Source organism: Lacerta agilis, chromosome 5 (genome assembly GCF_009819535.1).
Source record: "Lacerta agilis isolate rLacAgi1 chromosome 5, rLacAgi1.pri, whole genome shotgun sequence".
Classification (NCBI taxonomy): domain Eukaryota; kingdom Metazoa; phylum Chordata; class Lepidosauria; order Squamata; family Lacertidae; genus Lacerta; species Lacerta agilis.
The window spans coordinates 7,773,361-8,061,718 of NC_046316.1; the positions used below are offsets into that span (position 1 = coordinate 7,773,361).

The window sequence follows — 288,358 nt, forward strand, 5'->3', positions numbered from 1 at the left end:
CATTTGTGTAGAGACAACACAAACCATGAGTCATTCCTCTGCCCACTGCTCCCTCTGTCCTCCTCTGTAGGGAGTCACCTGCCACCACCACATGTCTCTTTTCCTTCTCTGGGAAGCAGCAGAAATCACACTGGACCTTCAGCTGCCACCTTGGTGTGTTCTGAGGTCTGCAACTGCTGTACTTGCTCCTCTGGCTGAGAATTGGTGTCCAAGGTGAGGGCTTGGAATCAGTTTTGTAGCTCCAGAGACACTCCTGACAGTCCAGCTTTTTTGTCATATTCCTCCAGGGATTTGTCTCTAGTATTAACCCACCATCACCACGCCAGAGGGAGAAAGTATGTAGAAGCCCATCAGTGCAGTGAAAGTGATGGACATAAACTGAACAGTCCAGAATTCTGCATTTTTCCTTAGGCTTAAAGTGTAAAGGATATAGTCTTGATCTAATACATATAATAAGATAAGAGTAACTGACTTGTGATGTCTCCCAACCTGATAGGTACAAAAAGGCTAGTTTCAAACCCATTGCGTTTTGTAAATCAATACCCAATTTATACTGAAATAACAGAAACCCAAATATAACTACTTTGTACAACCATTTCATTTGACTTCAAAAGGCCATACTGTATTATTTGACTGTGAGACTGAATTATATTCTTCATTTTTAGCAGACGCCTTATGTATGACATGAACTATTTATAATGCCTGCTTACTCCAAATGAGTTTTTTCTATACCTTTTTTTACTTCAATTTGAAGTGAAAGATACAATATAGAATTCAAATGCCTTTGCATTACATGTGTTTTTAAACATTGCTAAATTCCAAAATATGACTTGACAAACAGTTTTGGAATAGTTCTGCTACTTTACATTCTTGCTCTTTATCCTTTGTTTTCTTTTTTTTTGGTATAAAGGTTAATACATAGGGTTAAATTACATGTTTAAAATATGAAAATATGTTTCCTGTAGTTAGCAGTTCTCTTTTTTGTCACTATTTTACTCCCTGTGTTTGTGTGAAAAATCTATCAAAGAAACAGAACTTTCCTGCTGAAAGTAAGAAAAATCAGTAATTTTGGAACAAATGTTGGTATGTCTTAGCTGCTTCCTCCTTCAAATCCTAATTTCACTGCTTCAGAAAGATCCATGCAAATGGATGATTAAAAAAGTAATCAAAGAAAGATTTATGAAGTATGATCTGGGAGTGATAATGACATTATATAAGGGAATGTTGGGAGTTTTTCTACTCCAGGACGGTGTCATATAAGTAAAAAACAAGACCCTGATGTCACAGCCCAAAGCAAGTGTCCACACACACCAGGAATCACAAGCATACATCAGATGTACATCCGAATGCACCCATTTGTCTGCATTTCATCGCTTCCACTGGGATTTACATCTCCATTCACTTCCAAACGCAGACGGAAGAAACATTTCAATGTGCATTCCATTGAAAGTAATCAAAAACTCCCACAGCAAATCTGATTCATGCTGATGGCTCCTGATACATGCAGAAGATTGCTTTTGCTAGTGGATCATATTCATTAGATTGGGTGACAAGTGTATAATCTCCACCAGATCTTTGGCATTTACAGTGAAATTGCAGTACACTATATTGCTGGGGGTAATAATTCCTATGGAAGCAAAGGGGGAAAGTGCTCAATACATTGCACATACTAGACTGTGGTTGGCTTAAGAAGAGAACGACGTAAGAAGAAAGCATCTGCAACTTCTTGGATGGGTTTCTCACATCCAGAGAGTTCCTGTTGGCAGTCTTCATCTTAAGGAAAGGTGGTGTTTTCAGTTGGACAGTGTGTACTATGACAACATGAGATGGGACTGTCACTGGATTCACCCTGTTCAGTTGTTACTCCTAGAGAAAACAAGACATTTTATTAGAACATCTGACAACCAGTAGGAATCGCTCTTGATTCTTCGATTGACTAGAACGATTATTTTCCTAAGTAATAATTTGATTACAGTGTGTGCAGGCAGACGTAACATCCCACAGACCTGAATGCTGTCTAGACAAGCAAAGAAGAAACATTATGGTGGCCCAGGAAGAAAAGTGAAAAATGAATATGGTCACAGTCTTACTTGGAATTAATGGGATGCAAGAGTATTTCAAGAAGCACAAGCTGCTGCAGAAAACAGCAACCCCATGTTGAGTTCTCAGCTTTCCTGCTCTGTAATGTTTACTGCAATTTACCCCATGCCTGATTCTTCTATTGATTAGAAGGATTATTCTTCCTATGTGATCAGCCTCTCTGTACCTGAGAACTGAGAAGCAGTCAATGTAACACCAATTTTTTAAACAGATCCAGGAAACTAGAGACTGGTTACCTTAAGGTGTCTTCTACGAGAACTGGTGGAAAGCATTGTCAAATATAAAAATACCAAGCATATATAGAAGAAGTCTTGCTGAAACAGAACCAGCATGGCTTCTGCAAGAGTAAATCCTGCTTCACCAAGCTATTAGTTCCCTGGCAGGGCTAAGAAGTACATAGATGGAGGTGACCCAGTTGACACTGCACACTTAGATTTTCAAAAATCTTTTAACAAAGTACCTCACCAAAGATTCCTGAATAAACTTAGCAGTCATAGACTAAGATGAGAGGAATTGGGTAAGTAGCAGGAAGCAGGGATATAAGAAGTGGAGTCCCCCAGGCAGCAATATTGGGACATGTGCTTTTTAACTTGTTCATAAATGATCAAGAGCAGTGGTTCCCAATTGGGGGTCTGGGTACCCCTAGGGGTCTGTGGAACACAGTCAGGGGGTCCGTGGCACCATCTCCTGCAAGCGACTCACTTATCTGGTTAATTGCAGAGCGAAAGCCACAATGATGATATCACCCAGCCTCTGCTCACAACCAGGGCCTGCTTGCTGGCAGGGGGAAAACTTGTGAAAGAGTTGCTGGATGGCAAGGGGGCTGGGATTGGGCAAAAACCTATGACACGGTTTCTTAGAGCTCTTGCGACTGGAGGGAGGGAGAGAGAGCGCAAACGGCTTGCTGTATGGGGCAGGTTCACATGCTTTTATCGTTTTGAAAATGTAAGGGATCCCTTCCTCTTGTTCTCTACTTTTTAACTGAAAATAACTTCTAATTGCTTTCAAGAACTATGAAGTTTAGAGGACTCTCCCACTGCTTGTAGATGGGGTTCTCAGCGAATCTTGCTTTATAAGTGTGGGATTTCCAACAGGGGAAATATGAATAGCTAAGCCAATTACCACTATGATTAGCACAACAGCTCACCCCCTGATGATTTAGTTTAGTGCTAGGGCTGGGCGATACTTTGTTTTCAACATCGTGATATACCAGAAGCTAAATACTGGTATATGCTGATATATCACGATGACTGGAATTTATCTCAGGAAGGAAGAAGCAGCCGAGACACATGGCCCAGTCCTACACAGTGAGCGAGTCCTGATGCCTCTGAGGCTTATCTACAAGCCAAGGAGCATCAGACTTACTGAACTGCTCAGCTGGGGGGTGGAAGAGGCCTCCGCCCCCCAGCTGAATGAGCCAGCAGCAGGTTGGGGGCTCTGTTAACTGCTCAACTGAGGGAAGCGGTAAGCATGCACCTTTCAGTGGAGCAGTTTCACACAGCCCCCCCCCCCCCCGCTGGCTCATGGAAACCAGTGGAAGTTTTAGGGATCCGTAAAACTGCTTGCCTGAGGCAAGGGCTCACGGCAGGTGAGCGTTCCTCAGCCGAGCAGTTTAAAGAAGCGGAGGTAGGAACAAACTGTATCGCTGCCACAGCTTGTTTCTCCCTCTGCCGGTATGAGGACCGAGTGGGGTGGTGGCTTCACTCAGCAGTATATCGCTGGTGAAACCACCACCGCTCCTGAGTCCCTCTGCTAACAGCGCCTGCTGGAGGGAGCCAAGAGCGGTGGTGGTTTCACTTGCAATATATCGCCAAGTTAAGCCGTCATCACGGTCTGACCCCGATACCATTCCTCAGTGATGTATCAATATATCTCCCAGGTCTATTTAGTGCAAAAGGCAGCCTGCGTGGATGTTGTTTTCTTGTTTTCTGTGGGAAGCTATGTGGCTATATTTGGGGTGGGAGGAAACAGATGCACAGCAGAATTCTAATAAATTAAAAAGTTGGTTGTTCCTATTGGGTAATACAGGTGAAACTCGAAAAATTAGAATATCGTGGGAAGGTTCGTTTCTTTCAGTAATTAAACTTAGAAGGTGAAACTAATATATGAGATAGACTCATGACATGCAAAGCGAGAAATGTCAAGCCTTTATTTGTTATAATTGTGATGATTATGGCGTACAGCTGATGAGAACCCCAAATTAACAATTTCAACTTTGGGGTTTTCATCTGCTGCACGCCATAATCATCACAATTATAACAAGCAAAGGCTTGACATATCTCGTTTTGCATGTCATCAGTCTATCTCATATATTAAACTCCAGTAGCTAATGAAAACAATTGCTTACATAAATGGACTTTTCCACGATATTCTAATTTTTTGAGTTTCACCTGTAAGCAAGAATAAAAACCCTACTCCAAATAAGTACTATATTTAGCTAATTTATCTCTTTAAGCCAGAGATTAAACTTGGGCACAAGAGGACTAACTAACTAAATAAATAAATAAATAAATAAATAAATAAATAAATGAAAATAATAAATTACTACTACTACTGCTGCTGCTGCTGCTGCTGCTGCTGCTACTGCTGCTACTACCAACATCATTACAAAATTCCAGCTGTTTTCTACTCAGTCTTCACCAATACTTTATCAGGCCCTGACCAAGCCTTCACATATGTCATTAAGGTGCAAGATCCCTCAATTAGCAGAACCATATGCTGCAAAGTTTTGCTAAGATTTACCATCTCACATTAACAGTAAGGAATAGCATGTTTGAATACTCTCTCATATTCTCATAACTTGCATGTTAGGGACACAATAGCTTTTTTAAAAAACATTCAGTTGTAGTGGAGCAATGGAGACAGGTTTTTCCTACTGTCTGGCAATAGACAATTTTTGGTAATACCACAAATTTTATGGTCGTACAAAAATCCTTTGCTTATTAGGGGCTACCCCACATTTTCTTCAAAAAATTGCTTTGCACAGGTAACTACCATAGAGTTATCAACATTTTCAAAAGTAGGGGGTCCATGGCTCAGCTTTTGAAAAATAGGGGGTCTTCAGTAACTAGCTAATTGGAAACCACTGATCTAGAGTTAAGAGTGAGGAGTGAGGTAGCTAAATTTGATGATGATATCAATTTGTTCCGGATGTTTAACAGAAAGAGAGATTGCAAAGAGCTCCAAAGTGAGTGAGTGGGTAATAAAATGGCAAGGGAAATTCAATGTAAATGTGTAAAGTGATATCATGTTGGGGGTCAAACACATTGTTAATATACATTATTCTCTTTAATTTCATGTATATGCTCTTGGGGTCTAAAATGCCATTGAATGACCAAGAATGAGACCTTGGGGTCATAGTGGATATCTCCCAGAAGATGTCAACCCAGTTTGCTGTAGCTGCTTAAATAAAGGTGAATTCCATACTAGGGATCATTGAGGAAAGGATTTAAAAATTAATTTAGCTATTTCATAATATTTAGCTATTTCATAATATTTATATACCACAAAAACCTCAAATATGTTTAATAAGAAATAAATCTGCCATTATCATAATACCATGATAGAAATCTATGGTACAACAACACTTAGAATACTATGTACAGTTCTGGTTGTCTCACCCCAAAAAGGATATTGTGGAGCTGGAAAATGTTTCGCGAGGAGAATGCAGCAGCTACCCTATGAGCAAAGGTTTCAACATTTTTTGGGGGTGGGGTGTAAGTTTAGAGCAGGGGTCAGCAAACTTTTTCAGCAGGGGGCCGGTCCACTGTCCCTCAGACCTTGTGGCGGACCGGACTATATTTTGAAAAAAAAATAATGAACAAATTCCTATGCCCCACAAATAACCCAGAGATGCATTTTAAACAAAAGCACACCTACTCATGTAAAAACACCAGGCAGGCCCCACAAATAACCCAGAGATGCATTTTAAATAAAAGCACACATTCTACTCATGTAAAAACACGCTGATTCCCAGGCCGTCTGCGGACTGCATTTATAAGGCGATTGGGCCGCATCCGGCCCCTGGGCCTTAGTTTGGAGACCCCTGGTTTAGAGATAAGGTAAGGAGATTTGACAGAGGTACATGAAGTTAGGTATAGTGTGAAGAAAATGGATGGAGAGACATTTTCCCTCCCTATCTCCTAACACTAGAAATTATGTACATCCAGTGAAGGTGAATGTTGGAAGATTCAGGACAGACAAAATAAAGCACTTCAACACATATTCTAGCCTGCCGTATTGGGCAACATGCCAAATTGGGCAATGATATCTTGGGAGGCAACAGAACACATAGAGAATAGGCAGGCAGACAAACCACTTTCCACAATACATACTAGATGCATGCAGGGATGAAGCGAACACATTCTGAAAATAGGTATTATAGGGTTGCATGAACTGGGAATGTGGGATTGGTCACAACTCTTCACTGCGCACACATGTGGTCGCAAACATGCACTTGCTATCTTCTCAAGGCTAGGCACACTGAGCCTCTTGCCCCAGTTGGAGGAGCAGAAGAATGAGCTGCAGCTGCCTGACCACCGCTGTGTCACCTTTTATTTTGTTTTAAGTACAGCAGCTGCCACACAGAACCAGCTGCCTGACTAGTGACCTCATGGCCACTGACATTCAAGCAGTGATTTCCTCACAGACCGAGGCTTGGTGCATGGCACTGTTTTGCTTACTCTAGCTTGATTTCCCTGTGGCAGAAGTCTTCAATACACCTTTGTCACTACTGCAAGAGGGCATGGTAGAACTCTCTGCAATGTTAAAGGTAAAGGGTAAAGGGACCCCTGACCATTAGGTCCAGTTGTGGACGACTCTGGGGTTGCGGCACTCATCTTGCTTTACTGGCCAAGGGAGCCGGCGTACAGCTTCTGGGTCATGTGGTCAGCATGACTAAGCCGCTTCTGGTGAACCAGAGCAGCGCACGGAAACGCCGTTTACCTTCCCGCCAGAGTGGTACCTATTTATCTACTTGCACTTTGATGTGCTTTCGAACTGCTAGGTTAGCAGGAGCAGGGACTGAGCAATGGGAGCTCACCCCGTTGCAGGGATTCGAACCGCCGACCTGATAGGCAAGCCCTAGGCGCTGTGGTTTAGACCACAGCACCACCCGAATCCCTCTCTGCAATGTTAGAAACATAAATAAAAGTTCAGCAGCAGCTAGAGTTATTGCCTAAGCTCTGCTAAACATTTTGTTGCCATTACTCCTAAATATTTAAAGCATGCTCCCTGTAGACCTGTATCGGTCATAAGTGCCACAAGACACCTGCCATAGTAGATTGAGGTATGCAAGAAAGGATTTTGCATAGTTTACCTCTAAACCAGCAACCTCCTGAAATTTAGTAAGTTCCACTTTCAGTTCTGAAATCCCTGCCTCTGAATCCGATATCATTATCAAGGTGTCATCTGCAAAAAAAGCTTATGACCTGTTTTTCACTTATCTTAATTCATTTAATGTCATAACTGGCGCCTATCCTATATGCTAAGCCTCAGCCACAATTGCAAAGAGGAAGGGGAAAGGAGACATTCCTGCTTCATTACCCTCCCCACTGCAACCACGACTAAGTCAAGCACCTTGACCCTAATTGCAGTGACCAAATGAGAACACATTGTTTTACTAGGTCTAAAAACCTCTGACCAAATCACAATTTTTCTATCGGTTTAATTTAAAAGGGGCCATTCAAGACTATCAAAGGCCTTGTGGATAACCAACAAGACTCCAGCCCCAGGCCTCAGACAAACTCTGCACAGGCCTGACCATACAATGCCTGCCTTTCTAAGTACCTATGATCTAGGAGGACTTCCCATGCTCAAGTGTCTCTTGGCTCAAATACTGATGGACATGCACTCCTTCGCTGTGACAATTAAGATTCTGCAACACGGCTTACTGCATAACAATAAAAAATGAACAATGAATGTTTTTGGTTGAGAGCAGGTGAGAGAGCTGGAAGCACTCAGGAAGTTCAGAACTGTCACTGACTGGGGCCACTGTTTTGGTGGTCTTTGACACCTTTCCTGGGCCTTCCGGACCTTTCTTCCTCCTCCAAGAAGTCTGAAAATAAGCAAAGGATTCATACATCCATCTTGGCTGACAGCCAAGCCATGCTGCAACCAGTCTCTTTGTTAAGTATCTCTTCGTGTGACCAAATAAAATAGGTGATTGGTTAGCTCAAAAACTACCAGCTAGATATGCTTCCAGATGGTCCCTTCTTCCCTGGATGGAGGTGATATCACTGGTGAAGATAAGAGATCAGCAGACCTGAGTGCAGTTTTTGTCTTGGGCTGGGCTTGACTCCCACTATATGCTCAATCTGAAGTTACAGCTTTGCTCCCAAGCCTCCAAAACTAATGGGGGAGAAAGATCTGTTGGAGTGTTGATGCTGGAACACCTTCCAGCCTATGCCCAGCCTGTATATATGTGTAAATAAAACCATATACAGCACAGTCGCCAATAACCTTATTTCTAAGGAATGCAGACTTGAAATATGCATCCTTAAAATATGTCTGCTTGGACACTGGTGTGCATGTAACAGTATTGTGACTGATCTAGCAAACATTAGTTTGTGATGAAGATCATAGTCACGTGTAATGCTTAAAACCACTTTCGGGCATCTCTAGTAGTATCTGCTATCTACCTGATCATCTGAATGCTGTTCATACTGAGCAAAAGAAGAAAGGCATGTAAAATGCCAATGAGCATATAGGCATGTCTGCACAAGACCTCAACGAAGATGCTGACCCAGGATGCCACAGCTGTAGGCACATATAGGACTGTGCTGTAAGGCCCTAAACCCATGCACACTTAACCCCATGCACTTGTCCTATTGAACAACTTACTTCTGACTAAACATGCAAATGCTTGTGCTATATACTCCTGCAAGCTGCAATTCCAAACCTTACAGAGTAAAGGCAAGGCCATAGTAGTTGTTTTAAGAAAAATTGCTCATGGACCCGGAAGTTTAAATCCTGAAATCTCCTAAACTCTCCTTAGCACTTAAAACTGCAATATTGCACACAGCTATTTGGGAATAGGTTACATTAAGCTCAGTAGAGCTAAGTTCTAAGTAACTGATCAGGATCACTGGCGTAGGAAGGGTGGGGAGTAGGGGGCGGGGCAGTGGGATCCCAATAGGGTTCCATCTTGGCACGCCCCACCCACCAGAACGTGCGCCAGCCCTGCCCCCGCCTGCTTCCCGCCCCCGGTGCCGGAGCATGAAGCTCCACCACTGATCAGGATGCATGACCACTGCAACAATACAGGGGGAGGTAGTTCAACCCTTGCAACCAAATTGGTTATTATCACCGTTGATTTATTAATCACCTTCCAACTTAAATTATAGGCAATCCTATTGCCACCAAACATTTGTCTCATGTTACGTCCTTCTTTTGCATTATAAAAGCTTGCAACCTTTGAAAAGGGTGTCAAGGAAACCTTGACTGAAAAAACTTGTTTTGTTCTTTGTGCTTGCTTTTATTTCAATCTGACCACTAACGAGGAGCAACGAAGCATTGGTACACCAATACTGTACAACGTTTTACATTATAATCCTTTTATTTTTAATTCTCTGCATGTCCACACACACACACACACACACACACACACACACACACGTAATTATAAACAGAAACAAATTTTAGCATAACGCTTTTATTGAACAGCAACTATTCTGTTATTTATAAGCCCGTTTCCTCTCTCACAAAGAGACCTTTTGCAGGGTTCCCTCCCCCTCCTGCCTCCCTAACAGCTGCTCTCAATGTTGTATCCTGAGTGATGATGAGGTTCTGAAAGTGTTTTTTTGGAACAGATGGCTAGGAGAGTGCTGGGGAATGTGCCAGCAGAAAGCTGGGGGTGTGCCAAATCCTGCAGTGACTGAGTGCTTTGGGTTCCAGCTCGCGTGCCTTTCCCTTGCCCTCTGCCCTGAGTGGCGCCAGCAGGACTTCCCAACTAGCATTCTGAACATCTGGAGTCTGGGACTGCCAGGAGAGCGGGGGGGGGGGAGAGAGAGAAGGGGGGGAGGAAAACCCTTCCTGCTCCAGCTCAGCTTCCATCTACTAAACAGTGTTGCTTGTGCACAGAACAACTAAGAAGAAGAAAAAAGGAGCATACATGTGGGTGCACACAACAACAACACACACACACACAAGTTAACCAGTTGCAGGTCAACAACCTCCCCCAACGGCTAGTCACTGTCACATTCAGAAAACTAAAGCAGCAAGCAATATTGCCTTTCCAGTACTGGAGTCAGAGTGGCTGGGTGCTACAGAGAAGGGAAAGGGCAGCCAAGAAACATCTAGCTTCTCTCCGATTGTGATGCACATGAGATACTGTACTTTCCGAGGGTCACATTCTACTCCGTTATTGCTCCATTTCACAAAGAAATTCCAACGCAATTCTCAGGATGCTGCTGGGTTTTCAAAGAGGTGACACAAACCATATAGTGTCAAAATGAACCTATACTAGTAACCTTTGTGTCCTGTGTCTTGTGCGTTTGTTGTACGCACAGAGTTGACATATGGCAAATCTTTGTATTGCCGATTAAGAGTCTGAATGAAGGTGTTAGGGCAGAATTAGATATCATGCTTACGAAGGGCCTCTGGCAAATATCTAGGTTAAATATCTGAGAATCAGGGAACGATTAATCATTAGGCTATGAGTACCTCAGAGAAGGAATCTGGCCTCTTCTCATGGACAAATATCTAAGTAGTTCTGTACATTATGATAACTCAAGGAAACAACCATGTTACACCAGTTTTCCTACAGCAAATACATAAAATTATACACACACACACACACACACCTTGAAACCTTGGTCTAATTGAGATTCCCAGACCTCTCTACATGCTTGCTTAAAGATGTACGGGCATGCATTTATTGCATTCACCCTTTACATATTTGCTGTGAGAAATACTGGTGTTTCCTGCAGGAGTCCTAAGGGAATTGCCTCACCCTGCATGAAACTATGCAACTATCTCAGGCAGAGTTGGCCATCAAAGCAGTGTGGCCTCCAGGAATATTCCAGCTGGCCTAGGGGAACAATATCCTTTACCTCAGTCCTACAAACAGCAGGGTCAGCTTTGTGGTCAGAATTTTAAGAGCTAAAGATATCCATTGAAGCACAGCAGCTGCGCGTTCAGACTACAAATACAGCAGCTGACTGCTGACAGGAGCCTATTTGTTTGAACACATATCACACGGATATTACGGTACATTAGTTGCACTGGCTCCCACCTTGTTCCCAGGCTCAATTCAGGGTGCTGTTCCTTACCTTCAAAGCCCTAAATGGTTCTGAGGGACACAGGATAGCACCTTCTTGTCTGTGGCCCCCCAAACTGTAAAACTGTGCTGCAGGAAATACAGCGTTCCACCTCATTGTGTGCTTTTGGGCTGCAGACAAAAGCACTTTAGTTTAGGTGTGCATTTTATGGAAAATGCTTGCAAATTCTGACTGCTCAGGTTTGTTGATCTGGCTGGTTGTTTTTAGCATTTCTTACTGCTGGTGACAGGGACGCGGGTGGCACTGTGGGTTAAACCACTGTGCTGCTTGGGCTTGCCGATCGGAAGGTCGGCAGTTCGAATCCCCGCGACGGGGGTGAGCTCCCATTGTTTGGTCCCAGCTCCTGCCAACCTAGCAGTTCGAAAGCACGCCAAAAAGTGCAAGTAGATTAATAGGTACGGCTCTGGCAGGAAGGTAAACGGCGTTTCTGTGCACTGCTCAGGTTCGCCAGAAGCAGCTTATTCATGCTGGCCACATGACCCGGAAAAACTGTCTGCGGAAGCGGACAAACACCGGCTCCCTCGGCCTGTAAAGCGAGATGAGCGCCGCAACCCCAGAGTCATTCACGACTGGACTAAATTGTCAGGGGTCTCTTTGCCTTTACCTTACTGCTGGTGACTGGTTGCTTATTAACTTGTTTTAACAGTCTAATTACTATTTTATATTGTTTTGTACTGCAAGCTCCCCTGAGGGTTCAAAAAGGATGAAAAGTGTGAGGTCAATAATTCCAGTAATTTTTTTTGATATGCTCTGAATGCTCAAGGGAACTATGCAGTAGGCAAGGAAGCGAGGCCAAAGCTCAGTGGCAGAGCAGCTATTTTTCATGTACAAGGTCCCACGTATGATCCCCGGTGTCTTCAGATAAGCCTGGGAAGGACATATGCCTGGAAAAAAACCTGGAGAGCTGGTGCCATTCATAGATTATACTGAGCCGAAGTACCAAGGGTCTGACTTAGTACAAGGTAGCTTCCTACGTTACCAGTAAAGAGCCACATTATATTTAGTCTACTTTATCAATGATCTGCTTCTTCTCAGCCGTCATTCCTGCAACAACTGCTGCAAGAGAAGTTCTTGTGTGTGCTGTGAGAGATAAAGCAAATGAAATAGTGGAAGTCTCCCGTAATCCTCAAAGGCCTACCCGGGGGAAGAAGCTGCATCTCTGCACAATCTACCTTGCCTCCTACCCATCAGCCTCCCCCAAGAGTAAGTAGATAATCTGGCGGCAGGAACTATGATGGGAAATTTTCAGTTACCCCCATGAATTTCCCTGCACTCGGAGGAAGTTGAATGACATATCAATGCACAGTTAATTGATCAGGATTCGTGTCCTGTCCTGTCAGATGAGCCACCAAAACCAGCACCTTTTTCTAGGAGCAGACATTGCTTATTTTTATAGCATCGAAAGTAAACTTTTCCCTGAGTATAAGAGTGAAATGGGCCTCTATTTTAAATCAGAAACATAGGGTCTGCCTTGGCTACTGCTTCTATGTTCTACCTCTACGGCTGGAGGCAATGTGCCTCTGAAGAAGTGTTGCTGGGAATCACAGGGTGGGGACAGTTCCTGTTTGTGGGCTTCTGGTTGGCCGCTATAAGAATCAGTGTTAGAAACTGAGATAGGAAAGCTAGGAGCTAAATGGCACCTTAAAACCTAGGTTAGGAGCGCAACAACTGAAAGGCGCACTTTTTTATAACAAGAATACAAAGCTGAAAATGAATTGCAGCTTAAAATATTACGTTCATTTTTCAAATGGTGTAGTCCTTCCCCTGCCCACCCTGCTAATGTTCTTAAGAGCATAGGCAAACTCGGCCCTCCAGATGTTTTGAGACTACAATTCCCATCATCCCTGACCACTGGTACTGTTAAGCTAGGGATGATGGGAGTTGTAGTCCCAAAACTTCTGAAGGGCCGAGTTTGCCTATGCCTGCTTAAGAGGGTCTCTTCTCCAGTCTTCAGAGAGTAGATGGAAGTGGGGAGGCATAAAAAGTCCTCCTTTCCTTCCACTCTGCAGTTTTAATCTGAAATCGTAGGCGCAGTACTGCGCCCAGAGCTCAGAAACTGCTCGCGCTAACGAAATTCCCTGTCGCAAAATGCGCCTAGAACAATGGGGGTTTCGAACACTGGTAAGGATAGGATGCTGGAATTGATGGCCTTTGGTCTAATCCAGCAGAGTTCTTATGTTCAGTTTTCTCCTACGGGGGCGTGCAGCAAGCTGGTCAAAGTTGACTGAACGATGGCCCACTAAGAAAGAAAGCATTAAAAAAATCTTTTTTGTAGCGTATTAAACTCCTTATTTTTTAATTCCCAAACAACCTCCAGCACTCAATTAAACATTCACCCATACTGAACTCACCCACAGAGCTCAGCATTTTAGCACTGGAAGAAGTGAGAGATAGAGCACAACATTTATCCACGATTTCCTGCTGTAATAGCAAAATGGAACGGGGATGGGAAACAGTATTTCCATGTTGGGAACATCCTATAGATCAGGGGCGGCCAACTCCCAAGAGACTGTGATCTACTTACAGAGTTAAAAACTGGCAGTGATCTACCCTCTTTTTGGGGGTTCAGGTCAAAGTTGTTGAGCTTTATTGGGGAGGAGGAAAGCCACGTTTCTGGCATTCAGTTCAAAGTTGTTGTTGAGCTTTTTTTAAGGAAGAAGGAAAGCCCTGTTTTTGGGGGGTGCAGGACAAAAAAAATAAACTTTTTTTAGGGGAGCCAAGGTTGTTGAGCTTCTTTGGGGGAGCCAGTGATCTACCAGTGACCTACCACAGACATCCAGTGATCTACCAGTAGATCACGATCTACCTGTTGGACGTGCCTGCTATAGATGATCGAACACAAAGGTTATACACAAGCCGGTAAATGTAACATCTGGAGCCTCTGCCTGCCAGAACAAGATCTAACCCAGTGTTTTTCAACCACTGTTCCGCGGCACACTAGTGTGCCGCGAGATGTTGCCTGGTGTGCCATGGGAAAAATTCCAGCCAGAATATCAGCTTTGTGTTCAGCCAAACAGGCCCTGGTTGCGCACTGAATAAAGTATTTCATAATTTTTCATATTTCTGTTTACTTACTATTTCATAATAAAGTAATTATAAAATACTTTCTTTGTGTTTATTTGATTCCTATTCAAGAGAATTACTTTATATATAGTCAATATAGGCACAGAGTTAAATTTTTTAACATTTTCTAATGGTGGTGTGCCTCGTGATTTTTTTCATGAAACAAGTGTGCCTTTGCCCAAAAAAGGTTGAAAAACACTGCTCTAACCAGCTACATTTGGGGAGTGTGAAAAGCTTGCCCCACAGTGGAAAAATAGAACAAGTCTGAAAGTGACACAGGGTGGGAGAAAGAGGGATGTTGGAGACTGATTATATTGGCTCACTGAATCTTTCCATTCACAATCAAATAATTTCCTACGGCTGCTTAGTAAACAGCAGGCTAAAAACACACACCACACAGAAAGCATGTTAGTTTCCAGGTGGAAAAGAGAGGGCTATAATCAAACCGTAGGACTAAGTCTCTCAGTCAGTACAGAAAAGGGATTTGCAAGCTCTACTGATTAGCTGATTGGTGGCATCTGCAAAGCCTGTTCAAAGCCTCTGCATAGAGCTGCACCTAGCACTTCGAAGTTAGGGTTTGAAAATGCCATCCACAGTGCAGGGGCGTAGCTAACGGCTCCGGGACCCGGAGCGGTGGGGGGAGGCAATCTGCCCACGGAGGTGCCGCAGTGATCCATGCACGGAATCCACCTGGCAGACGCAAGCCCCACGCCGTTTCAGGCAGCGCGGGACCCCAAGCCACCACGTCACTTCCAGGAGAGATGCATGGCTCAGGCGTGCTGCAGGCCAGGTAGTGCCACCCCCCGCGGTGTGCCATTTTGTCACCCCCTCAGGGATGACACCCGGGGCGGAGCAGGGTGCACCCACCTTCCTATGCCCCTGCCACAGCATGCTTCAACCTGCATGGTGCAATTTTAAACCTGACATCAAGTTTCATCCATGCAGTTTGAAATTCACCTGTCAAACTTGACCCATCAGGGAGAGAAGCATCCAGCCTGCTCTCCTGACCCAAGCCCCTTCCCCTCAATTTATGGGGTAAATTCATTTTTGACCTAACCTCGCTGTGAGAAAAGGCAGTTGTACCTGCATGCAAACCAATGCTGATTCTGCTGTTGGCTTACCCATATGTACATTTATTCAATTCAGCCAGGCATTTCCAAAGTCCGTTTCGAGGGTCTAATCCGGCCCACCGGTCGATTTAATCTGACCCCTGTGGCAGTATATGTCCTGGGGTAAAATCCTAAAAAAAGCTTAGCAACTTCGATCCTAAAAAAAATTCAACAGCTTTGGGGTAAAATTGTAGAAAAAGCTCAACAACTTTGGGGTAAACCTCAATCCTTGGGTTGGCCCACATACATGTTCACTTCATCAAATCTGGCCCTCTTTGAAAAAAGTTTGGGCACCCCTGAAAGCCTTCCTTCCTTTCTTTCTTTCGTCCAATTTTTCAAAGCTAACAAATTGCTCCTGGGAAGGGAACTTTGTGATGTCACATAGGTGAACCAATCCGCCAGCGATCCATTTGCTTGACTACGACTGCAAATGTACAGAACAAACTTTCTGGCCCTGATCCTAATTTACATCTCTCCACAATCCTCTGATTTAGCCGTGCTGATCTACCAGTAAGTCTCTGATGGAGAAGAATGGGGTCGTATTGCTGTGTCTATTTATAAACTACATTTTTATGAAATGATTGCTAGGCTAAACAGAAATCATATTGTTCTGCAGAGCAGGTAACTCTTAAGAGTCAATAAGTATCCTTCAAGCTTAGCTATCCATTTGTCCATTAAAACCCAGCTGATTTATTACCCTGCATGCAACTGAGTCTGAAATGCAGACAGGAAGTTCACTTGTAGTTTACATATCTCTTTTTGTCATAAAACCCTGAGCATAGGCATCAATCTCTCCTCTAATTTACCCATGTCACTTTCTGGGCGGAAAACTGGCGGAAGACTTGGTTTCCTCCTTAGCACAGCTTGATGAAGATTTCAACTAATTGACTAAGGGTTTTAAGTTAACCTAGAGGAATGCAGTGCATGATTGGTTTCTTGTTTATCTTTAATATTGGCATTTGCACCTACAGAGATCTCTTTTAAGTGTCTGTTCACATGCCAATGTTGTGTAGTTGTTAGCCTAGTGTCAGGCTAGGACAGGAGAGATCTCCATTCAAATCCCACTTCACCAATGAAACTCACTGGGTAATTCTGGGCCAGTCATTCCTGTCAGCATTATCTGTCTCAGGGGGTTGTTACGAGAATGAAAATGGAATAAGGATGCAGCCTTAAGCTCCTGGTATAAAAGGCAGGATATCAATATTTCTAAAAGCCTCCAGATGATTGCTTGATACTTCCCAGCATGCTATTATAGAACTGTGCCATATGTCTGGGCAACCCAGTTCATGTGTAACTTGCCCTTGTGTGTTTTTAGATCCCTGTGAGAGTCATATAAATCATAGGTAAAGGCAAAGGGACCCCTGACAGTTAGGTCCAGTCGCGGACAACTCTGGGGTTGCAGTGCTCATCTCACTTTACTGGCTGAGGGAGCCAGCGTTTGTCCGCAGACAGTTTTTCCGGGTGATGTGTCCAGCATGACTAAGCCGCTTCTGGTGAAACCAGAGCAGCGCACAGAAATGCCGTTTACCTTCCCGCCAGAGCAGTACCTATTTATCTACACGCACTTTTGACGTGCTTTCGAATTGCTAGGTTGGCAGGAGCAGGGACCAAGCAACTTAAGCTCACCCCGTCACGGGGATTCGAACTGCCGACCTTCTGATCGGCAAGCCCTAGGCTCCGTGGTTTAGACCACAGTGCCACCCGCATCCCCATATAAATCATATGGGTGCACAAAAAGGCAAGCATAGGGTAGCTCCAGGATGATAGAAAAAAGCGTGGGGAAAGCCAGTGGGTAAGTCTTCTTGTCAGAAGGGGGAAATGCTAATTCAAGATTGCAACCTGCTAATTCAGGGGCCAACATAACATGTCAGTACTGGGAGGGTAAAGAAGCCTTGATTCTGCTTTGGATGCCCTAAAGACAGGCTGGTGCCACTTTTCTGATTTTGTTTGGCACATTCCAGGTGAATACAGTGTACAGTTCTGGGCACCACAGTTCAAGAAGGATACTGACAAGCTGGAACGTGTCCAGAGGAGGGCAACCAAAATGGTCAAAGGCCTGGAAACGATGCCTTATGCCTTATGAGGAACGGCTTAGGGAGCTGGGTATGTTTAGCCTGGAGAAGAGAAGGTTAAGGGGTGATCTGATAGCCATGTTCAAATATATAAAAGGATGTCATATAGAGGAGGGCGAAAGGTTGTTTTCTGCTGCTCCAGAGAAGCGGACACGGGGCAATGGATTCAAACTACAAGAAAGAAGATTCCACCTAAACATTAGGAAGAACTTCCTGACAGTAAGAGCTGTTTGACAGTGGAATTTGCTGCCAAGGAGTGTGGTGGAGTCTCCTTCTTTGGAGGTCTTTAAGCAGAGGCTTGACAGCCATCTGTCAGGAATGCTTTGATGGTGTTTCCTGCTTGGCAGGGGGTTGGACTGGATGGCCCTTGTGGTCTCTTCCAACTCTATGATTCTATGATTCTATCAAATGGATTTTCTGTAGTCTGATAAAAGCCAGAAAACACAGAAGGACAACATTTTGATGACCCTTGGGAGCATCCTTGGTTTGGAAGTCATTCTCATGGCCTCCTGCATGGGAGCAAACTCTCTGTTCATGGGGGTGAAGGTGTTGATATTTCTAAGTGGAGACACCAGAGCACTCAGTCCATGTTTAAAAGCACTTGTTCCTTTATTAGTGCCCTGCAAGTAGTGCCGCTTGCCTCACCATAAAACTTTAGCTTTCCCTTTCAAGCCCTGAGTATTCATTATCTCACAGCCTAAATTACACTAATTGTCCTCTGTTTCCTGCTATTCCAACAGAAAGAAGTTATCCAAACTGGCCGTTCTGAACATAGGAAGGCAAAGCCACAGTGGGGGGGCCTTCCTAATCCTCAAGAGGCAGAACCCACAATTATTTCTCACTGCCTCCAAACTTTTCAGGTGCCATGGAAGTGAGAACAGCAGCCCAACCTGGGGTGTGTGTTTGTGTGCGGTTTGAAGCCCTGGCAAATACGCAATGTTGCAATACTCTCAAGCCAACCAGGTGTTCCAGTCTCAGTAAGGGGAATGGGGTGGTGTTAAAAACTGCAGTTCCACCACTGGTGGTGAGGGTTGGTTCAGAGAGAGATTAATCACCTTGTCTTGTTGCCTTACGCTCCCCTCCTCAGAGATCACATTAAACAACACTGAAAAACATAGTTGAATAACTTGTGTTTTTATGGTTTCCTAGAGATGGCTGTTTTCAGGGAATACAGCAGCATAGCTTTATCAATACTACTCTTGTATTCAAACATAGAAAGGAATGCAAGTGAAGCATGTAAATAAACTTCCATTAGAACATAAATAAAAAGGCGAAAGGATGCAGAAGATGGGAGAAAGGCATAAACGTAGACAACCACAACAGCAAAAAGAACAAGCAAATGTTGGTAAGACTAAAAGAGGTTACGCATCCATTTATAACTAGCTGTCATTTTATCCTCCCGAAACATACCTTCCTTTTTTTAGACCTCCCTTCCGCTTGCAAGGTCCTAGTGCACTGCTCCACACATTCCGAGAAGCTCATGTTACTGTGGTCGGCACTGTAATCCAGGTTGGCTAGTCTAGCCAAGGAGAGTATATAGTTACATGCTATCCTCAGGATGGCCAGTTTGGATAGCTTCTGTCCATAGGAATAGCAGGGAACCTAGAAAGGCCAAGAAGAGCAAATTAGGGCGGATCATCGAAACTCAACACTCGAAAGGCTACCAGGTCCACGTGTGCTCCTGTTTCACCTTGCGAAATATCAACGGGCATGCAGCAATTGCAGATGCGAAACTGTAACATTACCATAGACAACAATGATAAAACCTCTGATCGAAACAAAATAGAAAATTCTTTTCAGTAGCACCTTAGAGACCAACTGTGTTTGTTCTTGTCTCTAAGGTGCTACTGAAAAGAATTTTCTATTTTGTTTCGACTATGGCAGACCAGCACGGCTACCCACCTGTAACTAAAACCTCAGATGTCGAACCTCTGTGTTGTACAATATGCACCTGACGGTAAAAAATAATAATCAAATTTCTTGCTCCTTTTACAGTGGTACCTCAGGTTACATACGCTTCAGGTTACATACGCTTCAGGTTACATACTCCGCTAACCCAGAAATAACGCTTCAGGTTAAGAACTTTGCTTCAGGATAAGAACAGAAATTGTGCTCTGGCGGCACAGTGGCAGCGGGAGGCCCTATTAGCTAAAGTGGTGCTTCAGGTTAAGAACGGTTTCAGGTTAAGAACGGACCTCCGGAACGAATTAAGTACGTAACCAGAGGTACCACTGTATTTGCAAAGGGGTAACAATCCTGTTCTTGCTATTTTCCTGGAGAACGACTACCACTCGTTATATAGGACAAACATTACATGTATAAATAAATAGTCAGATGCGGCATATTCTGCTGGAAGTATGGAACTCAAGCTATTGTCCATGCATAAATCTCAGGTGGGACTGCTACAGAAACCATTGATTGACCTACATCATTCCTGGCTTGCAGCTGCAGACATCTGCCAACTGCTGCAGAAGCTACCATGGTGAAGCCACAAGATCAACCTAAATGTGTTGGTGCCACTGTGTGAACAAAAGCAGCAACAGCAGCAGCAGTTTTCAAGCACTTGTTTCAGAAGTCTGCATAACTGACCAAAGGAGGCAACGGAGCAAAAGAAATAATGTGAAAAGCAAAATCTCTCAGACAACTTTCAGCTCTCCCCATACCTGTTGTCTGTCTCTATGCATATTAACCTGGGAGTAAACACAATAATATGATCATTTGCAGCTAAGTTGCACAATAGCTGGGTTATACAAGATGATGCTTTAAGTAGATGTCACATAAACTTTGATGGTGTTACTCATGGGTAGGCAAACTAAGGCCCGGGGGCTGGATCCGGCCCAATCGCCTTCTAAATCTGACCCGTGGACAGTCCAGGAATCAGCGTGTTTTTACATGAGTAGAATGTGCGTTTTTATTTAAAATGCATCTCTGGGTTATTTGTGGGGTATAGGAATTTGTTCATCTCCCCCCCCCAAAAAAAAATATAGTCCGGCCTTCCACAAGGTCTGAGGGACAGTGGACTGGCCCTCTGCTGAAAGAGTTTGCTGACCCCTGGACTGCTGCTTGAAGGTTTCCCAACGCCACCATAGCTAGCTCACAGGCATGTTCAGGCGGAGCCCCTTGAAGTCTTCCCATTGCTCGGGGTTTCTGAGGTCTTCACCAGAAGTCTAGATTGCGACTTGTTTCCTCAGCTCCACTGTCCCTGTGGCCTCAGCTCTACCAAAGGGTCTTAAACTCCTGTCCTGCAAGCATTCGCAGCTTTCAGGTTGGCTACTCAGTCTTCCATCAGAGGTCAAAGAGATAAACAACTACCTGACATTTAGAAAATACCTGAAGGCAGCCCTGTTTAGGGAAGTTTTTAATCTGTGATATTCTAATGTATTTTAATATTTGTTGGAAGCTGCCCAGAGTGGCCGGGGAGACCCAGCCAGATGGGCGGGGTACAAGCAATAAATTTATTATTATTATTATTATTATTATTATTATTATTATTATGAGCTGCCAGCCTCTGCTGCTTCAGGCTCTCTCTCTCCAGGCTTCTTCGTGCCTCTTCAGAGTTCACCAAAGCCTGCCTGCCTGACCCTCATAACTGTCCTGAGCTTGGCCTTGTATTCCCACCAGCTTGTTCTGAAGGAATTCCAAGTCTCCATTGGCCTATAATGATGGACTGATACAAATGACCACCTTTAGATGCTGGAGCTCTGTACATAAAAAGGCAAAATCTTGAAAGTACACAGTCGCATCCTTAACAACAGTGACTATCACAGATTAACTGCCACTTGGAGGATCGCTGGGTACATTTGTGTTTCTCAAACAGTGGGCCTCAGCGCCAAAGCCTGCCCAGAGCGTCCTCACTTGCCTGCCCCAACTCCTAACCATGCCCAGTGTCAACACAAGCAACTACTTGCATGCTGAGTAAAGGTGTCTTGGGGAAAGACCTTCAGAGGGGGAGAAAGTGTGGGAATCAGAATCTACGTAGTTCCCATTTGCAGAGGAAGACAGCCCTTTGACCCTTCAATTATGCAAGACAGTCTCTTTTAAAGTTTAAAGAACAAATAACTTTTACTTAGTGTACTTGCAGTTGCAGATCAAAAATACCATGCAGGTAGACGATACTTAAGTCGCAAAAACATCTTACATAGATTTTTACCTAAGACTGGCATTTACAGACTGACTGGTACTCTGAGGCACAACGTAACATCCCTGCGGCTCTAACTGTTAAGACTGTTAACTGGCAGAGCTGTACCAATTGCCATAGCTGCCACAGAGCGCAAGACATCACAGAGTTCAACAGCTCTTGCAATTAACGCTTCACATAGGCATTTTGGATGCTAGCATCCCACAGAAAGGAGGACCAGAGGAAGAGATTAGAAAGTGAGATTCAAGGTTAGTATTTATTAACAACAAATGAATTCATAAACTGGGAATGAATATGAAAGTTACAGGAGGAAGAAGTGAATGTAAAAGGACCAGGGAGGAGGGAAACTGGTACATGGGTGTATCCAGGTGGGTGAGGAGCATCTGTCGTCCCCCCATCAAGTACGGTAAATAAATAAAAATACTTAACTAACTGACCACCTGCGTCACAGATAACTTGGTTCTAACATAAAAGGTAATCATTACTTTTTCTTGTGAGTTTTTCTTTATACTGGGAGAGAGTAATTCAGAGCAGTGAAGAGATGCTTAACCTGTTCCTACCTGGTGGGTGTTTTTTTTTTTTTTTTTTTACTGCAGGTTTCCTTTGAAAGTAATTCCCCTCCTCCAGGGGCCCAGATGAATGCATGGGAGGGCAGACACACATCTGGAACCCTGTGGGGGAAGAAGTAGGTTGGACAATGGTGTATCAAGTGGGAAATTGACCACAGGGGAAGAATTAAGCATTCCCTGCTGCCAAAGCTTCTCTGTTCCATACTGGCCTGCTACTGATTGTTTTTTCGGTGGTTGGGGAAGCCTTTTCAGGGTGAGTTACATATCTGAATATGTAACATCTAGTTCAGCTCTCCGAATTTCCTCCTTTGGAGATGAATTAAATCAAGTCTTTGAAGCTTACGCTACACGAGTTTCTTACAGAAGATTTGAAACACATGTTTTTCATTCTCTCCCCCCCCCCCACTACATAGACATGTTATCTGTGCAGGAAATTCACCATATCTAAAAATTTGAAGGAACCCGCAAAGTAGGTATGCTGAAAATACTCAAAAGGGGGGGGGGAGAAGCATGCAGCAATGTGCTCATTACAAATAATGTTGTTGTTCTGCGAATGAAGTCTTCCAAAACAAATCTTGGCTTCCAACACAAATCTTGGTTTATTTGGAGAGAAACAAACCATGAACATTTGTTTGCATGTGATGGTAAGCTTAGACTTATGGTTTGTTGCTCCTGGCTTGAGGAAGTGCACAGCAAAACATGAGGAGTTCGGCAGCATGCACTCGCACACTGTAAGCCATGTTCACAGTAAGCCATGGTTTTTTGGAAGGGATGGGGAACCTCAGATCCAGGGGCCAAAACTGCCTCCCCCTAGTTTATCTTTATATGGTACTTGGAACCCTCCCCACATCACACTTCTCACAGGCCCTGCTTCTCACCCTGTTCTTGAACTCTCATAATGCTCTTGCTTCTCTAGGTGGAATAGAGAGAGGGGAGTGTCAGCGGATGTGGACACTTGCCCATTGTACAAAAGTAAAATACGCACTTGTTGCCTCTATCCACCGCTGGCCCATGGCCTGTGAAGATTGCACAGAAGGGAATGTGACCTCCCCAGGCTGAAGAAGGTTCCCCATCCCTTGTTTATGACTTTCCATGATGCATAAATTTGGTTAGTATCTCCTTTCCAGCCAGCAGCTTCAACAGTTTATCAAACTGTATGGAATATTCCTTCTGCTGCAGGGGATGGAGAAAATAACTTGACAGGAATGGACAAGGAGACAGGGCTAGAGTTTTATGGCAATTTTATCATAATCTGCTTTAATTGGAAAGTAAATATGAAGCAAGAGATGGAAATAAATGGGAAGCACTAAGCTGTCACAGAAAAAAAAACCAGTCACAACATCAAAATCCCATGCTGAGCGCCTGCTCTTTCTGGGGCGCCTCTCTTGCGCAGAGCAGGGAACCTGTGGCTCTCAGGATGTTATCTGACCACAACTCCCATTATTCCCAAATACTGGCCAAGCTAGCGAGGGCCCATGGGAGTTGCAGTTCAACAACATTTGGAGTGCAATCTTCTAGCAACTTCAGGTAATACAGAATTGACTCTGCAGAGTCAAAATAGGTAAGAGGTACATTAAACTGCTGAAAGAATATGCAAGATTTGAAGCTACAAAAACAGTAGCAGAAAGGACAGGTAATTTGTGCTCAGTTATAAATAAAGCAAAGCCAACACCCATACACATGTAAATACTTCCAAGAAAATAGCTAGACCACAAACTATTTAGCACATCAAAAGCTGTACTTAAGTCAGTAGGGTATTAATTACTGTTGTAACAAGCCAAGATCCCTGTTCAGCTCATTGTTCTTGGTTTTTCAAAACGTTTATACACAGGGTTGTTTATAAAGTCCTTGATGTGATTAAAACACTGAAATGTTACTAAACTGAGATAAAGCAGCTGTTCTACTTACTATATTAGATTGTTTAACTTCTTTTTCTGTTTATGCAACAAAACCTTAATTCTGATGTGGCTGAAGGTGAACGCCTGCCATATTACACAACAAGGAGGAAGATATGTTTCAACCTTTGCAAAATAGAACTAAATGATGGCTCTACTTAGATGTTATGGGGGCTGTATAGCTGTAGCCAAGCCAGATCTTCCCCAATATGTCTCCTTGCTGGACAGGGACCAACCGCCTTCAAAGGCAACACCAGCCCCTTCCCCAACTAACCTCCTTCAGTCATTCTCCTGTCACACATGAAGCACAGAACCTCCTTGTTGTGGGGGTAGGCTTCCCAGTCATCCCAGCATTGAGCATCAATTGATTGGGGGGGGGGTTCTATCCTGCTTGGTTGCTATCTCCCCCACCCCTGCTGGCCAACTTTGCCAGATGGGCAGGTCCACCTGATGTCATTGTAATAGCTGATAACACAAAGTTGTCAGAATTGGTCGACAGAGGAAGACAAAGATTTGGCCTGCTGGGCCACAAAGGTTCCTCATCTTTAATTTAATACTTAGGATGGTGAGCAACAGTCCATGTCAATCTTCTGGAACCAACTTTCAAGTAAAGACTGAAACCACCATAGCATAGTGTTGCTAAGTCATGTTTATGCCAGGCAGTTTTTGCAGCTTTCCAGAATGCTTCAATCTGAATAAAGAGAAGTCGGCTGTGGTTGGCACTAAAAAGCTAGTGTCAACGGTATTGCTAAACTGCTGGGGCACATCTGCAACTATTTCCAGAATGTTCATTTTGTAGGGTAAAGTAAAATGTGCATGTGCCGTGTCGAAGCAGATAAAAGCAGATAAAGTAGAGTGAACAGGCAAGACTGCTGTCTGAATGAGCATTCATCTACTGATATACTAGGGGGAATTTGCAACATTCAGCTGCAGCGGGGTTCTTTCCATGGAAGAATGTGCTGTTCTTCACTGTTGAAGTTTGTCTTTGCCAAAGCCTATACACCACAGTATAGGTACTAACTACAGACAGAATGATAATGTTCTTGGCTCTTCTTTCCTTACACTTCCTTCCAATATATCCACATATATATTTGTATCCACACTTCACAGAGAGCCAAGCATAACATATGACCAAAGTTTGCAAAAGACTTTGCAAAAAAAACCAACTAAACAGCAATTCCCTGCCCGCCCGCCCACCCCCAAAGGCTCACTGCATTTAGACAATTTAAATTAAGAAGGGGGGGAGAGGAACATAAGTCTTTTGAGATTCACAGGAAGCAGGTTTACCTTTTTCAAGAGTATGGGTCTAAGACCATCAGGTTAAACTTCAGGACAACTTGGTGACCCTTATGAGCTTGATTCATGCTACTCTCTCAGGCAGCGTTCATTCAGAAAAGTTTACTATGTGATATTCTGCCTTTCATATTGTGTCTTAAATAAGAACAAAGGACACCACTTTCCCCTTGGGATTTATTTCTTGTTTAGGCTTGTGGCTGGTTCATTCTTTGGAAGCTCAAATATGGTTTACATTGAGGGTGAGAAACCTGCAGCTCTCCAGACATTGGACATCCAATTCCCATCAACCCCAGCCAGGATGACCAAAGATGATGGATACTGTAGTCCAATGACACCAGGAGGCCACAGGTCCCCCAATCTTGCCTTGCATGAAGCTTAATTCCAGAAATCTCCACCCAGGTACAGGATCATAATTTCAGAGCTTCAAAAATGCTTCAGAACCAGGTGCTCCAAAGCGTAAGTCCCAGTGCTGAATGCAATTTATCAATCCACTTCCTCCTATGGGAGATGAGATAGCAAGAGAGGTCATTTGTGTGTTCAATAAGGCATTGATGCCCATAAGCAAGCAGAATACAATGATCCCGCTTTTCAATGGGACATGAATTCTCACTCTTGCAGTCAGTGTTAAAGTAAAGGGACCCCTGACCATTAGGTCCAGTCGTGTCCGACTCTGGGGTTGTGGCCCTCATCTCGCATTACTAGCCAAGGGAGCTGGCATACAGCTTCCGGGTCATGTGGCCAGCATGACTAAGCCACTTCTGGCGAACCAGAGCAGCACACGGAAACGCTGTTTCCCTTCCCGCTGGAGTGGTACCTACTTATCTACTTGCACTTTGACGTGCTTTCGAACTGCTAGGTGGGCAGGAGCTGGGACCGAGCAATGGGAGCTCACCCCGTCATGGGGATTCGAACGGCCAACCTTCTGATCAGCAAGCCCTAGGCTCTGTGGTTTAACACAGTCAGTGTTAGGCAACAGCTAAAGTATATTGACAGAAAAAGTCAATACAAATGTTCTTCATTCTCAGCAGTTATGCTAACTTTTACCTATCTGCTGAGAAGCAGAAAAATTGAATCACAGAACTGTAGAGTTGGAAGGAACTCTGAGGGTCATCTAGTCCAACCCCCTGCAATGCAGGAATCTCAACAAAATCATCCATGACATGTGGCCATCCAACCTCTGCTTAAAAACCTCAAAGGAGAGAGAGTTCACCACCTCCCAAAGGGCTCCATTGCTTTTTCTGCCAGAAAGTTCTTTCTGATGTTTATAGTCGAATCTCCTTTCTTGTAACTTGAGTTCCATTGGCTTGGGTTCTACCCTCCAGAGCAAGAGGAAACAAGCTTGCTCCATCTTCCATTTGGAAGCCCTTTAGATATTTGAAGATGGCTCTCACATCTCCTCTCAGTCTCCTCTTTATCAAGCTAAACATACCCAACTCCTTCAACCGTTCCTCATAAGGCTTGGTTTCCACACCCTTGATCATCTTTGTTCGACCTCCACTGCACATGCTCCAGCTTGTGAATATCCTTCTTAGATTGTGGTGCCCAGAACTGGGCACATGACTCCAGGTGGGGTCTGACCTAGGCAGAATAGTAGTAAATTTGGATCACAGCATTCCTTTTGGTCATGTTTGGATTTTAATAACTTGATGTGGTGACTGGGCGTGACATTTCTGGTCTTTCACCAGGCAGCGAGTACCATTTTGTGCCACATGTATTACCAGAGCAACTTCAAATGCTATCCAAAATGTTGGGAAGCCTACATATTCTTTCTCATTTAGGATCTTAGAATTATAGAATCATAGAGTTGGAAGAGACCACAAAGGCCATCCAGTCCAACCCCCTGCCAAGCAGGAAACACCATCAAAGCATTCCTGACAGATGGCTGTCAAGCCTCTGCTTAAAGACCTCCAAAGAAGGAGACTCCACCACACTCCTTGGCAGCAAATTCCACTGTCAAACAGCTCTTACTGTCAGGAAGTTCTTCCTAATATTTAGGTGGAATCTTCTTTCTTGTAGTTTGAATCCATTGCCCCGTGTCCGCTTCTCTGGAGCAGCAGAAAACAACCTTTCTCCCTCCTCTATATGACATCCTTTGATATATTTGAACATGGCTATCATATCACCCCTTAACCTTCTCTTCTCCAGGCTAAACATACCCAGCTCCCTAAGCCGTTCCTCATAAGGCATCGTTTCCAGGCCTTTGACCATTTTGGTTGCCCTCCTCTGGACACGTTCCAGCTTGTCAGTATCCTTCTTGAACTGTGGTGCCCAGAACTGGACACAGTATTCCAGGTGAGGTCTGACCAGAGCGGAATGCAGTGGTACTATTACATCCCTTGATCTAGATGCTATACTCCTATTGATGCAGCCCAGAATTGCATTGGCTTCATTTTAACTTGAGGATCCCATCCAAGAGAGAATGGAAATCTGTTTTCTGGTGTCAAGAGGCTCTTATAAACAGAGAATTTGACTGAAATTGAATGGATGCAGATCAGTCTTACATTTATTTTTCTTTGCTTTTAAACTTGTGATTCTATCTTCTTATTTTGCTATTGTTTGGTTTTATGTTTCTATATTGTACACCACTGTGATATTTCTTATGACATGGTGGTACATCAATATTTTTATAAATACAGTAAATAAAACTCCCATCAGCCCCGGGCAGTGTGGCTGTTTTGAATTAAACTTCCCCATCAGCTCCAGCACAGTACAGGAGCTGCAGTCCAAAACACCAGGTTTTAAATGTCCCCATGAGTTCTGTTTTGGTGGCACAAGTCACAAAAATGCAATTAATGAACAATACTGATACTGATATTAAGCTTTGGCCATTGGCTGCAAGGGCTGGTAGGAGTTGGTGTCCAACGAAGTGCAACAGCCTGGTTCTAAACAATACTTTCTAAAATTGTGTGGGAGACAAGCAGAGGGAACAAGCTTGTCTGGAGGGCAGGATGGCTTCAAGTTACAATAAAGGAGATTCTGAAGAAACATCAGGAAGAACTTTCCGACAGTAACTGGAAGTAACATGCACATTATTTTGTATATTTATTAAGTCTTTTATCGCCACTAATTTTATTGTCGCCAATTTCCTTTTAAATTTAATTGTGTGAGTGTAATTGCTGTTCCTGCGTTTTTTGTTTTGTCTTGCTATGAGCTTAAAGCTGAAATAAACTGATTGATTGATTTCCGACAGTAAGAGCTGTTCCAAGGTAAAATGGTCTCCAAAAGGAGGTTGTGGTCTCTCCTTCCTTGGAGGTTTTTAAGCAGAGGCTGGATGGCCATCTGTCTTGGATACTTTAGCTGAGATTCCTCCATTGCAGGGGGTTGGACTAGATGACCCTTGGAGCCCCTTCCAACTCTACAATTTTATGATCTCCCATCATCCCTGACCATTGGCCATATTGGCTGGAGTGCATGAGGCCAATAATATCTGTGGGGCACCATGTTGGTGACTTCTGTCTTGCACGCGCACACACACGCACACACAAAATCCAAAGGGGAGACAGGATTTTTTAACAAGTACAACTTGGATTACAGAGTTTGCTCCCCACCCCACCCCCCTCTGCCTGTCTCCCTCTCTCTCACACACCCACACCCCCAGACCCTTGGAAAACATGTTATGAGCACAGAGCTGGCCAACTGACAGGAAAGTGTATTTGATTAACAGGAAGATATAATTTTCACCTAGCATGAGACCCGTGTGAACTTTTGATAATAGCAAAGTTTCATCCAAGTTGAGTTTTTTAGCATGGGATGGAGGGGAAAGGCAATTACAGGTCAACGAAAATCAGAGTGTCAAGCCGTGAGCCACATACCATTCATTGTTTAAGCATCCTAGGAGAGAACCCAGTGTTCTCTCAGAGCTTTCTACCCAACCAAAACAGCCCCTTCCCTGCAACCCAATAATCAGATTAAGAATTAAGACCAACATCTCGTGAGCAAAACATGGCCCATGGGCGACGTTGCATGTTATAAAGGTCACCAACAAGTAGTCTGCTCCTTCGGGTAACCAATGATGCCAACTGAGAGCATTTCACTCTTACATCTCTTTAGAAGAACCAATTATGGAAGTAGGATTGGTGTGAGCACAGCTGTAACAGGGGTGCTAAGTTGAAAAAAATATTGGGGGGGGGGAGGCAAGTAAGTCCTACCCCACACAATGAATCACATGACGTGGTGCATCAACACCATCTGAATGGCAACTTTTTTTGGGGGGGGGAGGACCCCTCAAATATTTTATTGGGGAAACCAATAAACCAATAACCAATAAACTCCTACAGGCTGTAGGGTCCAACCTGAGTTTACCAGGATCCTAGCAGAGGGGTCAGGATTTGGACGCAGGAGGAGCGTGGGAAGAGAGCTCTGACCCAAGGTGTACAGCCCCCCAAGAAATCCTCCTGACCCAGAGCTACTGAAATAAGCAAGGCACTTAGTTTCATTGGGATTGTCAGGCAGAAGCGCTCCACCTTAGTTAGTTGCATGGGATTTCCCGTTTTTGTGGTCCCCCCCCTTCCAATTTCAGGGCTCCCTGGACCCTGGTTTTAATGCTACGGCTTTGCCCTTCAAAGGCGCACAGAGAAGAGCGTTCCTCTGAGCATACGCAGAGCGCCTGCTCCTCAGCTCGGGTGACAGCAACCCAGCCTGCGCACCTCGCCTCGCGACAAGCCTTCCCCGCAGCTTCTCCATCCCCTCGCCTTCCCCGTGACACGTGAGGCCCGGGAAGGCGGCGGCGCCCGAGGGTCCCCGCCGCTTTACCTGTTTCCTCAGAGCCTCGAAGGCGGCGCTGATGGTGTGCACGCGGGTCCTCTCCCGGGCGTTGGCCAGCAGCCGCCTCGTCTGCTGGATGGCGCGGATCTCCGGGGACGCTCCCGCCGCCGCCGCCTCGCCCGCCCGCCGCACGGGCGACAGGGACGGCTCGCCTCCACCGCCACCGCCGTAAGTGGGGACGCGCGAAACGGGCGGGAAGGGGCTCTCGAGCGGACGACACGCCATAACCCGGGGCGGCAGGCTGGGGTCGGCGAAAGCCTGGCCGCCCCCCAGACGGAGCGGACCCAGAGCCTCGACGTCTTTCCTCGACGGGCGCGGGTGGGGCGCCAGGAGCCCCGCGGGGAAGGCGCCTTTCCTCGCCTCAGCGCTCGCCTCGTCGCCGCCTTCGGGGGCCCCGTCCGGAGCGCCCGCCGAGGCCGCGCGGGAGCCCCGGTTGCCGCCGCCGCCGCTGAGGCGCTGCTTGGCGGGCTCTTTGCTCCTCTTCCTGTGGAGCTTCTGGATGCCGCCGAGCTCCTTGAGGCAGAGGCGCCCCCAGCGCTCCTCGTCGCCGGCCAGCGGCAGGTTCCTCATGGCGGGAGCCCGCCAGAGAGCGAGAGCGAGAGAGAGAGCGCGCTTCTCCGCCTCTCCACGCCCGGCGCCTCTCCTCGCCTCAGGCTCTGCCCGGCGACGCTGCTGCTGCTGCTTGCCCTGGCCAGGCGGGCTGTGCCAAAGCCCGAGAGCCGGATCAGAGCGTCGTCATCTGGAGTCCCCGCCGCGCCGCCAGCCTCGCTGCGGAATGCGCGCCGCGGCGGAGAGACCCATCTGTGTTTGCTTAGCCGCCGTTGACACAGGAGCCCCTCGGGCGGGATCAGTCGGCTCGCCGACGGCCTGTTGCCAGCAGGACGCCCGTCCGCCCGCCCGCCTCGCCCGCCTCCCGCAGCGCCGACGCTGCTGCCCTGCCGGTGCCCGCGAGCGGCTGGCGAGGAACAGGAAGCGCTGCCCGAACAGCTGCGCTGCCGTCTCTCTCCTGCTGCCTCTCTCCCGCTTTGTGCTCATGTTATTGCATGCGCGCCGGTTAAAGGAAGGCGCCTCCCCGCTCACTGGGATTCCCGCCCCGCCGCCGCCGAATCATCTCCATTTTTTAAAGGTCCAAGGGCTGATAAGAATGAATGGCAGATGGCCGGGGTCATCCCACTCTCGCCGAGGGTGGGCTGCGAACTGTGGGGTGGGTTTTAATAGGGGGGGAGAGGGGGTATTTTAGAGTGGCACCTTGGTTCTCTAAACCTAATCCGTTCCGGAAGTCCAGTTCAGAAACCAAAGCGTTCCAAAACCGAGGCCCGCTTTCCCATAGAAAGTAATGCAAAGCGGATTAATCCGTTCCAGACTTTTAAAAAAACAACCCCTAAAACAGCGATTTAACATGAATTTTACTATCCGGCGAGAACGTTGGTCCGTAAAATGAAAGCAATAAGCAATGTACTGCAGTCACACAATCAGTCAGTAGCTGAACTGGGTTCCACACAGTCACACACACAAAAAGAGCCACAAAAAACACAAATAGCAAAGACAGACCTCAGCATAACACTCAAAACGGAAGCATAACGCTCAAAGTGGAGCACCTTCGGCTTCCAATAAAAGTTTGCAAACCAGAACACTTACTTCTGGGTTTGCAGTGTTTGGGTTCCAAGTTGTTTGAGTACCAAGAAGAAGAAGAAGAAGAAGAGGAGTTTGGATTTGATATCCCACTTTTCACTACCCAAAGGAGTCTCAACGCGGCTAACATTCTCCTTTCCCTTACTCCCCCACAACAAACACTCTGTGAGGTGAGTGGGGCTGAGAGACTTCAGAGAAGTGTGACTAGCTCAAGGTCACCCAGAAGCTGCATGTGGAGGAGCAGAGACACAAACCCAGTTCCCCAGATTACTACTGTAATTGCAATTGATCCTTCCAGATGCTCACGTGTGTGTGGGTTGAAGAGACAGCTTCAAAAGCCCATCAGCAAAATTAAAAGCCTAGGAATTAGGCTATATAGCTTAATTTTTTTAGCATGTCCAGCTATGAAGGAAGCTGGCTCTCCCTTTCTTACGCCGCTTAACAATGACTCAGGCCACAACTTGAGAAGTATGTTTAAAAATATAATTTAATTACTTATAATCTTGCACTGCTTCACAGCAACAGCAGCAGTAAAAGCCATGCAGGCAAAATACTTCCATTTGCAGCATAACTAGTGTCAAGCATCAGCCTGAGCTGCAAACAAGCAGAGGCATGTCTGCATCTCACAGGAAGAACAGGAGAGGAGGGGAAATGACATCACACAGGGCCCTCTCTACCAATTGTATTTCTGTGGTCTGAGTATCTGCCTATCTGCAATACAGCTCTGTGGACTTAGCCCCTTCTCATGCTAATTAGCAAGAACATGCATTTGTTAGGTTTGGTTGCTAATCTCCCACACAAATGCTTCTCCACTCCTCTTCTATTTACATTCAAATGGATAAGCATGTAATGAATCAATCAAAACTCCTTCACTGGAGGTTTTTAAGCAGAGGTTGGGTGGCCATCTGTCATGGATGCTTTAGCTGAAAATCCTGTATTGCAGGGGGTTGGACTAGATGACCATCGGAACCCTTTCCAACTGTATGATTGTACGATTCATTAGTCAAGTGAAGTTTCTCATCTTTGATAACAGGAGATAATATATTTTCCTTCACTCTCCACATGCCAGGGAGGTGAAAAAAAATGCCTACATCAGGAGAATAAAAGAAGGCAGAACCATTTTTGAGGTTCCAGTTACAGGTAGGTAGCCGTGTTGGTCTGCCATAGTCAAAACAAAATAAAATAAAAAATTCCTTCCAGTAGCACCTTAGAGACTAAGTTTGTTCTTGGTATGAGCTTTCGTGTACACATGCACACTTCTTGCACACGAAAGCTCAAAACAAGAACAAACTTGGTTGGTCTCTAAGGTGCTACTGGAAGGAATTTTTTATTTTATCATTTTTGAGGTGTTCGCTTCCCTTGCCCCCAAGGCTCGCTGCAGAGTGACACAAAAGGCCCCCTTTGTATTTACCTTTTAAGAGTGTAAGCATGTGGGAGGTGTGGGGCTGTTTGGGTGCCCTGGCCCCTGGCCCCCCTCTTGCTATGCTGGCTGGAAGGGGGAGGTCTGAATGGGGAGGGGGGCTGTCTGTGCGTTTGGCAGAACACACTGGGGACAATGCTGAAGTTGTTTACTACTTCCCAGTTCTCTCAAAAGTTCGAAGCACTAAGAAGGAAAGTCCCTGAACCCCTAAATAAACATTGGGCTATATATACCTGCTCTTGGGGAACTCCTCACCTTCAAGCACAACAAAGTTCCTCAGTCAAAATGATCATGCTTCTGAAATGATCACAAATGCAACAGGACACCATAATATCATTAAAAATAATAAATTTATTGAGGGCGCCCGCAGCAAACTTTGTTTCAGGCAAGGACAAATCACACAAGCAAAGGGGAGAATGTCCTCTATATCAGGCATGTCCAATAGGTAGATCGTGATCTACTGGTAGATCACTGGACGTCTGTGGTAGATCAGTGCAGATTAGAACAGTAAGGCCAGCCATTTTTATTCCAAACAGCTTCCACCTGTATCCAAGCATAGATGGTGCTGTGAGAATCCTGTTTGACCCCTTGGCTTTTGTCCTCTGATGCCCCACAGGTTTCATTCTGACTCTCATGTTGTTTAAAATTTAGAGTTTTGTAGGACATGAAGAAGCAACTCTCCAAAAGTAATCCAACCATGAAATAACCAAGGCATGTAGCATCATGTCAGATTGGCCTCTTCTAGGAATGGACACAATTGGACACATCTGACAACTATGCATCTAAGTTCAAGGCCAGGTCCATAACAGTACTTATATTGTGTAGGTAGGGCAAGCGGCCTCATGTAGCCAGCATGCTTGAGTCTAATTAATGCATGAAGGGGTTAATGTCATGGAGTAAGCTGTCCTGCCAGACTTAGCCTATGTCACTTCCCCTCACCTTGGGAGGAAATGGGCCACCAAGTCTTTTGTTGTGCTAAATTTACATCCGAATTTGGTGTGTGAGGAGCTCTGAGTTGCTTCCTCTAACCACATGGCTTTAACCGGCATCTTTTGTTTCAGACAGGAATGGGGTCTGTAACTAGCATTTTTCTATACCAATAGTTTAGCAACTCTTCCCATTTTGTAACCAAGCAACATTTTACTGCCTGTGCAACTTTTTGAAACTGCTGTATGGAAGAGCACATGAACCTGACCTTTGAAGAGTTTTGTAAGTACCGGTAAACATTTTTATAACTTAACAAGCGTGTGGCCTGTGTGCTAGGAAAGTGGGATACTTTAGGATTCACTGGAAAAGCTGTTCCCCTCAACAACCTCTCCAGAATGGAAGGCAATGGAAAAATGGAATCGAACTGGAAGTCATTCTCATTCTAGTAGCACCACAGACCAAGAACCTGGTTGACCTTTCCTGGCAGTTTCATGTCCTAGAACAGCTTTTACCAACCTGGTACCCTCCTGATATTTCGAGTCCTCCACTTCCATCAGCAACCAGCTTTTCCAGATGCATTTAAAAAACAAAAGCAAAACTAAATGTGAATGTTAAGGAGCAAAGACAGAACAAGCCCATTGAGTACATAGCTTGGCCCTGAAAATGAAGCTGAGACTTGATCTTGTATTGCGGCCTTCATTTTAATTATGGTGCCACAATTAACCATAAGGCAGCATAAGCATTTAGATTTTATTCATTTGCTTGCAAGAGATATATTTGATATTTATTTTGTATGTATGTTGCAATGTGTAAATGGACATAGTGAAAATCATTCATATGGAAGAAGCAATGAGCTAGTCCTACGGGAACAATTTTATTATGAAATATTGAGACAACATAAAAAAAAACCAATTTGGCATGCATACGTCAGTCCCAATTTCTATGCGTTAAAAAAAAGCATTTCCATAAAACTACATTTATTAAAATCAGCAGATTGATAATATAAATAATATGAGAAGACAACATATAGTATTAATAAAAATATTTCCGCCAGTATTAGGATTAATGTAGCCTGTAGCATTGCCTAAAATGTACACTGAGAGTTGCTAGAATCTAAAGTTGGTCTCACTGGCGGTTTTTAAAGCTAACGGTATTTGGAGACTTAGAAAGCACATACAGGCAGGATTATAAGAGAATTCACTTGGAATGAAATATGGCTGGTAAAACAAGGCACAAAACGAGTCTTTCCCTACCCAATATATATTGAATGTGTCCAGCAGCCCTACCTTTTCATAAGCAGCAAGTGTGTATGTGTGTGTGTGATCAGTGTTGTGCCATTGCATAGTAAGCAAATAGCAGTGTTATATAGGTGTTCAGAATAATGTGTGAGGGCACCAGGCAGGGGTTCTAAGTACTGAGCTGCTACTTCTTCTCCTTTAAAGTAAATCTCTACTCATCCTAGAAAGTTATGAAGCAAAATGTGCAGGTAACTTCTAAACACCACCTGTGAAATGAACCAAACTGCTTGATCCTGCCCATCTGTATATTTAGCCAACGAGTGAAGTTGGAGCTGTGATTGGTAAGTGAGTTGTTTGAACATTAGGAATCCTTGGGGGCCTAAAGATCTGCTGTTTCCCCCTCCAGTTTAGCACACAGTTTAGTCATAGCAAGCAGGAATGCATTCCCCCCCCCCTCTGGTGGGTTTGTCTGAGATCAGGTCCTTGCTAGAAGTTAGTTTCTGCAAATACACAGGAGTATTTTGTGTGGGTGTTGGCAAATGCAAAATGTTAGATGAGTCCCCTCCCCGGGCGGCAAATGAAAAATGTAAAAACCTTGCAAATAAGTTTTTTTTCTTAGATTAGTCGTGACAATTCTACTTGTGGTACAACACCTTACAAAATATCAGGGTGGTGATATGAAAACAGACATTTTCTGCTATTGCCCTATAATATAAAATACCCTATAATCTGCCATACTTGAAGCAGCAACTATCAGTTGCTTCAAGTGCCTTATAAAGGAGTATATTTTTGCTCAAGCTCTCCCTTGACTCAAAAGATTGGACCATTGTTTTTATATTCTTTCATACTACTGTTTTACTGGTTTATGTTAGATTTTTGTTCCGAGGATATTGTTTATTGTTTCTATGCTGTACACTGCGTAGAGATTTTAAAAATATTAAGTGGTTTGTTATTACTAAAAAATAATAATAGAAAGCTTCTAAATATACTGGATAGATTGCAAATAGTACATGTGATTAGGATGTAGGGGTCTTAGTAGACCACAAGCTGAACATGTGCCAACAGTGTGAAGCAGCAGCAAAAAAACAAACTAATGCTATTCTAGGCTGCATCAACAGAAGTATGGTGTGCAGATTGAGGGAAATAATAGTATCACTCCATTCTGCCTTGGTCAGACCACACCTGAAATACCATGTTCAGTTCTGGGCACCACAATTTAAGAAGGATATTGACAAGCTGGAACGTGTGCAGAGGAGGGCAACCATGATGATCAAGAATCTGGAAACCAAGCCTTATGAGGAAAGGTTGAAGGATCTGGATATGTTTAGCCTGGAAAAGTGGTGACTGAGAGGAGATATGCTAGCCATCTTCAAATATCTGAAGGGCTGTCACATGGACAACAACAACAACAACAACAACAACAACAACAATTTATTATTTGTACCCCGCCCATCCGGCTGGGTTTCCCCAGCCACTCTGGGTGGCTTCCAACAAATATTAAAATACATTAAAATGTCACACATTAAAAACTTCTCTAAACAGGGCTGCCTTCAGGTGTTTTCTAAATGTCAGGTAGTTGTTTATCTCTTTGACATCTGATGGGAGGGCGTTCCACAGGGCGGGCGCCACTACCGAGAAGGCCCTCTGCCTGGTTCCCTGTAGCTTTGCTTCTCGCAGTGAGGGAACCGCCAGAAGGCCCTCGGCGCTGGACCTCAGTGTCCAGGCAGAACAATGGGGGTGGAGACGCTCCTTCAGGTATACTGGGCCAAGGCTGTTTAGATGGAAGATGGATCAAGCTTGTTTTCTCCTGCTCTGGAGGGTAGAACTCAAACCAATGACTTCAAGTTACAAGAAAGGAGGTTCCGACTTCCAAGAAAGGATGAACTGTCTGACAATAAGAACTGTTCGATAATGGAACGGTGTCCCTTGGGAGGTTGGAGGTTTTTAAGCAGAGGTTAGATGGTATCTGAAGAAACGTGCATGCACACGAAAGCTCATACCAAGAACAAACTTAGTTGGTCTTTAAGGTGTTATGGGAAGGAATTTTTTATTTTGTTTTGTCATGGGTGGTGTAGTTGAGATTCCTGTATTGCATGGGGTTGGACTAGATGATCCTTGGGATCCCTCTGAACCCTATGATTCCATGATAGCTAAGAGAAAGGTGATTATTCTTTTGTCTATCTCATTTGTCCGTAGGCATATCCTTTCCTTATTTGCATCAGTTACACCCATGATAAAAATCCAACACTATCTCTGGCAGCTGCAAAATCGGATCTTCCCCAGAAATATCAATTAGTTTATATCACTTTAGTTGGCACAACTCACACCCCAAGAATCCTTTGAATTACGGTTTGGGAAAGGTGCTGGGAAATCTGTTAGTGCAAGCATGTCCAACAAGTAGATTGTGATCTACCGGTAGATCACTGGACGTCTGTGGTAGATCACCGGTAGATTAGTGGCTCCCCCCAAAGAAGCTAAAAAACTTTGGCTCCCCTAAGAAAAGCTCAACATCTTTGCCCTGCACCTCTAAAATGACCTGAACCAGCAAAAACAGGTCTTTCCTTCCAAAAAAAGCTCAACAACTTTGACCTGAACGCCCCAAAAGGGGGTAGATCACTGCCAGTTTTTAATCTCTGTGAGTAGATCGCAGTCTCTTGGAAGTTGGCCACCCCTGTGTTAGTGGATCCCCACCCTTCATTGCAGAAGTACAGTTCCCACAGCCGACCAATTACTGTTAAACCACTTTATGACTTCGTTTTAGGACCAGCCATTCAATTGGAAGAAGAAGAAGAAGAAGAAGAAGAAGAAGAAGAAGAAGAAGACGAAGAAGAAGAAGAAGAAGAAGAAGAAGAAGAAGAAGAAGAAGAAGACGAAGAGGAAGAGGAAGAGTTTGGATTTGATATCCCGCTTTTCACTACCTGAAGGAGTCTCAAAGCGGCTAACATTCTCCTTTCCCTTCCTCCCCCACAACAAACACTCTGTGAGGTGAGTGGGGCTGAGAGGCTTCAAAGAAGTGTGACTAGCCCAAGGTCACCCAGCAGCTGCATGTGGAGGAGCGGAGACGCGAACCCGGTTCACCAGATTACGAGTCTGCCGCTCTTAACCACTACACCACACTGGAAGGATCATGAAGCATAGTACTGCATGCTCTCTCCACAGAGACTCATGCCTTTCTGGGACATATCTCTTCTTTTCCATCTCCCAGAGTAATAGGGTTCTGTTTAAGAACAAGAAAAATTTACAACCCACCAGTTAAAGAAAAGCAGCGAGGGGGATGTGTGTGTGTGGGGGAGACTGAAGGCATCCAGTTGCTTCCAGGCACTCTGCCAGTGATTGAGTGACCTGCTGCTTCCTCTCAATATTACATTCCGCTGGCATGTCTGTTGCCCTGACTGACGCCAGCCTCCCATCTCACCCCCAAAGCAAACATTTCCAGTTGGCATCCTTGCCTTGTTTTTCTGAGGAACTCATTCACGGTTCTTTTAGTTGAAAAAGGGGGAAGGGGGGGGCGGGATTTGAAGGGTTGTGAGCAGGAGTCGGAGGGGAACTGCTGCTGAGTTTTGTAAGACTATCTGAAAAGTTTTTCTCTTGAGTATCTCCAACTATTTTTTTTTATTTAATTCCGTTTCTAATTCAGGAATAATTGCTCCCCCCGAGGGACACAGTCCACCCCTTCAAAACACGATCAACTAAAATGATCCAGAGAAAAACAAAACAAAACAAACAGAAAGACACAGTGAGCACACAAAAAACGGGTCACAATTGAGAGTTTTCAGCTTCTCTTATGGGCAGGTCCATTAAGAGATAGCACTTGAAGCCCACATGAGACACATAGAATTATTTGGATTTTAAATCCTGTGTGGATATTTGTTTGTGAGGAGTATACATGTTGCCTTATTTTATTTTTTCATACCATGGAAAGAATGACTGCTGAGAACACAGTGTTCTCGCCTGCTCAGGGAGAGTGAGGAAAAGGACAGCATTGCTCTGTGCTGACTTGGTCTGATGGACATATAACCAGGTTGGGAAGAAAGCCAAGTGCCGCTGATCAAAGCCAGCTAAGATGTGCGGCAACAGAGGATCTCTCTAGGAATGGCAGCATTGTGGACAGTAATACACCTGGACAATACTTTGTCATATGCTAACTGTGGTGCCAAACCACAGAGCCTAGGGCTTGCCGATCAGAAGGTCGGCGGTTCAAATCCCCGCAACGGGGTGAGCTCCCGTTGCTCGGTCCCAGCTCCTGCCCACCTAGCAGTTCGAAAGCACATCAAAGTGCAAGTAGATAAGTAGGTACAGCTCCGGCAGGAAGGTAAACGGTGTTTCCGTGCGCTGCTCTGGTTTCACCAGAAGCGGCTTTGTCATGCTGGCCACATGACCCGGAAGCTGTACGCCGGCTCCCTCGGCCAGTAAAGCGAGATGAGCGCCACAACCCCAGAGTCATCCGCGACAGGACCTAACGGTCAGGGGTCCCTTTACCTTTAAGAAGAGACTACTCGCTGTACGCCAGCTCCCTCGGCCAGTAACGTGAAATGAGCGCCGCAACCCGAGAGTCAGACACGACTGGACCTAAAGGTCAGGGGTCCTTTTACCTTTACCTTTACTCTGTTGTTGATACTGCAGGCAAAGGGAGGTGAGCAGAAAGGTGACCAGCCAAGTAATACCTGTCTCCCTTTATAGTCTTTCGTGCAGCTGAAGGTTGCCTTGTCCAGAAACCATTGTATCTGGTGGTGACTGTGGTGTTGTCAACAGTGGCCGTGTGACTGACATATCACTTCTTGTCTGTGTAGATGATTGTGGTGCCAGAGCCCTACCCTTTAAATTTCCCTAATGCCCCAGAACAAGTTTTTTAAAAAACACAAAAAAACAAAAAACAAAAAAACCTTCCAGTTAAATAGGAAAACTAGGACTTTCTCTGTGGCACTGATTTTCTGTTTTTTTATGGCAGAGCATTCCACAATATGATACCCACCTGCAGCCTGAAATGGGATAATCCATTTTACTAATGGAAGTTTGCTCTGCTCCATTCTGCTGCATGTTTAGGCCAGTGCGCACAAAAGCTTTCCCACAAACTGATGGCAGGTACAGGTTTCCGTTTCTGTTTAGAAAACAGCCTAATTCAAGCACCAAAATGTGTTTCAGATAGCTGTCAAAATGCTAAGGCAAAAGAGGTGAGATGACCAAGTTGGTTTAAAATCATTCTGTACTGCCCTCTAGTGCTTCAGGGTGAAGTAATTCATCAGACCTTTTCTGTCTTTGGAGCAATATTTGACAAGCATATTTGTGGTCAGTGCATACATGAGGCAGTGGCCAGCTTTCAAGATTAAAGTTAAATCCAAGAAAAACCTTGTTTAAATTTTTTAGATGTGCAGTAACTCCGCAGAGGTGTACATTTGAAACAAAATTTCAAAGCTGAAATGCAGACAATGCAGCAGAAACTGGAGAAGGGAAGTTCTGAAGATGCAGCAGAGAGGATTTATCAGAGAGACAAAATATCCACCCACCCACAGTGTTTCCACCTCCCCAGGGTTCAAGCTCAGTTTATCAACTCTCACAACTCCATCCCGTCCATGTTCCAGACCATACAAAGCCCTTCTTGGCTCAGGTGTTACTGTGAAATAAAACTGTGTATCATCAGCATACTGGTGATATTTTGCCCCCAAACATGTAATGTCTACTCCCAACAGCACCAACAACAGGATTGTGCCCTTGCACAAGGACTGGGGGGTTGAGCCAAGAGACGGTTTTGAGAACCTTTGAGTCAAGATGGGACCCTGGGTGGCTTATTCATTTGTGCATGCAATTGTTTTATTTGCCTGAGAAGAGATTTGTGGCAGATTGCAGTCAAACATAACTAGTAATGTTAGGGCTAGTTAATGCATGAAGGGGTTAAGACCACAGAACTGTATTCCTAGAATCAGCTAGGTCACGCCCCTCACATGGAATGAAGGAAATAAGTTAACTTTCCTCCTCTGTTTATTCTTTTTCACCACGTGAACTCACCAAGCTATGACGCTCCTGGGCTTGCTTGCTACAAGCTCAGACTGTGTGCTTAGAGCTATTTCACTATATATTTTCTTTCTGAAAAGAATTGAAGACAGTTTTGTTTTGATCAGCTTTTCCAGCTGGATATAAAGGTCTCTGCCTTGGGTTTAAAAACAATACAGAATAAAAAAAAACCATCTTTAGTTGTTTTGTACTGTTTTGAAAGCTACTGTTAGTTGTTTTTTATAAAAAAGTTGCCCTAAGACTCATGTGGGATAACTGTTCCAGAGATATGAGGCATTGTGATCTCAAGGTGACAATCGATATACAGTAGTGCACAGCCAGCTTCAGCTTCTAAATGGAATATAAACTAGTTTAAAAACACAAGGAGTGTTTGCTTTGTTTCCATATAGAACAAAACTTTATGCTTAAACACACAGAATTTGCTGGGTGTTTTCATCAAGTCTTTATAGCATCTTCTGACTAGGAGCTAACGCAGAGTCCCTTCAAACTCTACAATTTTGTGATCAGCCTGGATACCCCTTTTGTTCTGGGAGATACTCCTTCCTCAAGTACACCTCAAACCTGCCCATTCTTGACTACAGTCCTTGAGGGGACACAGCAATGCTGTTATTTAATGTTACATAAAGATGTTGAACAACATCATTAGTATTGAAATAAGCTGGGAAGGGAAGCTAGGGATTTTCCATGGGGCTTTGAGATGGTGGCAAGCTGTACATTTCTAGTGCAAAGGTGTGGCACTCTAGCTTTTACAACTTAGTTATGAGGCTGAGATTGGGGTGCAAGATGCTAATTGAGTAGAATCCTCCATGTTAGAACCATAGAGTTGGAAGAGACCACAAGGGCCATCCAGTCCAACCCCCTGCCAAGCAGGAAACACCATCAAAGCATTCCTGACAGATGGCTGTCAAGCCTCTGCTTAAAGACCTCCAAAGAAGGAGACTCCACCACACTCCTCGGCAGCAAATCCCACTGCCAAACAGCTCTTACTGTCAGGAAGTTCTTCCTAATGTTTAGGTGGAATCTTCTTTCTTGTAGTTTGAATCCATTGCTCCGTGTCCGCTTCTCTGGAGCAGCAGAAAACAACCTTTCTCCCTCCTCTATATGACATCCTTTGATATATTTGAACATGGCTATCATATCACCCCTTAACCTTCTCTTCTCCAGGCTAAACATACACAGCTCCCTAAGCCGTTCCTCATAAGGCATCGTTTCCAGGCCTTTGACCATTTTGGTTGCCCTCCTCTGGACACGTTCCAGCTTGTCAGTATCCTTCTTGAAGCCTACATTCTCTTTTTCTCAACTGCTGAGAGGAGATGCTGTTTCTCTCTGGAAATACAACTTGAGCCATATAGTCTGGAAATGTGGAAGAAAGAGAGAGCAATGGTTTTCAAACGCAAATGCTGTATTTATTTTCACAAATGTCTAAAAGCAAGTCTGACTAGTCAATACAGTGAAACAATTCAAAGCAGCTTTTCCCAACCTGGTACTTTTCAAATATTTTGAACGGCAACATCTTTCATCCCTGGCTATCGGCCACCATTCTGGTGGAAGCCGATGGCAATGTTGTTTAGCAACATATTCAGGGTGCCAGCTGTGAATCTCTAATTTAAAGCAATAAAAATACCAGCAGCTCAAATATATTGAATGATGGAGGAAGCAAAGAGAAATTAAGGAGAAGACAAGGCTCAACCAAAAGAAGAAAAAGTAAGGAAGAAAAAAAAGATTTGCAGCCAAGGGTGGGAAGGCAGTACCTGTGCTAGGTGGGAATAGAATATGTTGGAGATTTCAGTGCTATTTTTATCACACCAGCATACTTGGAGTATAGGATCACTCTGCCCTGCTAAGCTATGCTAAATACGGATTATATCAGTTGGGATATAATATGAATTCCCAATTGCACACAACTCTAAAACATAATTTGCTTCCTTTTGCTCTGGGTCACGTTTATATAGGCAGGTTGCAATCCTAATTTGTCTCAGACAAGGCTTCTGTGTGTTTAACAAGCAACTGGCAATCGAACATTACTTAAATTAAGCCGCCAAGATGTGAAAATGCCCTCTGCCACTAATCCTCCTGCAGGTGGCAATATTTAGCTAGATTTCAGGCCTATTGCTGGTGTAGTACTAGGGGGAGGTCAGTTCCTTCATTTCGTTGATTACAACGTTTGCTGCATTTCCATTTTGTTAATTAAGAAGCAGCTGTCTAGCTAGATATCAGAGTTATTAAGGCACACCTAACTGAAAACGAAGAGTCGGTCACGAAGAGTCGGACACGACTGAACAACAACTGAAAACCCAAAAGATTATTTCACATATTGTGTTATTTTGAAACAAAGGATAAACAGCTGCAGTGGAACCTTTTCAAAACAACAACAACAACAACAATTTTCCTCTCTTGGTGGATCTGCACACAGATATTTAGCTGGTGCACATTTTCCCATTCCATCTTCATGCCTGGATTTTTTTTGCTCGCTAAAAATCCCAGTATTCAGCAGATGATGATACCAGGGGAACTATGAGCCAGTCCAAAACACTGCAATGGTGGCACCGACTGTTTCCTTTTCCCCAAAGGTGAGTCCCGCACAGTACTGCAAGAGAGGTGCGTAAGGGGGAGGCTATCCTGATTCCTTTCAGATATACCTAAAACCATCACAATTCCTTTCCCCTCATTCTTCAAGCACTATTTCCAGTATATTAATGTTAAAGAGTTCAGCCTCTGCAATGCAGGGATCTTTATGCCCAACGTGGGGCTCGAACCTATAACCCTGAGATTAGGAGCTGCATGCTCTGCCAATTGAGCTTTCATAGTTCTTAACGTTTTAATAGAGCCACAGTTGCAGGGACCACAGAAATAACCACATACTGGAGCTGCCTTGTTAAAAAAAATTAAGTTGCTTTGTGTGCATGTGCAAAAGTTGTTATAACAAAAGAAACCATAAACTGAATTTAAGATGCTGGGATTATGGAGCCTTGAATGATTGGCATTACATTTGTCACAGCATTTTGTAATTCAGGGTTATTTATTCTGGATAGAGCTTTAATAAGAAGAGGTTATAGATTTTTGGAATGGAAGGCTCTTAGAGAGCACATCAGCAAGAAGCTAGACAACAGTTTTAGAGTTCTGCTTAAACAAGAACAGAACAGCAATAGTCTAGTGCCATCTAGTGACTAAATTATATAATGACACTATCCATGCAAAATAATAAAATTCCTTTCAGCAGCACCTTAGAGACCAACTAAGTTTGTTATTAGTATGAGCTTTCGTGTGCATGCACACTTCTTCAGAGTTTTAGAGATATGTGGATTTCTCTGTCAAATGAGTTGTTTATCTTCATCTATCATATAAATGAAGACACATTTGAGACACTTAAATAGTTTACATGAGAAATAACCCCCATTCCTGCCAGACCTGGTCCTTGTATGCTAAAAGGCTCTCTAAAAGAATCATAGAAACATAGAATCATAGAGTTGGAAGAGACCACAAGGGCCATCCAGTCCAACCCCCTGCCAAGCAGGAAACACCATCAAAGCATTCCTGACAGATGGCTGTCAAGCCTCCGCTTAAAGACCTCCAAAGAAGGAGACTCCACCACACTCCTTGGTAGCAAATTCCACTGCCGAACAGCTCTTACTGTCAGGAAGTTCTTCCTAATGTTTAGGTGGAATCTTCTTTCTTGTAGTTTTAATCCATTGCCCCGTGTCCGCTTCTCTGGAGCAGCAGAAAACAACCTTTCACCCTCCTCTATATGACATCCTTTTATATATTTGAACATGGCTATCATATCACCCCTTAACCTCTTTTCCAGGCTAACATACCCAGCTCCCTAAGAAGTGTGCTCCCTAAGAAGTGTGCACCTGGATCAGGCATGTTCTATGGCAAGGTGATAAAAAATAGGACAGAAAAATGAGTGCCCATCAGCCTCCCACTATTGCACAGGAAATAATACACAGGGTTCTGGGAGAGAAAGAATGTCTAATTTAATTAAACATTTGCCACAGTCTATACTGTCTAGGGGTACTCTTCTCTTGCTCACTCTCAACAGGAACATATTCAAATGTTATCCCCATTGTTTTATGCAGGCTCATTATCACCTCTAATTAGAACCATTTGTACATTTAGAACACTGCTGAATGAATAATTGCGCAAGGCAGCTTCATGCTGGCTGCAACCTGGCCCCATTTCCATTGCTGTTGCGTGTAAGAAATCTAGATCATGTACAACCCAGTCCTATGCATATTCCCTCACATAAATTCCATTTAAGCTCGTCTAAAACTGTAACTTGTGCTGTTCCACTGAACTTGGCTTCTGAAATGAGTCAAGGAACAGTTTTAGCTTTCCACTAAAAAGCTATTGTATACCTCTGTAGGCCTTTACACTTGTTCTAAGAAGGTTTTTCGTACAGCCAGGATTTGGGGGCAGTGGCAAAAATGCCTTAACAGAAGAGAGGCACAAATAGTAAGGTAAAGGGACCCCTGGTCATTAGGTCCAGTCGTGGATGACTCTGGGGTTGCAGCACTCATCTCGCTTTATTGGCCAAGGGAGCCGGCATACAGCTTCTGGGTCATGTGGCCAGCATGACTAAGCCGCTTCTGGCGAACCAGAACAGCGCACGGAAACGCCGTTTACCTTCCCGCCAGAGCGGTACCTATTTATCTACTTGCACTTTGACGTGCTTTCGAACTGCTAGGTGGGCAGGAGCAGGGACCGAGCAACGGGAGCTCACCCCATCGCGGGGATTCGAACCGCCGACCTTCTGATCGGCAGGCCCTAGGCTCTGTGGTTTAGACCACAGCGCCACACAAGTAGTAGGGGGGCAGTTAGGTGCACACTGAGTGCATTTTCCTTTTAGGAAAGAAACAGGATTGTTTACATCCAGGCCCTTTCCCCAGCACATTTGCTTGTTTATAGACTGTTTATATTTGATAGTTTAACTATGTGCTGCATGGAGACCAACAATGAGTTTCTTTGGATGTCCATGAGTTCTGGTGTTTTGAGACAGAGAGAAAAACTTTTCTCCACCACCCCCTTTCCATTTCATATATAATTTTATATACTTCTATCATGTCACCTCTTAGTTGTCTTTTCTCTAAAGTAAACTGTCGCAAATGCTGCAACCCAATTTCATAGTTCCATACGCTTGATCGTCCAGCTTGCCCTTTTCCAACTCTACAATATCCTTTTTTGAGGCGAGGTGACCAGATAGCTTAGATTGACCAGATCCTGATAGTTCAGAAAAAAATGAGATCATTTTCTTAGGCTGGCTTTTCTCCCCAGATGCTGACTTTGTGGAGACAGCAAATGGCATTTTACTGATGCAGAGATGCACAGCGCAGAAACGATACATCCTGCGAGACGGATGAATACAAAATCTTGGACCGCCAAAGCACATTTGGAATCAATTTCCTTGAACTTCAGTGTGCAACAGATGGGAGCTTGTTCAGCTTTCGCATTCCACGCTGAACACCTGTTGAAGCCTTCTGCAATCCTGAGGGTTAAGGGTCACTTCGTCATAAAGTTAACTTGAATGAACAGCACCAAAAAGAAAAATAAAGCCACAAGTCTATCACCTCCACAGAAGCCTGCAAATCCAGAAGGGTAGCCAATTGGCTTTGAGCTCTTATCTTAACATGGAGCCACAGTTTACTGATCTGAAATCATTAAGCTACATAGCAATTGGTGTTTAGAGACATTAATCACCATAGAGTCAGGGACAGCTGAGCTCACTAAAAGTAGTCCTAAAAGTAGAACCAAGAGTCACAGGATTGTCCAACCCCTTGCAATATTCCTAGGGCTCCAAGTAGCACTTCCAACGCTATAAACTGCACTTTTGTTCAAAATGCTTTCAACTGAAGAAAAACCACATTGTCCCCCTTGCAATCCATTGCTTTGCATCCATTTTCATTCACAGGTGGCTCCAGACAGCATGAATTAGAGTAAAATCTGTGGCTGCTTCCTGTTGCTGTGGCTAAACTTTATAAGCATTCCCTGAGAATGATGTGCACAATGTTCCCACTTGGCTGCTTCGGTTGGTGGAATCGGCACTGCTATAGGTGCATCTTTATACCTGTCCTGCATCTGTAAGAACTTGATCATTTAGGACTTCCGGGGGAGGAAGATGGCAGACTAGACTTCATCGCTAAAGAAATACATGACACAATGAGATCCCCCCCAAAATAATAAAACACCTGGTCTAGATGGATTAGCTGCAGAATTTTTTTAAAATAAAGCTTTCTAAGATACATTGATGGGCTCATTAAACAGCTTATTTAGATGATGTAGATTCTTGGAAAATCTTGTTCAGATTCTTGGGAAAGTGCAAAAATAACACTAATTTACAGTGGTACGTCGGTTTAAGAACAGTCCTGTTTATGAACGTTTCGGTTTATGAACTCCGCAAAACCAGAAGTAGTGTCCCGGTTTGTGAACTTTACCTCGGTCTAAGAACGGAATCCGAATAGTGGAAGGGCACCGGCGGTGGGAGGCCTCATTAGGGAAAGTGCGCCTCGATTTAAGAATGGTTTTGGTTTAAGAACGGACTTCCGGAGTGGATTAAGTTTGTAAACTGAGGTACCACTGTATAAGAAAACAAAATATTATTACAGATCACTATCCTTGTTAAATCAAGATCATAAATGTCATGCCACATGGAGATTAAACAGATATACACACATACACCCAGACCACTTTTTGTTATGGGCCATTTAATATCAGATGATACAAGAAGAGTGCAGAGTTTAATCAATGAAAGTTGTTATAAAACTGAACCATCCTTCTTCTTCACGGACTCTGAAAAAATTCAAAAGTATTTCTGTTCACTGTTGGAGAAATTAAATATTATTATTTAGGAATTCAGGATCTCCAAGATGATCCACATGCTGTTTTGTGGTAAGTTATTTAATTAGATCTTGTAACTGTAAATCTTAGAGGGACGCAGGTGGCGCTGTGGTCTAAACCACAGAGCCTAGGGCTTGCCGATCAGAAGGTCGGCGGTTTGAACCCCTACAATGGGGTGAGCTCCTGTTGTTCGGTCCCAGCTCCTGCCAACCTAGCAGTTTGAAAGCACGTGAAAGTGCAAGTAGATAAATAGGTACCCCTCTGGTGGGAAGGTAAACGGCGTTTCCGTGCGCTGCTCTGGTTCGCCAGAAGTGATTTAGTCATGCTGGCCACATGACCTGGAAGCTGTCTGCGGACAAACACCAGCTCCCTCAGCCACTAAAACGAGATGAGCGTTGCAACCCCAGAGTCATCCGCAACTGGACTTAACAGTCAGGGGTCCCTTTGTTGTTGTAGTTCAGTCGTTCAGTCGTGTCCGACTCTTCGTGACCCCATGGACCAGAGCATGCCAGGCACACCTATCCTTCACTGCCTCTTGCAGTTTGGCCAAACTCATGTTAGTAGCTTCGAGAACACTGTCCAACCATCTCATCCTCTGTCATCCCCTTCTCCTTGTGCCCTCCATCTTTCCCAACATCAGGGTCTTTTCTAGGGAGTCTTCTCATGAGGTGGCCAAAGTACTGGAGCCTCAACTTCAGGATCTGTCCTTCTAGTGAGCACTCAGGGCTGATTTCCTTGAGAATGGATAGGTTCGATCTTCTTGCAGTCCATGGGACTCTCAAGAGTCTCCTCCAGCACCATAATTCAAAAGCCTCAATTCTTCGGCGATCAGCCTTCTTTATGGTCCAGCTCTCACTTCTGTACATTACTACTGGGAAAACCATAGCTTTAACTATACGGACCTTTGTCGGCAAGGTGATGTCTTTGCTTTTTAAGATGCTGTCTAGGTTTGTCATTGCTTTCCTCCCAAGAAGCAGGCGTCTTCTAATTTCGTGACTGCTGTCACCATCTGCAGTGATCATGGAACCCAAGAAAGTGAAATCTCTCACTGCCTCCATTTCTTCCCCTTCTACCTAACTGTGAATCAGTATAAAGTGATATCTGTTCTACAGGTGTGTTGTTGCCAGAAACAAAGGAGTATGCTGAGTTTGATTTATGGGTTTTGAACGGCACCTTCCAGGTGTTGGATTAAGCTTGATAGGAAGATTGGATATTTTTCCCTAACTTTATGCTTGCAAACATGCCCTTTCTCAGTGTCCAGACACTGAACAGGGAGATCAGTGGCTCATGCTGGAAATCCTCTCTTACACATTGGCATGAGTTCCAGAGTATGTCGCAGTGGTGCAGAAATTGACAGAATGGGTGGAACGGAGGGGTTATAACCAGTCAAACACCTCAGAAGCTAAATCCTCCTCCAAAGACAGCAATCTCCTATAATGCAGGCAAGGGGGGAACCAGCCTTTGGGTTGTGACATACCTGGGCAGGTAAGCCAATACTTCTTCCCCACCAAAACATTTAACAGAAGCGCCAGTCATATCAGCTGGAAAATCCCCCAGAGCTGTCTGGAAACCCATTGGATCCATCAGCCTTCAAAGGAAGGCCATCTTAATAGGTCCCCCACCTCTGCAGAAGAGAAAAGGTGCTGAAAGCCTAAATCTCAACAGGAAGTGATCTGACCACAACAAGGGAGTGATGTCAATATACCCCACTTTCAAACCACCCTCTTCCTGTCCAGTTGAGAAAACAAGGTCCAGGGTGTGGCCTGCCACATGCATTGGGCCAGTGACATGTTGAGACAGCCCCATGGCAGCCATGAAATCCTGAGCCACTTCAGAGCCAGTTGCCTCAGTGTGGATGTTGAAGTCTCACAGAACCAGCAGCCTCTGAGACCAGCTTGGCCAGCTCAGGCAGGGAGACTGCTGGGCATTGAGGTGGGCAGTAAAGCAGCAGAACCCCTAATCCAGGGGTCAGCAAACTTTTTCAGCAGGGGACTGGTCCACAGTCCCTCAGACCTTGTGGGGGACCAGACACACACACACACTCCCCCTCCCTCCCTCTCTCTCTCTCTCTCTCTCTCTCTCTCTCTCTCTCTCTATATATATATATTGGGGGGGTGGGGTGAACGAATTCCTATACCCCACAAATAACCCAGAGATGCATTTTAAATAAAAGAACACAATCTGCTCATGTAAAAACACACTAATTCATTCCCAGACCATCTGTGGGCTGGATTGAGAAGGGCCTTAGGTTGCCTGTTATCTGTTCCAATTGCCCAGTGCCAGCAACACTCATACTAGGTCACCTACTGACAGCTTCTAGGAGCCACGAGTGAGGGCTGAGTGCAGGATGGGGACCAAAGGTGGACAAACTACTTCAGAAGGAGAACGACATGTTCCCCACTAGAGGTACCGCCCCTCTCCTAACAACCCCATACACCCCTAGGTCACAATGAGGTATATTTTATATTGAGTTGTGGCAAGCTCCCTCAATAAACATGGGAGTGAGGTAACTTCAAAACTTTGAAACTCCTTGTCAGTAACACTTGATAGGTTGATATCCAGCAGCAAGGAAAACCTGTGACCAATGGAGAGCAGGATGAGGCACATGGTAAACAAAACTGGAATTGTATTTTACACACTCAATGGGGACTAAAACGTAATGATTATTCTGATGACAGTGGTACCTCGTGTTACAGACGGGGATCCTTTCCAGAGGCCCGTCCGTAACGTGAAATGCCCACAACTCAAAGCGCTGTGTCTGCACAACCGTGCGGTGGTGCTTCTGAGCAGGCGCAAGGCGTGATTTAGCGCTTCTGTGCATGCGCGAGCGGCAAAACCCGGAAGTAACCAGTTCCAGTACTTCCAGTTTGCCACGGGACGTAACGCGAAAAGACGCAACATGAAGCAGACGCAACACGAGGTATGACTGTCCTCCGATTAGGCACAAGGCTTCTTCTCAGTCAGAATCACATCACACAGATGTGATGAAGGACTTTTCCCAAGGTTAAGAGTGGTAGACTCGTAATCTGGTGAACCGGGTTCGCTTCCCCGCTCCTCCACATGTAGCTGCTGGGTGACCTTGGGCTAGTCACACTTCTTTGATGTCTCTCAGCCCCACTCACACCAAATCCAATCCCCATCTAAAAGCTACATAGTCAGGTTCTCTCTTTCTCCTCTCCACTCCCTCCTGAATGGATGACACTCTACCTGGCCCCGATTGGATGCAGGGTGTCCAGAGAGATGGTCCAAGGTCTGTCCATAGCACGAATTATGCCAATCTTGCTGATGCCACGATTTACAGAAATAAACCATAGAAAAGGTTCGGATTGACACACACCACTACAATGCCATAGCAGCGTTTTGTCTTCACAGTGGAGCTGCAAGGCAACTCTGCTAAGCTGGAGAAGTTCAAGTGACCCGCATTTCACATAGCCAAAGCCTTTATTTTAGCCACCACACGGCTCTGTCTCTGTTCTTTAAGACTGCATGCAATGTGTTCTGTTCATGTTCATGAGTGGAAATGAGATGTTTGCTTGCTGCATGGGGTAGACTTCAAAGGATTCGGATAAGTATCTAAACTAAAGATGGATACTCTGAATCAAGATCAAGAATTTTAGCACCAAGAAATGTTGGCTTAGCATGTATCTGAAGATCACTATAGCCTCCCTTGATCTCTTAGCTTTGGATGAGTTCAGATCTAGGGCCAAACTCTTTGCGATGGTGGGCCACTGCTGATATGAAACTGATGGGGCTTAGCTGAACCTTACAAGCTTTATGCATCCCTGGGGCAGAATCTGCCAGTGTTATGGATGGCATCATCATTCCTTTGCATTGTTAAGAAGCACTTCACACCATGTGTGTATCTCATTTTGATCCTAGCCGTGCCGCATTTCAACTTTCATCTATGGAATTGCTGGCTATAAATAAGGATCCTGCTTGTGACTGACATTTGAACTAGCACAGAAGAATGACAGACATTTAACCCAAGTAGCGCTTTATTTTATTTTATTTTTTTTATTTTTGTGCTAGGGGCTTTGCTATGTCCTTGGTAGGAAAACTGTGTTCCAATAAATACCACCCAGATTCATCCGCTCAGAATTCTTCCCTGCACTTCAAAGGCAGATCCAAGCTGAGTGGGCAGCTGTTTTGTTTTCATCTTAGACTATTTTTTTTAAATTTATTTTTGGCTTTAAGCTACAACTTGGATTCAGCTAGGACTGGAACTAGCTTCTTCATTAAAGAATAAATGTTCCTACTTCTCATCGTTTGCTACCTTAATCACCACTAGTTGCAGATCAGTCAAACCCTCATTGGCTGGCTTTTGTATTCATTTGTGTGGCAAATGCCTACTACGATTTCTTGAGTTACCTTTGTATTTTGGCCAACAGCGTATGACCACCAACTTAAAAGGGCACTCCATGCATTTCACAAACTAGACTCATTGCTGGCAGTTAATATATCACATGACACTTTTATTTTGCTGTGAGAGACTTAACATGGTCACCCATTTGGATTATGATCCAGTAAGTTTAACAACGAAGAGACAGAAAGTCTAGAGAAGGAGGAAAGGATAACTTTTTGAGGGGGGGGAATAAGCTCAATAGTCATTTCACAAGGAAGTGTACAAACAGATTAGTTGCACGGATGCCATTGAAACAAATGGATCCAGTAATTTTCAAAAAGTTATTTTGGTGGTGAGGCTCTAGTTCATAGAATCATAGAATCATAGAGTTGGAAGAGACCACAAGGGCCATCCAGTCCAACCCCCTGCCAAGCAGGAAACACCATCAAAGCATTCCTGACAGATGGCTGTCAAGCCTCTGCTTAAAGACCTCCAAAGAAGGAGACTCCACCACACTCCTTGGCAGCAAATTCCACTGTCGAACAGCTCTTACTGTCAGGAAGTTCTTCCTAATGTTTAGGTGGAATCTTCTTTCTTGTAGTTTGAATCCATTGCTCCGTGTCCGCTTCTCTGGAGCAGCAGAAAACAACCTTTCACCCTCCTCTATATGACATCCTTTGATATATTTGAACATGGCTATCATATCACCCCTTAACCTTCTCTTGTCCAGGCTAAACATACCCAGCTCCCTAAGCCGTTCCTCATAAGGCATTGTTTCCAGGCCTTTGACCATTTTGGTTGCCCTCTTCTGGACACGTTCCAGCTTGTCAGTAGTTGTAGTGCAAAGACACAGTTTGAGAGGGGAAATTATACAAATACTGTAAAACACTAACACAGTGGTTTTTTTTTTGTAGAGAAATGTACATTTTAATAAATAAGGATTTATTCATATTATTATTACAGAATTGAAATAAACACAGCTCAGTGGTAGAGCACATGATATTTGCATACAGAATGTTCCAGTTACAGGTAGGTAGCCATGGTGGTCTGTGATATCTGAAGAAGTGTGCATGCACACGAAAGCTCATATCAATAACAAACTTAGTTGGTCTCTAAGGGACGCGGGTGGCGCTGTGGGTTAAACCATGGAGCCTAGGGCTTGCCGATCAGAAGGTCGGCGGTTTGAATCCCTGCGACGGGGTGAGCTCCCGTTGCTCGGTCCCTGCTCCTGCCCACCTAGCAGTTCGAAAGCATGTCAAAGTGCAAGTAGATAAATAGGTACCGCTCTGGCGGGAAGGTAAATGGTGTTTCCGTGCGCTGCTCTGGTTTGCCAAAAACGGCTTAGTCATGCTGGCCACATGACCCGGAAGCTGTACACCGGTGTGGCGTTCACCCACACTTCGGATTGGCATAGAAGGTGTTAAAAGGAAATAACCAGTAAGAACCTTGAGGGGGCGGAATTATGTGGGCTATATAAACCCCTCCCGGGGAAGGAAGGGGGTTCTTGAGGGTCTTAGTTCTTTGGTCTGGGGTTCGTTGGGTTTTTGGTTCTTTAGTCTTGTCTTTAGTCTTTAGGCTTGTCTTTGCCTAGGGGGCTTGTTGTGGGTATTGAGAGGTTGGAAGAAGGGTGGCAAGGGAAGGAGTAGGAGCAGGGATGGGAGAATTTGTTGGGCACTGTTGTTAACAAGAACACAACCAAGAAAGTACTGTTTATTCAGAAACCACATGCTTATGTACTAAACTTCAAATAAAACAGTTTTGTTCCAATATTCTCCTTGACTGAACTGAGTGAAGTAAATACCAGACAAACTGGTTGGTGGCAGCGGTTAATTAATAAAGTGGTGAGTGCAGGTATCAACGGACCGTTAAACGTCTGGGGGACCTGTGCAGGTGGAGCGAACCGCCACAAGTGGTGGCACAGCGGTGGGATCAAAAAGTCCAGTGACTGGAAAGAGAGGAGCAATACACCTGGAAGGGAGAGAGGATAAATCTGGAAAGGATATTATCCCGTCCTAGGGTGTAATTGTGGAGACTCTTGATCACTGTGAGGCTGAGAAAGAATTAAGAACTGGTGATCTCAAAAGTTATTCTGGCAGAAAGGTTTAAGTTGTGGTCGGGGGAAAGTACGCTGGAAAAGGTTAGAGAAACAACCTTAGGCGTGACTTTCAGACCATAGTCTTGGAGAACCTAGCCCAGAAAACAGACAGAGAAAAACGTTCTTTTCTTTAATAGACTGTTCGAACTCCTATTTTTAAGAATATGCCACCCAAAAAGACTAAGAACCCGGTGAGGGAATCACCTATAGAAAGTGCTGAAGAGGAAAATGGGGACCTGCAAGGGGAACCAGGCCCTATTGAAACTCCACCTGCGGGAGAGAGTCCTAAAATCTCTGAGGGTTTTGAAAAGTGGAAACTAGAGCAGGAATATAAACTGAGAGAGATGAAAAGGAAATTAAAGGCTGAGCAAGAAAAATGGAGGGCTGAGCTGGAATTAGAAAAAACTAAATCTGAGAAAGAGGAGCAAATGATGGAAAAAGAAATGCAGTTTCAATTAGAAATGAGGAGATTGGAACTGACTGCAATGAAAAAGCAGAATAACAGTAACAATACCAATGGGCAAACACTTGTGAAAATAGAGTTAACACGTTTCCCAGAATATAAAGATAGATACCCCACAAGCATTGCAGCAGCTCCAAGGTTAGGAGATGAGATTAATGAAATCCGAGACTATGTGTATGATGGACCCAGATATGGGGGGAGGAATTGGGAGAACAATAAAAATAATACTGAACAACATCGAGGAAAATTTACCTCAGACTCCAATAAGGGAAATTACCCCTCAGAGAAGGGGCCCAATGAAAAGACATCCCTACAATCAGGGAGTGCTGAGGGAAAAGTTAATGAACCCAACAAGACAGATCCTCCTGAAATCTTTTGTGGGAAATGTGGGAAAAAGGGTCATCGGAGGGATGAATGTTGGCAAGGAAAAGAGAAAATAAAAAGTCCCACAACTACAAAGAAGACATTTTGTGTCCAGGCTGTAGAGCAGGGCCCAACTGACTCGGTTGTCATGGCAACCAACTGGAATACAGTTGAGCAGGGGCCCAGTGAAGTAGCTGAGGCCAAGGTGCTACATTGTAATACAATCCAACATGATGGACACCTATTACAAAGTGCTGGGGAAAACATTTGGGTAGAGGGAAACAAATACCGTGGGCTGAAGGATACTGGCTCACAAATCACAATCCTTCACCCCGATATAGTAAAATCGGAGGCCATCATTCCCGGGAAGACTATAAGAATAAAGGGAATTTCCAAACAACCTGAGGTACTACCGATGGCAAAAGTTGATATTGGATATCAGAGTTGGTCAGGGCAGTGGGAAGTAGCGATCTCTGAAGAGATTTCCACCGCAATCCTTATTGGTTGGGATTTAGTAGAACATGTGCGAAGTGCTTTTATAGTCACCAGAGCACAAGGGAAGTTATTGTTGCCCAGGCCTGAACAAAGTGATACAGTTGCTGAAACCACTAAGGAAGGAGAGCAGCTGGGGGGAAGAGTGTCTATGGAAACAAGAGACGCTTCTTTATTTCCCCTGACTAATAGTCAAGCCTCAAGCTTTATGGAAAAACAAAAGGAGGATTTAGAATTAAAACCCTATTTTGAGGCGGCAGAGGTAAATAAAACCTTAACTCCTGAGAGCCCAGAACGATTTAAGTTGGACCAAGGCTTATTATATAGAGAAGTTCTTATCAACCCAGCAAGGGGTGGTGGTGAGATACAACCACGATTGGTGGTTCCAACTGAATATAGGGGCAAGATCCTGCAAAACACACACAACAGTGTGTTTAGTGCACCCATGGGGATTAATAGCACAAAATACCTGACATTCAGGATGGACGATGAAATCTGTAGTGTCCAACTGAATGCATCAAAGTCAGTCAAGTCACTAAACCTTCAACCCAATCTAGACTATAGTAGTCATGTTGTTAAAAAAGCCCGTGAAATTGGTAAAGGAGGGTATACCTGCAGTGTGACCAGTGACCTATCTGTGAGATCAGTTAGAACAACTAGTCGTATTTATGCTAAACCATTCCGCAGTTGGAAATATAGAAAGAAAAACGTCCTGGAAGTTATAGCTGGCATGGTGTCCCATCAACTTGCTATGAAAGTGAAAGTGTTTCCTACACTAGAGATTGTGTGGTGGGAAGATGGGAACCCTGCTGCTCATGCAACACAAATAAATGTCCAAGATAAACGTGGTTACACAGCGTTAATGTGGCCACCACAGCAAAGACATAAAAAAGTAGTCTGCAAATTGCTCAAAGTGGGAACTGATAAATCAATACAGACCAAAGATGGACTGACAGCAAGGGAGATTGCTATGAGCAATAAGCAATCAGAGCTTTTTAGCCTACTTTCATTGAGTGATCACGCTTGTATAGAAAGCTTCAGCAAGCTGACTAAAGAAAAGAAGCTATCCATAAACTTATGAAAACAGTTCCCAGTACATTTAAAAGCCAGACAACCAGTTCGTATGCAGCTGTTGAGGACATAGAGATGTGTGTACAAGGCCTCGAGCTTGAACCCTTAACAGAGATCCTGAAGGAGGGAGAAGTTGGTCCAAGAGAGCTTTTGACCCTGAGAAACAAGGATTTTACACAGCTTGGAATCCACAATCGTAACAGATGCATCGAGTGCAGGGATCGGAGGTGGACTGTGTCATACGGCAGAGAAAAGACTGGTGCCAGAGAAAGATTCTTCTTACAGCGTTTAAGGACACTAAGGAGTGTGAAAGTTCCCTTAACATCGTCGCCGATGCCCTATCCAGGAGACCGGAAATGGAAGAAGAAGAGTGAACTACTGAAAATAACCGTAGTAAAATTGTATATATGTTGTTTTGGGGGGTGGACATCCATGAATAATGAGGTATGTTTATGTGTAGCAACTGACAGTTGATCAGGAGGTCACTTGGCAAAGTGAACCCTCCTGAATCAAACTTTCTAAAGGGGGGAGGTATGTGGCGTTCACCCACACTTCGGATTGGCATAGAAGGTGTTAAAAGGAAATAACCAGTAAGAACCTTGAGGGGGCGGAATTATGTGGGCTATATAAACCCCTCCCGGGGAAGGAAGGGGGTTCTTGAGGGTCTTAGTTCTTTGGTCTGGGGTTCGTTGGGTTTTTGGTTCTTTAGTCTTGTCTTTAGTCTTTAGGCTTGTCTTTGCCTAGGGGGCTTGTTGTGGGTATTGAGAGGTTGGAAGAAGGGTGGCAAGGGAAGGAGTAGGAGCAGGGATGGGAGAATTTGTTGGGCACTGTTGTTAACAAGAACACAACCAAGAAAGTACTGTTTATTCAGAAACCACATGCTTATGTACTAAACTTCAAATAAAACAGTTTTGTTCCAATATTCTCCTTGACTGAACTGAGTGAAGTAAATACCAGACAAACTGGTTGGTGGCAGCGGTTAATTAATAAAGTGGTGAGTGCAGGTATCAACGGACCGTTAAACGTCTGGGGGACCTGTGCAGGTGGAGCGAACCGCCACAACCGGCTCCCTCGGCCAGTAAAGCAAGATGAGCACCGCGACCCGAGTCATCCGAGACTGGACCTAATGGTCAGGGGTCCCTTTACCTAAGGTGCTACTGGAAAGAATGTTCCAGGTTCAAGCCCTAGCATCCCCAGATTGAGTTTTGAAATCCTTCTGCTCAACTCTGGCAATGCCGAGCTACATGGAGCCGTGGTCTGACTCAGTTATCAGGCAGCTTCTTGGTCGTTACGCCACAAAATTAAAATCAATTTTCTGTCACCGCATGGTTATAAGCCCATACCTTGTGTGTTAAATGCCTGGGGCCTGTCTGTGTGAAAGATAAAAGAAACAAGGAGAAAAGGAGAGAATGTGGCCGTGTTGTTTATTAAGAGCAGCTATTTCAGTGCTGACACCGCAGGTTGTGCATTTAAAAGCTCTCTGTTCGCATTTTCTCAGCATGCCAAGATATGCTGAAAAACTGGCCACTGAAATATAAAGCAGGAAACACATATATAGCTTTGGAAATTCACTTCTTTGGTTACATAAAAAGCAGCCAATTTTCCCCCCTTCTCAAACCCTGGCACCTCCTCTGTTCCAAATGTTTCTCCGCTTCTTTTAACATTTTAAATGCTGGCCAGAATACACATTGGTTCTCAGGGAAGGTGACAAGAACAGTTGTTTTTCAAAAGAATTACTAAGGCCTACAAAACAACAACAACAACAACAACAACAACAACAACAACAACAACAATTTCTTGATCCCCCTGAAGATGGAAATGAGCAGTGGGACTTGAGTCAGAACACATGCTTGATGCACAAAGCTGTTTCCCAGTGTGGTCCTCTAGAGTGAAATGGTGAGGGTTAAATACTTCTTACTAGAGCAATTCAACCAATGTGGTCAAAGTCAGACATATGAACTGAATCCGGATGAGTTGCACTGTGCACAGGATAATATCCAGGGCTGGCCCACCCATGAGGCAAGGTGAAGATCCCAATGTCAACCTTTCTCTCCTCACTCCTTGTTCCTGATGCAGATCTTCCCTGACCCCTTCTTCCCTGGTGTGTGTGTGTGGGGGGGGAGAGTGCCATTTTTGGGTCTGCCTCAGGTGCCATAATATATTGGGCTGGGCCCTGGGGGATACTCAAGGATCATGATGGGCTGTGCAACTCTTTTTGGCAATCATGAGTAAAAAGTAGTAAGTCAGACTGAGTGTCTCCAGAACAGAAACAAAAAGAAACTGACACCATGTATGGAAAACACCAGAGTGGGGAGTGGGGGGAGGGGAGCTGGACTCCACTTTGACAGACAGCACCTTCTTCCAATCCAGGGCCAATCTTTCTCTCCCCACCCTCTACTATCTATCTATCTATCTATCTATCTATCTATCTATCTATCTATCTATCTCAGTGTTTTTCAACCTTTTTTGGGCAAAGGCACACTTGTTTCATGAAAAAAATCACGAGGCACACCACCATTAGAAAATGTTAAAAAATTTAACTCTGTGCCTATATTGACTATATATAAAGTAATTCTCTTGAATTTTTCAATTTTCCCCACGGCACCCCAGGCAACATCTCGCGGCACACTAGTGTGCCACGGAACAGTGGTTGAAAAACACTGATCTATCTATCTATCTATCTATCTATCTATCTATCTATCCGCCACTCAGGCAAACCTGGAATCCTGTCAGTAAATTTCAAAAAAGCTTAAGGAAATATAGTCGGACCTTGGATCCAAAACGCCCTGGAGCTCAGAAATTTTGGCTCCCAAACACCACAAACCCAGTTACAGGTAGGTAGCCGTGTTGGTCTGCCATAGTCAAAACAAAATTAAAAAAATCCTTCCAGTAGCATCTTAGAGACCAACTAAGTTTGTTCTTGGTATGAGCTTTTGTGTGCATGCACACTTCTTCAGATTCACAAACCCAGAAATGATTGTTCCGGTTTGCAAACTATTTTTGGAAGCCGAACGTCCAACGGGGCTTCTGCGGCTTCTGATTGGCTGCAGGAGCTTCCTGCAGCCAATCAGAAGCCACGCTTTGGTTTCTGAATGTTTTGGAAGTCGAACCGACTTCCGGATCGGATTCCATTCGACTTCCAAGGTATGACTGTACTGGGTTAAATCCCACGGGCAGAGAGAAGGCAGACCTGCTCAACACCTAGTTTGCCTCTGTCTTCACCTGAAAGGAAAGCAGTGATAACAAAATAAACAATGCAAGGAGTGGGGAGCTGTAACCCAAGAGAGGAAAAGAGGTGGTAAGTAAAGGAACCCCTAGATACTTTTTGTTCAGTCGTTCAGTCATGTCCGACTCTTTGTGACCCCATTGACCAGAGCACGCCAGGCACGCCTATCTTTTACTGCCTCCCGCAGTTTGGCTAAACTCATGCTAGTCGCTTCAAGAACACTGTCCAACCATCTCATCCTCTGTCACCCCCTTCTCCTTGTGCCCTCCATCTTTCCCAACATCAGGGTCTTCTCTTCTCTTCTCATGAGGTGGCCAAAGTACTGGAGCCTCAACTTCAGGATCTGTCCTTCTAGTGAGCACTCAGGGCTGATTTCTTTGAGAATGGATAGGTTTGATCTTCTTGCAGTCCATGGGACTCTCAAGAGTCTCCTCCAGCACCATAATTCAAAAGCATCAATTCTTCGGCGATCAGTCTTCTTTATGATCCAGCTCTCACTTCCATACATTACTACTAAAGGTTTGTTTGTTTGTTTGCTTGCTTATGATGTGCTGTCCCCAAGGGACTAAAGCTGTACTAAAAGAGCTTGGAGATGTAATCTCAGAACCTCCTTCCATAATTTTTGAGGACACACAAACACAATTGAAACAGTCCAATGGTCTCCGAATGCATTCTATAAACCTTGACACAGGAGGCCAGCCCACTACTTTTAATTTACTGCTTCCTGGGAGACATGCATCAAAAATATATAGAAGCTGAAACAGAAATGCCAGACATTTTTTTTAAATGATGTGTTATCAGAAACTTCAGCCTAGACATCTTTGGCAAGCGCCAACTCTGAGAAGCATATTTAGCAGTTTTCCTCCTTCTGGCCACTAGGTGGCAACAAACATGTAGCATTCAAAATCCTACACTAACTATGACTATAGTAATAATACATAGTTCAGAGATATACAGTATAGTACCACTGTGTCAGTCTTGGGGTTGGCTGTGTACAGATCTAGTAGATATTGCCTGTCTCTTTCTTTCTCTCACACACAGCATGCAATGGCTGAACTGTAGAACTACTGACAATTAGGTTGAGGTGAGAGTGAATTTATCCTCGAAGTGTTTATCAGATAAGTCACTGCAAATCACTTTGTGCTCCAAACTGGAGAATGCTGCAGACCACTCAGAAAAGCTCTGAAGGACAGGACTGTGCAAGGCAATGGCGAAAGGGAAGGGTTACTTCTTTGCTGCAGATGTAGCTACCTCACTTGCATTTGAGGTTTATTCTTCTTATTCCAGTACTTTGAGGCTCCAGTACTTTGGCCACCTCATGAGAAGAGAAGACTCCCTAGAAAAGACCCTGATGTTGGGAAAGATGGAGGGCACAAGGAGAAGGGGACGACAGAGGATGAGATGGTTGGACAGTGTTCTCGAAGCTACTAACATGAGTTTGGCCAAACTGCGGGAGGCAGTGAAGGATAGGCGTGCCTGGCGTGCTCTGGTCCATGGGGTCACGAAGAGTCGGACACGACTGAACGACTGAACAACAACATTCTTATTCCGCTTTCTGGTCAGCTAAGGACTTGGCTGAACTCGTGTTCAGTGGGAGATGGTGATTAGGATAGATCATACCAGCTGCCCAAGTTACTGCCATATCCCACAGAAGGACTGGGGCTTCGACAGAAGCACCATTTGCGTCAACTGAAAACCCCTCGGGCTGGATTTTATTACTAGCAGAAGTCAGAACCAAGCCTTCCACTAGCGCAAGGGGGCTTTTTGACCCTCTCTTCCCCCATGCATCCCTTTTCCTGCCCCCTCCCCTCCTTGGCTTGGGTGGTGATGGTCAGGGGAACCACTGCAACAAAGATGCGCAGGGAGGAGAGAGGAGATGCTTCCATCTGGTCAACTTAAATTCTTTCCCTGACAGAACAATCTCCTTAGTACTACGCTGAGTTCCTCACATGACCCGGATCCACCAGCCAGGGGAGAGAGGCATAGCTGTCAACTTTCCCTTTTTTGTGGGAAATTCCCTTATTCCAGCGCCATAAAAGGGAAGGTTGATAGCTATGGCCGTTTCCCAATGCAAGAAAAAGTAAGGTTTACAGCTATGGAGAGAGGAAATAATTTCAACAGGTCCATGACCTTTGTAGAGGGAAGTAGTTGCTGTAAGGCTCTGATCCACACTAGGGAGGAGGAGGAGGAGGAGGAGGAGGAGAAGAAGAAGAAGAAGAGGAGGAGGAGGAGGAGGAGTTTGGATTTGATACCCCGCTTTATCACTACCCGAAGGAGTCTCAAAGTGGCTAACAATCTCCTTTCCCTTCCTCCCCCACAACAAACACTTTGTGAGGTGAGTGGGGCTGAGAGACTCCAAAGAAGTGTGACTAGCCCAAGGTCACCCAGCAGCTGCATGTGGAGGAGCAGGGAAGCAAACCCAGTTCACCAGATTACAAGTCCACCGCTCTTAACCACTACACCACATTTTGCCACATGAGGTGAACCACAGAATGGCAGCACCCTCCCCAACAGGGAAGAAGGGGTGAGTAAAGATCTACATCAGGAACAAGGGAGAAATACTTCAACTCCACAATTCTATGATGCTATGAAGATCTACATCGGGATCTGCTGGCCCTGTGGATCCTGCCACCTGGGATGAACTCACCTTGCCTCATGGGTGGGCCGGCCCTGCTAGGGAGTGGTGCTAACCTTATTTCAATACGAATTTAGTGTAATGTGCCATTGAAATTGTTGTAATAATATTATGGCATCTGTTTATAGAAAACTTCAACAATTTTATTTTTGGTTTCCTGTTTCTTGTTTAGTCTGTTTCTTGGATGCTTCTCAAATGAATTTTGTATATAGAAACAGTGGGAAACTTATGAGCTGAGATGAATAAAGAACGTGTGAGTGAGATTTCCTATTCAGAGCGATTGCCACAGCAAGATGATTTCGGGTGATGGTGGTGGTAAATTAGCTGTGCGTGTTCTGTATCAGCAAAAAAACAAAGTAAGAAATACTGTTATTTGTAGCAGATGCTTAGGCAGGGACCCTTTTCTTGTATTTAGTCTATATTGTGAGTGTTTTCAGATTGGTTTGCATCATTTTTGATCAGATGGAACATTTCAGCCTAGTAGTACACAACACTAAATTAAAATGAAATATTTTTACGCTTCATTATAAGACTTTCTTACAATGTAACAAGGATATTTTCCTCTTACTTCAGATAGGTTTACAACTGACTCATCATATTTAGATAATGTCTCTCTATCAGTGATCTGAACAACTGTCTGCTACACAATATGACTTAAGGCAACACGTGGACCAAATAATGTAGGGCAAAATGTTTCTTTATAATGTCAAATAATATGTAGCGAAATTTCTTTATAATGTCAAATAATATGCAGCGAAGACAGCATTCCGGATAAGTACACTGTTTCGGTGTAATCTTCTTCAGTTCATAACTATAAAGAATAACAAAGCAGAATATATACATCTAATCAATCATATAAAGGATCATATAATGGATAATGCTCAGCATCAACAAGAGTCCAAAATAATATTCAGAAAAAAACTTTATTTCATCAGTTGGTACTACGAGATCTTGAGAAGTTGGAGAAAAAGGGTCCTAGAGCTAGAGACAATTTGTCCAGAATTCAAAGTGAGAGTCTGAGAAGTTTAGCGCAGGATCGGGACATAGTTATAAAACCTGCCGATAAAAGGGGGAGGTATAGTTATACAGGATACCCAACATTATATATTGGAGGCAACCAGATTATTATCAGATGATAAATTTTATTGTCAGATCAACAGGGAAATTTCGCTGCATATTATTTGACATTATAAAGGAACATTTTGCCCTACATTATTTGGTCCACGTGTTGCCTTTTTTTCATATCCTGCTTGTAGTTTGCAACACAGGGGTATCTTTTTTGTATTACACAATATGACTTAAGCTGCCCAGATTGCCAGATACTGCTGATTTGATTAGCATCCCCTTAATTCCTTCATCCAAGTCATTTATAAACACATTGAATAATGGGCACAGGACAGAAAGCTGCAGTTCCCCACTTGTCGTCGTCGTCCCCCCGGATTATGAGGAATCATCAATGAGTATTCTTTGGGTTCAGATAATACAGCAGGCATAGGCAAACTCCGGCCCTCCAGATGTTTTGGAACTACAATTCCCATCATCTCTAGCTAACAGGACCAGTGGTCAGGGATGATGGGAACTGTAGTCTCAAAACATCTGGAGGGCTGGAGGTTGCCTGTAATACAGTATTAACCCATACAAAGATTCCCTTTACAAACAAGAAATAAATAAATAAATATAAAAACATTACCCACCTGTGAGTTCCATCATTAATGAGAATAAAGGTTCAATAAAGTCTTAGATGAGCCAGACATTTGCATATACTGGTGACACCATCAATGAAACATGAGTCAGCAATGTGATGTGGAGGGATTTTTACAAACAAGTTATGCGATTCTAGGATACATTCAGAATAGTGTCCAGATGGATTAATTATTCACTAAGTAATACACTTCATTTCAAACTCCGCAGTTAAGTCACAAAGCCCTCCTGCTATTGACATCTTTTGAAAATTCACTTTTGAACACAACTGAGGATTCAGCAATTTTTTGTCAATATTGTACAAAATAATGAGCTATTTGACAGTTCTCATCAAACAATTACAGGAAACAGACTTAGGTACTGAAATTGAAGAGGCTGCCTGGAACAATTTATGGGCAAAAAAAATAAAATCCTTTAAGTTCAGTGTCAACCCATATATAAAGTTAAATTATAGACAGCCTTTGACACCTTTAAGATATAGCTACATAGGCAAAGCATCCTTATCAATGTGCTGGAGAAGTTGGTACAACATTCCGCATGTGGTGGTTATGTGAACTTGCACAGCCATTCTGGGAAAGTGCATTTGAGGAAATAAGCAATATTTCAAATTGGTGTGCATGCTTTGAGCAGTGCAACTGATGCGGACAATTTTGTTGATACTCAAATGAAGATTCCGATGACAGGCATCCACAAAACTTGCAAATAAGCTTATGGCAAATTTTGATAAACTAATCTTTTCTTGGGGCGAGGGAAGAAACTCTATGTTTGTTTGATATTTTGTGGAACTTTAATTTTAAAAATTCCATTAAAAAAAACCTCAGGTGTCCAGATCACAAGTTACTCAGGCCTCACCTAAACCGCTATGTCCAGTGCAGAACAAATGCAGTTGGAAAAAGGTTGGGTTTTATTCAATGAATGATTCACTCAGAGTTGAGCCATTGACATTAATGACCATGGCTGGTCATTTAAATTGGTCTTCTTTGAGTAAAAGTTGGTTGAATACAACTGACAACAACAATCTGTAGAAACGGAACCAATGGGCTCAGATTAGGAAAAACTTCCTAGCACAAGTTGTTTGACAGTGGAACAGGAAGGCGAGGGACTGACATTTGTCAGGTATTTTTTTAAACAGAGGCCGGATGACCACCTATCAGAAACGCTGCAGCAGTGGATTCCCTGCATCAGCAGGAGGTTGGACCTTTCAATGATTCTTTAGATGTGCTGCCTTTGAAGTCTCTTTGGAAACTGCAACTAGCTCAGAATGCATGCTGCTAAACCCCTAACTGGGACTGGACAGCATGCCACTCCTAAACCAGTTGCTCTGTCTATTTTTGAGCCCAATTCAAAGTGCTGGTTGTGACCTTTAAAGGCTTAGGACCAGGGCACCTGAAGAACCACCTGTCACCTATGTGCCTGCACATATATCGGAGGCCTTCTGTGGTGCACCTGTCCTCTGAGGCAAGGAACTCTGGCAATTGGAATTGTCAATAGTCTGGAGCAGTAGAGGTGACCGGGGCTAAGTGTGTCTGTGCTGTACAATTGGACAGAAAAAGCCGCTGTACATATTCAGTGTTTCATATATTCCCTAGCAGTGAAACAGGTTCCTGGGTTGCCCTTGGTGGAGTCAGACTTTTCAGCATAAACTGAACCAAGGCTGCTAGGAAAGCAGTTGATTAACTATGACCTATTGAGGCTCTGAATGGATGTGTTTACATGCGCTATGCTTTATGTGCCTATTTTGGATGGTGCACATTGGGGCAGCCATAAGGTAGCAAGTGAGTTCTTCAAAGGAATAGCTAGAATCTGAAGGTTTAATACAACATCTCCGTTCCGTTGCCCTCTGTGTTACTAATTGTTGTTGTTGTTGTTCAGTCGTTCAGTCGTGTCCGACTCTTCGTGACCCCATGGACCAGAGCACGCCAGGCACACCTATCCTTCACTGCCTCTCGCAGTTTGGCCAAACTCATGCTAGTAGCTTCGAGAACACTGTCCAACCATCTCATCCTCTGTCGTCCCCTTCTTGTGCCCTCCATCTTTCCCAACATCAGGGTCTTTTCTAGGGAGTCTTCTCTTCTCATGAGGTGGCCAAAGTACTGGAGCCTCAACTTCAGGATCTGTCCTTCTAGTGAGCACTCAGGGCTGATTTCTTTGAGAATGGATAGGTTTGATCTTCTTGCAGTCCATGGGACTCTCAAGAGTCTCCTCCAGCACCATAATTCAAAATTCAAAATGGGTCTCTCAAGAGTCTCCTCCAGCACCATAATTCAAAAGCATCAATTCTTCGGTGTTACTAATTACTTTTCTTCCTATTGGTCGTATAGCAGGGAGAGTTGTAGTCTCTTTTGACCAGCGATGCCAAATGCACAGAACACCAGAGATGAAATTTCAGCCAAAATGGGCTTTGAATATTATGGAACATGTTTCCTTATCATTAGTGATATGCATCTAGCATTGCTAATTCCCACGGGAGTGTTTCCATAACCAAGTCCCACAATCATGGTTAGAAGGAGTTTTATTTTTCCATTGCACAGAAAACAGCATGGCCAAAAGATGCTTGCAAACACAACACAGAGAGCGTTATAGCACCATTGGTTCAATTCCTCAAAGAGTCTCCTCAAACAGTGCACGGGGGGGGGGGGAACCATCAGGAATATGGCACCACACATAGAGATTACTTTATAACTTGATCTGACACACACTAGTGACAGCCATCCATTTCAAATTCCTTTTGAAATGTACGAGAAGAGAAATGCAACCTGTGTCTGTTCATTCCTTTATCACAAGAAGTATTTCGTATTTTAGCATTGCCCAAGCGATTCTCCCCCTTCTTGAGATAAGTTGCAAGGGCAGATAATAGAGGGCTAAAACTTTAGAATCAGGTGGGAGAAGGAACTTAATAAATGAATGGTCTGCATGCCAGAAGCCAAGGTAAATGGCCAGTCAATTCTGTGAGGATGAAATAGAAAAGGGTCGATCAAGTCCTGAAAAGAGACTAAATGGGCATGATAACATCTTCTCTGAATTCCTGAAGATCATGGGAAAAAGGGGCAGACAATAGCAATCCACTTTCCTATCCAAAGCCATTCAGGAAAATACAAAGAGTGAGAAGTGTCACAGAGAAAAGGATAAATGGTTTGAGGGGGGAAAAACATGCTGGGCCCGAGTTACCGCTCTGCAGTTGATGCTCGTGATTTGCCAGCACAAATTACTTAGCCTTATTAAGAGTTTGAACGCAGATTAAAACCGATACCAAGAACGCCTTCGGCACAAACCGCGGTGTTATTTCACTGCGCATGTGATTGTGCCCCAGGAGGAGCAACGAAGCTGCTGCTTCTTTTTGCAAAGGTAAGACCAATATTTGAGTTGCTGAGAAACCGAATTTCCCTCCCCTTTGTTTTTCTTGTGTTGGCTCTGAGCGGCTCACAGTCCTGGGGGGGTGAGGCTGAGGATCTCGGAGGGGCACGCAGTTGCCTTCCTCCCCGACTGGAAATGGGATGGGGGAGCTCCTAGGGGGGCGTCCAGGATTGCATTCCAGCAGACGCAGAGTTATTGGGGGGCGGGGGCGTACAACAATGCAAACGTACCGGGACGAATCCAACCTCCCCCCGCCGCCCCCGTACTCAAAGCGAAGCTGACAACGGAGAAGCCCGGACGGCGCGGAAGTGATGGAGGAAGCCTGGACCAAGAGAAAGTTCTTGATCGCCAACACGGTGCCCAGGGGCACCTTCTGCGCAGGTGAGTCGCCAGCCCCGGGGGGCGGGATTCCTTCCCGGGCGGGGGGGGGGCATCGCCTCTGCGCAGCAACAGCAGCACTAGCTCCGCGGGCCGGGAAGAGGAGAAGCTCCTTCCCGGGCCGCGCGGGTAAAAGACGCTTCATCTCCCCGGCCGCGAAGGCAGGCAGGCAGGCGTCCGGGCGGGGCCGGCGAGGGGTCCTCTCTGCGCGGCACGCGAAGGGTTAAGCGCGGGGCGGGGCGGCGGCGCGATTGGTGCGAAGTTTGGGGGTGGGCGGGGCCGCCGCCGCCGCCGCTGCCCAGAATCGCGCAGCCTGCAGGGGAAGTCAAGCCCCGCCTCGCGCCCCCCCCCCCGCCCACCCCACAGCGACGGGACCCTGAGGCGGACGCAGCCCGGGCGGCGGCGGCATCGCTCCCTCCGACCCTCGCTTGCTCGCTCGCTCGCTCTCAGGGACCGGCAGCCGGAGAGCCAGCCCCGCCGCCGCCGCCGCCAAGGAAGCCGGAGCCCCCTCCGCCCGAGCGCCCCGAGCCGGTGCCTCCGTCCGCCCGGCTCCTTTGTGAGGAGGAGAGCAGCCGACAAGTGCGCGCAAAGTCCGCCGCTGAGGGGACGCGCTCGGCTTGCCTGGTTCGCGTCGCGGCTCGGCTTCGCCGGCACATGGGGCGAGCGGGAGGCGGAGCGCGCGCCGGCGGCCCAGCGGCGCGGCAGCCGAGGCGCCCCGAGGCGTGAGGGAGACCCGGCCATCGCCAGGCAGGTACGAGTCCGTCCGGAGCCCGCGCCGCCAGGGGAGGGAGGGAAGCAGGCGGCGGTTGCAGCCCGGGCGTCCCAGGTGTCCGCCGGTTCGCGGCTGCCCAGCCCCGGGGTCCCGTCGCCCGGGCGGCTCCCGTCGGGAAAGCGCGCGGCGGCGGCAGCCTCCTCCTTAGGAGAAGCTGAATCCCCCTCGCTGCCTGCGGGGAAAGCGGGATCCCTCCCGGGAGGGCGGCGGCAGAGACGGCGCTTCCTCGGGCCGGGCGAGCGGCGCCGTCGGAACTGCCCGCTACCGGGCGGATCGCGGGGCAGCCCGTCCGCAGCGATGCCGGTTGCGGATCGCACAGTGTCCGGACTCCGCCGGGCATCTGAGCGGCGAGGCTGTGCTTGCTGGTCGGTCCCCCCCCCCCCGGTAGCATATTTGGAGCAGACTTTAAATCGATCAAGCCAGCGAGCCAGCCAGGAATTGGGGGCCCCCTCGGCCTTCGCCAAAGACACGCGTGCTTACTGTCGTGGGGATGCTGCGCGCCCCCTTACTCTGTCGGCGTTCGCACGTGTATCTTTTGCCCCCGGCACCCACCCCCCTCCCCGCACGCCCCGCAGCACCGCCGGCGTTACAAATTTGTAAGGTAATGGCAGCGTGTAATTATTTGCTTTGTCGGAGGCTCGACGCGGAGTGTTGTTGTGTGTCCCGAGGGCAGGGAACGTTTAAATCGGGGAGTTTACAAGGGGGAGGAATTCGGCGCGTGTTGGGAGAAGCGGGAGCTGGAGCAGGCGAAGCGAACGGGATTCGCGGCCGTGGATGGGGCGCGCGTTGGTCTTTCAGAACAAGAGTGCTGCTGGAGAAGTACTTAAGAAACGAAACGATTTAAATCGGTGCGCTTTGAGCTTCAGAGAAGCTGAAGACCATCGGATGCAAAGCTGCGCTATCAGCAGTTACGCAGAAAAACAGCTTTTCTCTATTACAGATACCCCTCTTCTCTTTTAAGAAGTGCAAGGCAACTTTTTAAGGACCGCGCTAATTATTATTGCAATTCTTTTTTTGGGGGGGAAAACAACATACAGTTTAATGGATTGTGCGTTTCTAAAACTGCCGCAGCGCGATTTGATCTTTACTACCGACCACTTTCGTTCTTTTTAATTCTGATATAAAGTTTTGAGTTTGGTATTTGATATTTACAGATTCCCCCCCCCCCCTTTCCCTGCTCTCCTATTTCCAGGTTGGAAAGAAGAACGAATTGGAAACTAGAGACAATACAGCTTTTGAAATGGAAATTCAGTTTGTGCTGCTTTTTGTGGGCGTCCTTGTGTTTGCTGATTCTGTGAGAGGTAAGTGGAGAGGGCCCCAGGCTGTCTGCAAATGGTTTTTATGCTCTGTATTTTTGCCCCATTGGAATACATTCTCTGTGTGCATTTGAATTCCTTCCAGAGACCTTCTAATAATATAATGCTCCTTGTTGCATAGAAAGCTTCCTTGCTTTTTGCAAATGGGGCGTTCTATCTCACGGAACTATTGTGCTCTCTTTTTGGTCCTTCTTTCCTGCTAGGCAGGTGTGCTCTGGGGGGGCTTTCCAGTTGCTGTTATTTCTTAGGTGTGAAAATACGCAGTTGGCTTCCAGTTTTCAGTCTGGAGTAAAAGGAAAACAATTGCATTCCTCGGTGGATCAGGAGAGCCTCTCCCCATCTGTAATCTCTCCCAGCCGGGCTCTGTGTATTCCCAATAGCGCTAAACTAAACAAACAAATCCATTAAGTTCCCCCAAGTGACAGGCAAATGACAGTTCTCAACAGCTAGCACATATTTTAGCACTGGGGTTTCAGTGTGTGATCAGATTCCCTTAAACAGGTTGCATTACCAGAGGGAGGCTGAAGAAAAACAATAACCAAGGAAGTAGAGTGTATAATTCCTTATAAAGAACAGAACTTAACAGAGGAACAGTTAGGGGAGCTGGAGCAGTCATGTTGACGCTAAGAATATTGGTAAACCAAAACATGTTTTTTTCCTCATTTGACACATAAAATGCCCTGTTGAGAGCACTGTTCAGTTAAAGCCACCTTAGCTAGGTATTTTACTTAGTGTGCTTTTGACGATGGGTACAAGCACTGGTTCGTACCATTTTAAGGTGGGTGCCAGAACTCTGTTGATAGTTCTGGACTGCACCCGTGAGCTGCGGAAATAGGGAAGAGTCATAGCTTAATGGAAGCATCTCGAAGGCAGGGATGGAGGGAAACTGTCTGAACTTTGGAGAACCACTGCCAGTGAATTTGGAAGTAGATGAACCAGGTATGAACCTGTCAAAGCCCTACTCCCAAGAATTAGTGTACACTTAGTTAATGTGTGTTTCCTCTATTGTGCTCATTCCCTAGCATATATCTACCATTTCTGCTGCTGGCCTTATGAAAAGAAAATAGCATATGACTTTGAAAGACCTGAAGGTCCGAATGAAGTCACAGTACGGAATGAACTGAGACGATGTCATACATTTAGATTAATATATCATGCAGAACTCAAGGAAGGATCCAGAATGACTTACAGGCAATAAGGGTGTTGTGTTTACTTTGAATGTGAAACTGATTTGAAGTACTTTTTTTCCAGTTGTTTAACTGAGTGTTCAAAATGCAATGTGGCACTTGCCTTCAAGTCTCCCCGAGTAATGATATTTTATTCAACTAAGAGCATAATGGCTTTTCTTTTGGACTTTGTCTACAGAGGAAATGTGATACCTGAGACAAATGCTGAACATTTGTGAACTTTTGATTGCTAAGAATAGGTTTGTGATTTTTTAAAAGAAAAAGCTGTAATTACAGCACCATGATGCAGTGTTGATGGAACACGGTATGTCAGTGCGATAAAGTGGCTGGCTTAAAGATCACCGCTTTGTTGCAGTCTGAAAAAAAAGAAGCTGTAGTATATTTCAAAATGAATGGAGAACCATTTTCTGCTAGAAAGTGCCACAGTTTCTAAAGGGTACCTGTGGTGTTGTTCCTTCTCCCATGGGTGTTCACTGCAGTTATATAAGAGTTTCCTATTTCAGCCACTCAGGTTTTGGGTGCAGTACGGGGTGAAGTAACATGGTTAATTTGTGTTAAGGAGGAATAGCTGGGTGGGTTAGAACAGGAACATTTAACTGGCAGCCTTGCAGGGCAGTTTGGTTATTTGTGGCCCTGCCAGGTTTTAATAATGGAGTGGTAAAACATTTGCTCTACTTCCAGACGTAAGGAAAATGAGATTTCTTGCTCCCCAGTTGGTAAGACATTAAGAGGCCACACTGTCTTAAGTATGTGTCATAATTATGAAGCTCTTACTAGAAACAGTAATGTCAACTTTATTATGCAACTTGACCATACATTAATAGGTTGGTTTGAGTGACAAACTGCATTCCCACTCGCTGCAGTGGTGCCTGGAGAACGGAGTCACTTACAAATTTGCAGCAGCTGCCCATTCGTGGGTTTGATAAACAGGAATTGTCTATTAGGGGTAGGAAGGATGGAGACGAAAGGAGGGATTGGGGTAAAATGTATTTGAGAGTGAGGATGGAGAGTGGCAGCTCTCTGGCTTGTTTTGGAAGAGAGATGGTTGCATTATGGGAGACACAGCTGAGTAAATGAGATATCCTGCATTGCAGGGGGTTGGGCTAGATGACCCTTGTGGTTCCTTCCAACTCTACAATTCTATGGTTCTATGCCCTGTAGTTTTTGAGCGTTCTCTGTAACGTACCTTGTGGCCTCAGCATAGAGATGCATCTACGTATAAATAATAGATCCAGGATTCTGCAGTGTTCAGATATGAAGCTTTGGGAAGAAGAATGATGTAGAACTAGACTCACAGCACTTGATTTGTGCAGTCTGACAGTCCTTTTGGACTTTGATCATTCACACTGAGCTGCAAAATACAGATTCAAAAACAAAATGGGATTTCTCTTTATGAAACAGAATTAAACTCAGAAATGTCGATTCAAGTAAAATTAAGAGTATTGCCAGATGATGGCATGAAGGGAATGTGATATTCTTTTCCATGTGTATTTGAACGTGCTGTAAAATTCCTGGATCCTGTACTTCTCACATCACGTACATTATTTTCCTCTAATCTGAAAGGATTACACAAGCATTCCAGATTCCCTGGGCAAGCTTTTGCATCAGTTTCGGGCTACACCGGATTATATTGGGCTGGAAAATTTGGAAGTATAATAGGACAGGTGCTGCAAGAGACTCCAAGAATTTGTTTCATCTCTGAGCCTCCAAATGTCCCAGAGGGCTGACACCACAAGGAGTCATTCTGGGATAACAATCCTGTGGTGTTTCCATGGTCAGGTGATCGCATGTGCTTAGATTAAACTGGGCATCTGTCTTTGTGAATGGCACTCAGAACTAGTCCCAGTCACCAGTCTGGCAGCTGCATTCTGGATTAGTTGTAGTTTCCGGGTCACCTTCAAAGGTAACCCAATGTAGAGTGCATTGCAGTAGTCCAAGCGGGAAATAACTAGAACATGGACCACTCTGGCTAGACAGTGTGCAGGCAGGTAAGGTCTCAGGTGGAGTACCAGATGGAGCTGCTAAACAGCCACTCTAGACACAGAATTAACCTCCTTCTCCATGGACAAATGTGAGTCCAAAATGACCCCAAGGCTGTGCACCTGGTCCTTTAGTGGCACAGTTACCCCATTCAGGACCAGGGAGTCCCTCACACCTGCCTGCCACCTGTTCCCCCAAAACTACTTCTGTCTTGTTGGGATTCAGCCTCAATCCGTTAACTGCCATCCATCCTCTAGTCACACAGGACGTTCGCCACTTTCACTGGGCCCAATTTAAACAAGAGGTAGAGCTGGGCATCACCTGCATATTGGTGGACAGAGAGGACGGAGCACTCAGGCACCCCACAAGTGAGCAATTGAGGTGGTTTCAGTCCCATGATGGGGCTTGAAAACCGATTGGAAGGGGTCCAAATAGCTTGCATCCTCTGGGTTGGCCTGGAGTTGTTCCACAACCACCCACTCAATCACCTTGCCCAGGAATGGAATATTTGAGACTGGGCGATAATTGGCCATAGTGGTGGGGTCCAAAGATTTTTTTTTAAAGAAGCGGTTTGATAACTGCCTCTTTAAGGGGTTCTGGGAAGGCTCCCTCCAAGAAGGAAGCATTCACCAGCCCATGAAGCCCTTTGCCCAGGTGGTTTGGACAGGTGGTTTGGAACACTGTGGCAGCAAATAAGATTAACAAACATTTTGTGTGTATTAACAATCACTGTAACATATTTGTGTGTGTGTGTGTGTTTGTGCCTTCTCAGGTGCATACCCTGTTGACTTTGAGACTTAGTCCTAGGTAAGCGTGTATGTCCTAGGGACGCGGGTGGCGCTGTGGGTTAAACCACAGAGCCTAGGGCTTGCTGATCAGAAGGTCGGCGGTTCGAATCCCCGCGACGGGGTGAGCTCCCGTTGCTCGGTCCCTGGTCCTGCCCACCTAGCAGTTCGAAAGCACGTCAAAGTGCAAGTAGATAAATAGGTACTGCTCCAGCGGGAAGGTAAACAGTGTTTTTGTGCGCTGCTCTGGTTCACCAGAAGCGGCTTAGTCATGCTGGCCACATGACCCGGAAGCTGTACGCCGGCTCCCTCGGCCATTAACGCGAGATGAGTGCCCGCAACCCCGGAGTCGGACACAACTGGACCTAATGGTCAGGGGTCCCTTTACCTTTACCTTTTTAAGCATGTACGGTATATTATTACTGCCTACATCAGCTTTGTCTGTGGTACTCCCAGAAAAATGAATCGAGTGAATCTGATATTTGACTGGTTTAGGTTTTTTTTTTACATTGTATGTAAAGTCCATGATAGAGTCACACAAAGACCTTTTAGTTTGCCTTGGTTTGGGGGAATACTCTGAATACCGCCTTTTACTTACTGAGTTTGAGAGTTATCAATGCAGCTTTCTCCTTCTCCATAAATTTGTAGCACCCAACCCGAGTCTGCATTGACTTGTAAAATCATAGTTTCTTCCCCTTCAAATGGTCTGCTTTCAAATGAATCCCAGTGTTTCAGAACTTAGTGGAAACTGTTTTCCTTTGGTTATATGAAAAAAAAGATTGTTTTATTTCACATCAAAATGTTTGCCTTCTGTTTCACTTTTACATCAAGGAGCATGTGTTTTGTTTCAGCTGGAATAGTTCTATGTGTAGATTGCTCTTTAGTCAGGAGTTCTTGGATTCTCCCTGCAATGTGAAAATACAGGGCAGTCTCTTGGTCCTCTCATGGTCTATAGCAGGAAGAGCCAATGTAAAAAAGGTAAAGGGACCCCTGACCGTTAGGTCCAGTTGCAGACGACTCTGGGGTTGTGCACTCATCTCGCTCTATAGAACGAGGGAGCCGGCATTTGTCCGTAGACAGCTTCCGGGTCATGTGGCCAGCATGACTAAGCACCTTCTGGCGAACCAGAGCAGTGCACGGTAGTGCCCTCCAAATATTATTGGACCAAGCCAGCATGTCCAGTGGTTAGGGAATGAGAAGCTAAGCTCTTCCAGGTCACTTAATAGTTAATTTCACACAATTATTAAAATCCATTTTAACAAATATACCACTGAGAGACTTCAAATGAGTGCTACATTGGATACCACCCAATATACCCAAATAGTTTACTTCTTCACTGCTACATTGGATACCAATATACCCAAATAGTTTACTTCTTTCATTTTCCAGGGGATCATGGTAAATTTTGAAGGCCTATTTTTGACCTGGATTGGGTTTTCCTATTACTTTTCCTGCCGTGTTTGGGGATTCATTCAAAGCCTTCTGACCCATTTCCTTTCATGAGGAATCTCATCGTTTAAATGTAGCCGAAAGGTGAGACTGTTGGACCGCTGCGGTGAAAAACTGCAATTGTGGCCTGTGCTTATGTGAGAAGGGTCACTGGAATTAAGAAAGGACTCAGACCTTCATTCTTAATCTGTATTGCAGCGATTCACGATTTTTGGCATGGCAAGTAAAATCCTTTTGAAGTGTAACTAAAAGAAAATAGATGGTTCGTCAGGCAAAGTTCACTGTTGCTTTTAGTCCTGGGAAGGAGGGAGGGCACCAGTGCAGAAACAGCAAGAGAATTGCTCTGCCGCAGTATAGCAGACAGTGATTCATTAGTAGCCTTAAGAGTCGATTATTGCAGTGCAGTCTGTGTGGGGCTACCCTTTGGCCTGGTCCAACGGCTCCAGCTGGTGCAGAACATTGTGGCTCGACTGTTGATGGGGACAGACCATTGCCAGCACATAAGTCCGGGGCTCAAAAGCTTGCATTGCCTGTCCACATGCTACCAGACCAGGTTCAGGGTTCAGGGTTAATTTACAAGGCCCTTACCAACTGGATACCTCTGGCACAGTATATATTGCAACCCAGCTGCTGAGGTCTTTGCGGGAGCCACTGTTAGTGGTTCCCCGTGGCTCGGATCTTCCAGGAGTCGTGCGTTGAGTGGGCCCAATTTTGTGGAAGTCCCTTCTAGTTGAAGCGAGACAGGTCCCCTTCTCGGTTGAACTACCAGCGTTCACTGAAGACCTTATTATTCCAGGAAGCTTTTTAACCGAACTCTGATTTTATAGCTTTATTTCAGGTTTTTTTTGTCTTATTGTATTGAGTCTTGTACACTGCTTAGAGACAACCGTGATTAAGTGGTAGACAAATTGTTTAAACAAACAAACAAAAATAAAACGGTGCCCCTGAAGACAAGGTAATGGGTATAATGCCAACATGGCGCAAGGTGAATGTTCTATCAGTGCAATATTTCCTGCTTCCACAATGGAATATTGTTGTCGTGGTTAAGAGCGGTGGACTCGTAATCTGGTGAACTGGGTTCGCTTCCCCGCTCCTCCACATGCAGCTGCTGGGTGACCTTGGGCTAGTCACACTTCTCTCTGAAGTCTCTCAGCCCCACTCATCTCACAGAGTGTTTGTTGTGGGGGAGGAAGAGAAAGGAGATTGTTAGCTGCTTTGAGACTCCTTCGGGTAGTGATAAAGCGGGATATTAAATCCAAACTCTTCTTCTTCCTCCCCTTTTGTACCCCCTAAATCTGTTTCTAGGGATTTGCCCAACTCTTTGGAGAAGATTTAGGGAGGGTGGGGGGCAGTGATGGGATGGCTTAGTTGAATATGTCACACTGGCTTAGAACATGTTGGGAGAAATAAAACAGTGTCAGCCCTTGAGCAAGGAAGATGAAGGACAAAGATGGAGCAAGCCCAAAATATCCCTGTTCCCTGGTGATAAAATGAAATCCTTTTATGCAAGGAACAGGGGAACTACAGAACCTAGGTTTTGATACCCGCTCAGCGATGGAGCTTGCAGGTGACCTTGGCCCAGTAACTGTCTCTTAATCTAACCTACCTGACAGGTTTGTTGTGTGGGTAAAATGGGATAACCTCCCATATGCTACTGTGAGCTCCGTTGGAAGAGTTGACAAAAGTGATTATCCACATCAGCTCTAATCTGGTAGTGTATCTGTTGACCCCCTCAGGTCACAGGCATTTATTTATCTCTTGTGGGGCTTTGAAGACTCTTTCATAAACCACTTCTAGTATAGTATTAGCCTCTTTGTTATAAAATGAATGTTTTATGAAGATACAGTAACTCTTCTTCCATATTCTGGAGGTCTTTGTTCCCGGATGTCAGGGAACTGTCCCCGCTCTCCCCGGCGCAACGCAGGGTGGCGGAAGGGCTCTCGGGATGCTACAAGGAGCCCCGGCCCCACCTGACCAGCAGCACTTCTTCCTCTAGTGGAGGAAACAGCGATGTCTCCAGTGGGGAGGGGCAGGCAGTTCCAGGCCTTCGGAGTAGAGGCTCTGGGGATGCTGGAGAGACCCTGCACTCCCCTCGCTCAGTGGGAAGGGAGGGAGACATGCCAGTTCCGGCGCCCCAAATGCATAGAGGGGTGAAACGTAGGGAAAGGAGGTGGAGATTTGGGATTCCGAAATTCTTATGTTGGGGTCCCAGCCAGAAGGAGCCACTCCCGGATTCTGCGAGTGACCGATACAGACATGTACTTGTAGCTCTGCACTGTAAATAGTATGCACAATAAACCTGTTAAAAGACAGGTCGGAATCCAGCCCGGTTACTCGCGAGCAACCACCCCACGGACCTTACACCTGCCCTCAACCCTCCCCAACTTTTCTCTGGCCTGTTGCATCTGTTGCAAGTAGGTTGGTCTGAACTAAACATCTGGCCTTGTAAACATCTGGCTTAGTCACTTTGTGATGTGGTATTGCAAGCCTAAGAGCTGTTTTATACATTACATGGCAACCAACCTGCATTTTTCACTGAATGTTCGCTCAACAGAAAGTTGCAGTCACCCTTGGCTCTCCGATGGGTGTGCCTTTATTTCCAAACACCAGCTTTGCCACCTTCAGGCTTCACAATTTTGAAACTAGGTGAACACATCAAAAGGCCTTAGAATTAGTCATTAACTGGACAGGGACAAAAGAATAAGGGTGGGAAACAAGGGGCTAGGACACAGCCCCAAGAGAACATTGGAAATCCAGACCCGAGTCTTTTGCAGGGATCTTTGTAGCTGAACCATGCAAATTGTTGCTGCTTTCTAAAGTGAGTGCAGTGTCTGTGTTACTATACTGGTTCAAAGCTCGCATTTTATGAGTTAATGCAAACTGCCTACCCTCAAAATCCAAGCCCCACTCCGATCCCCCCCTCACTTCACAAGTCAGATAAACATCGCTGCCTTGCATTTGGTTAGTTGCCCTGATTATACAGTCTCCCCATTGTGTTTTTGTAGAAACATGGTATCCAGCAGTGCTCTGAATAACCTAAGTTTTATTTCATCAGAACCCATCCAATTTTCAGGAAGAAATCCAGCCAATAACTCTAGGCTACTTCTTACATTAAGTGCTCAAACTTAATTTTGAACGTCAGTAAAGGAAGAAAAATGTAAATTGGGAACAGAGACCTCTTGGAGAAAACTTAGATTTGTCTTGATTTTTGTCCTTTTTGAGTCTCCAGCCCCCCTTCCCCTCTCATAATTGCTGAAGAAAAGTTTCGCTCTTGGCAGGAAACGAAGTGATTTCTTTTCATGCCTGTTAAATTTATTTCATGAAAGATTTACACAATCTTAGGTATCCTGTCAAGTGACTGTGGAAGGAGTAATGGAAGATGTGTCACAAGCTAGATGCCTCTCAGGTTCTGCTGCTTTATTAATGGGTATATTTGGAACTGCCAGTATTTGTACATGAAGAACTGGAGAGCTGATAATTCCAGAAATAATTAAAAAACAACAAGAAGAAAACTTGGGCAGTGGTTGTTTTTAACTTTTGGTCGGGGGGGGGGGGGTGACGTAGCTGTCCCCCGCGCCTATCAGGGCAGTTTCAAAATGGGTTGTCAATTTGTACTTGCCTAGTTTAATGGTAGGGACCCAGGTGGCGCTGTGGGTTAAACCACAGAGTCTAGGGCTTGCCGATCAGAAGGTCGGCGGTTCGAATCCCTGCGACGGGGTGAGCTCCCGTTGCTCGGTCCCAGCTCCTGCCCACCTAGCACTTCGGAAGCACGTCAAAGTGCAAGTAGATAAATAGGTACCGCTCCGGCGGGAAGGTAAACGGCGTTTCCGTGCGCTGCTCTGGTTCGCCAGAAGCAGCTTTGTCATGCTGGCCACATGACCCGGAAGCTGTCTGCAGACAAACGCCGGCTCCCTTGGCCTATAGAGCGAGATGAGCGCCGCAACCCCAGAGTCGGACACGACTGGACCTAATGGTCAGGGGTCCCTTTACCTTTACCTTTAGTTTAATGGTATTTCGTGTAAGCAGTGAAAAGGCCCCTATGGAAAGTCCGGAAAAGTAGTATGTTGTGTTGCTTGGATCACATTCCTTCCATTACACATCCGTTCATGTAGAGTGCAGTTTAATTGTTCTGAAAAGCAGCTGACGAGCCAGGTTGTGATGGTTCCTTGCACCTATCTGAATCTAAATGTTGATGCATTAAGGCCAAATTTTGAGGAATGAGAGATGGGGGTGATCCATAGGAGCAGAACCAGGTGAAAGTTTCTGTGGGGTTGGGAGGCAAAACAATCAGATCAATAACTAGGTATGATGGGTTGCAGCATGGGTCGGGAAATCTCTAACCTGGGACCCACCAATTGGGTCTGTGAGGCTATTTCCCCCAAACTGTGTACCCTCTGGCCCCACATATGTGATGTCAGACGTGAGGCAGGTAGAGACATGGCCGGATTGGCTGTGTGGCCCACGCCCCTTTGAGGAACTGCTTCATACAGCTGACCCCTGCAGAGAGCAGGGCTGACATCACCATCCTTCATGCAGCCTTACAACAGATGAGTTCATCTAGACTCCTACCCTATTATCGTCCTGGTCGCTGCTTTCCCGAGGCTTCAGAAATTATTCCCAGCCCTTCTACCATAGAGTCCTTGGCTGGAGATGCCTGAGATTGAACCTGGGGCCTTTTTCATTGTAAAACCTGTCCTCTACTACTAAACTTTCCATATGAACCTACCCAGACCCTGAGATCGTCTTCTGAGGCCCTTCTTTGTGTGCCTCCTCCTCGAGACGTCCAGAGGGTGGCAACACGAGAACGGGGCCTTCTCTGCAGTGGCTCCCCATCTGTGGAATGCTCTCCCCAGGGAAGTAAGCCTGGCGCCTTCATTAAACAGCTTTAGGCGCCAGGCAAAAAACGTTCCTCTTTAACCAGGCCTTTGATTGATTGACATTCTATGCCCTTTTAAAATGACGTGGATTTCTGGGGTTGTTTCTGTTTTGATTGTGCATTTTGTGGTTTTATATTTTGATTTTATTCAGTGAACCAGCCTGAGACCTCCGGGTACAGGGCAGTATATAAATCGAATGAATGAATGAATGAATGAATGAATGATGCTGTTACTCGGCTGCCTGGTGGATCCCGTGTCCTTGTAGCTCATTTATTTGGACCACCTGTTAAATAATAATAAACACATTTTCTTTCCCACAGCAACCGAAGCTGAATTGGAAAACTAATATTAGGAAGGTGTCAAAGGCATATTAATGTAAGCCTGGAAAGTTGGGACCCTCAGCGACGTGGAAACAGAGAGATCTTTTCAGACCATGAGCAACTTGTGGCTCAGATTATGCAATAATATTTAGTGCGCATTCCCTTCCAAACAAACATTTTAAGTCATTGTTTGATGCACATGTGAAGGTTTGTTTAGGAGTTGTGACTTTCTGTAACACTTTCCTCCCGAACTGGGCTGAAAAGCAAATGGCAAATATGGTTTCGTCCTCAGCTCTCTGTAACTTGGTTACAGAGAAATAGACCAGGCCCTGTGGTACTAACAATATAGACCGGCACCAAGCTCCACTTGTTGGCTGGCTGTGCATGTCAATAGAAGTTGTTGAGTCAATCGGAAACGCTGCATTGTCCAGACTAATTTCATCAAGGATTAATGGGATTGGGGTTTCCTGCTTAGTAAGACACAGAAAAACGTTTGTCCCTCCCCCGCTCAATGTGTGAAATTGGCTTAGGAGAATTTAATCAGATGTCTCATCTGAGAGTGTTTTACTCTGGTTCTTCCTGTGTTAGACATTTGCCATTCATGCAGTCCTTGCCACCAAAGGATGCAAACAAACATGCCATTTCTGGATCCTAAGCTCACACTTAGAAGTTGCTGTTATTTGGTCCGAGGAGTTAATTTTTAATAGTGGTTTTCAAACTTCCTAGCTTTCATTGAGGTCCCCATAATAAACTTTAAAGGCACCTCAGGTTTCCTCAGATTGCAATTTTAAAATGACTGGTCTAAGGCCTTATTCTTTTAGCATTACAGTGCTAAGCCATGGACATGTTGCAATTAACAACAAATGGGTAACACTTCCTGCTTTTATTTCCAGTCCAGATTGGCAGAAAAACTAGGGTTGCCATATTTAAAAAAGTTAAAAACCCGGACACAAAAGTTGTTTAGCTTTTTTTTAAAAAAGTTTTGCCCCAAATCCCAACAATTGAGTTTTTGTGCTCCAGATCCTTCTACTATTCACTCAGTTGAGTTACACAGTTGGTCAGGTTTTTTACTCCCATGGATGAGAATGCACACAGGGCAAGCCCAAGCCATTTTGCTGCCCTAGGCAGAACCCACTTCCCTCCTCACTGTCAGTCACCACTTACCCTAGATGTTCCTCCACCCCAGAGAAGCCACCTCAGATTGGGAGATATGGCCAGGCAAGACTTGTGGGAGGCCTTATGTAAGATGTCTCTGCATGTGAGTGCGTGCTGCCCAGTCTAGTGCTCCAGCTCTTGAAAGGTGTAGGTAGATACCAAGGGGCCATTGTGTGTCCAACCAGGTACAGTCATACCTCGTGTTGCGTTCCGCTCTTGTTACGGACTTTCAGCTTACGAACGCGGCAAACCCGGAAGTGTTTACTTCCAGGTTCGCCGCCCGTGCATGCGCAGAAGCAATCTGCGTGCTTCGCGCACGTGCAAAAACGCTCAATCGCGCCGCGCACATGCGCAGAAGAGGCACTCTGGTTGTGGACTTTTCAATGGATTAAGTCCGCAACTAGAGGTACCACTGTAGTTGACATTGCTAGCTTTCTCTTTTATTTGAAGTGCAGCTGCTGATGGGGTCTGCATGCATTCATTTGCTGGGGCAGTGGGGGCTTGGGGGGCACATGCTCATTCCGCCGCACCACCTGCTATCTGAAACCAGAGGCCCACCCTTCCTAAAGGTAGGGTTGGCTCTGAGTACACAGTAGTACACAGTTTTGGCAACCGATTAATAACAATAATAATAATAATAATTTATTATTTGTACCCCGCCCATTTGGCTGGGTCTCCCCAGCCACTCTGGGCGGCTTCCAACAAATATTAAAATATATTAAAATACCACAGATTAAAAACTTCCCTAAACAGGGCTGCCTTCAGGTATTTTCTGAATGTCAAGTAGTTGTTTATCTCCTTGACCTCTGATGGGAGGGTGTTCCACAGGGCGGGCGCCACTACCAAGAAGGCCTTCTGCCTGGTTCCCTGTAGCTTTGCTTCTTGCAGTGAAGGAACCGCCAGAAGGCCCTCGGCACTGATCTCAGTGTCCGGGCTGAACAGTGGTAGTGGAGACGCTCCTTCAGGTATACAGGACCGAGGCCATTTAGGGCTTTAAAGGTCAGCACCAACACTTTGAATTGTGCTCTGAAATGTACTGGGAGCCAATGTAGATTTAGAACACATGTAATGCCGATCAGAAGGTCGGCAGTTCGAATCCCCACGATGGGGTGAGCTCCTGTTGCTCGGTCCCTGCTCCTGCCAACCTATCAGTTCAAAAGCACATCAGAGTGCAAGTAGATAAATAGGTACCGCTCTGGTGGGAAGGTAAATGGCATTTCCGTGCACTGCTCTGGTTCGCCAGAAGCGGCTTATTCATGCTGGCCACATGACCTGGAAGCTGTATGCCGGCTCCCTCGGCCAGTAACGCGAGATGAGCGCCGCAACCCCAGAACCTGACCCCGTTCCCCGCTTTCCCCTCGGTGCTGAGGCTCCGCGATCCTCTCAGAGCCCCTGCACCGCCTTCCTGCCTCCGACTCCCCCTCCCCACTGGAGGAATGGTCGCTTCCGGTGGAGGAGGGGGAGGACGAGCTGGTAAACAGCTTAGGGGGTTCTCTATACTGCAAACGCTCCCGTGACCCTACCAGCCGCGGGGGTGTGTGTGTGTGTGTTTCCTGACAGTGTAGTTACATCCAGTTTTAATACAACCACAAGTGCACAGCTCTGCTTGTTGCGCAGTGTGCTGGGGATTTGTCCCATGTTTCATCACAACAAACGAGCATGGAAGGCACTGCTTGAAAAGTGTGTTCCAGGAGGGAAGGAATGACAACTCAGAAATTTGGGTAGCATCTGCACTGTCTCTAATGCTAGGGTATTGGATACTACCTCTGTCCGAATTGGATTTGAAACATACAGTAGTTTACCATTCAAGAGAACTGAACCCTGTGGAGGTTGAGTCATTATCAAACAGGGTAGGAAGGTGTGTGAATACTCTGTTAAAAGGAAAGAAAATAGGGGTGGCAGTGCTACTCCCACAAGAATTAAGTTTGGCATACCCTGGCCTGCATATTTCTGTAACAGTATGGGATAATTTAATTCATTTGTCGGGGGTAACCAGTATGGAACACCAGCTACCGCTGTCTTCTCACCCTAGATAAAGCCAGGGGAGCTTTTTGTTGCTTTGAAGAATAAGGCCTCAGTAAGTGGAATCTGAGGCTTATTTTTTTCTTTATCCGTCTAAAGCCACTAAATTCTTCCAGTGCAGTCTTCCAAGAATTTTTAACCATGCTGTATATGTATTAGAAAGTGTGTGTGTGGGGGGGCTGGGCAATTCCCATGACTGTGCTCCTGCCCTTTCCCCAAACTGTGCTGATCAAGCTATTGGGAGTCCAACCTAGGTAGCTCACTAAGGGAATTATTTTGCTGATAGAAAACAACAAACTGGCTCCCAAGTCCACATGTTGGCTGCGTAGCCCTTGAGACTCAAATAGCATGCGGGAGATAACTGCTGGGATGAAGAAGGCAGCTTGTAGATAATACCGGCTGATTTCCTGGATCTTGTGAATTTACCAGCTGTCTATCAAGCTGAAAAATAAGCGGGGAAAGTTACTTTTATGCATTTAGTTGAAGCAATGGAAGGCTACAAGGAATAATTCTGCACCATGAAATAATGTCCTTTTCAAAAGAGGCATTTGGTCATGTTATCACCCCTCCTCCTCCTCCTCCTCCTCCTCCTCCTTGTAATCGACTCCTGTTTACTTTTCCTGTTCTCGCTCCCCCAAGTTTATTACCGCTGTTTGGCCAGAGGAAATGAATTAACATAATTTACTGTTTTAAAAACAAGACACACACACCCTTCCCTGGCACTGTGCTGAGACGCATGTTTGCGGAGTCTGGGTCCATTTAGAGAGAACAATACCCTGATTATGGTTTTAAAAGTAGCTACTGCCCTTTTGCAGAGGTACATGTAGCATGAGCTGTAAAAACCCCAAGTGTTGTTGACACTAAACTAGAAGTCATTGTTCTTGGTGGAAGTTGGTTTTGGGGAGGGACGGTAGGTGGGGAGAGATGGTGGCCTGAGCACAAGCCAAGTTAGGCAAAGCTCTGTCAAGATTTCTAGACGAATTGTAAAGTGCAAGCAGTGGCTGCTAAATTGCAGAGTGGGGGCGGCGGAACGGGAGAAGCGACAATGAATTTGCCTCAGACAATGCTAGGCAATGGTGGCTGACAGCACACAATGAATTTGGCAGGTGGACAGGACCTGTCAATCACATGGAAACACACACGTCAGGTGACTCAGGGCTTTGAAGCTTCCCATAATCGGATGAATGTAGGGACTTAACGAAGAGTCTTGTTTAGTTCTTTGAAGCGGCAATGGCCAGCTTGTGGCTGGCCGGGAGGTCGCAGCACAGTTCAGGGAACTTTGGGAGCATTGCAGCTTCTCACAACTTGCCACGCCGCCATTTTCCAGCTGTCTTTTCTGCGCTTCCCGGTCCATGGGCCCTGCAAAGCAGAAAAGTGTCTTGTGGTACGTTGCTATGCCTAATGCATTCCAATGCAGTGGTACCTCCGGTTACGAACTTAAATTCGTTCTGGAGGTCCGTTCATAACCGGAAACCGTTCTTAACATGAGGTGCGCTTTCGCTTATGGCGCCTCCCGTTGCTGCCGCGCCACCCGCTTTCATCCCGGGGCAAAGTTCGCAACCAGGAGCATCTACGTCCGGGTTAGCGGGGCTCGTAACCCGAAGCATTCGCAAGGAGGACGGTGTATAACACGAGGTTCCACTGTATATAATTGTCTCCAAAAGAGTTAGAAACTCGGATATAAGCTAGGCGCCAAACCGGTTACAGTTGCTAGAACGGAATGTCTAGTTGCCATTTGGGGGCCAGACAGCTTGAAAGTCGTATTTTTCAAGACAACTTTTTGGTTCCTGAAATGTGTTCTGATTGTGCAGATAAAAATATCACAGACAGAATTCTCCAGAATGTGATGTTAGTGTGTGAAAACAGGCAAGGCCCAAGGTTCCCCAGGCATACACCTCCAGATGACGGAGGTATCAGGTGACATCCAGACACCTGAACATCTTCACTTGGTCGCAGGTGGCCGATAGCCAGGTGCAAAATGCGCCTGGCACCTGGCAAATTTCGAACAGTAGTCTCCAAAAGGGTTATCATGAAAGCATTTTTTCCCTTGCCCTATATCCTATCCTGACATGTGTCCATTCATTGTGGATTTCTCAAATCATGGCCAGTAATTGCTGAGGTGGCTTTGCTACACGCAAAAGAACAAGGTCAGCTCCCCTTGCATTTTGCTTATAGCTTCTTGGAACTGTTTGTGCACATTCCTCAATGCTGGAGAAATGGACTGGGGTGTACTCGCGGCACAGAAGTGGTGAGGTGATGTTGTACAGTTGCTGAGGAAGATTGCGAGGCTTCTTAAGGGTGGAGGTCAGGTCAGAGGTAGAAGCTCAATCAACCTTTACTGGAGGCTTTTGAAATAACAGGGCAGATTCCTAGTGAGGGTTCCTTCTGTCCTCCTGTCACTTTCCCATTGACAAAAAGAAGATTGCCTGCCCCCAGCTGTTCCTTCTGTCACATTACAAATGAGATGTTGAAAGGCAACTCTTGGGCTGCAGATAGCTTTTTTTCTCCCCGTTTCACTCTGCTTGTCAGTTACTGCCAAACAATGCTGTTTTATAACTATTTTATATCTTTCCTCAGAGCAGGAAAAGTTAAGCTTATATGGTGTGCAGTAAGTTGAGCAGGAGTTGTGGAGAAAGAAACCGGAGAATTGTTTATGTGGGGAGTAACTAATAAAAGCTGTTCTCTTTTGTCTCCTGGATTCCGCAAAAGTAAATGTAGCAGTCATGGCAGAACAGGACTGGGGTCCCTGTGGATCAGTAACTGGTTAAACAACAGAAAGTAGTAGGTAGGAATAATAATTAAAAACAACCAACAACACTTCTTGCAATGGAGAGAAGAAAGTTGTGAAGCTCCCCAAATATCTGTATTTGGTGCTATTTCATTTATTCATAAATGAGCTGAAACCAAGAGTGAAAAGTGAGGTAAACTGAGTTTGCTTATGGCACCAAATTTCAGGATGGCAGAGACTGAAACAGAGACTGAAGAGCTGCGAAAGGATCCAAACTGTGTGAATTGGCTTTAAAACAGCCAAAATAATGGCCCAAATAACACCACACTTTACATGTTATTTGAGGTAATGTGTAAAGTGAGGTGCACTGGAGCAAAAAAAAAAAAAAAATCCTTACTTTGCATATACACTGATAGGGTCTCAATTAGTGAAAGAAAGAAAGAAAGAGTTTGGATTTGATATCCCGCTTTATCACTACCCGAAGGAGTCTCAAAGCGGCTAACATTCTCCTTTCCCTTCTTCCCCCACAACAAACACTCTGTGAGGTGAGTGGGGCTGAGAGACTTCAAAGAAGTGTGACTAGCCCAAGTTCACCCAGCAGCTGCATGTGGAGGAGCGGGGACGCGAACCCGGTTCACCAGATTACGAGTCTACCGCTCTTAACCACTACACCACACTGGTGATGACTAAGTAGGAAAGAGATCTTGCGACCAAAGAAAACACCAACTCACTGTGCAGTAGCTACCCAAAAAGACACTTTTTCTAGGGATAATTTGTGTTGGGAGTGAAAATATAACAGAGTGTAATAAACCAGCATGAATAATGTCCTGCAAATAATGTAACTCTCTTGGTGCCTGGATTTCAAATACTTAGGGCAATTCAGAGTACAGTGGTACCTCTGGTTACGAACAGGATCCGTTCTGGAGCCCATTCGCAACCTGAAAGGTCCATATCCTGAAGCACTGAATCTGTGCATGCTTGCCACGCAATTCGGTGCTTCTGTGCATGCGCGTGACGTCAATTTGCACATCTGCGCATGCGCGAACCGCCGAACCTGGAAGTAACGGAGTGTTCGCAACACGAGGTACGACTGTACAGAAGCAGGCAATCAAAATGATTGAACGATTTGAGTATCTTCCATAGGAGAAAATGCTATAGCATTTGGGGCTTCATTCATTCATTTTTTTTAAAAAAAGATGAATGATGAAACCCTGTGTACACTTACCGAACAATAAGCACCAATGAATACAAAGGATTACGCTGCATGACTGTGATGCTATACATAGGTTGGCTAGAGTGCAAGGCTCCCGCAACTTTGAAAGTTATGCAGAAGAAGACATTTTAGCAGGTGTAGTTTGTCTTGTGAATTAGCCCCACTTAATGTAGTAGGACTTATTTCTGAGTAAATATCCATAGGATTGTGCTGAATGGTTGGGCGTGATCGAGATTTATAAATGCGAAGACAAGCGGATTCAGGGAAGTTTCCTTCCCTCTTTCAGGACAAGGTAAGTTGCAGCCACCCATTGGAATGGTCTGGAAATAAATTCAAGCACAGAATTGAATGATGGAATTCATTGCTGCAAAATGGTTCAGGGGGCTTTAAAAGGAGGTGAGACAAATTCAGTTCTATCAACAGTAGTTAAATGGGAATATTCTTGCTCAGAGCAAATATACCTGTGAATACCACTGGTTGTGGGGAGCAGACAGGAGAGAGCTTTTGTCTTCATTCTATGCTTATGCACTTCCTGAAAGTACCTGGCTGGCTCCATCGAGATACAGAACGCAAGCATTTGAGCTAAGGAAGCAAGACTCTTCTTAAGTGTTACATCAAATAATGTAAATTTTGTGAGCAACCAAAAATAGCAGTTTAGAAAAACTAAGAATCTCATTGTCTGTATTCATTCCTGTAAATTGAAACAGCTGAAAGCAGGGTGGATAAAAATCAATGATTTTTAATGGATTTTTAAAATTTAAATCGGATTTTTTTTTATTTAAATCGGATTTTTTTATTTAAATCGGATTTTTTAAAATAAAATGCTTTTTGTGGAAAATATATTACCATCCAAAGGTTATTCAATCATGAAATAAAGATTAGTTTTTTAATTATGTAGAATAAGGCTGTATATGTTTAATTTTTTGGGTAAATCCATTAATCCATTCACAATGTCATTCATGCTCTTCCAGAGGTTTTTGTAAGATTATTGGGCAGTTTCTCTGCCTACAAGATATTATCACAGATGCTTGGTTTACTTTTGCAGTTCTCAAAACTGAATTTGACTCAGCAGAGATCACATGCCTCTTCAAAAATGTTATAAAATGAACAGAGTTGAGAAAAAGACCTTAATCCTATTGTTCTACAAACCTATGAATACAGAATCAACCCCTTCAGTGTTAAGTTTCAAGAAGTTCAGTGAACAGAATAGAAACAATATTTTTCTGATTGTTTGGAGTGGAATGGATCTAATAAATCTATTTAAATTGTTATTATTAAGGTAATGATTATTTTTCTCCTTCCTAAGTGCAACAGAAAAGTTGTCCAAATATGAATGATTAACCTATTAAACTGGGGATAAAAAAACTAATATGAAAAGTTATTCTAAAAATCTTCATCTACTTGCATATTAAAGTTATACCAGCAAGAATAAGTCTTTATCTAGAAAACTATAATTTAAATCAAGCCTTACTGACTAGTGATTTAAATCGTGATTTAAATCAGTTTGATTTAAATAAAATAAAATCCACCCTGGCTGAAAGTATACATTAGAACAGTAAAAAAGTGACTTCCAACTTTCAAACATCTCTGCCTATCATCCATTTTTGCCAGTTGCTTATGCCTGTCACTCACAGGTTCCCAAGAGGCAAAAAAACACGAATGAATGGAATCAAGGCTTTGAAATTGCATTTAGAAAACCATTAAACATAGTTAAATGTATGATAGCAACTTTATTTGCTCTGTGTTTGTTCTTATTTGACAAACAAACTCCCACCCAGAACTACAGCTTTCTAATGACGGGGTTTATGTACCTTTGACAGCTTGATGACCGGCAAAAATCAGAAGTAAAAAATGCCGGGACCTCCCCACTTCAGACATACCACAAAAATAATAAACACCACCTGTTGAATTTCTGTCTGATGTGCATATGCCGCAGGCATATGTGCTCACCGGGGGAAAAGATGGCAATCCTATACCCAGAAAGTTATCTAGAACATGTTACTTACCTTTCGTTCACAGCTGATAAACTGAAAAGCTTGAATTCAGAATGGGCATTCTGAGAGATAATCCTCTTGCCTAGTAATAGTGGGTTTTTAAAAACCAATTTCTGTTCTACAGTTTTTCTTTCTTCCAAATGGACTTGGCATGATCAAGAAACTCCAGAGAGATAGCTATATTCTATTCTATTCTATTCTATTCTATTCTATTCTATTCTATTGGTTTGTATGCCAACCTTTCTCCCAAAGAAATAATAATAGTAATTATTATTATTATTATTATTTATTATTTGTACCCCACCCATCTGGCTGGATTTCCCCAGCCACTCTGTGCAGCTTCCAACAGATATTAGGATACATTAAAATGTCACTGATTAAAAACTTCCCTGAACAGGATGTCTTCTGAATGTAAGGTCATTGTTTATCTCTTTGACATGAGATGGGAGGACGTTCCACAAGGCAGGCGCCACTACCAAGAAGGCCCTCTGCCTGGTTCCCTGTAGCTTTGCTTCTCGCAGTGGGGGAACCGCCAGAAGGCCCTCGGCGCTGGACCTCAGTGTCCAGGCTGAACTTAACGCTTTTAAGCCCACTTTGTCAGACAGCTGTATGCACCTGATGAAGGCGGCTGTAGACTTCAAATGTTTTGTTTATGCCACAGTAGTGTAACTCTGATGATACCACCTCCTAGTTTTATTGTGATGAATCAATCCTCAATACTGGAATCCCTTAGCTGTATTTACGCAACAAAATACTCTTGATTGGACATGGCTGCCATCAACAAAAGGGAGGATGGCCCTTACATCAGTCTTTTAACGTTTTAAGGGATTCTCAAATTCTCTATATTAAAAGGAAGGTTTGCAGAATGCATTAACATCGACATAGGTTGCCACGGTAACTGTGGCATCCCAGTGGTACCCAGAACCTTTCATGTAGCAGGGGCATTCCATGAAAAGTGGTCCTGTGGTCTAAAATATTAAAATTAAAGATAAAATTCCCAAAAAAATATTTTATGTAGTTGAAAGTGTATATTTTGTTAAAATGACAATATAATTTGATATAAAGAAAATTGGGGGAGTGAAAATTGGAAATAACAGTACAAGTTCAGAAAGTCACTTTTTAAAATGAAATCTTAATGATGGGTTCATGTTTTTTTAAAAATGCAATAAACATAATAAATAATAAAATATTAACATATATCATAACAAGTATATCTGTTCTGCCCAAAAATATTTGGCAGAAAAGTATTTTTGATTTTGATTAAATTTTGTCCATGTTAAAGTGACTGGTTCTGGCTTCCAGTGTCACACACGTCACAATAAGTTAATATTTTTTATCTAATAATGTAGCCATGAACTTCACCATGCTGAAATTTTTTTTTATAAGCTTATGAAACTTAAAAACACTAAAAAAAAGTTTGGAATTTTTTTTGAAAAAAATATAAAAAAATATTGGGCTTTTTAAATTTAGTCACACACGTCACTATTTGTGACGTGTGTGACTGTGACGTGTGTGACAGGAGCATTTTTTTAAAATTAAAAATGCAAATACATGTAAATAATAAAATATTAACATAGATCATAACAAGTACATCTGTTATGGCAAACAAATATTTGACAGAAAAAATTATTAGGTTATGATTAAGCTTTGAAGTATTTTGCTCCATAATTTGGCATCAAAGGGCTAACTGTGACTGTGCCATCTTCAAAACATCACAAAAAATTATGCTCCATCAATATTCATTTGCTGACCAAATATTTTTTCTATTGAGTAACAATTCACAAATTTGAAGTTGCATTTGCAAGTCAAGGTAAGAGTAGTATGCTTAAAAATAAATAAATAATGTTAAATGTGGAAGGCCTCCTTCCACCTGCCTTGCCCCACCCCCTGGCCCTGGGACTCTTCATAAGGGAGCTGTTCCTGAAAGAACTGTGAGGGGAGATGTGGCTTGGATTTCAGATGAACAAAGAGCTAGAGAAAATTGTCCAAAATTAATTCACTTTGCCAGAGAACTGAATATATTTGAAAGTAAAGTGAATGTGTTCGAATGAACCAATGCAATGCTATTTTTGGTTCAGTAACTGTCAGGGGATGACAGAGGATGAGATGGCTGGACAGTGTTCTCGAAGCTACTAACATGAGTTTGGCCAAACTGCGGGAGGCAGTGAAGGATAGGCGTGCCTGGCGTGCTCTAGTCCATGGGATCACGAAGAGTCGGACACGACTGAACAACAACAAAACTGTCAATAAAATAAGGCTGTTCTACAAGTTGTGCAGGGACCCAGGTGGTGCTGTGGGTTAAACCACAGAGTCTAGGGCTTGCTGATCAGAAGGTTGGCGGTTCGAATCCCTGCCACGGGGTGAGCTCCCGTTGCTCCTGCCCACCTAGCAGTTCAAAAGCACGTCAAAGTGCAAGTAGATAAATAGGGACCACTCCAGCAGGAAGGTAAACAGCGTTTACATGCACTGCTCTGGTTCGCCAGAAGCGGCTTTGTCATGCTGGCCCCATGACCCGGAAGCTGTCTGCGGACAAACGCCGGCTCCCTCGGCCTATAGAGCGAGATGAGCGCCGCAACCCCAGAGTCAGACACGACTGGACCTGATGGTCAGGAGTACCTTTACCTTTACAAGTTGTGCAAACATTAAAGATGATTGCTTTGTGTCCAATTCCACTTTTATGTTAATGTTTATTAATTTGTTAACCTCAATCTGTAAAAAGATAACAATTATCCACACAAATGATATTTTTAAGGGTTTCATTAGAAAAAAAATTCATATGCGGTCACACACGTCACGTTAAATGTCACACACGTCACAGTACTATTCGTTGTTTTTTAGCCTAAGTATTGCTACTTCATATTCCTAAAACCCCTCTTTTGGATTTACACATATATGGCTTAATTCTAATAATTTTTATTTCCATGAATGTTACAAGAACTCACAGAAATATTCAAAGAACTTGAGAAGAGAGGGAAAAACATTTGCAAAATGGTCACACACGTCACGCAAAATTAAAAATTTGTATCTCTATTCAGGCAACATAAAAAATATTCCAAATCATATTAATTATATCTTAAGACATAAATGACAGGTGTCAATTAATTGCTTTTGAACCAGCAGTTGTTTTAGGGTCAAAATAATTACAAAAGTACTGAAAACGTTGTCTGAATGTCACACACGTCACGGTGGAATGCCCCAGCAGGATTTTGAAGGTTCGGCTGTACAGGCAGTCCTGCGAAAGGTGTTATCTTGTGAATGGAGCATTCAGAAGCATGTTGCTGGATAGAGATGCTGCTAAAAAATAATGACTTGGGTTGCAATTCCAGTGAGATCTATTTCTGTGTAGAAATGGTTAGGATTGTGCTGTTAGGCCCGTTCCCAATTCCCAAGACTTTTGATACAATAGACCTATTTAACTACTTGTTGAAGCTGCAGCATTTTGGGGTAAGAGTATGAGTGATGAGCTGCCAGTTCCCAGTTTGAACCTCAGCCGTGGCCTCGTTGTTGTTGTTGTTGTTCAGTCGTTCAGTCGTGTCCGACTCTTCGTGACCCCATGGACCAGAGCACGCCAGGCACGCCTATCCTTCACTTCCTCTCACAGTTTGGCCAAACTCATGTTAGTAGCTTCGAGAACACTGTCCAACCATCTCATCCTCTGTCATCCCCTTCTCCTTGTGCCCTCCATCTTTCCCAACATCAGGGTCTTTTCCAGGGAGTCTTCTCTTCTCATGAGGTGGCCAAAGTACTGGAGCCTCAACTTCAGGATCTGTCCTTCTAGTGAGCACTCACGGCTGATTTCTTTGAGAATGGATAGGTTTGATCTTCTTGCAGTCCATGGGACTCTCAAGAGTCTCTTCCAGCACCATAATTCAAAAGCATCAATTCTTCGGTGATCAGCCTCATAGGGGCCACATTTTTTTCCGTTTCCGTTCCCCTTAATGCAGGAAACAGAAATGCCGTCCTGTGTACCTGTTGTAGGGAACAGAGAGGTGTGTAATGTACAGTATTATGCTAGAGTTCTAGCCAAATTCTTCCACTTTAGCCTGTCAGCAGGGAAAATCACATTTTGGCTGTTGCCCCCTCCTATATTTGGGGCCCCCCCGGAGGGAGGAGGTGACAGCAGCAGCAGTAATATGAATCTGAAACATGTAGGGGGCTACATTTGAATTTCCTGTGATTCTCTGAAGTGCCCCTGTGTCAGAAACATTTCTTAAAGCAGGTTAGGGCCATGGGGTGTTGAATATTTCCTGGCTGCATGGTAGAGTGCCTTTGGCTGACAATGGTGGGCTTGGTACCTGTCTTGTTTATAAGTAGCACAAGCTCCTTTTCTCTAGGAAAAGTAGCTTGCTTGCTTTCCCCCTTCCTACCCTTTCCCCCCTTTAGTATTGCGTCTGTAAAATTCAAAGCGAGGGCTGTCTTGTTGTTTAATCCCTCTACAGGGTGTATAATTTTTTATGTGCTTTATAATAAAATTGATGAGCCTGCCTTGTCATCTGTTGGGGGGAAAAAATGTCTTGTCATTTTAACCACCCTAGCTCTTTTGAGAGCACTAATTGGCAAATACAGCAGGAATGGGAGCTATGGATTAATTCTGCATCGATGGTCTTAAGGCTTCGTTTTAACCGAGTTTCCTTTCTTGGTTCTCCAATTTCCAGTAAGTAAAATGTTTTGTTCTGACAGGTATTCAACTTTCAGTATTTGAAATAAACTTCAAATACAGATCTCTTGACAACTGTGTTCAGTAAGGGGAGCGAGGAACGGAAAAGTAAGTTCTGGATGTCTGTATTCATAGGAAACTCGCCACTGTGGTTGGTGTAGCCACAAAATTCTATATGTTGTGTAGATGTTTGTAGAAATACAGTAATTTATCTGTTTTCATTGCAGTTCACAAAATGTGTTTTGTAAGCTAGGAGAACGTACTGATTTCCCCACCATTGACGTCACTTTGACCTTCTGCCACTCATAGAGCTAAAATATTCTCTGTTTCAAGGGATGGAAACAGTTGACATTGGAAATAAGCACCACCAACCTTGTGTTATGCAGAGGGTTATGACTCCCACGAAATCTTACATTTCTTGCTGAAGTAATTGGGTTGTTGTTGTTGTTTTGCTTTTTGCATCTTTGTGGATCTTAGACCAGAAGAACTGAAACAGTGTATAAATACTGCCTTCACTCCTTAAAAACAAAGCCCAAACCTGAAACATTTGGGCAACACAAACCATTTGCCTCTTTGCGTCCCTTCCTCCTTTCTCTTTTATTCAGCTTCCTGTCTTAGGAGTTAAAACAGGGCATCCTTCACGAAGGAAGAGAGTTAAAATCCAAGTAACTTGTTGAGTGGAAGCACTCCACAGAGATGCTGAGATAAGGGTAGTTTGTTTGAATGTGTATGTAATCCTTTAATCCGTTTGTAACTCATTTCTTGGAAAAGAGGGGTGCCACTTCTCCCTCCGCCTAGGAACATTAGACAAAGTTCAGTAAGCATTGTTATATCATCTAAGATTCTTAGGGAAAGGGTGCAAACATGGGCATTGTTTTTGCGTGTTTTATGGAGGGATTAATGTTGATGCCACTGAGTTTTCTGGTAACAGATGACTAGACTGGCCAAAATATAAATAAACGAAGTTGTTCTTTGAGGTTTTCCGTCGGAGCCCACTTGCTAATCTCCGAGATCTCCAAATCAAGTTAATTGGGTTATGTCTGACTGCTTACTACAGTATGGTAGCCTAAAGAGTCGGGGGGGGGGGGGGTTTGGTCTATAATTTTTTTTCCTTCAGAAAATGGCTTTGACACATATATAAATTATGCTTCCATGTATTACTAATGATAGATTTCTTTCTACATCCTGTGTCAGTCTTTCTCTGGAGACAGACAGTCTGTGTTATTTTAATGAAATGGAAAAAGATTAGCAGGAAGGTTTCTACGGAGGCTTCAAACAAAAAGGAAGGATTTGTGGCACGGACCAGAATGCACTGTGGTTTTTGCAGCTAGCCATTTCTCACTGGGATTGTATATCCTATATGCTCAGCTTTTGTATATCAAGAAGAGGAATGCTGTTCTCTATGTAAAGGTAGTGGAAACAGCAGCATCTCCCCTTTTATTCAGGAATGGGGAACCTCAGGTAAGGTGTCTGAATGTGGCCATAGGAGTCTCCAACCTCAGAACATTCTGAGGTGGCTGTGGAATTCTTGACCTAACCCAGGGGTCCCCAACCTGTGGCCCATGGGCCGGAAGCGGCCCACAGAGGCCGTTTAACCGGCCCACGAGCTGCCCCCGAACTGAGCTGCCCAATCGAAGAGTCCCCGCGTGCTGCACTAAACCGGCACAGTGCAGTGCGGGGACTCTCTTCTTCCGTGGCTCCAGAAATCCTTTCTGCGCATGCCCAGACACCAAAAATCACTTCCGTGCAGGCATGATTTTCGGCGTCTGGGCATGCACAGAAGCGATTTCCAGCTCCGCGGACATGCGCAGACGTGATTTCCGGCATCATGCTGTGCCGGCCCGGCCCATGGAAGATCTCCGCAAAAGTGATCTGGCCCATGCCCCGTAAGCCTTGCCAACCCCTGACTTAACCCCTTCCCATCCAGGGCTACTGATTGTGGATGAGTATGCCGATAACCCACTTGCTACCTTCCAAGGAAATGATCTCAGAAAGGGAATTTCAGTCTGGAAAAGGGCAAGTTGAGAGAAGGGTGTAGGAAGTACTCGTGTCATAAGGTTCCTGCCTTTGTAACCTATTACAATAGACAAGTTCTGGGCACCACCATTTAAGAAGGATTGAGGCTGGAACGGTTGCAAAGGAGGGCGACCAAGATGACCAAGGGTGTGGAAACCAAGCCTTGTGAGGAACGGTTGAAGTATCTGGGTATGGTTAGCCTGGAATAGAGGAGACTGAGAGGAGCTATGATAGCCATCTTTAAATATCTAAAGGGTTGTCACATGGAAGATGGAACAAGCTTATTTTCTTTTGCTCCAGAGGGTAGGACCCACACTGCTGGATTCAAGTTACAAGAAATGAGATTCCAACTCAACATTGGGAAGCACTTTCTGACAGCAAGAGCTATTCCACAGTGGAACAAACTCCCTTGGGAGTTGGTGGAATCTCCTTCCTTGGAGGTTTTTAAGCAGAGGTTGGATGGCCACATGCCATGGATTCTTTAGCTGAGATTACTGCATTGCAGGGGGTTGGACGAGATGACACTCAAGCCCCCTTCCAACTTTACTATTCTATGATTCTGTTGGTGAAGGGGTGTGTTCATGTGTGTGAGGGCACAAACCTTTGGGTTTTTGTTTTGCTTTTATTTGGTTGGAAATTAACGTAATGTACAAGTAGCGCTGTGGTGGCACTGTGGGTTAAACCACGGAGCCTAGGGCTTGCCGATCAGAAGGTCGGTGGTTCGAATCCCTGCGACGGAGTTCGAAAGCATGTCAAAAGTGCAAGTAGATAAATAGGTACCACTCTGGCGGGAAGGTAAACGGTGTTTCCGTGTGCTGCTCTGGTTCGCCAGAAGCGGCTTAGTCATGCTAGCCACATGACCCGGAAGCTGTACGCCGGCTCCATCGGCCAGTAAAGCAAGATGAGCGCCGCAACCCCAGAGTCGTCTGCGACTGGACTTAATTGTCAGGGGTCCCTTTACCTTTACCTTTTTACAAGTAGTGTATGATCACAAGCAGGTTGCTCTCTAGGGAATGTGTTCCCCAGACTGAACAAGGTTCCCCATTTCTGCCGTGAATGCTGCTTTTATGTGTTACTTTAGCAGTCGCAGGTCTTGGTGAGTAAATTGTATCTCGGGTGTATAAGCAGAGATATGAACCTCCCTTTTTTACTTATACACATAGCCCCCTTTGTTCTTTTCCTTTGCGTGAGCCATTACCAAACCAGGAAGTTTCTGATGAACCATAGTTTCCCATATCATGTGAACCAGGAGACAGTAGTTACCAGGTTGAGATCAAGCTAGGATCACAAGCCATGGTTTGAAGTTGAGTTAAGATCATTGTTTGTTCTGAAGCTTCTCACCAGATTTTTATTGGTTAGACAAAATCGGAAGCTGGTTCATTCGACTGCTGCATTGCATTCAGGCCTGCAAAGGCATTGCGGCTGTTGGCTTTCCCTGTGCCGCTGTGACCTCAAAATGTATTGTAAACCCCAACTTGGTACTGCTAGAAATATAAGTTTGATGTGTGGTAAGCTCAAAAGCATGGCCTTTTGATCGTATGGAAGTGTGGGGACGTTCAGTCAGTACCAAGGACCCCCTCCCCTTTTGGGGCTGATGGACAGCTTTGGAAAACTGTGGAGATGTCACGAGAATTGCAAAATCCCAAGGAAAAGTAATGATGCTCAGAGAAACACCCATGTCCCTCAAGGAAAAACTGCCGGCAGCAACCCCCCCCCCCCCCGCAGACCAAAAACAGGTGGCAGCACACATAAAGCAGCCAAAACACCCAAAACAGGCACAATCACAACACTCTGCAAAAAGGGGGCGGGGAAACAATTTGTCATTTTGGACTTGTAAAACTAAGGAAACGGGATAAAGTTTTTAAAAAGAATGAATGGGTAAAACACTCCCCCCAACAAAACTTTTTAAAACTCCGAAGTCAAAACAACAAAGCAATTCCCCCCCCCACAACCTGCAGAAATGCGCCAGAACACACAAAAACCAGGCAGCATGCATGTGTGCGCATCTGCACCCACAAACTGGCAAAGTCCCCCTCCTGGTCGTTACCCTCTTCCTCATGGTTACTAGGCAGCAGAAGCCCGCAAGAAAAAGCACAGGCTTCCAGACTCCCCCCTCGCCTCCTTTTATTTCCTAGGAAGAGTGCCTGTGGGCCCAGGTGGGGGCCAGAGAATGTTTATCTGGTTTTTGCATGTGATTCGGGTCGGCTTAAAGCGGAACAATAATGCATAAAGGAATCTGGCATTAGTTGGGTTTGACATTTTGCAGCCAGCCACTGCATTACAACGTAGGCATGCTGCAGAGCCATAAAAACCAGGCCTCATAATGTTGAGTCTTGTAAAGCATATTTGGGTCCTAGAGACAGGATGGTCCAGATCAGGGGCCAGCAAACTTACTGTGCCTCGGGGTGGTGTCTCTAGCGCTGATCGGGTGGCGGGCTGGAGGGCGGGGGAGCGTGCGCCCATATGTGTGCGCACACGCTATTTCTGGGGCACTTCCGGGTTGGAGGAGCACTGGAAATAACACTTGTGTGCCCGATAAACAAGTGCCTCGGGCCTTATCTGGCCCGCAGACCTTAGTTTGGGGACCCCTGGTCCAGATCTTTGAGGATCCTGATATAATTTCTGGACTGTTTTAAGGATCCCTGCCTTAAAACTAACCGGCTTAGCACCAAGTTACCCCAAGATCCGTTTCCTCCTATCCTCCTATCCAGCCAGTGGGGTGTATTGGTCAGGAGCGGTAGACTCGTAATCTGGTGAACCAGGTTCGCGTCTCAGCTCCTCCACATGCAGCTGCTGGGTGACCTTGGGCTAGTCACACCTCTTTGAAGTCTCTCAGCCCCACTCACCTCACAGAGTGTTTGCTGTGGGGGAGGAAGGGAAAGGAGAATGTGAGCCGCTTTGAGACTCCTTCGGGTAGTGATAAAGCGGGATATCAAATCCAAACTCTTCTTTCTTCTTCTTCTTCTTCTTCTTCTTCTTCTTCTTCTTCTTCTTCTTCTTCTTCTTCTTCTTCTTCTTCTTCTAGAGAAACCACAGCATCAGGGATTGTGTCTGAACTCCACAGTCCTTGTGCTTTGGTGTGCTGCAAGGCACAATCCTGTCCTTGGTGCTGTTTAACATCTACAATGGAGTTGTGAAATGAATGAGAGCTGATCAACTGAGCTTGAACCCTGGGAAGGTAGAAGCACTGTGGTTGGGTGGCTCCTGTATCCAGGAGTGTTTAGCAGTATGTAGGAGACGAGCAGGAATACCCAGTGAGGTTTCCAAGATGCATAGGAGACCACTGAAAGATAAATTAAATGTAAGAGGGCATGTGTTTTTTCCACATTACATTTTAGGTGCACCCCTGCTATGTTTTAAGTTACTCCAAAAGAGGTAAAAGTGTGGAAATGTCAAGATGCTAGTTCCCTGCTGAGTACGCTAGGAGGAAAACCTGGTTTGCCTCTGCTGTGTGTGAAGTAGTGAAAACCGTGAGTTATTGTTTCACAATGAAGCCTGCCCATGAAAGGACTATTCATATTGTGCTGCTTTTCAGTAACAGTTGATAAAGGGCCAAGAGAACCAGCTCATTCGTGACATGAAACTTTATCTGCAGACCATATAAATGCAGACCATGTGAAATGGCTCTTTGCTTACATCTTGTAAGCTTTGAAAAATAAATGATAATGAAGGTAGAGCAATAATGAAATGATTTGATTTGAAGTGATTTGAATGTGTGTTTCGAGTTTCGTTAAGGATTTTATGGCATCTTTTTTGGTGTGTGATAACTACTACTGGAAGGAGGAATATTTTGCTCCCTTGAGGTTTATATTTGTGGCTCAAAAAAAAAAAAAATCTTCCAAGGCCCCATTTTGTGTTAAAAAATAACCTCTTTGGGGCTTTTTTGGGGGAAGTGTTTGGCAACAGATATCGTAGCAACTATGGAGTTCCGTCCTGAGGCAAGCAATATTTCTTCAAGTGAGAAAATCCATATGTTATTTTGTATTCGACTGTGCTGGCCCCATTCATACAGCGTGATTCGAAACAACAGGGAAATGACTTCTCTTGAGTACTTCATGTTGCTTTTAAGAAAGATTTTTCAACAGCCTTCTAATATTTCATTGACTGCTGCTGACCAAGCAGAGATATTGGTCTGTTACAGGGATAGGCAAACTCGGCCCTCCAGATGTTTTGGGACTACAATTCCCCCCATCCCTGACCACTGGTCCTGTTAGCTAGGGATCATGGGAGTTGTAGTCCCAAAACATCTGGAGGGCCGAGTTTGCCTATGCCTGGCCTATTACATACCATGTAATAAAAGCTTGCTTTGAACCTCTCTACCTCACGACTTTAAACATTAGTGCAAACGGTGTCGAGATATTCTCTGTATAATAAATTTAGGAGCCTTGGATAAACATTGTGGTGTCAGTATCTGAGGAAGACTATGCTGACCAACGTGAAGCTGTTTTCTTGGCTTGATGTTAACTTTTTTGGGGTGAAGAAATGGCAACCATGTTGCAGTGAGTTCAGTTCTAGGATCTAATTCAGTTCTAGGCCTATGGAACGCCCTCCCATCAGATGTCAAATAAATAAACAACTATCTGACATTTAGAAGACATCTGAAGGCAGCCCTGTTTAGGGAAGTTTTTAATGACTGATGTTTTATAATGTGTTTTTAATCTTTTCTTGGAAACCGCCCAGAGTGACTGGGGAAACCCAGCCAGATGGGCGGGGTATAAATATTTTTATTTTATTTTATTTCATTTCAGCAGAATCAATTCAGTTACCAATCCAGCATTTGAAGGATTCAATTTTTCAAGGAAGAAATTGGCCTTGCAACTTTCTAGGAACGTGGAAGAATGGAAAATGAAAGAAGAGAGCATTTAAAGGCGTCTCCTTACATTCAGATATGGGCACCTTCCCCTTTAGTAGTAGAAGGATTCTTGATTAATGCAGGGGTTCTTGAGAGCAGAACCAGCCTCACCATTTTTCTAATCTTAATAAGAGGCAGAGGAACACACATTGTGGTCTAGCCAAAGAAATAAACACGTCTGTCTTGGAGTTGTTATGATGAGAGGTTAGCTGTGGGATTTTTTTTGTTTCGTTTTGCAGATTTGAAAAGGCAGTGTTTCGGTGGGGTGTAAGATAATTCATGTACTTAGAGGCTTTCAGAAGAACTTGGTTTTTGGGTAGGCAGATGCTTAAGTAAGACCAGGGCGTCAATCAATTATTTGAGACATACTTTCTGAAAAGTAAATTAGCTTGCTTGTAATCCTAAGTAAATTCACATACCTCAATACCTTCCTGGTAGTTTCTGTCACTTAGAGACATGCTGCATGTCTTTAATGAATGTTTAAATTCTAGGTCTTGAATCTCCATCTCTGTGCATTTTGACATGAAAAAGTGATTGCTTGTTTGCAATGCTTTATCCAGAGTACTTTATTTTATTTTTTTAATATACATTTTTATTTTCTACAATGAACAACAACACATCAGACATATAAACAAATACAATTAACAATAAGAAAAACATACAATAAAAACAACATAAGAAATAACAAAAGAAAACTTATATATACCTAAAACAGGAACATAAAAAAAAAACATTGTTCAATTCTAGTATCAAATCTTCTTTAGAGATGGGGCTTCCCCCGAGCTCTCAGCTGCGTTCATTATCAATATACTTTGGTAACTTTGTAACTATTTTCTTAACATTTACCACTATTCTTAATACATTTTAAAACACTGACTAGGCATAATAACTCTTTACTTAAACAACATGTCTTTAAGCGTTTCTAAATATTCAAATTCATTCATAACATTACTTCTTGTGTACTATTTTCAACTACATCAACTAGCTAAGGCCATTTTAACAAACTGATTCTGCTTCAAATATCCAACTTTTCACGATTTTTCAAATAGTCCTTAAATTTCTTCCAATCCTGTTGCACCTTCTCCTCCCTCTGGTCTCGGAGTCTTGCGGTCAGTTCGGCAAGTTCCATAAAGTCCATAAGCTTCATCTGCCATTCTTCCACTGTCGGGAGCTCTTCACCCTTCCAATCCAGAGTACTTTAAGCACTGCACACACACACACACACACACACACAGCATCATTAGTGTGATGATGTCTTCAGAGAGTTTTGTGCGCATCTTTGTGTTTGCAATCTAAACTGGACAATGGCAAAAACAAGGAAAGAGTCAAAAGTATGAAGGGCTGAATGTGGGCATTTCCATGTGCAAAAGACTTAAGACTTGGCTACATCTGGGAATGAGGGCTAAGCGAATAAGTGCATTTATCCCTCTGTTTGTATCTCTCTGATAACAAACTTGTTACCAGTAAATCGACAAGATAACAGTTTCCACCTGTCAGATGTGTGATGCTAAATGCAGAATTTTATTTTCTTAATTCATACAGTGCAAGCCTTTGAGAGACTCTTGGTGATATAATTTAAAGTGCATAATTAAAATAGCTCCCCTCCAGCACTGCTCTCTGTAAATAGTCTTAGGAGGTGGTGCCATATTTATGTAGCATTAAAATCTCTCCCCCTCTAACATCCAGTCATGCAGTTACATCATAGAAACACAACATTCATTATAGTTGGCATGTACAGACTTTGAAAAGTCTTATTCACAGAGAGGCCTGTGTTAGACTTGCTTTCATGCAAACTGAATTCAAATGCACAAGAAGATGTGTGCCTATAAACTGTATGTGTCTTAGCACTTTAGGTGACAAGATATGAGTAACATGCATTATTTGTCTCCCGAAGAAACTTGGTGTTTACGTATTCAATTGGCAGCGCAGAGGGTTTTTTTTCTGGCCCTCCCCCATGTTGTACCAGGGACAAGTTGATGAAAGGCTGGTAAGAAATTTCAGAGTTCCTCTCTTCTGCCCCCCTCCCTCCCTACCTCCAGAAAGGAGTTTTAAGTATGCATTGGAAGTCTTCCATGGACTTAACTTCCTCCATTGTTTTGTTTCACAGTAAAAGCTTGACTGTAAATGTCTGGGGCAGCAGTAATGCCTGGCTGCACTTGGAGAAAACACTGTGCACCCATTTAGATGCTTCCTTTGAAAGAAGCCTCCATTATCTCCCTATTAGCAGTTATAGGTAGCAAGAACCGCTATGTTTATGTGCCATGTCAGTATCTTTTAACACGGGGAGCCAGTATTCTTTGCAACAAAAGCATTAGAATTTTACAGCCATGATTAATAAAAATGCAACTTTTCTTGTCATGTTTTAGCTGTTAAATAAGGGAAGGGCTTGGGATGCAGGTGGCGCTGTGCATTAAACCACAGAGCCTAGGGCTTGCCGATCAGAAGGTCGGCGGTTCGAATCCCCGCAACGGGGTGAGCTCCCGTTGCTCGGTCCCAGCTCCTGCCCACTTAGCAGTTCGAAAGCACGTCAAAGTGCAAGTAGATAAATAGGTACCGCTCCGGCAGGAAGGTAAACGGCGTTTCCGTGCGCTGCTCTGGTTCGCCAGAAGCGGCTTAGTCATGCTGGCCACATGTACGCCGGCTCCCTCGGCCAATAAAGCGAGATGAGCGCCACAACCCCAGAGTCGTCTGCAACTGGACCTAATGGTCAGGGGTCCCTTTACCTTTACCTTTACCTTTAAGGGAAGGGCTGCTGGTTTTTGAAGCACTCCCTTTAACAATTTTTCCTGCCTGTTGTTCTACCTTCTCCTTTGGCTTCTCTGCCCTGAGAAAAGGTGGGGGATGGGTAAAGACCTGGAATTCCCATTCAGTCTTCCCGGGTGACTGTGAAGCCAGGGTGGTAAGGGGAGATCTCCCCTCCTCCAACCCTGTTTCTTCCTGACATAGGTCAGTGCCTGCCAACTCAAGCCTGATCCTAACCACACGGTGGGGCTCATAAGAAAAAAATGGGCTATCAAGCCACGTTTGTTTGTTTATTTATACTTTCCTGTCTCTAGGTTTCTGTGGCTTTGAATAATTGCCTCATTCCCCCCCCCCCAATAATGTTCTGCTGTTTTTATATTTTAATATTGATAAGTATTGGCTTAATATGAGTGTTTTGGTATGTCCTCTTCAGGCATTTGGAAAATGGGTTATCTTGACATGTGAGCTTCATCACTTTCCCCAAGCAAGAACCCTAAATTTCCAGGGTTTCTAAAACCATTCAGGAAAGCCTACAGGGATAGAAGAGGCTCTCTGCTTCATTATGTGGAGAGTGATGAAATGGGTGAGGGGAGACAGAGCTAGTTTGTTCCTGTGTGTTAAGATTGCTGATTTTCTGAACACGTGCAGAGGGCTACATGGTGCGGTTTCTAAATGCATTATGAAACAAGCGCACCCCTTTCTTAAATAAGGTGTGTAGTTCCTCTGTAAACAAACAGTAAAAAGGTAAAGGGACCCCTGACCATTAGGTCCAGTCGCAGATGACTCTGGGGTTGCGGCGCTCATCTCGCTTTATTGGCCGCGGGAGCCGGCGTACAGCTTCCAGGTCATGTGGCCAGCATAACTAAGCTGCTTCTGGCGAAACCAGAGTAGCGCATGGAAACGCCGTTTACTTTCCCGCCGGAGCGGTACCTATTTATCTACTTGCACTTTGGCGTGCTTTCGAACTGCTAGGTGGGCAGGAGGTGGGACCAAACAACGGGAGCTCACCCCGTCGCAGGGATTCGAACTGCCAACCTTCTGATCGGCAAGCCCTAGGCTCAGTGGTTTAGACCACAGCGCCACCCGGGTATATATTATGTTTATATTACCAGTATGTTTATGGGCATGAGGTTCTGGAGGATAGGACTTGAACCAATGGATTCAAGTTATAAGAACGGAGATTCTGACTAAACATAAGGAAAAGCTTTCTGACAGTAAGAGCTGTTTGACAGCGGAACAGACTGCCTCAGAAAGTGGTGGACTCTCCTTCCCTGGAGGTTTCCAAGCAGTGGTTGGATGGCCATCTGCCATGGATGCTTCAGTTGAGATTCCTGCATTGCAGGGGGTTGGACTAGATGACCCTGAGGGTCTTTTCCAAATCTGCAATTCTATGATTCTTTTTTTTTAAAAAATGTATTTATTAACTTTTTCCAAACATCAACAAAATACACAAAACAAACCAATACAACAATTACAGACACCTTACAAAAGTAAAAAAATAAAAACTATTACAAACAAACTACAAAAACAAAAAATTATTTGTTTAAAAACTGCTTCTTCCCTTAACATTGTTGTTTGACTTCCTCTCGTCTGCCCTTTCGGCGTTCATTGTCAGTCATCTTTAGTAATTTCTTTACATTATTCAAACCACATTTTCCAAAAAATCTTATCCATTTCTTCAACTATTATCCTAATTCATTATTTCACATTTCCTTAACACTTAACATAGTTCTAAATCTGCAGTCTAACATTTCTTCCAAGTTCCTTCTAAATTTCAATCTTATTATATTTTTTCAAATACATTTTAATTTTCTTCCATTCTTCTCCCACTGCGTCGTCCCTCTGGTCACGGAGTTTCCCGGTCATCTCAGCAAGTTCCATATAGTCCATCATTTTCATCTGCCATTCTTCAATCGTTGGTAGTTCCTCTGTCTTCCATACAATTCTATGATTCTATGAGGGTGCCCACACTGAGGTGTCCACCAACAGGCAGTGATGTTAAGTAACATTGCTTTATTTCTCGCCTCTTCTCCCTTCTCCTTAGTTCATGCCTTTATTTCCCCTGGGAGACACAATTCACGCTTCGAAAAACTAGATCCAAACAAGTTTCTTTCGGAACGTATTGAAGCTACCATTCTTACCCAGTCCAGAAATTTCCAACATCTAAATTCGTGAAGACCAATGTACCTGGTGGTACCATGTCTGCTTGCTTCCCTTGAACACGATTGGAGCAGGGCAATGTCGTTTTACGGAGTGCGACCATGAAATCAACAAGTTGAGCATGTAATGTCTCTTCATTGTGCTTAATCCTCAGGGAAATGCTATGTATGTAAAAATAGTCACATTGCTTCTGTTCTTCTAATACTCTGATTATTTGGCATGCTTCCTGTCCAGCTGTTGTCTCCTCCTCAGTCCTTGCCTCCTGGCCTGTCATAGTGAGACTACTACAGCTGTGCACAGGTCTGCTCCGTGACTCATTATCAAACTCCTTTTCCAGCCCATGTATAAGAGCCTCCCATCCCCTGGACTGATTGTTTGGCTTCCATATTTGGTGCAGCCACAGGCTCCAATCCTGGCCCAGCATACTGCTGCTGACATGATTCATGCCTCTGGTGTCTAGGGCTACTGTTGAAGAGCACTACTGCAGAGCTACCAGGCTGCTGCTGTTACTTGAAAGTGACTTTTGCATGCTTTACTTGGGCTGGGCAAGAAACCTTCTCCCTAGCTTTCATACAGCTTGGCAGCTAAGGGTGGTTGTCTAATAGGCATCAATGGCTAGTTGATGTTCCTAGAGCCAGGAATGTAGGTGACACCTACCTGCCAGATTGGGAGCTGAGTCGGGAGGAAAAGAGGGAATTTTGGATCTACTAAGTGAATTGATCTTAATTTGGGCTCAAGCTTGCATGTTTTGCAGGGTGTTGTTGACCAGGTTTATGACCGGGTTTATGCATATTTATAAATAAACGGGGGCTCACTCTGCCCACCCTTGCCATACCCCACATTAACCCCTTAGAGCTTCCCCTTCACACCCGTGCAACTACTAACCCCCCCCCTTTCACCTTTCCAGACTCAGTTCTGAAGCCACTTTTCTATTCTGCAGCCATGCTTTTGCACCCATTTTCACCTCTACCCCATGTCCATGCTAGAGCTGGGCGTTAGATCAATATATTGTCCAAAACCGGTTTGAAGTCCGTATCATGGCATCAGTTTCATAATTTTTGACCTGGCAATGTAGTGCGAATCATGGTGCTTGTGTGTGTGTGTGTGCGTGTGTGTGTGCGCGCTAAAAATCACGACGTGGGGAAAACCGTGAAGCCAGCCAGTGCCTTTACAGACATCATGATATATCAGTATATCACAATATTTTTTAAAACAAAATAAAATAAAAAATTGCTTCCAGTAGCACCTTAGAGACCAACTAAGTTTGTTCTTGGTATGAGCTTTCGTGTGCATGCACACTTCTTCAGATACCTGTAACTGTAACTGGAACAATATTTTTTGTTGTTGTTTAGTCGTTTAGTTGTGTCCGACTCTTCGTGACCCCATGGACCAGAGCACGCCAGGCACCCCTATCATTCACTGCCTCTCGCAGTTTGTCCAAACTCATGTTAGTAGCTTCGAGAACACTGTCCAACCATCTCATCCTCTGTCGTCCCCTTTTCCTTGTGCCCTCTATCTTTCCCAACATCAGGGTCTTTTCCAGGGAGTCTTCTCTTCCTATGAGGTGGCCAAAGTACTGGAGCCTCAGCTTCAGGATCTGTCCTTCTAGTGAACACTCAGGGCTGATTTCCTTCAGAATGGATGGACTTGGTCTTCTTGCAGTCCATGGGACTCTCAAGAGTCTCCTCCAGCACCATAATTCAAAAGCATCCATTCTTCGGCGATCAGCCTTCTTTATGGTCCAGCTCTCATTTCCATACATTACTACTGGGAAAACCATACCTTTAACTGTACGGACATTTGTCGGCAAGGTGATGTCTCTGCTTTTTAAGATGCTGTCTAGGTTTGTCATCGCTTTCCTCCCAAGAAGCAGGCGTCTTTTAATTTTGTGACTGCTGTCACCATCTGCAGTGATCATGGAGCCCAAGAAATTAAAATCTCTCACTGCCTCCATTTCTTCCCCTTCCATTTGCCAGGAGGTGATGGGACCAGTGGCCATGATCTTAGTTTTTTTTGATGCCAGATATTGCCCAATGCCCATCTTCACACACAAACCACCTCATGGTGGATGGAATGGATTAAGTTTGGCACTTCAGTTTTTGTTATTTATTTTGTGTTTTTGTTTTTGAGGCTTTTTTCGGTTAATTTGTTTTTGTGATTTTGTGGAACCCAGTTCAGTTACTGACTGACTGATTGATTGTGTGACTGCAGAAATGGATAAAAGCCCCCCTCCAAACAATGACTATTATCAGTGCAGGTAAGATTTATTTATTTATTTTTTAATCATCTACAATACTGTCTTATTTATTTTATAGTACAATACATTGATCATTGCTTTCATTTTATGGACCAGTGGTCTCGTTAGTAAAAATCACGTTAAATTGCTGTTTTAGGGGTTGTTTTTAAAAGTCTGGAACAGATTAATTCGTTTTGCATTACTTTCTATGGGAAAGCGCACCTTGGTTTTGGAACGGACTTCCGGATTACGTTTGAGAACCAAGGTACTACTGTACTCAAATTTCTCCCTCTTCCATTCCTCAGCTACCTCACGCGTGAGAGATAAAGGATACAGAGCCCTCAAATATTCCACAACACTTTTCTCAAACCTCTGCTGTTGTTTCAAACCACTTTCGCACTCCTCTCTTCTCTTCATCGCTTCTCTCTCCCATGTATCTCGCGGCCATTGCTTTTGTGCAACCTATCTCCTTCTTTTGTTTCCCACCTCTGCCTGACTTCATGCAAATCCAGGATTGGATGCATCACCGCATATCCTACAGTGGGGACTGCACCCTGACTGCATTACATTTTTATTATATTGGAAGATAATATGGGGGCCCCCAGTGCTGTGTAATAAACAGAATGTGTGATGCGGACCAAGGATACCTGGGTTCAGACCACTGCTTCAACCATGGATGACCTTCGCAGGGCTGTTGGGAGGGAAAAAGGAAATAATTACTACAAACACCTGAAGTCCTTGGAGAAAACATGCGGATCAGTGCCAAACCCCCTCAGATTATTTGTTATTATGCTGTTCCAAAGCCTTAGCCTTTTTAATCAACAGAGTGATGCAAGGCTGTTTATCTCAACGGAACAATTTTATCTCAAGGCCAGAAGGGTGTATCTTTTCCAAGGGTGTTCAGTGTACAAAATTCTGTCCATTGAAAATGTGAGCCTACCTTATTGTTAGGCTAGCAGCCTTAGGGTTCCGATCTGCCTGTGGGAATAGCACATTTTGGCTTCTCTCTTCCATGAGAAACCTAGGATTGCAACTTTGCTGCTCCCGTGAAGCTGGCCTGGGGCTTAGAATGCAGCCCATTAGCTTGTGTGTGGGTGTGTGAAAACAACAGTTAATTTGGTTTGCAGTGCATCATAGCATGCTCCATTGCCCCCCCCCCCATGGGGGATGCATCCAGCTATGTAATCCTCTCCACCTGCTACCTGAAGTGGTAAAGTCCACAAATAGCCTTAAAATATGAACTGTTTGTACACCCATTCCCCAGTTCTAGCATTCAAAAGCTTGCTGTAGGTGGAATTTCTGTGTGAGTGGAGAGCAGGAGTAGGAACTTCTGTTTGGTTTGTCTGTGGGTGGGGGGAGGCACCCTTTCCAGGCTGAGTTCTTGGGATAGTTCAAACAGAACTCTCCCCTCCCTTTCGCTGCTCCTATGCTTGGCTTAACAAATAACTTCCTGGTTTGATCATTCCAACCAGCAAGTCCTCCAAAGCAGGATTGCATATTGCAGTTTGATTCTGGTTTGCAATCTCGGATTTGCAAACTATGATTTGATCCAACCAGGTAGTTAAACTCATTAAACACTGCTCCTGTAGGCGTTTTGAGAATGACACGATTCTTCTCTTCCTGGCAAGGCTTTTACTTTTTTCTTCATTACTAGCTTCAGTGGAGCTACTGGATTGCTGCCCTCCTAGTGTCCAAAGTCACTTGGTAGAGAAGGGCAATCAACCAAGTTCTTAACACATCAGCAGCTAAAAAGATGGTAAAGGCACACCTTCGGGTACGTAGGTCCCAAGTCTGTATTGATACATTGATTTGAATATTATTAGATTAAATATTGCTATCTACACCAGCAGTCCTTTCTTATTTTTTGGCTGTTCTGAATTACAGAATCTCACAATTGTAGAGTTGGAAGGGACCCCGAGAATCATCTAGTCCCAAACCCTGCAATGCAGGAATATGTAGCTGCCCCATACGGGGATCGAACTTGCAACCTTGGTATTATCAGCACTCTAACGCAACTGAGCTATTTGTTCCTCTTGTGCTCCCGAGAGGATACATGTGGGAATGTAATGCGATGCAATGCCTTTCTGCTGCTCCCTTGCCTCAGTTTAAGTTTATAAAGGAGGCTGTGTCGGATGCTCTGTGTGCAGGCAAGCTACTATCAGTGTTGTTGTGTTTTTCTGGGGGCACTCAAGGGTATGCAGTACCAGCACCCTGCCGCCAAAGTGTTAAAAGTATGGCACTTACTTCGTGGTGAGTACTGACGCCATTTATTTCTAAAAGAAAAGGGTGTGTGAAAAGCACTGGCTACAACAGATCCATTTAAGGTCATTCTAGAACCACAGAGCCTAGGGCTTGCTGATCAGAAGGTCGGCGGTTCGAATCCCCGCGACGGGGTGAGCTCCCGTTGCTCGGTCCCAGCTCCTGCCCACCTAGTAGTTCGAAAGCATGTCAAAGCACAAGTAGAGAAATAGGTACCGCTCCGGCGGGAAGGTAAACGGCTTTTCCGTGCGTTGCTCTGGTTCGCCAGTAGCGGCTTTGTCATGCTGGCCACATGACCCGGAAGCTGTACGCTGGCTCCCTTGGCGAGTAATGTGAGATGAGTGCCACAACCCCAGAGTCGGACACAACTGGACCTAATGGTCAGGGGTCCCTTTACCTTTACCTAGAACCCAGAAAGTCCTAAGCAAATCCATGCCTTCCCCCTAAGATCTTGCTCCATCAGGATGTTAAATGTATGGACCAAGCAATCAAAGGTGTGGAGGTTGTAGCCATTTCCCTGTGCACAGTGTCCGACTTGCATGGTACTAAATGGGGCATAGTTCCGTGGTTTGCTGTAGTTGCTCACACCTTTTGGGGTTGGTGCCAAGCACCTAGGAAGCAGCTTGTGTGTTTTACCTTACCTGCTGTACATGCTCTTGAGTTTCCCTGCTTTTTAAAAACGCTTTAAGATTCTGAAGCAGATTTTATTCAGAGCCATACGCCAAGAGCATCTTGCTACCCAGCCCCCTTAAAGGAGCCTACGTCCCAGCTCCTCTTTGGAAAGCAGCTTTTCCATTTCAAACACATCATCTTTTAAACTTTAAAGCAACAAGCCTTTGCAGTTCCCCCTGTGTCTGGAGCGGCCTGCCTGTAGCAAGCCTCTGTCTTGCTGAACTGTGCCGCAGCAGTTTTCCAGTGTCCCCGCCACAGTTGTGTTGGCTTGTTTGCATTCACACTTCGTGTCTAAGGGGGGGAAAAAATCTCCAAGAGGCGGCCAAAGAAGCAGACAGTCCTGCTGCACTCTGCCTTGTCCTTGTGTTTTAACTCCCTCCCGTTGCAAAGATAAGGAGTCTGTGAAAGGCCGTGCAAAGCACCATGTCGTTTCAATCAGCACATAGGGGAGAAACCAGATATGCCTTGTTAGCGTGGGTCTCAGACCAAGCTTGCAATCCAGGGGAGGTGGGTACAGCCACAGGAACCGGGTTAGTCTCCTAGCCAGGCCTGGCGGCATTCAGGCCCCAGGGGAGGGGGATTGGATCAGTGTCCTTGAGGAAAGCCTTCTGGAGCCAGGCAGGCCAGGGGTGAAACTTCAATGCTATGTCTAGCAGTTCTAGTTTGTAACCCATAGTGACTCATGCTAGCGGTTTGTATGGCAGTATTGAGTGGTGCTTTGGGAGCGGCTGTAGTCTTTGTTAATAATTTGATGTGAATTACAGGAAAAGCAAGGTGGGAATAGAGGTCCCTCTGTTTACCCAGGTGGTCTGCACAAGGGCAATCTCCTCTTGCACCTCAAATTATGAAGATCCTGCAAATTTAGCATTAGCACTTAATGTGTTTGACCACTCCTCTTTCTCCTCTGTTTTTCACTGTAGCCCTGTATGCAGATTCTCATTGTTGTGCATGAACCTCCAATGCACCTTCGCACAATCTTTTGGGTTTTCTTAATGAACAAAGGCATTAACCCTCCTTTTGGCCCTTGACACTTTACTCAGGAGCCAAGGATTGTCATAGAGAAGTGTACACCTGTTCCCCTTCCAGGTGATAGTAAGTGGGTTTAAAGGAAGATCAAAACAGTTCGTGCAACCTCCACATTTAATTGTGGATACCCTTTTATTGAATGAATGAGTTTGGCTTCCTCCATCAAAGTTGGGAAGCAAAATTTGCCCACAAAAATAAAAGAATGAGGGGACTCAGCTTCTCCTCCTAGTTTCTGAAGGGTCGGTTTGGCTTGTTAGGTGCTGTATGTAATTCTATATGCAGTTTTTATGTGTGTGATTTTCTCTGGTTTTTAGCGTACAGACTTCGTCTACTTGAAATCATGCGTTTAACTGAAAAAAAATTGTACAGTAGTTTGATTGTCTAATCCTTGCAGCTCTGTTAAGTGGTTATTTCTCCCCAAAAAAATTCATTTAAGTTTTCCCTTCCTTGATACTATTATTGTTTTCTTCCTCTTTTTCCAAATCAGCCAATACTACTACACTGTAGCCTGATTTCTTGTGTCTGCTACGCAGGGGCAGAGTGAGCCTCTCTGCCGCCCGGGGCGGCAAACTTCAAGGCACCCCTCCCCAGCGCGCGCGCCCTGACGTCACGACACATGCACAGCCTCCTGGGCGGACTGCGCATGTGTGGACATGCGCAGTCCACCCAAGATGGCAGGCGCGATCGGCCGGTGCCCCTTCCGACCGGCACCGGGCCGCACCGCGTTTTAAGGCTGCAGCGGGCGAACAGCAGCGCTGCTGTTCGCCTGCTGCAGCCTTAAAACGCGGCGCGGTGCCGGTCAGAAGGGGTGCCGGTCGATTGCGCCCACCATCTTGGGTGGACATGCGCAGTCCACCCAAGATGGCGGGCGCGATCGGCCGGCACCCCTTCCGTGTGATGCGGCAACCTTTAAGGCTGCAGTGCGTGAATAGCAGCATAGACACTGTGCTGCTGTTTGCGTGTTGCAGCCTTTTAAAAGTTGCCGCGCCAACGGTGTCAATTGCGGGGGTGGGGCCTGCCCCCAGAGTGTCACCCTCCCCAGGGCGGTACCCGGGGTGGACTGCCCCCCCGCCCCCTTGCTCTGCCCCTGCTGCTACGTCCTCGCTGTTGCATTCTTAGAGTCTTTTATGTTCAGGCAGGCAAGCTTCAATAAATTGGTAGGTTGAATTTCCATCCTCTGTCAAAAGTCTGACAATGTTCAGGCATTTTCAACAGTGCTGGAATGGAAGCACTGCATAGAAGAAGGCCCTTAGTTCAGTCCCTAACAGCTACTGGATCTCTGGTATTGGAGCAGGCAGGGAATTATTTAGTTATTTAATTATTATCTGAAATTATTTAATTTTCAGCTCCTAGCTGTGTCCTCCCCACCCCCAAAGAGCACATTTATATTTTTCTGAGCTCCCAGGTGCACAGAATGAGCTCCAGGCACATGCGTTTGAATTCTGAATGTTAAATGCCATCAGGATTTTACTGTTTAATGACTGCTGGTGGGCACATGTGCGGTGCTTTTGCCCTGGTCAAAAGACATATTTGAATGGGCTTCTCTGCTTAAGAGAGTTAAAATAGTGATGTGGGGAAGTGTATGTCTCTTGCATTCCAGGTGGATGCTGAGGCTTCTGAGGCATCGTGCTGAGCTTCAGAAACTGGGGAAATGAAAGTGAGATAGTTTAGGCTCCCTTGTTAACACTTTCCTGTGGAGTCTTTGGTTGTCAGGACCCGGGCTCCTCCATCCTAGATGCCAGCTCTCTTCCTTCCACCAGCTGCCAGGGGTGGCAGAGCTTTTAATCCGCAGATTTGGCAGACCAAAGGGACAAATTCTGCAATTTCCTCTATAGCTGGCCCTTCCAGTTCACTGGAGCAGTGTGGCTGTTGGTGATGCCATCAAGACACATAGTGGACCTGCCACCAACTGGGCTGTTGTTGCTTCCAGAAGGCCCTGTGGGACTTACTGCTGTGGATGTGAGCCCACCCACTTGTATACTTCTGCTGTTTTGTTCTGTGAAAGAGAGAGTGATGAAACAGAATTTCCGTTGCCCCCAAAACTACTTAAACTTGCCGCATTCACCCTGGCTCTCCGGGAACTCATTAATGATCGCTCCTGCTGGCATTTTATTTTGCTGTGCAGTTTCAGGTATTTATTTTTGCTTTGGAACTTGTTACTATATAGAGAGAAAGGGCATTTTCACAAGCAGTCTTTTAAATTGCTCTTTGCATTTTCTGCATTTGCAACTTTTGCGCAGAAGTTCCGATACAGTGGTACCTCTGCTTACGAACGCTTCAGGTTATGAGCTCCGCTAACCCGGAAGTAGCTGCTCCTGGTTGCGAACTTTGCCCCAGGATGCGAATGGAAACCGCACACCGGAGGCGCTCGTGCAACGGGAGGCCCCATTAGTGAAAGCACGCCTCAGGATAAGAACAGTTTCAGTTTAAGAACGGACCTCTGGAACGAATTAAGTTCATAACCAGAGGTACCACCGTACTTGATTAAATTTGCTCATGAATAACAGTCACACATTATTTAAGCCAACAAAACAGCGGTCTCCTCTCAGGCAAATATTTAGCTTGTGTTATATCCCTTAGTGTTTTAAAATGTGCACCAGCAACATCCAAATAATTTGTTTGTACAGGTAATCTATGATAAGGAGGTTATTGATTCAGGTAGGTGGCCGTGTTGGTCTGACACAGTAGAAATATATTAAAAAATTGTCTAGCAGCATCTTAGAATTATGGTGCTGGAGGAGACTCTTGAGAGTCCCATGGACTGCAAGAAGATCAAACCTATCCATTCTCAAGGAAATTGGCCCTGAGTGCTCACTTGAAGGACAGATCCTGAAGTTGAGGCTCCAGTACTTTGGCCACCTCATGAGAAGAGAAGACTCCCTGGAAAAGACCCTGATGTTGGGAAAGATGGAGGGCACAAGGAGAAGGGGATGACAGAGGATGAGATGGTTGGACAGTGTTCTCGAAGCTACTAACATGAGTTTGGACAAACTGCGGGAGGCAGTGAAGGATAGGCGTGCCTGGCGTGCTCTGGTCCATGGGGTCACAAAGAGTCGGACACGACTGAACGACTGAACAACAACAAAGCATCTTAGAGACCAACTAAGTTTGTTCTTGGTATGAGCTTTCGTGTGCATGCACACTTCTTCAGATTGGTTTGTCTTGCTTTTGTTAATAGTTTTATTATGTATTTTGTGTTTTCATTTTGTGTTCATATGTTGTGAACTTCCCTGTGACCTTTGAATGAATAGTGTTAAACATCAACAACAACAACAACAACAAATTTATTTTACATCTTTTAAGTGGTACTCCACAAAGGATAAAAACAGTTCTTTGAGAAAATCTAGCTGGCACGCTATGTCTCCTCTTGTGGGATTCACTGAAATTAAGATTCCCTTTTCACTCCTCTGCTGGTGATGCAGTGAGACTCAAGAAAAGGAAACCATGAGGTGCATGAAAGTGCAACCCTAAACTCACTATTTGGAAGAAAGTTCTGTTGAAATCAGTGACACTTGCTTCGTGGTGAATATGCTTAAAATTAAAGCTGACAAAATATGGTTGTGAAGTGTGGGCAAGCAGCTTAAGGCTTCCTACACAGTTCCAAATTTTCAAAAAAAGAACCTCGGCACCCTCAACTAGGAACAGCCAGATTATCCCCTGACATTGGAATTTTTGGAAACCACTTACCCAGACTTGAGCTCCAGCTCTAAGATTCTTTGTTCTTAGGGATGAAGCAGTGCAGAATGTCTGCTCTAGTTGACTGTCTAAAGCACACACACACACGTTGCTTTTCTGATAGGCTTTGAGGTTCACTGAGAATTTTCTTCTGTTGTTCAGAACCACGTTGGTTTCTGCTTTGGTGGGCTCATCTTTGGTTGCCCACAAACCCTCTGTAATTTTGCGGTCCTTCTCTAATGTTAGACCTTACAAACTACTTTCCATAATTACAGAGTGTGCAGGACAGAAACATTAGCTTTAAAAATTATCTGTTTCTACCTCAGTTCATGTAAAATATAAATGAATTCTTTAGCCGGGCACTAGTAGAGCATGAGGAGGATGCAATGATAAATTCAGAGTGGAATGTGATCCTAGCAAAGGATGGGTTTGGATGAATTTTGTGCTGCTGCTTTTCACAGCGAATTGCTTCTGTTCTAGACTGTCCTCACCAGCCCCTTGACCTTCATGCCTTGAACCCTGGCACCAGAGTGCTCTGAATTCGCTTGCAGAAATAAATGTCCTGTTGTCCATCAATGGCTTCACCACATGCTAGATTAGTAGACTGTGGAACCAGGTTCTTAGATTGCATTAGCTGATAGGTTTTCCATAGTAATAAATGCTGGGATTCTGGAGAATGGTTTTGTGCTGTTAGTTAAAGACAGTGAGTTGAAATTTCACCATATCGAGTTCTCCTGTTACAGCATGTTGAGTTCTGTTGGTGTTACAACTGAAGTTGCTGTGTACTGACATCTTGGAAATGAGAACTGAACCAGGACACTTCCAGCCCCTGACAAGCTGTGTTAGAAACTCAGATATATACGCTAGGCATCAAATGGCTCCTTAAACTAGGGTTGCCAAAATGGAATGCCTTGTTGCCATTTTGGGGCCAGATGACTCGAAAGTCGTGTTTTCCAATACAGCTTTTTGGTTCCTGAAATGCATTCTGATTGTGCAGATAAAATATAATGAATAGAATTCTACAGTTGAGATCCAAAGGTGCTCAGACATGCACATCCAGATGGTGGAGATGGCAGGCGCCATCCTGTTTCCTGGGCATCTTCACTTGGTTGCAAGAGGCGGGTAAAAAGGTAAAGGGACCCCTGACCATTAGGTCCAGTCATGTCCGACTCTGGGGTTGCGGCGCTCATCTCATGTTACTGGCTGAGGGAGCCGGCGTACAGCTTCCGGGTCATGTGGCCAGCATGACAAAGCCGCTTCTGGCGAACCAGAGCAACGCACGGAAAAGCCGTTTACCTTCCCGCCGGAGCAGTACCTATTTATCTACTTGCACTTTTTTGACGTGCTTTTGAACTGCTAGGTGGGCAGGAGCTGGGACCGAGCAACGGGAGCTCACCCCGCCGTGGGGATTCGAACCGCCGACCTTCTGATCAGCAAGCCCTAGGCTCTGTGGTTTAACCCACAGCACCACCCGCGTCCACAAGAGGCTGGTAGCTAGGTGCAAAATGTGCCTGGCAGTTCCCGAACCCTGCTGACAAGCTGGCCAACATAGTTCAGCATATACATATATCTCAACCATAGGACTCAACCTCAGGGCTTCTGTCACAGCCCCATGCAGATGGCAGCGAAAAGCAATTCTACCCCGAGAATGCTCCATGCATCCACTGCAAGTTATGCAAGTCTGCCCATCACATGTAGATGTGGTGCTGGTGAGGAGACTGACGGCTTCTGCTTTTGGTGTGGGGGAAAGAATGGCAAGGGATCCTGTGACACTGGAATTGGTGAAATAAGCAGAGCATTTATCTGTACACAATCAAAGTTGTACTGAAAATGCTGCGTTCGAAGTTGAGTCCTTTTCAAAAGTTGGTAGAGAAGCAAGTTTGAGGACATGAAGAAATGTGGCCAAGTTTGGGGCAATATTATTTGCCAGGGTAGCACTTGACAGAAGAGCTTTCAAGAAATACAACTCCCCTTTCTTCAGATAATTCTGAACAACCTGATCTTAGGGTTTGCTGCTAGCTGTCTCCCCACACGCCCATCATACTGATAAACACTTAATTGAAGTAAGTGGGGGAGCAGAGATTGGCAGCTCAGACAGAAGAGGCCTTTTGGTTTTGCCTCACTGCAAAGTCCCTGTTCTGGCCCTCTGATTAAGGTTACTGCTTAGAGAATAACCTGGTTCACATTTACTACTTGTACCTCTTGAGAGGCAGGAAGTGACGGCAGGTAGCAGAGGACCAGGTGAAAAATCAACCAGACAGTATTCCAAGACTACCCATTGCCCTTGAGCTAGGAATGAGGAATTGAGTTGGTCATGGGAGTGAGGCTGCAGCTCTTAGTCCTTCATTGTGCCGGTTGCACAAAGGGCATGCGTTGGTGTGCCCTACTGCACTCTGCACTGAAGAGGAAGGACTGCAAGTTGGTTATCGTCATGGTCTTATGTATTGTAGTAACCTGAGCCACCCTCCTCCTTATTAAAGAGATGCGCAGTGAACTTTGCTTGCTCCTCTCATTCGTCTGGCACTGGAGCTGCTGCTTTTCAGCCAGAGATAAATACGGCTGACAAATACTGAGGCAAATCCTGGTTTTGGTTTATACCGATCAACAAGCAAGTTACATGCCCAGAGGAGCAGGGCCCCAGAATCACTGATAAAGGATCTGCCCTCAGATGTGTTATGTTAATGAACTTCAGATGCAAGGTAAATGGACTTTACTTTTTGCCATTAGGAGTTTGAATGCGCTCTGTGTGCATTCATGAAGTTTGCTTTGAGTACATGGTCCATTGCCAAAGAGGAGTAACTTTAAGCAAGAGTAACATACTGCAAAGACACTGCTCGGGCTGTCTGGATTTACTAGAAATCTTGACAAGTTAAACAGAGGCCGAGATTAAAGGTGAATGGGGCCTGTGTTGGAAAGATCAATCTTGGGAGACTGTTAAAAAAAAGAGAGAGAGAGTTAAATCAACATAAAGGTCACCTGACTAATGAGAAAAGAATCCAAGCATGTGGGCGGTTGCTGCTGCCACCACCACCATCATATTAAAACAGGCGGCTGGAGAGATGAAGGCCTGAAATGGCCAGAGTGAAATTAATTGCGGTGCAATTCCTTTAGCAGGAAAGGCATGGAGAAACTGCAGAGGAGGGAAATGATAACTGCCCTCAGCAGAAACATGGCATCACTTTAAGGCACTCCCACAGCTGGCTCCAGACGTTCAGAAACGTCTCCATAAAATGCAGGTCGACTCTGCTCTCCTCCCTGCCGCCTGCCTTCGGAGATTCATTCCTGCGCAGGGCTTTTCCGAGAGCCAGTGTGGTGTAGTGGTTAAGAGCGGTGGACTTGTAATCTGGGGAACCGGGTTCGCATCCCCGCTCCTCCACATGCAGCTGCTGGGTGACCTTGGTTAAGAGCGGTGGACTCGTAATCTGGTGAACTGGGTTCGCATCCCCGCTCCTCCACATGCAGCTGCTGGGTGACCTTGGTTAAGAGCGGTGGACTCGTAATCTGGTGAACTGGGTTCGCATCCCCGCTCCTCCACATGCAGCTGCTGGGTGACCTTGGTTAAGAGCGGTGGACTCGTAATCTGGTGAACTGGGTTCGCATCCCCACTCCTCCACATGCAGCTGCTGGGTGACCTTGGGCTAGTCACACTTCTCTGAAGTCTCTCAGCTCCACTCACCTCACAGAGTGTTTGTTGTGGGGGAGGAAGGGAAAGGAGAATGTTAGCCGCTTTGAGACTCCTTCGGGTAGTGATAAAGCGGGATAATATCAAATCCAAACTCTAATAATAATAATAATAATAATAATAATAATAATAAAAAGTATGGTTGGTTTAGCATTACATAACCACATTTTTTGATTTAAGCTTAGTTTTGATCATTCAACAAGTGTACAAAATAGTAATAAAATTGGATGAAATGAGGTAAAAAAGTTGGATCACTTGATATGAAATGACGATGCAAATTGTGATAGTTTTGCACAATTCATTTCCCCAAAATAATTCCAAATTTTTCTTTACATGTTTTCTTCTCATTTTGCTAATCATGAGGAGGGATAAGGAACCACAAAGAGCACTTAAAGGATTGCATGCTTGAATGTTTACCCAACAGATAAAACATGGGTTGAATTCTTCTCTCTTGACAGGATTTTCCTATATGCATGGAGTCGGGTTCCCCCCTCTCCCCTGGGGAGCATTCAGGCATGCTATTTCCTTCCCCTCAGTTGGGCTGAAACAGTACACTCCTGCTGAATGTACAAACTGGTTCTCACTTTGGAATAATTCAATTTATTTCAGCAGGAGTATGGACTGTGTTTGGTAGATTCTAGGGCTGTGGCCTTTGATCTCCCTTACAAGCACTGTGACTTAAATGATCCAGAAGTGCTGTCCAAGTGAAGGTGTTCCTGGTTCCTTTGTTGTCTCTTGACACTTTTAGGAAAGGAGGGTGCCTTTTTGCATGTGTGTGTGTGTCTTTGCGTGCGCATGCGCCCATAACCCACTGTCGGCCCGTAAATTATATGGTTTAGCAAGGCCAGCCATTCTTAGAACTTGCCCCTTGTGTCTATCCACTAGATTTAGAGGGGCGAGGGAGACAACTTGTTACAGCTTGGAGAGAGTTTCATAAAACCAGAATGCCTCTTAGTGATTTCAGCTTTCAGACTAAAGTGACCATAATGTGCAGCAGCAAAGAGGTGTGTGTGTGTGTGTGTGTGTGTGTGTGTGATGCCTGAATTGCTGGCATTCTTGCAGCCTCAACAAACCCTGTTTAATCTCTCCCAGCCCCTGATGGTTTCCACTGAGTTCCCAAGCCCCATGCTCTTTTGCGCCTGATAACTTTGTCATTGCTTGGATTCCAGCAAGTCTGTTCTACATAGTTTAGTTATCAGCTGAAACGCAGCAAGATAAAGGCCATAGTTTAAAGCGAGCAGCAATTGTAATTTAGATGTCAGGGATACGTAGCATGTCTTTTCGGAGGAGCAATGGAAATTTAAAATCTATCGAAGCTGGTTCTGAAAGATAATAAAACATCTCTTTGGGCAGCATTGCTGAAGAACCTGACAGCTCATGTGATGGCTTGGATGCGGATGAATCATCAGTTATCTGCCCCACCCATGGCAATTAAAATTAGAAAAGCGTTTAGGAAAAGCTCCAGGATTTAGATGTAATCCTGTGGAAGACTTTGCTCCACTTTGGAGTGCAAGAGGAGTGAAGGATCTGGCCAGGAATAAAGCAGCATAGAATTAGCAGGCAACGAAAAAAAAAACAGGTGCCAGATTTCTGATTTGCTGATAGTTGGCTGGTGTCTGAAGGTGTGTGGTGTGAAGGTGGGAGCTGGAAGAACGCTGAGCCTCACGACCAAGTACAGTCGTACCTCGGATCCTGAACACCTTGGTACTTGGACATTTTGGCTGCCGCAAACCCGGAAGTGAGTGTTCCGATTTGCAAACGTTCTTTGGAACCCGAACGTCCGACGGGGCTTCCGCAGCTTCCGATTGGCTGCAGGAGCTTCCTGCAGCCAATCAGAAACCGTGCTTTGGCCTCCGAACGTTTTGGAAGTCGAACGGACGTCTGGAACGGATTCCATTTGACTTCCAAGGTACGACTGGATTATGCTTTCTGGAAATGGCAAGTGGAGAAATCCTACAAGTAGGGTCAGCCCAAAGGAATAGTTACCCTTTGGTGTTGCCTATAGTGGTGGCCTCCAGAGAAATAGGTTTCTTCCCTGAAAACAAGCTAGAGTTGTGGCCGTTCAGCTAGAGTTGTGGAGTTGGTTCCTACAACAGCCTGGTGTTCTCCAGGTTCCTGGTCTGGTTTGCGTTCTTAGCCTATTTTAGAGTATTATAGAAATGAATGGAAAAACTGCTGACCATTCTTCTGTATGGAAGAGATCATTTATGATATTTCCTCCCTATACAATGTAGGAAATCACATTGTCTTTTATTTGAGTCTCCTGTTTCCCCTTAGGCTTTATTTCAGAAATAGTCTAGAGCTGCCAAGCTGCTATAAAATGATAGGAGATAGTCTGGAGAGTTCTTTATTGTTAAAACAGTTCTGCAGTGTAAAAAATAATTTGACGTTTCTCTTGTGGTTAGAAAACCAGTGTTGGCCTAGGATCTGAAAGATGTGCTTTGAGTCACAGCTAAGCATAGGGCCTGGAACAGAAGCCACCTTAGGTCCCTATCGTAAACTGTTCCTTGATGGGACATGATTGTTCCTTTGCACACCCATCCATGCAAGTGGAAACCGCTTCCACGCAATACTGACCCACTGAAGTAACTGCACTGTCAAAATGAAAGGCCTTCTGTTGCCATCTTCAGCTCCCATGCAGGTGAGCAGGCCTCAAAAGGATTTTGTTATTAACAGAGGTGTAGGAAGGTCAAGTGGTACCCGGTGAGTAAAATTTCTTGTCACCCTCCCCCATTGATTCCCCCCCTTGCAAAAATGGTTTTACGTTATATCATATTTTCTTACAAAGGAATAATAACTAATAATAATAATAATAATAATAATAATAATAATAATAATACTTTTTATTTATATCCTGCCCTCCCTGACTGAAGTCGGGCTCAGGGTGGCTAACATCAGATACATAATATTGGTATAAAATCAAACAATAATTAAATTAAAGTCTAATTAGATGGCTTTCCACAAGGTTAGGGTTGGGAACAGTAAGTGCTCCACTGAACTGAAATTTCAGCCTTCATGACATAGGAAAACAGCCAAGTGAACAGCTATTTTGGTGGAGGAGGGTCAAGATATTAACCGATATGCATGAAATTTCATATATAGCTATATAATCCCTAGTATAGTAAAATAAGACCTTTGGAGCAGGCATTAAAAAGTTTTTTTTATGAACTGCCCTAATAGGGCAGTAATTGTTCCTTGATAATTTGTCACCCCCTCCATTATGGAACCTGGGGCGGCCTGCCCCCTACGCCCCCCCTTGCTACGCACCTGGTTATTATCACCCCCGGTTCTGCATCCCACAAACGCACTTGGAAAATTGAGTGGTGGTGATCGTTGTGGCCTTCCATCCTCTCTTTGTTCTGCAGTCACAGTCTGGTTTCCCTCTATAAGAGAGAAGTTCACAAATGATGCATTGAAGTTGAGCGGAGCAAGAAAATAGAGATGGGAGAGAAGGACTTGCCCGACTAGCACACTAATCCATGCACACACTAAGGATGGGGGTGGGGAGAAATGCACAATAGAAGATATATTTTTGCTGGGTTTGGGCAACAGGCAAAGCCATAGCCCTGTTCAGAACCCCAGTTTTCCAACTTCAGATGGTTGCCTTTCATGAGTTGGAAGGAGGTGATAGAAATAGCGATGAAGGTTGGGCTTAGCTAGTGCACTTGACCCCACTGTACCCTCACCTTCTTGTTATCCCTTATAATGCCTGAATAATGGCTTCCGATTTGTCACCAGCTTTCCATCCTTTGCAAATCTAGATAAGGAGAGATGGTGCAAGTCTGAGGTTCAAGGCTGCTTGTGTTCATAATTCGTATTGGGGGATGCAAGTTGAGATGAGAAATACGATGAGACATTTCTGACCTAATGTGTTTGTTTAGTGACAACCACAGCTAAAACAAATGGTCCTGGTGACTTCAAGGAAGGCAAAGTATAACAAGGGGAAGGGCTTGAGATGACAGAATGAAGTTGTATTCAGTGGATGAAGGACCAGACTGATGTTTACCTTCCTCCTGCTGCTCCTTGCACCCACTGGAAAGCGCCTCCAGAGAGTTGGGAGACCTGCTGGAAATTGTTGGCTATCTTATATGATGCAACAGTGGGTGGCCAGAAACTGGACAGGGGGAATCCATCCTTTCTGGTCCTGCCACCCTCAGCCTGTTGGTGGGAAGGTCCGTATACATGTAGGCTGCCCGACACAATTTTGAACCTTGGGCAACCAGGGTTCTGAGCTGCTTGAGGAGCCCAGATGCCTAGAGCCATCAATCTGCTTTTCTGCCATTGTACCAATAATTGGGGTAGCCATGTGAAGGGGAGTACAGTGGAGGGGACGACGACAAGGCAGCACAGCCCTGCTCTTCCCCTCCCACAAATCTAACCGTGTGAGGATTGAGCTCCTGAATAGGGCTTCCTTAAAACTGTAATTAGGAAATGAGAGGGGAAGGGAGAATAAAACAGTAAATGGTTTGGGATTTTTTTACCCATGGCAATGAACAGAAATGTGCAACCTTAATGTGAACTGAAGAAACCTAACCTCTCTCCTTGTTTCCTACCCTTTGAAGACGATGCATTTTGTATTCTCTGCAATTACCATTTGAATCAATAAAAATCCAGCATCTTGATAAAAGAGAGCCCAGATACACTTTACTAGACCCCATCCCATAAGGTAACTGGAGCAGCTAATTTTCCATTAGCCATTGTGGCAGCTCAGATTATGTTCTTCAAAGACTGTCTCTCTTGTTCAAACAGAGGGTCCATATCTTGGCTGAACATTAATGTTACTTGAGAGGACTGACGTCCAGCTCCACCTTGCCCTTCCCAGTGAATTAGGTTTTATAATAATAAGCAAAAGGAATAAAGGTCTTTTTGTTCTGCTGTTGGGTCCATCCCGTGAAACTAATCAGGGACCAGGATTGATTACCATCAGGAAGGCAAAGAACCGATAACCTACAGAATCTGTATGTGGAATCATTTGAAACTTACCAATTTGTAATTCTGACTTATGGATTTTTTTTTTTTTTTAGAACGTAACATTAGCAGCTTGGAAGCTAGTAAGTATCAGTTATAATTTAAACAGCCTATAAACCACAATTCGTGCCATCTCTCTCCTCCATCTCTCTCTCCCACCCTCATTTTGTTGCGGATAAATTTGGAGGTTTACAGCTTTTGGCTGCCTTAGTAGTCAAGAATTAGTTTCTGTTATCTACCTGTGAAACTCAGTCCTGACACGGTAGTGTAACAGTATTATCTACACTTCTCAAAACACACTGATGAAATTGTATGACTCCATATCCTTCAGGGTTGGGGGTTCCTCCTCCACATCACATCTTCTCTGTTGGCCCATGACAATTGAAGCTGATGGCCGTTGAAATTCAGCAACATTATGAGAGACACAGATTCCTCACACCTGGTGGCAGTGTGGGTAAAACCACTGAGCCTAGGTCTTGCCGATCAGAAGGTTGGCAGTTCGAATCCCTGCAACGGAGTAAGCTCCCGTTGCTCGGTCCTTGCTCCTGCCCACCTAACAGTTCAAAAGCACGTCAAAGTGCAAGTAGATAAATAGGTATTGCTCCGGCGGGAAGGTAAACGGCGTTTCCGTGCGCTGCTCTGGTTCACCAGAAGCGGCTTAGTCATGCTGGCCACATGACCCGGAAGCTGTACGCCGGCTCCCTCGGCCAGTAAAGTGAGATGAGTGCCGCAACCCCAGAGTCGGACATGACTGGACCTAATGGTCAGGGATCCCTTTACCTTTATCTTTAAGCCACATTTAACTTAATATTTGCTTCTGTGTAGACACTAATAAGATTGCAAATATTTGCTTCTGTGTAGACACTAATAAGATTGCACTATCAGGATTTATATAGATTGATGAACCCACAAAATTATTTTATCATCATCATCATCATTGATTCATTCCACAGCTTTTGATAGTTCCTTTAAATACCGTATTAAACAAAATCTACTTTTTGTCATTTTTTAGTTCAAACTTCAAAAACTGGAAAAATATGGATTTTGGCTAATAAGGATGCCAGTTTTAATTTTCTATGAATTTTTACTACAAAACTGGGAGATAGTGATACCTTCCAAAACTTGTTTGGGGCATGACTGTAGTCCTATGCCTACTTTCCTGGGAGTAAGCTTCATTCACGGTGCTGTTGTTTCTGAATGTGTAGGCTCAACTTGTGAACTGCTCTTGGGCTTTAACAAAGCTGAAATGCAAAATTAAGCTTTGATTAGAAATACAAACCATCTGAATGCAGCGGTGGGCTGGAAGAGGGCTAATAAACTGTGTTTGAATCCTGGGAAAGACGGAGGCTGTTTGGGTAGGTGGTTCTCATGTTTGAGAAATTGGCAAGCTACCTGTTCAGGATGAGGTTGCACTCCCTCCGAAGGAGCAACTGCATAGCTTGGGGGTACTCCTGGGTGCATCTCTGTCTCTAGAGACCCAAGTGTCTTCTGTGGCTAGGAGTGTCTTTTACCAGCTTCTTCTGGTTGGTCAACTACGGCCATTCCTGGACAGGGAGAGCCTGAGCACAGTAGTTCATGCATTGGTAACCTTGAGAATAGATTACTATAATGCACTCTGTGTGAGGCTGCCCATGGGTCTCGTTCGGAAGCTCCAACTGGTGCAGAATGATGCGGCCAGATTGCTGCTGGTCATGTCACGTGACACCACTGGCTGCCCATCTGTTACCAAACTAGGTTCAAGGTTCTTGCGTTACCTTACAAAGCCATGAGCAACTTGGGTCCAGTATATCTCTGGGATTGCCTGAACCCTTACATTTCAGCTTGTTCACTGAGGTCATCTGCAGGGTGCCGTTGGTCATTCCCTGAGTTGGTGAGGCTTGTTTGACAACAACAAGGAATTGAGCTTTTACTGTCATGAGGCCGGTCCTGTGGAACTCCCTGCCAACAGAGATTCATTGGAAAATTGGAGTCCTTGGAGAATACAGGAAATAAAGTAGAAAGGTTGCAAGGACTCAGGCCAGGACGGCAATAAACAATGGTTTTCTCTATTTTTGTTGTTGAAAGTATAAAACAAATTCCAGTTACAACGACAAGGCCCTGTTTCGTTTATTCTTCATCAGCTATCGTTTCTTAGTTTTATGGTCAAAGTGTATTGAGAATAAACGAAACAGGGCCTTGTTTTATACTTTCAACAACAAAAATAGAGAAAACCATTGTTTATTGCCATCCTGGCCTGAGTCCTTGCAACAGAGATTCATTGGGCATCTTCTGTGCCAACTTTTAAATGCCTGCTGAAAACTTTTCTATTCCACCGGGCCTATGCAGGCAATTAAGTACCCCCCCCCCAACGGTTACTGATGTCTTGTTTTTAACTGTTTTTAACTTTTTAATTGTTTTTATTTCATGGTTTTACATTTTTATTTTGTAAAGCATTTTGATATTTTAATGACATAGTGGAATGAATACACACACACACACACACACATATCCTTCAATTGTTAGCATATATGTGGTAAGGCAATCCCACAGTCAAATTTGTCGCAAGCCATTAATTAAGAACTTTATATACTAATGGTAACGCCTTGAGCTTGGCATGATAGCAAAAAGGGAACCAATGCAGATCTCTAAGCAGAGGTGTTCTGTGCAGACAGGGTCTCGATCGTGTTAGCAACTGTGCTGCAGCATTTTGCACTAACTGCAAGGGAAATCCCACACAGAGCACATCGCTGTAATCTAATCTTGAAGTCACCGGTGGCTGAGCTACTGAGGCCAATATTTTCTTGGCCAGCAATAGCTGTAGCTATTGCACAAGTCACAGCCGGCTGAAGGGTCTTCTAACAATGGAGGCTACCTGGGCCTCTGACGACAGAGTTGGATTCAGACACAGCCATTTGCAAATGCTCCATCGGGGGTGAATTCAGCACCATCCAGGGCAGGCAGTTGACCAATTTCTTGGACACGAACAACTCACACACAGTGCTTCTGTCTCGTCAGGATTCAAGCTCAGCTTATTTCCCCTCACCTGCCCTACCAATACACTTAGGGCCATGGTCCAGGGCCTCCACAACCGATGCAGATGTTGTACCGAAATAGAGCCCACTCTCATTGTCCCCTAACTCCCAATGACTGCTCTCTCCCAGCATTAAATAGCATAAGGGATAGAATCGGGCCCTGTGGCAGCCCACAGGGTAACTGCCAGAGGCTAAAAAGCTGTCTCCCAGCACTACTTTCTGTACTTGGCCCCGTAAGTAGGACCAGAACCTCTGTAATACAGTCTGGGAGGATCCCTATGGCCAAAGGTGTTGAAATCTGCAGAGAGATTGAGAAGCAGGAGCAAAGTCTCGCTCCCCTTTTGTAAAGGTCACCCACCAGGAGATCCAAGGCAGAGTCGAGGACAACTTTGTTTGTTTAGCTGTAAGCCAAAGCAAAGAAAAACCATTCAGAGCCAGAGCCACAAATTTGGCTTTTAGTTTCCTGGCAGTCGACACAAATAGAGAAACACGTGACGTAACGTAATTTTCCTAATCCAACAGCAAGAAGTACACAAACTCACGTGGGGTAACGATTCCCTGCAGCTAAACTCAGACAGATATTTTTTTCATGAAAGTCTTTACATTGAGGGCGCTCCTCTGTAACTGCTTGACGGGACACACTGAAACACTCATCCGAAGGCAGTTTCTCACAACGGCTGACCAAGGTAGAGTCGGTCCCTTGGCTAGGCCTGAACCCAGATTGGTATGAATTTTGGTCCTGCCCCATGGCATGCGAATCCTCACAGCCTGAAGTGAATAAGTCTTTATGTGTTTTCTTCTTCCCATAATCTGAAACCCTGAGCAGTTTCTTGCCCCTGAAAGCCATGCTGATGCCTGGATGGTGTGGGTGATGCTTGAGGAGGGGAGCTGCATGTTTTGGTGGGGGCCCAAAGAGTAACTCCACATTCGACATTCGCTCCCTTTCCCTTTCCCTTTTTGTGTAAGACCCTGATGTTGGGAAAGATGGAGGGCACAAGGAGAAGGGGACGACAGAGGATGAGATGGTTGGACAGCGTTCTCGAAGCTACTAACATGAGTTTGGCCAAACTGCGGGAGGCAGTGAAGGATAGGCGTGCCTGGCGTGCTCTGGTCCATGGGGTCACGAAGAGTCGGACACGACTGAACGACTGAACAACAACAACAACAACAACAACAACAACCACGTGTAACTGCAAGGCAGGCAGACTGAAATGGAAGGAAGTCTGCTCCTGGCTCCTTTCAGTCACTCAGTCTTGTTTTGGGTCAGGGTTCCTTCAGTTGGTTAGTGCGGGTAGGACAATTGACCAAGCAGAGAAACTGGTTTGGGTTGCTCTTATCTCCACACCTTTTGAATGTGAGCTAAATTGTCACAAACAATAACAGTTCAAAAAAAAAAAATCCTTCCAGTAGCACCTTAGAGACCAACTAAGTTTGTTCTTGGTATGAGCTTTCGTGTGCATGCACACTTCTTCAGATACACTGAAACGGAAGTCACCAGACTCTTAAATATAGTGAGGGAGTGGGGAGGGGTATTACTCAGAAGGGTGGTGGGAATGGATGTAATAATATACCATGTAATAACAGTTCATTCACTCCTCTGAGGAGGGGCAGCCATTGCCATAATTACCCACATCAAGTGGCTTTGTCGGATAAGTTTATTACTAAAAGTCTGGTATACACATTACCTGCAGCAACATGGGAACCACTTCTTATAATGTCTGAAATAGGATTTTTAAAAAATAGAAACCCAGTGGAAAAAAGCTTTATTTCTACTGTCAGATATTTCTGCTTGAGTATACGACGTAATAGTATTGCCCTCCTTAAACTTGCCTTGAACAACCACCACACCCTACGGCTTTATGGTAAGAGGCAGCTTTGCCTACAAAGTAATCTCTTGGATAAACAGGCAAAGTAGGTACACAACCCACCTCCATGTAACTGTATGCATGTGTTTATTTATTTATTTAATTAAAATAAATATTATATAGCACAACTTTCTAATTGTTCATATAAAAATGCAAATAAAACAAAGACACCAAGAACGAAAACACCAACAAAATCCCACAATCAAACTAAAATGAGCTCAGCCTAAGTGAGCACTCTAAAAGTTCTTCTGCCCTAAGCTCTTGATGTTTGCAAATTCCAAAGAATCAAGCTGACCGACTGAACCTCAACACGACTGAACCTCAACACGTGAGTGGATTTACATGGAGAGAGGTGGTCCCTGAACGAGGAAGCTCCCCCAGGCCACCCAGAGCCTTAAAGATTAAAACAAGCACCTTGAATCAAGGCCGGAAGCAAATTGGTAGTTATTTGTAGCTAGCGCAGAAAACAGCAAGTGCGATTGTCCCGTTCAACGCTGAAGGTTGGCATCAGCTGAATCTTCCAAGTCACCTTCAAAGGGCAGCATCCTGTGGAATTCATCACAATAATCAGGCCTGGAAGTGAAGTGTTGATTAACATACCAAAGTCTGACCCGTCTAGGAGAAGGAACAACCTCCTCATGAGCAAAAGTTGCAAAAGGGTCAACAACCCCAGCTGACTTTTCAAAAGCCAGTTGGAGAATGGTGGACTTCAGCCGGCATTCAAATGTGCAGTGGAAAGTGGGATTAGAGCATTGGTAAAGTGCTTGCCGACAAAGTTCCGTATAGTTAAAGCTATGGTTTTCCCAGTAGTAATGTATGGAAGTGAGAGCTGGACCATAAAGAAGACTGATCGCCAAAGAATTGATGCTTTTGAATTATGGTGCTGGAGGAGCCTCTTGAGAGTCCCATGGACTGCAAGAAGATCAAACCTATCCATCCTTAAAGAAATCAGCCCTGAGTGCTCACTGGAAGGAAAGATCCTGAAGCTGAGGCTCCAGTACTTTGGCCACCTCATGAGAAGAGAAGACTGCCTAGAAAAGACCCTGATGTTGGGAAAGATGGAGGGCACAAGGAGAAAGGGACGACAGAGGATGAGATGGTTGGACAGTGTTCTCAAAACGACTAGCATGAGTTTGGCCAAACAGCGGGAGGCAGTGAAAGATAGGCGTGCCTGGCGTGCTCTGGTCCACGGGGTCACGAAGAGTCGGACACAACTCAATGACTGAACAACAACAAAAAGTGCTCTCAGCAATCTCTTCTCTATTTCTGCCTCCAGCCAAAGTATGACTTTTGTAATAGAAGTGTCACTGGAGGCTGGTCTACTAGGGCAGAAGGGGCCTTGCCCCACTAACCACAGTCTGCCCCCACCTGACTGCCTGCCTTTCTTGCCTTCAGCCAGTCCAAGGGCCCCCACGGCTGTCTCCTTTCTCCTCCTTAGTCTCAGCTTGACCCTCGTAGAACTCCGCAGGGAAAAGGATGGGGGCAAAACTATAATTTGTTGGCTCTGACTGCCACTGGCTGGTTCCAACTCCTGTTGTCTTTTCTGCCTTCTGCCTTGCCAGTCACCATGTGCACCAGTCACCACTTAGGAGTCTAATGGGGAAAGACGTACAGTCGTACTTTGGTTTTTGAACAGCTTATTTCTTGAACATTTTGGCTCCCGAACGCCGCAAACCCGGAAGTGAGTGTTCTGGTTTGCGAACTATTTTTGGAAGCCAAATATCCGACAGTGCTTCCACAGCTTCTGATTGGCTGCAGGAGTTTTCTGCAGCCAATCGGAAGCCGTGCCATGGTTTCCGAATGTTTTGGAAGTTGAACGGACTTCCGGAACGGATTCCGTTCGAGAACCAAAGTACGACTGTATTTCTTATTTGTCAGCTATTTTTATTTTGGTCTTAAGAATTGCTGGGTTGTGTTGTTTGTTCTAGATGTATCACCCAGGCTCTTTTCAAAAGCAGAGAATGAGGGTTTCTGAATTCCTTTCACCCTTGGTTTAAATCTCTCGTGAAATATTTTGGTGGTGGTTGCTGTTTACTTGGGGAAATTCATGTGTTTAGCAACACTGTTACACTTAGTCCGTATTTTGTTCTACAACTCTTTGGATGTGCTTGCCATGTACTGAATTCTGGAAAAGATGTTAATTCCTTGGCAACCAACTCCCTCCTTTGTAAACACAAATGCAAGAGGAAGAGACCCTTCATTTCTCTGCACCCAGTTGTACTGCTGCTTCACAACCACTTGATAATAACCACAAAGGAGGTGCTAAAGCTTAGGAGCCTGAGGAAGGCTAGAGAAGTCAGGAGAAAACACTGGAGGAAATAACATGCTGAAGATAATTTCTAGCATGTTAAAATCAAATGTTGTGGATATAGGCTGATCCATATCATTCCTTAATGCAATATGTGAGCTCTGGGAGAAGATTGCGGCTGCTTCACTCAGGGTCAGATTACAGATATTTAGAGACCTTAAGCACTGAAAAGGGACGTGGGTGGCACTGTGGGTTAAACCACAGAGCCTAGGGCAGGGGTCAGCAAACTTTTTCAGCAGGGGGCCGGTCCACTGTCCCTCAGACCTTGGGGGGGGGCTGGACTATATTTTGGAGGGGGGGGGGAAATGAACGAATTCCTATGCCCCACAAATAACCCAGAGATGCATTTTAAATAAAAGCACACATTCCACTCATGTAAAAACACCAGGCAGGCCCCACAAATAACCCAGAGATGCATTTTAAATAAAAGGACACATTCTACTCATGTAAAAACATGCTGATTCTCGGACCGTCTGCAGGCCGCATTTAGAAGGTGATTGGGCCGCATCCGGCCCCCGGGCCTTAGTTTGGGGACCCCTGGCCTAGGGCTTGCTGATCAGAAGGTCAGCGGTTCAAATCCCTGCGACGGGGTGAGCTCCCGTTGCTCAGTCCCTGCTCCTGCCAAGCTAGCAGTTCGAAAGCATGTCAGAGTGCAAGTAGATAAATAGGTACCACTCTGGTGGGAAGGTAAACAGCGTTTCCGTGCGCTGGTCTGGTTCACCAGAAGCGGCTTAGTCATGCTGGCCACATGACCCGGAAGTTGTACGCCGGCTCCCTCGGCCAGTAACTCAAGATGAGCACCGCAACTCCAGAGTCGGACACGACTGGACCTAATGGTCAGGGGTCCCTTTACCTTTACCTTTAAGCACTGAAAAGATTATGGTGCCCACCATATGCAATTCAAACAACGTGCACTGGTGTGTGTGTGTGTGTGTGTGTGTGTGTGTGTGTAGAAAGAAAAAACAAATCAAGTACACATAATTCAGAAGAATATATCAATAGTAAAACATAGATTTATTGAAGCATATGAAGGCTCTGATTTCCATGCATTATTTTGATCTGTGTTAGTAGGACGAAAGCATGAGGAGTCTAGTATAAGGATGTCTAACAAAGTTCTGATTCCCCCCATGATTACTTAGATATATATATTTTTAAAATATCAAATCCTTAAAAAACAACAACCCAACAACAACAACAATTTTATTTTGGTGCCCTTCTTTGCTCAGCATGTGCTCAGTCTGCCAGAGCCGGCTTCACTCCTCCCCGCTGGATCTTTGCTGCTGTGCCACACTAAGCTGAGCCATAGTTTGGTTTAACATGTTGTCCAAGCCTGAGCAGATGATGGTTTAGCTCCTTCCAGACTAACAAATATAATAATAATATAATAATAATTTATTATTTTTACCCTGCCCATCTGGCTGGGCTTCCCCAGCCACTCTGGGCGGCTCCCAAACGAATGTTAAACAATACAGGTTTGCTCTATGGTTTACAGCAGGGGTCAGCAACCTTTTTCAGCTGTGGGCCGGTCCACCGTCCCTCAGACCATGTGGTGGGCCGAACTATTTTTTTTTGGGGGGGGATGAATGAATTCCTATGCCCCACCAATAACCCAGAGATGCATTTTAAATAAAAGCACACAATCTACTCATGTAAAAACACGCTGATTCCTGGACCATCCATGGGTCGGATTGAGAAGGCAATTGGGCTGCATCTGGCCCCCGGGCCTTAGGTTGTCTACCCCTGGTTTACAGCTTCTTGTTCATCCAAGAGAGCTAAAAGCTTCTTGTTCATCCAAGAGAGGGAGAAGAAGAAGAAGGAGAAGAAGAGGAAGAGGCAACACAGAAAGAAATTACAGAACGATAGGGAGAAAAGGAGAAGAAAAGGATACAGTAATTTGATCGAACCTGTTTTAAAATTGACCAGAACATGACCTTGAGAATACAATCATGGAACATAAATGGCTTAAACAATAAAAGGAAGAGAAATAAAGTACAACATGTTTTGATGAAACAAAAGCTAGATGTCATTTGTTTACAAGAGACACATGTCGCAAAAAAACACAAAAAAATTTTGATAAATAAGAAATTGGGAGAAGAATTTATAGCTGCAGATGTTACAAAAAAACGAGGTGTGATAATTTATATCAAGAGTAAATTCGAACCAAAACTGATTTTTAAAGATGAAGAGGGAAGAGTAATAATCACACAGATGACATTTCAAGGCGAAAAATTGTTAATAGTGGGGATTTATGCCCCAAATGGTAAAAAGACAGAGTTTTTTAGAACACTAGAAGAAATACTATTCGAATATATGGATCAGAGGATAATCATAATGGGAGATCTGAATGGAGTGGTAAATCCAACGATAGACAGGTCGGCAAGGAAAGGGAACTCGGCACAAGGAAAATTACCTAAAACATTCTTCGCATTAAGAGATAACTTAGAACTTGTAGATACTTGGAGACATAAACACCCTATCACAAAACAATTTACACACTACTCAGAGCCAAATAGAAGCTCAGGGAGAATAGATTATATATGGACATCTCAAGAGATAGCTGACAGGGTGAACAAAGTTGAAATTCTTCCAAGAACACTATCTGACCACAACCCGATATATCTGGAAATCAAAGGAGAGAGAGTGCAAACAAGATGGAGGATGAATGAAAGTCTATTCAATGATCAGGAAATAGTGGAAAAAACAAGAAAATCATTAAAAGAATATTTTGAACTGAATTTGGATAAAGGAACAGATATAAACATAGTGTGGGATGCAAGTAAAGCAGTCCTTAGGGGCTTCTTGATCTTGCAAAATAACATAAAAAAGAAGGAAAGAGAAAAGAAAAAAGAGGAAATAGAGAAAATGCTATTAGAAAAAGAAAAACAGTTAAATAATAACCCTGAAGATAGAGAGCTAAAACAAAGCATCAAAATATTACAAACACAATATTCAATGTTAGTGACCCAAGAAATCGAATGGAAGATGAAATGGAATAAACAAAAAAACTTTGAATACGCTAACAAAACAGGCAAACTGCTAGCGTGGCAGTTAAAAAAGAGACAGAGACAAAATACAATAAACAAAATCAGGAAAGATGATAAAATAACAGAAAAAAGAAAAGATATAGAAGAAGTTTTTTTAAATTACTATTCTGGCTTATATCAGAAAGGGCAAGAGGAGGAGGAAAAGATGAGTATATACATAAATAACCAGAATGTGAAGAAAATTACAAAGGAAGATCAAGAATTTCTGAATACACCAATTTCATCCTCAGAGTTACAGCAGGCAATCCAAGATTTAAAAATAGGGAAAGCCCCGGGTCCAGATGGACTGACGGCAAGGTATTATAAAGATTTGACAGCCCAGCTAAGCCCAACATTACTGGAAGTTATGAATAACATATTAAGGAAAGGACAAATTCCAAATTCTTGGAAAGAAGCGTATATTACATTGATCGCAAAACAAGACACGGACTTACTTGATGTTAAAAACTACCGCCCAATTTCTCTGTTAAATTTAGATTATAAGCTCTTTACAAACATCTTGGCTAATAGGTTAAAAACAGTGGTAAACAAAGTAATACATAAAGACCAAACAGGTTTCCTACCGGGGCGACAAATGAAAGAAAATATCAGAACCATAGTAGACATAATTGAGTATCTAGAAATGAAAATAAATAAAAAAGCTGCTTTAATCTTCATAGACGCCGAAAAGGCATTTGATAACGTGTCGTGGATATTCATGGAGAAGACCTTGGAGAAGATGGAAATCAGAGGGAACTTTCTGAGAGGAATTAGTGCAATATATAGTGAGCAAAAAGCAAAACTAATTATTAACAATGCACTATCAAAGACATTCAATATCACAAAGGGCACCAGGCAGGGGTGCCCACTCTCACCACTTCTGTTTATTATGGTTCTAGAAGTATTAGCAAACAAAATAAGAGATACCGACACAATTAAAGGTATCAAGGTGGGAAAGAAAGAATTTAAAATCAAAGCGTTTGCTGATGACCTGGTAATTACATTGGAGGAACCTCAAGAGAGCATTATAGAAATGTTGGAAAAAATAGAGGAATTTGGAGAATTGGCAGGATTTAAATTGAACAAAAGAAAAACAAAAATGCTGGTTAAAAATATGAATAGAACTGAAAGTGAGGAGTTAGAAAAAAAATTTGGGCTGTCAGTGGTTAAACAGATAAAATATCTTGGTATTAATCTAACAGCGAAAAACATAAATTTATTTAATGATAATTACTTACCAATCTGGAAAGAAATTAAAAAAGATATAGAGGTGTGGGGAAGATTGAACTTGTCATTTTGGGGAAGAATCTCAGCTATCAAAATGAGTGTGTTACCTAGACTATTGTTTTTCTTTCAAATGATACCAGTAATTAAAGGCACAAAAATTTTCAAAGAATGGCAAAAAACATTATCCACATTTATATGGCAAGGAAAACGGCCTAGGATAAAACAAAAAATATTAGTAGACAGGAGAGAAAGAGGAGGCTTTGGATTACCAGACCTGAAAATATATTACGAAGCCTCATGCCTAATATGGGTGAGAGAATGGATCTTGCTGGAAAATACAGACATATTGGACCTGGAAGGGTTTAACAACAGGTTTGGGTGGCATGCGTATCTGTGGAGGGAAAAAGTTAAAGTTCATAAAGATTTCTTAACACATGTATTTAAAAAATCCTTGTACGAAGTCTGGGAAAGATATAAAAACTTATTAGAAAGGAAGACGCCAAAATGGTTATCCCCAACAGAGATCCTGACAGTAAAAAAAGTAAATATGGCAGGGATCTGGATTACATATGAAGACCTATTGGTAGATTCAGATAAAGGATGGAAGTTAAAACCTTATGAGGCCGTAATGGATAAAATGACTGGATGGATACAATATCATCAAGTGAATGAAATATTTAAGGAGGACAAAAGAAAAGGCGGCTTTGAAAAAAGCAAATCTAAATTTCAAATGGAGATTGTGGAAGGGAAAGGGAAATTGCTGACCAAAATGTATGATTACTTATTAGAGTGGTACACAAAAGATGAATTTGTGAAAGAGGCCATGATAAAATGGGCGGTGGATTTGGGGTATAACATTCAGTATGATAGATGGCAGAAATTATGGAATCATACCATTAAATTTACGGCATGTACAGTATTAAAAGAGAATTTGATGAAAATGTTATACCGCTGGTACATAACCCCAACTAAATTAGCCAAAATGTATAGAACAGGAAATAAGAAATGTTGGAAGTGTAAGATGAAAGATGGGGACTTCTTCCATATGTGGTGGGGGTGTGAGAAAGTAAAGCAATACTGGGAAGCAATATATAATGAGCTAAAAAAGATGTTGCAATATACCTTTCACAAAATACCCGAAGCCTTTTTACTAGGATTAATGGGAAGTGACATCATAAAGAATGACCAAAAGATATTCCTTTATGCTACTACGGCGGCAAGAATTTTGCTGGCCCAAAAATGGAAAACGCCGGACTTACCTACAATTGAAGAGTGGCGAAACAAATTATTAGAATACTTGGAATTAGCTAGACTAACAGGAAGGATAAGAAACCAGAGAGACCAAAAGGTCACAACAGATTGGAGTAAATTTATTGAGTATTTAAAAAAGTCTGGTAATAAAACGATAACACCAACAGGATTTAACAAAATACTTGCAATGTGAAAATATTCGATAACAGATGTAGATAAGAACAAATTAAGAATGTACATATGGGGAATGAACAATAATTAAAGCGAGAGAATGAGGAGAAGACTGAAAACCAGGGATGGAAGGGAGGGAAGTCACAATACTCGGCAGAGTATAGGGATACATAAAGAAAATATTTGAATACATAATTGTTTGCAATAAGTCATGGAATTATGTTTAATTTTATGTGAATTCGTTGATGTTATTAATAAAAGCAATAAAAACTTTGAAAAAAAAAAAAAAAGAGAGCTAAACCACGAGCCTGGGTTTGGATGGGATGCTAAGCCCTGTGTGGCACAGCATCAGGACAACCCCGGGGAAAGTGAAATGGTGACAATCTCTCCAGGATTACAAAATGCACAAGTGAGAAGGGATGTCCAACTGAGTTTTCACTAAAAAGAGAAATCATATAAATTGGTAATGATAGACTTCATGCTTCATCTCCTGCAAAAAAATAACAACCACTTAGTTTCTGTGTGCCAGGTTCACCTCCTTGCTTGCTGTGTGTGTGGCCTTTCCCAGCAATTAACCTGAGGGTCTACTTTCCTTTTCTAATTTGTAGGAAGTGGCTCATGACATCTGTTTGGGCCCCGGGGCTACTTCTTGGAAACCTTTAGTTGTCTGTAGGTTGTTTGATTTCTTTCACAGCGGGAGGACTAGAAAGATACATAACAACTGGCAGACTTGATTCATAGCTCTAGGAGGGGAAAAAAACACATTTTCAGATTATAAAGGAACTACTAAAAATACAGAGACTAAAAGCTTTTATGAGAATGAAGTAAACATAGAGGGGAATCCATAGATTGCTGAAAAAGGATTTGTGAATATAAAACTCCCCCAAAAGGGCCTTAAGGGTGTCTCCCGCTGCTAGAAATTTAGATGACTAAGCTGAAAGAGGTGCTTATTGGTTGCTCAATCCACTTGAAAGTTCACTGTGAAAACTCAGCTGGGCAAGAGTATATTTATTTCAATGAACCATGTGCAGGAGAACTTCCTGGCGGAATGTGCTCCATGTGTATTGTTTCTTTATGCCCATATTGCCTTATTGTGCTCTCTCCGTGGCTTTATCTTGAACCCATTAATTTTTTGAACAATGGAACAACATCTCTTTTTCGAAAAGGCTATGCTGCAGAAAAGAACCCCCTTTAATAGCGTCCTGGTCAAGGGTAGTAATGTTGTTGTTGTTAAGTCGTTCAGTCGTGTCCGACTCTTCGTGACCCCATGGACCAGAACACGCCAAGCACTCCTGTCTTCCACTGCCTCCCCCAGTTTTGTCAGATTCATTTTGGTAGCTTCGAGAAAACTGTCCAACCATCTCATCCTCTGTCGGCCCCTTCTCCTTGTGCCCTCAATCTTTCCCAACACCAGGGTCTTTTCCAGGGAGTTTTCTCTTCTCACGAGGTGGCCAAAGTACTGGAGCCTCAGCTTCATGATCTGTCCTTCCAGTGAGCACTCAGGGCTGATTTCTTTAAGGATGGAGAAGTTTGATCTTCTTGCAGTCCATGGGACTCTCAAGAGTCTCCTCCAGCACCATAATTCAAAAGCATCAATTCTTCAGCGATCAGTCTTCTTTATGGTCCAGTACCACTCTGTTCTGCCTTGGTCAGACCACACCTGGTATGCTGTATCCTATTCTGGGTAGCAGAATTTAAGAAGGATATTGACAAGCTGGAACATGTGCAGAGGAGGGCAGCCAAGAGGATCAAGGGTTTTAGGGTTGCCATATTTCAAAATGTGAAAGTCCAGACACAAAAGTTGTTGAACTTCTTCTAGTTTTGCCCTGGACGTATGGTAACCCAAAAGGGTCTGTAAACCAAGACTGATAGGGATGGTTGAGGGAATTGGGTATGTTTAGCCTGCAAAAGAGGAGACTGAGACGAGGTATGACACCCATTTTCAAATATCTTAGGGGCTGTCACATGGGATATGGAGCAAACTTGTTTTCTCCTGCTCTAGAGGGCAGGACTTGAACTTCAAGTTACAAGTACAAGAACCTTCTGGCAGTAAGAGCTGTTCAACAGTGGAATGTTGTTGTTGTTGTTCAGTCATGTCCGACTCTTCGCAGTTAGTAGCTTCAAGAACACTGTCCAACCATCTCATCTTCTGTCGTTCCCTTCTCCTTGTGCCCTCCTTCTGTCTTCTGTCATCCCCTTCTCCTTGTGCCCTACAGTGGAATGGTCTCCCTCAAAAGTGGTAGACTCTACTTCCTTGGAGATTTTAAAGCAGAGGTTGGATGGTTTAGTCGAGATTCTTGAATTGCAGGGGATTGGACGAGATGTCCCTTGGGATCCCTTCAAATTCTATGATTTTATGTTCATGGCTGTTAGTGACTTTTTATCATCATGGGATATTGCATACTGAAAACTACATAATGCAGTTGTGTGTTGGCGATCCAAGCACATAAATGCACCTGCGTTACCTACTGACAGCCTTTTGTAGGGGTGCAAGAAAAGGGGCCCTGTGCTATGCTTTGCCACAGGTTACCTCTCCGTGACCCTACTAAAAGCCCTCGGTGTTTACTCTCCTTTCTCCCTACACACTCAGAGAAGAATGAATTGGGGTGGAGAGAGCTGACAGAAAGCAATGTGCTTGGTACGTAGGAATCCAAAATAAACAGATGATCTGATTGTGTACTTGGACATGTTTAAATGGGGGGGGGGGGGTGCTGCTGCTTTGATCTTCGGAAGATTGCTCTACACCTTGTTCAGCAGCAGGGAAAAATTGCTGAGTAAGCAGGCTTCTGGTTTCAGAGAGGTGAGCAAAAATCTTTTTTTTTGTATCAGAATCTTGGCACTAAAGCCTTTCTTGCTGCAGCTGACAGTAGGCCTGCCTCCTATTCTTGCCTTTTCCCAAATAGCCGGCAGTTGGGCGATGTCATTCCAGTTACAGTGATGTACCACTATCAAGTGGAGAAGAGAGGCACAAAATCGCTTTTGTTGCGAAGGGCAATATAGTTTTAGAAAAGCACCCAACATCAGTAGGGAAACAAGCAAGCTGAACATTTCGAGTTTGGTGGTTAAACTTTATATTTACCCCATGTTTGCTTTTTATGAAATCATGCTTAGCATTGACCACTTTCTTTCTTTTGAGAAAAAGCATCTGTGGGGAAGGGGCTCAACTGGATTCGGACTGTGAGGAGAAAGGTGAAGCCCCCTCCCCTCCCATTTCCCCCCCCCACTATTTCCCCCTGAATTTTCTGTAAATGGAACTTTCAGGGTTAAAATAACAGCTGGGGAGATTTTCAGTGCCATTGCTTTCCTAGTCTGGTGTGGGGCCGTGCACAGCTGTTTTGTCTCTAAAAAAGAAAGCAGCCAGCACAAAATCTGCAGCTTAATCCTGATTCACACACTCCTGTAGCAGTTTTACAAACGAAGCTGGGTTTTCAAATAAAGATTAAGCTTTTTGGACATGTCGGTACAGGTAAATGACCAGTATTTGTTTTCATGTTGTGTCCTCGGCCCAGTATACCTGAAGGAGCATCTCTACCCCAAATTAAGTAAATCAATAAAAATACTTAACTGAGGTTCTGCCCACCCCAACATAAAGCCTGTCTCCCCCCCCCCAGCATAAATCTTGGCTATGCCCATGAATTTATCTTTGTTGTTAATAATAATAATAATAATAATAATAATAATAATAATAATATTTGTACACCGCCCATCTGGCCGGGTCCCCCGGCTTCCAACAAATATTAAAATACATTAAAATATTCAGTCTCCAATAATCTGGTTAAAGGTTTCTTGTAGCTGATATAAGTACGCTCACTTGTTTTTATAAACTTATTTGCCTAAATGATATACTTAGTCATACAGGACAGGCTTGAAGCTCTTTCTTAGGTTTCCAGATGAATTTTTGAAAGCTTTTTGCTACAAACTTCCTGTACCTCATTGAGAAGGAGCTCCAGGGATTTTGCATTACTAGACTGTGAGGTAACTGAGCTATGCTAAATGGTATTCCAGTTTCCCTATATCTCTGTATTCATCAGGTAGGCACGTCCCATTTTATTTTCTGCCGGTATAGTGACATTATGAAATTCTACTTGGTTTGATGGAATTGTAACTTGGATCAGCTGTATCTGAGAAGCAAGAGCGTTTGCTTGAATTCATCTAGCAAACAACAGGGAAGGATTTCATGCAAGATACAGTAGTTGTCTCATCTATCTGTTGGTGCCCAGCATTTTAACTTTGTCCACATTCTAGTGTCACGCTAGCCAAGATGAGGAACTGGATTTCAAGAAAGCAGGGTCTCTTTTGCTCAATCTTAGTTCTTGGACTGATCATGGTGGAGAAAAGGGGAAAGCACAGGGGAGAGGCTACACATTCATCCTCTGCCCATGTAATTTTCTGTATGTTATACAGAAGTAACTGGCAACTACATCCTATGGGATGTTTAGCTGCTGTGCCACTAAATACTGGGCTCTTGTAGATGAAGCATAATCACTTGTCCCCCCAGGGTTTTGTAGGGTTTTGTTGGAGCATTAGCACAAAGCCAGAAGATTAAGCTAAAAAATAGGTGCCAGGTGGAGCAGAATGAGATGATTCTCTGTTCACATTACACCTGCGGTGGATCAGATACTGCAGCTGTCACACTCCTGTGGGTGGCTTGAGTCTAGGTGGTGTAAGTCACTGTTCTAGGTGGTGTAAGCCACTGTCCAAAATAGTCACCAAGAAGGACAGGTTTGCAGGCGCAGTGTAGCCCAGACTTACCAAAGTCCAGCAAAGAGAATCAGGCTAGGTCCAAAATGTCATCCAGAAGCAGGATCATGCAAAAGTCCAAGATCAGCACCTCGATGTCATATCCAGCAGCTGGAAAGCTCAAGAGAGAGAGACCTTGTTAGCTTACAAGGTGGCCCCATACTCGTGGGCTGTGCAACGACTCTGGGTCGGTAGATGTGCGCTATGTTGTCGCTCTGTGGTCCACAGCTTGTGGCTCCTCTGATGGCTCCAAGTGTTCTTCAGCAGATCTCAACTCAAAGAGCCTTTCAATGATATCCTCAGCACTGGTTCCAGGGGACCCTGTTGGCTGCTCAAGTCCTTGACCTGTGCAGTGTCTTGTTCATCCTCTGTGGATGCCATATCTATTACCAGCTCAGAGCTAGGCTCGACAGCTACCTGGACAAACCCTCTTGTCATCCCCATGTACTGAAAGTACAGTTCAGTGCAACAAGAACTGGAAGCCAGCTGAATGCACTCCATTGTTAGCAGCCACTATTGCAGGGGTAGGGAATATTTGGCCTGTGAGGCCATTTCCCCTAACCACACCCACCTGCCGCACACTTGTTGTTAAATGTGGAGCAGGTAGAGAAGTGGCTTTTTTGCCTGCTCATGCAGCCAATCTCTGCAGAAATCAGAACTGAACTCCCTGCATATAAGCTGCTACACATAGAATTGAATCCTGCTTTGTTTGGGTGTGGGGGAGAGTTCCATATGGGGAACTCTTTCACTCACCCAAGCTCTGAAGAGAGCAGGATTGGACATCCACTCCCACCCACAGCCCCATGTGCATCAGATAATGTGCAAGAGGTTCAATCCAGCTTGGTCAGTATCTCCCTCCTTATATGTCCTGGGGATGGTTGGGTGCAGAGGAATGGTGGGAGGAACCAGCTGGGGAACGACCAAGGGAAGAAGGCACGGAGCCTGGAGAGTAGTGGTGGGACAACAACAATGAGTGATCAGAGGGAGAAGACTGGGAAGAGGAGGTGTTGAAAGCTGAAGAGGTAACAGGGCTTGGTGAGCTGGGAGAGTCTGTGGCAGAGAGCAGTCAAGAATCAGAGGCAGCAGCTGAAGCAGGCGAGTAGGAGGAGGGAGGCCATGAGGCAGAGATGAGTCTGGCTGGTGAAGAGTCAGGGGTGTCTCCCCTTCCTGCTGTGATAAGCTCCCCTTCCCCCCTTGGCTCCCAGAACCAGAAGAGGCATGAAAAGGGTGGAGGAGAGTTTGGCTTCGCTCAAGCACGGTCTCTGATTGCTTGGAAAAGGCCCTGAGGAGGCAGGGAATTTCAGTTTTGGCAGCTGAACTTCATGGAGGAAGACCACTGGGAATGAGCTGCTCTGCTCATTAGGCATGGCACTCAAGTCTGTGGAGATTGTGGTTTTGCGAGTAAGGAGTTAACTCCATCTTTGAACCGTGTGATTACTGACTGGCATGCTTCTGTGACGCTACATGTCAGTTATCTGATGTCGTGATGATGACAGATGATTGAGAGCTGGGTGGTCCTGTCCACTTGTCAAAGTTGTCTTGTGGAGTGGGGGAAGGTAAGGTCTGGCCAACTGAACCAATAAGGTGCCTCATCTCCATGCTATAGTAATGTCCTATATTACAACAATCACATTAGCATATGCTAACAGCAGCAGGTGACAGTAAAAGGGCCACGTGTTGCGCAAGAATGAGTTCAAGATGTAGTAAGTCCAGTTGACTGATTAATTTTATGGATTAACTTTCTGTGCTGCTTTTCATTCAAATGAATCCCAAAGCAGCTTACAAACAATAAATGACAGTTAACACGATAGAACATCACAAATACAGCACCAGTGAAACAATTAAAATCTGTTGTTAACAAATCAACAATTAAAAAATAAGCTAAACGTCACAATTAAAGCAAAAGTCACGTATGATCAAAAAATCAACACAGCATTTATAATCTATAAATCGATCTTAATATTAGCAAAACAGCAACCAAACATTAAACCAAGCACTATTAAGTTCATATACACACTCTCCCCACCCCCATGACTAATAATCTTTCACTCTATTCAGCTCATCAAAATACACATCCACATAATGCCTGTGGCAGCAACTCCCTTCTGAAGCTTCATTGGGCTGCAGTTGGGGAAGCGCTGGTGAAACCACCACCCCCTGATAGCAAACCCAGTCTCTCTCCCCTGGCAGCTCTTCCTCTGGGAACAACTCCCTTATGAAGGCTCCTATGGTTGGAGGGTGGGGCAAGGCAGGTGGGAAAAGCCCTTAGTTGCTGGCCAACATGTAAGGAACCAGTCTTCCTTTTTTTCACCCAGAAGCGTTCACCAAAAACATCCCCTTAACGCCTCCTGAAGACATGGAAACCTATGGAACTTGCAGGGAAATATTTAGCTGGTTCAGCAATGTTAACCATTTTGATCAATTAAAACATCCTGAAATGTCCCCCGAAGTGGTCTTAATTTCTTGTTCTTCCAGCAGCCTCCTGCCCCACCAGTGGCCCGTTGGTTATTTTTTATGCGTAGGAACCTTTCCTTCTTCATCTTTTGTTGTACTACCTGAAAATGTGGGCTGCACACATGGTTCATGAATGAAGCAGGGCTTCTGGGTTGCAAATGTTAGTTCAAAAGAAACCTTATCTTTGTAGAAAGTCAACATGTTTGGTATTAAATAATAAAATAAATAAACCCCCAGGGGGCTACTAAAACTTATTTAACTGCTTAATAAACGCTACGATCCAATATATATATTACTTTTCCATTTTGGGAAATTGTCCAGGCTAGTTGTTGCTCTTTGGAATTTCATTTTTTTTTTTGCAATTATATTTAGTGTGTTAATAAAGATGACTGTGAACTCTGTTGTGGCCAAGTGGTCTCCCAGGACATGGTTCAACAATTCTGCAAAGGCCCTGTGTGAATCTCCAGCCAGATAACTTACTCCTTAGCTCAAAAATAACAAGGCTGAATCTAAACAATTGTTGGCGAAATTTCCTTCTGCCTGTCTGCCTCAATTGAGCAATAAAAGGTCTGTGCACACTCTGGAATGTGTGGAGTGGGAAAGTACTTAACCTTCAGTTTTAGCCGTGTTACTACATTATATTATTCTGTTCAAGTCACAGTCAAAATACCATACATCTTGAGGATTTTTCCTGAAGAATCTTAAATCTGATTTGTACATACTTGCGTACTGCAGCACGACCTCTGTAATTCTGTACAGAAAATATATGTTGAGATCACGTGAGTTCTTGTTGACTGAGAAGAGGACAGATAGTGGGAAAGATTATAGGTGTTGTATTTTTAATTAAACTCTACGCTAGTTTCTGTTTTTAAGCAGCCAAGTTTAAAGCAAGATCTGAATTTGTCAAGCAGCTTGAAACAAAGATTATGCCTATATATCTTTAAAAAAACAAACACCCGAGTCCATTGTGTTTTAGAAGAGGCTAAGGCAGGGGTCAGGGACCCAGGTGGCGCTGTGGGTTAAACCACAGAGTCTAGGGCTTGCTGATCAGAAGGTCGGCGGCTCGAATCCCTGCCACGGGGTGAGCTCCCGTTGCTCGGTCCCAGCTCCTGCCCACCTAGCAGTTCGAAAGCACATCAAAGTGCAAGTAGATAAATAGGTACCGCTCCAGTGGGAAGGTAAACGGCGTTTCCGTGCGCTGCTCTGGTTTGCCAGAAGCGGGCGGCTTTGTCATGTTGGCCACATGACCCGGACCTGTCCGCTGGCTCCCTTGGCCTATAAAGCGAGATGAGCACCACAACCCCAGAGTCTGACACGACTGGACCTCATGGTCAGGGGTCCCTTTACCTTTACCTTTAAGGCAGGGGTCAGCAAACTTTTTCTGCAGGGGGCTGGTCCACTGTCCCTCAGACCTTGTGGGGGGGGGCTGGACTATATTTTGAAGGGAAAAATAAATGAATGAATGAATTCCTATGCCCTGCAAATAATCCAGAGATGCATTTAAAATAAAAGCACACATTCTACTCATGTAAAAACACGCTGATTCCCGGACTGTCTGCGGGCTGGATTTAGAAGGCGATTGGGCCAGATCCAGCCCCCGGGCCTTAGTTTGCCTACCCATGGGCTAAGGAGTGAACCCTACACAATCCAGAGTGGAGTCCCTAAGATGGTTGTGCATGTGTGCTGAGACCTTGGACCTGCTTTGCTGATTCACATATGGCAGGCATGTCCAACCTGCCGATTGTGAAAAGCTCAACAACTTGGGTCAATCCATTGGGTAGATCACAGCCAGTTTTGTTTTGTTTTTAATAGTGGGAGTAGATCGCAGTCTCTTGGGAGTTGGACATGCCTGACATATGGCTTCACAGAAACGTCTGTCCAAATCAGCATGTGTTGGGGGCGCTATCTCACCCTCAGGATTGTGGGTGCCCACCGCTGCAACGTGGACATGCAATGTCACATGCACATGCCTGCATGCAGTTCGTGTGACATTGCACACACTACGTGCAGGTGTTTGCATGTGACGTCACACGTTGCGCTGGCGGTGACTCCTCTTCCTCCTTTTATCCATAGTCTGAAGGGCAGCCTTTTCCATGGGCAGAACAGCAGTGACCACCCTATATCTCAGCACATGCTCCATTAAGCCCCCCTGGCCAATCTCTTCCTTTTGTTTCTAATCTGCTCTGCAAATTAAGAAGGGTGGCACCAATCAGAAGGTCGGTGGTTCGAATCCCAGCGACGGGGTGAGCTCCCGTTGCTTGGTCCCTGCTCCTGCCAGCCTAGCAGTTCGAAAGCACGTCAAAAGTGCAAGTAGATAAATAGGTACCGCTCCAACGGGAAGGTAAACGGCGTTTCCGTGCGCTGCTCTGGTTTCACCAGAAGCGGCTTTGTCATGCTGGCCATATGACTCGGAAACTGTCTGCAGACAAACGCCGGCTCCTTCGGCCTATAGAGCAAGATGAGCACCGCAACCCCAGAGTCGTCCGCGACTGGACCTAACAGTCAGGGGTACCTTTACCTTTTTATGTTTTGCAATAGACTCAGTTCTCAAAACTATTCATAGTTAGATACTCTTGATAACGAATTAATTGCCATCTCATGGGCAAAATCTTGTTCTAGATAGTAAGTGCTAAGCTCTGCTTCTTTTATCTGTATGGAGAGAGGCAAGAATAATTCGTGATTGAAACTAAAAAATAGTTTGCTTTCTGTCTGCGCAGACCCAAATTGCGAGGCAATAACAGATTTTCTATAAAAGCGTTGTAGCACGTTGTACTAGATTCTAAAATCGTAAAAATATTGTTAAATGTGAACATAAGAAATCACACGTTAACATTCTTCTGGGTAGTAGAAATTGGTATGATTTCGAGGACATGCTTACTATCTGCCACTAGCTTCCAGAGTACAGCTGGCATATTATAATAGACAAAACATTAATTAACTATGCAACTAACTAATTAAACTTGTACTGTAGCTTTTACCTTACAACTCCAGCATGGGTTTCAGTAACAAAGCAGATAAGACAAATAATTAAAACTGCACAAAACAAAACCAACCAGCCATCTGTAAAGTACCACTAATCAGCCCAACATCTTAATTACAAAGAACTGCAGAAAGAGAGTGAGCCAGAAGTTTCTGCCGTATTAGTGCAAGACACTCCTGAGAGCAGGGGGTGTTATCTGCTCATGAATCACTGTATTTTAATGAAATATAGAAAAAAATAGAAAAATTGTCCAGTAGCACCTTAAAGGTAAAGGTAAAGGGACCCCTGACCATTAGGTCCAGTCGTGTCCGACTCTGGGGTTGTGGTACTCATCTCGCTTTACTTGCCACGGGAGCTGGCGTACAGCTTCCGGGTCATGTGGCCAACATGACTAATCCACTTCTGGCGAACCAGAGCAGCGCACGGAAACGCCGTTTACCTTCCCGCCGGAGTGGTCCCTATTTATCTACTTGCACTTTGACGTGCTTTCGAACTGCTAGGTGGGCAGGAGCTGGGACCGAGCAACTGGAGCTCACCCCGTCGCGGGGATTCGAGCCGCCGACCTTCTGATCGGCAAGCCCTAGGCTCTGTGGTTTAAGCTTTTGTGTGCATGCACATTTCTTCAGATACTGCATTTTGATGGTTATATCAGAGGCCTTCAATCTTTTTGGGCCTGGGGCACATTCTGAAATCTTAAGAAACTTGCCGCGGGTATCACAAAACATTAGCTTTCCAGAAGAAAAACAAGTGGCGATGGCAAAGAACAGGCAACACACCTACATCCTCCATGAAAACAAATACAAAATGGTAATTTGTACTCTCAGACAGTAACACCCCACCCCACTGAACAAAAATAAGATATGAGAGGGGCAGGAGGTCAATGGTTCCAATTAGACTTTTTTTCTTGGTGATTTAAAACATGACTTAATTAAAACCAACCCTCCCTGACAGTTATAAATGCTTTCTAAATTTATATTGTCACTAAGAAATGAGTCTACTTGCTGAGGCAATGTAGGGGGAAGGGAGTGAAGAGGAAAGACAACTGTATATTTTTAAGGTTTTAACAGGGTAGCAGTCAGAACTCCACCCTCAATGCTATATGATAAAAGAGCCTCTGCACTGGGATCTAAACTGAAGATAACTCAGCTGCTCAGTGAGACAGGTGTACGATCCCTGATCTCTTTTTATATCCAAACAGAATGGGGATTCCAGTTGCTTGTAGTTCGAGGCAAGGGAGTTACATCAGCACATTTCTCTCTCTCTCTCTCTCTCTGTGTGTGTGTGTGTGTGTGTGTGTGTGTGTGTGATCTAAAGTACTTAAACAAATAAAAGTTATCATATCATTCACTACAGATGCCCTTATGAATTCACATTGCTGCTGTTGTTAAATTCAATTTATATACGGCCCTTTATCAAAAGATCTCAGGGCGGTGTACGACATTAGAAACACGTTACAAAGCACCAACGATAGATAACACATAGTAAAAAGCGTACTGACAGACAGCCTAACAAATGGCACGTTCTTAGATAATCTGCTCTTTCCTTTTTAAATATGTTTTTTTCAAATTCTGTCAACATTCTGATTGCGTTTAAATATTTCAGAACAGCAAGTCTCATTTGAAAATACTCAAACCATTCCAGATCCTTAGGATATCGTTTGTTTCTTAATCTGGCATAATCAATAGTTTTTGCGTTTTTAGTAACATTTTGTACCTAAATAGATGACTTTTTTGTTTGACCTCTGATACTGAAATTTGTCTGCAGCTCAGCTAAAACTGATTCAGAGATCGTTGTTGTTGTTCAGTCGTTCAGTCGTGTCCAACTCTTCGTGACCCCATGGACCAGAGCATGTCAGGCTCCCCTATCCTCCACTGCCCGTGACCCTTTTCGGTGTTTTGCGCTAAACTAAAATTCTGCCATCCCCAAATTGGGACTCCATCGATATTCTGTTGTTGTTGTTCAGTCGTTCAGTCATGTCCGACTCTTCGTGACCCCATGGACCAGAGCACGCCAAGCACTCCTGTCTTCCACTGCCTCCCGCAGTTTGGTCAAACTCATGCCAGTCGCTTCGAGAACACTGTCCAACCATCTTGTCCTCTGTCATCCCCTTCTTGTGCCCTCCATCTTTCCCAACATCAGGGTCTTTTCCAGGGAGTCTTCTCTTCTCATGAGGTGGCCAAAGTACTGGAGCCTCAACTTCAGGATCTGCCCTTCCAGTGAGCACTCAGGGCTGATTTCTTTAAGGATGGATAAGTTTGATCTTTTTTGCAGTCCATGGGACTCTCAAGAGTCTCCTCCAGCACCATAATTCTAAAGCATCAATTCTTCGGCGATCAACCTTCTTTATGTTCCAGCTCTCACTTCCATACATTACTACTGGGAAAACCATAGCTTTAACTATATGGACCTTTGTCGGCAAGGTGATGTCTCTGCTTTTTAAGATGCTGTCTAGGTTTGTCATTGCTTTCCTCCTAAGAACCAGGCATCTTTTAATTTCGTGACTGCTGTTACCATCTGCAGTGATCATAGAGCCCAAGAAAGTAAAATCTCTCACTGTCTCCATTTCTTCCCCTTCTATTTGCCAGGAGGTGATCGATATTCTACTGATATTTATTTTTTTCTGTGCTAATCAGAGTGCAGGGCAACATCCCTGTGGTAAGTTGCTGTTCTGGACCTGGGGTGTTGAAAATCGCATATCCACTGGCGATGTTTGTTTATATATGTGCTCAGCTTGCATAGCTCAGTTGTTGGTGCTGATAACACGAAGGTTGCAGGTTCTTTTCCCATATGGGTCAGCTGCATTGCAATGGGTTGGACTAGATGATTCTCAGGGTCCCTTCCAACTCTACAATTCTATGATTCTATGTAATGCATAATCAAGGGCACATGTTTGAAACCCTGACATATAGGGTACTGGAGTGAAAGCATCAGTTGTCTGAAGTACTGGGTCCCGGACACCTGCGTATGAGAGTGCAGAATGTATGAATTACTGGAAGACATCTCATTTTATTTTGTTTGGAAATATTATTGGGAACATGTTGCTGTTAAAATTGCAAATGCCAAGATAAACGCATTACAGAACTGAACTTCAAGTCCTTTCAAGGGTGGTAGAGAGAGTTTAGCTGAGCATTCCAAAACCTTTGGAATACAACTTCGGGTTTGTGCTCAGTTTTTCCCTGTACTTGTTCCACGGTGTCCTAATATTCAGCATCACATAGCACAATGGACTTGCTTCATAACCATCCGGTTGAGTATTAGATTCTTGCTTCTCTTCAATGTGAGAAAATTCATTTGTTCAGAAAAGGCAAGCGGGACAGTGCACCTAGGGCTCTAACACCTTAGGGTGCAAGTTGGGTAAATTATTTCTTTGAATGCTCTCACACACACCAGCATCTCTTTGCATGCAGAAAGCTAGTATGTTAGGAACGAGGCTAGAATGTATCGTTTTAACTGCCAACGCTGTGACCAATTTTTGGTTTTCAGATTTGTCATTTATAACTTTGCCTAGCTGTTTGCTGCATGTTATTAATTAAATTGCTTTAGTGCAGTGGTACCTCGGGTTAAGAACTTAATTCGTTCCGGAGGTCCGTTCTTGACCTGAAACTGTTCTTAACCTGAAGAACCACTTTAGCTAATGGGGCCTTCCGCTGCTGCCATGCGAGTTCTGTTCTCATTCTGAGGTAAAGTTCTTAACCTGAAGCGTTATTTCTCGGTTAGCGGAGTCTGTCACCTGAAGTGTATGTAACCTGAGGTACCACTGTATTACATTTGTACCCCACTTTCCTTCCAGGTTTTTTTGTAAAATAAACATCTAGAAAATGTTTACAAATTGATTTTATTATCATTTTTTAAAAATTTAATGTTTACCACAAATTCAACAGAGAAATGGGAGGGGGCACAGGGAGGAAAAGTGTTGGTGGGGGAGGCATTTTTGCAGTTTATCAAGATGTGAGTACTGGCACCCCATGTTTCACGCCCCCCCCCCGCAAAAGACTATTGTTACATAATCCATATAAAGTGTCGTATTCTTTGACAGTGCCTTAAACTTTCATCAAGGAAATTAAACATGTTACTTTTTCTTCCTTCCTTCCCTTGCTTAGGCCCACCCAGGATTTCCGATAAAGTGATCCACCGGCAATCTGTGAGATTAGGAAGAACCATCAAGCTCCTTTGCCCCGTGGAGGGTGACCCCCCACCTCTTACGATGTGGATGAAGGATGGAAGAACCATCCACAGCGGATGGACGCGGTTCAGGGTCCTCCAACAAGGGTTGAAAATCAAAGAAGTGGAAAGCGAGGATGCAGGAACGTACATCTGCAAAGCCACCAATGGTTTCGGTAGCATGAATGTGAACTACACCCTGATTGTGATTGGTGAGTACCAAGAGTGCTCTTCAAGAGATGTGAGCCTTTGACAGCTGCAAATGTGCTCTGTAAATAATCTACCAGCTTCTAGTTAAACTAGTCTGTCCCAATATTTACAAGCCTTTGCTGTGCTGCATGTCTCTTGTGTTGCAGCCAGCAGCTTCGAGATAAGATTAGCCAGCCTTGTGCCAAAGGCTGCAAACAGACAAGGAGTGATGCAATAATAGCTGATCACAGCGAGTTCCACACAGGAAAGGCTGAGTGATAAGGGGAGGTCACACTAGCCTTTGCGGTTGCTGCTGGAACATAATTGTTCTCAAAACAACCCTTTCTTCAAACCCATGTTTCACCTTGGGTAGCAAGGCAGGGTGCTACCATTATCGTCGAGAATAGCAGCAGGTGCCATAAATCATAGAGTTGTAGAATCTTTTGCCCAATGTGGGACTTGAACCCATGAGTCTCATGCTCTACCAACTGAGTTATATATATTATAAAATTTTACTGGTGGCTTAAAAATACGGGGTGGGGGTGGGGAATCTGTTCTGCCTGTGCATTCTGAATGAAGAAATAGGTGGTCTGCAGCCACAAGGAAGAACACAGAGTGGCAGGGTTTGAAAACCTCCAATTGAAGACTAGCTCTATCCCCAAATTAATTCGGGACCAGATCCAGGTTAGGTTAGCCGGAATCAGATTGGGGTGGCGAACTATTCACTGTGCTAAATAAAGCCTTCTTTGTAGCCTTTTCTTTTTCTCCTCATCTTTGCAAATAACTTTTCTCTCCGTAACCTGCCTTTCTTCTGGAAAACAGATTTCTTTAAAGCTCTGTTTCAGAATCATGGGGAGAGCATAGGTTTGACCATCCAAATCATAAAGGAGAGAGCTGATCAAACTGATGAAAGCTTGCTTAATTTACTACTAAAGTGTGATGGCAGTTTGTAGATTATAATGATTTATAATGTTCGTCTGAAAATGGCACCTAATACCATGTAAGTGGAGGACTGATGATGGGTTTAGGTATTGATATACTTGCTAAAAGGTAATTTGCTTCTGTCTGAGCTAATGCTTGCTAAAAATAGCATCTCTCCAGTGTTTTAGAACGTGTTTCTCCTTGTACAATAGCTACCACTCACTTGGATAGTTTCTGTTGGAAAGCAATATTCCTCCTGCTGCCTCATATTTGTGGCTCACTAATGCTGTTTCTATTTAAACTCTGTTTATATTTTCTGTCAGGGGCTCCAAGCGAGCACAAGGGGTGACTGTCTGGCTCTTCCAAAAGTTTCGCTTGACTCCACATTTAAAGTACATGTGGCAAAGGCTGGGTGTTAGGGAAAATGCTCTTTTTTTTTTTTTTTTGAAAGCTACTCATTTTGTGTGAAGTTCTGGGATATATTATTTTTATACATATGGTGTTGTGAGAACCAGGACCAGCCCCTATTTCAGAAACCCTAGGATTCTGTAGAATAAATGGGAAAGAAGTCCATTTCTTTTGGATCTCAGGATGCAGATCTGTTTCTGTTACAGTGGTCACAAACAACATAAAGTATCACTGTGGTGATAATATGAACCATAAACAACCAAACCACCACACAATGGCTGAAAATGTAATGAAAGATTTACTGGAACACTCTTCTGAAAGACTTAACATTCCTTCAACTAAGCCACATGATTAACAAAGCCATGTATAGGTAATATAACTGAATACATAGTGTAAGATAAAATGTTCACGCAACTGAACCATTCAGCAGCAGGTTGGGTATAGCAACCAAAACTCAATGCCACCAGAAAGTTCACACATTGTTGACGGTTGAAATGATGGTAGAATTCTTCAGAGGTCGGGAGCAAAAATCTCCTAGATGTAATTGTAAATGAGGAATGTACTTATAGGTCTTGCAAAATCACCATCCAGATGAAATCAACAAAGTGGCACAAGAGAGGGACGGAGAAGACCTGTCCTCCGGATCACTCACAGGTTTCGCTATATAGCTTCATCAGTTCAGGTTTAAACATTGTGATCAGCACAACATGTGAAATATTCAACAGGCACAGCTCGATGTAAGAACGGAATCCGAACGGTGGAAGGGCACTGGCGGCGGGAGGCCTCATTTAGGGAAAGCGGCCTCGGTTTAAGAATGGTTTTGGTTTAAGAACGGACTTCCGGAATGGATTAAGTTCGTAAACCGAGGTACCACTGTTCACCGTGTCCTCTATTCTCAACAAAGCACCCATCCTCCCACATGAGGTGCAGAAGGAACTTGTGACAAGTTCTCTCATACAACTTCCTCCAGGCTTTTTAAAGCGCCTGAATATTTCTAACGGTTCTAACTAAATTAGCCTTTTTACGAGAACTGGCAATGCTTATATTCCATTCTTCTGTTTTTACCTAGTTTCTGCTGCCATCCGATCTCAGGGCCTTACAATCCAAGGATCCTTTTTCTTCTTTACCTCGGCAAAAAATTAAAAAAAAACCCCAAGCAAACCTGTAAGCTAAACCAAAAACCAGTCTTAAGTAGAATGTACAGTTTCCTCCCATAGCTGAGCTTAAAAGCTTTTGTGGCTTACCACAAGGTTTTGGGTGCTAATTACAGCGAAGAGACAGCTTTTAATCCAAATTCACATTCCAATGACTAAGTACAAGAGTTGCTTATCTGTTAGAGCAGTGGTTCCTAATTAGCTATATATAGCGGGCCTCCTGTTTTTCAAAAGCCAAGCCATGGACCCCCAATGTAGTTTTCGGTATGTGAATGTTTCCCCGGACCCCCTGGGTAGGCTATGTGGATTCCTTATGGTCCATGGACCCCCCAATTGGCAACCACTGCTAGAGAGTCACCTGTAGTCCAGGAAAACAACGGTTGCGGTATATTTTGTACAGCTTCTGCATAAAAATCTTTCCACAAAGCCCTTCTCTTCAGCTGCCACTGAATGCTCTTTCCTTATTCACCCCCCCCCCAGCAACTAAATATAAATATTAAAGTAAACTGAGGCCCTAATACCTATTGAATCGCTTAAAAATGAAGAGGCCGCGCAGGTACTATTTTACAATTGTAGTTTCTGTACAGAGAATGTAACCATTTTCAGGAGCCTGAAGGAATTTTGCCTCTTTCTGCAATAATATGTTAAGTGATGCTTGGGGTCGTTCCCATCCCCCAGTTATTGTCTGCAACTTGCAAAAGTGCCTTCCTTCACTCAAGACACGCATTGCCTTACCCTAAGTCATCCACAGGGCATGTGCTATTCTTAAGAGCCACAGTTTGTGTTTCATCTGCAGAGTGCAGTTGAGGATATCATCCACAAAAGCACCTCTTTAAATACTCTGATGAGGAATGCTGTTTACTAGAGCTCTTATTTTACCAAAAGTGTAGCTCTTGAAGGCAATAGTACAATAGTACCTTCAAAATAGCCCTTTCTCGCAAAACTGGTTATTGCTTGATTGTATTTTACAAGTTCTGTGAAGTACAATCTTTGATACTTTAGCATATATATTAAAATTTGTAATAAGAGTCTATTTTTTTAAAAAAAATAAGATTTAGCATATATACCCACAGAGAGATACTTTGGCCGCCATTTTTTGTTTATTCAGTATGTGTCTTGACATAGAGCCCAAAATGTCTTCTGTGTGCATGAAAGATGGTCTGTAAGACAGGTCTCTGGTGATCTCATTAATCGGTATCCTCAAAACATCATTTTTTAGCATTAAAACTGTGGAAGCATATGAAATGAGAAATTTAGAGATGGCATTTGACATCTCTGTTTACACTGTTGGCTTCTAAGCAAACATTTATCTGCATGGATTTGCTTCAGTTTTGGCCCTTGCTATTTGTCCAGGACCAATGAAACAAAAAAAATTGAGACTTCAGAACAAATTAAAAGCAAACAAAAATAGGTAATAATGAAACTCTCTGATACTGATCAATGAATATACCTTAGCAGAGTGAAACAGCTGGCTTTAGGTGCCATGAAAGAGCAACGTTTTGATGGCTATTTATTGTATTGTTCTTGTATTTTAATCGTCAGGAGTGGTGGGGAGGCTTGTGTGGGTTTTCTTTATTGCAGTTCCACAATAACTTGACTGGCTTTGGGTACGTTTTGGGGGTGGTGTGGGGGGAGCATTTGCTGCTTTTATCTTAGGAAAAATTCTTGGCTTGGCCTTGGATCAGCATTATCTCTGTTTGAGAGGGAAGCAACATATATCCATTATAAAGATCTCTGACTTTCTTGTGGTAGCAGCCCATCTTATGGTCACCCAGCATTGGATGAAGCTAAGTCTACATTTTCTAAGAGGACTGGCATCAACAGTTATTGCAAGTGGCACTGAAGGAACAGTTAACAAAACATACATGGATAAACGGATGGTAGATGGACAGTTTTTGTGACATATGGGTCAGCTTTGTTCAATATGCCAGGGTTGCAGCATATTGGTGCACAAGGATCTTTGTGGAAGGACATTCTGGGATGACAAGTTTTACTTCGGGGAAGCTATGGAAATACATAATTCTACTTTACTGGGGTTGCTTTCTTTGAATGTTTGGCAGCAGTTCTGTGTTGGAAATTCCTCCTGGTGGTTGTAAATAGTTCACTTTGTTTACATGAAAAGAATGAAACTACAGTTTTAAACAAAAATCACAGAGCTGCTACTTCATTTCTAATGCATTGGCCACATTCAGACTATTATATTGCAGCTTAATAAAGCAAGGTTTGAACAAGCATCATGCTCCTTCATTCTTCCCAACACTCAAGCCAGAATATTATCATTTCCTGTTATGTTTGAATGAACTGAGAATCTTTGGTTAACAACTTCTGAACAAGCCAGGATATTAAGCCAACTTTAAATCATGGCTTCATATTCTAGCTTGTTTGGAGGACATCAACTCTAGTTTCCTAGTTCAGACATAATAGGTAACTGTAGTTCATGTTACCAAGACACTTGTTTCAGATGGCAATCTACATACACCCTCAAACGATGTGTCTGTTTTGGCTTTCTTCTAGGAAATGAACATGGTGGCATTGCAAAGGAATCAGAGCAAGCTGTAGTGGTTTAGGCCAAACCTCCTCCCATAGCAGCAGCCATGAACCATCTTGTTGTCTTGATTAGTCCCTGTGATTTTTGCCATGTCTGTGGCAAGCTGATGGCTCTGTTGAACTATTAATTAACTTTGCGGAACGAAACAAAAGGGCTTCCTCTAGCAAGCATCTTCCACTCATAATTTAATCAACTCTAAATTTCCGTATTCTGGGAAATGTCACCACCCTTTTCCACTAGGGACTCTTCAGTCACCTTGCCATGATTTCTGGTTATTCAGAGACCCTTCATGAGGGAAAAGACTTCTGCTTCAGTCCAGCTAGAACCCTCACCACCCTTCTCCCCATCACCCTGACTCCCAGCTGTGTTTCTTGTTTACTTCAGATTAGTCAAGACAGGGGTAGGCAACCTAAGGCCCGTGGGCCGGATGCAGCCCAATCGCTTTCTCAATCCGGACCACAGACGATCCGGGAATCAGTGTGTTTTTACATGAGTAGAATGTGTCCTTTTATTTAAATGCATCTCTCGGTATTTGTGGGGCATAGGAATTCGTTCACCCCCCCCAAAAAAAATATATAGTCCGGCCCACCACATGGCCCTGAGGGACGGTGGGACCAGCCCATGGCTGAAAAGTTTGCTGACCGCTGTTCAAGACCCTTGCAGGAAGCGTTCCCAAAGAAAAACCCTTTTTTTCTATTTTTGGAAATGTGAAATGGATTCCCCCCTTAAAAAAACAACAACAGGTGAGGGCACAATAAAAGTATTCTCCATCTGTCTGCAAAGGGCCCACCACCTATTTCTTTAGTTGCTGTCAGAAACTCTGACACTCAGATGCAGTTGTGCAGCCATAGTTCATGGTAAAGCTCAGGAGACTGATTCTGTTCAATTATACCTTCCTCTGGACAGGTGCTTAACAGTGTTTTCCCTCCATCTTCCTGCCTCTACCTTTCTCATGTCATTCCAAACTCTGGTGTGTTTAGGCTTGCACGGAAATAGGTCTCATTCCTAGCACCTGCCAACTAGTACATCCACTACAGGTAAGGTATAAGTATAGTATCTGCCTCCCCACAGCACCGAGATCCTTGCTGCCTTGCCCCGCATGTTCTTTGTAACTGACAATGATGCGTGACTTGGGAAACCAGGCCAGAAAAGCCCACACTGGCTGCTATTGCCCTGTCATCACTCGCTGATACCCCCAATATTAGTAACTAGGTTCAGGATTAGCCCGAGGTAGTATGGTGCCTGAGTTGGAATGTCCACATGATGACTTTCCACCAGTTAATAAAGACTGGGATATTACAGGCAGTCCCCTTGTTTTTATTCCATCCATTGGTGAAATCGGGTATACAGGTAATGGAAACCCATTAAAAAGCCTGCAAACATCCCGCTCTGCCCCCATTCTGCCCCTTTTAGTGACGTTTCAGTGACATCTGTATGACGTTTCCGGGTCACTTCTGGGTTCGACGTGATGCACGTATAGATGGTCACACACGTATTGAACACACATAAACAGGACACTGCCTGTAATGGGAGCTGCCCTAGTGTATAGTGGTTTTCTTGTGTAGCGCTCATTGATTTTAAATGGGACTTGTGACAGAAGGTGTCCTTTTGGATAATGCCCAGTGGGATCAAACCTGTCTTCTCCCATTTTTGTCATCTTTCATGGCATCCAGCATCTGTTACCTGTTACAGCCAGTTCACCTTATAGGTAAAGGGACCCCTGACCATTAGGTCCAGCCCGCGGACGACTCTGGGGTTGTGGCGCTCATCTCGCTTTACTGGCCGAGGGAGCTGGTGTACAGCTTCCGGGTCATGTGGCCAGCATGACTAAACCGCTTCTGGCAAACCAGAGCAGCGCATGGAAACACCGTTTACCTTCCCGCTGGAGCGGTACCTATTTATCTACTTGCACTTTTACGTGCTTTCAAACTGCTAGGTTGGCAGGAGCTGGGACTGAGCACCGGGAGCTCACCCCCGTCGCGGGGATTTGAACCGCTGACCTTCTGATCGGCAAGACCTAGGCTCTGTGGTTTAACCCACAGCGCCACCCCGCGTCCCAGTCAGCTTACCTTATGTATTTAAAAGAGAATGGATGGAACTGGTAGGAACAGGACTTGATTCCTTTAGTGTAAGTGGGTATCAAAAGCGGCCAGTGGTGATGTCAACTTTCACTGCCTATCCCAATGTTAAATTAATAGTTATGTTCTTCTTTTCCCTTCTTTTCTTTAACAAGATTCCCCCCTCCCACCTCCAAAAAAAAAGTTTTCTTGGTTTCATTTGATTTTCTACCATGTTCAACTGTTGGGTTTATCAACATGCCATGTACCTGGCCAACAAAAGACCCTCAGTTTAGAAGCAGACCTCTTCTCACTTCTCCTCCTCGCCCTATGAAGTTATAACATAGGAGTTAAGTTCAGAAGGTGACAACACCTGTTTGCAATTTAAAGGAAATGAAAAGATACTTTTTCCATGGCTATAAGCATGAAATTCATACACATATGTATGCATATACAGTTTCACCAGCGTACCTCCATCCTGTGGTACACAAATGCAAACCAGAATTACTGCCAGTGTCAATTAAAACCCTTGAAGACATCTGGATATGTTTAACCCACGATTCTTTGCAGATGATGTGGAGTGTGTGTGGCGGCTGCTGCTGTTACATCTATGCAACCATCAGGCCTGCATATTTTAATAATTACATTTATTATTAATAGTATTATTTTGAAGGAAAGCAAAGCAACATGTCAGCTGGTATGACATTTGATCTGGCCCCAAATGGCTTCCTTTTCATTAGGTGAGAGGAATTGAATCAGCTGCAGGAGGGGGCGGGTTGGAAACATGTGGCCCCTCCCATCAGCACTAGCCAGCATGGCCAATGGGCACTTGTAGTGAAGCCACAGGTTCCCCACTCTCTTCTAGGGCACACTCTTTTCTGTTGTGTGCATTTCTTTTCTGCGACACAAAAGACACTGTCCCTCAACAACATGTGCTTTCAATGCAGAAGATTTCTGGGCCCTCTCAGTTTACCACCAGCAAAGCTTTTATCAAAGAGAGCAAGCGATAGCTTTTAGTGATACAGAAACACCAGTGTGCATGGTGCTTAATGGAGCAACATCAACAAACTTCCTACCTGTAGGAACTTACCATTTCGGGTGGGGTGGGGTGGGGATGGAAAGGAAGACAAGGGTGAAAGAGACGACCTTTTTAACCTGCCAGCAACAGATTTTTGATGTGTCCACCCCAAATGTGCTGCGTTCATTAGCATCTGCACACCTCCAGTGATGCTGTGATTGCAGCTCTCTGTTTGTAGTCAGCTTCACTGCTTGTAAGGTATCCTACGACTGTGGTTTTGTTGCACAACAAGGAGGCTGAGATGTCAAGATGTTAAAAGCATGGGGGCATCCATCTGCCAAACTGCCTCCACCCATAAGGTGTCAGCGTCAGTTGTTTTAATTCCTCAAGAGTAGCAGCTGCCCCCAACCCCTCTAACCAAGCAAAATAAATAAATAAATAATTGTAAGAGAAGTAAGCAGGTGTGCACCAAGAAATGTCCCACCATTTTACATCTTTCAAGATAAGCCTGGGGCGTTTAAGAGGGTACATTTTTAAGTCAGAAGGCTGCAAGAACAGGAATCCAACCCTGTTAGAAAAATTACACGGGCCAACATTTTCTTTTGTGAGGAGAGCCTCATCTTTCCCCTAGTTCCACTGCTGTGATTTAGTGTCCTGTACAACAATAAGAAGACAAACAGTGAAAACAATGTGATTGTTTTGAACACTTAACTAAATGGCTGGCAGCTCTTTCATAAAGCCAAATCCAGTAAGACAAGCCAGTGCTTTTCCATCCTAGAAGACCCACAACTAGAGTCTCTTCCCTGCTTTCTTCTAGCTTTTTCCTCAAATACATGTTCCCTCTTCGTGGAAAATTAGAAGCTCAAAGCAAGCTGTGCCAGGGGAAAGATGGAAAATTCTCAATAGCTTTAAGGATTTAAATTAACCCAGTGTCAAAATAAGGAGGGAGGGGTGCTTGCAAACATTCATACACTTCCACACCGTTTGCAAAGGGTGCAATGCTATTCACAATGTCATGACGGATGGGGGAAGGAGGGATGGGATTCTATCTGATGCAGAAGGGGGTAGGAAGTGGATCCGGCCAGTGTGATGAAGCCGGAGGGAGGAGGCCCAAGAGAGTCCTCTTGCGCCCTCTTTCTTGCCCAAATGCAACACAACAGCCTTGCACAGCTGCCAGTGGGTCTTACTTTCTGGTAGTTGCTGCCACCACCCTCCTACTTACGCCTGCAGCCTCAGATGGGGAAGGAACTTGGGATGTACTAAAGCAATTCCTTTTTTAAAAGGTTCTGAGCCAGTGCCCCAGCACTCCTCAGTTCAATCTACAGCTTTTCGGTTCATTCAGAGTGTAACAGCAGCGTGCTCTCTTGAGTCTCTCCAAGACCTCAGAAGAATGCGCTGGCGACTCGCAACGCCAATCCTAAACTCCCAGAGCCCGAATGCCAAGCATCTGGGCACATGGGATTCTGAAACCCTGAGATTGGCAACCACACACACCTCAGCAGTCATATTAGGGAACTTTATTAGGAATAAAAGTAGGGGGGGAAGCAGGCAGAAGGTCCAAACATAATACAAAATAAAACCGAGCACCGTGGCTCTAAAACTAGCTTACGCACTGCACTCGTTCTTCAAGCTCGTGCGCAAAGAATCAGGAAGGCCAGCGAGCTTCGTGAAAGATCCAGCTTGGAATCCCTGGTGCTAGAAAGGGAACTGGATCCCCCTCAGCTTGGGAGGGGAACAAGCTGCAAGAAGCAGCTCAGTTTTTTTCAAAGCCTATCTCATGGGAGGGGGAACCCTAATCCTGACATACCTTGGCAGGAGATATGTGACTACTAGACATTGGGAAGTGATGGGCACCTCAGGAGCTTTCTTCACAAGCAGTGAGTCAGCTCCTTATCTCCCCCACCCCACTGGGCCAAGTCTGACAGGAGGGTGGGGCTGCCGATCTACCCGTCACTGATATCACAATGACACCAGGTGATCACACAACCGACTGGGAAGAAGAAGAAGACGAAGAGTTTGGATTTGATATCCTGCTTTTCACTACCCGAAGGAGTCTCAAAGCGGCTAACATTCTCCTTTCCCTTCCTCCCCCACAACAAACACTCTGTGAGGTGAGTGGGGCTGAGAGACTTCAGAGAAGTGGGACTAGCCAAGGTCACCCAGCAGCCTGCATGTGGAGGAGCAGAGACGCGAACCCGGTTCCCCAGATTATGAGTCTACTGCTCTTAACCACTACACACACTGGCTCTCACACTGGGAAGGGATAGGCAAGTCTCTTGACAGGGAAGGGCAAGAGCGCTTCCGCTGCAGTATGCAATGGCCTGACCTGCATCCTTGCTCTCTCCAGAGCAGGCGTAGGCAAACTCCGGCCCTCCAGATGTTTGGGACTACAATTCCATCTTCCCTGACCACTGGTCCTGTTAGCTAGGGATGATGGGACTTGTCCCAAATATCTGGAGGGCCGGAGTTTGCCTATGCCTGCTCCAGAGAGACCCTAGGAATCTTTCCAAGACAACTAAGAGCGCTGCACCAATTCCTAGTACCGTTCACCGCGCTGGGCTTGTCCTGCAGGAGTCTGGCTGCTTGACAAGGCTTGCATTTTTCCAAATTTAGCACAGTACATTTGGTGAGTAAAAGGACGTCTAAAATCCCCACTAAAATACTACTGAAATATATGTCAAATATGTATTTTCAGTGCTGCTCAGTTCTGATCAGATAGTTGTCCTTCAGAGGAAAAGATGCTAGGTGGAGCTTAGGGTAGAAGAAGTAAAAGTGTGGGAAGGTTTTCAAAAGGGAAAAACCTCACTCCACTTGTGTAATTCTTCCCATGTGCACGACAAACTGTAAAAAGGTGTGTGTGTGTGTGTGTGTGTGTGTGTGTGTGTGTGTGTATATATATACACACACACACACACACACTTTATGGAATAGCAGTTTGGCTTCTTGGTGAATGCTTTAAATATCCTTCATGATGGTCCTATAACACCTTGAGGCACTTTTCCTTTGGGGGTGGAGATGAATTAGAACCCGTAAAAAATTCCATGTCTGGTCAGGAGGGTGACCTTGGGTAATTCCGTTTCTGTAATGGGGCATAGGCGGCCCATTCTGGAAGCTCAACAGTAGTTGAATTGAGGCAAACACAAGCAGTAGTTCGTGTATGAAAAGAACCTTTGTAGAGAATTATTCAAGGAATAAGTCCAAAGAGCAATGATCTTAATTTTGCAGCTCCCTGTGCATTTAAAATGAGCTTGCGTAAGTTAGAGAGCTGTTAACGAAAATGTGCCTATTTTATATATTCGTCTCCCATTAGGAAGGAAATATATATATCTCTCTCTCTCTCTCGTGTGTGCATGTGTGCGCGATTTCTCCCCTCCTCCCCCCTGGTGAGACTGACTGCAACTCCAAGATTGGAGGGAGGTTTCACTGCATTCACTCACATGCCCTTTGGCCCTTGAAATAACACCCACCCCGAGAAGTGAATGGGGACACCCATGTTTAACAGTGTGGACCTGTTGCCATTATATCTAGAGGTAACAGCCATGTCTTGACCCACATGTTTTGCCTTCTCATATGCCCATGGAGAAAACATGCTTGTGAAACGTGGACCACTTATAAACACCATTTCCAGCTCCTCAAAAGATTCCATCAACGGCGTCTCCGAAATTTTTTACACATCACTTGGGAAGACAGGTGAACTAGTGCCAGTGTAATGGAAGAAGCAAAGATCACCAGTGTCGAAGCGATGATTCTTCAACATCAACTTTGTTGGACTGGTCATGTTGTGCGGATGCCTGGATAATGTCTTCCAAGGCAACTACTCTACTCTGAACTTAAAAATGGAAAGCGTTATGCAAAAGAGGTTTTAAAGACTCTCTCAAGGCAATCTAAAAAAAATGTAGTATAAACACCGACAATTGGGAAACACTGACCTGTGAGCGCTCCAATTGGAGAACAGCATTTACCAAAGGTGTCATGGGCTTTGAAGATGCTCTAACTCGGACAAAATGGAGAAACGAGCTAAGAGGAATTCACGTTTGGCAAACCCTCACCATGATCAACCTGGAAACTTATGTCCCCACTGTGGAAGGACGTGTGGATCCAGAATTGGCCTCCACAGTCACTTACGGACTCACTGTTAAAACTGTGTTTATGGAAGACCATCTTACTCGGCTATGAGTGATGCCAAAGAAGAAGGAGGGGGAGGGGAGGATATAGGGCCTTTTAATATATTTTTTTGGCAGCTAGCACCACAACATCTAGTTTGTTCTTGCTCAGAACTGCTTCACACACCTGCTTTTACACCGTAAGTTGGTTTGACTGGTAGTGGCTGCACTGGAGTCTCAGAAGAGTGGGGGAGCAGTGGGCAGAGTGCAGTACAGTCATTGCACCACTGCACACCTGGCTTCCTGATGCTGAGCATTGATGCTGCCTACTGGGAGAGTGAGGGACCTCTGCTCTCCAGGTGTGGGTGGTAGGAGCCAATCTGACCCTACCTGTGCTGAGCTCCCCGCTCTTCTCCTCCTCCTCCAAGTTGGTAAGCGGCAGTGATGCTCACCATTGGGAAACCAGGTGGACAGTGCTGCCCTACCTGTGCAACCTCTCCATCCTTTTGCTACCTGAGATCCTGTAACTGGGTTGATCCTGTAACTGGGTGAAGCTTGGAGTATGCAGAACATCTGCTCTGCTACCGAGCCACATGACCCCCCTCCACATGATTTCCCTAAGAATGGCTGCCTTTCTCACTGTGTCGCATGCAGTGAATATGTCCCTTGGGAAAAAAGAGCAAGTGTCTCCCAAGGTGACCTGATAGTACTGAAAATGAAAATTGGAGAGTCAATATGTACAGCCTATTCTGGTTAAGGACACACGTCTTGCCACACACGTTGCTGGTGTGAAAAGAACCCACCAGTTACTGGGAGCCTCTCTTGTGCAGAGGAGGCAGAATATTTGGGTGGCCATAAATCTTAGTATGCTACAGAATATAGGACCGCTGAGTCTCAGCAGTCCTATATTCTGTAGCATACTAAGGGCTTTCGTTAGCACTGTGGTCTAAAACCACCGAGCCTCTTGGGCTTGCCGATCAGAAGGTCGGCAGTTCGAATCCCCGTGATGGGGTGAGCTCCCGCTCCTTGGTCCCAACCTAGCAGTTTGAAAGCACGCCAGTGCAAGTAGATAAATAGGTACCGCTGTGGTGGGAAGGTAAACGGCGTTTCCATGCGCTCTGGTTTCCGTCATGGTGTTCCATTGCTCCAGAAGCGGTTTAGTCATGCTGACCACATGTCCCGGAAAGCTGTCTGTGGACAAACGCTGGCTCCCTCGGCCTGAAAGCGAGATGAGCGCCACAACCCCATAGTCGCCTTTGACTGGACTTAACTGTCCAGGGGTCCTTTACTTTACCTTTACCTTTTACAGGGTTAGATATGAGCAAAGCTACAGCAAGCATTTGACCTGCTCGTGAGGCATTGGGTTAAACCCTGCTACCTCTTCAGGCTTCTGATACCTCCTCCTCCCAGTCTGCCCCCCTCTTCTCCCTCTGACTACTGATCATTGGCCACCACTAATCCCCTGGCTCTGAGCCTTCTTCTCTGGGGGTTCCCCAGCTGGTTCCTCTCACCATTTCTCTGCATCCAACCAGTCTGTGACGATCTGGTTTCAGGACTTAGTCCTGCAGGGAACCTGCCCCCTCAGGTTCCCAGAGCCTTTAGCAGTCCCAACAGGTTAGAACAGGAAGCGGGATGGTAAAATGCAGCACGGCAGCAGTCTACCTGGGCAGGTGCGCAACGGCCTTTATCTTTTTACAGTACCATTCTGCTTTCACCTTTTGTCCACCTGGCTGTTGTTGTCTTGGGTGCATTGCTGCCCTACTTTAAAACATAAAAAGTTAAAATGCTAAGCATCTGGGTAGGCTTGTCTAAACAGGAATGTTTTTATCAGGCGCCAAAAGGAATACAATGAAGGTGCCTGCTTGATCTCAATAGGCAGGGAGTTCCAAAGTGCAGGCCCTCCATGCTTTCATTTTATCGCAGTTTGGCTGAGTCCACAATGTCGCGCCTGGGTCATGCCTCTGCGATGTCTAACTTTAGCCACAGCATGCTGAGAGAAAGTAGGATTAAAACAGAGGAGAGAGGCTGACAATTTTTGGCTTTGCTTTTAGCCGGAAGCTAAAATCGCATGTAGCTTTCCAGCACCACAGAGAGAGACACACACTGAATGGTGAGTATTTTCGGAACATCTTTTTTTCTTACAATAGCCGGCCAACTGCAAGATTTTAATGCGAGGCCTGGCAGATGATGATTTACAAAGCACTCTTACAGATTCATTCTGCTCCAACATACCAGAATGTGACAAATTAAGCCAACATCTGGAATTCATTGGTGGAGCAGATCCTAAGTAAACATTATAGCACTGTTGATTTCCTCGGTGCTGGATTTCCTCTTGCTACCACAGCTTAACTAGTGTTGTCCTGTCAGATAGGACTAATGATAAAAGCAGAGCAAATGCAAGAGTTGGTAATCCAGTGCCTGTTTGCACCATCTTCCTTTAACAATCTGTATCATTGGGCTTTGTTTTTTTGTCATGTAAGGTTCAACACACACATGCGCACACAGTTGTGGTCTTGACGTGTGCCATGGGTTTTCCTGTAGTCAGAGAGGCGTGGCTTCTTCTTCCCCAAGGCTGGGTCCCATACCCTTCTGATCAAGTCTGACCACCAGAATCGCAGGAGCTGTTCTGTGGGCAGTGCTGTTGCCCTCCCCCAGGAGAAGCAGCAATGGGGTTAGCCCCCTTCCCACATGATCTGCCCGGCCCACGGAGCATTTTTCAAGCAGTACTGAAACGACATGAGATGCAGCCAATGGAAAGTAGCAACCATACTGGTTCTGTAATACAGGGATTGTTGTGTAAGCTGCTGTTCTGGTGTGGAAAGGCACCATCGTCCTTTGCATTTTTAAATTATGACTGAGAGAAGACTCATCTGATGCTGGGCAGAGATCAGGAATGGCTTAAGGGCTGCCTCATCCTGCAGTCCCAGAGAACAGAAATGATTGGTAGTAGCTGTTTAAACCATTCCTCCCGTTCTTCTTCGTCCCTACCGTTTCAGCATAATAATAAGAGAAGAGAAAAATGATATAGGTATACATATATCCATATTCATATACAGTACAGTTAATAAAAATATAGACTAATTCACAGTGTAATCCAGTAAGATATATGGGCCAGCATTTTCTTGCATTTTGTTGATACAGTGGTATCTCGGGTTAAGTACTTAATTCGTTCCGGAGGTCCGTTCTTAACCTGAAAACTGTTCTTAACCTGAAGCACCACTTTAGCTAATGGGGCCTCCGCTGCGCTTCCAAAGCACGATTTCTATACTTATCTGAAGCAAAGTTCTTAACCTGAAGCGTTATTTCTGGGTTAGCGGAGTCCTGTAACCTGAAGCACCACTGCATCTGTACAACAAAAGCACTCCATTTCTTAACATAATTTTTTCTTAAAGGTAAAGGTAAAGGGACACCCTGACCATTAGGTCCAGTCACGGATGACTCTGGGGTTGCAGTGCTCATCTCACTTTACTGGCCGAGGGAGCCGGTGTACAGCTTTCCGGGTCATGTGGCCAGCATGACTAAGCTGCTTCTGGAGAACCAGAGCAGTGCACAGAAACGCCGTTTACCTTCCTGCCGGAGCGGTACCTATTTATCTACTTGCACTTCGATGTACTTTCGAACTGCTAGGTTGGCAGGAGCTAGGACTGAGCAACGGGAGCTCACCCCGTCACTCACTGCCTTTTCCGCGGACAGGGAAAACCATGCAGATAATTCAATAAAAACAGCACAGAAACAGCCCTTTACTGAAAAGCAGTCTCACTTTGACAGATGAAATGTGAGTTTTAAGAGAGAGGCTCTAGAAATACAGAGTATCCTCCATGTTTCAGCCTAAACTTTTAGATCTGCTCTTACAGGTGACAGTGTTAAGAGACTGGATTTCAGAAGACCAAGGCATGCCTTTTTAAACAAAGGCAATGTACTTTCACAACTTTTTTTAAAATAAAAAAAACATATTTTTTTAAAAAAAAAACAACCCCACAGGATGAGGAAGGAATGCAAGGTCACAGATAAGAGCGTTTTTGCAATGCTTAACTTAGTCTAAATTATTTTCAGGCCTTTAATTCTGCTGAAAAGATATGCATACGACTAAGATCCTATGTGATGCCCTCTGAACTATTTCCTGTAGAAGCATAAACATGCAGTTGTTTCCTGGGACTGTTATCCATGCAAATTATTCAGAGATAAAATGGATTCTGAAATTCTTAGTAGCCTCTGAGGAAGGTGAATGGCATTCTCAAAGAAATCAGCCCTGAGTGCTCACTAGATGGACAGATCCTGAAGTTGAGGCTCCAGTACTTTGGCCACCTCATGAGAGAGAAGACTCCCTAGAAAGACCCTGATGTTGGGAAAGATGGAGGACACAAGGAGAAGGGGACGACAGAGGACGAGATGGTTGGACAGTGTTCTCGAAGCTACTAACATGAGTTTGGCCAAACTGCGAGAGGCAGTGAAGGATAGGCGTGCCTGGCGTGCTCTGGTCCATGGGGTCACGAAGAGTCGGACACGACTGAACGACTGAACAACAAATGTCTACGAGAACAAGGACCCCCCAAATCCAGTGACTGCAAGTTATTAAGTCAAGACTGGCCTTCTGTGTGAGTCCGATGTGGTTCGAAAGAGTAGCTTGGGGGGAAAAATGCAAAATTAAAGACAAGTTCTTAATGTTCTCACACTTACAACTTTTTTTCCTTTTCTAGCCTGCCATACTTGCATTAGTGTGCTTTGGTGAAGATCTGAAGCTGTTGGCCCCTGTCAGGGAGCTCAGAGCAACGTGCAGACTCCAGATTCTGCAGCCAATATCTGGTCCTCTACGCTTTGTAGCTGTACCAAGTAGAAACTGTAAGATAATTGTAGCAAGGGTCATCAATGTTTGTGGCAGGATTCTTTGAAAAAAATGGCTCAAGAAGTCAAAAATGAAAGGAAATTATTAACCCCATCTTGGGTTTTTGTAACCCAAAATTTCTAAAGCTCATGAACTTTAATTTCACTGCACACAGGTGGTGTAGTGACAGTAAAGGTTTATTATTATTATTATTATTATTATTATTATTATTATTATTAACTGGAATCCTGCGCCATTTTCCTGTGGCTGCTTCATCTTGTGCTATGTTCTCTTTGCAGAGATGGCTCAGATATAATTTCTGGACAAACCCTCTTTTTGACTTGACATCCCCATTACAGGGACCCAGAACATGGGCTGCAGTTTTCCATAAAAGCTGTTCAGGCTGTGCCATTTCCAAGTTTACAAGGACAAAGATGGATGTTTAGCTTCAGCCAGATCATGAAAATCCTATTGTCTTACAGTGCATCAATAAGTACAAGTTGATATTAGAACCACAGTGACATGACATTGACAGCTGTAGGCTTGGAGCTGTAAGGGTAAAGATGAAATAATTTAAGAACAAGAAAAAGCATACACCGATGAGTGTGGACTTCACCCACTATGTCTAGTTTGTGATTTCTCATTTGTTCTTTGGTCAGTCGGAAATTCATGTAGGCTGGGCACAACCTGTGTGGCTCTTGGAATTTCTGAATTTGAGACTTCATCAATTATACGCATGTACATACAGTGTGGTATGTACGTATGTACATACATACACGGGTGGCGCTGTGGGTTAAACCACAGAGCCTAGGGCTTGCCGATCAGAAGGTCGGCGGTTCGAATCCCCGCGACGGGGTGAGCTCCCGTTGCCCGGTCCCATCTCCTGCCCACCTAGCAGTTCGAAGCACGTCAGAAGTGCAAGTAGATAAATAGGTACCGCTCTGGCGGGAAGGTAAACGGCATTTCCGTGTGCTGCTCTGGTTCGCCAGAAGCGGCTTTGTCATGCTGGCCACATGACCCGGAAGCTGTACGCCGGCTCCCTCGGCCAGGTAATGCGAGATGAGTGCCCGCAACCCAGAGTCGGACACGACTGGACCTAATGGTCAGGGGTCCTTTTACCTTACATACAGTGTGGCTATGTTTCTTAGGAAGTCTTGGTGCTCCTATTTCCCATGCACTGGAGTTTGCGAGAACTGGGTATGCTAAGTGGGTGTTAAAGCTGAGACCCATGGCTCCTTGTGGCTAGAGTTGACATTTTGGGAAGCAGGCTGGGTGACAGGAAATGCAAGCGCCTTATGCTTTCTGTCGTCATGCTGTTTTGTGCCATCCATGAGACAACTCGCACTTCTATTGCCAAAGTGAAACAAGCAAGCTCCAGCAAAGGGAGGGAGGGGAGGGATGCATGTGGTATGTGAAGAAGTGGAAGTTGTGTTTCAGACAATATGGAAAGCAGGAGGAATGAGGCTCTGGCAACTCTCCCCCTGCCTCGCCTCCCAATCCTCTGAATGTGTGAAGCAGGGAGAATATCTCCAGAGAGCAGCAGGGCAACTGTATTATTATAGGGCAAATCTTTGCTTCTTTGCTGCCTCCTTTATTCTTTTTTAAAAATAAAACTGTGGGTCCTGTATTTCACTTGCGGGTTATTTAGTATGTGGGCTCCCTTTCTTTCCATTTCCAAACACAAGCACAGTTCAGGAAAAGAACTGTACCATTGTGCAAACCCAAAGAAACACTGGTTAAGAAAATGTGAGGAATTTTAGTCCATGATATGTTTGGACTAGGGAGCAAGGGACTTTTAGGAATGCAAGCCTATGGTTCCAAAAATATTCCTGCCCTAGTGCTCTTGGTCAGTAACTGTTATTTTTATTGGCCCATAGAACCCCTTAAGTGGCAATGATGTCATTCCTTTTCCTGGTGTAGGGGGAAGGACAAAGAAAGTTCTGTAGTTTTCGAGAGGTGAGAGTGGGTAGCTGAGACACTTGTGTTAAATTCATCCTTTTGCCTAGCATCTTGAAAGCTGCTTTGACGTCAAACAAGCAAACAAAACACCACAGATGCCTTTATTTAAGTAATACCCACCCCCCCCAAAAAAAAACCTGGTAACCTGCTGTGCAATCTTGATCCTTTTTTTCGTTGATCTTAAGGCTTTTTGTCCAGAGATGCATGTTCATTTTAGCATTCTGTTTTATACTTTAGATTTCTAACAAAGTAGATGGTGCTCTTTCAATTCCTTCCCCCTTTAAGAAACAAATCAGTGCCTTCCTTGTCTCCCAGCTTACAACAACAGTGAGCAGTTAGCAAGAAAAGAAGACAACCTCATTTCCTCTATAGAGGCAGACGGGTCTTGAGGGGATACAGCAGTGGGCTAGAAGCCAGGATTCTGTCTTGAATACGAGTGGATGTTCCGTTGATGTACTTCTGATGTGCTCATCAGTAGGAATGTCGATACAGTTGCTTTTCTCTAAGAATATTCCAGGACTTCTGTTTTCAAAAAGAAGGAATGAAACAGGCTGGAATGTTTCTTGACGTGACCCATCTATGTGATTCATAAGAGCTCTGAGACCTAAATTCTGGGTCAAGAAAACATTGCAGTGAAGGCAACGTATTTCCCCATGAAGGGACGAGGATGGCTGTGGCCCTCTCTGCAGTATACGTTTAAAGCAGAGTCACCCCCACTTTAAACAGCCATGGATTCCCCCAAGAATTCTGGGAACTGTAGTTTTGTTAAGGGCACTGAGGGTTGAAACTCCCACAAGCGGTTTAACCGTTAATCCCTCTTCTCAGGGAACTCTGGGAATTGTCGCTCTCTGAGAAGAATATGGGTCTTCTAACTACTCTTGGTATCTTTAAATGACTACACTTCCCACAGTTCTTTGGGGAAGCCATGGCTGTTTAAAGTGGGATGATACTGTTTTAAATGTGCACGTGGGCCTGTGATACAGCTATACAAATGCTGCTGCAAAATGCTTCAGTGTTTTCACATGGGATCTACCTTTAACCCAAACAGGAATTTGGGGGGAAATATTTGTTTGTATGGTATATTCCCAAAATATCATACCACAACCTGGTCGTGGGTCTTGACCCACCAGTTGAAGACCCAGCGGAGTACATAATACAACATTGACAATGATATGTAGCATTTACATTGAGAGCATGGACCCAAGTAATCTGCTTTTTTTAAACATACCTGGAGAAGGGCCATTACCACCTTCTCAAGCACCTTGCCCAGAAAGGTGACCCCCCCCCCCCCCGCCGCTTAACACACCTGGATCCAGGGAAGTCTTATAAGACCTGCTTTGGTTCCAGAAAGGTAGAAGTGAGCACCTTTCAGAGATTTGCAGGAAGAGAGACTGCTCAGTGCACGCACACACATACATGTGAAGGGGAAATGCTATTATGTAGGAATACTCTGAACAGATTTCCCCTGCTGCAGCTGCACTGCGTAACAGAGCAGGCACGGCAACATAAGGAAGTGCCGAAACAATTTGCAGTGTTATTGTTGTTGTGACATGTTTATACCTGCTCAGAACCCCCTTTAAGCAAATTTCATTTTGAAAAATAACCACCTACTCTGAAGCCACTACCTAATACTGCAAGATTTGGGTCTGTATATTGGATTTCTGTCTGAGGGTCCAAATCTACATCCCCGTGTTTACGTTGAGTAAATACCGAACAAAAGCAAAGTCATGTTTAGAGCGTCTGAGGTCTTGGCTGTCTGTCTTCCCACAGAGAGGAGGTGGAAGGGGCACCAGGTAGCCTTGAGTTGCTTGTAATTTGGGTTCTGATTCTAGGTTCCTCACACTGCCACGCACCAAAACACCCATCACAGCGTTTGATTTTGATATGCAGCTCATTTACACGAGCACCTGGAGACAATGCGCATTAACTCTAGCTCTGGTGTTAAGGCGGAATGGGTTTCATAGGGACGCAGCATGTAGAATACAGAATTGATTTCCTTTCAATCTCAAGTGGCTTTTTAAAAATGCAAGCTTCTAGCCTTTAATTGGTGTGAATAAATGTTTGGACAGGTCTTGGTAGCTGAGGCGAAGTTCGAGGTCACCAGAGCACACACACACCCTTTCCACTTCTTTGGATCATGTGCTGCACCTCTGTGCAATGCAAGGTCAGGGACTAGGGCCGTCTTTACTCGGGGGTGCAAGGAGTGTGGGGCACCTAGGCGCCGAATTCTGGGGGGCACCAGGCACCCGCCGCTGAAGCCGCCTAAGCTCTTAACTATCTACCTGTTATGAAAAAATAAATAATTTTGATCAAGCTAGAAAAACAAAATACATATATACCTAGGTATTACCAGAATGTATACCTGCTAAAGGACTTTGTGCGCCCATCTACCAAAGACGTGGTGGCGCTTGTCATTCACAATGGCGGCGCTTGTCAGATTCAACAACGGCGCTTGTCATTCTCAATGGCGCCGTGCACGCAAAATTAACTAAATTTGGGGGTGCTGGGCGGATCTTTGCACCCCAGCAGCGTATATGCTAAAGATAACCCTGTCAGGGACAGTTCCTGATAACCCTCCTCACCAACAACCCCGGAATGGAGAAAAGGGCTGGGGGATCAATCCTCCAATCTGCACTTCAACTCCAGTTCTGCTCTTCAGTTTGATCCTGAGGAAGGAGAGTTGAAGGTTGTTTTGGGGCTTTGCTCCCCAGACACTCAAATGGTTTTGTGCCAGAATGACAAGCCGGCTGGACAATCACAGCTGGAGAAGGAAGGCCAGGGCTTGTAGTTTTGACACTGTAGTTTTGAGGTGCTCAAAAATACCATGGAAACCCAACACTTACAAAGCACGGTGCGGCTGCCGGCATGATCCCCTTCGCCAGCTCCAGGGTTGGCTGGAAAGTTGCCAGAGAGCAATATAACACTTGTAGTGGTGGATTGTGGGGTGGACAGAATTTGGGGGGGGGGGCTGGTGGTTGAAAGTATTGGGCAATGCCTGCTGAAATCGAGGCAGTCAGAGGGTTGCTTGGAGAAAATTTATAGTTATTTGGGCTGGGCTTCAGTGCCCCGCATCAATCCTTCCGAAGGGCTGGCAAAACTCGAACATGAAAAATATTAAGTGTTGCAGAACAAATTTAGGGAAGCAGCATTTTGTTATTCTTCCTAGCATATAGTCTGATTCCCTAGTTCTGAATTTTATAATCTGAATCAAGTGAATAAATCACTGTTTCTTGTATTGATGTGGGGGTTACACAGTTTACTGGGTTTATTAGCCTTGACTTGGATACATTTTTGCAGTACTATGGCTGGACGTAACTTGGGAGATCCATGAGATCTCTCAGTACCTTTTTATCTGACTACTAGGGGGTGCTGCCCCAGCTCACTTCACTTGCCAACCACCCCAACAAACTTCCTATCCCCTTCCCTTTATGCCTGACCAACCCCCTCCCCTTACACTTTGCCAAGCTCCCTCTTACACCTTGCCCCCAACCCCGCTTCTCCTTACAGCTCATTAAAAAAAAGAGCCCCCTTTCCCCTTCACTTTAGGGATTCAGGTTGTGCTTGAATCTTTTGCCTTTGGTTTACAAAAAAAAGGATCGCTTTCAGCTTGGGTGCCAAGGCAGAATGTGATGTCTACCAGACATTTTACATCTCCTTTGTTCAGATGACTCACTAGTTCCTTGCTGGCATCTGGACTTTCATAAGCTAGGACCAGATCACCTGCCTAGGTCAGAATGTATGTTCACCTGTTCTTTCTGAATCTGCCGTACAGGCATGAGACTGCTTTACCTTGTACAAAGACTTCTTTCGAGAGCGCTTGGTTCAGCTTTTCGCTCCATCTCTTACTGCTTGTTTCAATCCATAAATGCTCTTCTGTAACTTGCATGCCTGATGCAGTAGTTCGTTCAGCTTATCTAGTGGTACTCTGAGCTCCAAGCACCCATTGATGCAGGTGGACAGTGGCTGGTCAGCATTTTGTTGACCAGGGGCTGCCCGGCTTAAGGTGGGTGGTAGCTGACCGGTGGCCACCTCATGAGAAGAGAAGACGCCCTAGAAATGACCCTGATGTTGGGAAAGATGGAGGGCACAAGGAGAAGGGGACGACAGAGGATGAGATGGTTGGACAGTGTTCTCGAAGCTACTAACATGAGTTTGGCCAAACTGCGGGAGGCAGGGAAGGATAGGCGTGCCTGGCGTGCTCTGGTCCATGGGGTCACGAAGAGTCGGACATGACTGAACGACTGAACAACAACAACAAGCTGACCGGTGAGACATGAGAATCTCTCCCACCAACAAAAGCAACCAGTTTCACTCATTCCTTATGCCAATCACTTTGAGTTTAGAACTCAAAACTGGTGCCTTCCCTGCTGTTTTTGCTGTGTTAGTAGCACCAGAGTGATCTCTCTGGGATGAAAGCCTGTGTGTATGGAGGCAGTGTGTATGGAGGTCCTGGGCTGCCCATACAGACAAGACCCCCCTCTCAGCCTTGCTGATGTGGTCCAAAGGAAAGCAGAGCAAAAAGTTTGGCACCAGCTTGGCTGCAGGAGTTGCCAGAAGGAGGTGTACAAGATGCCACCAAACCATCTTCCAAAAAGAAAAATGCATTAGTAGAGGATGGTGATCTGTAGTTGACTTATTAAGAAAGCTTACAAAAGGAGACCAGATTATATCCTGAATTAATATATTTGGTTCAGGCTTTGCATGGGGATTCCTATGAGGACAGCAACCCAACAATACAGTGGTACCTCTGGTTACATACTTACTTCGTTCCGGAGGTCCGTTCTTAACCTGAAACTGTTCTTAACCTGAAGCACCACTTTAGCTAATGGGGCCTCCCGCTGCCGCTGCGCCGCCAGAGCACGATTTCCGTTCTCATCCTGAAGCAAAGTTCTTAACCCTGAAGTGTTATTTCTGGGTTAGGGGAGTTTGTAACCTGAAGCGTATGTAACCCAAGGTACCACTGTACAGCTTTAGAATAGAATAGAATAGAATAGAATAGAATAGAATAGAATAGATCTTATTGTCATTGTCCCCTTGCAGGAAACAACGAAATTTATGCATCTTTCTTTAGCATATATTTCTTTCCCTAAATGTTGACTAAAGGAAACTACCCCCAGGGCTTATTTTTCAATCTGGGTAATAAAAGCCAATGTCGTATTTTCCTGGCACAACACACAGATGGCTGACTGAGCAGTTGCTATCTTGCAAAATACACAAACCAATAAAATTTTCCTTGACTGGCAAAACATGGTATATGTTTGGGCTGGAATTAGTAGCTGGCCATGCCACAGTTCAACAGTACTATTTCTGCCTAACGCCATCACCACCAAAGGTTACATCTCCCCTTTTATTTTTAAGAAATGTACTGGGACAAAAACAACAACAAAAAAGCAAGTCTATAAGGAACAAAGCAGGACACAACCATATAGACACATTCCTTCGAATTCTGCACCCTTGAAATATCTGTATGTTTGTCCTTCTTGGTAATAGATTAGATGCCTTTTCCATCCGACTTCTATGATTCAACAGTCTTTTGGATGAAACATGAAACCAAACCCTTGCTCACATAACATTCTTTAAAAAAAACCAAAAACCCTCAGCGTATTTTTCACAAAACCTAGAGCAGCTAGCACAAATGTTCTAGGGTAAATCAGTCACTCATTCTTCTTTTACAAACCTATGCGTTCTTCCTCACAAAATCTCCATCTATCGTTTTCAGTTAAAGACGCAATGATTTGATCGATGACAAAGACAACAGCAAAAGGTAAAAGCCCTAGAGTAAAACGGCATGGTCTGTTTTTAAAAAGTCAAAAATAAGAAGGTGGGTAGAGGAAACCACACCTGAAATTGTGGGTATCTAGTGTAGTTATCCAGCAACAGAGAATGTTGCTGTTTGAAATTCTGGGAAATAAAGCCACTTAAATTATTTTCATGGCCAACACTCACAATAGAATGGGGGGGGGAAAATACTCATGTCTAGTAGGGCTAAAACATTTGATTCGTCAAATGAATGAAGTTTTCTTTTTCATCTAAGGAGTATACAGTAGAGCTAGGCTGGGCAGAAGGTAGATTGCAGGACACCCAAGAACAGTGGTTGGCCAACTTTCCTCAGCTTTGGGTTGAAATTACTGTATTCTTCCGTGTATATGAGTTGTTGTTTTTTTTATTATAAAATAATGTTTAAAATGGGGGGTTGTTTTATACATGGATAGTGTAGAGGAGGGACAAGCGATTGGTTGCAGCCATGAGCAGGAGATTGTCAATATGTTTGGCGGCTGTAATGACAGATTTGTATTGCAAGAAGAGTGGAACTTACAAGATGTAAAAGGGAATATAAAGATGATTTACGACATAAATATATGGGATGTAATATAAACTAAGGAACAACAATGTAAATATAATTGATGAGTTCTATGTTTGTATGTTAAAGTAAAAATTAATAAAAAAGTATGAAGTAAAAAAAAATATATGTTTGGCGGCTGTGGCAAGGGCTGCTGTTGATTGGCTGCCGCTGCTGGGTCCGAGCGGTCAGACGATTGGTGGCTTTAGTGCAGCGTTGTTCAGGTGGGTGAGCAATTTTTGGCAACCCCCCCAAAAAAGCTCAACAGCTCTGGGCAATCCTGCCCCCCAGAAGCTTAACAACTCTTGGCAGTCTCTCCCCCCCCCCCATTTTCTATTTTGGAGTCCCCAAAACAGAGGGCATCTTATACACAGGGGCGTGTTATACACAGAAAAATACGGTATATTGGTGCTGTGGGAGTAATTACTACAAGGCTGTAAGTTACTAGTGTGTTATATGATGCCACCAGGCTACGCAAAACCAGCCAAGAGGCCATTTAGAAAATACCACGTTGCGCTTCTGCGGCCACAATGCCATCGGATCTGTTTTCTTTAGCATGGCGGCCACGGCAGTGTGGGCTTGTTTATGTTTCTTCCAGCCATCTTTGAAACATTTCACAGGGCTTACTGTCCAAAGCAGCAAAGGTTGAAGATTTGTAATACGAGATTAAGGCTTCTCTTTACAGGGCTCAGTCAAATTACGATGGGTCGCCTTTTTGCCAATTTGCTGTCTCACATCTGGATTGTGGCTGAGATTCTTCCTGGCCTGCCCCCTTTTCTTCACTGTCAGTTCTGTCCAAGAGTGCTGTCAGAACCTGGGATGGCGCCAGCCACAGGTGTAAACCAGCCGGCCCTTCAGATCAAAAGAACCCTGCCTTCTCGTAGCTGATTTGCACTCGGTTTTAATTAAAAAGCTCTCTTTAACAACAACGAAAAAAGAATCCTGTTTATACCATTTTAATGAGGCAGTTGAAATAATCTGATGACCAATGACACTGGAGCACTGTCCAGTCTAATGCTAATTCCCATGTAACAAAGCTGCATTTTAGTTACTCTAAAATCGCAAAGGGCAATTGCAATGGGAAATAAATGGCCATAGTTATTTGTTGTTGTTCAGTCGTGTCTTTTTTGTTTGTTTGTTTGTTGTTTGTTTGTTTTTTATTAAAAGTTTTTTATTTCTTTTTTACAATAAACAACAGACACATCAAACCAAATAACCAACAAGAATTAACAAAGAACAACAAAAAGAAACATCAAACACATTAAATCAACAAAAGAGATAACAAAAGAAAACTTATACATACCTAACAGGAACATTAAACACATCATTGTTTAATTCTAGTTTCAAATCTTCTTTGGGGGACTTCCCCCTTCTCTCGACTGCGTTCAGTATTAATATACTTTGGTAACTTTGTAACTATTTTCTTAACATTCACCATTATTCTTAATAATCTTAAAAATGCTAACTAATCATATATGATTTATTACTTAAACAACATAACCTTAAGCATTTCAAAATATTTCTAAACCATTCATAACATTACTTCTTGTATACTATTTTCATCTAACATCAACTAGCTAAAGCCAATTAAGCCAATTTTTTGTTGACCTCTGATACTGAAATTTGTCTGCAGCTCAGCTAAACTGATTCAGAGATTGTTGTTGTTGTTCAGTCGTTCAGTCGTGTCCGACTCTTCGTGACCCCATGGACCAGAGCACGCCAGGCACCCCTATCCTCCACTGCCTCCCGCAGTTTGGCCAAACTCATGCCAGTCACTTCGAGAACACTGTTCAACCATCTCATCCTCAGTCGCCCCGTTCTCCTTGTGCCCTCCATCTTTCCCAACATCAGGGTCTTTTCCAGAGAGTCTTCTCTTCTCATGAGGTGGCCAAAGTACTGGAGCCTCAACTTCAGGATCTGTCCTTCTAGTGAGCACTCAGGGCTGATTTCTTTAAGGATGGATATGTTTGATCGTCTTGCTGTCCATGGGACTCTCAAGAGTCTCCTCCAGCACCATAATTCAAAAGCATCAATTCTTCAGTGATCAGCCTTCTTGATGGTCCAGCTCTCACTTCCATACATTACTACTGGGAAAACCATAGCTTTAACTATACGGACCTTTGTCGGAAAGGTGGTGTCTCTGCTTTTTAAGATGCTGTCTAGGTTTGTCATTGCTTTTCTCCCAAGAAGCAGGCGTCTTCTAATTTCGTGACTGCTGTCAGCATCTGCAGTGATCATGGAGCCCAAGAAAGTAAAATCTCTCACTGCCTCCATTTCTCCCCCTTCTATTTGCCAGGAGGTGATGGGACCAGTGGCCATGATCTTAGTTTTTTTTTGATGTTGAGCTTCAGGCCATAGTTATAGGAACTACTTATTCCAAGGGAATTTTAGCTAATTGGCTTTCCTAGTTAAAGCATACATTTATAGCTCTCATTCTGTGCAAGGGAATTTTAGGAGGGAAGACATTGAATGAGCTGTGTGCTCTCAAGGAATATTCAACAACAACAACAACAACAACAACAATAATGCCTGCTGTCTTAAATCTGTGCCCTAACTGCTGTGGCTGGCATGTTTTTGAATTACCGGATGGACAATTTTGTTGTAATATACACTTACTGACTTACGCTTGTGTGCATGAAAGGGTTAACCTGAGCTCAAGTTGCAGGTGGATATAGCTTAGCAGATTCTCAGCTTGCTCTGCTCCCCTTGTTTCTCAGTCTTTGTGCTTCCTGGAACAAGTGAAGAAGGAGCCAATCAGCTGCAGCTGATTTCTAAGCTTGAATCATGACAGATCACAGAGAAAGTTATTGACTAGTGAAATACCAAGATAATAGTATTGAAATGTGGTTGTGTGTAGCTATGGTTGTAACGTAACTGCGGTAAAGTTATATACAGCTTGTTTTCTCAAGTTCCAGTTACAGAAAACAAATACTAAATGCGTCTCATGAAATTAGTAGTAGTACAGTCAAACGGAATCCGTTCTGGAAGTCCCTTCGACTTCCGAAAACGTTTGAAAACCAAGGTGCGGCTTCCGATTGGCTGCAGGAGTTTCCTGCACTCAATCGGAAGCCGCATCAGAAGTTCGGCTTCCAAAAAAAAGTTTGCAAACCGGAACACTTCCAGGTTTGCAGCATTCGGGAACCAAAACCTTCGAGTCGCAAGGCGTTCAACAACCAAGGTATGACTGTATTTGTATTCAGAAGATGGATGTCCCACTTTTTGATCTAATGAGTCTCAAGTGGTTTGCAGTAGATTACAATCTCAGCCCAGCAACGCTTCATCCCTGGGCTAATTGATGGGGCCAAGTGGGCTTCCCTTCAGCTATGCAGCCTCGTGGCAACTAGCAGTAGGAGCAAAGCACTCTTTTGGGAGGAAAGGGGAGCTCCTTGCAGCTCTGCTCATTTGGGTTGGTGGATGGGGTCAGGCTGGTCTTCCCCTTGCGGGGATGTTCTTACTGGGTGGCCAGCAGTGTATCTTCTCTGCAGCCCCAAGTCCCCTGGTCAACGGAAGCCGTGTGTTTGCCTTCAGCCCTGCAGCCCAAGAGCAAAGGACAGCGGAAGCCAAGTGCTGTGTGTGGCAGGCAGGAGAGAAGCCAGTTCCTTGAACTCCATGTCTTCTCTGAGTAACGGATGTGAAATACCCACAGCAAAAGGCAGTGCTAAAACAATTGTATCAAATCAAATCAAAGTTTATTGCGTTAGCCAATTGGCCATAGCACATAGAAAAGAATTCAGGCAGAAACCTGCCGCAGTTATACAAGATATGTTAGATACTGTAAGGCTTTTCAGCAGCTGCTCATGAGTAACCAGGCTGACGCAGAAACTTCTAAACTAAGTTTCTTTATTGTGTAGATATATACAGTGCAGCTACAAAAAAGACGTCCAGCTCATCCTTCGGCAGAGTCCGGGAATGGCCCCTTCCGGTTCTTACCCCAGCATAACAGGCGCGGGATGCGGAACCCCCGCCTCCCCCCTCTGCGTCTTTCCCCCCTGCGTAAGTGGGGAGACGGAAGCGGTGCTTCCTTTCCCGCCTCTGCCTGATGCAAGGGCTCTGCTACCTTGTCAGAGCCCTGACTCCTACTTTCCACTCCCATCTCCCCCTCCCCACTGGAAGAACTGCTCTCCTCTTCACTGAAAGAGGAGGAGTTACTCAGCAACGGAGGTGGGGGCTGGCGATACCGAAAAAGCCCCGGCAACTCCTCTCCTGTTGACGGAGGCAGCCCCCTGACAGATACATTTGCTAAACAACAGATATAAAATCATGGTGGATAAAACAAGATATGGTAAAAGCAGTAATAAATCATGTGGCTATGGGTATTTCAGAATATTTACAAAAGTCCAGGGCTTAAAAAAAAAGTTAACCCATCGAGGTGGCCCTGAGTTTCAGGGCCTGCAAAATATAGATGGACACACCGCGGGTAACCATGGGGTTGGCGTCCACCAATAAGTATTTCATGCAGTCATCTTCCAAGACGATGGACGGGGGAATTAATAGGAAGAGCCTCGGTATTATTGAGTCATATAAAGAGCAGTGAAAGAAAAAGTGAATAAAGTCCTCTATCTTTCCCCTGTTGCACGGGCAAAGGCGAAGATCAGGAGGAGTGTTGGAAAATATACCCTGTAGGAATGGAGTGGAAGCGGGCAAGTGTGAAGGCTCTTCTTTGCATAGGGTTCGTCAGGTCACTCAGATAGTGGGCAATTGTATCAAATAGCATCAGGTTTGTGGGGGGGTTACAATTATTGGTATCATTGATGTTCTAAGCTTGGGACAAATAGCCAAAGATGAAAGGGTTATATTCTTCCTCCCTGCCTGCTATGATCCTGAAAACCATCCTTGCACCCTGCTTATTTGCATTTTTTAAAACCTGCACATTATGTAACAGATGTCTAAATTAACCTAGAGGTGAGTTATTCCTTATATATAAATCTTTAGGAGAAAGTAACATAAATGACAGTACAGTAGTGGTTTAACAGTTGTGGGTTATTGTTTTTACGTTAAACAACACCCTTTTATGTTTTGGTCGTATTCACTCGAAAATAAAAATAGGGATTTGAAGGGAAATTATATCCAAAGACAAAAACGCCTGCTCGGAAGATATGTTTGCAAGTTAAGCAAGATTTACTCACATTACTTTGGGAGAGTAGGATAAAATTACACCAGGAAAGAGTCAGCACAAATTGCCAGTATAGCAGGTGAGAGAAACCTCACCCTTTCTGTCAGCTGCTTGGGCAAATATTTAATTTGTGTTTGCTAAGAAATGATTTGCTTTTCTTTATTGTGAATGTTATAAAGCTTAGGTCTCTTTTGATGTTTTAAAAACCCATTGTAAGTGGGACTTTAATTTACATAGGGTTCTCCTCCTGCCCCCCCCCCGTCTCTCTAAATATAAATTGCGCTGTCTTTAAAAGGAACCAGCTATTTCCAGATTTTTTTATACTGTCCTGTACACCTGGGACTAACAGCTTCCACTCTGGACTAGTGGAATGAGTTTTACAGCCAAGATGGGTGAGGATTAGTTTTATGAAAAAAGCACAATAACGGGTAAATCTGAAACAGATTTGACTGGGAATTTGTGGTGTTTACAAGGAGCATGTGTACAAGGGCCATTGCAAAAACAATTCTGTTCTCAAATGGATAACGAAGACAAATATGTCTGGAGGATATTGACACCTCAACTTTCCGTGGATATTTGTAGATAATCCAAAAGGTGTTTTTCCTTGGCACTGTCTAATATTGCAGTAGATATCTCTCAATGTAGCGCTTCCACCAGTGATAGATCATTTGATGAGCCCAGAACAGGCTTGAGAGAACTTTGCTTCAAATTCTTTTTCATCCATAAGCCCTGGATGTAGGGTTGAGTGAGCCAAAAGAAGGGCTGTCACATGGATGATGGAGCAAGCTTGTTTCCTCCTGCGCCAGAGAGTAGGACTCGAACCAATGGATTCAAGTTACAAGAAAGGAGATTGTGACTAAACAGGAAAAAGCTTTCTGACAGTAAGATTTGTTTGACCGTGGAACTGTCTCGCTTGGGAGGTACCTTAGAGGTTTTTAAGCAGAGGTCGGATGGCCATCTGTCCTGGAAGCTTTAGTTGAGATTCTTGCATGAGATTCTCGGACGAGATGACACTCGTGGTCCCTTCCAGCTCTACACATCTATGATTCTATGACCGTATTTAGGCCAGTTCTGCAGCCTATGGGGCTCCCTTGATCTATGGAAGCTGGGCTGGCCACTGGTGAACTCAGTTCGAATCTCCCCAGGCTCTTTTCAGCAATTTGGAATTGCTTTGGTGTTCGGGACTCTTGACACGAAGGTTCCTAGAAGGTGTGACACGTCGCTTTATATGCACTCAGTTTAATTGCTAAAGAAGAAAGTGTTGGCGCGTTGAATAAAACAATAGAAGGAGGCAGAACAAAGTCAGCACGTTCCCTGATCCTGCTTAGATTGTTTAGAATAAAAATAATGGTTGGAAAATCAAGGTCATGTTCTCTTTGCAATTGTTTAGAGAAGAAAGAGGTTGCGCAAGGCATGAGCAGCGGGCTTTTAAAGGAAGCCTTTAGTTGTAGTGGACCAACCTGGTAAATGCTAGGGTCTAATGTCAAGGGGCAAAGGAATGCTGATAGGTAACTCCTTTTATCGTCAAAGCTGACAATTACAGTAGTTTCCAGGGCTCTCAATAGCCATGCACACCACCCTAGTACAGTGGTACCCCGGGTTATGTAAGCGATCCGTTCTGTGCTGCGGTACGTAACACGGGCGTCTGTATCACGAACGCACGAAAAAATAAAATAAAATAAACCCAGGAAGAGGCACGATTTGAGCGGTTCTGCGCATGCGCGAAGTGCGCAGAATGCTTCTGCGCATCCGGGGGTCGCGCACGGGTCTCTCCGGAAACACTTCCGGGTTGCGGGCATTCGCAACTCAAACGTCCGCAACACGGGGGGGGGGTGCGTAACCCAGGGTTCCACTGTATCTAGGCAGCTATTCCCCAGTCTGTGCTCTATTGAGCAGTTGCAGCAACAGGGAGCTCTGCCCCCCCCCACACCGGTTTATGTACCTTCCCCTGACAGGCTGTGTGCACATAGCCAACACCTGCACATGCATGGAAGCTTCCGCTGCTGTCCCTGCTTCAATCACCTCCTGGTTCTGAGAGGCAGTGGTACAGGAGAGGGTGGGGAAGCACCTCGCCCATCACTTGCCTGACTTGCCTCTTCCTCCTGTGCCCCACCCTCCCGCTCTGAAGCTTTTCCTGCCTCTGACTATGGCTTCCTGGCACTGGTCCCCACAAATACCTTATTTTCCGCTCCATAACACGCACCTGAACATAAGAAGCCCCAGGTTTTTAGAGGAGGAAAGGGGGGGAAAGCCCCATTTTTATGGGGTTCAACTCACAGTTCTGCAGCTTCTTTAGGAAAGGAATGGGAGTTTCAGACGGACAATCTAATCAGCCAGTCACATGTCGCTGGGGAAACAAACAGCCTCCGCCTGCAGAACATTCAACAATGGAGGCCTGGGCAAGGGGGCGGTGCCAGAAAGGGAGCCTTATCTCTCTCCTGATCGCTTGCTGATCAGCTTTCAGCAGCTTCCTTTCAGCACCCCCTCCTCTCTTGGTAAAAAAAAAGCTGCTTTTGGCCCCTGGGCAATTCGGCTCTAGGGACCACCATTCGCTCCACAAGACGCACAGACATTTCCCCTTACTTTTTTTTGGGGGGGGGGGAGTGCGTCTTATGGAGTGAAAATACGGTAACTGGCCCCCGTTTCTGAGTCAGACTTCTAACTGGCCTCTGTCCCTCTTTCCCTCTCTCCCTCCTCTGATGCCCTCTTGCGTCGCTGCCTCCCAAAGGCTTGCGTGGCTGTTTGTTGCCACAGCCCTGGCTACAAGCTCCCCAGGCAAATGGTTCCCCTGGGGCTGCCCAGGGGGGCAGCTCAGAGACCAGAGGTAGCGGTGGCAGCGGCTGCCCAGAGGACTCCCAAGGAGAGGGGATAGGAGAGGAGGCTGAGGGAACACTCCACAAGGGAGGGTGTTTGAAAAAGGGTGAGAGGCTGCCAGCTCTGCAGACAAGGGGTGACCTAACTGGGCTCCTGAGCCCCACAGGGGCGCCGCAGGAAGAATGTGTTTGGTCAAGGGAGCCGTGGACTGAAAACCTCTGGATTAAGGGGTTGAGCCCTGAGCTGAGAGTAGATGCTCCTGTGGAGAACTCAGCAACCGGTTTATTTTTATTATCACTTTAAAGTGCATGAACTCAGGCGATGAGAGCTCCAGCCACAGCTTTTACTGAAGGCAACTGCTACAGGAGAGTTTTACTTAATGTTTAAGCATTCAGATGCTCAATGCAACATGTAGAAACACCTTTGTCACTGGCAATAGTGGATTAGTATTGGACTACTGAAAGTAGTTGGGAGAGTCTTCCTTGATCCTGACATACAAGGTGTAGTTTAGGAAATTTGTACAGAAACTTTTTTTTTTTAAACACACCAGAATAGTGTGTGTTATGTCCACCTGGGTCTCAAAATCCCCCACTAATATAAAACTTCCCAACCTTGCAGTTGCCTTCTGCACTAACTGCGGCATTCAGACTGTCTTCAAGGGCAGCCCTATGTAGAGCCAAAGATGGCCCATGTGTTCGGTCACTCCTGTATGCAGAGCAGGACCTGATATTATCCAAATTCCAAAGGATCGCCCGACCTTCAGAGAGGCTACCTTTGTAAAGAAGTGTACATATTTTTTTAAAAACTGCAAGTTAACTGCTGCAGCATGCTGCTCAATGGGCTCAGAAGCTGTCCTGCAAAAGAATAAGACCGTTGCTTGCACTTCCAGTTTGTTCATCCCCGGCTGGGGTATTGAAATATAAGAGTGTTTGTTGCTGGGATTACAGGTGCAGAGCCAGTGGGAAGTTGCAAGTGTTTACTATTTCCTGGTCTGCATCAAGGCACACAGAAAGTTCACAACTAGATTGAATTTTCCGCCTTGGAACACCAATAGGAAAATAATGAGTTGCTTTGTTTATGCAATGTGAAAAATGTATGTTCCAAGGCCCAACGATAACAGTTATTGGTTTCCCCGTGTCAGTACTGGTCATGTGCACCTCAGATTAAACACAGCTACATCTGGGTGTACTACTTGTATGGCATTTTTAAGACATGTGTTTTTTAAAAAAAACTTTGCAAACGTATATGGAGAGCACCAGCTGAGTCACACCTTGCCTTATGCCTGCAAGACAATGATTCCTATACAACCTTGCAGGTGGCAAGGTTTTTAAACTCTTGTCATATCTCAAAAAAGGCGCTGTGGCCAACTTCACAACCACTAATACTTTTGTTTTCTGCTCCTTGGTTGCAATTTTAAAACTTGTATTTGTGCTGTGGTTTGATTCCCTATGACTCCAAGGTCTATGGTATTCTGTAACTTTATGTTATATATTCCATATTTTATGTTTTTATGGGCTTATAGCCGCAATAAATTTGAATTTGAATATATGGAGAAGCCCCATATGAGAGACTGCCCTCCATGTGCACTACAGTTCATAGTAAACAGACATCCCTTGCGTTGCATGTCATAGAGTACAATGTGCAGAACTTTCAGGGGTGGAGCTGTTAGTTTTCTTCATTTCCACATATGAATGAATGGATTCATTTCACATTTGTTTGTTTTTTTGTTTGTTTTTTTAAAAAAAGCAGCACCAGATATGTAATGGCCACCAACCAACCAAAACATAGCCACTGCTTTAAAATCAGGACAATTTGAGGTTAGATTTTTTTCCCTCCAGAACAGAGCTCTGAAAACCACAGCTGTTCCTGCTGAGTCGGGACAGTTAATGGGCAAAAGCGTGGAGCGAATTGGATTGCCCTCTCTGGTAGCCTGAAAGAATGCACTGCTGGCTTTCCCCATAATAATATATATCTTACAAAGAGGACACTGCTCCCCGCCCCGCCCCCCGCGCTTTGCCTTTAGCTCCAGGTGAAGAATAAGCATTCCCCGTTTGTCCTGTTTGTGCATTACCAGGAAAAGATATTCAATTTCAAATAGTGCAGTACTGAAGTAATTGCATGAAATACCTACACAAAAGTCTCACGTGTCACTTTCATTGCTCAATCTTCAGGCAGGAAACAACCAGAATTCCTTTTGTTTTCTGGCTGGTCAATTAGCTGTGCAAATACCCTCTGCAAAGGTTAGGGATTGGGCTGCAGTAGAGGCCAATGTTCTCAGCTTGAGACTGCCTTGAGCTGTTCTTGTCTTCTTCCCATCCACCTCTCTTGCAAAGGTGCTGTGGATGTTTAAGCACTGAAGTAGAATTTAGCCCCTAACTCAACCGAAAAGTGTCCTCCTTTGGTTCAGAAGGGGTCACAGTTGCTTCTCTGCTGGGGAAAACATTTTGTGGCCTCCACCTGCTCTGGTTCTCTCCATATCCTCCTCCTCTGCAAAACAATAATAACAGTGGACACTTGACTACTTATTCATCTGCAATTCTTAACACCTACCTTGGTGCCTTAAAAGGGAGGCGGGTGGCGCTGTGGTCTAAACCACTGAGCCTCTTGGACTTGCCGATCAGAAGGTCGGTGGTTCGAATCCCCACGACGGGGTGGGGATGTGTCTACAATAGTGGGTTGAATATATGTGTGTTGGTTGTTAGAAGCAGGATATGGCTTCATGGTGTATTGGCTGCCCGCAAGTCAAATGCTGCACCTATTGCCATGATTGTGGGCAGAGTAGAATCGGAAGGGACCTTGAGGGTCATCTAGTCCAACCCCCTAACTATGCAGGACATTCCCCTTATAAGAAAACAGTTGCCCTTTCCACTGTTAAGCCCCCTGATCCCACAGCGAAGCTACTGGATTCCAGGTCAGTGTGATTTTTAGAACTAGCCCTTTTGTATTGCACCCCATTTTATCTTGCTGAAAAGCGCTTCAGACTTGTGAAGTGTTTTATGGAATTTGTAAAATAAATAAGACAAACAAATAAACATAGAGGGAAATTTAGTGGGAATAATTTTGAAGCCTTGTACCTGGGAGTAAGCATCACTGAACACTGTGGGGCTGACTTTTGAGTAAGCACGAATATAATTGAGGCTGTTAAAATAGTACCATGTAATACTCAAAGCACTCTAACAAATACAGTGGGTCACAAAGAGGTCAGAATGTGGAGTTCTATTCTAGACCGTAGATTAAGGATATTTCAGCACTCCACAAATATTTTTAGATATATTCCAAAGTAGGTATAGATAACCTAATAAGTAAGATTATTACCTACCACAATGCCAAAACAAATTAAACCGGACAAAGGGTTTTGTAGCTACTAATAAAAACAATTCTAGATGCCATTTTCGTTGGGGTTTTTCCTGGTATTTTTTTCCTGGTAGCTAATGATATAGATGCCCAGATTCCCCCGAAATAACCTAATAAGGCTAGGAGTGGAATTGTCAATGTCCTTTCAGTGCCTGATTATAGCTGTCAACTTTTCCCTTTTTTAAAAGGGAAATTCCCTTATTCCGAATAGGATTCCTCGCAAGAAAAGGGAAAAGTTGACAGCTATGTGCCTGATAAACGTGTATCTTCTCCCAGTCATTTGATGCAGTATTCTGCTGTTTATTTATTTTTTCTGTTGCTGAAGTTTTTGCTGTTTTGCTGGGTCTGTTTATGGGTTATTGTAACTGTTTTGATAATAACATTGCAGTTACAGGTAGGTAGCCATGTTGGTCTGCCATAGTCAAAACAAAATAAAAAATAAATTCCTTCCAGTAGCACCTTAGAGACCAACTAAGTTTGTTCTTGGTATGAGCTTTCGTGTGCATGGTATCTGAAGAAGTGTGCATGCACACGAAAGCTCATACCAAGAACAAACTTAGTTGGTCTCTAAGGTGCTACTGGAAGGAATTTTTTTTAAAAAAAATTTGTTTTGATAATAACATGTTGATTTTATGCTGTCCCAATTTTGGCTCTTAACGTTTTGTAAATTGCTTAAGAGACTTTTTTTGTAGTAAGTCAAACTAGTAGGTCAACATAATAAGAATAAGAATAAACCACCCAAAATGAAGGTAGGTGCTTCATCCATCCAACAAGGGTGGGGAATAAGGATTTATATTTAAACAAAATTGCATTTTAAATGTGCTGTAAAACTAATAAAAGTGGTAATGATACTAAGACAAGAGAGATGTAGCCTGAGGGAGCTTATCTCCTGATGGAACTCAGTTCAAGAGTGCCTCTTCATGATGATACTATGTCTCCTGCTTTTTAGCATCAGAAAAGGGAATGGGATTTTAACAGACATTGAGGCTGGGATTCATTTGCCTGTGATTATGCTCAAGAAAGGAAAGAAGCCTTTGTCCCAAATGAAAGAAAACTTGTAGTTCATTAAGTGGTAGCAGATTGTAGTTGTTCTGAGCATCCTGCTTGAAAAAGGTACTAGAGATAGCTGCTGGCTCTATCTCTGAGATGAACTTCATTCATATTCTCGCCTGTCGTTTTTTTTTAATGGTTGCCTGAAGAGGAGCATGTCATTACAATATTCTTTTCTGATTCGGGGAGGGGGGGGCTGGTCTGGCTTCTCTCCCCACCTGGCCCTCCGCACTAGTTCATTATGGAATGCAACTAAGCTGGAAAAAAAGGGAGCGTGGAAGGTAACTTTCCGAACAAAAATAAATTAAAAGTATTCATACCTGAGTGCATAACCTTCTTGAGAAGAAACATGTACAGCAGGCAAAGGAAAGGACATGTTTTCTTTCATGTTCCTGCTTTTTGTTGTTCAGTCGTTCAGTCGTGTCCGACTCTTCGTGATCCCATGGACCAGAGCACGCCAATCTTTCACTGCCTCCCGCAGTTGGGCCAAACTCATGCCAGTCGCTTCGAGAACACCGTCCAACCATCTCATCCTCTGTCGTCCCCTTCTCATTGTGCCCTCCATCTTTCCCAACATCAGGGTCTTTTCTAGGGAGTCTTCTCTTCTCATGAAGTGGCCAAAGTTCCTGCTACTGTTGCCCAAAATTCTGAATGCTTTGATTTTACAAATCTTATTTTTGCTTTTATTCACGGGATTCTTTCTACATGATTTTAAGGCTTTTAGTATAGACCTTCTCATAAAATGAAGCCCCAAATAAGTTGCCTTGATGGTAGGCTGCAGTAGGTCTTCTTCCATAAGTATCACTATAGGCAAAGCTTCCTCAACCTCGGCCCTCCAGATGTTTTTGGCCTACAATTCCCATGATCCCTAGCTAGCAGGGCCAGTGGTCAGGGATGATGGGAATTGTAGTCTCAAAACATCTGGAGGGCCAAGGTTGAGGAAGCCTGCTATAGGCTGTATGGTAAGAGGTTATCTTGCTCAAGCTCTGCCAGGGTGGATGGGAACGGCCAGATTTATTCTGAAATTATTAACTGGGAAGTAGCATCGAAGGTGAGAATCTCAGAGCACCAGGAGAGCAGCTGTGCTGGCCCCGGGGGTTTGTCCGTGAAGTGAGGTCCAAGTCCAGTCCTGGGTCTAGGGGTCCAAAGGAGGTCAGTCTGGCGGGGAGCGAGGTAGGGAGCAGGTCAAGGTCCAAGGCAGATGCAGGCACAAGGTTGCAGGTCTACATACGTTTGCAGCTAAGTTGCTCACGCAACTTGGGCTGGGGCTGGCTGGCTTTTATCTGGCCCTATGCTTAGGGCGGCCCCGATCCTCTGGAGACTCGCCTCTCCTCCGGGCCTGGAGACGAGCACTCCTCCTGTAAGCACTTAGCTCCCTTTGCCTCTCTGCCCTGAGCCTCTGCAGCTCAGGAGAGGCTGGTGGGTTACTGGACCCAGGGGCTGCCTCAGCTTCCTCTGATGAGGCTGGGAGTGGAGCACCTGCAGGCAATGGGTCCTCCCTCCCATCAGGAGCCAGAGCAGACTCCGCTGATGCCTGCACCTGGGGATCCAGCACAGGTGGGGATCCTTCAGGCTCAAGCCCTGGCCCCGGCTCAGCTGGTTCTGGAGGCGGGGAATCCTGTGCAGGCTGGGATCCCTCAGGTTCAGCATCAGAGTCGGACTCCCAGGCCATCACAGCAGCAGTGCCACTACACTCTTGATGTGCGAGGGACCTTTCAGCGTGCACCCTGAAAATCCCTCATGCAAAACTTTGCCTTCTCACCACGGCTTCGTACGGGGGCAAAAAATGGTAGAGACATTTATCCCAAGTGGTGGTTATGCCAGGATGGGGAAAAAGTTCTATAGGCCACTTGATCATTGGCCAGTGGTTGTTTCACCCAACTTTGCACCCCCTTTCTGTACCATAAGAGCTCTGTGTGGGGCATGCCTGTGCCGTGGAGATCACGAAATCAGGGCGGATGGCAGCTAGAATCCTAGAACTTGGACTGCCAGCTTTCTTTTCCCTTTCCCTTTTTTTAAGTTCTTTCTTTTATTCACATGCTTTTATCTTTTTTTACAAAAAAAATGCAAAGTAACTACATCAAAACAAAGCAATACATAAAAAATATAATAACAAATAAATCAAAGAACAGAATGAAAGAAAAGAAAAGAAAAAGAAATAGTGAAAGTAGAGAGGGACTGACCAAACTGCGGGAGGCAGTGAAAGACAGGCGTGCCTGGCGTGCTCTGGTCCATGGGGTCACGAAGAGTCGGACACGACTGAACAACAACAACAGCAACAGAGAGAGAAAGTAGAAAAGAAATAGAAAATAGGAAATGGATAAAGAAACATACCTCAGAAAAACCATCAACACCTTTTTTATATAAATAATAGGTAATAAATAACAGACTTCCACCAATCTCACAGCACTTCCTTTCGTACTTACTGTATATTATGGCGTATAAGACTACTTTTTAATCCAGGAAAATCTTCTCAAAAGTCAGGGGTCGTCTTATATGCCGGGTGGAGAATCTGTGGTCGAGTATATCTCAAACTCTATTTTTTAACTGGAAAAGTCAGGGGTCGTCTTATACGCCCAGTCGTCTTATACGCCGGAAAATACGGTAATGTGCCTGTCTGTATTTCATTATTATTATTCTTATCTTAATATGTGGACTGCCAGCTTTTATGTGTGTTCCTTTAAACCAATGCAGGGAGCAAAGCCAGTATGCAGTTACGTTCTGCCTTTGTGCACCATTACGTTTCTGCTGTACTTTAAGGGTTTAAATCCACAGCTAAGGATGTCAGGGAATTCTAAAGAAAATGGGAGTAGAAATTGCAGCTGTTTACTTATTCGTCCCATGTCCAGAGCAGAAATCAACCCACTGGGTACAATCTGTATACGTTATTGCTGTTTTCAGTCCACAAACAATAAGTAATTGATCTTCTTTCCCATTTGCATTGTGTTGACATGAATGGTCTTTGCCTGAAACAAATTAGTGTGGAAATAACATGGTGATAGCTTAATTAATTATGTAAAGTTCTGCCCTGGTGGCCCTTAGATGAGTAATGTCGTTTTGTTGGAAGCCGAACCGCAGTGGAACTGAAACAGCACTGCAAGGGAGGAACATTTATTTTTTTAAAAACAACAACAACATATTTATTGATACTTAAGCTATACAAAAATACATACCCACTACAAAGTATATTCGTGGAATATAAATGGTCTAAACAATAAATGTAAAAGAAATAAAGTTGAACATGTTTTGATTAAAAAGAAATTAGATGTCATATGTTTGCAAGAAACCCATATTGCCAAAAAACATAGGAAAATATTAATAAACAAAAGACTGGGTCTGGATTTTGCGACAGCGGATAAAAAGAAAAAGCGTGGGGTGGTTTTTTATGTAAAACACAAGTTGGAACCCAAATTAATATATAAAGATGAGGAGGGGAGAGTGATAATCGTACAAATTAAATGGCAGGGTGAGAAACTGTTGCTGGTAGGAATATACGCCCCAAACAATAAGAAAGCCAAGTTTTACAAGAAACTTGAGGAAATCCTACTTGAACATGCTGACCAAAGGCAAATCTTAATGGGAGACCTAAACGGGGTGGTAACTCCAGCAATCGATAGATCATCTAGAAGCACGGGTTCCGAAGGGAAATTACCGAAGTCTTTTTTCACGTTGATAGAGAATTTAAATTTAATAGATATATGGAGATCCAAACACCCAACAACGAAACAGTACACGCACTTCTCAGAGCCCAACCAAAGCTCAGGAAGAATAGATTTTATTTGGGCCACCAAGGGAGTAGTGTCAAAAGTTAACAAAATAGAGATCCAGCCAAGAACCTTATCGGATCATAATGCCATTTATATGGAACTAAAAGGAGAAGGTGCCAAGAGCAGGTGGAGGATGAATGAGAATATATTTAATGATGAAAAAGTGGTTGAAAAAGCAAAAAAGGCAGTGAATGACTACTTTGCATTGAACACAAACGAAGAAACAGATCTAAACACAATTTGGGATGCCAGTAAGGCGGTGATGAGGGGCTTCATGATTTCACAAGATATTGGTATAAGAAGAGCAAGAGAAAAAAAGTAGGAAGAAATATTGAAGGCATTGGAAGACAAAGAAAAGCAACTAATTCGGAAACCAAAAAATCAAGAATTGAAGCAGAGTATCAAGTTGCTAAAAAACCAATTTGAATCGATGATCAATCAAGAAATCGAGTGGAAGTTAAAATGGTTGAGACAAAAAAATTTTGAATATGCAAATAAGACAGGGAAATTACTGGCATGGCAATTGAAAAGAAGACAGGAACAGGGTATAATAAATAAAATTAAAAAGAATGAAGTAATAACAGATAATCCAAAGGAAATTAGAAATGTATTCCAAGATTTCTATAAGAATTTATATCAGAAGGAGCAGGAGGAAGATGAAGAAATAGACCGTTATCTGGAGAAAAATAAACCAAGAAAAATTTCAAAGGAAGACCAAGAACAGTTGAATATTCCAATTTCGGAAGAGGAGCTCAAAAGTGCAATACAGAAATTAAAAGGGGGGAAAGCCCCAGGCCCCGATGGCATATCGGCTAGGTATTATAAGGACTTGGCACCACAACTAGTTCCAAGGATGTTAGAATTGATGAATAGGATTCTAACCAATGGAAAAATACCAGACTCATGGAAAGAGGCTTTTATTACAGTAATCCCCAAACAAGGTACAGATCTGACGAATGTGAAAAACTACCGACCGATTTCCTTATTGAACCTGGACTATAAATTATTTACAAACATATTGGCTGATAGATTCAAAAAGGTTATGAATAAAGTAATTCACAGAGATCAAAATGGGTTTCTACCAGGTCGCCAAATGAAAAATAATATAAGAACAATTGTGGACCTGATAGAATATTTGGATTTGAAAATTGATAGAAAGGCAGCACTAATTTTTATTGATGCCGAAAAGGCCTTCGATAATGTATCTTGGGAATTTTTGTTGAAGGTATTGGGAAAGATGGAGGTGGGAGAAAATTTTTTAAAGGGAATCACGGCTATTTATAAAGAACAAACAGCGAAATTAGTGGTTAACGGAATACTTTCAGACAAAATTAGAATTACAAAAGGCACAAGGCAGGGTTGCCCGATATCGCCACTTCTCTTTATTATGGTTTTGGAAATCCTGACAAATAAATTAAGAGATACAAAAGAGGTAAAAGGAGTGAAGGTCGGTAGGAGGGAATTTAAAGTTAAGGCATTCGCGGACGATCTGGTTATGACTTTGGAAGATCCATTACAAAGTATGGGGAAAATGCTGGAAGTGATAGAGGAGTTCGGTAATTTGGCAGGTTTAAAGATAAATAAGGAAAAGACAAAAATGTTGGTTAAGAATCTGGACAAGAAGGAAATCGAAGAAATACAAAAAGAGCATGGTATTATGATGGTGAAAAAGGTCAAGTATTTGGGAATTTGGTTGTCCCCAAAAAATATAAACCTATTCAGTGATAATTATGAACCAATCTGGAAAGAAATTAAAAAAGATTTAGAAATTTGGAACAAATTAAATTTATCTCTGTGGGGTAGAATAGCATGTATAAAAATGAATGTATTACCGAGAATTCTGTTTTTGTACCAAATGTTGCCGGTAATTAAGGGAACGAGCCAGATAAAAGGGTGGCAGAAAAATCTGACAAAATTTATCTGGCAGGGCAAACACCCGAGAATTAAGCATAAATTATTGGTAGACAAAAAAGAAAGAGGGGGGTTTGGAATGCCAGATATTAAAATTTATTATGAGTCATCTTGCCTAGTCTGGCTGAGAGAGTGGATAATGCTGGAAGATAAGGAGTTGCTAGACCTGGAGGGATTTAACAACAGATACGGTTGGCACTCCTATCTCTGGCAAGACAAAGCGAAGGTTCACAAAGAATTTTTATCACACATATTTAGGGGACCATTATATGAGGTGTGGCAAAGGTACAAGGACTTACTAGAAAGAAAGACACCTAGGTGGCTTTCACCCACAGAGATAATAACGATAAAAAAGATTTACACGGAAGATGAAAAATGGATAACATATCAAGACCTGTTAATTGAATCAGAAAAAGGATGGAAAATTAAACCCTACGATCAGGTGGCGGAAAGGTTGACAGGGTGGATCCAATACCACCAGGTGTACAATTTATTTAATGAGGATAAAAGAAAACACAATTTCGATAAGAAAAAATCAAAATTCCAAGAAGAAATACTAGAAGGAAAGGAGAAACTACTATCCAAAATGTATAATTATTTATTAGAGTGGTTCACAAAAGATGAAGAAATTAAAGAAACAATGATAAAGTGGGCTATAGATATAGGTCATAATATTCAATTTGAAATGTGGGAGAAATTATGGTGCGAACACATAAAATTTACTGCTTGCATAATTTTGAAGGAGAACATCATGAAAATGATGTATCGCTGGTATCTCACACCGGTAAGACTAGCAAAAATGTATAGAAGTTACGACAAGAAATGCTGGAAATGTGAGATGAAGGACGGCGACTTCTACCACATGTGGTGGACATGCGATAAAATCAAGCAGTACTGGGAAGTAATTTATAATGAACTAAAGAAAATACTTAAATATACATTTATAAAAAAACCGGAAGCTTTTCTAATTGGCTTAGTTGGAAATGAGATAAAAAAGAAGGACCAAAGGTTTTTCCTTTATGCAACTACAGCAGCAAGGATACTTTTGGCGCAGTATTGGAAATCAAAAGACTTACCTTCGGTGGATGATTGGAAAACAAAGTTATGGGAATATTCAGAATTTGCCAAATTAACGGGGAGAGTAAGAGATCAAAGAGACCAAAGGTTTCAATCGGAGTGGGGTAAATTTTTAGATTATATGAAAGACTGTAAAAATCGGTAACACTTTCGGGTGTTGGCAGAATTCTTGCACTAGGATGACATGTTAAGACAAAGTGAGGAAAACAAGTTAGTAAAATAAACAGAAATAAGAAAAAGCGAGGAAGTAGCGAGAAGTTAGAAAACCAGAGAAAAGACGGAGGGAAGTCAGAAAACTCGACGGAGTTTTATGTAATATTGTAAAATATTGTATGTTCAACTTGTCTGTATTTTATTTGCTGGAAAATAAAAAAATTTTTTTTAAAAAGTATATTTTTTTTAATAATTTACTAAGATAAGACAGCATTCCCTTCACCTGTCATCTCTTTTCTGTGAAAAGCTTCTTGTGAAATCCATAAGGGTGTCTTTTGGCACAACCTTGGTTTTTATTTATTCCAAATTTCTAATATGGCACTTGTAATACACTGATTTTAACTTTAACTTTATTGTACCACAAATATCCATGTCATCCAAACCTTAGTCCTTCTATTTCTAAAGTCCTCTCATTTCTCAGCATCAACTACTGTATTCCTTTATCCACATTAGACAACAGGATGCAAAATAAAATTGTAGATTTGGCACACCTAATCCTCCTCTTTCCTTTGCACCTTGTAAGACTTTAAATTTACATCCCTAACCACAGGCAGGATACTATTGGTCATCAAAATTAAAGTGTGGCCAAAATTCACTTTTCTATATTAAGACCAGTTTTCCATATTATAATCTGCGCTTGAAACTTTCAGTTTGCAAGAAAGCAATTCACAATCAAAACTCAAAGCAAGAAGTTTGTGGCGATATGTTTGCAACCATGTGGACTGGATGGAAGCAGGCCGGCTACACAACTAAGCTGTGCTTGAACTTCTTCCAGAAGTCCCTAGGACGGGCATTTGAAAAAGGTGGATAAGCCCTTCCTTTGGTTGGGACAACAACAACAAACTTTATTTGCGTAGCCTACAGGCCATTGCATCAAAAAGACACATATTACAGATACCGGTAAAAAGCCCTATATAAACCAGTAAAAAGAGCTGAATCAGAATTCAGCACAACACAATTAAAACAAAATAGATGAGATCTTAGTTATAAGTTCATGCAGAGGGCGCTATTATCATTCAGCTGGCAGCCCTCAATTTCATGGCCCTCTCAATAAATCTGGCTACCTTCTCCGTTGTCTGGGTATTCTGGTCTGCCAGGAGGAAAAACAGTATGTCCTCAGGCAAGCGGCCCGGAATGGCAAGTATAAGCGGCGTGACGATCTCATCCCTCAGATCTTTATATAAGGGACAAGACAGGAGTACATGTGACACAGTCTCCACATCACCGACTCTGCAGATTTAGCCTACAGCACCCGGTATTCCCAGGCGGTCTCCCATCCAAGTACTAACCAGGCCTGACCCTGCTTAGCTTCCGAGATCAGATGAGATCGGGCGTGTTCAGGGTAGTATGGCCGTAGACTTTGGTTGGTTCTCACATCTAAGCATTTGCACCCTGGACGTACCGTAGACTGTGCCCCACAGTAACTTCTAAAGTGCTGCTGCAGCAGCTGCCCATTGGAAATTGGTAGGTGCTGCAGCAGAAACAGCAGGTGCCAGTTGGAGAGTGGATCACAAGAAAGCTTTTAGGGCTCGAGGGGGGAAAGTGGACATGCCTCCTGGATGCTGATTCTCTTCTTGAGATATTTATACACGCCAGTTTTATCCTTCCTCTAAGAAACTCCGAGTGATATCTTCACAACAACCTGTTGTTGTAGACTGGGTTGAGAGAGTGTGTGTGTGTTTTGGTTTAAAATCACACAGAGCATTTCATAGTTATGTGGGAATTTGAACTTAGGCCTGCTGGCCTGGCATTCTATAACCGCTGTACCACAATGTACTCTGTTATTTGTGTTCCTGCTGTCCCAGAGACCGTCCAAAGTGAAAACTTAAATTGAAAACAACTTACCCTGGCCTGGGTAACAGAATGTCACTTTCGACGTGAGGCACAAGTAACAGCAATACTTCATTCCTTCCCCCCCCCCCCCACAAATAAAAATGTGAATAGAAATAACTACTCTTCCTTTTGTGGTTGAAAAAACCCAGCTGTAAACCACAGAATGTGTTTGTACATGTTAGTTGCAAAATGTGGTAGTTGCAAAATGTGTGGCAGGTTAGGGAAGATTCTAGTCTTGCTTCGAACCTGCTACTTCCATTCCATCTTTAGTTTTGTAATAAGAGTATGGATTTTATAAAGTTACATTTTGGCTTGGGACAGTGCAAACCATTTTGTTCATTTTTTTAAATGAAAAAAAAAAGCACCTAGTTGTTGTTATTATTATTTTTTTAAACAGCTTGGAAGGAAGTTGAATTTATGAAAAGCTCCAGCATATAAGAAGTTGGGAGGAATACCAAGGGGCTTTGTCATTTTTGGCAGGCATGTCTTTATTAAACCTACTTTGAAGCTTCAGTTACCTGAATTACCATGGCTGGAACGGAGGGGGAAATGGCTAATATTTCTGGAAAATAAAGGAGTGAGTTGGCCATTTTCATTGTTTTTTAACATTTGAGCACATTTCCAGACTTCAGTTTTATCGTCCTGGAGAGGTGCTAATATACACAAGCACGACATTCACGCTTGCTGTGTTGCCACTTTAGAGAGACCGAGAAGTCCATGCAGCCATTCTCAGGTACCTGGAGTCGCTTTCCCCAAAAATATCTTTTTGAAAAGGATGGCAGTTACAAGAAAACTGGTGTGTGCGTCTTAGAATAGAATATGCTGTGTTTATATTCACCTTAAAAATGGAGGCAGTGAGAGATTTTACTTTCTTGGGCTCCATGATCACTGCAGGTGGTGACATCAGTCACGAAATTAAAAGACGCCTGCTTCTTGGGAGGAAAGCAATGACAAACCTAGACAGCATCTTAAAAAGCAGAGACATCACCTTGCCGACAAAGGTCCGTATAGTTAAAGCTATGGTTTTCCCAGTAGTAATGTATGGAAGTGAGAGCTGGACCATAAAGAAGACTGATCGCCGAAGAATGGATGCTTGAAGAATTGAATTATGGACTGCAAAAAGATCAAACTTATCCATCCTTAAAGAAATCAGCCCTGAGTGCTCACTGGAAGGACAGATCCTGAAGCTGTGGCTCCAATACTTTGGCCACCTCATGAGAAGAGAAGACTCCCTGGAAAAGACCCTGATGTTGGGAAAGGTGGAGGGCACAAGGAGAAGGGGGCGACAGAGGATGATATGGTTGGACAGTGTTCTCAAAGCGACTAGCATGAGTTTGGCCAAACTGTGGGAGGCAGTGGAGGATGGGAGTGCCTGGCATGCTCTGGTCCATGGGGTCACGAAGAGTCGGACACGACTGAATGACTGAACATCAACAACAACAAAAAGTGGTTCTAACTAATATAGCCTTATTTAGATAAGGGATGGAGAATCATTATCCCTGAGCATTTGCCATGCTGACAAGGCCTGGTAGGAACTGGAGTCCAGCAACACAGGTTCCCCATTCCTGATGTAAATATTACAGTTATTGGATAATGATTGGGTAATATCATATTTTGACAACAGCTGCTCAATCAAAATGCATGCCTGGTCCTGAGATCTAATTTCTGTTTTCTGACAGTATCCTGAATCTGAACCAAGGGTGGGTGCTCTTTGGCAAATATGAATAAGATAGTGATTGATTTAAATAAAACAGACAGCGATAACGTTATTAGCATTCAGGGTTATTTAAATAAGCAACACATGACTGGTTGCTGTCAGAGGTGAGGTCCTGAAAGATGAGCGACTTTTACATACATATGCACTCTGGCCCTTCCTCCATGGAATTCGCATGTAGTATACAACAATGTGCTTCCCTTCTGAACTTTTTTGGGACACGGTATGGCAAGACTGCTGCAGCCTTCATCCAGTCAAATCCCAGATGGATATTGGTTTCAAAGGGAATGATGACTAGCCAGTATGTTAAATATTTTAATTCAGTAAACCTCCTGTTCTCCTTGATGTTTGCTAAAGTTACTCCCAGCAGCTGTAGAAGAGAATGCGTACAAGGAACTGAAGGAGAATCCTGTGTCCTTCCTCCTGTTGCCTGACCCATAAATCTCAGCGCTGAGTAGACACTTAGCGCCAGGCACTCCTTGCTTTGGTCTGCAGCACCAAATGTTTGATGAGAAGTGTTTGTTGTAGAGTCAGGATGAGCAGAAGGTGGATTGGAATCTACTGGTGGATCTTGGGGATAATTTAAAGGACAGCCCTGCACCTCAGTTGTGCTGACTGAGGGGTTCTAACAAATGGCTGAAGCTACCCTACACTGCCGCCACGCGAGGTAAATGGACACTGCTGGGAGGATGTGGTGCCGCCAGTCCAGGCCAGCGTATTTCCTTTGCCCAACTGTGCAGCATAGCAGCCAAAATGGGATGGGGATGTGGCTGAACCAAATCCTGTACCCATGTAAACACTGAACTTGACCCAAGCAACACACACACATGGGGGGGGGGGAGGCACTTCACACAAAGCAGCCCGCCTCCAGAATACGCATAGGAAGGTGAAGCACATAGACAACAGGCTTTGGCTCTTAACAGATACCGTATTTTTCGCTCCACAAGAAACACTTTTTTCCTCCTGAAAAGTAAGGGGAAATATCTGTGCGTCTTATGGAGCGAATGGTGTTCCCTGGAGCTGAATTGCCCAGGGGCCAAAAGAGGATCATGCTTTTTATTTTACAAAGAGAAAAGGGGGTATTGAAAGGACCCTGCTCAGCAGCTGATCAGCAAGAGATCGGGAGAGAGATAAGAGTCCCCTGCTCCCTTTTGGCCACGCCCTCTTGCCACGCCCTCCTTTGTTGAATGTGCTGCAGAGGGAGGTTGTTTGTTTCCCCAGCGACACATGACTGGCTGATTAGATTATCTGTCTGGAAACTGCAGAAAAGGCTCCCTTTCCTTTAGAAGATGCAGAAATGTGAGTTGAACCCCATAAAAACAGGGCTTTTCCTCTTTGCTTTTCCCCCTTTGCAAAAAGAGCTTTGCTTTTCCCCCTTTGCAAAAAAGCTGCAAAACTTTTAGCTCATCCTCAAAAACCAGGGCTTTCCCCTTTGCAAAAAAAGCTGCAAAACTTTTAGCTGATCCTCAAAAAAACGGGCTTTTAGAGGAGGGAAACCAGAAAAATATATTTATTTATTTTTTGTTTCCTCTAAAAACGAGGTGCACCCTATGGAGCGAAAAATATGGTACTTCGCCCTGGGATTCAAGATGCAAAGGCTGAAAAGTACACACAGCTCCCTCTGCTGCAACTCAGAATACCAGGACAGAGCACCCAGCATGGGTGAGCTAGGGGATGGGGCGACTGTGCCACAAGGTATAGCTGCCACAACTGTCTCCAGTCTCCTCCCCAGCCCTTTGTTATATCAGATGCAAATATTGAGTCTTGCAGAAGCTATATTGCTGCAATAATAATAATATAATAAACCTTTATCGTCACTACACCACCTGTGTGCAGTGAAATTAAACGAGTCCCCCCCCCATACACTCATTCTTGTTCGCACTCTGTGTGTTTGTCGGAAGTCAATGGCACCACTAATTTTTCCCCATTCAGCAGCCCAACAGCCCACAGATAAAAACTGTTCTTTAACCTGTTGGTGCGGCTGACTATACTTCTATACCTCCTACCCGAAGGTAGGAGATTAAAGAGGTGCTGGCCGGGGTGTGAGTCATCCCTGAGAATTTCCCTCGCTCTCCTGAGGCAGCGGCCTCCTGCGATGTCATCTAGTGAACTCAGGGGACACCCCACGATATCATGTGCTGTATTCACCGCCCTCCGTACACACCCCTTGTACACACCCAATTTCATTGTAGTCCTCAGGGATGCAGGTGAAGGGACGCCCCAGCAGAACTCTCAGGTGGCACCTTTCTTCCTCAGCGGCATCTGGATTCAGGAACTCTGGGGCTGCTTCCCACACACACCCCATTCCATGCAGGCCATGGGGAAGATCCACCCACAGCCAGCAGCAGTGTCCACGATGCTCTCACCCAGCAGTTGCTGGACTACAACTCCCATCATCCCTGACTACTGGTTCCTGCTAGCTAGCTGGGGATGATGGGAGTTGTAGTCCAACAACAGCTGGGGGTTCAAGTTTGAGAAACACCGATGAAGGTATTCTGTAATGCTGTGCTTGCATACGGTAAAGTGGCAAGTGAGGGGCTACCAGTAGTCTGAAATGTCATTATATGGACAAGACTAGAAATAATGCTCGGGGACCTTTTTGTAGCATAATCTCTGTTCTTTGCGTTGCACCACTTTATATAATTCTAAGGAATCCTTTCATGCGTATTGCTCCTCCATTCGTCAGTACTGAGAAGACTGGATGTGAACAGGCAAACTCTCCTTACATCTATAAAGCTCTTAATCCACCATGTAGTAATGGTTATGAAAGTTGCGTGAAAAGACAACCGTCTTATTTTTGCTACTGTGGGCACAGTATTTTTAAGTGCTAACCTTGTCCATGTGTCTCCCTTTGCTTTTTATGGCTTGGGTTTTATTTTAAACTATAGCCATGTGGTGTCCTTATTTTCACAGCTCAAGATTCAAATTCGTTATTTTACACTGTGTGGGAAGCTATTTTCATTCCGCCCTGTAAAATAATGTTTGCCAAGTGCTGAGCTTTCATGTAGATTGCCATTTGTTTTTCAATAGGATCCATTTGTAAGAGCCAATCCTCCCACCTCCAGCATGTTCCAGTGTTTCTAGGAGTGCAGTTGCAAATGGCCTCTCCAGGCCAAACCCTCTCACGCTGCTTAGGAAGAATTCGAGAAAGGCATTGTGGTTTCTGTGAATTTGTGCAAAGCTGCAGACTTTTCTGCAGCCACTTCCCCCTGTACTGCCCGTGACAGCCTCAACACACGAGGGGCAAAACCTAGGCATCTCCTTTCAGTGGCCTGCCTGGCCTCACCTGATGGTTCCTAGTGCCATCTAATGCTGGCATGGTGAGAATGAATGGGGAAGAGCCCATAAGTAGGATGTGCAGTGCATGGAGCCCCTTGGTCAGTGATATGCACACATTTATTTGGGCAGAAATTATGTAATTAAGAAGTGAAAAGAGATACAGATCTGCGCTGGAAAGATTCTAAAACCACGAAATATGCAAACTGCAAGCAACCTTGATCAGATAACATCAACTTAGCAGCAACAATATGGAATTGGCACTCAATTCAGTTAATAGAAAATTCTTTGCAGTAGCACCTTAGAGACCAACTGAGTTTGTTCTTGGTATGAGCTTTCGTGTGCATGCACACGTTCTGAAGAAGTGTGCATGCACACGAAAGCTCATACCAAGAACAAACTCAGTTGGTCTCTAAGGTGCTACCGGAAAGAATTTTCTATTTTGTTTCGACTATGGCAGACCAACACGGCTACCCACCTGTAACAATTCAGTTAATGATAGCACAACTAGGCACCACCTGTTTCCTACACACACACACACACACACACACACACACTAATTCAGTTTCTGTATTGTTGCAATTATTAGTGCTCCCTTTTTGCCCAGTGCTATTTCCCGCATGTTTGCAATTTTCTGCATCCGTCAGAAAGTTGAACGACCTGATATTTTCCTCCTATTTTCCTCTGCAGCGGGTGACACTGTGGTCTAAAACACAGAGCCTAGGGCTTGCCGATCAGAATGTCAGCAGTTCGAATCCCCCTGACGGGGTGAGCTCCCGTTGCTCAGTCCCAGCTCCTGCCAACCTAGCAGTTTGAAAGCATGTCAAAGTGCAAGTAGATAAATAGGTACCGCTCTGGCGGGAAGGTAAACGGCGTTTCCGTGCGCTGCTCTGGTTTGCCAGAAGTGGCTTAGTCATGCTGGCCACATGACCCGGAAGCTGCACACCTGCTCCCTCAGCCAATAAAGCGAGATGAGCGCCGCAACCCCAGAGTCATCCGCGACTGGACCTAACGGTCAGGGGTCCCTTTACCTTTACCTTCTGCAATGACTGTGTAATATGCTTGTTGCTACATATCATAAATAAAAGAACAATTGCCCTGCAAGCACCCCTTGCAGAGCAGGAACAATGCTGAAGTTCAAGTAATGAACTGTAGAGCGGAAAATTGGCCTGACCTTCAATTATTTGATTTCAAGCTAGCCAGAGAATGCATACAGGTTCTGGATTCACAAAAATAGATTAATGAATAAATTTAGCATCTGTTAATCTAATGTCAGTTTCATAGGATTTCAGAATCCTATGAATTAAGTGTGTTGCCATGTTTGCCGGCAGTACTAAATAGTAGCTTAAAATAAACTACTGTTGCTCTTTCCACACTCTGGACTATGCTCCAGGTGCAGGAAACAAGCCAGAAACAAACCAGACTCTGGCTTTCCACTGTATGTGAACCTGGGTTCACATATCTCTCCAGACAAATGAGTGAAAATAAACCACAAGCCCAGGTTTACATATAGCAAGAAGCCAAATGCTGGCATTTTGGTTCCTGGCATATTTCTTCCCTTACACAGCACAGCCAGGAGTGTGTTCATGCTCATTAAACCAACATGTGTTTTAAACTATGCACAGTCAGATTATAATGGTACAATTGGAGCAATTGCACTTGCTGTCTGTCTGTCTGTCTGTCTTTCTGTCTTTCTGTCTGTCTCTCTCGCCTCTAACCCTCCTAGGAGAAAAGTTATGAAGCAAAATGTACAGGCAACCTTCTAAAGCCAGAGGCCACATTTTTGGACCAGGGAGCACATTCTGAATTTTGATAAAATGCGGTGATTGCCAGTCACAAAATTGCTGCCATGGGTTGAGGGGTGGGAGGGTGGGATAAAGCAACTTGTGGTTACAAGTTCAGTTACTCCGTTTCAGTGTATCTGAAGAAGTGTGCATGCACACGAAAGCTCATACCAAGAACAAACTTAGTTGGTCTCTAAGGTGCTATTGGAAGGAATTTTTTTATTTTATTTTGTTTTCCCTTATGACATGGACAGTCTTCATTTTCCTTATAATCCCTAACACGGAATTTGCATTTTCCACAGCTGCCACACACTTGGGTCAACATCTTTGTCAGGCTCTCCACTACAACCCTTGTTCCTGGTCAGTCCCCACCAGTTCAGACCCTATGCCATATGTGAAATTGAGAAATTGTGCCCTCACATGCATCCCTTTACACTTGTTCAGATTGGACAGCATTTGCCATTTCCCCACCCAGTTTGGCGAAATCTTACTGGAGCTCTTCCCAATTCCCATATTGTTTTAACAGCCCTGGACAATTTAGTGTGGCCCTCAAACTTGGCCACCTCACTGCTCAGTCCCAACTTTAGAATGTTTATGAACAAGTTAAAAAGCACACGTACCAATATTAATTCTGCAGCTCTTCCTTGCGGACAACACCTCCCTCCAACTCCCCACCCTCTCTCCCATTCTCATACGGGGCACAGGCAAAGGAAGGGCCTGCTGTATAAATCCCCAAAATCACGAGGGTCATTGGATTGGAGATTCCTGTGCTAAGCAATTTTCGTGAGATGAACCAGCCTGGCTGCTTTTGTTATTCAGTGCTTTTCAATGAGTTTTCAAGTCAGAACATTTGATGAGTGAGTTGCTTGGATAGCAGGCTGTAGCAATCCCAGAGGTCTTAAAAAGTGGGTGTTTTTAACCCCCTTTTAAGTGGTGGCCCCAATCCACCTTAAGCTGGCTTTGAAACTATGATTTACCACTGCGGAAACCAGTTCATTGGATTGTCTTCGTGACTTGCACCAATGCCTTTTTAAAATGGTGGTAAACATCCTTTTGCCCCCAGTTTCACCCTTCAGCGTTTCTGGCAATTTCAGCCACTCGGGCTCCTGTGTCTCAAAAGAAACACATCTCAGGTATCACATTAATTAGATTGGTATGAGATTATGGCTTACAAATTGCTGTTTTTGGATACAGATTCCTTATCCATTTTAAACTTCCAGCAGTTAGCATGTAATAATATACCATAGTAGTCAACTTCCCGTAGAAGAGTAGGCAAAAAAAAATCTGTTTATTAAAATATAGATTGCAATCCCAGAAGCAGGAAATTTAATATTATTAATAAAAACAGGTGGCATTATTCGGAATGTTTTCACTATATACCACTTCATTCATAACACAGTATTTAAAAGGCCCTGCTTGTGTTCTTTGCCTCAGTATAGCATACCATATATACTTGAGTATAAGCCTAGTTTTTCAGCACATTTTTTGTGCTGAAAAAGCTGCCCTCGGCTTATACTCGAGTGAGGCGGGTGGTGGGGGTGGCGAGAAAGAAGCCCTTTCTCTCCGCTCGTGCCGCCACCCGCTCTCCCCAGTCAACCATTCCTTAAGAAGTGTACAAGAACGGCGGTTCTTTACTCTCCCCAGGCAGCTTGTTCCATTCCTGAACTGCTCGCATAAATGCAAACTTGGCAAAGGAAGAAGAGGAAGGAGCAGCCCAAAGGGTTGCTTTCGGGCTGCTCGTTCCTCCTCCTCCTCCACAGCGGCAAAGGTGAACCGGCTTATACTCGAGTCAATAAGCTTTCCCAGGTTTTTGTAGGAAAATTAGGTGCCTCGGTTTATATTCGGGTCGGCTTATACTCGGGTATATACGGTAAATCTTTTTCTCTGCGGAATTGTTATCTGTTATGGTTAGAGTAGCTCAAATTAGCACCATGATGGGGTTCAGGACCCCCAAAAAGTGTTCTTGTAGCTATGGCAAGTTATGACAAGATACTGCTTTCCTTTTGTGTTGCATATGTTGTATCTGTAGAAGGACCATGGGACTCGTTTAGGCCAGGCAAGGGGGACCTGTGGCCCTTTAGGGCTACAACACCTATGAGCCATAGAATCATAGGGCATGCCGATCAGAAGGTCGGCGGTTCGAATCCCTGCGATGGGGCGAGCTCCCGTTGTTCGGTCCCAGCTCCTGCCAACCTAGCAGTTCGAAAGCACGTCAAAGTGCAAGTAGACAAATAGGTACCGCTCCGGCAGGAAGGTAAACGGCATTTCCATGCGCTGCTCTGGTTCACCAGAAGCGGCTTAGTCATGCTGGGCACATGACCCGGAAAAACTGTCTGCGGAAGCGGACAAACGCTGGCTCCCTCAGCCAGTAAAGCGAGTCGAGCGCCGCAACCCTAGAGTCATCCATGACGGGACTTAACAGTCAGGGGTCCCTTTACCTTTACCTTTTAGAGTTGGAAGGGACTCAAATGGTCATCTAGTCCAACCCCCTGCAATGGAGGAATCTCAACTAAAGCATCCACAACAGATGACCATCCTACCTCTGCTTTAAAAAACGCCTAGAAAGGAGAGTCTACCGCCTTCTGAAGGAGTCCGATCCACCGTCGAACAGCTCTTAACAGCCAGAAAGTTCATCCTGATGTTGAGTCAGAATCTCCTTTCTTGTAACTTGAAACCATTGGTTCCGGTTCTACCAATCAAGTTTGCTCCATCTTCCCTGTGACAGCTTTTCAGATATTTGAAGATGGCTATCACATCTCCTCTCAGTCTCCTCTTTTCTAGGCTAAATATACCCAATTCCCTCAACTGTTCCCAATAAGACCTGGTTTCCAGACCCTTGATCATCTTGGCCGCCCTCCTCTGCACACCTTCCAGCTTGTCATCATTCTTCTTAAATTGTAGTGAGTGCCCAGAACTGGACACAGTATTGCAGTTGGTGTCTGACCAAGGCCGAAAAGAGTAGTACTGTTACTTCCCTTGACCTGGACGCTATTAAGGGGGGTTCTTTTCTACAGCACAGCCTTTTCTTAAAAGAGATGTGGTTCCATTGTTCAAAAAATGAATGGGTTCAAGATAAAGCCACAAAGAGAGCACAATAAGGCAAGGTGTGTAGGCAGAGACATGGGCATAATGAAACAATACACCTTGACAAGATACCCAAATTCTTGAGTTCAGGCCCATTCTTAATTGGCCCTCCAAGGGATCCAGAGATCTTGGCCTTGTATGTCTGGCTAATATAAATTGACTATAAGCAAAGAGATTTAAAGATTGCCTTGCTTTGATTGCAGTGGGAAGCAAAGTATGATTTGGGCCTCGCCTTGAGGTTTCTTAGCAAATTTCTAAGTGGCATTGTGCTAGATCTTTCATTTATTATCAAGAGAAATCCTCGTTAAGATTTTTCAAGCCTGACCAGATTACGTCACTTTCCCTCTCCTCTCATTCCTTGCCCACCCTTTCGTTCCCTTCTTTATTCTCTCACACCCCTTGTTCTTTTAAAGAGTTGCGCTGTTCCAAGGGGTTGTGCTTTGAGCCGGGCAGCTGCATTAATGATGCTTGCTGATTGCTTCATTCTACACACACACACACACAGGTCTTTGAAGTGTGCTCAGGTCTCAGGCTTTAGTTCAAAGGTCACTTTGTTTATTTATGCAAAGCTGGTTCATCTCTGAAATGGGGCTTTCAAGGTCCCTGACATCAAAAGCGCCAAAGCCTGCCACAAGCCAGTCAGTGCAGGGACTGGCATTGTCCCATTACAAATCTGAACTACTATGTGGACTGCAGAGAAATGCAGGGGTTGTGTTTTTAACTGAATAAACGGGTCCAGACCAGAATCTGTTGCTAGCTTAAACCAAGTTGCTCACTCTGTCTAAAGCAAAGATCTTCTGAAAGCCAAGTACAAATCTTTCTGTTCCAGACTCAGGAATAGCTTGTCACGTTTTTTGTTCAGATTTATCCAAAACCAAACATTTTACTCAAATATTTGTTGTTTTGTTGTTGTTTTTGTTCTTACTGTTCAAAACAGCTTGCAAATACCTGTCAATATGACACATGCCCTCCAACATTTCTCTGATGAAAATAGTGACATCCTATTCCATCGAAGAATTGATGCTTTTGAAATATAGTGCTGGGGGAGACTCTTGAGAGTCCCATGGACTGCAAGAAGATCAAACCTATCCATTCTTAAAGAAATCAGCCCTGATTGCTCACTGGAAGGACAGATCCTGAAGCTGAGTCTCAAAGCGGCTAACATTCTCCTTTCCCTTCCTCCCCCACAACACACACTATGTGAGGTGAGTGCGGCTGAGAGACTTCAGAGAAGTGTGACTAGCCCATGGTCACCCAGCAGCTGCATGTGGAGGAGCGGAGACACGAACCCGGTTCACCAGATTACGAGTCTACCACTCTTAACCACTACACCACACTGGCCACCTCATGAGAAGAGAAGACTCCCTGGAAAAGACCCTGATGTTGGGAAAGATGGAGGGCACAAGGAGAAGGGGATGACAGAGGATGAGATGGTTGGACAGTGTTCTGGAAGCTACTAGCATGAGTTTGGCCAAACTGCGGGAGGCAATGAAAGATAGGCGTACCTGGCATGCTCTGGTCCACGGGGTCACAAAGAGTCGGACACGAATAAACGACTGAACAACAACAAGAACATTCCATCATCATCAACATCATTTTACTATTTATACCCCACCCATCTGACTGGGTTGCCCCAGCCATTCTGGGTGACTCCCAGCATATATAAAAGCATAACGAAACATAAAACATTAAAAAAACAAAAAACTTCCCTATACAGGGTTGCCTGCAGATGGCTCTGGGGTCAGATAACTCCATACCTTCCCAACATTTCTGTGATGAAAATAGGGGCATCCTAAGGAAAAGCGGGGCATTCCAGGTCCAAATCAGAAACTGGGATGGCTTCTGTAAATCTGGGACTGTCTCTGGAAAATAGGGACACTTGGAGGGTCTGCAGATGGTGCTTGTGCATCTTGGAGGGACTGCCTATAGAGACCCCTGCTGAAGCATGTTTCTGGGTGCCCCATGCTCAGATGTGCGTGAGATCTCCTTGCAGGACCCCTCTCAGTGGGCCTGGGCCAGTAAGGGGTAGGTTTTGCTCCAGCTGCAATACTGTTAAGTGCAGTGTGTTCCTTTTCCCCATAGGAGTGAATGGCAGCCATTAGCTGATACGGGAGAAAGTAAAGGCCCGCACTCAGGTGCGCCATCACTGCTGTACTGAAGACCAGAGCTCCCGTATCGGTACATCAACAGCTACATGGGCCACTCCACCCATTTGCATAAGGCATTACAGCAGGCATGTCCAGTAGGTAGATGGATGTCTGTGGTAGATCACCGGTAGATCACCGGCTTCTCCCGAAGAAGCTCAACAACTTCCTCCTCCCTAAAATAAAAAAAGCTCAACAACTTTGACCTAGATCGCTGCCAGTTTTTAACTCTGTGAGTAGATCGCAGTCTCTTGGGAGTTGGCCAAGAGTTGTATTACAGAATTGATCTCCTTTGTCCCCTTCCACGTGTGGAGTGTCCTGCAGCAGATTGTTCCAGGATGAGGTCCTCTTCTGGTCAGCAAGCAAAAGTGCAGGCAGAGCTATTCTTAACGATATTCCCTTGGGCGTTTTTGCACAATCTCCTCCAGAGCAGGGTTAGTTAGGGACTCCTTTGGAATCTCCTCTGCTATTCTTCATAGGGGGGTTTCTTTCTTTCTTTCTTTGCTGCCCTCAAACTTGGGAGTCTTCTCGCCTCCAGAAGTGGCATCGGGATTCCTGGCTTTGTCGCTGTATCCTCCAGAATGAATGAATTAAACCATAAGCTTTCTTTGATAGCCTGTGACCCTGGTAAGAAGCCACATTGGCCAGTGGCAATGAGTAATTTTCTCCCACACACGTATATATGTGCTTAATTATGTATAATAATACTAATAATACTAATATCCATTTTGAGTCTATATGCTTCACATATTTTGCTTAATTTAGGCCCAGGAGTGCTCAAATTTAATGACTAGAGAATATTCATAATGTAGTGAAACAACTTTTGGAAGCATGGCTGAAAAGATGCAGAACAGATGTTACAGTCAAAACTCTTCTTACACCCGCCTCCGCTTGCGTCCATTTCGCCCAACGTCCGTAGTAAACCCAGAAGTAACTGGCGGGTTTGCCGCTGTTCGCGCATGCGCAGGAGCGGCAGTCGCTGTTCGTACATGCGCAGAAGCGGGCAATCACCGCCCGCGCCTGCACACAGCGGCGCCTCTCCCAGCAACCCATTTCGACCTCTGGGCGGACCTCCGGAACGGATTATAGTCGCAGGTAGAGGTTCCACTGTGCTTTTGATTTTAATTGTGGATAAAATTGTCCATAAAGACCAAAGTGTGGTATGTGTTCATAGAGGATAAAGTGTGTGTAATATATACTAAAAGTTTCTTCATTAAGCCTGCTGCCTGTCACTGATCAATCATATCTCTGTTGAGGTAGCATTCCTGGTGTAAATCAGTAGTGCTACTCCAGTCAGCATCCTGCCTTCCAAATATGTAGACCTCTAAATGGAGTGCTCAGTACCATCTTAAAGCTACTCCTTATTGACGGCCAACAAGACTGATAATTTTAATATGTTCCTCCAAGTCGACATTATCTGTTCACCTCAGATGGCAATGACCACCCCATTTTTAGACACCTGGCCCATACACTACTACTGGAAAAGTTAACCTTCTGCTTGCCTACTCTCCTGTCGCACCAGAGATGAGCACACATCGATTTCTTATGGCTACAAGGCCAGTTGAACATGTTTAGCTAGCTGAGGTCTAAGATGTGGATGGACTAGGATGTTCACATATGAAGTACAGTACACAACACCAGCACAGTTGCTCTAAGACCAAGCCAAGCAATCCATCAGATGATTCCAGGCAATTCACCTGCTGTCTTTTCCATAGAAAGTATGGCTGTAGGAGGATTTGGGGCAAGGAGAAGGATCTGGTTGACCTTCACCTCACCAACACACATTCTTTCAACAAGGACAGGGACTTCTACTGTCCTCTCAACCCCCACCCCCCAAAAAATTCTCTTCTAATTTGCACATGGGATTCAACTAAGATATATTGATTTTGTAATATTAATTCTGGCGTATTAAGCTTTGTCCTCAGGGTATTCTGGAGTCTTTGCTTTTCTCCTGTTAATTTTCAGTGGAAGTCAAAATTTTATCTGTTTAGCAGAATTTTATTGCTTTTCCTAGCAGAGTTCTTTATGAGTACTTGGGATTCAAGGGAGAAAAATCTCCTCTCAGCTATAGCAAAAAGAAGAAGAAGCTGGTGCCTCCATTATATTGCCACTAAAGCTATGGAAAGTTTGTTGCTAGCCAGAAAGGACAGCTGGTTTGCCTTTCTGTAAGGCCTGCATTTGCAGCTAAATCTGCCATTCTTTGTTTTGCAATAAACTCAAAATTCAAAGGCAGAAGAACTAGAAACCAACTACAGAGAGTGCGCTAGAAAATGTAACATGAGCCTCAAACCAAAAACAAGCAAAAACCTCAATTAACTTTCGTACCTCGTGTTGCGTTCGCTGCGGGTTGCGAACGGCATGGGTTACGAACGCGCCGAACCCAGAAGTACTGGAACGGGTTACTTCCGGGTTCGGTGGTTCGCACATGCGCAGATGCATCAAATAACGTCACGTGCATGCGCAGAAGCGCCGAATCACAACCCGTGGGTGCGCAGTAGCGGCGCTGCGGGTTGCGGACTGCTCATGATGCGAACGGGGCTCCAGAACGGATCCCGTTCGCATCCAGAGGTACCACTGTATTAGGGGAACAACAAATTCTGCAAACATGGTTTCTGAATGTTACGCACAAAGTTATTGCAACAATTCACATTGGTTGATCTGCTCTGTTTGTTTTTCTTCAAGTTCTAGGATACATACAGGCATCTCAACTGTGGCAATTGCACCAGTTTCATTCAGGGCATCAATGGAATCTCTTGAGATGCCACCCTGAAAACACATCCCATTATCCCAGCTGCCAAAATGAGTAATGAAAACATGCAAGTGTGAATGTTTGCCATGTAATAACCCCTTTCCCCCATCCCTTTCGTATGCCTCTTACCAGTTCTCACTCCCAGGGTTTTCTCACCCGAACCATCTAAGGAGCTTTGCACATGGCCATCCACCTTCTTCTGCATGCATATAACTTGCTAGATTGGTTTGTTTTGTTGGGCTTTCTGTGGGCCTAACCAGATGTGCATCTAAATGCAGATTTAAGCACAGATTCTGTCTTATCTGCGATACTTTGCTTTCAGTGGAACACTGGGGTGTGCATCCAGGACGGTGCAGGGCCATCTTTACCTGGGGGTTCAAAGAGTGCGGTGCACCTGGTCACCAAATTCTGGGAGGTGCCAAAAGTGTTATTGGGGGCGCCAAATGTATACCTACTGTATACCGGTCCCTCTCGATCGGCGGCGGTAAATGGAGCGAAAGCCCTTCTTCCGTCGCTCTGCTACTCCATAGCGTCAAATATTCCCAACGAATCAGGAAACGAAAGCAGTTATTTCCACTGCGTCATTGTTACAGGTGAGCTCCCCAAAAAAGCTCAACAATGAGTTGTCTCCCCACTAAAAAAGATGAGGACAGCTAAACTAAATTTGGGGGAGCTGGGCGGATCTTTGCACCCCCTGGTGTCGCATATGCTAAAGACGGCCCTTCCCAGGTGTTTATCTTGATAGGGATTCGAATGCACATTTGCATTTACATCCAAGTGAACATTCAGTTTGAAAGCAAGGGAGTGAAGGATAGGCCGCAAGTTTAATTAGATGCATATTAGCAACAGCATCTTTTTAAGTTCCTGGGGGAAAGTGGTAGTAACTGTGGTTTGGAAAATGCATGCACGAAGACTCATAGTTTTACTCATAGATTTGCTGTGCTGTTTTAACTGTGAAGGGTTTCAAGTGGCTCAGAATAAACCAGACTATTTGCCCAGTAGAGAAGGCTTAATGTGTTTTAGAGCTCTTTAACTTTGTGGGTTGAGGATGGGAAGAATGATGTTTGGGGAAAGCATGAGGCAGCTTTATAAAATGACGCCGTCATGAGTTGGATTGGCATTATTTCACACAATGTGTAATGGACATGGAATTCCCTACTACGTTTCCTTAAAAATATATATTAACAAAATTGAGGGAGGGTGCACCCTAATTTCACACACTTTTCACATGAAAGCAAGACCACTAAAAATGTTTCATACTTTAAACAACACTGGATCTCTTAATGGCAGAGAGCTGCTCCTTTTGAATGGCATTTTTTGTTGTTTTGTCTAAATATGTGGAGATATTAGCCTTTGCCTCATTCTTCCTCTGCCTCTTGTTCCACATGATGTCATTGACTGGCTGGCCTCCCGAGGAGTGGTGGGAGATGCCAACTGTGGAGCCCTCAAGGGAAGAAGGCTCAGAGCTCGGGGGTTGGTGGTGGGACGACGACGAGTGGTTAAAGGGAGAAGATGGAAGAAGAGAAGAAAAGTTTGGATTTGATATCCCGCTTTATCACTACCCGAAGGAGTCTCAAAGCGGCTAACATTCTCCTTTCCCTTCCTCCCCCACAGCAAACACTCTGTGAGGTGAGTGGGGCTGAGAGGCTTCAAAGAAGTGTGACTGGCCCAAGGTCACCCAGCAGCTACATGTGGAGGAGCGGGGAAGCGAACTCGGTTCACCAGATTATGAGTCTACCACTGTTAACCACTACACCACACTGGCTCTTGGAAGGAGGAGGTGTCAAAAGCTGTAGAAGTTACCAGGTTTTGTGAGCAGGAAGAGTCTGCCAGAGGGAAGTCCAGAAGCAGAGGCAAAAGTAGGGGCTGGAGAACAGGGGGACCAAGAGGCAGAGATGAATCAGGCTGGTGAAGAAGCCGGGGGGGGGTCCTCCCTTTCTTGCTGTGACCAGCTCCCCTCCTCCCCCCACGTCTCCCAGAACCCGCAGAGGTATGAAGAGGGCGGGGCAAAGACAGGCACAGCGGCACAGTCTCAGATTGCTTGGGAAGGACCCAGGGGAGGAGGAAAGTTAGACAGCTGTGGGAAGGTAGGGGCCTTCAATCCCCACAACTGCCTCATAGGGGCAGTATCTACCAGGACGAGTTGCTGTGCTCTCTAGGCCTAGCCTCCCGGTCTACCTTGTTTTCTTGAAAAAGCCCATGGAACTACAGTAGAGAAACAAGAGACAGACAAAAACATGGAGACATCGTGCACAGAAAAACAGAGCAACACCAAGCTTTGTGGGAACTTTGATCTAACTCGGGATGCTTTGTTGACTTGATGGCTCAACATGGATAAGGGTAAACTCACTCCAAATCGCCATGATTCACTTCATTATTCAGCCCCAGGGCACACAGTATTTACCTAAGCCATCACAAGTGGTGGTTGTTGCTGGCATCTGCCTGTCCCGAGAGACAATGGGGTGCTCCTCCAGGGATGAAGTCAACCTCCCTGGGGCACAGATCTGGGCAGTGTGTATGGAGGTCCTGGGCTGCCCAGAAGACAAGACCACCCCCTTCTCAGCCTTGCCGATGTGGTCCCAAGGAAAGCAGAGCTATGCATTTGGCACCAGCTGGGTTGAAAAATTGATGCTTTTGAATTATGGTGCTGGAGGATACTCTTGAGAGTCCCATGGACTGCAAGAAGATCAAACCTATCCATTCTCAAAGAAATCAGCCCTGAGTGCTCACTGGAAGGGCAGATCCTGAAGTTGAGGCTCCAGTACTTTGGCCACCTCATAAGAAGAGAAGACTCCCTGGAAAAGACCCTGATGTTGGGAAAGATGGAGGGCACAAGGAGGAGGGGACGACAGAGGATGAGATGGTTGGACAGTGTTCTCGAAGCTACTAACATGAGTTTGGCCAAACTGTGAGAGGCAGTGAAGGATAGGCGTGCCTGGCGTGCTCTGGTCCATGGGGTCACGAAGAGTCGGACACGACTGAACAACAAAGGGTTGAAAAAGTTACTAGAAGGAGACGTACAATGAGCCACCCAACCGCCTTAGGGACTCCTCTCCAGATTTGTGTAGGGCTTACTCCTTAGCCTCTTCTTCTCCAAAAGACTTCCTCACTAATGAGTATAGCCTCAAGGCAGCAGAGGTTTAGGGATCAGAGTTTTCCTTCCCATGCTGACAAGTAGGATCCAGGAAACACAATGTTGTGTTTTATCAGAATAATTCAGCTGATCCCACCTCCACCATCATTTATTCCAATTTTAAAACCCCAAACTACTGTACTTGATTGAGATTTGCATTGAGTTCATTTCCCTAGGAATCTGTTACGATAACTCTACTAACAGAACAGTGTTGAAATTTTCCTTCATGGAGAAACACCACACTTCTCAATAACTACGAGCACCTTCTGAAATGTTCTGGGGATTTCAAGGAAGTCATCTTGCTTGTCATACAGGCACAGATAAATCCATGAATTTGACAACTGCTCCCTTGTCTTTAAGCTGATCCAATTACGTCGTGCAAAAGTCTATTGCATGCAAACCAATTATGTTTCAGTTGCTACTGTAACCAATAAATATGTGTAATTGTCTGTATACAGTGCTGCAAAATCAAATTTGATTTCGTTCCCTTGTTGCAGTGATTTAAATCCATCCACCCTGTAAATGAGCATAAAAGTTAAATTGTAGATTTCTTTATTTTTTTACTCAGCAACAGCAACAGTGGTCACCTTCTCTGCATTTCAGCAGTCACCTCTGGCACAGTCCCTCCCCCACTCCACCAAATGCTGGCCTTCCCCTGCCATGATGTTTTCTGAAACCCTTCTGTTCAGTATATTCACCTTATCTGCATTTTTAATTCACCCACGCCCATCCTTCAAACTTTTTTATTTTTATTTTTTTGGGGGGAGAGCTTTCCTGATTCTTGCATGCAGCTCCACAGTTTGAGGATTTGGCTGGATAACGAGCAGAGATCTTCAAAGGATCTGGCGCATTCACAGCAATTTGGTTCACATGAAAGGCTTGGCAGCCTGTCAAGTGCAGCTGAGAATGCCAATTAGTTGGTGTGCATGAGTGGAGTTGGGGGCGGGAGGGGGCCGCACTCTGGTGGGCATACTGTAACATGAGGCTGGAGACAAAAGAGGGGAGCCCAGCCTTGCTATACAGGGCTGTGCAGGATTAAGTTCTAATTGACAAAACCTCTGCTTAAAATCTGCAAGGAAGTCCTGTGGGCATTTAATGGATCTTTTTACTGTCTCCCCCTGTAGAATTTCAGGGCTCGGCGCTGCGTTTTCAAAATCTCCGTTTCCAGTATATTATTGCCACATGTCGGTTTGCTACTGGCTACCTGCAATAAATAGCTCCAAATATACCCTGAATGGTTCCTTATTAAATTTCTTTTTGAGTTCGTCCACGACCTGCATGCAGAAACTTGCAATGGTAAATCTGCAAGCAATTTCCAGTTTTGAGAAGTGAAGTAGGCAGAACTCTGCTGCTCTGTGTTGGGAGCATGTGCACGGAGCGTTTTCCAGAGCATCCATCTTTGGTGTGGGGTGCGCCTGGTTGCTTGTTCTTCCTTTCAGAACCTCCATTGCAGCCTGATTTTAGAAGGACAAAGTACAAGACGCAGGTCTTGTCAGAGTTGCCCTTGCGTGGGACATACAGAAGGGTAGACTGAGGCACCAGTTACCTAGTCAGCTCACTAGGCTCAGGAACAGCCGGCGTGTCTGAGTTGGTGCCACAGAGATGGCCTCACGACAGTAGCAGCCACCCCGCTTACCAAGATGGAACAGAGCAGGGGGACGGCAACAATGGGGTGGTGCCTTCTTTCTTTTGCGCATAAGGGTAGTAATTAATTACATGCACATCCTGCCATTTCTGGGGAGCTCAGGGTAACATACATGGTTCCCCACGTTATCCTCCCAACCACCTCTGAAGTAGGTCAAGCTGAAAGGTGGTGAAGTGGCCAAGGGTCACCGAGAGAGTGTTATGTCTGAGCAAGGATTTGAAGCGAGGTCTCCCCACACCTTGTCCAATGCTCGTAAGCACAACAACATCTGCTTTGTCCTTAATAAAGTAACATTCAGCACTGATGCTCTCCCCTCACCACAGCTTTCCCCGCTGCTGGTCTCCCAAACAGTTTCATTGGCCCAAATAAGCACAGATTTATAAAAAGGCAGCATGCAAGCGTCAAAATAAATGAAGCAGTTTTTCACTTCCTGGATTTTTTTCCTGAATTCTGTGAAATGTTGCCTCCAATATGGCCGGTTCCCAGAAGTCTCAGTTGCCTCCTCAGCTATAATTTTGATTTATGCCATCATTTGCAAGGAGTGTAAAACAGTTCCATCTCCTCCTTGGGAACGCCAGTCTGTAAACATAAACAAAAGGGCTTTGGTTCGCTATTAATGGAAGCATTAATTAATCTCCCATCATGTTAGTAGCCAGCTGAAAAGCTAAAAAAACAGGAAAGAAGCTGAACTGGCAGCAGGTAGCGAAAACATATTCAGCGTGTTGGAATGTGCCATTTAATTCAGTTCCTGCGAAAGCACAGCTGCGTTCCAGTTCAGATGCAGCTTTATGATGTTATAAACTGTTTCTCCTTTCCCTGTCATTGAATCTAGATGATGCAAGTTCAGGAAGAGAGAGTCTAGCACCTGAAGTTCCCAACAGTGAATCTGAAGATCATTCTGGAAAGCTCTGGGGTAAGAAAAGAAGCATTCAATTTTTCTAGCTATGTTATGGCTGGAGGATAGGAAGACAGAACACAGTTCCAGTTAACAGGGACTTCACTGTGGAACAAACACATATTGCAGCCAAATACATATTGCATTTTTTAAAATGTACTTAAAATTTATTATTGTAGTACCGCTGATGCTAATCTTCCTTCTGACAGTGGCCATTTCAGTGTCTGACCATTTTAACAGCATCATGTTGCACCTTGTATTTTTGGCAGAATCTGCATTCTCATATTTCAAACCCTTATTGCCAAAATATCTACATTGTTGCAATAGGGTGGTCTTTCTTTCTATCTGTATTTTTGTGACACTTTAACCTGTAACATCAGTTCACCTCTGTGTCTTGTTTAATGACTCTTTAAACAACCTTGGAAGTTTCTAACCCACGATACAGTGCAGTAATAAGGTAAACACAGAGGGACAAATACATCGAGACTATTTACCTAAGCTGAGTAATTGTTTAAATTGGTGTGCAATCAATACCTGGTACAGTTCAAACTGACAGCTGAGTTTTCCACAAAAGCAACACAAAAATATGAGAGACACTATTGCAGAGTGGAAATCCTCCAGCTGGTTTTGCAGATAACTAAGAACTACCACACACCCCACAACATAGCATCTGTGTTTGCTGTCTTGTTTTCTCTTAGAAATACTTGGATTTAAAATAGCACAACAGATTTTATGAAGTCAAGTCATGGCATGAGCAATCACCAAAGAAATAAAATGTAACAAGGCTACTATGAACTAGAAAAACAATCACAACTTTGTATTTCTAAATGTTACCCTTTGCTTTTGTCACATATTTTGCTTATATACAGGGATCTAACAGATAGTCAGGAAACCCATATAGCCTACCATGTTGGCACACAGCACCTTTTAGTTGTTTAAATTATTTGGCTTCACATGATCTTGGCTGAACAATGGGTAAAGACGCTCGTTCAGGTACACTGGGCCAAGGCCATTTAGGTCAGCACCAACACTTTGAATTTTGCTCGGAAACATACAGTGGTACCTCTGGTTACGTACTTAATTCGTTCCGGAGGTCCGTTCTTAACCTGAAACTGTTCCTAACCTGAAGCACCACTTTAGCTAATGGGGCCTGCCGCTGCGCCGCCAGAGCACGATTTCTGTTCTTATCCTGAAGCAAAGTTCTTAACCTGGAGCGTTATTTCTGGGTTAGCGGAGTCTGTAACCTGAAGCGCCTGCAACCTGAAGCGTCTGTAACCCGAGGTATCACTGTACTGGGAGCCAGTGAAGTTCCTTTAGGACCGGTGTTGTATGGTCCCGGCGGCCACTCCCAGTCACCAGCCTGGCTGCCGCGTTCTGGATTACAAAGCAAACTCCCAGGGATGTGTAGTGGGACCCTTGAAAAAAGAACATGAAATATGAGGTGCTTTGTACAAAAATCCTTTGACCCTTTTGGTCTAGCTAGCAAAGCTTCAGCAAATTACACAGATTTTAGAGCAGGTGTTTACAGAAAAGAAAGATACCCCCCCTTTCATTGCCTTTCTTTCTTTCTTTCTTTCTTTCTTTCTTTCTTTCTTTCTTTCTTTCTTTCTTTCTTTCTCCTTTGTTAACTTGGCACCCTTTCTTTCCTCCACCCCCATTTGCATTCCATTTTTTTTTTCTGGGGGAGAAATTTCACAACTGTTTGATCTGGCTTCAGTGTAACATGCAGAGAAATGGAGAGCAGCTTAGGTGAGACAGGTAATCACTTTACCTGTTTCAGAGAGAGAGAGAGGGAGAGGAAGAGAGAGAGAGAGAGAGAGAGAGAGAGAGAGAGAGAGAGAGAGCACAAGCAACTACACTCCAAAAGTATTGCTTTCCTTTCTGATTGTTGCAAACAAGATGAGCACTTGTGTGAACTAAATGCCTGGGACAGAAATGAGGGGAAGACAGGAGGAGGCAGACCATGGATAACATATTGGAGCCAACACTAAGTAAGCAAGGTTAGCTATTTCAGAGCTACCTGTTCTCGGGATTTCATTGTACTGTAGCTTTATCATAAAGCCTGGGTTTTTAGAGTTACTTTGAAGGAAAGAAGGTAACATATGGAACAAACATGCAGGATAAACCAGTGTAGACTCAACCTCCCCTAACCACCCACCAAAAAATATTAGGGACTGCAAATATTGATGAGACATGTGGTAATTCCCATCTCTCCCCTTTCTATTTAACTTCCAGGTCATGTATGTAAACACTTATCACTGCCTTTTTAATTAGACTTAAGCCTAGAAATGTTTCTGAATTGGGCACCCCAGAGTTGTTTGGTAGGTGGCACTGTGGGTTAAACCACAGAGCCTAGGGGTTGCTGATCAGAAGGTCGGTGGTTCAAATCCCCGCGACGGGGTGAGCTCCCGTTGCTCGGTCCCAGCTCCTGCCCACCTAGCAGTTTGAAAGCACATCAAAGTGCAAGTAGATAAATAGATACCGCACCGGCGGGAAGGTAAACGGTGTTTCCGTGCGCTGCTCTAGTTCGCCAGAAGCGGCTTTGTCATGCTGGCCACATGACCCAGAAGTTGTACACCGGCTCCCTCGGCCATTAACGCGAGATGAGCGCCGCAACCCCAGAGTCGGACACAACTGGACCTAATGGTCAGGGGTCCCTTTACCTTTACCTTTAGTCATACTCAGCAAATAGATCTCATGGACAGAATCATGAAAAGCGTGCTGACTTAGCATGCTTCCTAATCTATCTTTAGAGGGTAGATTAAGCATCTCAGAAATGGCACCGCTTCTCCACTGCCTTGACAGTGTACTCAGTGGCTAAATGGTTGGGTTTGGGCACTGGAAATCCACGTTAAAATCTCTGTTTAGGAAAGAATCTTGCTGAGTGGCTTTAGGCAAACCACAATATTTCCATGCATTGCTTAGTTTGGCTCCAAAATGCATACAGTGGTACCCCGGGTTACGTGCTTAATCCGTTCCAGGTTACAGTATGTAACCTGAAAAGGACGTAACCTGAACAATTCGTTCTGCGCATGCGCAGACCGAAAAACCGCGGAAAACACTCTGCGCGTGTGCCGGGTTGTATATCTGGGTTAGCGGAGTTCGTAACCTGAAAAGTACGCAACCCGGAGCGTACGTAACCCAAGGTGCGACTGTATTTGCTGTTGTTAAATAGCACTGATTGGGATCAGGGCAAGGGATATGGGGCTGGGACTAACCCTTTTCTCTGTGCTATTTGCCGTGGGAGGGGAGCTTCTTTTGACAGCAATAGCAGCTTCAGACAGAGCCATTTTCAGTGGGGCTGCAACATGCAACACATGGGAAAGAGTTAGTCCCGCCTCCTTGTGCCACAGTCCTGGTGGTGAACAGGGGATATTGAGATTGCTACTTAGCTAAAAAATATCAGTGTGTACCCAGATGCATCAAGAAGGCTGATCGCCGAAGAATTGATGCTTTTGAATTATGGTGCTGGAGGAGACTCTTGAGAGTCCCATGGACTGCAAGAAGATCAAACCTATCCATTCTCAAAGAAATCAGCCCTGAGTGCTCACTAGAAGGACAGATCCTGAAGTTGAGGCTCCAGTACTTTGGCCACCTCATGAGAAGAGAAGACTCCCTAGAAAGGACCCTGATGTTGGGAAAGATGGAGGGCACAAGGAGAAGGGGACGACAGAGGATGAGATGGTTGGACAGTGTTCTCGAAGCGACTGGCATGAGTTTGGCCAAACTGCGGGAGGCAGTGAAGGATAGGCGTGCCTGGCGTGCTCTGGTCCATGGGGTCACGAAGATTCGGACACGACTGAACGACTGAACAACAACAACCCAGATGCATCAACTGCAATTAGGCATTCGCATATCAAATAAAGCATGTTCAAGTGTTTGCCTGAACGTGTAAAGGCTTAAAAACACACACACACACACACACACACACACACACACACACACACAATGCATACAGATAATTACAGTAGCAATTGCAATAAAAGCAGCATGGCAAATCAGAATGAATCAAGGAGCAAATGCCTCAAAATGACACCGGTTTGTGGCAAGGTACATTGATAGACTAGAAGTGAAAGGAATGGCGCTAGACTGAGACTGAGTCGATGCAGTGCTCTCCAAAAGCAGTTTTTTACCTCTTTTTCCTTAGGACGTTTTCCTTAACAGTTGCTTTAACAGGGCTGGGATTTTTGCCTTCCAGATCCACAGTGGCCAAGTGCTGTGGAAGTGGCTGGTGTGGTGGTGCTCAGACATCTAATAGCTCTGCTGACAAACGGGGGTTGTCTTTTGAAGCTCGCATGGAGCGCGATTGTTTTCGCTGCAAGGGATGCCTCCCGCTTTCAGGGAGATGATCTGGGGAATACCTACACATTTACACACCAGTCCCTACAGAATGAGCTAGGATATCACACTTGTCACTCCAGCTGTCTGCTAGGTCGCTGAATGCCGGAGTCACTCCCGTTCATTAGGTTACACATGAAAGCCCATGAGCAGGGAGCAAAAGCATTTCTGTGCTGCGAAAGAAAGAGTTTGAAATAAAATATCCTGACGTGGCCGAGACCCAGAATGTCAGGGTGGGGGTAGAGAAGGGGGCACTTGCTGCTCTGGCTAAAAATGTTCCTGGAGGTACAATGTACATAAGGGAGATGTTTGAGCTGGATTCCCCCATCAAATGTATCCGAAATATGAGGTCAGTGGTGTGAGAATAGATGGACAGGCTGAACAGGAGGGGGAATGGAGAAGGGGTTGTGAGGGGAAGCCTGCACTCTAAAGCCTGCTCACATAGTGAGAGCTACGCATATCCTTTCCGTTTCCACGTTGTGTGTTGGGAAAGAGGAGCCGCCACACTCTGTTTTGCTGTTTGGCCTGAAGATAAGGAAGAATGGCTGGGAGGAGGGCATATCTGTCTCCAATCTGCCCCCTGCATGTAGGCAGATTACATTTGCCCAGCTGCATGCTGGAATCGCCAGAAGCCCCTGTGGGAATGAACTTGGCATTGTCCACCTATCCCCTGCAGCCCACGCTTATGGATTGCTTTATTGATCAGGAAAAGATCCGTTCATCTATTCATTCTAAATTTTTCAGCCCATCTTTGTAAAATAAGTGATCCAGTGAGGTGTCAATGTGTAGGGAAACAGGTGGCGCTGTGGTCTAAACCACTGAGCCTCTTGGGCTTGCCAATCGGAAGGTCGGCAGTTCAAATCCTCGTGACGGGATGAGCTCCCGTTGTTCCGTCCCAGCCCCTGCCAACCTAGCAGTTCGAAAGCACGCCAGTTCAAGTAGATAAATAGGTATCGCTGTGGCGGGAAGGCGCACTCTACATATGCACTCTGGTTTCCGTCACAGTGTCCCATTGCGCCAGAAGCAAGATGACCCGGAAAGCTGTCTGTGGACAAACGCCGGCTCCCTTGGCCCAAAGCAAGATGAGCGCTGCACCTCATAATCGCCTTTGACTGGACTTAACCTTCCAGGGGTCCTTTACCTTTACATTTATAGAATGCACACATATCAATGTATCTCAATTGTAAGGTCCTCAGTTAATTGCTCATGAGTGACCAGCCGAACTCCGTAGCTTCCTTTTAATGGTTTTATTGTGCAAAACTATTTACAGTGCAGAGCTAACAAATCACGTCTATCTCATCCATCAGCAGAATCCGGGAGTGCCCTTTTCCGGTTTCTCCCCCAGCATAAGAGTCTTGGGACACGAAATCCCCTCCTTCTTTCTCTACGTGGCACCCCTCTGCGCATTTGGGGGGACGGAAGTGGCATGCCTTCCTCTGCGCCAGCGGGGTGTGAGGTCTCTCTAAAATCCCCAGAACCTTGGCTGCCAGTTCCCTGAACCGCCTCCCCTTCCCCAGTCGAGGCATCGCTGCAGCACAAAAGCCCTTCCACCACCCTGCGCTGAGCTGGGAACAGTTCCCTGACATCAATAATTGAAATTAGTACATTCAGAGTATTTAATTTTAAGAGCACTTATGTTATAAGATGGCAGGTGCAAAGAAGAGCTCTATGTCACCAGCGTATTGTTGACAACTAACTCTCCAACTCCAGATGACCCCACTCACCGGTTTCATGTAGGTGTTAAAAAAGCATTGGGGAGGGGGGGGGTAAAAGCAAACCTCACGGCACCACCCTCTGAAAATAACCCAGGTAGAACTGGATTGGTGCCACCCAACCCAGCTTGGACAGTCACTTCAGAAGAATGCCATGGTCGATGGTACCGAAGGCTGCTTAGATATCAGGAAGAATTAACAGGGGCACACGGTCCCTGTCTCTCTCCCAACAGAGGCCATCATACAGGTTGGCCAAGGAATTTTCCATACCAAAACCAGGCCTAAACCCTGATTGAAATGGATCTGGAGTGTCACAGATAGATTTTTGAGAAGGGTAAAGGTAGTCCATGGGTTTTTATTAGCTTTCTTTGAAAAAGCTTTGATACAATATCTCTCTCTCTCTCTCTCTCTCACACACACACACACACACACACACACACACGATTCTGTGAGGCAGCTCAGACAAATTGAATGCTTTGCAAAGCAAGCTTGGTACTTGGCCTATAATTCTTGTTAGGAGAAAGAAGCTGCGATAAACAGGAACTTGGTAAAATGCAATGTGCACATGTATAACAATAATTAATACAGTACCTATCTCATACTATTGTTCTGTGTGCTTCGGATTCTTCCCTGTGTGGATGGTTTTGGAAGGTTCCCGAACGCTAGCATTAAAGAACTGTAAGGTTTGTGGGATGCTGTACTGGAGGACGCCGCATCACCTGTGTAGCTTAGTGCCTTAATAGATTTGGCTTTCGTTGATTATGGGCATAACCCTCTGGTTCGCTGAATACCGTTTTGGCAGTTTTCTTCCTCCCCTTGATACCTTTCTTCCCTTTGCAGCTCGCCCTCGGTTCACTCAGCCGGCCAAGATGAGGAGGAGAGTGATTGCCCGACCTGTCGGGAGTTCGGTCCGCTTGAAATGCATGGCTAGCGGGAATCCTCGACCTGAGATCAGCTGGTTAAAAGACAACAAGCCTCTAATGCCGCAGGCGATGGGTGAGAACAAAAGGAAGAAGTGGACACTGAATTTGAAGAACCTGAAGCCAGAGGACAGCGGGAAGTACACCTGCCGAGTATTCAACAGAATTGGGGAAATCAATGCTACGTACAAAGTTGAAGTGATACGTAAGTACTGAAGCATCCTGACCATAGCTGCCGACTTTTCCCTTTTTAAAAAAGGGAAATTCCATTTTTCCGAATAGGATTCCTCGCAATAAAAGGGAAAAGTTGACAGCTATGATCCTGACCTGGATGTAAGTCCCACTTAAATCAGATGGGTTTGCTTCCAGGCTTAAGACTCAGAAATGAAACGCATACAATGATGGTCCCCAAACTCTACACCTCTTTGTGATGTAAATACTGTAGTGGACCCAACAACATGCAAAGAGGTAGTGTGTGCAAAGAGATAAGTTTTATTGGCTCAGATATAGACCGGAAATGTAGAACGAAACTAATCAGAACTTTTCACAGCTATCTGACCGGGTCGAGTCTGTAAAAAAGAGGCTAAGGAATTGGGAAGACCTGGGACGCCTGGAACTGTTCCTGATTTTGGACCCATAAAACGATTACAAAATCTTAGCTGCAGAACTCTTGGGACAGATATACTAACCCTAAACGGATACTCTGCTGTCAGGAGAGTCGATGGGTAGAGATTCACTCTTAGCAGAAAGCTATAATTTGTCAAAATGAAAAGTATTTGAAGAGGTGGTAATTGCGCATAGACATTTTCATCATGTAGAGGAACACCGGAAAACGTTCCTTTTTCATATTCGGCAGTGCTTTGTGTTTTGGGCTCAGTTGACAGAAATGCAAATAATTTGGGCAGCTAAAAGTCACCGAAGAGGAATGGTAGAATCTCATCACTTGAATTATTGGAAATGTAAGGCTTGTGGGTGATTAGATCATTCCCACGTTCCCACTATCACTGCCTTCCCTTGTGATTTTGTGAACTGTCTCCTCCATCTCATTCGTTTTCTGTGCCAAATCAAGATTACAACATTAGTCTGTGTTGACTCAGAAGACTAATATTATTATACTAAAAGAGAGACTTCAGGAGGAAAGCTCTGATGTTCTGTCCAACAGCTCATGGGCCCCATGGTATCTGCTATCTGCTACGTGCTTTTCCTAGGTGTTGCTTAGGATGGAACATAACAGTTACTAACCTGCAGTACTATGCACAATGTGACCTTATGGCAGTGCTATTATATTGTCTGCTTGGACAATATGTAGGTCCATGTCACATCCACTGAAGTGAGCACCACCACTCTCAATGATTTAATAGATCTGATTTGTACCCCTTGGTTTTTGGCGTAATAAAATTAGTTCTGCTGTGGAAATTCCCACATCCAAAGGGAATCATCTGCTCAATGATAACTCTCTTTTCTGTGTAAAAAATGTGAATGAAAAGCACATGTGGCAGGATTCTGTTTTGTGTTGAGTATACAAACCTGCTGGGCATCTGGTAATGATAAAAAGGCAGCTCTGTGGAGGCAATAAAAACATGTGTTTACATTAAAACCGGGAGCAGAGACATGGAAATGAATCAAGCCTCATCTTAATGTCAGGGGCGGCATTTTTTACTTCATCAAAACCAGGCAGCGTTTGTAACAAGTTCTCTTCTGCCCCCCATTTATCTTGGCTTTTATCAAGCCAAAGATGTATATATCCTTTGTTTTCATGAGCTTTGGCAGGCTAAGAATGAAAGTTGCCAGACTTAGGCAGATAAAGGTTTGAAGGGTTTCTTAATATTTTGGCAGAAGGCTGTGGGGTAGTTCAGGATTTACTCCATTTCCTCACTTAACCCTTCTTTCTAAGCTACTGGTCACTTGTCACCTGCTTATCAAAATTTAACTCTTTCCAGCTCGTGTCTGCCACAAACGTGTTAGTATAATTTACGGCAGGGATGGGGGGGGGCCTTTTAACAGCCTGAGGGCTGCATGGATAACCTTTTAGGGGCCACCTGGCAAGGTTGGGCAGAACCAGAGACCAAACATAAGTGGGCAACAGATGAAATGCTTACTTTCGTAGGCCACATTTCAGCCATGCAAAAAGCAGGGTCCTGCGCATTCTTTTCCATCCTCCATTCATTCAGGCAGGCAAGCAAGCAGCATTATCGCAGTGCAAGGCACTTGGGGAGGGTGTGAAGCAGAGCCAATGTGGTTTCTGTGAGGCTTGCTCTTCTATATGGTTGGTTGGTTGGTTGGCTGATTTATCTTTAACAATACTTCCCATCAAATTTCCTAGGCTAACTGGCCTGCAATTTACAGCTCCACCCCCCCCCCTTTCGATACCCTTTATTAGAAATTGGCGTTACGATGGCCATTTTCCTGTCCTCCGATGTGGAGGCTGGTCTTAGAGACAAGTTGCATGTTTTTGTTAGAAGACCAGGAATTTCATAATTGAGTTCCTTGAGCACTATCAGCTGGATGCCATCCGGACCTGGTAATTTGTCAGTTTTGCTTTTGTCAACAAGGCCAGAACTTTGTGTCTCAGCACCAATATTTGCCCGAGTTCCTCAGACTCCCTTATTGTGAAAATTAGTTCAGCCACAGGGATCTGACCTGTATCTTCCACTGTGAAGACATGCAAAGAATTCATTCATCCTCTCTGTAATCTCCTTATCTTCCTTTAGCACATCTTTGACTCTCTTGTCAACATTTATATTCCTTTTAGTTCTCATTCAGACAAGATTTCTATTAGTAGTAGTAAGATTTTATTAAGGCTCTTCACAATACAGTACAATACAATACAATACAATACAATACAATACAATACAATACAATACAATACAATACAATACAATACAATACAATACAATACAATACAAATCAAACTAATCTAAACAGAAACAGAAAAGGTTTCAATTTTCTAAAGGAAGCCTTCTTGCCTCTTATAGCTACTTTGACACTGCTCGTTAACCACACTAGCATTTTCTTGACCCTTGTGCTTCTAACATTGTGGTTTTAAACAACTCCCAAGAGTTTTGTAGAGGTTTGACTCTTCGTGATTTCACCTTTCGACTTCTTTTTACCATTCCCCACATTTTGGGGATGTTTCCCCTTTTGAAGTGAAATGTGACAGTGTTGGATTTTGCTGGTAATGGACCATATACAAGTATGGCCAGTTTAACAGCATTATAAAGGAATGAATGACTGAATGAATGAATGAATGGGGGTCGTCAGATAAACCCCTCACGTGTAAAGTAGCCCCACAGTCTGTATGCTCAGTGCATATGTGACCAAAAAAGTATAAAGAACTCAGCCGTGACAATCCCTGAAACGAGATGGAGATACTATAAGGATATAAAGCCAAACTAAACTAAACTCAAATACAAAAAATCTGGGGTGAGAACCCCTAAATAGCTATGTGACGAGTTAAACAAGAATATATATAACTTATAAATAAAACTGAAAACCCTGACGAGATGCCGGCTCTTTTCTCGTTTCACTGGATGTAGTCTGTTTCCTCAGAGGGAAATTAATTCTAGAGACTATAGGAAAATGAAAATGGCTTTCAAGGCTGCAAAAACATAAAGGACCCAAGAGCAGTAGTGGGAATTCCTCCCAAACTGTTTCATATAAATTGAACTCAGGTTAGCTAACCTAAACGGTGTGAAAGAAACTAACAAAACTCATTAATTTGAAAGGATGAAGCCACACAACAAGCTTCTACAGATACATGATCAAGAGTTTTGTTAACAGTCCATTATTGTCCATCAGAAGGAAGAATTCCGAATGCATTAAAAGAAGTTGTTTGGTTTGTTCTTACTTCCAGAGAGAACAAGATCCAAGCCAATTCTTACTGGGACACATCCTGTGAACACAACGGTAGACTATGGGGGGACAACCTCGTTTCAGTGTAAGGTGAGGAGTGACGTCAAGCCTGTCATTCAGTGGCTGAAGAGAGTGGAGTATGGCACTGAGAACAAATACAATTCCACCATCGATGTCGGGGGGCAGAAGTTTGTGGTGCTGCCTACGGGAGAGGTCTGGTCCCGCCCTGATGGCTCCTACCTGAACAAGCTCATGATCACAAGGGCTAAGGAAGAGGATGCTGGAATGTACATCTGCTTAGGGGCAAACACCATGGGATACAGCTTCCGAAGCGCATTTCTCACAGTGCTACCAGGTGAGGTGCTAGGTTATTCCCTTGTTTTATTGAGCACTAGCCTGTCCTTCGTTCGTTCCTGGAGTTTATTGTTGTGGCCGTTAAAATGGGCTGGCTGAGTACTAGGGCAAAGCATACACCAAGTTCAACTCTCCTGTACAGAACACCACTTCAAAAAGACAAAGCTGAGGTGGCGCTGTGGGTTAAATCACAGAGCCTAAGGCTTGCCGATCAGAAGGTCAGCAGTTCGAATCCCCGCGGCGGGGTGAGCTCCCGTTGCTCGGTCCCTGCTCCTGCCAACCTAGCAGTTTGAAAGCACGTCAATGTGCAAGTACATAAATAGGTACTGCTCTGGCGGGAAGGTAAACAGCGTTTCCGTGCGCTGTTCTGGTTCGCCAGAAGTGGTTTAGTCATGCTGGCCACATGACCTGGAAGCTGTATGCCGGCTCCCTCGGCCAGTAAAGCGAGATGAGCACTGCAAGAGTCATCCGTGACAGGACCTATTGGTCAGGGGTCCCTTTACTTTTACCCTCTTTCTAATTTTTCTGGTGGACACACCCACATACATGAGCCTATAATGCACACTGAACTCCCTACATGACCCCTTGGGTGTTGCAATGGTAAAAAGCTTGCAGAACATGCTTGTTCCCATCTGTCCAATTGACAAAGTCCTCAAATTGTACTCACAGGTACAACAGTGGTTACATGGGATATTCCTTGTGACGTTCCTTATTCTATTGATTGTGCAAACGCGTAGCAAACACCTAAGTTAATTAAAAGAAGCTTCGGGAAAAAGTGTTTTAGAATTTGAGAAGAGGAGGATGGGAAGTAACTTCCAGGCTTAGGGAAGGATGGGGAGGCAGTCAATGTGATACATAGCCAGACGAGTTTAGAACCAAAAGTTTTCATTTTAGAAATTCATCGATAAACTCACAAAAAAAAGAAAGGCAATAAAATTTTGAAAAGTTACCAGGCCTTAAATCAGGAACACAGGGGTGACTGTTTCCTCATATCATTCCTGGCTTTCTCCCTTCCCTTACTGGTTTAAAAATTACTCCTTCCTCTGGCGGGCCTTTCCGGCAATGTTGCGATTGGTGGAGTCTTGACCGGTGAGGTGAGGGATGGGGCAGAACTGGGGGTGCTGCAGCTCTGCCTTATTCAGCTGCCCCGTGACCCATGTTTATCAGCAACATGGCAAAGGCAGCATTGAGAACCTCCTTCTATGTTAACCGAAGGTTTAGTCCCGGTGAACTGCTTGGGTGTCCAGCAGGCCCAGATACTCAGCATTGCAGCGGAATTCAGCGGTGAACAAAACCAGCCTTTGCAGCTCAGCTGCATCTAGGCTGAAGTGCATAACTAAGTCGCATAGCTCAAGTCCCAATTCCTGGCGCGTTGATGAGAAGGTGGCATTGTTGGCAGGAGCTTCATTTCTCTATCTGCTCTGAGCTGCCTTATTAGTGTCAGGAGACCATCTTTATGTGTCTCTCTGAACAAGTAAAACACAATTCAGGAGAGCGTGTGCAAGCCTCTGTGTGCCTGACATCTGATCTGAATCTCCCATGCCTGCTTCTAATTAACCTTTTTGCTCTCTTGCTCTCTCCTTCTGTTCCCATGCAATGGGCCGTCCAGATCCTAAGCCACCCAGCCCACCGGTGGCTCCCTCTGCCAGCAGCCTTCCGTGGCCTGTGATCATTGGAATCCCAGCTGGAGCTGTCTTCATCTTTGGAACCATCCTCCTGTGGCTCTGCCAGACCAAGAAGAAGCCATGCTCTCCTCCCGCGGCAGCCCCCATGCACAGGCCGCACCCCCGGGACCGGGTCTGTGTGCCGCAGGTCCCCGACAAAGACTGCATCTCCTCCATAAACTACGAGGAATATGTAGGGGCTCAGCAGCAGCAACAGCAGCAGCTGCTGAGCCAAGGGTCTGCCCTGGCCCCAAACATGGCTTCCAAGATGTACCCAAAGATTTACACGGACATCCACACTCATACGCATTCGCACATTGAAGGCAAAGTTCACCAGCACCAGCACATTCATTACCAATGCTAAAAGGCTACGCGGAGTTTATCCTTCTTTGAGTCGGCTTATACCGGAAAGGTGGGGAGGGGGAAAGAAACCAAATTGAACAAAACCATTTATTCCAAAAAGAAGAAGAAGCAATTTTGGAGAGAAATGCGGAGAAAGGGTTTTGTTGCTGCTGCTGCTGTTGCCGTTTGCTGTTACTGTGACAAAGGAATAATGAAGGAATTCCCAAAGGTCAAAGGCAGATGCTTGTGTCCCTGGAAAACGGGAGAAGTCCTGTTTCAAAAGCCAGAGGGAGAAGGGGAAGGAAGATGGGCCTGACCCTGTCTGCCCACCCCCAACCTCGGTCGCTGCTTCTGCCCTTCAGCCACCTGTGGAAGCCCAAGGCCAGCGCGGCTCCTTCCTTCGGCACACGCAGAGAAGGCCTGATGGCAAAGCAGAACTTAGACACGGAAGCGTTTGAGTGACAGTGCAAAAGACGAAAAAGGCCACTGTGGCGGTTTCCGGGGGAGAGATTGCTATTTAACGTTGTGTAATGCTGCCTGGTAGTTAGCAATAAACAAGCTAGTTGTGAATGGGTGGCACTCTTTGGCCGGGGGGGGGGGGGCTTCCTTTTAAAGGACTTGGCTCCCCTTTCCCCCAGTTGCCACAAAAGCAAAGGACAATGTTGTACAAGTCGCTATATTTATATTTAATTATAATAAGGATAATCATGATTGAACTGCTGGCTTTTGTGAACACGAAAGAAAGGAAGAAACACAATCCCATTATGCTGCCCTCGTCTGTGATTGTCAGATTTTTTCAAGATTTATAGTGGCGTGCCTCTGAGCTGACAAGTGATAATACAAAACAAGTTAAAGACTATTGTTAAAAGACAAATAAAAATTAACTCCAGGGAATTATGAATATGCTGAATATGCACTTGTGGGCATGGGGGGAGGAGGGAGGGGAAAGGGGGGGGTCATTTTGTTATTTAATTCATTTCAGTTTGGGGTGGGGTGGGGTTACAGCAAAATTGGACCATATTTTCCAATGATCTAAACCTTTTAAAATCTATATAGAGTTTTAACAGAAGACATGTATATTTAATTTATTTTTTAAAAGAAAAAAAATGTATGATATTTGTCTCAAAAACAGGCATTTCTATACATATTTTTGATCAAAAAAATAAAGATTTTTTTCCAGGTTGTTATAGATGCTAGGTTCTCAAATATAAGAAATATAGCTTTTAAGAGTACTTTACTTTAGGATCTTGAATGTCATATATTTGTTTGGTTTGTTACAATGGCTGTCTGCTCCTCCTCTTTTCTAGGCTCTTCTCCTGTGTTGCTTTCTGTCTTTGTTCTCAAGATTGTTCAGCAAATCTTGTTCTTTGCAAAAGAAATCACAGATTATTTTCCAACAAGAAGGGACTTTAAACAAATAGCACTATGATTTTATAACAGGCTGAGCAATTCATAGCCTGGAAGAAATATATCAGCTGATTCTTATTGATTTCACTCATGAAACTGCCAAAAATCAAATATGCAACAGTGGTTAGGTTGACTTCTGAAGGAGAGCTTACATTTGAGATCTCGCCCCCCCTGCATGGATAGTATTTCCAGAAGACCCTTTTTTGCACAATAATTGTGCAGTCATTACATGATGCAGAGAATCCACCCAGTCTCCTCCTCAGAGTGGCAAATCTGTTGTCTAAACAGTGTGTTTTTCTAGGATTCAAACAATGCAACATTATTGTTTTTAAATTGTTGGGAAAATGCAGTTCCCTCCACGTGAGATTCATTTGTGTGTGCCGGGGTGAAATGGCAGACCCCCCTCGATGCCACTAGTGGCACAACTCCCTCACTTAAGGTCTGTAGCATGTTGTGACCTCTTTTTAGGGTCATTTTAAAACGGTCATCAAAAGCTCTGCGCTCCCTTGCTGTTTGATTCTGTCTGTAGCTTCAGATAAAGCTATGCAAAATGGTGAGGGACAACAGCCGAGCTATATCAGCGCCGCCACACTAGAGGTGCACATGCTCTTTTCGTCTCAGTTCCAGGGCCTGTGCAGAAGCCCATCAGTAAGCTGCGCAAGATAGTTGCCCCGAGAGAGGGTAGGGGAAGAGAACTCTACTCACCTCCATGATACCCAATGAACCCTGAGCAATATGGATTTGGGGTTAGAAACGGCCACATCTCTTAAACGGTCATTCCTAATCACAGGTATGCCAGTGCTGCACATAGGATAATGCAGGCGTGTTGAGCGTTCAACAGCAAAAGTCGCCGGAAAAAGCAATCAGCATTGGTGTTCTATGGGAAGCGGGTCAAAAGATGATACAAAAACTACAGTACTTTGCCATCCTTCTCGCATGATGGATGATGGAACGCAAACTGACGTGTGATGGAAGGACGGCATTTTCCGTTCACAGCCTGTCTTATCCAGGCCTCTGTTCTTTTTTACCATTACCGGTGTGTAAAAAAATTTTTGCCTGTGTATTAGCTCATGGTTTGAAGAATCGGGCCTTTCTTAATTATTGCCGAGGGATTTTCTTGTACCTCCACATTATCTGCAATAGGCATAGTCTAAATTTGAGCGGGATAAAAAATTTTTTATAAATAAATAAATATAAATTATAAGCATGTTTAGTGTGTTTAAATCCCATTAAATTCAGAGGAGCGTATTTCCACGTAGATGCTGGCCGCCCCAACTTACTTGCCACTAACCTTACAAATTCTTTGCTCACCTGGATTGCTCACCATTCTCCCCAAATACATCAGACATGGGTGCTCCCATTTAATTCTGAATCTCCTACTTAGCTTTTCTGGATACCTGAATACCCAGGATCACTAGATTTGATACCAATATCTGGGTACCTGTATCTTGGAACACACTTCAGAACAGCGATGAACTGATGTGTCTCTCATTCATTTCAATGGAGCTTGCACAAAATTGTGCGCAAGGTTTATTTGTTTCCATGGCTTGGGGTTGTCACCGAAGACGTTCTATGGATTACAAAATGGTGGTGTCAATTTGGAGAAATCAATCAGGCAAAGGGTACATGCTGCGAATCAAAGGTGAAACCACGATTGAATTTTGCCAGGTAGGTTTGGTCTGTCCGTCGCCCATATTGTAGCCGCACGCCTCAGGTTGACACACAGCGACATATCTACTGAGCATATGTTTTCGATTCCTAAAGTGCCACAGCTGTTATTTGAAACATTTCTACTACAAATGCAATAAACTCTTCTGCTTTGATGGTAGTGTGTTAACATGAACACCATAAAGGTTTTGTGAGAAGAAGTCTTACGGGTGCCACCTGCCCTGATAATCTGGCAGAGGCCTTTGAAGGTACCAATGACAGGCGTTTTCCAATGCAAATTACGTATTTATGTATTCATTTTGATTTATTGGTCACTGACATAATTTGAGCAGCCATGAGCAGCAACTCGTCCGTGTGCCAGCTGGGATAGTGAATACAGCCTTGATTCTGTGTGTGATTATTCAGAAATACAGGTGAAACTCGAAAAATTAGAATATCATGGAAAAGTCCATTTATATAAGCAATTGTTTTCATTAGCTACTGGAGTCTTAATATATGCGACAGACTCATGACATGCAAAGCGAGATATGTCAAGCCTTTGCTTGTTATAATTGTGATAATCATGGCGTGCAGCTGATGAAAACCCCAAAGTTGAAATTGTTAATTTGGGGTTCTCATCAGCTGTATAATCATCACAGCCATAATCATCACAACTATAACAAATAAAGACTTGACATATCTCGCTTTGCATGTCTTGAGTCTATCTCATATATTAGTTTCACCTTTTAAGTTGAATTACTGAAAGAAATGAACCTTTCCACGATATTCTAATTTTTCGAGTTTCACCTGTAAGTTCCACCATTCAATCGGCCATTCTCAAAGGCGAGCTAGGTGAATTTTACTTGTGTGGGGTGGAGGCTTATGTGCCAGTCTCGAGCACAGTTCCTAGCAAGTACATCCCACTGAACTGTTAGGATTGCACTAAGAATTACTGCAGATAGTGGACTCAACTCCACACTTTCACGTGTATGTTGCCTCTATGTGGCTCAGGACAGCAGGGAATATGATCTCAGTATCCACTATTCCTATTGAATTTTTAAAAAGCAGAATGTGGCTGCATACTCGCCATTCTTTTAAAGCACATAACTTCCCCCAAAGAATATTGTTAAGCACGCTGGGGGTTTAGCTATATGATGGATAAATTACAGTTCCCAGGATTATTTGTAGCGTATATGCAGCCTGTGTTCTACCAAATTCTGATCTGCACTTTCCTTATCTAATGATGCAGGACAACAGACTGTGACTTCATTTATTTTAACAAAAATAGTATTGTTCAGGCCAAGGGTTACCAGAATCTCTTAATGCATATAGGAGCTTCAGCTATATGGTGAACTACAGTCACAGAAGTGGCATTAGTGTAGCCAAAATGCTCATCTGAAACAAAAATCGCTTGTTAACTTGGCCTCAAATGTCAAAAGTTCAAGGTGTTTCTAAACTGCCCCCCTTCGTCTCAGACTACTCAGTGTAAGCTTTATCAGAATATTGCAGTTTTTAAAAGTGTGAAATCGGTAATCAAGTTGTGAAGTGGTATGAAAGATGGGGGAAGTGAGGATTTTGGCATAAACTTGAAAATTCTGTTTAAAAAACTCATCTTTTTTAATAATAATAATAATAATAATAATAATAATAATAATAATAATAATAATAATACAGTGGTACCTTGGGTTACATATGCTTCAGGTTACATACGCTTCAGGTTACATACTCCGCTAACCAAGAAATAACGCTTCAGGTTAAGAACTTTACCTCAGGATGAGAACAGAAATCACATGGCGGCAGCGGGAGGCCCCATTAGCCAAAGTGGTACCTCAGGTTAAGAACAGTTTCAGGTTAAGAACGGACCTCCAGAATGAATTAAGTACGTAACCAGAGGTACCACTGTAGTAGTAGTAGTAGTAGTAGTAGTAATAATAATAATAATATAATTGAATGTAACATATTTACACCGCCACAGATTGTTAGATATGCTGCCGTTGCCAGTTCTAATTAAGGCCATTTTTGAAAATTGCCAATCAGTGAGAGAGATAATGGCCAGGAAAAGCTTTGTGACATCAGTACTGTTATTAACGTGCATTTACCCAGAATCCTCTGTGGATCCCGTGAAGCAATACATTTTCTGCCATATGCAGAATCATAATCCATGGGTTCAGAACCAGATGGTTGGGGGGGGGGAGAGAAAAAAGGGGCCACTGTTGCTTTTCCTTTGGCAAAATGGCTGAATTGTCTGTAGAAGTAACCCTGGCCACACCAGAGCTGCCTTCATGAATGGGCTGGCAGTGTGAAGGAAGAGGTTGCCAGGTGAGCAGAGCAATCATCCTTTCCACACTGCTTACCTTTCAACATCTGTGTACAGGCTCTCAGCTCACTTGAACACAGATGTTGAAAGGGTTCCCCCCCCCTCCTCTGGTGCTTTAAACTTCAGAACTGGAGAGTATTAAATATCACTTCAGGAAGGACTTGGGTGACACTTGCTTTCAGCCATTCAGTTCAAGAGCTACGCTGAAACGTTACAACACACTTTGATAAATTCATACATTTCTTCCGCCATCATAACGCTTTTTAGTTCAGTTTCAATTTTAATTGGGGGTTGATCTACAGACAAGCATACACCTTCCCATGTGGATTTTGCCACATTAATCACATTTCCATCAATTGCTTTCATATTAAAGCAAGCTGAAGATCCACTTAACAAGAGTCGTAAGTAAAAATGGCAGCTCGGGTTGTTTTCCAGTTCATTACAAGTTGTAGTCATAAAAAGCCAATGCTTTGCCATATGTCATATTGACGTTTTTATGGTGGTTTTATTACCTCTGGCTCGTTTCCATGCTAAAGACCAGTACCTTTGTAACACTGCCTGCTTAGCATGTTATGATTATCATATTCCATTGGCCACATTTTGTACACCAGTTGTTTTCTTGCTCAGAAGAGCATGTATTTGAATAGTTAACTGCTGAATAAATAGTTAATGGTGCCGTTCTACACTCACCAGGTAATTGACGGATATGGGCATTGGGTTGAGATGAAAGACTCCTGGTGTCACCAGAATGCAAATCCGCCATCTCTGAAAACATCAGAGATGTCTCCATTCTCTGTGTAAAGGCTCTGTCAGCTAAGATGCTCCTTTAGCAGAGGTCTGCCCTAAAGGGTAGAATTCTGGATGGGGCATGGGTAGCCTGGCGGAGGAACATCATTATCATCAGGAGCCACCTATCTGACTGGGTTTCCTCAACCACTCTGGGCACCTTGTCGTCGTCGTTCAGTCGTGTCCGACTCTTCGTGACCCCATGGACCAGAGCACGCCAGGCACGCCTATCTTTCACTGCCTCCCGCAGTTTGGCCAAACGCATGCCAGTCGCTTCGAGAACACTGTCCAACCATCTCGTCCTCTGTCGTCCCCTTCTCCTTGTGCCCTCCATCTTTCCCAACATCAGAGTCTTTTCTAGGGAGTCTTCTCTTCTCATGAGGTGGCCAAAGTACTGGAGCCTCAACTTCAGGATCTGTCCTTCCAGTGAGCACTCAGGGCTGATTTCTTTAAGGATGGATAAGTTTGATCTTTTTGCAGTCCGTGGGACTCTCAAGAGTCTCCTCCAGCACCATAATTCAAAAGCATCAATTCTTCGGCGATCAGTCTTCTTTATGGTCCAGCTCTCACTTCCATACATTACTACTGGGAAAACCATTACTACTGGGGAAACTGGGCAGCTTACAGCACATTAAACACAGTGAAAAATCAAACATAAAAAACTTCCCTATACAGGGCTTCCTTCAGATGTCTTCTGAAAGTCATTTGTTCATTTCCTTGTCATCTGACAGGAGGGCCTTCTACAGGGCGGGTACCACTATGGAGAAGGCCCTCTGCCTGGTTCCCTGTAACCTCACTTCTTGCCATGAGGGAACTGCCACAAGGCCCTCAGAGCTGGACCTCAGCACCCAGGCTGAACGATGGAGGTGGAGATGCTCCTTCACGTGTACAGGGCTGAGGTGGTTCAGGGCTTTAAAGATCAGCACCAACATGTTAAATTGCGCTCAGAAATGGTGAAGCTTTCATTGACTCCCAACTCCCCCCATTTCTCAAACATCCCCACAAATACAGGAAATCTACACCAGGACAAGACAGGGCATAAGTAACTCCCCTCCCTTTTTGAGTCCAGTGGGGAGGGAAAGGATTGCTTTCCACCACTTTTTCTTGTACCCCTTCCAAGCTGGGGCTGGATTGAATGCAGTGGGCATTAATGCAGACATCACTATGAGTAGGTCTATTGAATTGCTCTGCCTGCCTCCAGCTTTGTGTCCATTAGAATCTGCCTACCACCAAGTTGGACCTCTGATTGATCTAGGCCGCTTGGTCTACTGAAGAAGTGAGACTCCAAGATCTCTCATGCTGCCTGAGATGCTTTTAACTATGATGGTGAAGGGTTGAACCTGGGAGGAGGAGGAGGAGGAGAAGAGGAGGAGGAGGAGGAGGAGTTTGAGGAGTTTGGATTTGATATCCCGCTTTATCACTACCCGAAGGAGTCTCAAAGCGGCTAACATTCTCCTTTCCCTTCCTTCCCCACAACAAAAACTCTGTGAGGTGAGTGGGGCTGAGAGACTTCAAAGAAGTGTGACTAGCCCAGGGTCACCCAGCAGCTGCATGTGGAGGAGCGGAGACACGAACCCGGTTCACCAGACTACGAGACCACCGCTCTTAACCACTACACCACACTGTCTTGCTACACCCCAACCATCCTCTGCTGCTGAGTTCTGGCCCCCATGTTTTTGAGATCAAGCCTTATTGCACAAACTCTCGAGTAAAAATGCAAAGGATTGGGCTGCTCAGGTTGGAAGAAACACCAACAGTGCAGCCAATACTATTAGTAGCTTCAAACTGTTGAATAAATGCTTGTATTGAAGTTTACACTGACATTTACAGGTAAAACTCGAAAAATTAGAATATCGTGGAAAGGTTCATTTCTTTCAGTAATTCAACTGAAAAGGTGAAACTAATATATGAGATAGACTCATGACATGCAAAGTGAGATATGTCAAGCCTTTATTTGTTATAATTGTGATGATTATGGCGTACAGCTGATGAGAACCCCAAATTAACAATTTCAACTTTGGGGTTTTCATCAGCTGCACGCAATGATCATCACAATTATAACAAGCAAAGGCTTGACATATCTCGCTTTGCATGTCATGAGTCTATCTCATATATTAAACTCCAGGAGCTAATGAAAACAATTGCTTATATAAATGGACTTTTCCATGATATTCTAATTTTTCGAGTTTCACCTGTATTTAAGCATACCTATTTAAATAGTGAGCTTTCCCATTTCAAGTATTGTCTCCAGCAGCACTGATAACCGGGGAGGCTCTGCTACATCTCCCTAAACAGATGCTGAGCTCTGTTGTTGAAATGGGGGGGGCAGGGTGTCCCATTTTGCTGCCTGCGGAAGCCTCCCTTACCTGGGTCACGTGGCAGTGCCTGCAAAACAGTGGTGGTGATAGCAGGTTCTGATGAGCTCTCGTGAGATTTAATGAGATCTCGCTGGAAGCCACTGCTTCTCTGCCCCCTCTCATTCCGCCACCCAAGGCAGCTGCCTCAGCCTGCCTCATGGGTGGGCTGGCCCTGTATTGAAAGCTAGTTGCATACAGTTCTTGCTACTGGATTCAGCTTTTCCACCCAGGGGAACGCAGACAACAACTACTTGTCCATATATGAATTCCTATTCGATTAGAGCAGGGGTGGCCAACTCCCAAGAGACGGCGATCTACTCACAGAGTTAAAAACTGGCAGTGATCTACTCCCTTTTTTCAGGGAGGAGGTAAAATGTTAAGCTTTATTTAGGGGAGCCACAGTTGTCTGCTTCTTTGGGGGGAGCCAATGATCTACCAGTGATCTACTGAAGATGTCCAGTGATCTACTGGTAGATCACGATCTACCTGTTGGACATGCCTGGATTAGAGCAACGGCCAAATTCTCTCAAGGCACAACTGATGGAGCTCCTTTATCAATACTGAAAAAGAAGCCAAGGTAAGGAACAGCTGCAGCAGCAAACACATGTTCCCCTTGGTACAAGAGACCATCCTGGTATTCATTGCTGGAGCCTTCAAAACCTTGATGATTCAGCTCAAAATTCAGTCTAGTTGTGCACATACCGCTGACACCAAACCTTACATATATTAAGTAAAATAGAAACATCGTCACCCCACCCCACCCATCTCCCCACCCCACCCATGTCTTTCCCCCTTTTCTTCCTAATGTCTCAACAAATGAAGCTGATTTGTAAAATGTTACATGGGAAAAAAATACGAGAGAGACATTGCACATACCTTTGTAAATCAAGAAAATCTTTAATAAAAAATACATTTTTTAAAAAGCAGTCTAGTTGTCAGGAACGAGCTGGCGGTAAACTCCTTATGAGCAGGAACACGATCTTCACAGACTTGGTGGAGCATCAGCCCTAATGAGCAACGCAGTTCATACCTGGTAGGTCTTGTCCAGTGGATCAATTGTTGAGACTGAGTTGTTGAGACCATGCTTCATGTGAGATGAATGCAGTATGTAAGCAGAACACTCCACTTGCATGAAGTCGCTACGTCTGAGCAAATGCTCGCATTGAGGCTTCCCTCCCTATTCAAGGGCCCTCAAATGCATGTTCAGAGCTTTCTTGCATGCAGCTTGGCTCTTTCACAGATGTCAGAGACGGGCTGGATGAGGAGGAGTGGTGGAAGCCACTTGACCAAGAGCATAGTTTCCAGATCAAGGGAAGTTATAGTACCACACAATTCTGCCTTGGTCAGACCACACCTGGAATCTTGTGTCCAGTTCTGGGCGCCACAATTTAAGAAGGATATTGACAAGCTGGAATGTGTGCAGAGGAGGGCAACCAAGATGATCAAAGGTCTGGAAACCAAGCCTTATGAGGTATGGTTGAAGGATCTGGGTATCTGGCCTGGAAAAGAGGAGATATTATTGCCATCTTCTAATATCTAAAGGTCTGTCACATGGAAGATGGAGCAAGCATCTTTTTTCCTGCTCTAGAAGGTACGACTCAATCCAGTGGCTTCAACTTACAAGAAAGGAGATTCTGACTAAACAACAGGAATAACTTTCTGGCAGTAAGAGCAGTTCGACAGTGGAATGGACTTCCCCTGGAAGGTGGTAGAGTCTCCTTCCTTGCAGGTTTCTTAACAGAGGTTGGGTAGCCATCTGTCATGGATGCTTTAGTTGAGATTCCTGCATTGGACTAGATGACCACCCGAGTCCCTTCCAACTCTATGACTCCATGATAACAAAATGCATAATAGTACATAGTCTGATGGGGCAAGTTCAGGAGCACCTAGTTCATTTGTTCCATTATGGAAAGCATGCTAACAACTTCCTCCTCCATCCCTAAATGCAACAGATAGAAAATAAAGCATGTGATGCAGCAGGAAAGACTATTTCTATCCAGCTGGTGTGCAACAGTGCACCACAATGCCACCAAACACCCCTCCTCACTCTCTCACTATATATAAGGGTCTGCTGACTTCTGTTTCAGTGTATCTGAAGAAGTGTGCATGCACATGAAAGCTCATACCAAGAACAAACTTAGTTGGTCTCTAAGGTGCTACTGGAAGGATTTTGTTATTTTGTTATTTTGTTTTGACTATGGCAGACCAACACGGCTACCAACCTGTAACCAAGCTACCCTGTTTTACATCTCTCTGTTTATAGAGCTCACAAGGTTGCTGTTAGAGTCTTCATTAAGCACTCTGTATCTATTTTAAGAGGGCATACAAGGTTGTCATTTTCTTCAAACCCCAGTAAATTTGGTGCTAAATATGTTAGCTTTGTTGGGCTTTGGATCAGGTCCTAAATGATGAAAATAGATTCATCTCTAACACTTCTCTTCCTTTAAAGGTGCACTAATTCTGCTTGCTCTCTTTTATCTCTCCCTAGATAATCTAAAGCCATCTTTTCTGCTATGCAAAAGGGGCTGTTAGGTATAGATCCCCCGCCTTCTCTTCTTGAGCCGCCTCTACAAGTGATATCTTGAGTGTCAGCTGCATTCACTCCTTTGAAATTTGATTTGTCCTGCTGGTCCCGGTGCCTGACTGAGGGCGGGCCCTTTAATGTTAATATTGCCATTGGTAATCATATGTATTTCAAGAATGCAGTGTAACAGAACCTGTCCGATTGTTGACAGCCATGAGTTTCCATGGATTCCGCAGCTTCTATTGTTTGTTTGCTCCTATATTTTGGTGATTCGTCGTGAACAGGTGTGGCTGGAATGCAAGAAGGCATTGCTTTAGCCACATTCACCAAGAAAAGCTGTGAAGACTTCTTCGAGGAGACATCTCCTGCCACGTGACACTGCTTGGCCTTAGGCACCAGGGAATGCTTTGTGCAAAGGGCAAAGGACTGACCAGCGGCTAAGCAAGCACAGTGCCAGCGTAACAGATGGGCATCCATGAGGTAGCCAAGAAGCCATGTATGTACATCAAGTGTATTTCAGAGCTGGATTCCCAGCCAAGAACAGCTGTCTATCCTTAGTTTAGATGCCTATAGTTTAGTGGGGGATCTGCCATTGCTAATCCAACTTCAGAGCAGGTTTAAACTTTCAAAAACGTATAAATAGCTTTCCCTGCCACAGAAGGAGAGCTTTTGACCCACTTTAAGCTGAGGGAGTCGAGTGTGTAAATGGGCTTCAGGAGAACCTTTCAGTGCCCCCACTTACCTTTCAGTAGTGGTTCAAGTGGAAACTTCATGACATAAGCATTATCCCCAAGCCAGAACAGGCCCAGAGGGACAGAAAGGATCTTTCATGAACACAAAGTACATGAAATTCTTGGAGCATCCAGAGATGTTGGAAGGGTTCAAAAGCATTTTGTGCTGAAACATCAGCATCAAGGGTGCCAACTTAAATAAAATATTGGGGGTTGGGGAACATAATCGATCACATGATGTGGTGTGCCCACACTGTTTGAATGGCAATGCCCATCAACTTTGGGGAGGGTCAAAGGGACCTCGGCTGCTAGGAGCTGGCTCCTATGATCAGCATGGAAAACTTGTGATGTTGTGCAACTTAAAAGCACCAGAGGTTGTGACACTTTGAGCTTTCCTCCTGTAGAACACCTGTCACCACATTGCATGTGAAAGACTTAAGATTTTATCAGAGGAGAGATTCGGATCTTTGTATACCAGCACAGTGGTGTTCATTTGCAAATACCTTGGTAAGGGGGAAGGAACATAATGTACCAGAAGAATCCTAGTGCTTTTCATGTGCCAATGGTGTTTTGCTTTTTACATTCTATACGTTTATTGGGAAGCTGCGCACCAAATCATTAATGGCTTAATCAGTTGGTATCTACGTTAACAATGTGATTATTTGTGACCTTCCCAGAGACTAATGCCCACAGATGTGTTAAGTGTTGAATGTTATTTTTGGCCATCTTTCTATTTTGAATATGCCAATTTCATGGACAGCCTCACTTCATATACCGTTTGTATTGTGCTCGCTAGAGTCATGGTAAGGATGATGATGATAATGAAGAGTTTGGATTTGATATCCCACTTTATCACTACCTGAAGGAGTCTCAAAGCGGCTAACATTCTCCTTTCCCTTCCTCCCCCACAACAAACACTCTGTGAGGTGAGTGGGGCTGAGAGACTTCAGAGAAGTGTGACTAGCCCAAGGTCACCCAGCAGCTGCATGTGGAGGAGCGGAGACACAAACCCGGTTCACCAGATTACAAGTCCACCACTCTTAACCACTACACCACACAGGATAACTTCTGGTTCATTTCTCAGCAGTGTGTTAATGCTTGAAGAAACCAAACACACCTGGGACCCAAAGAGCGGCTTTCTAGAAACTCAGTATTGGGAAATGGGTGAAGTTTGCTAGAACAATAAATATTGACTGTTGAAAAAGGCTTTAATGAAGAAAACACAGAGGTACTGTGCTTATCTTATACAAGGTGGGATTGGGGCAAAAAGTAGTAGTAGTAGTAGTAATTTTATGGTTGTTGTTGTTGTTGTTGTTAATCACAAAATTAAAAGACACCTGCTTCTTGGGAGAAAAGCGATGACAAACCTAGACATCATATTCAAAAGCAGAGACATCACCTTGCCAACAAAGGTTTGTATAGTTAAAGCTATGGTTTTCCCAGTAGTGATGTATGGAAGTGAGAGCTGGACCATAAAGAAGGCTGATCGCTGAAGAATTGATGCTTTTGAATTATGGTGCTGGAGGAGACTCTTGAGAGTCCCATGGACTGCAAGAAGATCAAACCTATCCATTCTTAAAGAAATCAGCCCTGAGTGCTCACTAGAAGGACAGGTCCTGAAGCTGAGGCTCCAATACTTTGTCCACCTCATGAGAAGAGAAGACTCCCTGGAAAAGACCCTGATGTTGGGAATGATGGAGGGCACAAGGAGAAGGGGACGACAGAGGACGAGATGGTTGGACAGTGTTCTCGAAGCTACCAACATGAGTCTGACCAAACTGCGAGAGGCAGTGGAAGACAGGAGTGCCTGGAGTGCTCTGTTCCATGGGGTCACGAATAGTCGGACACGGCTAAACAACTAAACAACAACAACAACAACAAATGATGATGATGATGATGATGATGATAATAACAATAATAATAATAATAATAATAATAATAATAATAATAATAATAATAATAATAATACCTTGCCCATATAACTGGGTTGCACATATATTGCTTATTTCATTTCATTTCATTTATTTTATTTGCTTCTGTAACTTCAGTTTGTGCATCAGAAACACTAATCCCCTTTAAAAGTTGCCCATTTCCCCCAAACTCAGTCTTATTCTTTTCAAGGATATGTGCAGTGTCTGGGCACAAGCCATATGACAGAAATTTATGGCCAAGAAATTTCTTATGTTCCTTTTCCAGGAGAGTCTAGGGGATAATCACGTAGTGGGATCTCCTTACCCAACCCCCATCTCTGTTATATTTTGGCTCACGTAAAACTGTATTTTGTGCTCTTAACTTAGGAACAAATACTCATGAGCCCGTGAGGAATTTTGCATAAATAAAAGTGTATGGGAAGGGATATTCCCAGGATCCTTTCCTTCTTAAGTGGAAACTGTTTCATTGGGCAAATATTATTATTATTATTATTATTATTATTATTATTATTATTATTATTATTAATTGAACATATGTGTTATTAATGTTATCCATTTAGAGATTCTAAAAGTTCATTTCTCTGCACCTGCAGCCAGGTTGCCTGTGAATCACAATGGGATGTTCCTTTCCTCCCCTTTCCCCACAATAAGGGAATGTCCAAGTTAGTCATGCAAAAATGTACAGAAAACCACTTTGGAGTAGGTGGCAGTGTCAGCTGATATTTCAGATGAAGCAATGTCTGCTCAGGTACACCATAGCTGGTGGTAGGTGCTCCTCACCAGTGACATCAATGGGGATTCCAGCGACTGTGCTAGATCTAGAAGCATGCAGAGCACCTCCAAATTTTATTGTTATTATAATATATAGATAGAGATAAAGAATAAAGGCCAGTTAAGACTTTTATTTATTCATGAAACAAATAAATAAGCTCACCCTTCATCTGATGATCTCAGTGTGGGTTACAACAATCACTGCTACAGTAACTTAACCCCCACTCAAAGCCCGGGCATAGAAATGTGTCCTGAACCAGCCCCTCAGAAGTGAGCAATCACTTTTGGGTGTCAGATGAACCTCTGAGGAGATGTCATTCCTGAGATGAGGAATGAGATGGGAAGACTCTATTCTGTGCCACCACGACACTTACCTTCATAAAGGGCTTCTCCTGACCATCTTAGCACATGGGCATATATAGAGTTCCTTCAGATATTCTGGGCCAAAATCATCTAGGCCTTTGTCAGCATTAGAGTCTTGAATTGGGCTCAGAAACAGAGACAGGTTACATGGTCCTCTTCAAACATAGTAGCATAGCTGTCAACTTTTTCCTTTTTTTAAAGGGAAATTCCCTTATTCCGAATAGGATTCCTCGCAAGAAAAGGGAAAAGTTGACAGCTATGCATACTAGTTGACATCCTGGCTGCTGCTTTCTGCACTAGCTGTAGCTTCTAAACCATCTCCAGGAAAAAAAACCCCACATTATAGTAATCCTACTGGTCAGTTACCAACCCTGTCCTCCATTTTGAATCAAGATGGCGGACTGAAATATCATTTTAATGTGAATTTGCCCATTTTTTGGCATAGGGTTAGCCCGCTTCTCAAGATATAATTGACATACTCAGCACAAGGCTTCCTGAGGTGGACTTCATCACTATTTGGACACCAGGTGCCATTTTGAATCAAAATATAAGTCCAAAATGTGACTTTGGCCTGACTTTACCTCAGTAAATCCACCGTGTGATCAAAAAGCCACAGAATTTTATGTCATGCAAAAAGTATGGTGTATCTTACACAAAACAGCTTTGAACTTGAAAACGACTTTGCATTTTGTCTATGACCCATCACTATTGTGCTACAGAATTTATTTTTAATGTAAGCAAGAAAAAAAGTACTGTATCTCTGAAAAAAGTTTTAGAGTATAATGTGCCACAGAGCTACCTTTTCTGACCAAGCCTAATACAACAGACATTGAAACGCTAAGGAGAGACTTGCTGGTTATTAGTAATAGAGAGTTTGTCTTACAGCACGTTTTCTGGATTTTATTGTTCTTAGAAAGGGTTAATAATAAGTATAATGTACAGTTGGGTACCATAATGTCTGCTTCATAAGAAAGCCTGCATTTAATTAGGCCCTAAGCAGAATCCTCTTAGTCTAACTGCTGAAAAGGAACAGTTTAAAAATAGTTACTCTGTTTTACTGGGCTTAAAACAGACCCAAGACCCTCTTTGTTACCAACAATGGCCTGCGTTTTTTGGAACGTTTTTCCTTGCCATTTTGGAATACATGCCCAAAGAAACGGGAACCTTGCTAGAGCTAAGCAGGTCTCAGTCTGGTCAGTGTTTGGACCAGTGTTTGGATCCGTGGCACTAGGTTTTTCATGGTGGGAGAAAGGTTAGATAGGCATGTAAGAAGATCAATACATTTAATACCCCCTCTTCTCTGTTTTCTCCTCTTCCTGTGTGGAGTAGTGGTTAAGAGCGGTAGACTCGTAATCTGGTGAACCAGGTTCGCTTCCCCACTCCTTCACATGCAGCTGCTGGGTGACCTTGGGCTAGTCACACTTCTCTGAAGTCTCTCAGCCCCACTCACCTCACAGAGTGTTTGTTGTGAGGGAGGAATGGAAAGGAGAATGTGAGCCGCTTTGAGACTCCTTCGGGTAGTGAAAAGCGGGATATTAAATCCAAACTCTTCTCTTCAATCACTGTAGGGTTTAAACAATCCAGCTTCAGGATCTGTAATTCCAGTGAGCACTCCTCACTGATTTCCTTCAGGGCTGATTTCCTTCAGAATGGGTAGGTTTGATCTTCTTGTGGTCCATGGGACTCTCAAGAGTCTTCTCCAGCACCATAATTCAAAAGCATCAATTCTTTGGCAATCAGCCTTCTTTATGGTCCAGCTCTCACTTCCATACATCACTACTGGGAAAACCGTAGCTTTAACTATACGGACCTTTGTCGGCAAGGTGATGTCTCTGCTTTTTAAGATGCTGTCTACGTTTTTCATCACTTTTCTCCCAAGAAGCAGATATTTTTAATTTCGTGACTGCTGTCACCATCTGCAGTGATCATGGAGCCCAAAAAAGTAAAATCTCTCACTGCCTCCATTTCTTCCCCTTCCATTTTCCAGGAGGTGATGGGGCCAGTGGCCATGATCTTAGTATTTTTTTATGTTGACCTTCAAACCATATTTTGCGCTCTCCTCTTTCCCCCTCATGAGTTTGACCAAACTGCGGGAGGCAGTGGAAGACAGGAGTGCCTGGCGTGCTCTGGTCCATGGGGTCACGAAGAGTCGGACACAACTAAAAGACTAAACAACAAAAAAGCCTAGAATTGTAGAGTTGGATGGGATCCTGTGAGTCATGTAGTCCAACTCCCTGCAATGCAGGAATCACAGCTGAAGGATCCCTGACAGTTGAGCAACCAGCCCCTGTTTTAAAATCTCTGCAAGTTCCTTTAGTACCCTTGGATGCAGTTTGTCAGGCCCCGGAGAGCTGAATCCAAGTTGCATTTTGAAGTATGGGAATCTGGGTTTGGTAGATCTGGATCTGTTTCATTCTGGGTTCAGGTATGGTTTTGGTACTGACGCAGCCTTTGTCGCCCTTACAAATGACCTGTACCAAAAGCCAGAGAGGGCCAATGGAACTCTTCTACTGGATTCCTCAGTTGCTTGGATACAATTGACTAAGGTATCCTCCAAGTATCCTACTCGCCTCCCTCCTAAAAAGCCGTCTGCAGAGAGTAGCACTAGTAGACTGGGTTTCGGCAGGCTACAGTCTTTTCCCTACTGCCGTTCAGCATCTGTATCAGTGGCTCTCACAAGGCGTGGCAGGGAAGGCGTGGCAAGGATGGCGGAAAGATTCAAGGACAATCAAAGAAACATTTAAACATTTCAGTGTAGTATAGGAAGGTATAGTATCAAATTCTCTCCCTCCCCAGCAAAAAAAATACGGATAGGCATCTTTTCGAAATGTTGTGATCCAGAATCACCATTTGAGCAGAGTCGAAACAAAAAAAAAATTCCTTCCAGTAGCACCTTAGAGACCAACTAAGTTTGTTCTTGGTATGAGCTTTCATGTGCATGCGCACTTCTTCATCCATTTGAACAGAGCGTTGGAGAAAATTATATTTTGGGGGTGATTCATGTTCTTCCGTAGCTGCATTGCTGTATACTTTCTCATTCCTTTGCTTGTGAAAGAGTTTACACAGCAGGTAACAGAATCACGGACTTGGAAGGTACCCCAAGCTCCATCTAGTTCAACTCCTGCAATCCAGGAATCTTTTTCCTGGTATTGGTGTCAAGCTGGTATTGGTGTCAGTAGTTACTTGGGTCTCTCTCCCACCCACCACCCACTTTTGAAGATGCAAGCAGCACACTTAGATTTAGCTTGATTTTTCTGGTGTAAATTATAAAGCAACCCTAGTGTTTTATCAGCTGAAATGGATCCAGTCAAGAAAACTGCTCTACAATTGATTCCCACTATATTATTATTATTATTATTATTATTATTATTATTATTATTATTATTATTATTTTACAATATAGTCTTTCCATTTATTCTCTCTCTTCCCCCACCCTTCTAACTCTTTGGTTGAGTTTGATTTCAGATTATATGCTAACAAGTGTATATGCTGTAATTACCTTTGCACCTCAAAAATCACTCCCCCATTACTATCTTTGATGGTTAAGGCTCCAAAACATTGTGTACATAGGTGGGAAAGAAGATAGGTGGTCTCATGAAGTGTTATGGAAACTGTACCTGAGCCAGCTATTCCCATGTCTGTTGATGGTGGAAGCTATGAATTATTATTCTGTTTATTTATTTATTTAATTTATACTCCTCATTTTCTATTTTAAAAAAGCACCCAAGATTTATTACTTGTGAAAGCTAATATAGGAAATATAGGAAAAATCGTACCTGCATTGGTATCCTAAACAAAATAATTGAACAAAAATGAAAGGGTCATTAATTCGTTCAGGAGATAAAGTCAACATTTAGAGTGTGACTGGTTGGTCGTAGTCAGAGAAGCCGTAATAAAATCAGCTAGGCGAAAAAGACAATCACGGGAATAACCAAATAAAGAAAAAATCCACACCGTGAAAGATCCCTGTAACGAAGATGGGCACATATTTGTATAATAATACTCAAACATACAATATATTTAATGATTCAAGAACAGAATTGCTCGAGAAAAGATACTCCAAAACATTGTAAACTAATCCAAAGGAAAATTAATAGTTTAACAAACTTATCAAATAACTCCAAAAGCCAAACAATAACTTCAAAATAACCTTAACGAGTTGCCGGCTAAAAATCTCGTTTCACTGTTATGATCTATCAGTTTCCTCAGAAGGAGAAAAAAGGGATTATGTTTGTATGACTCAAGATAACTTAGTTGCTATTAAATCTAGGGGGAGGATAAGAAACTTCAAACAAAAAGAACACTCCCAAATAATGAGTGGTAATTCTCCCAACTCAGAATTCTAATATGCTTCATTCCAAGGGTTAAACCTAAATTCAAGTTCAAAAACAAGCTCCATAGCTTGTGAAACACGTCGACACGGGGCTATTATTACGAAGCTATTGCAAAGACTGTTGGAAAGTGAAAATGAGCGACTTTTAAGTCCATTGGTTTTAATGAGTCTGATCTAAGTATGACCTATAGATAAACATATAAAGATCGTTGAACAACAAGTTTCTGTAAGGTTTTTTTTTAATTGAAAAGGGGTCATGCTGGGGGGGGGGGAGAAAACCCCTAATGCTGTATCAGACATGTCCAACGCGTCTATTGCGATCCATCAGGAGACCGCGGGATGAATGTTGGTCAACCGAGGGGCTGTTTTGACACTGCGTGCCCGCGCGCCCACTTGGGGAAGCAGCCAGCAAGCTCCTCTCACAAGAGGGAACGTTTTGCCACTGCGCACACCTGCCCTGTCGGGGAAGCAGCCGGCGTTGGGGGAAGAAGGTGGCACGTGCTCACCCACCTTGCACCCATCCCTGCCCCCTCAGGGGAAACAGCCAGCACCCACCCGCCCACCCTAGACCCATCCCTGGGTAGTAGATCACTGCCAGTTTTTATATTGGATCGTAGATCAAAGCCTACTTCAAGTTGGACGTGCCTGCTGTATTTGATTCAATATACAACAAAACATGGGCAGTATGTTGTGCCCCTGCAATCCTGGGGTGACAATTTCTGTCAGATGAGGAAGCAGAGGAGGGGGATGCCCTTAGTGGGGAGCAGCCAGAGAGCAAGGATGGGCCTCCTGCCCCTTCTGCTTGTAGGCACCTGGTCGAATGCTCTAGCATTGCCAGCGTGATGTAGTGGTTAAGAGTGGTGGACTCGTAATCTGGTGAACCGGGTTCGCTTCCCCGCTCCTCCACATGCAGTTGCTGAGTGACCTTGGGCTAGTCACACTTCTCTGAAGTCTCTCAGCCCCACTCACCTCACAGAGTGTTCATTGTGGGGGAGGAAGGGAAAGGAGAATGTTAGCCGCTTTGAGACTCCTTCGGGTAGTGATAAAGCGGGATATCAAATCCAAACTCTATACCTGTGACTTTGAATAAAGCTCCCTCTCCACTCACATACAAACCTCAGTTGTGGTGTTTGGGATGGGAGCCACGACACAGTGTGAGAATTGTTGGAAAGGTCAGGGCTGAAATACTCCCAGTGTTGCTAAATGAAAGGTCTAGAACATGGGTAGGCAAACTAAGGCCCGAGGGCCAGATCCGGCCCAATTGCCTTCTAAATCCAGCCCATGGACAGTCCGGGAACCAGCGTGATTTTACATGAGTAGAATGTGTCCTTTTATTTAAAATGCACTTCTCGGTTATTTGTGGGGCATAGGAATTCATTCAATTTCCTCCCAAAAAATATAGTCTGGCCCCCCACAAGGTCTGAGGGACAGTGGACTGGCCCCTGCTGAAAAAGTTTGCTGACCCCTAGTCTAGAAATGATGACACTGGTCATGTTGAAATTACAGATATTCTGAAAGGAAAGATCCATGCTCTCAAAAGGAAACCATTATTTTGCCAATTTCAACTCTACCAAAAAGGTCTTAATCTCAAGTACGTTTTTGTAGAGCGCTTAGTAGTTTCAGCTGATATAGATAAGAAAGAAGATGGTAACAGGAACGATATTACAAAACCTGTTTTGTAATACAATGGGTCTTTCTGTAATCCTCTCCACTGTAAGGGTAGAAGAAGCTACCGTGAGAGACATGAAACTACTTTTTCTCTCATTGGTGCTCGTTTTCCTTCTTTTTTCAGTCTAGCACAGTACAGTGGAACCTTGTTTTTCGAGCTTCTTGGAAGCCGGGCGTTTTGGAAGCCGAACGCCGAAAACCCGGAAGTAATTGCTCCCGTTTTCGAAGGTGCCTCTGAAGTTGAACGGCTTCCGCTGCATGTTTTTCTTTTTTCTCTCAATGGGTTTTGCCAACCACGCATTGCTTCTCGGTTTTAGAACGTTCCGGAAGTTGAACGGTCTTCCAGAATGGATTACATTCGAAAACCGAGGTTCCACTGTACTTTACGCCAACACACTTTTCTGCTGTTCCTCTCTCTCATGTTATTGTTTATCCGAAGTAGGAATTGGGTAGCAGATAGAGTAAAAGGGAAGGTACACAGAATGTTATCAGACCTGTGTCTTTTGTAACAGAATCCAGGCCATCCTAAGATTTAACCATTTTGAATCCTAGACTCCGGCATGACCTCTTTTGGTGAAAGGACATAATCAGTTGAAAGGTCAGTTACTTTGACTGCACATCTTGCTGGGCAGCAACCAACGGACCCAGCCATTTCGTGCACACTTTTAATGTAAAACATGCAGTTTTCAGTGCTTTCCCATTTGTTCACCTATAACATGCATTTTGCACACATCTTTTGAGTACAAAAGTGTGTGCTTTTTGTTGTTGTTGTTGTTGTTGTTGTTTAGTCGTGTCCGACTCTTCGTGACCCCATGGACCGGAGCACGCCAGGCCCTCCTGTCTTCCACTGCCTCCCGCAGTTTGGTCAGACTCATGTTGGTAGCTTCAAGAACACTGTCCAACCATCTCGTCCTCTGTCGTCCCCTTCTCCTTGTGCCCTCAATCTTTCACAACATCAGGGTCTTTTCCAGGGAGTCTTCTCTTCTCATGAGGTGGCCAAAGTATTGGAGCCTCAAGTTCAGGATCTGTCCTTCCAGTGAGCACTCAGGGCTGATTTCATTCAGAATGGATAGGTTTGATCTTCTTGCAGTCCATGGGACTCTCAAGAGTCTCCTCCAGCACCATAATTCAAAAGCATCAATTCTTTGGCGATCAGCCTTCTTTACGGTCCAGCTCTCACTTCCATACATCACTTTTTACACAACCAAAAATGCATTACAAACTCTGGAGAAGTGTGTCATCCAACTGGATATTGTGTTACAATCCAAATTCAAGTTTGGGAGTGTGAAATCAGATCGGTTTGCTGTGTGAAGCAGATCAAACGAATTCCTCTCCCGTCCATCACATGCATTTCCACTTACTAAGCCATAAATTCTATTCAGCTGACATACTAGCTACCTTCATAGATATAAAACATTATTAGGTCAATTAGGACAAAATTATTGCTGAAAAATATCTTCATCTGATCAGTGTCTGTGAGCTGATAATCATGTTTTATTTTTACAAGCGATTATTGTGATCGTTACTGAAGTTTGTATAAAATGTAGCTGAGTGTAAATGGATTTATAAGTTTGATCATCTAAATAAGTCATTTTATAACTCCAATTATCCGGAGTCAAAAACCAAAGAACTCCATAAATTGATAATATTTTACCATCATATCCATTCAAACTATTAGCCGTTCATGTATCATGTTTCCCCATGATCATTTGTCAGTATAAAATAGTTTCTGTATTACTGATGATAGACTCTGAATGCAAATACATTCTCCAGCACTTATGATAGCAATAACAGCTTTATTTATAGTTAATAGGGGCTGTCATTGCCCTTAAAATTCAAATATAGCAGAAACTGATTGAGGTCTCTTTGGATTAAATGCCACCCACTTGTCTTTGAGTGTAATTTTGAAGACGCAAAAGTTGAACAGTTGGGGCAGTATCAAGCAGCCTGGTTTAAATAACTGAGGCATGGAGCAATAAGGACACTAATAGAATTTCAGTGTTGATTCTTTCCATAACCTTGACAAGGAAGAAAACAACCACAACTTGTCTCCATTCAGAAAAGAAAAAAAACAACTGAACATCTGATATAGGCCAAATGCAAAGGTGTGGGTTCCTTGAGAGCCAAACCATACTTTTCTAGCAAAACCCCAGCTTTCATTGTTTAGTGGGTCCATACTTGTGCACACTTCATTTTTGCCCTGAAACCCTCTTTCTCATTTCTTTGTCCGCTCTAGGCTTCCAGGACACATTGCTCCCTCCTTTCTCCTTGTTCTTAAGAGAGGTTGTTGAGAGGCAGTGTTGTATAGTGGTTAGAGTGTCAGACCTTGGGCCTGTCACTGCTTCTCAGCCTAACCTATCTCACAGGATTATTGTGGGGATATATATATATATATATATATATATATATATATATATATATATATATATATATATATATGGTTGCTAAGAGCACTCTAGGGACCCAGGCGATGCTGTGGGTTAAACCACAGAGTCTAGGGCTTGCTGATCAGAAGGTCGGCGGTTCGAATCCCTGCCATGGGGTGAGCTCACGTTGCTCGGTCCCAGCTCCTGCCCACCTAGCAGTTCAAAAACACGTCAAAGTGCAAGTAGATAAATAGGTAAACGCCGTTTCCGTGCGCTGCTCTGGTTCGCCAGAAGTGGCTTAGTCATGCTGGCCACATGACCCGGAAGCTGTACGCCTGCTCCCTCGGCCATTAACGCGAGATGAGCGCCGCAACCCCAGAGTAGGACTCAACTGAACCTGATGGTCAGGGGTCCCTTTACCTTTACCTTAAGAGCACTCTAGGCTTCTGGACTTGTTGGTCCCGCTCCCTTCCCTGGAAACAGTGGACCTTTTATTTTACTTTATTTTTTAGGTGAGAATTATGCAGATGTGTGCTACAATCAGAATAGATGTACGAGCATTTTAATTTTAATTTTGCATAACAGGGTCATTTGGAAAATGAGGAGGAAATCATGGGTCTCAGCTACCCAACAACTCACCTGTTCTTCAAGATTCTGAGATTTTTGTGGTACCTTAAAGACTAGCACATATATTGTGGCATGAACTTTTATAGAGAAGAACCTGTTTTTATCATAATGTTAAGTGAACAGTGAGTACATCTTGTGAGGATTGAAGGAGTGGTGTTTTGCAAGGTGAGATTAAAATAGTGAAAAGATGTCAAAAAACATAAGTGCTATATTTCTAGAAAAAGAGGTGCTGGAACTCCCCACCAACACCCCCTTTTTCTCTTTTAATGGCAATGGCATCTACCTGAGAGGTGCCAGAATTTAGCGAGTTCCGGCTGAAAAAAAGCATGAGTTATGATGCTATTATAAATAAACATTTATCACTTTTATATCCTACCGTTCCTCCAAGGGGTTCAAGGCCCTCTACGTGGTTTGACTTTCTTCCTATTTTATCTTTTGCGATAGATTGGATTGAGAGGTGGGTTTTTTTTTAAAAAAAAAATCAGTCTTTACTGTCATTTTCTATCAACTAAGAACCGACAGGCTTGTGCTACGCAGTCTGAACGAGGATTTTTTCCACAACAGAACATCCGCTTGAGACACAATTTCGCTTTATGATAGAAAGCAAAAGGAAAAAAAGCAGATGATTATTTCTTACACCATGGATTAAGAGATGTTGACTAGCCCAAGTCTCCTGGTGAGCTTCATAACTTAGTTGGAGTTTGAATCCAGATCTCCTGGTTAGCATGCTAATCCAGCCAACTAAAGGAAGCAGGATTCCTGCCTTAAAGATTCAAGGACACACCTCATTGTCTTTTACAATTTCTTAAGGCCAAAGATGCCATTGCCCAATGACTGGGAAAGGCATGTGTTGCAAGCACCATGGCCCATCCCGAAATACACCATTGTGTTTTCTCTTTAATTAAATCTGCATGGCAAGAACACAACCCCCTTCACATTTCTTTCCCTGCCCCCAGTGTCCCATTGTGGAGGTTCCCTATGTATTCCTCATGCTGCCCCAGGTCCCCCTGCCTTTGGTTGGGCTCCCACACCCAGCCTTCTGCCACCCAACATACACGGGAGGTGATTTGTTTGTACAGTTTGTTAAATTAATCTCAAAGAAACATGAACATTCCAGGCTCGCTGGAGGCTAAGTATGTGTTTTATCTTGCAGTCTGTTCCATGAGCTGAAGGAAGCCAAAACGAGTTAAGCAGATTGTGAGATTGGCCCAAGGGGGAACCCCACTCTGCCCACAAAATCCCAAACTGGCAGTTGTTGTTGTTGTTTAGTCATGTCCAACTCTTCGTGACCCCATGGACCAGAGCACGCCAGGCACTCCTGTCTTCCACTGCCTCCCGCAGTTTGGTCAGACTCACGTTGGTAGCTTCGAGAACACTGTCCAACCGTCTCGTCCTCTGTCGTCCCCTTCTCCTTGTGCCCTAAATCTTTCCCAACATCAGGGTCTTTTCTAGGGAGTCTTCTCTTCTCATGAGGTGGCCAAAGTACTGGAGCCTCAACTTCAGGATCTGTCCTTCCAGTGAGCACTCAGGGCTGATTTCTTTAAGGATGGATAAGTTTGATTGTTTTGCAGTCCATGGGACTCTCAAGAGTCTCCTCCAGCACCATAGTTCAAAAGCATCAATTCTTCGGCAATCAGCCTTATATAAGGTCCAGCTCTCACTTCCATACATCACTACTGGGAGAACCATAGCTTTAACAAAAACTGGCAGAAAAGTAGATCAAATTTGTGTGTTTGTGTTTACAGGTAAAAAGCCAGCAGAGGTGTGGAAGTTTTGTGCCACATGTAGGGTGATCTCCCCGTTGGGCAGAAGTCCAAAGTGCAATGAGCTCCTGGCTCTCTGGGAACATGTTTGTTCCCTTGAGGTCAAGGTGGTGGAAATGGAAAAGATAAGAGAGGCAGAGGGAGTGTGGGGGGCGGGTGGTGGTGAGGCCTTCAGGGACATTATAGCTGCATTCCACTCTCACAGTAATAGACCCCCCCAAACAAAATGTCGGGGAGAATGAAGGTCTCAGAGAAGGAGAGGATTGCTTTGAGGAAGAGAGAAACATCCTTAGGGGGCGAGGGATTGTGGTAGTGGGTAATTCAATCATAGTTATGGTAGGTATTCAGTCTACGGGGAAAATTGCCTGCAAAGGCGCAAAGGTTACAGCCTTCATCATCGGATGTTGCCTTCACATGGTGGAAAAGAATACGTGAAAAAATTATTTTGGAACATGTTCTTGAGGAAATTTTTTAAAGAAGGAGTCAGTATGTATTTGTCAGTATGTATTTACTGCTCTTTCCAGAGGTCACTCCAGAAAGAAGAAGAAAATCTGCAAAGAATTCTAGTAGATCAATCCTGCCTCCATGAGGATTATTTCAAAAGTACTTCCTCCTTGGAAGCAAAGTTTCCTAGGAACTGCCCTCTTTCTTGCCTCTATAGCAAATTCCACCTTTGGTCTTTAAGCAGGCCTTATAAGTAGGCATTTCCCAACAGTGACCTCATGTTTGTTTGTTTGTTTGTTTGTTTGTTTGTTTGTTTACTTTCTTGCTTCTTTGCCCTCCGGGAAACTGGCTAAGGCTGCTTAACTCCATTTACAAATACTGTTGCCCAGCCTCCAAGCAATGCCTGCGTTTGATCACCGCTGGCTTCAACGCAGTATCAGAAGCTCTACATCTCCTTTTCTCAGCACCACGGAGACAGCAGGAGTGGGAGCTCTTTCCAAATGTCAGTGTTTCAGTTTGCAAGGAGGCACTTTGTTATCAGATAGTTTCCATTCAAAGTCATTTAGCCAAGCTCACTGGCTGGCGTCATTCCTTAGACTTCAAAGGAGACGCACCAAGCATGTAGCCAGCCCAGGGTAGCGAGCGTCCATTTACTGGCTGCATGTTTGTCAGATGCCACTGCCAAGGGTTAAAATGTTTACATACCCCCTGAATTTAAACGGCCGTTACATGTCAAATGGCAATGGGAAAGACAGCTGGAGTAGCTAAACTGAGTGCTTTGATCTTACTATCTGTAGAAAGAGGTCATTTCGTTTCCCCAAGAACCACAGTCGTTTAGATGATCCATGTACGGCTCAAGCAAGTATATTACTGGCTATATTTTTTCTTTACATTTCAGATGTAACACCTACTAAATATTAATTTTAATGCATTTATACTTGCTAACTTCATGTGTGTCCGTGTAAACAGTAAGCATGCTCTGCTTATTGTGAATAACCCCTTCTTGCAGAAAATTTATGTGGCACTGATTTAAAGAGCAAGTGTTTCATTAAAAGAAACACTTGACCATTTACTAGGTAGGGTAGGGGTATGATCTTAATTGTGGTTGAAAATCTAAGAAATAGAGGCTGCAATTCTGCATGCTTTCCGGTTGTTTAAGCACCATTGACTCCCATGGGATTTAAGCAACCTGGGTGCAGGGTTTCATCTAGTTGTAGCCCAGTCAGGTCCAGCGTTGATTAAGATGTGAAGAATTCTACAAGGGGAGAGATCTTGATTCTGCTCGGGGCCAGCTGATGTGCTCCGCTGTTAAAAGAGGCAGTATATGCTCATAACTTCACTGAGAAGTTGGTTTGGGATTCTGTACAGATAGTATTCCTGACTCACCTCTTCTAATTATGCCAGAGGAAATGTCAACTGTTGAGGCTGAGGACTGAATGCATCAGAGAGCAGTTCAGAATCTGCTGTTCTAAAACTCAGCAGGAGTTTCACAGCCCTGGGACTACCATAAATCCTGCCTTTTAAATTAGAAGACTGATAGACGGAACCAGCATATTTTTCAGTGAAATGTGTGAGGCACAGAAGCTCCCTGCCACTATTATTAACCACGTATTAAGACGGAATTAGTTACAGAAATATACTTTATTGTGAAGTACATCAAAGTAGGGAGCTATAGGAGACAGACAGATGTAGCCTTGCTGCTGCAAATTTGGGGGGGAAAGTTCCTGTTTGATCAGTACTTTTCCTTCAACTCTTCAAGACAATAAATTTGGTAATAATGAAATATTAAAATCATGCTTAGTGGCAATTAGCTCCGGTTCTGCAGATCAGTTTGCATTAGTTCAAGCAACTCTGATTAATGTGGACATATTGCTGTTGAGTGCAGTCAATAACACTGATTTTTCAACACAAAAACAGCAGCATAGGCTAAGGCAGCACAGCCACACACACACACACACTTTTTTTCCTGTGAGAGGAGGGAGCTAGGAATTAATCTGTCCTCATGGTCTGTTCACACTTGAAGTTTATTTTCTTATTCAGGGATGCCCTCCTTCCCTCCTGAGCCAGAAGCCATAGTAATGTAAACTGAGCTCCGAATCCTACCAATGAGGAGCAGGGACAGTCCCATGGCGCTCTTTTGCCCCTTCCCACTCCCAAATTTGGTTAAAGGGAGAGAGGACACTGTTCTGGATCCCTGCAGGAGTCAGGAAATGCAGCCGAGTGGCAGATGAGCCTCATCTTCAGGCAACGTTGAGTTCACAGTAGCCTGAGTAGCAACTTGCCTCAGATATTTCATTTGATCTTTCGGAAGACAGGTGCTGGAGTCAAGCTGCCAGGAAACCCCCACCCTGTTAAGGGCTGGATGTTGGCAATTCAGGGTACTTCCATGAAGGTTTCATTCATGCACGGTGCTACTCATGCACGGAAGCTTTTCACAACATTCACAGGGCATCGACAGCATGAACGTGCCATCCCGTATTCCTATCTGTTTAGATTTGATTACCCTCTCTGGGTGAAATCCTAGAAAAACCCTCACAAAAATACCACACCGCTGCCAATGCCCCTTTTGCAACATCTGAATGATACAGGGGGAATATGCAACCTCAGTGGGGAGGGAAAGACAATGGCATGCATATTGTGTTCATGGCCACTTAATGGTCACAATCGTAAGAGGAGTAAAAGCAGCAGCTAAAACCAGTTTGTAGAATTAAAAGAGAGAGAGAGAGAGAGAGAGAGAGTTTTCATCAGGCGCACAAAAGTTATTAATGAAAAGTGTCAGGTAAGCCTGTTTGGGAAGGAAATGCCATACATGAGGAGCTACCACTAAGTTTCTCCGACTGCCTGTGAACCACACGCATGCCGTCTTGGGTGCTTGGGAAGCGGAATTGTGAAAAAGCTTGGCGGCAAATGTATTAAAATTAATGCAGATCAATAAATAAAATAGACACAAATTTCAGCTGAAGTTCTGCACCCACAGCAGAGCTTCCTGGTGGAATGTGCCCTTCAAAAAAGTACCTACCGTATATACCCGAGTATAAGCCGACCCGAATATAAACCGAGGCACCTAATTTTCCTACAAAAACCTGGGAAAGCTATTGACTCGAGTATAAGCCGGTTCACCTTTGCCGCTGTGGAGGAGGAGGAACGAGCAGCCCGAAAGCAACCCTTTGGGCTGCTACTTCCTCTTCTTCCTTTGCCAAGTTTGCATTTATGTGAGCAGTTCAGGAATGGAACAAGCTGCCTGGGGAGAGTAAAGAACTGCCGTTCTTGTACACTTCTTAAGGAATGGTTGACTGGTGAGAGCGGGTGGCGGCACGAGCGGAGAGAAAGGGCTTATTTCTCGCCACCCCCACCACCCGCCTCACTCGAGTATAAGCCGAGGGCAACTTTTTCAGCACAAAAAATGTGCTGAAAAACTAGGCTTATACTCAAGTATATAGGTACTTTTCTTCCGAGAAGGTAGTTAAGGTGTCAAAAACAGATTCCTCTGCTAGTCTGATATTTAACTATGTTTTCCTTTACTGCAAACTCTGAAAATTGGTCACTACCTCAAATAACCTCTATAAAAATCAGAGGACTCACGAAGGCTTGGATGGTTGGTGACATATTTACACCCCCCCCCCCCAGTTATTAGTGCCTTGTATGTAAGCTTTCTCTTGCACATTCCGTAAGGATTTGAATTCCAGCACAGTTGTGGTACAGTCCTTCTTCAGAAAGGACTGTACCACAACAGTGTATCTGAAGAAGTGTGCATGCACATGAAAGCTCATACCAAGAACAAACTTAGTTGGTCTCTAAGGTGCTACTGGAAGGAATTTTTATTTTATTTTATTTTGTTTCGACTGCGGCAGACCAACACGGCTACCTACCTGTAAACAAAATATAGTCTGCAGTTACCTTTTGGCATAGTAGCCATGTGGTTTATCCTGCACCATTATTCAAGTATCAAACCACTACTCAGGCTTTCCAGGTTGCAGGAAGTCTATTCCCTCTCCCCTAGCAGTAGTTCCCAGAATCTGGCCCTGTTTTCTGGAAGCCTGGAAACTACTGAACATTCATCTCCCCATGTATGTATGTGTGTATGTATGTATGCACGAATTTGCAGTGCTCACTTTTGATACCCCAGCCAATATGTTGACAGTTCCTAAAAGTTACATTCCTGTACGGCTGTGAAACAGGACACTGCAAATATACAAACTTTATATTTGCAAACTACAGAGGGTCACTTTCACAACTGTCTACCATTTTTTGAATTCTTCCTTCCCCCTTTGACTCAGGTCTCTTGATTATGGGTGCAGAAAGTACAGTAAAAACTGCCATGCTTGCAAAAATACAATGCTGTTTGTATTTCAAAATATGGCAGCGTGGTGATTTTGATGAGTGAGGAAACGAGAAAAGCCATGGTAGAGTGTAAACAGAAGATCCTGGGTTCAGTCGTTTGGCATATCCAGGTAAAGATCTCAGGTAGCAGGAAAGCTGCTGCTAAGTCAGAGCCCACAGGGCATCATATTGAATCGTAGAATCCTAGAGTTGGAAGGGACCCCAAGGGTCATCTAGTCCCACCCCCTTCAACTTCGTATGTAGTCAAACCTCCACCAAAAATGAGGAACCCCAAACATTTTATCATGACTGTTAGCAATAACAGTATTACTCCGGGCAACGCAAAGCATTCTCAGCACTGCTTCACAAGAAATACATGTGTTTATCAGTGCAATGCCGCAATGCCAACAGGCTTGAATGATGTTATTTATTAATAAACAATGCCAAGAACACCTTTTTTTAAAAAAAAACCATGCCTTCCTTCCTGGCCAGCCGTCAAAGGGAAAACATGTTTGCAATTGTGCTGCTGACTACAGTAAAATAGACACATCAAAGACTTAAGAAAGTAGTTTAAAAATATGTTACTCATTAAACTGTCACTTTATGCTGCTATTATGCTCATAATTTATGGATAGAGAAGTAAAACGATGTCTCTCACATGCATTCGAGTTATGCATTGCAGAATATAAGACCCTGGTGATTGGAGTTCCTGTTGATATTCTCTATAAGAATGACTAGTATTAGTAGTTTGTTCTTTGAATAAGGAAAAAAAAAAAACCTGGGACGTCATATTTTTAAGTGACTCAGTTTTAATCTGGGACAGAACGGGGCCAGAGAACACTCAGTCAGGACTGAGTCACATAACATATTTGATGAATATGTGAGCTCTGCGCTGAAATATACTAACACACTGATTGGCCTTTTCGGAAGCAAAAAGCAAGCTATGTGAATATTGCACACTGGAACCCCGATGCTTCCCAGTGGAACAAATGCAATTTTTCCTTCGCCCCCAACTTACTTGCTTTTGGGCTTATCCACAATTACCTTTCGCCAAATGCTTTCTAGGTACACGCCTGCGCTTTCCTGATCTGTGTCTGAACGAGTTTGTTTTGTTTTGTCCCCGCTGCTTTCCCCAGGAAAACCTAATCTTTACTGCTGAATCAGAGCAAATGGCGATTCGGGGTTTCCGATTCAGTCGTCAAGAGTGGGTTTTCAGAGGAAAGCAGAAACTGGGGGAGCTCTTACATGGACCTGGGAATCCCAGACCTGTGCCTAGAAATGCAGAGCAATGGTAAGTACTGATCAAGCCCTTAGAGGACTTTACTGTTCTGTAACAAAACGAAAGCCAGCTACAAATCCACAAATTCAAGTGTTCCAAGCAGTCTGAGCACATGCATCGCACTACACAATGTAGTCAGTTGTGACAGAGAAATGTTTCTCAAATTAGGGATGGACAAATCTGTGGTTTTCAGTTTCTCTCAATTTCTAATCTTAAATTCAGTTCACCACATTTCCATAGCTGTTTGTGAAAGCTTTTTTTTTTTTAGAAGTCAACATTTCACTGCGCATTTCTTCTAATATGCACATTTTCCCGAGCAATTTCCCCTAATATAATGTATGTTGTAAGTTATTTTCATTGATATATGCATTTTCATTGGTTATTGGTTTGGTTTGTTCTTGTTTTTATTCTGTATTTTGTGGTTTTATCTTGTATTTTTATGCTGTGAATAGCCTGAGATCAACGGATGAAAGGTTGTTGTTGTTGTTGTTGTTGTTGTTGTTGTTGTTGTTTTACATGCACTTTCCCCTAATATGCACAAATTTTGGTTAGAAAACTGTATAGCAAAATTCAGAGAAGTGCAAGTTCTAGAGTGCAGCTGCATTTTAATTCATGTATTGTTTTGAGGACAACTTAGGTAGATTCATTTTAAATATGAACCAAATTTCCCCCTCATTTCTACAAACCATACTAACACTGTTTTCTTCCTTGTTTTTGATTTGGTCCTCAGAATAATGTGGTATGTTTGAAGCGCAGCATATTTTTTTGCTGGTTTCCCTCCCCCCCTCCTTTCTTTTTTTAGTGTTTGGTAGGCAGAAATCTCTACATACTGTAGGTTATTCCTCTGTTATTTACAGTACAATCCCAACCGTGTCTACTTACTCCCAGGTAAGTGAGTATCACAATGAACTACTTTGCAAGTTTCCTTATTCCGGTGAGCTTTCCCACCTTGTTTGCAAGTTGCAGCAAAGTGCATCTCACTCAAAGAATCAAATCACATTTTGTTCCTATATTGCAGATTATTGTTTACTTTCTGGCCCGCATCCAAACTTCCGTGGAACCAGTTCCATGACATTAGGCAGCTAGCTTTTATTAAACGGTGGTAGCCTATGATCTGTGGCAAACTGAATGTCAACGATTAAAAGGAAACAAAAAAATCCACTGGTGTTTTTTTTTGGTTTTTTTTGCAAGGGCAAATTAGTTATGTGCTTTTTGACTCCGGAAACATAGATTGCCTATTCATTTTATATAATTTTTACAATGGGTAATGGTAAATAGCAATAACAAGAATATTCGGCTGTGATATTCTAGGTTACCATCTAATCCAGGCATGTCCAAAGTCCGTTTCGGGGGCCTAATCCAGCCCGCCGGTCAGTTTAATCCAGCCCCTGTGACTCAACAACTTCAATCCTAAAAAAAAGTCAACAACTTTGGTAGGCTCTTCAGTCGGCCCTCACGGCCCTTCACTTCATCAAATCTGGCCCTCTTTGAAAAAAGTTTGGACACTTGGTGGGACGTCAGTTAGACTAAAGTATCTTTCTGCAGGTTAGTGATGCAAATATTGAATAACATTAGACCCACAAGTTACGAAGGTGGTAAAAGGAACTCCCAATTATAGAAGACACTTGGGGTGGGGGGTGGGCAGTCTGTTCCATTGTCTTCTTTTAATAAATTATTTTTATTTATAATCACATTACGTAACATCGTACCCTCTTGTTTTATCTCTTTGGCTCAACTGAGCCTAACGACTTCCCTCCCTCCCGTCTGATGGCTTACAAAATATAAACTTTACATATCCTTGTTGTACCATTACCTAAAATATTATATTACTCAACCTGAATAGGCAGCAATTTCATCTTACAAATCTTCAGATGACCCTGCTAATGATGTTAATTGCTTACAGTTGTCTTTCAAATATAATATAAAGCCACAGAAAACATTTGGGCCTCTGGAGAAAGAGATGCATTCAGGAGTTACCCCCCAAGCTACAAAATTGTTCCTTTGGAGGGAATGCAGCCTCATCTAGAACAGGTAGCTTTCCAATTTCTCAAACATGGGAGCCACCACGTTAAGCCTATTTTCAACCTGTTGTTCATGTTAGTTACCGGTACTTAATTCTTCCCAAGTTTACAGTTGTAATTAGAATAGCAGGCTGTGTCAAATTTGGCATAGAGTATTTTCATAAACTCAACACAAATTATTTAATAAAAACAGAGTTCTGTATCAGCCTGTTTACATGACAGAATTACCATTGCCCAGAAATAAAGCTTGTGTGTTATGGAAAATGTTAAGCATTGTGGAAAATGTTAAATCTGTTTATGTGACTTGAATACACTGTAAAAAAAATGACCTATGAACTGAGCATGAGTTGATAATTTTCCTTAAGATTCTAAAGCCAGTACCTTGAATTCGAACATTAATTGTAGTTAATTGGACAGTTTGCTGCAGCAAGCATTGTGGGTTCAAATGCCACCCAGAAATGCCATTCTTTTCTTAAATTCTATTAAGAGTTTTCCACAATTTCCTGATTTTAACATTTTCCTATAACTTCAGAAAAACATTTCATACTTTTAAGGTGGAAATGGGCCAACCTGCTACTCTTATCTTGCCTAAGTTACTAACTTAAAATCCTCATTTTAAAAACTATCATTTTAAACCAACTGAGATTTGCAAAATATGAGCAAGGAAACACTGAGAAGTCAGGAATGCTGAATGTTTCTGACCGTCTTATATGTTCAGGTTCAGGAAAAGAACTGGAATAGGCAGGCAGGCCGTATGACAGGACTATTCAAAGTGAAATCTTCGTACAAGGATGGCATTGCCACAGGATTCAATATATGACGCTCTTATAGTAAAGAATGTCAGGAAATGAGGCTACACAGAATTATTTTAACTGGTACTTAACCAGAGCACAAGTATCAACGAACAAAAGGTAATTTATGGGTACAGCAATGCATACCACCCGTCAACGAAACAGAATAATCTCTCTGTGTTTATCTGTGTCTCTTTCTCTGTGTCTCTCTCTTACACGCATGCAATATGGAGAACAGCATCCGAGAGAGCTGAGAAAGAAAAGATCATAAACATAATGTTGGATATAAATCTTGCATCCAAGCCGACTGATGATTCACAGTTAAACAGCAACCATGAATTTGTAAAATACTCGGGATTTGGTATCGTTAAGCAAGCACTGAAAAGTAGGGGAATGGCACTCAACATCTACCCATCATCTTACTTTCATAATCAAAAGCTGCGGTCCTGACCCAAAAGCTTTTTTTTCACAGGTGGGATCTTGTTTCTACACCATTGTGTAGAGCAAGGGTCAGCAAACTTTTTCAGCAGGGGGCCGGTCCACTGTCCCTCAGACCTTGTGGTGGGCCGGGCTATATTTTGAAGGAAATAAAATATGAACGAATTCCTATGCCCCACAAATAACCCAGAGATGCATTTTAAATAAAAGGACAAATTCTACTCATGTAAAAACACCAGGCAGGCTCCACAAATAAGCCAGAGATGCATTTTAAATAAAAGGACACATTCTACTCATGTAAAAACACCAGGCAGGCCCCACAAATAAGCCAGAGATGCATTTTAAATAAAAGGACACATTCTACTCATGTAAAAACACCAGGCAGGCCCCACAAATAAGCCAGAGATGCATTTTAAATAAAAGGACACATTCTACTCATGTAAAAGCATGCTGATTCCCGGACGATTTGAGGGCTGGACTGAGAAGGCGATTGGACCGCATCCAGCCCCCGGGCCTACCCATGGTGTAGAGGGTGCAGCAAAAAAGGGCTCAGCCAGCAGCTCAGATCATACTGCCTCGGCTTCAAGGGAGGGAAGTTGATCTTGAAATGGACGACAAAACTGTCTTCTCCAGTGTTTTAGTGTGGGTGTTAAGACCTGCAAGGAAAAAGTAGGTGTCGAGCTAATGCCATGGGTAGGCAAACTAAGGCCCGGGGGCCGCATCTGGCCCAATCGCAGATGGTCCGGGGATCAGCATGTTTTTACATGAGATGAATGTGTGCTTTTATTTAAAATGCATCTCTGGGTTATTTGTGGGGCATAGGAATTCGTTCATTTTTTTTTCCAGAATATAGTCCGGCCCACCACATGGTCTGAGAGATGGTGGACCGGCCCACGGTTGAAAATGGTTGCTGACCCCAATTAATCAATCTTCAGAATTGCTTGTGTCCTGAAATGCACGCAACAACACAACAAACGGGAAAGAATTTGCTTGTGAGCACACATGAGAAATTTGGAGCAATAACTTGTGGCCACATTTCAGATCATTACCCAGGGCTAGTGGGATGTGAGGAAAGCTCACAGAAAACCTAGGGAGATGCTGGCCATGGTAGCTGGCTTTTTGAGAAACTGAATTAATTCCCGGGCTGCTTAAGATTAGACTGTCTGACCTAACACAAATGCCAACTGAAGGTGGAGAATGCATTTTGTAGAATCCATGTAATCAGATTTATTAACGTCGGAGAGTGCCAGTCAATTTACAGTGGGCAAAATAACTCTATCCAGAAAGGGTCTTTGTACTTGTTTAATGAGAGGCAACCGAACCTTATAGTTAGTGCTGTTAATGCATGGGTAGGCCTGGAAGAGCAATTTAAATTGCAATTGTTACTATTATTTGTTATTTGGGGGTCTCGTTTACCGTTTTCTGTTAGCCCCACAGAAAGAGTAGGTGCGTATCCGTATCGTTCAGTTCCATTTCGAAAGCTTGTTTTGCATTTTTTTAAAAACTTGTATATGTAGACATCAGAAACAAGAGCTAGAAGCTTAGAAAACATTTGTATCACATAGAGTTTTGAGTAGCCTAAAACGATAATCCAAATAGCAGGTCTGTTTTTATTGCTGCTGTTGTAGAATTTCTTTTACTGCTGGGGTCTAACATGAGGACTGAGGAGTAAGAAAATGTGGCTTCATGTTGTGGAATCATCAGTCTACTGAGTTCACCAAAACTTGTTCAAGCATTTATTTAGTCTCTTCCAGCCTTTGCCTATTTAATTTTAAATTTCGTTGGGGACCAGTTTATGGCAACTAGTGCAAGAAAGGACTGTGTGCTGCCACTGCAAACGGTTATGTTCCGAAACTTAAATGCAAAATGTTCCAGACCTTTTCACATTCGAATTCCTCTGATTCAAAGTTCAACGTTCCAGTACATTTAAGCTTAGTTACAGCAATTGTGAACGACTCTGAAGTTCTGGCACTGTTACGTGCTTTCGAGGAATATGCACGATTTAAAGGAAAGCAAAGTTGCACATGGCCAGTGAAAGCATTTTGGTTTCGCTGATATTTTATGTTGCTTCTGCATTGCAGGCCAGGTAACTGCTCCCAGGAAAGTCGGTTACCTCATTATCCAAAATAATGATCTCAAGCATGCTTGCATATACATGTTCATCATCAAAATATCTCTTTTGGGTTGTTTTTGACATAATCTTGGCTTGAAAGGACAGTTCGTAAGCCCCTTCATCTGAGGTCATTGTTGCTATAAAATCACACATTTATAATATCCAGACGTTGCACTGCAGCTATTAAAATGCTCCGTTTCATTAGAATGCTACTGTAATTCTGGGAAGGAATCCTATTCAGAAAATTTAAATATTTACTTCTCATAAGATTTCAAGAATATTTATTTTATCACCGATCCAGTAAAATGTTAAATGATGTTTACTTATCTAATGGGTCTGACCATCTGAACATGCAGTCCTTATTCATACGTCTATGCAACTTAAGGAACAGAATTGAAGAAAGACTTTTTACCAAGAAACTTCTAGAAATCTTGTATTTTCCCCTTACAGCGCCATGCTGCCACATATCAATATTGACCTATGTTCACAGGCAAAATGAACTGTGAAACACTTTATTAGAATACTTAAAATACTTCATTGGTTTAAGTTATTTTCTTTTCATAGCTGTTTTCTGCATAGCTTCCTGTTTAGTTCTAGATGCCATCATTTTCTTTTATTTTCCTTGTAGTTTAAATCTCAATATTCTTAAGATGGGACTGGGTTTTTCTTTATTTCTTTTTAAGGCCAAGCATTGCAATATTCAGATTCTAAATATTCAGCATCCACGCAAAGGAAAATAACCAACCAGTTGTAGACTTTTTTGCAGCCTCCTGTTTCACAATTACTATTACTGCCCTCCTTAACTCTTCTTGCTGAATTTTATATTAATTGCTTGCTATTATTACAAACCGTTTTTTATAGTAAGGTATAGTAGCCTTTTTAGGAGCTATTTTGACATCCATTCCCAAATATTTAAGGACATAAAAATGCCAAGATGGTCACACAAATTTACACGATAACTTAGAGTACATTAAAATCATATGTTGATCTGTAACAAAAGTAGCTTCTTCTTTCATCTTCTGATTCCAGCTGCATATCTTTTAGTACAAATATTGCCCCTAAATTGAATATGCCTAGAACCAGAAATTACTACCAATAAATTAAATGGGACATATGTATTTTTTTTATTATCAGCATAGTTCAGACACATATTCATCATTACCTGTATTCTTAAGGACAACAATATAGGTTGATGAAACAATTATAATCATAAACCATATTATTATAAAAATTATTTTAAAATGCCAAGGTACAAAGTAGCTCGCAAAGTAAGAAACTTGACTTATTTTTACGACACACAAACCTAAGTGTCTTCTCTCTGCAGTAGTACATAATAATTCCAATGGAATACTTTGAAGTGGCAAATATCAGAACTGGTGAATCTGCAAACTGTTATTTCAAGAGATCAGTATATTTGCAAAATGGGAGCAAGATACACACTGTAAAACACAAACATAGCAAAAGGGGGCAGATTTCTTGCATATTTGGTGGTGTTTGAAATATAATAAGGCTGTGATCCCACACAAATTTACCTGGAAGTAAGTCTCATTGAACTCAGTAGACATGATTAGGGTGGGGCTGAGACTGGTCATCCATTCACCCCTAAATTATGAACTCTCTCTCCGCCGAAGTGGTCTAGCATCTATGTTGTATAGTTTACATTGCCACACCTTTTTGCCATTGCCAGTTAAGGTACCGTATTTTCCGGCGTATAAGACTGGGCGTATAAGACGACCCCCAACTTTTCCAGTTAAAATATAGTTTGAGATATACTCGACTGCAGATTCTCCACCCAGCGTATAAGACGACCCCTAACTTTTGAGAAGATTTTCCTAGATTAAAAAGTAGTCTTATACGCCAGAATATACAGTATTTTGTTTTGTGGGGCCCACCTCTTTTGTTGAATTTTTACTATTCTGTACTGGCCAGAACAGTCTCACTTATTTTTATAATTACTTATTTTTTTTACTTACAACAACAACAATAATAAGTAAATAAGTAACTGTTTCATCTAATTTATAACTGTATGGTTTTAACCCTGGGATCTTATGGTAAAGAGTGGGTGGGAAGTCTGGTAAAGAAAGAAAATTATAGAGGTTACAGATAATTAGACCACTAAAGATATATATAATGTGCTCATTAGACAGCTGTTATCAGTGGCATTTATTGGGGTTTAAAAATGAAACATTTTAAGCAAGCAAGCAGGCAAATGTTTATTACAGTCAACCAACCACTTAAGAAGTAGCCTATACAGTAAAATATTAAAAAATACAAAATCAGTTTCAGAAGAACAAAGGTGACAAATTAAATCTTCATCTTAAATCATAGATTTTGATTTCCCCCAACAGGTTTTTATATGAGAAATACCCTTTCTAAATCATGTGTTGTCAGCTATCCTGCCACTTCACATTCCATCCATCAACTCGAATTAATTTGCTTGCGGGTATCCACACTGAGCCTTTTACTTTATCGAACGGACAGAAAGGTTAAAATTCTTGCTCAGAGGGTTTGCTGGTTTTCCTGTTCTTGAAAGTCAAGACTATTCATTTTCTTGCTTAAACAGGAAACGATCTGGCCTCACCCCATTAGGTGTTAAATTGTATATTGCTTGTAGGATTTTATACTGTATGTTCATTTTGTACATGCATCCAGTGCTTTTTTCTGGGAGGGGGAACGCAGGGGTACGCATACCCCTAAACATTTTGCGAATCTAAGTTTGGCCTCATTGAGGGGCAGAATTTCGATATGAGTAGGAAAATGAGAGTACCCCTACGGAATCAACCCTTTAACGGGCCCTGCTAACGCCGCCGCGTGGGAGTGCATGAAGATGTTACCCCCCCATCTCAAACATAGACTATAGAATACCAAGCAAAGCCTAAAACCACCATAGTTGTGACGAATTGCTACAGGGAAGGCAAAACCTGCCAATGCAGGGAAATTCTTTCCTGGTACTGGACACAGCAACCATCTTGAGACCGTAGCAGCACCCGCTAAGGCAGTCACGTCCAACAGGCAGATCATGATCGGTATACCGGTAGATGACTGGACGTCTGTGGTAGATCACTGGTAGGTCACTGGCACCCCCCCAAAGAAGCTCAGCAATTTTGAGTCCCCTAAAAAAAGCTCAACAATTTTGATCTGAACCCCAAAAAGCAGGGTTTTCCTTCCCAAAAAAGGTGGTGGGAGAGAGAAAGAACCTAAGGTGAATTTCAGACCGATCCAATTGCTATTTTGAACCAGGAAGTTATTTATTACCTAAAAAGAATTTCAAAAAGTTTCTATTCTATGAATCATCGGTATTTATTAGTCGATTCGCTTCTAAAAACGACTCAAAGCAACTTATATGGGTCCCTTCTTTTTCTTTACATTTCCAACATTTGTTATCAGATGTACGATACATTTTTGCAAGTTTTTACAGGTGTTAAATACAGTATATACATCATTTTCATTATACAGTATTTTCTTTCAAAGCAGTACATGCAGTAAACTTGATTCCTTTTTTTCCACAATTCCTCCCCGTCTTTAAGCATAATGCTGTGCCCCACATCCTTGGCCCATCCTATCATTACAGATTTCACTTGTTCATCCTTCGTATGCCACTCCAGCAATAAATTATACATCTTGGAAAGATTTTCATTCTTCATATCCAACAGTCAAAGCAACTTATATAAACACTCAGGGCTTTTTCCCCCACCCGGAGCTCAGTTCCGACACCTCTCAGGTGGGCGCCATTGCCATTCTAAGAGAACAAGAAGTTCATGGTGTGCTCCGGCACCTGTTTTCCCAGAAAAACAGCACTCTAAATACTAGAATGACTAAAAGCGACTTATAATAAATACTAAAACCAATTACAATAAACCCAACCGATAACCCCCCAAATAACTCCCCCCCCAAAACAAATAAAAGACAACTCTAGCAGATCCTGCCCCAGCAAAGGAAGAAGTCACAAATACTGTACTTAGAAAGCCTTCAGACTATTGCTCGAGAGCCCCAAGAAACAGTTCGGGCACCAGAATTATTTAGAAGCAGGTGTCCCGTCCGTCCCCCCCCAGATATTACTTCTTTTTTCTTATTTGTTTCACTTCTTAATCATTTATACATCAGACAACAAATTAGTAATTTAATGACACATATGAGTGGGGGAAATAGAAAAAGAGTAACTACAAAATGGTGGACGTTGAAAAAGGCCACAACCCAACTTATCACTGTATTTGACAAGAAAACCTAGAAAGATGCAGTTGATCATAGAAATCTACATATAATTCTGTACACATCTGACTGACAGAACATAAATAAGCACGGCATTATTATTGCTTCTGCCTTCGTTAGGAACTTGTGTGTTGCTCTGACAGAAGCTTTTTCATCTTCATAAGAGAGCTCCATAAATCAAGATTATAGGGGGAAAATAATCAGCTCTGTCTCGAACTAGCTTCACTAAAGGTAGTGAAAGCAGCACTTTTTAGCTCTCTAGTTATGTATTGGGGTGCCAACAATTTAGTTCTAATTTACTAAATTTTCCTTATTTTCCTGCTGATCCGATGTGGTTGCTATCCGTATAACTAGGCTCAAGATGGGAGTGTCAGGTTGATTTCTCAGAAAATAACAGCTATACCATTATAGAAAAACTATGATAATAATGTGGGGGAGGGGTATTGATTTAGTTTGTTATTGTGGTATTTTTGTGCTTATATATTGTAAACCAGACTGTGATTTTCAGTTGAAGTGCAACATAGATATTCAAATTATTGTTCTTGTTGTTGTTGTTGTTATTATTATTGGGAATCATCCTATGAACCTCAAGTAATTAAATGATGGGAAAGTTATTGAGTGAGGGAGCCTTGGGGGCTGTTTTTCCTTTCAGAAATAGGTGCTTGGAGTTGTCACCAAGCTGAAAATTTTGAGAAACTGGCAAGTAAATGCTGAAATTGCTAAGAGGAAATTCTTTCTCCAGTTTTTTGGGGGAGGCAAAGATTTGGGTTTGATCAAGATAAAACAACTGAAATACCTCAAAATATATTTTGCAATAGTTTCGTATCAGCTGTCATGTTTTACTGTAAACTCTTTACAAACGGGTATTACTGCATCAGGAGCAAAACCAGGATAAATCTAGAAATATTTGGGCAAGTCAACATAATATTAAAATGCAGTTATTGATGTTAATGTCCTGAATGCGGAGAGTCCAGACTTGATGGAAAGAAATATTAAAGATTGACAGTAGGATTATTATTTGTTTAATGGAATTGAAACTGATGCTTTTGAAAGCAATTTTCACAGCTTAATGACTGCGTCCCCACAGAAGGTTGTTGTTTTTTAACTGAAATTTCAGGTTCCTGTTCAGATTATTTAACCAAAGAGTTCTACATTCTATCAAAATTTATTTATATGTACAGTTGCAAGTTCCACGTTTCTCTTTACTGCATCACTCTGCCTTAAAAGAGACCTATGTGTTCATGTTGGAAAGAGCTTCAAGCAACAACTAAAACAGAGGAAGTTGGAAGTTTGGTAGCTTGCAGAGCCCAATATTGGGGTCAAACTACAGATTACCCTAAATGCGTAGCTAACACCTATGTTGGAACAAAATAAATTTTGTTGGAGCTACTGTTTTGCATAGCATTCAGTCTGAAGAATCCAAAAGCTTATTCACTAATTTGTGGCAGGTATTCTTCGAAGATTTCAGCATTTATATAATAGAACAACAAGACGGTTTTTGCGTAGCTGCATTAATACGTATGCATAAACATGTACTCAGCATCTAGATATTTACTCACACTAAAGGATATAATTCTGTGTCCACTGACTTGCAAGTAAAGCCAACATAACAGAATTTTCTTCTTAATAAAAATGCAAAGAACTGGGCTGCTGATTTCTCTCTTGATAGCCGGTCATATTTTGTCAGGGATAAAGTCTGAATATTTGCTTAGGCCTTCTTGATTTAGAATATTAAGAAATGTGTATTTTTGTAAATATCTGTAAAATAATTAAAGAAGCTGCACATTTATAATAAAAATTTTTTTATCATTATAATCCTCATTCTAGGCTACAGTTTACAATTGTTTCAACAAGGAGTACAAGGGAAACATTTCAAAAACATGGCAATGAGCATTACGTTTAAATTATGTTTCTATTTTTATACAACATCAGGTAGATATTTAACCAAAGGGTTAGTTCGGTTTGTTATTTTGTCCCCTCACAGTCCTGTCAAATTCTCATGAGAAAATGTGTGTAACGGGAGAGAAGCTGCATGCTGTTGTTGCTCTACACTGTGAATTATAGGAAAAATCAATAAATATATATATATTAAAATATTCGGTATTTTTTTCTTTCTGAAATTAATTCTGCACACCAATATTTCTCTATGTTTCTTCCTCTTTTGTAATGCTTTACTGTTACGTCAAAATAGCTAAACTCAAAATAATGGTGTGGTCTCAATACGGCACACTTTTTTTTATCATACGTAAGTCTTGCTCGAACCCTTGGTCTATCTACTCCAGACATTTCTTACTTTATTTTCATACTCTGTCCCATCATTATAAGAGTTTCTGGTGAAGTCCTTGGGTCTGTCTGTTTCGGTTCTCCCACTTTCTCATTTCCCCCCAATCTTACTTCTCTACATTTCTGCAGCAATTCGCAATACATTCCTAAAAGAATCCTCATGAAAATTTCTCAACATTAGAATAAGATCTATAAGAACATTAGAATTAAGATCAACATTAGAATAAGATCTATTATTTGATCATTGATGTAAACCCCCAAAATGTATTTTCTATAGTTAAGTTTTTACATCTATCTTCAGTACATATTTTATTTTATTTTATTTTATTTTATTTTTATTGCTATGGCTAGTGGCTGATGCAAATAAAGGTTCTTCTGATTCTTCTTCTTTCTCAATGTTTAAGTGCAGATTACTTCTAATAAACACCTTTCGGCAAAGCAATTTCCCCAAATATATTCCATGTTTTCTTGTCATTTCCACTAATCTCTGCATTTTTATGCACCCTTTACCCAACCCTATATATTTCTGTACATTACTTGGTTGAGGACCTGAATTACGAAATCCTGAGAAGTGCAAATTTCAAAGGGTGGATGTATTTCAGTTCACATACTGGGAAGTTTCGTAGAGAGAGAGTTTTATATAGCTTCATAGAATTGCCAAGTTGGAAGGGACCCTGAGAATCATTTAGTCCAACCTCTGCAATGCAGGAACAGGTAGGTAGGTAGGTAGGTTTATTTCGGCCATGTGGCCCATATCACATCGCAAAACACATTCATCATAATACACACAGAGTAAAACAATTTAACAGATTTAAACAATACAGTACGAAACCAATTTTAAAACAACCCATTTACACCATTCTATCTAAGTCACACTGAGATCTGAGTAGTCCAACTGAACTAGTTTTTTTTTAATTAAAATAAAAATCTGTTAAAATTAATTTATCACCTATTTTATCACCCCAATAATAGGTCTTAATTATTTTCTGCATTGCCATAAATGGGAAGAGAACCATTCCTCTTCTTTGTAAATAGCACATTAGTCAAAAACCTAGCGACCATATGGGTTCTATTCGGTTCCTCGTCAATGCAGGAACAGGCAGTTCTCCCATATGGGGATCGAACCTGCAACCTTGGGGTTATCAACACCAGGCTCTATTAGTGTGATGACATCGATGACATCTAGGTAGGGCATGGCTGGCCAAGGTTGAAGAGCGATGCAGATGAAAAGTGTGAAGTAGCGACATGTTCACAAAACGAAAAGATGGGAGCCTCGCAACAGCTGTGTGGTGTCAGCTCTGCCCTGGCGCTGCAAAGACCTGGAGCATTACGCAAGCTGACAAGAAAAGATTTGATGCATTCGCTAGCAGGTGTTTCGGGAAGGTTGCATCATGTCAAATGGCACCACAATGTTGGAAACGTCAAACTTCAGAAGATAAAAGGAAAGGGTATTTCACGTTTCCTAACAAGGCCACGGCTAAGGCTAGAACTGAGAGTGGTTTTATTTTATTTATTCCATAAATTTCATACGCTGCTTGATCATTAAAGAAATGTCAAGGTGGTTTACGAAGAGAATTAAACTATAAAATGATCCATAAAAGCAATTTGCCAAATATAACTCTATTATATGTAATTGGCAGATAGAAGAGTGGAAGGACCTCTTTTTCTCTTTCATTTTTCTTTTTTCTTTTTTTGCTTCGTTTACTTTTTGATAGTTTTGTATTAATGTTATTTATAAGTATGATATGAAGAGACATACAGAGAGAAGATTGATAAAAGAGACCTGTGTGAAAGACAAAGTGGTTTTTCTCAGGGTGTGAGACTGAGAAAGATGGGAGCTGGGAAGACGTTGATTTGTGTCTGTGAAATGGAGATTAAGATAAAAGGTTGATAGAATATAGGGCTTTGTGTCTCTGCGTTTCTTTTTTCTTCTTTCTTTTGCCTCTCTCTTTTCTTTCCCTTTCGATTATTTCGCTCTCTTTAGATATTAGCTTTGTTTGGTTTTTACTGTATCCTAGGTTCAAAACCTGTCATAAAATTGATTTTTTTTAAAAGTAAAAAAAAAAAAATTAAACACATAAAAAGCAGCAATAAACTAAAACCAGATCAAAACACATATCAACATTCTACATATCTGGGCAGGCTTGTCCGAACAAAAATGCTTTTTGTTGTTGTTCAGTCATTCAATCATGTCTGACTCTTCGTGACCCCATGGATCAGAGCACACCAGGCATGCCTATCCTCCACTGCCTCCCGCAGTTTGGCCAAACTCATGTTAGTAGCTTCGAGAACACTGTCCAACCATCTCATCCTCTGTCGTCCCCCTCTCCTTGTGCCCTCCATCTTTCCCAACATCAGGGTCTTTTCCAGGGAGTCTTCTCTTCTCATGAGGTGGCCAAAGTACTGGAGCCTCAACTTCAGGATCTAAAGCTAAAATGCTTTTAGCAGGCACTGAAAAGAGTTCAGTGAAGGTCCCTGCCTGATTTCAATAGTCAGGGAGTTCCAAAGTTCAGGTGCTGCCACGCTAAAAGACTGATTTCTTACAAATGCAGAACGGTATTATGTGGCATCTGTAATAGTGCCAGTTTCATGGATGGAAGCAGTAGAGTGGGCATATTTGGGGTAAGGCAATCTCACAGGTAAACTGGTCCCAATCTGTTTAGGGCTTTATATTCCAATAGTTACACCTTGAACTTGGCCTGACAGCGAATTGGCAAGCAATGCAGATCTCTAAGCACAGGTGTTATATGCTGACAAGATCTCACCCCAGTCAGCAATCGTGCTGCAGCATTCAGCACTAACTGCAGTTTCTGGATCAAGTGCACCTAGAGAGCATTGCGTGACCAGGCGGCGACAGCCCCAGCCCCCCAGGGATCATAAGGAAGGAATAAAGACTCTGACAACGTTATATGGAATTAAAATTAGGCCACAACTTTATTAAACTTCTGAATGTAGGAAGACCTTGGCTTAGGCCTTGGGGTGTAACCGTCCCAGCCCCGAGAGCCAGTGTGGTGTAGTGGTTAAAAGCGGCAACTGTTAGGTGGATTTTTAGCTAGTTGACTGACTGAACGCAAAGAGTGCTCAAAAAGTGGGATGCTGCAGCTATAAAGCAGGGGTCAGCAAACTTTTTCAGCAGGGGGCCGGTCCACTGTCCCTCAGATCTTGGGGGGGGGGACTAGATTGGGGGGGATGAATGAATTCCTATGCCCCACAAATAACCCAGAGATGCATTTTAAATAAAAGGACACATTCTAATGTAAAAACACACTGATTCCTGGACCGGATTTAGAAGGCAATTGGGCCAGATCCAGCCCCCGGGCCTTAGTTTGCCTACCCATGCTATAAAGGGCTGTCACATGGAAGATGGAGCAAGCTTGTCAAGAGCTGTTTAACAGTGGAATGGACTCCCTTCCAAGGAAGGTGGTAGAGTCTCCTTCACTGGAGATTTTAAAGCAGAGGTTAGATGGCCATCTGCCAATAATGCTTTAGCTGAAATTCCTGCATTGGAGGACATTAAGTCCAAGAATTAAAGAATTGTATAACAGCTCAGTTAGTAGAGCTTGAGACTCTTAATCTCGGGGTCGTGGGGTTCGAGCCCCACATTGGGCAAAAGATTCCTGCATTGCACTAGATCAGTGTTTTTCAACCACTGTTCCGTTGCCTGGTGTGCCGTGGGAAAAATGGAAAAATTCAAGAGAATTACTTTATATATAGTCAATATAGGCACAGAATTAAAATTTTTAACATTTTCTAATGGTGGTGTGCCTCGTGATTTTTTTCATGAAACAAGTGTGCCTTTGCCCAAAAAAGGTTGAAAAACACTGCACTAGATGACCCCCGTAGTCCCTTCCAACTCTATGATACAGGGTTCTTGGCAATTGTTCTACTCAAGAGTAATAGCCATTTTTGGAGAATTGCACCTTATTATAGGTTGACAGCTGATTTCCATCACCCTCAAGTCACATTACAGTATTTGTATACTTTTCTTTTTTATATTTCAAAATGTCACAATTGGATTATGGGTGTGTATATTATATTGTATTATATATATATACTGCATATATACAACACACACACTATATAGCAGGGGTCAGCAAACCTTTTCAGCAGAGGGCCGGTCCACTTTCCTTCAGACCTTGTGGTGGGCTGGACTATATTTTGAAGGGGGGAAAAGATCGAATTCCTATGCCCCACAAATAACCCAGAGATACATTTTAAATAAAAGGACACATTCTACTCAAGTAAAAACACCAGGCAGGCCCCACAAATAAGCCAGAGATGCATTTTAAATAAAAGGACACTTTCTACTCATGTAAAAACACGCTGATTCCTGGACCATCTGTGGGCCAGATTGAGAAGGCGATTGGGCCGGATTCAGCCCCCGGGCCTTAGTTGGTCTACCCATGATATATAGTGTGTGGCTGTCACTCGTGTGTGTGTTCATTTCACATATTGGTTGTATACTCATAAATACTTTGTCTGTTTTCTTTTGCACAATTGGGGATCCTCTCTTCGTTTTAGCAGAGGTGTCACAGCATCAAGGCTAGCAGAAGCAAGATGCACAGATTGGACCCATGAGGCACAATCCACTGGGAACTTGTCCTAAACACGCTTCCTTGAACTTAATGAAAACCATGTAAAATACCTCATTCATTTCAATGAACCTTGTGCAGAATTTTCCAGTGGATTATTGCCCGTATTAATTAGTAGAAAGGGGTGTTGCCAGCTGGATTTTCCACCTTGGCCATCACTGCACCCTGCCTTCTATATTCTGCTGAAAAGCATCCCAGCCCTTTCCAGTAAGCAACCGACTGTTGCCAGGATCAGACCTCAGCATTCTGCTCAACTGCTGCAAATTAAGTCACCTATTTATTAACAACATCTTGATTTATAAAACACACAGTATGACTCAGTTCTTCTGCGGATGAGTCAGTGCTCATATTAAATATTTGAGTGTACTCAATAAACATTTCCATGGCTTATAAAGCTCCATCTGGAATACTGTTCTAATAAAGGTTCCATTTAAAATAAGATTCTGCTAATTAGAATAGTTTGTCAACATTGTAAATGAAAGAAGCAAAGCTGCAGGTAAAGTGTTCCCACAGGACCATCGTCTAAACTCAAGTGGAACACAAGAAAATGATGGTTAGTTCCTCCAGCCCACTCCAAAGCTGGTTTTCCCCATCCAGGTTGACAGAAACTGGTGTTAGTGTCTGTGTGTGTGCATGGCAGAGGCAATGCACTATATACATAACTCTTTGGGGGTATTCTATCACTCATACATCTGCAACAACATGCACCGTTGGAGGGTGAGGTATTTTAGTTTTGTTTTGTTTAAATAAATGTTATTGAGTTTTACAATTTAATATTCAACACAATCATCACAAACACAAAAATCATAAATTCACATCTCCCCCACCCACCCACCCCTTCCCTTGACTTCTCTCAACCTCCTCTTCTGGTTCTTTAACTATTTGCTACTACTGCTTATTTCGATGTACTTTAATTTTAAAATCTTCCATCTAAATATTCTTATCCTTTTTATACCATATTTTCCAAATTGCATCTTACATTTTATTGGTTTCCCTATTGTTACTCCTTAACTTTTACTATTTCTCCTCAATTGTGTTTACTCAAACCCTGCTAATGAGTCTGCTTCTTTACAATATTTCTGTAAATACATCATAAACGGTTCCCAGTCTTTTTAAAATTCTCTATTGTCCTTGTCTCTGAGTTTTCTTGTAAGCTTCGCCATTCCGGCATAATCCATAAGTTTTGCTTGCCGTTCTTCTTTCATTGGGATCTTGTCATATTTTGGTTTTGTTGAGCAAGCAGTCTCCAAGTTTTCTCACGGAATAAACCCTGTTGCGTGTTCAGACCCAGAGACCTCCCCCCTAAATAAAGACACATTTGACTCAAATTTTAGTTTTGGTTTTTGGCAGAATTTAGGCCACAACTTTATTGATTACAGAAAAGTGAGTGGTTGCATAGGCTCTGGCTCGACTAGCTCCCTGCACCCTTGCAGGTAGCGCTGACTCAGAGCTCTATCGTAGGTCAGCCAAGGGTGAACACCTGAGGTAGGTGAAAAGCCTGGGAACATACTCTGTTCACTCCCCAGATGCTCCCCTGGATTCAGGCATGGGCACAACCCCCTCTCGGGGGTTGACCAAACCAAGTGGAGTCCCTGGATTCCTTTAACGGAATACCCTTCACATAGGGATGGCGAGACGATTCTCCCATCCCTATCACCTGAACCAGTGCCTATCCACAACTTTACAAGTTGCGACAAATTGCTATGTGGCAGACAAAACCCAAATGGCCACAGCCGATCAGCCAAGAGGGGGAAATTCCTGCCATGTCCCTGTCCCAACCACAGACGACACATGACGGCATAGCAAGGTCAATTGCAAAATGCCCTAAAAATAGGGCGAGGTGGGTGGGTGTTCCGATGCACGAGCTGGAAGAGGAAGCTCTGGGTCATGTGCATGGGTATAAATAGGTCCCTCAACCTGTTTAGACTCTGCCCATAGCTGTCAACCCTCCCTGCTGTTCCCCACTGCTATAATAAGGGAATTTCCTGCAAAGAAAGGGAAAGGTTGACAGCTATGACTGCACCACATTGGCCAGATTTCACCCAGCAATGAGGGACCTACCAATCGGGTGTTGTGGCTATCCAATAAACCCACCCACAACCAGGGGGTCAGTCTCCACGTCTCACCGCAACACGTGCCCTCTTTTAGGGAGGACAGGATCTGTCGTGACTCTGGTCCGCCACTGTACGCACATGGTGGTGGCTGAAAGTCTGAAGTGTGGACTTGAAATTGCACAACAGCCCACTCTTCTGGTCCATATGGCTGTAGTTGAGACTAAAGTGACCTTGCTTCTTATGTCCTGATGCTTCCCCCCCCCCCGGCATGTCCTAGTACAGAGCACTGGTGGTGTCAGTTTGCTCAACATAATGTCTGTGCGCACACATGTGCAATAGAGAGAGAAATGGGGGGGGGGATTTGTTAGTGCATGTTAGAGAGATGAGGAAGCAAATGTTTAGGAAAGTGTGTCAGTACACATGTACAGAATCTCATTGTCTCCACACTGGGGTGGGGTGGGGACACCCGATTATTCTCTACATATCTGTGGATAGGGTAAAAAGTCCAGGGGTCAGCAGACTTTTTCAGCAGGGGGCTGGTCCACTGTCCCTCAGACCTTGTGGGGGGCTGGACTATATTTTTTGGGGGGGGGGAAATAAATGAACAAATTTCTATGCCCCACAAATAACCCAGAGGTGCATTTTAAATAAAAGCACACATTCTACTCATGTAAAAACACCAGGCAGGCCCTACAAATAAGCCAGAGCTGCATTTTAAATAAAAGGACACATTCTATTCATGTAAAAACACCCGGCAGGCCCCACAAATAACCCAGAGATGCATTTTAAATAAAAGGACACATTCTACTCATGTAAAAACATGCTGATTCATTGGCCAGATTGAGAAGGCGATTGGGCCGCATCCGGCCCCCGGGCCTTAGGTTGCCTACCCATGGTAAAAACAGTGCTTTTTTCAGGCGGTATGCAGTATTGACACCTCTTTTTGTTGTTGTTGTTGTTGTTGTTGTTGTTAAAAAGTGTGGCACTTACTGTAACACTTCATGGTGTTATTTTTCTAGCAAAAACAGCACTCGGTAAGAGTTTGCAGGGAATAGGGTCCAAGTATGATTTGCAGACATAGTTGACTGACTCCATCTTCTCATTTAGAAATTAAGACATACATGTGACATACATTTTTTAATTCATATATTAAATACACCTACACATCCATTGGGGAGAAAAATAAAACTAAACAAACACATACAAACGTTTAAAACGGAAGGAACACCTGTTTCCAGTTAAATGCCGTTTTCCTTTTCCCTCCACAGCAATAAAAAACAAAAATGGCTTTGGCTTTTCATTATTCCTATTTTGAACTACCCTAGGATCTTCGGATGGAGAGCAATGTACAAATTTAATAAATAAGAATAACAACGCTTCTTTCTCTAAATTAAAGCAATGGGCGAAGTTGGTCAGACAAAGAGAAGCAAGTTTTCTCTCTTCCCCCATCAACCATTGCATTTCCTTAAATAAATGCTGTACAAGTTCTATTGTGGGGAAAACAGCGAGATTAAAATGCACAAGTGAAAATGTCACCAGCTGCCCCTGGCCTCACCCTGATGCTGAACTTGCACAGCTGCCTAATTCATTTGCAACCCTGATAATTTGCCCACAGGGCTGAGACACTTCCTCTGGCTCAGAGAGCAGCAGTTCCCCTTTCAAATTTATACCCCTAAATTTATACCCAGGTTGTTACTGCTAAGTAGATTGTCGGGACCTAAATTTTTGACCTAAATTTGACCTAAATTTTTGAAAACTTGAATGAGGCATTTTGTTGTTCAGTCGTTCAGTCGTGTCCGACTCTTCGTGACCCCATGGACCAGAGCACGCCAGGCACCCCTATCCTCCACTGCCTCCCGCAGTTTGACCAAACTCATGCCAGTCGCTTCGAGAACACTGTCCAACCATCTCATCCCCTTCTCCTTGTGCCCTCCATCTTTCCCAACATCAGGGTCTTTTCCAGGGAGTCTTCTCTTCTCATGAGGTGGCCAAAGTATTGAAGCCTCAACTTCAGGATGTTTGATCTTCTTGCAGTCCATGGGACTCTCAAGAGTCTCCTCCAGCACCATAATTCAAAAGCATCAATTCTTCGGCGATCAGTCTTCTTGATGGTCCAGCTCTCACTTCCGTACATCACTACTGGGAAAACTGTAGCTTTAACTATACGGACCTTTGTCGGCAAGGTGATGTCTTTGCTTTTTAAGATGCTGTCTAGGTTTGTCATTGCTTTCCTCCCAAATTCTTGTCCTTAGAAATTTATATGGTGGGAGAGGTGATTTTAGACAGTTTAGACCCCAAGGATGCGGATTTCTGCCAGGAGAGAAGACAATTAAGTGGGATTAAGGTTCGTATGTGGGCAGTTGTGGCCATTCTGGTAACACAAGGGCTTAACTCCCAGAAGTTTGTTTTTTTAAAAATAAATAAATAAATAAAATAAAACTGAACCAAATGTTGACCTTCTGAAGTGGACTGAGGCCTGCCGTTGCACTTTAGTTTATTTGCTTTAACAAACACAAACTTACACTGAGCTTGAAAGTGTGAATTACCTCAAGTTTTGTGTTACAACTTACATGTTTTGCTTCATAAAATTTATACCAAAAAAAGCCTCAAAGCAGTAAACAACAACAACAACAACAACAACAACAACAACAACAACAACCGTAAGAGTGTATTTAGAAAAGCTGAGCTAGCTTTAATTGTTTTTAAAACTGAACTTTTTAACCAGGACCGAGGCCTAGGCCTAGACCTGGTCTGGCCTATATCCAAATGCTACTTTTTATAACCCAGCACTGAGGCATACACTGTGTTGGAACTGAAAGCAATGCCTAGACTGTTTTTCATTTTAAAGTGACGCTTCCACTAGCTAGATATACACCGCAGGCTTGTTGCCTGGCATTCAGTTCCCTAACTGCACATGTATACAGGATTTGGCCCCAGAGCCTGGTTTGCTCTGCAACTTGTTACCGTTTCAGTGGATGCTTTTAACAATGGTATGCGGCATACTTACCTTTTCCTTCCACAACTGTCAAACTCACTTGCTTATTGTGATGATGATGATGATGATGATGATATAATAATAATAATAAAACAACAACAACAACAACAACTGGGGATGAGACACTCAGCTGTCAGTTGGGGCTTTCCTCTTGCATGCAGAGTGGAAGGCAATTGGTTTTAAAAGGAAATTGTGGACTCTGCTACATTAGTAAAGAAAAAGTGTTTTATACACGTTATAACACTGTTATAATGGAGCTGTGGAGTCCCATCTTTCACCAACGTGACTTCCCACTATGAGGGTTACAACACATTTTTTATGTGTAGATCCAGCCTATATGGGTCATCCAAGAGAATTAGACTGCATGGGTACAAAAATGGTACCGGTAATTAATAATAATAATAATAATAATAATAATAATAATAATAATAATAATAATAATAATAATTCATTGCTGTTTTTGCAAGACTCTGCAGACTGAATGAAAACTTCAAAAACTGCTACACTGTTGTTAATAATATGATGATGATGATTTATATACCACCAAAGATCACAGACCTTCCAAGTGTCCCTGTTTTCCAGGGACAGTCCCGGATTTGCAGAAGCCGTCCCGGTTTCTGATTTGATCCCTAAATGTCTGCTTTTTCCTTAGGACGTCCCTATTTTCATTGGAGAAATGTTGGGGAGGGTATGAAGTTAAGTTACCCCCAAGCCAAGGAGATAAGGAACTATACAACCTCTCGAAGACATCTGAAGGCGTATAGGGAAGTGTTCTAATGTTTCGTTTTTTTATGTTTTTATATATGTTGGGTGGAAGTGAGGGGAGCTACGTAACAGGGTTCAAAAAACCCAAGAAACAGAGCATACAGGGTTCACCCTGTCTGGTGGCAATCTGTTGCAATTCTTATGGGGGGATGGAGGTGAGATCCTTAGGCACAAAGGGGTTCATTCGGTAAGGAAACCCCTGTCCCCCAAATCTACCACGCCTAGAAATGACATTTTATTTTTTCCTTTGGCGTTTTTATTTGATTGGGATTCCCCCCACAAACAAACACACACATTTGTAGCTTGGGAACTCAGAGCAGCGTATGTGGGGTTGTTCTATAATACCCTTACAACAGACCCGTGAAGTAGGCCAGACTAAGAGAGTTACTAGCCTGAGATTATCCAGTGATCTTCATAGTTTAGCCCCTGCCGTGCCCCAGTTTTCATCCATTAAAGTACAGCACCCTAGCTGATATACCATACGGGCTCCCATTGAACTCTTACATGTCCAGAGGAGGGCAACCAAAATGGTCAAAGGCCTGGAAACGATGCCTTATGAGGAACGGCTTAGGGAGCTGGGTATGTTTAGCCTGGAGAAGAGAAGGTTAAGGGGTGATATGATAGCCATGTTCAAATATATAAAATGATGTCATATAGAGGAGGGAGAAAGGTTGTTTTCTGCTGCTCCAGAGAAGCGGACACGGGGCAATGGATTCAAACTACAAGAAAGAAGATTCCACCTAAACATTAGGAAGAACTTCCTGACAGTAAGAGCTGTTTGACAGTGGAATTTGCTGCCAAGGAGTGTGGTGGAGTCTCCTTCTTTGGAGGTCTTTAAGCGGAGGCTTGACAGCCATCTGTCAGGAATGCTTTGATGGTGTTTCCTGCTTGGCAGGGGGTTGGACTGGATAGCCCTTGTGGTCTCTTCCAACTCTATGATTCTATGATTCTTCAAATATTACAAGAATATGAAGCACCAGAGAGAGAGAACATCAGATTGTAATGCTGACACTGAGCATTTATTGTTTCAGATAATGACTGCATCGTAGCTATACCTGAGATACCCATTTAGCCTATGGATACAAATTTTTGCCTTTGCGTTTCATTGCATGATTACTACTCAAATTCCTTCCAACTGAAGAAGGGGCATTTTGTAGTCTAAGATTCTTCAGTAATAGCCTATTTGACTGTGGACTCACATTTGAGCTGCGCTAGAAGGTTGAATTCAAGGCAGAAATCCATGGATGGAAACCAAAGTCCATTCATTACTGTTCTGAACTGAAAACTATACGAATCCTAGTTCCATGAAAAACAAGTTGATTGCCAGATTTTGGATTTTGTAAGCCTTTGAAGTTGTTTCTGGTTTTTCTTCCATTTCCCCCCAAGGGTTTTAATTTTTTTAGTCTTGATCACCCTTTTTATTTTAGAAGTTATGTTTAAGAGCAGGATATAGCTTTGGTAGAAACTGCGATGGAAAGATAGTTAGGAAGGAAAGACAACATAACTAGTTTCAACTCTGCTCTCTCTCGGTTTGTTTTAGCTTTAAGCCAACAGAAAAGTCTTAAATAGACCTGGCTGTAGGCTGTGTCTGGCACCGATGGAATAATGCAAAATGGAGAATGGTGCTTAAAACTGCCAACTTAGTGCATTGTACCTCAATGTAGTTTGCAGCTTAAGCTATTTCTTTAGGAGCAATTGTAGACTTTCTGAAGCAGCTTATACAAACGGCACTAGAATTCCAGCTTCTGTTAGTTCAAAATACTGCATGTTTCTAGCACTCATAGTTATCAAAGAAAATACATAATATG

The 288,358-nt window shown here is 43.8% G+C and overlaps 2 protein-coding genes and 1 non-coding gene across 6 annotated transcripts; 1 reads left to right on the forward strand and 2 right to left on the reverse strand.

Moving 5' to 3' along the window:
• Positions 1-522: 522 nt before the first annotated feature.
• ATOH8 (atonal bHLH transcription factor 8) lies at positions 523-30,884 on the reverse strand. The gene is made up of 3 exons (XM_033148386.1): positions 30,273-30,884; positions 19,033-19,224; positions 523-1,866 (listed from the first exon to the last, which is right to left on the reverse strand). The coding sequence occupies exons 1-3, from the start codon at positions 30,852-30,854 to the stop codon at positions 1,861-1,863; spliced, it is 780 nt and encodes a 259-aa protein (XP_033004277.1). The 5' UTR covers positions 30,855-30,884; the 3' UTR covers positions 523-1,860.
• Positions 30,885-69,116: 38,232 nt separating this feature from the next.
• Positions 69,117-233,582, forward strand: FGFRL1 (fibroblast growth factor receptor like 1). Of its 4 annotated transcripts, none has more exons than XM_033148387.1 (7): positions 69,118-69,211; positions 70,429-70,537; positions 152,338-152,610; positions 219,411-219,491; positions 226,364-226,648; positions 230,297-230,650; positions 232,259-233,582. In XM_033148387.1, the coding sequence occupies exons 2-7, from the start codon at positions 70,477-70,479 to the stop codon at positions 232,675-232,677; spliced, it is 1,473 nt and encodes a 490-aa protein (XP_033004278.1). In that variant the 5' UTR covers positions 69,118-69,211; positions 70,429-70,476; the 3' UTR covers positions 232,678-233,582. The 4 variants fall into 4 exon arrangements, with proteins under 4 accessions (XP_033004281.1, XP_033004278.1, XP_033004282.1 ...); XM_033148389.1 differs by lacking the exon at positions 69,118-69,211 and adding an exon at positions 69,794-69,837; XM_033148390.1 differs by lacking the exon at positions 219,411-219,491 and having other exon boundaries at positions 69,117-69,211.
• Positions 198,457-198,575, reverse strand: LOC117047675. The gene has a single exon (XR_004426740.1). It is a non-coding gene; the product is annotated as a 5S ribosomal RNA (ribosomal RNA).
• Positions 233,583-288,358: the final 54,776 nt, after the last annotated feature.

Excerpts from the sequence above, each read along its gene's own strand:
- ATOH8 (XM_033148386.1), bottom strand. The coding sequence starts at position 30,854 with ATGAGGAACCTGCCGCTGGCCGGCGACGAGGAGCGCTGGGGGCGCCTC. Across the intron at positions 19,225-30,272 it reads TCGAGGCTCTGAGGAAACAG|GTTCCCTGCTATTCCTATGG; the intron begins GTAAAGCGGCGG and ends TGGCCTTTCTAG.
- FGFRL1 (XM_033148387.1), top strand. The coding sequence starts at position 70,477 with ATGGAAATTCAGTTTGTGCTGCTTTTTGTGGGCGTCCTTGTGTTTGCT. Across the intron at positions 219,492-226,363 it reads TCATTCTGGAAAGCTCTGGG|CTCGCCCTCGGTTCACTCAG; the intron begins GTAAGAAAAGAA and ends TTCCCTTTGCAG. Across the intron at positions 230,651-232,258 it reads ATTTCTCACAGTGCTACCAG|ATCCTAAGCCACCCAGCCCA; the intron begins GTGAGGTGCTAG and ends TGGGCCGTCCAG.